The sequence below is a fragment of the Lepidochelys kempii genome, chromosome 3 (assembly GCF_965140285.1).
Source record: "Lepidochelys kempii isolate rLepKem1 chromosome 3, rLepKem1.hap1, whole genome shotgun sequence".
In the NCBI taxonomy this organism is placed as follows: domain Eukaryota; kingdom Metazoa; phylum Chordata; order Testudines; family Cheloniidae; genus Lepidochelys; species Lepidochelys kempii.
This window is the reverse complement of record NC_136382.1, coordinates 21022958-21311315: the sequence shown is the minus strand read 5'-3', so window position 1 is coordinate 21311315 and position 288358 is coordinate 21022958. Positions and strand designations below refer to the sequence as shown.

Below are 288358 nucleotides of genomic sequence, written 5' to 3'. Positions count from 1 at the left end.
GCTCCTTTGATATCATTTATAATTTTTTCTATACACCAGTAGTACATCATCAGCATTGTGGTTTTGTTAGCAAAGACTTCAGCATTATTCTGAGCACTGCATAAAGATCAGAACTTCTGCTACAGGAGGGCAGTTATATTGCAATAAGCTATCTGATCCATGGACAGTTCTGGCCTCTGCCCACAAAGTCCTTGTAAACTCTGATAAATTAAAAACAGATATCCTCTAGCTTTGGAGCTGTTATTATTTAGGATAAATCAGGTAGTGGTTGCTGGGTCATTCTCCCCAGAAGAGTCCATATATACTTCTATGTCTTTCAAAGTCCTTTTCCTTTGTTGATATCTTTAATGGAGCTCTAGCTAGTGCCTTTCATCTTCTTAGGATCTTTCTTGGCACTTATTGTTTTGTAGGTCAAGGGCAGGTGGTGAAGGTGATATCTTTTGGATTCCACTCCATTCTTCCAATGGTTCTGATGCAGGAAGGACCAGCAAAAGATTGTGGTTTGATGAACTCAATAGCTAGCACTTATATCTAAAGGTGTTCCCATGCCTGAGTTACTACACTTTTTTTTCTTTATCTTGAGTATATAGTCAAATGTTCACCATGCTGTCATTGTAGAAGTTACCATATATCAGTTCTGGCCCACGGCCATTACCACTGTTTGTGGTTTGGTAGAATATTGTAACAAACATAGAGAAATAGTAGAAGCTCTTTTAATTTCAAATATCCTTATCTTTGGTGATGGGAGTGCTCACAAGTGATGTAATCTGAGCAAGCTGATGAACTTCCTGATTTCTGTGGTCATCTCCAGGATTCATCAAACTCCTGACATCTACAAACACATGTATCTTGGCTGCCTAAGGTTCAGGCCCATTCATGCTGATGATGGGTGTCATAAATTTTATTTTTAATTTTGCAAACTCATTTTTCCCCACGGTGAGATGGTCTTATTGAAACCCTCTCAGGTGAAGACAGCATATAACTGCAATGATTGCTAGGTCTGGGAATACTCTGGCACTATTGAACTGTTTCATTGCATACCAAATCTATATCACCACTTTTAATTTAGTAGTTCATATGCATGTGGGTATCAGGGGCCAGCCTACAGCAGATCCAATCTCCAGGCAACCTAATGAGAACAGCTAGCTCTGATACAAGCTTTCTTACTGACTGAGTCACCCGATAGGCTGTGGGAACCAGCTGGCTGATGTTTAAGCTTAGCAGCAACAGGGCTGCTCAGTGTGCTCCTCACTTGCAGCTGTGGTTGGTCTTGTCCCAGCCTGTAACTGTCCCAACCCGAGCCTCAGCCTGTACCTGTTCCTGCCTCAGCATTCAGCTCCATCCTGGCTTCTGGCTCCCAGCTCTGACCCTCGGCTATGCCTCTCAGCTGTGACTCCAGTTACCCACTCAGCTTCAGCTTTGGCTTCTGACTCCTAGGTCTGACTCCTTGGCCACACGCTCTGACTGCAACTTCAGCTTACCTTTCAGCTGAGGCTTTGGCTTCGGACTCCCTGGGATGACTTTTGACTTCATTCCAGGACCTCACCCCGACTGGATTCAGCTCTATCTGGTAGGCCGAACTGTTGTTCCAACCATTAGGCATGCTGACAACTCAGTCACTGACAGTTTGAACAGCCGAAAAAGATTGAGAAATGGTGGGTAAGGGCCTGGATTGGACTTCAGATGGATTCTGTAATGACAGCTATGCCCTTTATGGACATTGTGGGAGTCCTGCAGACCCTCCAGGCCCCAGTTATGGCCCTCCAGGTACAAACTGCAGCCCTACAGCATCAAGCCTTCCTTCCCATATCGGCCACCCAGCATCTAGGGAGCCAGAGATTCCACTGCTGGATAAGTTTAACAGGGACCATAGAAAGTTCTGCAGTTTCATGAACCGGTGGTGGCTCCTGTTCATACTATGGCCCCAATCATTCTCCACTGACCAGGCCCAAGTAAAGACTTATTATTAGTCTACTAACTGGGGAAGCCCTGGCTAGGGCATCTCCACTCCTGGAGAATTCTGGCCTCCTGTTGGGGCAGTTCAAAGAGTTCATCTGAGCCATGGCAATTGTATTTAAGGATCCAAATCATATGCAGTCCACCAAGAGCACACTTTAGGGGTTACATCAGGGGGACAGGCCAATTGACAAGTTTGCCATTGAGTTCTGGTGACTGGCAGTAGACCCCAAATGGAATGAGGAGGCACAGGTCTACCACTTTCAACATGCCCTAAGTGAGGAAATCAAAGCTGAGTTGGCATGGGTGGAGCTGCCATCTGATGTTGGCACGTTGGTCAAGCTGTGTGTCAGTATGACTGCCTGATTGAACACCACTTTTCTGCATTCTTATCACGGGGACCCAGGCAGATCAGCCAGAGAAGGGCTTGTGGTGTGCTTTGGATTTATGGCTGTATTATGGGGAACCTGGACACTATGCTGGGGGATGCCCTGCTAAGAACTAGGCTGTGTCTCAACCAGAAAGACTTGGTGCTTCAGTGCAAATAAGGGGGTCCGGGCTGACAGTGTTCCCCTCCTCACTCCAGAGCCTTGCACCCCCCTTTGTTTACCAGTACCCTGGCTATGGATGAACACCACGCCAGCATCCTCCAACTTCTCCTCGGGCTACAACATCCCACATTCCCACATGGCAGAGGTAGAACTGAGGGTGCGTGTGCACATTGGACTTTGTCTCGGTTCACAATATTCTAACACAGTCACTGACACAGTGTAAGAGCATCCTTGGGGAAGCAGGAGATACGATATATCTCAACTTCAGTAAAACTATTGATACTACCTCACATGACTTTCTCATAAGCGAACTACGGAACTATAATCTAGAATTTGAACCTGCTATTGGGGGGGCACAGCTGATTGGAAAACCATACTCAGAGAGTAGTTATAAATGGTTCATAGGCAATGGAAGGGCATATCAAGTGAGATCCCAAAGAGATCTGTCCTGGGTCTGGTTCTATTCAATATCTTCATAAATAATTTGGATAATGGCATAGATGGTACACATAAGTTTGCAGATGATACCAAGCTGGGAGGGCTTGCAAGCGCTTTGGCGGACAGATTAGAATTCAAAATTATCTTGAAAATTTGGAGAAATGATCTGAAATAAATAGGATGACATTTACTAAGTACAAATGCAATGTATTACGCTTTGGAAGGAATAATCACTTCCACAAATACAAAATGGGAAATGAATGCCGAGGATGAAGTACTGCAGAAAAGTATCTGGGGGTTATAGTGGAGTACACACTGTATATGAGTCAATTTAATACTGTTGCAAAAAAAGCAAACATCATTTGGGATGTATTAACAAGAGTCGTTTCAGAGTAACAGCCGTGTTAGTCTGTATTCGCAAAAAGAAAAGGAGTACTTGTGGCACCTTAGAGACTAACCAATTTATTTGAATGCATCCGATGAAGTGAGCTGTAGCTCACGAAAGCTTATGCTCAAATAAATTGGTTAGTCTCTAAGGTGCCACAAGTACTCCTTTTCTATTAACAAGAGTGTTGTAAGCAAAACACAAGAAGTAGTTCTTCCACTCTACTCAGCAGTGCTAAGGCTTCAGCGAGAGTCCTGTGTGCACTTCTGGGTATCACAATTCAGGAAATATGTGGACAAACTGGAGAAAATCCAGAGGAGTGCAGCAAAAATTATGAACGATCTAGAAAACATGAAAGGAAAGACTGAAAAGATTGGTTTTGTTTTGTCTGGAGAATAGAAGACTTAGTGGGAACATAAGTCTTCAAGTATGTAAAAGATTATTAGAAAGAGTAGGGTGATAAATTGTTTTCTGTGTCCACTGAACATAGGACAAGAAGTAATGAGCTTAAATTGCAGCTTTGGAGATTTAGGTTAGACATTAGGAAAAACATCCTAACTGTAAGGGAAGTTAAGCACTGGAACAAATTACTTAGGGAGGTTGTGGAATCTCCGTCATTGGAGGCTTCTAAGGCCTTGTCTACATTACACAGTTTTGTTGGCAAAGGTACCTTATGTACACACTGCAATGCTACTCTCCTGTTTTGCCGATGAAATAAAACCACCTTGACGACCGCAAATGCCCAGCCACATGAACTCTGTATGTAGGAGATAAAGTCTGGCTCTCCTCCAAACACCTCAGATACCCCTCTCCCTCGGTCATACTGCATCACCAGTTCCAGGGACCATTTAAAATCTTGGAACAAATAAACCCTGTAGGGTCCATTTGCCAGAATCCTTGAAGGTTCATCCAGTTTTCCATGTCTTCCTTCTCAAACCCTATGAGAAGAATCCCTTTCCTGGATGCTTTTCTCCACCATCACCTGCCAGAGATGTCTAGAGCCAAGAGGAATATGAGATCTGGGAAATCCAAGACTCCAAATCATAGAATCATAGAATATCAGGGTTGGAAGGGACCTCAGGAGGTCATCTAGTCCAACCCCGTGATCAAAGCAGGACCAATCCCCAATTAAATCATCCCAGCCAGGGCTTTGTCAAGCCTGACCTTAAAGACTTCTAAGGAAGGAGATTCCACCACTTCCCTAGGTAACATATTCCAATGTTTCACCACCCTCCTAGTGAATTTTTTTTCCTAATATCCAACCTAAACCTCCCTCACTGCAACTTGAGACCATTATACCCTGTTCTGTCATCTGCTACCACTAAGAACAATCTAGATCCATCCTCTTTGGAACCCCTTTCAGGTAGTTGAAAGCAGCTATCAAATCCCCCCTCATTCTTCTCTTCTGCAGACTAAACAATCCCAGTTCCCTCAGCCTCTCCTCTTAACTCATGTGTTTCAGTCCCCTAATCATTCTTGTTGCCCTCCGCTGGACATTTTCCAATTTTTCCACATCCTTCCTGTAATGTGGGGCCCAAAACTGGACACAGTATTCCAGATGAGGCCTCACCAAAGTCAAATAGAGGGGAACGATCATGTCCCTTGATCTGCAGGCAATGCCCCTACTTATACATCCCAAAATGCCATTGGCCTTCTTGGCAGCAAGGGCACACTGTTGACTCAGATCCAGCTTCTCGTCCACTGTAACCCCTAGGTCCTTTTATGCAGAACTGCTGCCTAGCCATTCGGTTCCTAATCTGTAGCGGTGCATGGGATTCTTCCATCCTAAGTGCAGGACTCTGCACTTGTCCTTGATGAACCTTTTCAGATTTCTTTTGGCCCAATCCTCTGATTTGTATAGGGCTGTCAAGGTTCCTCCCCTACTCTGAACTCTAGGGTACAGATGTGGGGACCTGCATGAAAAACCTCCTAAGCTTATCTTTACCAGTTTAGGTCAAAACTTCCCCAAGGTACAAGATATTCCACCCGTTGTCCTTGGACTGGCCGCTACCACCACCAAACTAATACTGGTTACTGGGGAAGAGCTATTTGGACGCGTCCTTCCCCCCAAAATACTTCCCAAAACCTTGCACCCCACTTCCTGGACACGGTTTGGTAAAAAGCCTCACCAATTTGCCTGGGTGACTACAGACCCAGACCCTTAGATCTTAAGAACAATGAACAATCCTCCCAACACTTGCACCCCCCTTTCCTGGGAAATGTTGGATAAAAAGCCTCACCAATTTGCATAGGTGACCAAAGACCCAAACTCTTGGATCTGAGAACAATGAAAAAGCATTCAGTTTTCTTACAAGAAGACTTTTAATAAAAATAGAAGTAAATAGAAATAAAGAAATCCCCCCTGTAAAATCAGGATGGTAGATATCTTACAGGGTAATTAGATTAAAAAACATAGAGAACCCCTCTAGGCAAAACCTTAAGTTACAAAAAAGATACACAGACAGAAATAGTTATTCTATTCAGCACAATTCTTTTCTCAGCCATTTAAAGAAATCATAATCTAACACATACCTAGCTAGATTACTTACTAAAAGTTCTAAGACTCCATTCCTGGTCTATCCCCTGCAGAAACCAGCATACAGACAGACACACAGACCCTTTGTTTCTCTCCCTCCTCCCAGCTTTTGAAAGTATCTTGTCTCCTCATTGGTCATTTTGGTCAGGTGCCAGCGAGGTTACCTTTAGCTTCTTAACCCTTTACAGGTGAGAGGAGCTCTCCCCTGGCCAGGAGGGATTTCAAAGGGGTTTACCCTTCCCTTTATATTTATGACAAGGGCCCTCTGTATCCTATCCCTACCCTCCAGCGTATCTACCTCTCCTCCCAGTATAGTGTCATCTGCAAACTTCCTGAGGGTGCAATCCACACCATCCTCCAGATCATTAATGAAGATATTCAACAAAACCAGACTGAGTACCAATCCTTGGGGCACTCCACTTGCTACCGGCTGCCAGCTAGACATGGAGCCATTGATCACGACCCGTTGAGCCCAACAATCTAGCCAGCTTTCTATCCACTTTATAGTCCATTCATCCAGCCCATACTTCTTTAACTTGCTGGCATGAACACTGTGGGGGACCGTGTCAAAAGCTTTGCTAAAGTCAAGGAACAACATGTCCACTGCTTTCCCCTCATCCACAGAGCCAGTTATCTCGTCATAGAAGGCAATTAGATTAGTCAGGCATGACTTGCCCTTGGTGAATCCATGCTGACTGTTCCTGATCACCTTCCTCTCCTCTAAGTGCTTCAGAATTGATTCCTTGAGGACCTGCTCCATGATTTTTCCAGGGACTGAGGTGAGGCTGACTGACCTGTAGTTCCCAGGATCCTCCTTATTCCCTTTTTTAAAGCTGGGCACTACGTTAGCCTTTTTCCAGTCGTCCGGGACCTCCCCCAATCGCCATGAGTTTTCAAAGATAATGGCCAATGGCTCTGCAGTCACATCTGGCAACTCCTTTAGCATTCTCGGATGCAGCACATCTGGCACCATGGACTTGTGCTCGTCCAGTTTTTCTAAATAGTCCCAAACCACTTCTTTCTTCACAGAGGGCTGGTCACCTCCTCCCCATGCTGTAAGAAGAAAAGGAGTACTTGTGGCACCTTAGAGACTAACCAATTTATTTAAGCATAAGCTTTCATGAGCTACAGCTCACTTCATCGGGTGCATTCAGTGGAAAATACACTGAGGAGATTTATATACACACACAACATGAAAAAATGGGTGTTTATCAAGCATACTGTAAGGAGAGTGATCACTTAAGATGAGCTATTACCAGCAGGAGAGTTGTGGGGGGGGGGGAGAAAACCTTTTGTAGTGATAATCAAGGGGGGCCATTTCCAGCAGTTAACAAGAACATCTGAGGAACAATGGAGGGGGTTCTAGCAAACCTAACATGGAATGTCTTTCACCACGAGACTCCATCTCTCCTTTCTAACAGCTGGAATGAATTTTATTTAGGGGTACCCTCAGGAAAATGCATTTCAAAAGGGTGAGTAGACTATACAAGTGATGGGCAAAAACACTCAGATTATCCCTCTCTCACCTTCACCTACGAAGACAAAGGAACCAGCCCTTTGGCTTTAGGGGGAGATCCTGACCTGAGAATTTGGGCATCCATATCACTGGGAATCTGTGGTAATGATTTTAATTTGAACAAAATCTAGCTTAAAGAAAAGGAGTACTTGTGGCACCTTAGAGACTAACCAATTTATTTGAGCATAAGCTTTCGTGAGCTACAGCTTATTTTGTTAGTTTCTAAGGTGCCACAAGTATGCCTTTTCTTTTTGCAGATACAGACTAACACGGCTGCTACTCTGAAAAAAGTCTAGCTTGTTAAAATGGTTTTTAGTAACTAAAACTTATCTTTATCTCTTGTAACCATTTCTGACTTTAATAACATATACTTTTACTCACTTAAAACCCATCTCTTTGTAGTTAAATAAACTTGTTTTATTTTAAATCTAAACTAATCCAGGCTTTGTGTTTAAACTCCACTGTTTGGTAACTCCAAGTACCAAACCGTTGACTATTTACCCTTTATAGTGGCAACGGACCTTTAATATCCAAACTGTCCAGGTGAGGGCTGGACAGTGCAGAACACATTTTTGGGGGGGGACATTTGGAACTGGTAGTGTTCTGGAGTCACCCTGCAAGTAATAACCCAGGCTGGTAGAAGCCAGAGTGTGACTGGAGTGTTGCTGACACATTCTGGGTCAGAGCTTCTGGACCAGGGCTAAAACTATTCAGAGACACTTGGGGTATGACCTGCATGCTGGTAGGCTGTTTGCGAATGCCAAGGCCCTTGGGAGCTACAGCAGCAAACCTTGTGAGACACACATGGTGGTGTGGCGGGCAGTAACACAACCCCTCAGTCATCTGGATTGAATGCCAGATCTTTATAGGATAGAACTTGCATCATTCCAGCCCCACACCCTACCATCAGATCAAGATGACGACAGCTTAGGTTAAAAACTTCCCCAAGGTACAAACTTTGCCTTGTCCTTGAACAGTATGCTGCCACCACCAAGCGTTTTAAACAAAGAACAGGGAAAGAGACCACTTGGAGACGTCAAAAAAGTCGTCACTACAAAAAGAAGGATTCTGGGTGGACTCCTCCTGAAGGTCGAAACAACAGACTGGACTTCTACATAGAGTGCTTCCGCCGATGTGCATGGGCTGAAATTGTGGAAAAGCAGCATCACTTGCCCCATAACCTCAGCTGTGCAGAACACAATGCCATCCACAGCCTCAGAAACAACTGACATCATAATAAAAAAGGCTGACGAAGGAGGTGCTGTCGTCATCATGAATAGGTCAGAATATGAACAAGAGGCTGCTAGACAGCTCTCCAACACCACATTCTACAAGCCATTACCCTCTGATCCCACTGAGGGTTACCAAAAGAAACTACACCATCTGCTCAAGAAACTCCCTGAAAAAGCACAAGAACAAATCTGCACAGACACACCCCTAGAACCTTACCAGGGATATTCTATCTGCAACCCAAGATCCATAAACCCGGAAGTCCTGGATGCCCCAACATCTCCGGCATTGGCACCCTGACATCAGGATTGTCTGGCTATGTAGACTCCCTCCTCAGGCCCTACGCTACCAGTACTCCCAGCTATCTTTGAGACACCATTGACTTCCTGAGGAAACTACAATCCGTCGGTGATCTTCCAGAAAACACCAACCTGGCCACTATGGATGTAGAAGCCCGCTACACCAACATTCCACACAAAGGTGGATTACAAGCTGTCAGGAACAGTATCCCCCATAATGTCACGGCAAACCTGGTGGCTGAACTTTGTGACTCTGTCCTCACCCATAACTATTTCACATTTGGGGACAATATATACCTTCAAGTCAGCAGCACTGCTATGGGAACCCGCATGGCCCCACAGTATGCCAACATTTTTATGGCTCACTTAGAACAACGCTTCCTCAGCTCTCGTCCCCTAACGCCCCTGCTCTACTTGTGCTACATTAATGACATCTTCATCATCTGGACCAATGGAAAAGAAGCCCTTGAGGAATTCCACCATGATTTCAACAATTTCCATCCCACCATCAACTTCAGCCTGGACCAGTCCACACAAGAGATCCATTTCCTGGACACTACAGTGCTAATAAGCGATGGTCACATAAACACCACCCTATACCGGAAAGCTACTGACTGCTATGCTTACCTACATGCCTCCAGCTTTCATCCAGACCACACCACATGATCCATTGTCTACAGCCAAGCTCTACGATACAACTGCATTTGCTCCAAACCCTCAGACAGAGACAAACACCTACAAGATCTCTATCAAGCATTCTTACAACTACAATACCCACCTGCTGAAGTGAAGAAACAGATTGATAGAGCCAAAAGAGTACCCAGAAGTTACCTACTACAGGACAGGCCCAACAAAGAAAATAACAGAATGCCACTAGCTGTCACTTTCAGCCCCCAACTAAAACCTCTCCAATGCATCATCAAGGATCTACAACCTATTCTGAAGGATGATCCCTCACTCTCACAGATCCTGGGGCAGACCAGTCCTCGCTTACAGACAGCCTCCCAACCTGAAGCAAATACTCACCAGCCACCATACACAACAGAACCACTAACCCAGGAACCTATCCTTGCAACAAAGCCCTTTGCCAGCTGTGCCCACATATCTATTCAGGGGATACCATCATAGGGCCTAATCACATCAGACACTATCACTATCAGAGGCTCGTTCACCTGCACATCTACCAATGTGATATATGCCATCAGGTGCCAGCAATGCCCCTCTGCCATGTACATTGGTCAAACTGGACAGTCTCTACATAAAAGAATAAATGGACACAAATCAGACATCAAGAATTATAACATTCAAAAACCAGTTGGAGAACACTTCAATCTCTCTGGTCACTCGATTACAGACCTAAAAGTGGCAATTCTTCAACAAAAAGTCTTCAAAAACAGACTCCAAGGAGAGACTGCTGAATTGGAATTAATTTGCAAACTGGATACAATTAACTTAGGTTTGAATAAAGATTGGGAGTGGATTGGTCATTACACAAAGTAAAACTATTTCCCCATCTTTACACCCCCCCCATTCTTGTCAGCTGCTGGGAATGGCCCACCTTGATTATCACTACAAAAGGTTTCCCCCCTGCCCCCGCTCTCCTGCTGGTAATAGCTTACCTTACCTGATCACTCTCATTACAGCCTGTATGTTAACACCCATTATTTCATGTATATAAAATCTCCCCATTGTATTTTCTACTGCATGCATACAATGAAGTGAGCTGTAGCTCACGAAAGCTTATGCTCAAATAAATTTGTTAGTCTCTAAGGTGCCACAAGTACTCCTTTTTGACTTTTTTTGGGGGGGAGGGGGCACTGAGAATGCAATTTCGGTCACAATGTCCTATTATATTGGTTTGGATGAACCTGTGTGTGTGCATCTGTGTGTGATTCTGCTTGGGATAAATTAGTCTGAGATAGTGCTTTGGTAGTTCTAAATAAAATAATGTGTTCAATATTTAACATGCTAGCACTAACTTTAGGCCCTCAATAGTGCATTATGACAGGAGAGTGGGAGAAGAAACAGTGCCACCTACTTAGATAATGCCTGTCATTCTATGTGGTAGGGGAGCAATACAGTATCACTGTTCTGAAATTTATAGAAAGCATGTTTTGTAGCTTGGTTAACTCTGCTTATTGTGTCTGGTTGCTTTTTCTTGTTTAAGGAAAGAAAGAATTATGATGATATATATCTTGGAAACATAATTTTCTCACCAGTTATTTTAAAAGGTAAGCTAGGTGGGGTAACCTTCCTTATGGCTTAAATATTATATCTTATTCCTCATTACCCCACTTTTTCATCTGTCTGCAACTGGGCCCCAGCATTCTACTCTGTATTTTTGTATTTGTTTGAATTTGAATGAATCTGGGATTGGGAACATCTTCTTTCATTCCTAATTATCACAATTTTCCAGCATTTTTTCATGAAGGAAGTCAATTGCTAAATTTTAAATCTGTGACGTGGTTTGAGCAATTTTGGATCCTAACAGGACATTCAGCATGGAGCTCATACTCTCAGTAATAGAACAAATAAAGAAAGTGGGGGTAAGGAGGTGGTATTTTATATACCTCACTCTTAAACCTTCACCTTAAATTGTACCAACGGACTACTCAGTCACATTTTCAGGTAAGATGGAGTAATAAATATGTGTTGGTTTTGGGATTTGAATATTGTCTCTTATTCCAAATTACCCATTGTTTCAAAAGTGTTTATTTGTTTGGGTTCCAATATTTTACCAGGTGAGCTTTTGTTTTAGTTTCAGCTTCCTTCCTTCTGACTAGTTAGCTATTTCTTTTGGAAGTATGTTGTGAAGATGCCTTTTCCCCTCAATTTTAGAATCTGTGCCTTATTTTGATCAGCTAATGATTGTAGCAGTAGACATAGCATGGAGTTATCAGACGTGCCATTTGTATACCTCCAGACCATCACTCTACCAAGCAATCTGTATAACACCTAGTTTTGAGGAAAAATGCCTAATTAAGTTCTGTAACTGGGCCCCAACATTGTAGTCTGTGTGTATTTGTGTGTGTGCTTTGGGTTGAACTAACTAGGGGCTGTGAATGTCCTCTCTTATGCTTCTTGTCCAGTTTGTCAAAGTTTAGGTTTGGGTCTCAGTAGTCTCCAAAGTGAGCTTTTCTTTAAGTCTGAGATGCTTTGGGACTGCAACCTTCCCAATTTCTTCATAATCAGCCTATTTTAAGGAACATTTTATGATGAAGTCCTGTTTGTCTATATGAGAATATTTACTCAGTTTGATCATCTATTGTAGCAGTAGATTTAGATTGGAGGTGACACTTTCAAGGACAATACACATGAAGAGAATTGGGAAGTTGTGTTTCCTATACTTCACCCATATTCTTCTGCTCGGCAACAACTAAATCAGATATGAAGCTATTGAATGGAACTGGACCCAGGACAGATCCCTGTGTGACCCCACTCAATATGCCCGTCCAGCTTGACTGTGAACCATTGACAAATACTCTGAGAGTACTGTTTTCCAACCAGTGGTATACTCACTTTATAGTAGGTTCATCTAGGCTATATTTCCCAAGTTTGTTTATGAGAAGAGTATCTGAGACAGTATCAAAAGCCTTACTAAAGTTGAGATATATCGTATCTACTGCTTCCCTGCTATCCACAAGGCTTGGTGCCCTGTCAAAGAAGGATATTAGGTTGGTGTGACATGATTTGTTCTTGAGAAATCCATGTTGATTGTTCCTTATCACCATATTATCTTCTAGATACTTACAAACTGATTATTTTCTCTATTATCTTTCCAGGTACAAGTCACTCATACCTTTCTGTGCTACTAGTAGATCTTCATATTGATACTTTCAATGATACATCCTGTTCAGGGAGACTTAATGTGGGATAACCTTCTTCTTTGGGTTTTGGTATATCCTGCTTCATTCCTAATTACCCCAGTTTTCTAGCAGTCTTACAGTATGTCTGCACCTAGAGATGAGGGTGTAATTCCCAGTTCATGTACACCAACTTGATAAGAGCTAGGGCAAGTATGTCTGCATGAGCTTGGAATCACACACCCAGCTCCAAATGTAGACATACCCTAGGGCTGAGTCCCAACATTCTGTGGTGCAGATTTGTATTTGTTTTGATTTGAACTATTCTAGGCCTGGGAACTTCCTAATGTCCCCGGTTTCCCAGCACTTATTTTATGAAGAAAATAAATTCCTGAATTTTAGAATGTGAGACCTGGTTGGAGCAGCTCAGGATCCTAGCAGTAGTAGGTGTAACAAGGAGGTGACTCTGTCATGGACAGTATATTGAAGAGAGATGTGGAAGGAAGGGTGTCTCCTACACACTACCCTCATACCTTCAGTGATGCACCCTGACAAAGAATATTTAGAGAAAATTGGTTTAGAGAAGGCTTAAATCTATAAACCCCAACATTCTACATTGTGTATTGTATGTGTTATCAGTTGAATGGAGTATGGGGTTTGAATGTTCTCATTTCTAATTACCTACTTTTTCAAAAATCTATGATTGTGCCTTAATATTCTGTCAACTTTTGTTTTAATCAGAGCTGTCTCAGAGCTAGGAGCATGCCATCTTTTTTCCAAATCTCCCCCCAGTTTTTCTGTTGTAATATCGCAACTTTCATGTCTGTAATCGCGTGACCAGAGTGATTGAAGTGTTCTCCAACTGGTTTATGAATGTTATAATTCTTGACGTCTGATTTGTGTCCATTTATTCTTTTACGTAGAGACTGTCCAGTTTGACCAATGTACATGACAGAGAGGCATTGCTGGCACATGATGGCATATATCACATTGGTAGATGTGCAGGTGAACGAGCCTCTGATAGTGTGACTGATGTTATTAGGCCCTATGATGGTGTCCCCTGAATAGATATGTGGGCACAGTTGGCAACGGGCTTTGTTGCAAGGATAGCTTCCTGGGTTAGTGGTTCTGTTGTGTGGTATGTGGTTGTTGGTGAGTATTTGCTTCAGGTTGGGGCGCTGTCTGTAGGCAAGGACTGGCCTGTCTCCCAAGATTTGTAAGAGTGATGGGTCGTCCTTCAGGATAGGTTGTAGATCCTTGATAATGCATTTGAGAGGTTTTAGTTGGGGCCTGAAGGTGACGGCTAGTGGCATTCTGTTATTTTCTTTGTTGGGCCTGTCCTGTTGTACGTGACTTCTGGGTATTCTTCTGGCTCTGTCAATCTGTTTCTTCACTTCAGCAGGTGGGTATTGTAGTTGTAAGAATGCTTGATAGAGATCTTGTAGGTGTTTGTCTCTGTCTGAGGCGTTGGAGCAAATGCAGTTGTATTGTAGAGCTTGGCTGTAGACAATGGACTGTGTGGTGTGGTCTGGGTGAAAGCTGGAGGCATGTAGGTAGGAATAGCAGTCAATTGGTTTCTGGTATAGGGTGGTGTTTATGTGACCATCGCTTATTATCACTGTAGTGTCCAGGAAGTGGATCTCTTGTGTGGACTGGTTCAGGCTGAGGTTGATGGTGGGATGGAAATTGTTGAAATCACGGAGGAATTCCTCAAGGGCTTCTTTTCCATGGGTCCAGATAATGAAGAACAGAAAAACTTCAAAACCAGACTCCAGCGAGAGACTGCTGAATTGGAATTCATTTGCAAATTGGATACAATTAATTTAGGCTTGAATAGAGACTGGGAGTGGCTAAGTCATTATGCGAGGTAACCTATTTTCCCTTGTTTTTTCCTATTCCCCCCCCCCTTCCTCAGACATTCTTGTTAAACCCTGGATTTGTGCTGTAAATGGCCCACCTTGATTATCATACACTTTGTAAGGAGAGGTTTCAGAGTAACAGCCGTGTTAGTCTGTATTCGCAAAAAGAAAAGGAGGACTTGTGGCACCTTAGAGACTAACCAATTTATTTGAGCATGAGCTTTCGTGATCTACAGCTCACTTCATCGGATGCATACCGTGGTGGAGGGTGAGAAAACCTGGATTTGTGCTGGAAATGGCCCAACCTGATGATCACTTTAGATAAGCTATTACCAGCAGGACAGTGGGGTGGGAGGAGGTATTGTTTCATATTCTCTGTGTGTATATAAAGTCTGCTGCAGTTTCCACGGTATGCATCCGATGAAGTGAGCTGTAGCTCACGAAAGCTCATGCTCAAATAAATTGGTTAGTCTCTAAGGTTCCACAAGTCCTCCTTTTCTTTTTGTAAGGAGAGTGATCACTTTAGATAAGCTATTACCACAGGAGAGTGGGGTGGGGGGAGAGAAAACCTTTTGAAGTGATAAACACCCATTTTTTCATGGTCTGTGTGTATAAAAAGATCCTTACTGCAGTTTCCACTTTTATGCATCCGATGAAGTGAGCTGTAGCTCACGAAAGCTTATGCTCAAATAAACTGGTTAGTCTCTAAGGTGCCACAAGTACTCCTTTTCTTTTTATGACCTCTGTTTCTCAGTTTTAGAACTTGACACCCCATCGTAACAGCTAAGTATTGCAACAGTAGGTTGAGCATGGATGTGATAATATCAGAGAGTTCATACAAGGAAGGGTGAAAAAGGATGGTGGTGTTTCCCACCCATCATCCAAGTCCTTCAATGTTGCAGCCTCTCTGGGGACAACACAATGGGGCAGAATTTGACTGTGGAACTTTGTAGAAGTTAAGTGAGTGTTAAACCCCCATATATAGCCATGCATGTGCTACCTACAAACATTTCCTCCTGCGACCTAAAATTAGCTGGCACTGTATACCTACTATTGCCATGTTATAGCAAAGAGTGTTGGAAGTTCATGAGTTTTGGATCTGCCCCATAATGCAGTAGCCACTGCAGCTGAGCCATCAGAAGGGGTGGTGCAATTTGCTGCTTGTATAGGCCAGCAACCAATTTCAACCCTTTTGGGCAGAGAGATATGCAGAGAGGAAATAGTGCCTCTGAGTCACATTGCCTCTTGGGAATGTGCAATTTATGCACCGCCTCTTGCTCAGGTCTGTGATTGAAGTCACAGTCTAACCGATTGCCAACATATTAAAGAGGGATGGGAATGGAGCCAATGTTAGCTGCACATCAGTCATGTGCCTGCAGACAATCCCAAATCAACAACCTTAAATCTAGACCCTGATTTGTTTATCTGGTGACCCTGCCTCAGTGCTGAGCTGATTCTCTACTTCACACCTGAGAGAGTAGATGGCATTTTTGCTGCATGCAGGTCATATGCCTCTTTTCCCTCTTCCCACCAAAGAAATAGTCTATAGAGTGACATAACTATCTCCTTTGGAGAAGCCATGCATCGAAGCAACTCCCGCCCCTCTCGCCATATGTGTGCACCAAAGGGGTTATGGATAAGGATTGGAATTCTCTCAGTGAGGCCCAATATTTTCCGGAGTATTCCAAACTTTAAAGCCTTTGCTCTTCAGAAGAAGATCTACAAAGCTTTAAAGAAATTGGGGAACTGACCCCCAATAAAACCTGCAAACTCCCCTGTTCACACTGGAAAACTATATCAAAACCTATGCACAAAACGAACCTGCAACACTGCAAGAAACACATCAAACCAGTGAGGTGGTGCCTCAGAAACACTGGAACTTTGGATCTTCAGTGGAAAAGAATCAGGAATCTGGAAACTCAGAGTGCATCTATCCCAATTTACCTCAGCTCCCTGATTCACCTTCCCCCAGCAGGCCTTGATGTCCAAGCCTCTTTCATTCTTCCTTTTCCAGGATCTTTTTGATGGGAGCCCAATGACTTGCTGCTTGCTGTCTTTGGCGGGCCCCATCTAGTAGCTTCTAGATCAGAAAGCAGGCTTTTTCTCTTTCCCTTGTATCTTTCCAGTGCAAGCATCAGGCTTGTTCTCCCTCTGCATCTTCAAAAGGTGTTTCCTCTTTCATTCACTCCTAGCTGGGATGGAGGCGGTGAGGACCATCTCTCTTCTGTCTCTTCCCCAGAGTGGATTAAGGGCTCTTTTTGTCCCTCTCAGTAGTGAGAAGGCCTAGGGTCTTGTCTCTCATTTATCTCATTTGTTTGGGGAGGGTGCAGAGGCTTTCCTCTCATCCTCTACCTCTTATCCTTTTTCCTCATCCCTCCCATGAAGGACTTGCCCCTCACTCATTTATCTCTGCCATGGGGAGGTGCCTCTTTCTGCCATTTGGGGGCAAAGGTGCAAATGGGCCCACACAGCAGTTTAATTTCACATACCTGAAAATTCAAGGCAAAAGAAGGGTCACTTGCTGTGGGGAGGAGAAATTTTTCCTTTTGAGATACTTCCTCTAGGTCCCTCTGAAGAATCTGCTGTGTCTCTAGCTGGCCATGGAGTCTGCCTCAGCTGGCCATGGAGGGAAATGACTGTACAAACAATATTGTCTCTGTGAACCTGATCTTTTCCTTCCCCATCTTAGCTCTGTCCTATCAGGGAAGGGAAGATACAGCAATGAAGGCAACAAAAGGAACATATAGACATACCTGGGATCCAGCAGTTCATGTATATACTGAGTAAGGTGCTGCCATATGTAAAAGGGCACTTGAACTGACACACACTGACCCCAAGCACCCACTCACCAGCATGCATCCAAAGGTGTGAGTGCACACCCATACACACCTATCCCACTGCAGCCTCAGACACAGACAGAGAATAAGGTGTAAGGTGACAGAAATTTCAGGAGAGACACCACCTGATATCATGGAGCTGGGTGGGGCCGGTCTTCATTGGAAATCATGACATCTCATTAGAAATTGGGTTGTGATAACCCTGCTGCCTCTTTTTCTTCAGAGCAGCAGCTCCTCAACTGAGTGCCTCCAACAGGCAGGGAGAGGACACCCCATGGGCTCTGAGGCTTTATCAGAAGTCAGTCTTCACCCTAAAAGGGTGCCTCCTTTCCTCTAGATTATCTCCTTTTCTCCTTTCCCAGGCTTTCAGCCTCGAGTTCTTTGCTCACTAGTCTAACCAGCTGGATAATTGGATGTAAGGGATGAAAGGGACTCTCAACCCTATATTCCAGCCCCCCACTTCTTCCCTTTCCAACTCCCTTCACCCTTTCCTTTATGAAAACAGCCCAGAACCTACAGCCAAGAATATGAGCTCCTTCTTCTGAGACTAACTCTGTTCTCTGCTCGGCAGCCTTCTGTTTTTGGAGCCTTGGAGTAATGCTTTCTGCTCCTTCCTCCTATTACTCCAGTCATCACTGTGCGCATCCCCATCTGCTTCCAGCTGTGCACGAGTACCATCACTGTACTAACACTCAAGCCCCCAAGGAATCCATTTTACCATTATTTCCAAGTATTACTAGGCCCATAACAGCACTTCTGCATCCTCAGTTACAAAGGGTTACTAGGAAAATTGCTAGTCTAACAAGTCAAGTTCTGAATAGGAAATCCCTTTCACCTTGACCTCAGCTACATCTGCTGCATCTGAGTCAACAGAACAGTCAGATGAACAAGGAAAGAGCTGGAAGAATGTCAGAGAGTAGAGACCAGACTGTTTCTATCACCTATGAAAAATCCCACATCCCACCTTCAAAACCAAACTCTCAACAGAAGTGGCTGTTCCCAAGCTGCCATTCTGTTGTCACTCCATTCTGCTCATGGAGTCAGCATGTGCTTGTTGCTCTAACAACCTAACAATCTGTTGCTAAGACCCACATGGCACACAAGAGCTTATCGAGTTGCCACCATCTTGAAGCTGACCTTAAACTGACTATTTTAAAATGTTTGCGGTGCTCTTGTAGCCGTGTTGGTCCTAGGGTATTAGAGAGATGAGGTGGGTGAGGTAATGTCTTTTACTGGACCGCCTTCTGTTGGTGAGAGAGACGAGCTTTCTATTCTACACAGAGCTCTTCTGAGACCTGAAGAAGAGCTCTGTGTAAGCTAGGAAGCTTGTCTCTCTCAGCAACGGAAGTTGGTCCAATAAAAGACATTACCTCATCCACCTTGTAACTCTATTTCAAAACATGTCCCTCACCCTTTTTTAGAAAAATTCTGCAGAAAAGCCAACTGAACATTTTGCACCATTAAAAGTATTTTTCTCTCAGCACTTCAGGCTGATCTTGTTTTCTTACTGAAGCTTTTTTCATTAAAAATACTCTTTCCCATTTGGGGATGCTGAAAGTGGAGCTTCATCAATTGGCATTAGTGAGGCTGGGACTTTCTGTGCAGGGATTGTGTAGGACCCCAGTCTGATTTTCATCCACTGCCTCCACACTGCCATTCAGGGAGTTGCTGCAAACATGAGCTGTGCCCCATACAGAGAGCACTCCTCGGGCAGTCATGCAAAATCCTGCTTACTATCCATGTGTAGCAGAACTGCACTAATTTCTCTGCCAGAGGAGCTGAGAGATGAAACTTGGGCATCACAATCTGAACAGACCTTCTGTCTCCTAAGTAACATGACAGGCTTGCAGGAAAGTTGCCAAGATAGCATATTGTTTGCAGTGTTGTTGTAGCCGTGTTGATCCCAGGATACTAGGACGAGGTGGGTGAGGTAATATCTTTTATTGGACCAACTTCTGTTGGTAAAAAAGGACCAGTGTTTGAGCTTTACAAAGCTGACCTGAAGAAGTGCTTTGTGAAGCTCAAAAGCTTGTCTCTTTCACTAACAGAAGTTGGACCAGTAAAAGATATTACTTCACCTAACTTGTCTCACCAGGATAACAAGTCAGTTAATGATTAGGAAATCCTTCTCACTTCAGACTGAGTTTAACTTGCTGGCCCTGGGCTAAGAGGTCATGGAGAGGAACCAGCAAAGGTCTGCAAGAATGACAGAAAATAAAGAAATTTAAGTTCAAGAGTAATCTGCAGCTTTCGAATCTCAAATCCTCACACACTTTCATCACAGCAAAACCACTCCCCTCGCCTTCAAAACCAAACTCACAACAGAAACAGCTGTTCCTAAACTGCCGTTCTGACGTCACTCAATTCCACTTCTGAAGTCAACACATGATGCATGTTGCTATAACATCCTGACACTATTGCTAATACTTATTCCACATAAGCATTTACAGAAGTGTCACTGCTTTGAAATTTAACTTAACATTATTCGTTTTAAAATGTCTCTCTTTTGCAATAATTTTTTTGGGGAAAACGCCTTTTTTAGAAACGAATTCTTGAAAAAAAACAAAACCCCAAAACTGACTTCACCTCTGCTTTATTCCCTTATCTTTTATAACTGTATAACTCTTCTAATTCTATGTTAAGAAAAAAATAGTAATGTCAACAATTCTGTTTCTATCCCAAAAGGATGATTAGTAAATAAGAATTAAATTTGAGCAGGTAGCTTTAAAAGGAATTCACATCGCTCACCGTTAAAATGATTTTTTTCTTCATTTAAATATTTTAACATTTTCAGAGTTATTTTTAGAAGTGTTCAGGATACATTTTTTATTACTTAGTTTTTCTTGTCTTCTCACTACCCATGTAGAAGCTGAACATGGGCTGCATCAGTTTGTATTATCAGGCCCAAGATTTTCTGCATTTGAGTTGTTTTAGGACTCCACACACTGCCCCATTCACCTATTGTACACAGGCATAAAAGCTCCTGCTGTGGAGATGAACTTTTCACCAGAAGGGGGATACACACCTCTTGAACAACCCCTCCCACCCCATAATATTGCCTCCCATCCACATGGAGGAGAACTGAACTGATTCCTTTGCCAGGAGCATGAATGAACTGATCTAGCAATTTTATCTTAATTTATTTATAAGGTACTACACTTAGGGAAGAAAAACCAAATGCTCAAATACAGAATGGGGGATAACTGGACTGGAAGCAGCAATGCTGAGAAGGATCTTGGAGTTGTCATGGATCACAACCTCAGTGTGTCAGCAATGCAATGCTGTTGCAAAAAAAGCAAATGCAATGTTAGGTTGCAGTAACAGAGGCACAGCTTGCAAGTCACGGGAGGTGATAGTACTGCTCTACTCAGCACTGGTTAGGCCTCAGCTGGAGTACTCTGTCCAGTTTTGGTCACCAAGGTATAGGAAGGATGTGGAGAAACTGGAAAGGATCCAGAGGTGAGCAAGAAAGATGATCAAAGGGATGGAATGCAAGCCCTATGAGCAACGGTTGAAGGAACTGGGTACGTTTTGTATGGAAAAGAGGAGATTGAGGGGAGACATGATAGCATTCTTCAACTACTTGAAAGGCCGAGTCACTGGATCCGGCACTCACTGCCCAATTGGCGCCTCCTCCTGGTCACTCTTAGCTCAAGGCCGATGGCCCCTTTCTGCAGCTTGCACTCTGTATCTGCATCTGCCTGCTGTCTCAGGAACCTGAGCGCCCTTTTTGCGACTCAGTCCTCTGGCTATGTCACCATCTGTGTTCCCCCCTTCCAGGGGTTAATGTCTAGTCCAATAATCATGTCACTCCCCCACTGGCGAGTGGTGGGGCCCGGCGCCTGACCACTCCTCCAGGTCCTAGCCCAGGAACTCTATAGATAGCAGTCTCTTGCTGCAACTCTTTAGCTTCTCACCATGATGCTATGTCTCCCTGGGCCACTTCTCCACGGCCCCAGCACATTCTTTGCCCTTACCTCAGGGCATGCAACTACCCAATCCCAGCAGCCAGCCAGGAGCATCCTCTCACTCCCCCAGTCTCTGCCAGCAGTTGGTCTGTCCAAGGTACCGCAGGTCTTTCAGCTCCCAGCAGCGACTGACCCTGCTGCCTTGTAGCTCCTCTTATCTGAGAGTGCCGGCCAGAATGGGTTGCTCCCTGTAACTCCCCCCAATTGGCTGCACCTCACCTAGCCACTCTGGGCTACTCGGAGAACTCCCCTCCACTGCTCCCTCCTGCGGTTAACCCTTTCTAGTCCAGTATGGGGCAGACATCCCATCATAGGCTGCCATAAAAAGATGGAGAAAAGTTGTTCTCTCTTGCCACAAAGGGCACCACAACAGGATATAGCTTTAAACTACAGCATAGTGGGTTGAGATTAAATCTCAGGAAAAACTTCCTAACTGTGAGAACAGTAGGACAATGGAACATGTAGGATTCATACAAGGTTTATGCGCTTGGCAACGTTCAGGGCACAGCCGGAGTGTTGTGCTGGACCTGTGCACACACAGCTCCTTTCAAGGGCATCAACCTTGGAATCTCGCCCAGATGACATGAACCGTGGGAAGCCTCCCAGGACTGGGCTCAAGGCCCAAGAGCAAGGAATGCGGTAGATAGAAACCGGTAAATAAGAATGTTAAACAAAGCCAGTGTATTCCTTTTATCTGTTGGAGTAATGCGCGGGGGGAGAGAAAGAATAAAGGGGAAGGTGGAAAGCTGACAGGCAGAAGCCTGTTAGCAGACCAGCCGCTTGCTTGCTAAAAGCTGTGTTCTGTCTTGTCATTGAACCGCAACAGGAACAGACTGACTTGGGAGGTTGTGGGAGCACCTTCACTGGAGGCTTTCAAAAGGAAGCTAGATAGCCATCTGCCTTGGATGGTTTAGACAAAACAAATCCTGCATCTTGGCAGGGGACTAGACTAGATGATCTTGTGGTCCCATCTAACCCTATGGTTCTATGATTATTTCACAGGAACAATAACAGGGATCAACCCTGCCCCCCTTCCCTAGCGACTTCCTCTGCAGGCTTCAGAGCCCAAGTGCCAGTCTGAGCTCAAACGTCTACTGAACTGGTTTTTATGCCTGAGGCTGTAGATCTGAATTCTGAGACTCGCTGCCGTAGGTTTTAAAACGCAGTCTAGATGTGCCCACACTCATCCCAATGAAAACATTCCTCTCTCCTTGAAACCAAACTCACAACAGCAGAAACTGTGCCTAAACTGTGCCTAAAAACTAAAGGTTTTAGTTGGGGTATGAAGGTGACGGCTAGTGGCGTTCTGTCATTTTCTTTGTTGGGCCTGTCTTGTAGTAGGTGACTTCTGGGTACTCTTCTGGCTCTATCAATCTGTTTTTTTTTCACTTCAGCAGGTGGGTATTGTAGTTTTAAGAACATTTGATAGAGATCTTGTAGGTGTTTGTCTCTGTCTGAGGGATTGGAGCAAATGCGGTTGTATCTTAGAGCTTGGCTGTAGACAATGGATCGTGTGGTGTGTCCTAGATGGAAGCTGGAGGCATGTAGGTAAGTATAGCGGTAGGAGAACACTTCAGCCTCTCTGGCCACTCAGTAAAAGATTTAAGGGTGGCAATTTTGCAACAGAAAACCTTCAAATACAGACTCCAACGAGAAACTGCTGAGCTTGAATTAATATGCAAACTAGATACCATTAACTTGGGTTTGAATAGAGACTGGGAGTGGTTGGGTCATTACACTTATTGAATCTATTTCCCTATGTTAAGTATCCTCCTCAAACCTTTTTGTCAACTGTCTAAATGGGCCATCTTGATTATCACTACAAAAGTTTTTTTCTCCTGCTGATAATAGCTCATGTTAATTAATTAACCTCTTACAGTTTGTACGGCAACTTTCACCTTCTCTGTATGTATATATATATATCTTCTTACTATATGTTCCATTCTATGCATCTGATGAAGTGGGCTGTAGCCCATGCAAGCTTATGCTCTAATATATTTGTTATTCTCTAAGGTGCCACAAGTACTCCTGTTCTTTTTGTGGATACAGACTAACACGGCTGCTACTCTGAAACCTATAAACTTACTGCTTCCCTTCTGGTCTTGTCTGAGCAACCAGCCATTGCTGGCTAGTTGCTGCTTGGGCCCATCTGACCCTGCCTTGTCATCGTGTCTGACCTGGCCTCGCCACTTCACCTGACCCCACCCACGCCTTGCTGCTACACCTGATCCTGCCTTGCTGCCTTACTCTGACCCCACCAGCCGCTTCACTGTACCTTCCTATTGGGTTGGATCTCCTGGCGATTGGACCCCTTGCATGAATTCTGACCACTGATCAGGACTGCCCTTTGACCTGCCTGACTCCCAGGCATTACAGTTTGCTCAGACTACCTTTCAATCTCCTCCTGGTCTCACTCTTGCTCCAAGGAAAGGGGCATGGAACCCACAGGGCCAGCACACTGGCATGCTCCAGAACATGGAGTCCCCTGGAGCAAATCATTCTCCTACAAGAGCAACACCAGGCCAAAGTGGACTGTCTTCATGTGGAAACCCGCATCCTTCAGGAACAGATTAGAGGGATGCAAATGGGAATACCTTCCCTAGCCTCACAGCCTGCAGCCCCCTGAGGATTGGAGCCCACTATGTCTTTCTTGGAGTGTTATGATGGTACCTACAGCAAGTTTCGTGGTTTTGTATATCAGTGCAGGCTTCTATTTATGTTGTGGTCCCATGTCCATGCAACATTAACATTGGCATAGCATGCAAGTCACGGGAGATGAAAGTACCACTCTATCTGATTCTAGTTAGGCCTCAGCTGGAGTACTGTGTCCAGTTTTGGTCACCAATGTATAGAAAGTGTGTAGAGACACTGGAAAGGATCCAGAGGTGAGTGACAAAGATGATCAAAGGGATGGAATGCAAGCCGTACGAGAAATGCTGAAGGAGCTGGGTATATTTAGTATGGAAAAGAGGAGATTAAGGGTGGGGGACATAAAGGTGGAGAAAAGTTGTTTCCTCTTTTCACAGAGTGCAGCACAAGAGGCAAATGGTTCAAACTACACCATAGCAGATTAGATTAAATCTCAGGGAAAAAATCCTACCTGTAAGAACAGTAGGGCAATGGAACAGACTGTCTAGGGAGGTTGTAGCAGCTCCTTCACTGGAGGTTTTCAAAAGGAGGCTGGATGGCCATCTGTCTTGGATGGTTTAGACACAATACAACATGCATCTCGGCAGGGGTTACACTGGATGACACTTACAGTCCCTTCTAACCCGATGGTTCTATGATTCTATGACAGACCAGGCCAAGGTAAGCCTGATCATTTGCCTCTTCACTGGTAAAGTCCTAGAATGGGTATATCCTATGTTACAGCAGGATCATCCTGTATTGGCTAGTTGAGACTCCTTCCCAGGGGCTTTTGCAATGATTTTTGATTATCCATACTGGGCGCACACCATGGAGACAGCCTGATGGAGGTTCCGTCATGCCCCAAGATCAGTATCATTGTATGTGGGCCACTTCCAATGCTTGGCAGCAGACACAGGTTGGAGTGCACTGCTCCCCCGGAGCGCCCCCTCTCCCCCACACGGGGCTCAATGCCTTTACTGAACTTTGAATTCAGATAGACACTTGACTTAGTAAGCAGTGAAGTGGTAGGAGAGAGACCCCATTTCACATCCAGGTTGTACCTCCAATCCTGAAATCGCTACATGCCTGAGCCCATGAAGGTGGACTGAGAACCAGTCTGGCTAGATCCTTCTGAATGTGAACGCCAATGGCAAGATAATTTTTTGCTTTTGCTGTGGCAGCATAGGCCACACAGTATCTGCCTAGCTAAAGTTCCCAAGCCACGTGGCTTCAGGAAACAGCCCCACCCAGCCTCAATAAGGAGAGCAAACCTGGGTAACATAGAAAACTCCAGTGGGCAAGCCCTTCCAGTCAAACATCCCACCTCCTGGAGCTCATCCCCACCTACATCTCCAGCTACAACTCTGACTTTAGAACTCCAGACAAGTTGTTCCCCTCCAGTGGGCTTTGATTTGAATATACTTTGATTGAAGGGATATGAGGTCTAACAGGCTTCAGTGTGCTGGTGGTAAAGTTCATGTCTCCATGATAGGCTATTTAGTACCACTTGCACAAAAGGTACAACAACAGATTCATTGAAAGACATAGCAACCTGCATGGAACTTGAAGAGAGGAGCACAGATTGCAGGAGGGAGAGTTTGGAGGAGTCACCAGGAAGTCAGTCTGTGTGCACATGGTTAGATGTAGAAACTGCAGTTGTAGTATTTCTGTTAATATTTCTTTATTAATGTTTAGTAATAATGGAGTCCTGTCATGTTATTACTTGGCATGTGGTATATGAAACAAGTGGGGCATGGCTCCTGCATCCCCTGCTGACTGTTAAAGGTGTGGTGAGAAAGAGCCAGGCTGCTGCAGGAATCTATGGCAAACACTCAGCTAATTCAGTGAAAATTTCCCAGACCTCTGGGTGAGTGTATGTGGCTTTTTCAAAATCTCCTCCTGCTACAGTGTATGTGCGTCCCACAGTTCCAGAAATTACTCCAGCAGTATCTGTGACAAATATGGCCATTTCCTTCAATATCTTTGGGAGATCTTACTTATTAAGTTTATGTAACCTCCAGAGAGGTACCACCAAGTGAAGAGGCTCATGTATACTGGTTCTAATTGGATTCTCCAGAGACCAAGAGACAAAGGAAGGATTTTTGGATAAATAGCTTGAGTTTAAATTGACTCATACCCTTCTTTTTGATCCAGCAAATGGACAGGACCTTTCCCAATCCTTATGAAAGGGTTGGAAAGACTTATATCTGCCAGACCCTGAGGTTGGAGTTGGGATGACTGCTGGTAAGCTGTTTAACAAGTTTGTAGGTTCTTTTATTGGTTTTAATATATTTTATCTGTAATGCTTTTACCTAAAGAATAAATGTGCTTGCTTAGAAAGAGATGTGTGGTAACTCATATTTGCTGGCAATTGCAGCTCTTTATAGCCTTTGATGAGAAAACAATGCATAACTGTTGACCTGTTTAGGCAGTCTGGCTGTTGGGGAATGACACAGTGTAGGCAGGGAACTATGCAGCCTGGAAAAAACAGTAGACATGTAACTGGGTAAAGTAGGGTGGAGGCAATTCCAATGCCTGTTCCTCCCAACTTGAGCCCCAGGAACATAGCACCACATGTCAGAGGCTGACATCAGAAAACTGGGACATGGACTGTTTCTTCTGATTATTCGGATGTCTGATATGCTGCTGTTTCACTATGGGTCGGATCCAGCTTCCACTGAAGCCAATGGATGTTTGATCACGCCCTATGTCAGGAGAGGGTTGTGAAGGATTTCAATGACTGCAAAATGCATGTTTAGTATTTAAATGATCCATGGGAGATATTAGCATTTTGTTTTAGTCAATTTTACCCCAGCAAGAAAAATTAGGAGATGGCATTCTGTTTATAGGCCTAAAAATATTTCTCTATTGTCCTATGTTATATGCAGTATTCTGTTGAATATCTATAGGACCTATCATACAGAATTTGTAAGACCATTTGGTTTATAACTATAAAGAACATCTGATGGCAGCGAAATATATTACATGGTGATATTCGCTTTTTGCCAGTTGATTCTGAATCCTAAGAAAGATGAGAATTCTCTAATTAATGAACAGAGATGGGGAATCAAGGTTTCAGGGTCAATGAGACATGGTGATAAGTCAGCAGTGTGTAAGAGTAAATTTAGAATGAGGGTATCTTCGTTTTATCCTTTTAGTGAGAATAGAATTTCTAGCTGCAATAACTAGAAGATCTACGATTTATCCAGTGGTGCAAAGGGGTGTAAGGGAGCAGAAAAGACCCAGCCTCCATTACGTGAACACAGAAGAGCAAGAAAGGTTATTCACAAAGCGACAGTAGCTTACACACTATCCCATATGTAGAATATTATAGTGCTATCTGTGGTGAGTTTTATAGGATAATGAGAACTGGTTGAGTTATACTTTGTGAACAATTTCTTCATCTCAATCAACATTTGTGAAAAATAATAAAACCCTTTGATTTCTGTTCATGAATTATGTGCAAACTGATAATTTTTCCTCAGCTGTTCAAACTGTTTTCACAGACATATCTGAGCCTGTGGTTTCCCACAAACCATTCTTAGGAAGCATTGTTGTACTGGGGTGGCTAGGACCTCCAGCGAAAAGAGTGGTTCAGCATTATTCTAGGCAGTAGTTATTCATGATGTGGCTACCCACATTCCACCACTGCTAGAACGCAGGGAATGGTTACTGTTTTCTTCCCGCAGACAAAGAGGTTGGAAATCCCAATTCGTCTTGTGATTCCCTGGACAGAAGACCCAGCTGCCTCATTTTCATATAGGCTTTATCCAAAGTACATTGAAATCAATGGATGTCTGTCTGTTGACATCAGTGGGCTTTGAATCAGGCACACACAGCATGTTTTTTGGGGAAATATGCCCTGCAGATCTTGACCTTCTTTTCAAAATCTTCTTTCATTGTTTTTTTTTTTCTTTGCATAACATCAATCTGACAATTTAGAATATGCCTTAGTTACGGTATGCAGGCTAACATTCCTCCAGTTTTTTTCAATAAATGAAGCTTTTTTAAAAACAATGTTGCCAGTATTTCACAAATATCTCTGGGCCTGAATCACTAAGTAACTCCATTGAAATCAACAAGGCACACTGCCATAACACTGGAGGTATGCTGTATGCATGCTCTCTCTAGTTACTGATAATACTCCTTTTCTGAATAGCTGCAGCATAAAATGTTGTTGTATGTATTGTTCACCTTTAGATAACTGCAACAAAGATGTTTTATTGCCTTTTGAACATTATTTAGTTCTACACATTAAAACAAAAAAGGCTGCTATTTTCACTTAGACTCCAATTATTTTTGTATGTAAGGTTTAAAATATATTTACCCGTTCAAAGTTGAATCCCTTCTAAGTCTTTTATCATTTTTTCTGAATTGGTTATTTCTTTGTTGTAAATTTCCTGTTTTGTGAGATGCAAAGTTTAATACTACATTCACTGAATGCATGTATTGAGGGCATCTAGACACAGTCAAATGGAAGGTCATCTGCTAAGTGATAAATAATCTTTAAGGTACAAATGCTACTACTCTTACTCATCTTGGTGAGCATGTTTGTGAGTAAATGCTCCCCAACATGAATGATTAGGATTGCACAGTCTAGCCCTAAATAATCACTAAGGATCCATTCTGTCACCCTTACTTCTCTGATGTTGGAGGGTGTTTAGTTTCCATGTGTTGGTGCAGCAGTTATTTAGGGCCTAATCCAAAACTCACTGCAGTCTTTGGAAAATCTCTCATTAACTTCAGTGGGCATCAGACCCAGAGACAGGCATCGAGTCCAGGGTTTAGGTATAGAAAAAATTCAGAACTGAATCTAAACTTCCCACAGTTCATGGGTTTTTCATGGGGTGGGTTTTATAGATTCATAGATTATCAAGACAGAAGGCACATTGTAATAATCTACTCTGACCCCATGTATAACACAGTTCATAGGTGCCACAAGTACTCCTGTTCTTTTTACAGTCCATAGGGCTTCCTGGCATTAATTGCTGCTTGAACTAGACATCACATCACTTGCATTTTTCTCCATGTCATTTTTTATTTCACACTGATGCACATCTGACTGGTTCTTTCCTTTTCCACTAATGGTACCTCTAATTGATAGTGGGTATCCACCCTCTAGTTCGTATTGTCTGTTTCGAATGTAAATCCTATGCAGATGTTTTGCTGTATTACAATTGGCTCAAGAACCCAAAGCAAACTAAATCATGTGAGTGTTTGGAGAATTGGAGCAGTTGGAGATGGAAAAGGAACAATTAGGTCATGGCATCCATCCACCTCCCAATGCCTGATTTTTCCCAGCGGTATATTTCTGCTTTTAAGTGTAGCTTCTTTTCATTCTAATTAAATCAAAGAGATAGACAGATTACTATTCTATAGCCCAACAAACCTTTGACTTCGAGAAAGTCCTTGTAGATGTATTTTACTGAGTGCACAGAGTGAGATGAAATATATTTCATTTTTATAAAGAAGTAAAATATTAACAATAAAAAACTAGGCCAAAGTGGAAATTGCTCTCAAACATACAATCAGAATTGTGGGATTTCAGTGTCTGAAAATGGACGATGACATTTTCAAAGATTGTAACCTAGCTTCCTGAAGTAAAACCTCAGTGCAATCAGGCAGATATTATTTACACTGAAAAATATATGGAACATATACTGAGCTGGTGTAAATCACCACAGCTCCACTGGTTTCACTGATTTACACCAGCTGAGGATCTGGCCCACATATATACATGTGTATAAAGTCTGACCTCCTACATAACACAAGTATTAGAACGTCCCCAAAATAATTCCTGTTTGAACTAGATCATATGTTTTAGAAAAATATCCAACCCTGGTTTAAAAATTGACAGAGGGAGATTCTCAAATTAAAGATCACAAGACTCCTTTCTAATCGAAAGTATCAGGCAACCTAAATATAATGGTCATTACCAGTTTCCTCTGTCTTATCAGCAAAGCAAGGTTATATATTATATATTTACAGGGTTCAAAAAGGAACTTAAGTTCTAAGTAAATGGCAGGTGGCATTGTTTTTATACATCTATCCTCTTACTTCAATATCAGGACAATAGAAGAGTAGTGAGAAGAAGTGAAAAGTAAAGAGAGAATGCAGCAAACTGATGACACTATTCACCCTGTACTAATTCAACCTGTATTGCTTGCACTTTCTTGATGATCATTTAACATGCAACAGTGATTATATTAAGTATTTTTACCATTCCCTACAAAGTCACCCCTGAGGACTGCACAGCAGTCCCACTAAGCTTCTGTTTCGATGCTTTAAGCTCCATTTTAATTAGCTGGTGGGAATGGATGGAATTATTTTGCCATTCCAGTGTCCCAATTTGACAAACTGGGACTTGGCACTAACTCTTTAGAAGACACTCGATGCAGCTATATATGGTATATGCTAATGATGCTATTAGTAACACATTGCTAAATGCTCGCATGTTAGACCTTATACTCTTATCTAGATGGTTCTTTACAAAAGTAACTTGACTAATAGTGGAGAAAAGTTTTTTTTTTTTTTTTAAGATAAAATTTCAGTGGTACTGCTTTATACTGCCAAAGAAAGAGAGGAAAACTGCTATAAAGCAATATTTATTATTAATTAGATAAAGATTTTGCTGGGTATTTTCTTTATCTACAGTCAAGATCACTTAAAAAGAAAACAATGATGAAATATGAAAGAGCATAGGATGGTGATAAGCCCCCACTCTCTGTTGTGTTTGTTATGTACTGAGCTTGTTGGGTCCAGCACTGAACACAGAGTTAAGGCTATACATTTAGTTCAAGCTGTCCCTCAATGAGGCTGCTCCTGTAGATCTTGTATTACAATGTGGCAGTCTGTCACTGGGAGAATTCAGACAGGACTTGTAATGGAAATAGTGACACAATAGGGCCACATTCATCAAAGGGGTAGAGAATAGGTGGTTTTAATTTTTAATGAATAAATGGCATTTCTATTAATTAAAAGTCAAAAGTAGATAAATAAGGCATGACTAGTCATAATTACCAATTTTATCTATTTAGAGAAAACTGGTTCTTTATAAATATTGAATTGTGCTATGATCTGAAGTATGCCTGTAACGGGGCTCCATAAATAAAGATATTAGTGACTAATCACTGGAATTCGTCATTATATATCTCCTTTCTCATTTTAACCAACTGAAAATCCATATGTTCATTACAACTCAAATCATAAAGAAAATGTGCTCATTCTTTTGATGAATCTCTTGATGAGCAGGGAAAATAGCATTTGGATATTATGATGGAAAAGTGAAAAGAAGAGGACCACTCAGCAATGAGAAACTCTTCCAAGGAATCATGGTTTCTGTCTCACTCTCTCTCTCACTCTCTGGATATGATCCTGCTCTCACATACACCAGTTTTACATCAGTGCGTATCTCCATTAACTTTAATGGAGTTACTTCTGCTATGTACTCATATACGGCAAGAATTAGGCCTCAGGGTCTTTTATAGAGGCATCACAGAATAAAATGGATGTCCTGGGGTGGTGAATCTGACCCTCTGTGTCAATTTTTCTTCACCTCCTTACTCCTTACGTAGTCACTTACACATGCAAAGGAGATGTGAAATAATATTATTGTGATTAGGTAGCAGTTATACTCACTTTTGCACAGGTTTAAATGACTACACAAAGCGGAAGGCAGTGGAGAATCAAGCCCAATTATCCTAGCATGGGTGTAGAGGTCGGCAAGAAATCCCATAAGAAGGTTTTAGATTTTGCAAATATTTCTTATCCCAAATTGGAATGAGAATTTTGAAATCTCACACATTTTCCTGAACTGAAAATCAGAAAAAAAATTCTGGATAAGGTCAAAATATTTTGTTTCAATAATTTTGAATGGTGTAATTTTAATTTTGACTTTTTTAGATTTTTTAACATCTTTTTATACAAGTTACATTTCAAAATCAAAAATTGCGCCAACATGAAAATGGAACTTTGTCATTTCAAAAATGTGAAAACTTTTTTTCATCAATTTATTTTATAAACAGGATATTAATCACAGAGACCCTTTCCTATAAAGAGTTTTGGTTTCAAGAAATCAAGCATCTTTTGATTAAAAACAAATATAAAAAAAATTCCAACCAGCTCTAGTTGTGTGGAATAATTTTAACATAAGACTATAAGAATGACCATATTGACTCAGACTCATGGTCCATGTAGCACAGTATCTTCTCTTCTGACATTGGCTGCTGCCAGATACTTCAGAGGGAATGAACAGAACAGGAAAATTACTGACTGAGCCATCTCCTGTCATCCAGTCCCAGCTTTTGGCAGTCAGAGGCTTAGGGATATCTAGAACAGTGGTCCCCAAACTTTTCGGGGTCATGCCCCCCCTTATTCCTGTCTGCACCCCTCGGGCCAAGAGTGGGGCTGCAGCTTGGGGGTAAACGCAGTCAGAGTTAAGGGGGCGGAGGCTGGGGGTGGGGGTGGGGCCAGGAGTGGGGCTGGGGCCAGGGTTGGGAATAGAGCCATGGCCAGGGGCTGAGGCTGGGGCAGGATCAGACCCGCAGCTGGGCTGCAGTGTGGGCCGTCAGCCAGGTGCAGCTCTGCTCCAAGCCCTGCCCCCACTCCCAGCTTTGGACTCAGGCCGTGAATGGAGCTGCGGCCCGGGGCTGAGTCTGGTGGCAGATCCACTCCAAGTCTGGGCTTGGGGCAAGGAGCGGGTCCAGGAGCTCAGCCGCAGGCATGCCAGGGCTGGGTGGCTCTCCCTTCCTGCCCCCTGCCCTCCTGGGGGCTGGCCCAGGCCTTCTACACCCTCTTGAATGTTCCTCCACACCCCGTTTGGGGTGGCGTGCCTCACAATTTGGGGACCTCTGATCTACAGCATGACTGCCTTGGCTAATAGCCACTGATGGACCTATCCTTGATGACATAAGGGGCACTGACCATTAAAGCAAATGATGCTTTGCTGGGGTGATGGTGGGTCAGTCCCCCAGGGTGGAGTCACAGCATCTGCCAACCTATGGCAGCCCTTCTGTGTTAAGAGGGGTGCTGCTGGTCATCTCAGAACTGTGACCAAATTCTAAAATTGGCCTATCAGCAATGGAGGCTTCCCACATAATGATGTGTTAAGTGGAGACAGGCTTTTTGCTGCTCCACCCCCTGCTTCTGTGAAAATCCTGTCATTGCTCTCTGTTGCTTCAGATTATTGGTTGCATAGAGCATCAATCACTGTGTGATTCTGTCTGTTGGACTGTGTGTTCTGCATGGTTGCTGTTACTGGTCTGCATGAACATAGGTGGAATTTGAAGCAATCGTGTAGGTTTCACATTGTTGTCTGGGTACTGTAATTATATGGCCCTCACCACCAGAGTGTCTGGACACTGAAGCAATAGGGCAGGTTTTGCATTGCATGGGAATGATCTATTTACTAAATAATCACTGGTTTCTTGGCTCTTCTAACTCATATTGACAAAAAGAAAAGGAGTACTTGTGGCACCTTAGAGACTAACCAAAGTACTCCTTTTCTTTTTGCAAATACAGACTAACATGGCTGCTACTCTGAAATAACTCATATTGGTTTCACATTATCATAACTTCAGGTGATTAGTCCTGGCAACAAGGAATAGATTCCCATCCATGGGGATAAAATTATAGGCATGGAGGGCTGGCTCTTCTCTCCTCACTGATATGAAGAAGTGAGGATGTGCTAATTAGTCATCAAGCCATCTTCACGATAGAAGTTTGATTTGTAAGGACATCCAAGCACTACTGGGATAGTGGCTGCCTTGTGCAGTAGATTGCACATAACTTTGGGCTTTGATTAGTTCTTGGAATGGCTTTGATTTGGCCATGCATTAACGTAGATTCAGTGGGGCCTTGATATTAAATGTCCTGGATTTAGCTTGGGACTCATTAGGATGCTTTGGACTGGGGCATGGAAAGGATAAAAGACTGGTGAAAATTAGCACTGCCTGGTGCTTTTCCTCCCTCTTCTGCTACCAGGACAGGTGCCCTTAGAAGTGATCTTTTTTAAGTAAATAATAATTATCATGCTGGCTGCTGTGCCAAAAGATGCTAATTTATTTTGCCATTGACAGGGGACAAAGGAGAATTTTGTTCCCTTTACATTTGAAATTTGGCTGAATACATTTGACAGATGCCCAGAATTATTCGAAGTGGGTAGTGATCATCCATTATGAGTATGTTTACAAAACAAGTCAGTAGATCATTAGTGTTCTCTAAGCCAACATGCAACAAAATGCCTTGACTTTCATGGAGTTGCACTGTGGTTTACATGCTTGGACCCTGACTTTTTATGATTTGCAGTACTTTTGCAGGAGGAGCAATTAGAACCATAAAATTATATTGTGCTTTCACCCATCGGGTAAGTAACGCCAGCAGTGAAAAAGTGACCTTTAAGAATTGCATTTTCAGCAATAAAGATACTTTGCTCCTGTAACAGTGAGCATCAAAGCATTGTGATAGAATACTATTGCTATTAAGTGAAAAATGAGGTATTATAGAATGCCATGAAAATGAAAGTAATTAAATCTTCATATAACTTTAGGTTGCATTGTAAGAGCTTAGCTGAAAAATTTGTCTTTAACTTATGGCCTGCAGCAATCACATCTGTTATATTTTAGGAACAGAAAGCTAATGAGGTGGAATCCGGAGTACTGAGCTTAATTGGGCTTGTTTTGATTAAGTGTATGTGCTGGGAATATTTTACACACTTGTATAAATTGCAAAACAGCCAATGTAAGCCACAAAATTCACAAAACCATTGTGGGTAGCCTTACAAAAATTGAACTGTCTCTGGTAAACAATATATTGAAAGGGAAAATATCTGAAGTTTTGATTAAAAAAATGTATGTACTTTAATTTGCTTAATTAGTGGCCTTCTAGGGTTATAAATGCATTTTTCTCTCTCACACACAGCCATCTACACACAAATGAATTTGTGGTGTGGTTATAATAGTACCAGCATGTATTTGGATATGACTGCATTATTTACGAATGGCAAAGCCATTAAGAACATTCTGCCAATACAGCCTTTATACAACACCATAACATGATATAATCTGTATATATTAAGTATTTAACTGAGAAGAATATTAATGTTTTAGAGTGCTAGGGTTTTTTTTTTACAAATGTGATTGAAGCTATTTCTTGCATCCCTTCTCCTGCAAAACAAGAATCTATTAGTACCATGTGTCAGAACCTCAGGTGGTATAAATTGACAAAACTCCATTGATTGCAATGGAGTTGTGAACTGGTGGATTCTCACCAACTCCAGGGATTTGAACAGACAATTGCTAAGGAGGCTTGGCCCTCTGGCTAAGCCTCAAATCCCACAGCTGAAAATGTCATCAAGTCATTTCAGAAGGTGGTAAAAATATAACCACTAATTTTTAAAAGCTCTACAAATTATTTTAAATTGGTTTTCTCTGCATATATTTGCCATCACTACTATACTTGTTACTATAATCACATGTGAGTTAATAACTGCTTACTGGCTTATACATTACTGAACATTTAGTTCAGAATATGACTATTACCTAGTAAAGAAGAGGCTCCCTCAAGTTACTAATTAAATAAACCCTGATATTTTCAGTACCTTGCATGGCTAATCTAATTAACACATTGTGCAAAATTCTTCATTCAATAACTCTGGGGCATCCATAACTGAAGTGCAGGTTCTTCTGAAGTGGAAGATGAAAGCTATTTAACAGAGCACAGCCACACTACACAACAGTTTAGGACAGACATAACACAGAATATGGAGCTAATAGAAAAGGGCAGAGGTAATTGAGGTAGCAGAATTTTATTACCCAAATTAGTACTTGCCGGAGCTAACCCCTTTACTCTGGCAAAAACATCTCTAATAACCACAAGTCTGAAAGTCATTGGTTTTACATCTCATCTAAAACACAGCATCACGAATAGCCATAACCACTAGTGACCCAGAACATTGTACCATGTAATTGGTTCAGTAAAGACTCAGGGGTGAGTGTCACTTTCTATACTATCAACTCCGCTCCTGGTTGTATGCTGGGTTTTGCTTAGGCAGTTCTATTCAAGTACTGACCAGGATATAGTATACAGTTACACTAGGATGAAAATGTTAAGGGCAAATCATTGCAGCTTCAGGTCATAAGATGATTGCTGGTGTGATCAGGAAGGCATTCCCTCTTTTTATATGAGACATAGTAGCTTTCAGAATTGGTCATTGCTGACAACAGGATAAACCACTACTCTGCTGTGGTATGACATTCCTTTGTTCTCTAATTTCATTCCCCATCCCCTTCCAGAACACAACAATGAGAAAATAACTCTTTGGGATAATGAGAAAATAACTCTTCCCTCTACACTTTCCAGTCCTATCTTCAAACTCTCTCCATTCAAAGTGTTTTGAATAATAAAAGTATGTTTGTATGAACTGTATTTAATGCTTATATGATTGCCTATAGCTAAATTAATTTCACTGTATTGAGCCTACTAAATACTGCTGCTTTTTAAAGCAGGTTACTCTTGTGAAAGATTGTACTCATCAGGGACTGTCAATCACCTCATAAACTAAAGGTTATCACTATTATCAGTGGTGAACAATAGCTGGTAACTTCAACTTGCGTAAAGGTTAAGAGACTAATCATTGATGGGTTTTCAGCAGTTATCTTAGTCAGGGTTTAAGCAATCCTTAAAGGAAAACATTTTTCAGCTTTAAGATTTACCCCTGATTATCTCCTCTCTCTCTGTGTGTGTATGTGTTTTTCTCCTGTGTGTGGTGTGTGAGTATACAAATAATATGGTCCTTACACACACACACACACACACTCACACATGAAAATCAGGTCTAAATGTTCAAGCTGAAAAAGTAGTCTTTAATACATATACACATTCTCTCTCTCTCTCTCTCTGTATATACTTAAGTACATGCACACTTAAGATTTGGTCCTGTTTTTTAAGATGGAAGCTTGTTTGCTAAATGTTGTTTGTGAAAGTGAACACACTGTAACATGATCAGCGGAAATGGAGTCAGAGGGCCCCCTGTTCCCTGGAGGGGCTGTTATTGAGGAGATACTGGGAACAGGATATGCAGGGAGTTAAGCTGGAAGCAATGTAGCCACATGGGCAGACCTGTGAACAGGGTTTAATAAAGTTCGACATGCTGAAAGGGCAGTCCCACAGATAATGGAGACAATTTTAAAAGCATATGGGGTGACAAGTTCCTCATAGGAAAGCTACCGGTGGAAGTGCCTAGATTAATACCATGAAGGAAAATTCCAGAGACACTATGTAATCCAGTACATGAAGTTTGAAAGCCTGCAGAGAAGGGGTATCATAGCACTTGTGGAAGCCAGTAAAGCCTGGATAAGCAGCATGGTAGAGGTAAAGAAGCCAGCAGGCAAATTATGCATCTGCATAGACCCAAAACCACTCAATGGGGCTTTGAAAAGATGCCCACTGCCCACAATTGATGACATCTTGCCAGAACTTTCCAAAGCCAGAATCTTTATGGTCTCTGATGTGGGAAACGGATTTTGGCACATAAGTCCAGCATGCTGACAACCTTTGCAAAACCACTTGGTTGCGACAGATGTCTGCACATATCAATGGGCATAAGCCCAGCATCTGTGATGGTCAGAGAAGATTCATCCAAGCACTGGAAGGGCTACCTAGGCTGAAAATAATAGCAGATAATATGTTTGCTGTAGGTGAAGGGAGCAATATCCCACAAGCTAAATGAGATGATGACAGAAAACTATGAGCTTTTCTACAGCAATCTACGGACAAGAACATTAAACAAAATCCAGAAAAAAATGTGTCTCAGAGACTGTGAGTTGACCTATATTGGATATCTGCTCACAGCAGAGGGATTGAAAGCAGATCCGAACAAGGTCAAAGCAGTCAGAGACATGCCAGCTCCAGTGGATATGAAAGAGGCACAGCGTTTCATAGGAACAATAAGCTTTATGTCCAAATTCTGTCCACACCTGGCTGCAGTAGTGGAACCAACCATACATCAGCTCACAAGAGAGGATGTGAAGTGGAACTGGGCAGGTCCTCAACAGCAAACATTTGACTCATTGAAACCAATGGTAATCGATGTACTTGAAGTACTCTTGGCCTGGAGAGCCACTGACACTCCAGTCTCATGCATTGGACAAAGGATTAGATCTAGCTCTTTTGCAGGAGGAGCCAGCCATTCATGTACGAGGAGCCTTGTCAGAGACTGAACATAGGTATGCCCCCAAAAAAGCTACTGGCTGTGGTATTAGGAGGGGAGTGATTCCATCAGCACACCTATGGCCATCCGATAATATTGCAATCAAACCACAAACTCCTATAGACTATCATGGCAAAGCCCCTTCTTAGTGCTCCAAAGAGACTGCAGTGCATGCTGATGCACCTCTAGGACCACCAGATAGAGCTAAGACATTGTCCAGGATGATTACTGGGGCTAGCTGACACCCTAAGCAGTATCTATCTATCTATCGATAGAGAAAGAGAGAGAGAGATACTAGTAGGGTGGCCAGAGGACAAAAGCCAAGTACCCGTAGGAACAGGATCATATTTTCAAATGAAAAATGAGCTGTGTCCAGCATGGAATCCTATTTTGAGGACAGAGAGCTGTTGTCCCCACCTCACTACTTAAGGATATTATATAAAAATATATGCCCCCAACCTGGCCATTGACAGCTATCTTAGATGGGTTTGAGTGTGTGTTTAATGCTTGAGAACAAATACACAGCTCCGCTCCTTGATATAAGGGTTTCACATTTGCTGATCATGTGATATCCACAAGCAGAAAGAGACGGTTATCACATGAGCTGTCCACCTAACCATGGGAAAAGGTGGGAGTGGATCTATTCATTTTTATTGAAAAGCAGAACTTGATTACAGTGGACTACTATTCAAACTTTTGGCAGGTCTTTGCCCTGCCTGATGCAAGAAACACACTGAACACCCACTTAACGAGATATAGCATTCTGGGACATGGTATTTGCTGATTATGGACCCTAATTTGTCTTGAAAGAATTCAAGGAATTTGCATGCAAATGGAAATTTGACCAATAAGCCTCCTCCCCAGCATATCCACAGAGTAATGGTAAGGTGGAGTCAGCTGTGAGACTGTTACATAAGGCTGTTTATTCTGGTTCAGACCTCTTGTTACCATTTTTGGCACATCAAAATACCCCATCAGAAGGGTGCCTAAACAGTCCACCTCAGGTATTAATTGGACAAATGACCAAAACCCTGTTACCAATGAGAGGAGACCTGTTGTAGCCACAAGGAGGGGGACACCACTGAGAGGAGATGGCCAACAGAGAAAGAAGGCATTCGAGTATGACAGGTCAGCCAAGGACCTACTGGCCCTGGAGACAGGCACTCTTGGGAGGACCCCAGCCATTACAAAGAGACCATAAGGAGTGCACTAAAGGAGTTGTGAGGGATGCAGCGACAGCCAGGTAGTAAAAGTGACTATGCAAGAGGGACAGGTGATCTACAGGAAACATGAGCCAGCAGAAAGAAGTCTCGGGGTGAGTCTACAGGGCTCATTACAGAATGGAGAGATGGAGATCTGTCCAGAGGCCAATCCCTCAGGGAGGGGATTGAGACTCCACAGAGAGTTTATTAGAGTCAGAGACAAGTGACAGGGGGATAAAGATAGGTCACTCCTGGTGTGGTTGCCTGATGAGGGGACCAAACTATCTCACAGACAATAGAACCAGTAGAGTCTGCAGTAAAGACAAGACGTCAACTCAGCTATGTGCTAGAAACCTCTGGCCGAAGGGACATGGGCTGGGGACCTGGCCATCAATTATTTGTTTTAATGTTTACATTAAAGGATTGGAAAATAGGGAAGATGTGTCAGAATCAGTTGAATTGGAGTCAAAGAGCCCATCTTCTATGGAGGGGCTGTTGTTAATGGGACTCCAGGGGAATGAAATGGGTAGAGTTAGGCTGGAAGCAACAAGGCTACATGGACAAAGCAGTTCATGGCATTTAATAAAGCTCTATATATCAAAGTTTACCTGCATTCTGCTTTACTCATTGCTAATGAAACACACACAGTAATATCAATTTCAGAACTAGGAGTATGAACACTGAAATATTTGTAAGTCTGCGTGTGGGTCTCACTTTTTCTGTTAGCAGACACAGCTTCCATGGCATGGTGAGCAAGCTTTCATGATTTAACAATGGTTCTTAACCTTTTCCTTATGTGGACTCTTCCTAGAAGTCCTGCTGCCATCCAGCTGGGACCTCCCACCCCTTTTAACACTATGGAAAGGTGTAATGGGGCACCTGGCCCACACTGGTCTCTAAGAGATTAATAGAGCCCCAGGGAGGCTACACAGGAGGCAGCCAATCAGAGAAGAGCTTAAAAGAGCAGCCAATCAGGATCCAGCAGGCCCATATAAGAAGAGCTACAAGGCAGAGCAGCTTTGTAGCTGCCTGGGGCTAAAGGAGGGAAGACAAGGCTCCTAGCAGGATGAAGGAGTGCCAGCACCCTGTACAGAACCATGCTGCCAGCAGGTACTGAGGAAACTAGAGAGAGCTCCTGGCCAGCTGCTAAGACTGGCATGCCGAGGCCCTGAAATAAGGGCAAAGAAGGAGGCCATGGGGAAGTAGCCCAGGAAAATGAACTGAGGAGTTGGAGGGGAGGCAACAAGTGGTGGCCATCTACAGGGTCCCTGGGCCAGGACCCAGAGTATGTGAGTGGGCCTCATCTCAATTGCCACTGAGAAAGTGGCTGGACTGAGGGACTATGATACTGTCCCTTGGAACGGGGGAGCACAGACTGTGGCACAGCCAGAGGGTTGTGTCCTGAAGAGGATGCCATGGTCCTTGGAGTGACGTGGGTCCTGGAGCAGAAGTGGCAAGAGATCACCAGAAAAGGGTGCACTGGTGAGCAGAGCTAATCCTCAGGACAGCCAGCAGGAGGTGCTGTAGTGGTGAGTGAACCCCATCACAAAAGGACAGAGTGGTTTAGAACTTGTTCACTATAAAACCTCACAGACTTTCTGGAGCTGCATCTTCTTCCTTTTGAACTGCCACACTATAGAGTATCAGCAGTGATCCTAGTTTTCCGTGATAAAAAAATGAAAATTCTCCAATAATAAACCATAAAAATCCGTGTTTTTCCTTAATTAAAATCTAACGCTGAACTTTAGTTTCCCTAGTCACAATATATGTAGGTATCAGTTGAACACAATGTTTTTTTTGATATACAAGTAGAACTCTATTTATCTGAGCCTCCATTTTCCAGGTCTCTGTATTAACCGAACCACCAGCCACCCAGGGGCTGACAGCGAAGCTGACTCCCTGAGCCCCTCCTCCCTTAAAATAAGGGATAGAAAACCCTGTCAATTCTCCTGATTATGTGAATTTTTTATGATCCAATCTGGCCCCAGTCCCAATTAAATTGGATAAATGGGGTTCCACTGTAAATGTAAAGCACATTCAAAAAGCAACCACAAGAGGGGGGAGGTTGCACACATTGAATAAGTGACACTGGTACTTTCAGTAAAATTTTGGTAATAGTTAATATATGTTTTTGTTTTTTTCAAAAAATGTAAAAACTAAAGATTCTCTTTTAAAAACGCCAATTCAGTGTTTTTCCACGGCAAATGGATTTCTAGGATCCCTAATTGTCAGTAATGCATGAAGCTGTTCGGACTTGGGAGACTGAAGAGAGCTGAAGCTCAAAGCTCAGTTCAAGCATGAGAAGTCTATGTAGGTCAGCGGTACATTTCTTAAAGCTAAAGAAGCTGGCCATGCTTGGAATAGCTAATGTAAGCAGGGACACAGTCTGTCAAACACAGAACTGAGAGACAAAACGTTGGCACCAACAGAATTTTCTTTCTTTTCGAAATCCTTGTTGAAAGGACTAAATGAGTCATTGCTGGTAAAAATGAATGTCCGAATACCTTATTTCTTCCATGGAGATTAAAAAGAAAATGTAACAGCAAGAAAACAGAGTAGGTGAAATTGATTTCATTTAACAATAACCTTCCAGCCTTCCTTCACATCTTACTCAAATAGCCTTTGTAAGTAATTATAGTGGGATCTGAAAATAAAGCACTTTGAGGCTGAAGGGTTTTAGAAGTCATCAAAATTATCCAATGCTCAATAGACTCAAAAGCCTATATATTATTATGCTGCAGCCCAAGCAAGGCTGCCTTCAAGTTAACATCTATAAAGCAGTGAGAAGAGCAAGAGGCAGACATTGGTATCATCAAATGTTATATTGACATCCAAAGACATTATGGGAGCCAAGGAAATCAATCACGTCTAAACTTTCTTTTTTTTTTATTTTGGTTTATTTGGATGATCAGCAAATACTTGTTTTCTGTTTGGCCATCCTTCTGGGCCCAATTCTTCCCTCAGATGTATGCATGAAATTAGCCTGGTCATACTTCCTGTTTCTTTGATGGCAAAATTTGGTCCTTAATTTTTGAGATATTGACAGCCCTTCAGATTACCAGCTCACTAAAAGTCAAGATTTCAGGAGAGTTTTTGTTACATAGTCCAGTCACTCCTGAGAGTTCCTTGTCATCTTTTCTTTACCATTTCCCTTTTGCTTTGTCACAGTACTACACCCCAAAAGCTCTTGTAGTCTTAGCTTCTGCAGATGTTCTTTGTTTCCTCTGAATTTATATCCAAAATATTCCAAGATATAATTCTTGATTTTCCATGACATCAAATGCCCCCCTTCACATTACTCATGCTCCTCTGCACATTACTGTAGGGCCTGTTTAAGTCTCATGTTTATTCACCCTCAGGGTATGCTGCAAGACCTATCTGTTTACTCCAGTTTCCTCCGGATCAGTGGCTCCCAAATGGCAGATCATGCATTTTCAGTGGTTCATGGCACACATGCTAGTGGTAGAGTAGACCTGTGACATGGTGCTGCCTCTTCCTTGTTTCCAGATGTTAAATTAAAAGAAGCTAAAACTACATTAAACACTTTCCCGATGTTGCTTTTCGCAGCAAAGAATTTCTGCAGTTGCCCCACGGATGTTATCCAACCATCAGTGGGAGGTGAGATGTTCTATGTAATCATGAGTGGGAGAGGAAGGTGGGCTCTGAGACAATCTCTCTGTTAAGATGTGGTCTACACTATAGACAAGTTTGAGAGTGCCTGTTCTAAGTAGGTTGCCTGGGTAAGCTGTATTTCTTTCATGATCCATGAGAAATTTTTTTCGAGGTGAATCAATGTTGTGATTTTGAAAGTGTGAAGTCTCTAATTTGTTGTAAATCTTCCCAGAGATTGTGATATTTATAACAGTATAGCCCTAAATAAGTTGTATAACAGCCTCATTAATCAGATCACATTGTAAAAGCATTAGTCTTTTTCCCCTCTGTTGCATCCAGGGTCCAACTTTTCACAGTTATAGTTACCAATAATTCAAATAATGTTTATTGCAGCTGGGAGATACATTGAACTAAAACTCCAGATCTAAGTACCCTGAAACTTTAGGGGTACTTGAAAACTTGGATCCTGATCTGAACTGTACAAATGGGCTCTATTTTATAATGACCCTGTTCCCAAAAGCCAGTTGCCTAATGCACACTGAGTAGGAAGTATGTGAGTCCCACTGTAGTTGAATCCCAGGCAGGCCCCTACTGATGTGACAACCACTGGGGATTGAACCAGGAATCTCCAGAGCTAAAAGCATGAGTCTCTACAACTTGTGCTAACAATCCAGCATCTGTAGCTGGGGGGAGTAACAGACTCTCATCCACTGTGAATAGGGCACATAAGGTGACCCATAACGCACACTGACATCAGCACTTGTCAAAATCAGACCAAGTTTGCTAAACTACATTTCTTATTACTGCAATAACTGAAAATCAAGGAAAGCCAACATTCACATCCACACTAACCTCCTTTCACATATCTTTCCACCCACAAACTCTTCAGCACCATGATACACTCTTTTAAAGAGATGTTTTCCCGTAGACACATGCATTCTGGCAACATTTGTGTTTGTACATGAAAGTATGAATGTTAGAATCATACAATCATAGAATCATAGAATATCAGAGTTGGAAGGGACCTCTGGAGATCATCTAGTCCAACCCCCTGCCCAGAGCAGGACCAATCCCCAACTAAATCATCCCAGCCAAGGCTTTGTCAAGCCTGACCTTAAAAACATCTAAGGAAGGGGATTCCACCACCTCCCTAGGTAACGCATTCCAGTGCTTCACCACACTCCTAGTGAAAAAGTTTTCCCTAATATCCAACCTAAATCTCCCCCACTGCAACTTGAGACCATTACTCCTTGTCCTGTCATCTGCTATCACTGAAAATAGTCTAGATCCATCCTCTTTGGATCCACCTTTCAGGTAGTTAAAAGCAGCTATCAAATCCCCCCTCATTCTTCTCTTCTGTAGACTAAACAATCCCAGTTCCCTCAGCCTCTCCTCATAAGTCATGTGTTCCAGACCCCTAATCATTTTTGTTGCCCTTCGCTGGACTCTCTCCAATTTTTCCACATCTTTCTTGTAGTGTGGGGCCCAAAACTGGACACAGTACTCCAGATGAGGCCTCACCAATGTTGAATAGAGGGGAACGATCACGTCCCTCGATCTTCTGGCAATGCCCCTACTTATATATCCCATGCCATTGGCCTTCTTGGCAACAAGGGCACACTGCTGACTCATATCCAGCTTCTCGTCCACTGTCACCCCTAGGTCCTTCTCTGCAGAACTGCTACCTAGCCATTCGGTCCCTAGTCTGTAGCGGTGCATTGGATTCTTCCGTCCTAAGTGCAGGACAATGCACTTATCCTTGTTGAACCTCATCAGATTTCTTTTGGCCCAATCCTCCAATTTGTCTAGGTCCCTCTGTATCCTATCCCTACCCTTCAGCATATCTACCACTCCTCCCAGCTTAGTGTCATCCGCAAACTTTCTGAGGGTGCAGTCCACACCATCCTCCAGATCATTAATGAAGATATTGAATAAAACCAGCCCCAGGACCGACCCTTGGGACACTCCACTAAATACCGGCTGCCAACTAGACATGGAGCCATTGATCACTAACCGTTGAGCCCAACAATCTAGCCAACTTTCTACCCACCTTGTAGTGCATTCATCCATCCCATACTTCTTTAACTTGCTGGCAAGAATACTGTGGGAGACCGTGTCAAAAGTTTTGCTAAAGTCAAGGAATAACATGTCCACTGCTTTCCCTTCATCCACAGAACCAGTTATCTCATCATAGAAGGCAATTAGATGAGTCAGGCATGACTTGCCCTTGGTGAATCCATGCTGACTGTTCCTGATCACTTTCCTCTCGTCTAAGTGCTTCAGAATTGATTCCTTGAGGACCTGCTCCATGATTTTTCCAGGGAATGAGGTGAGGCTGACTGGCCTGTAGTTCCCAGGATCCTCCTCCTTCCCTTTTTTAAAGATTGGCACTACATTAGCCTTTTTCCAGTATTCTGGAACTTCCCCGGATCGCCATGAGTTTTCAAAGATAATGGCCAATGGCTCTGCAATCACATCCGCCAATTCCTTTAGCACTCTCGGATGCAACGCATCCAGCCCCATGGACTTGTGCACGTCCAGCTTTTCTAAATAGTCCTGAACCACGTCTTTCTTCACAGAGGGCTGGTCACCTCCTCCCCATGCTGTGCTGCCCAGTGCTGACCTTGTTCGTGAAGAGAGAGACAAAAAAAGCACTGAGTACATTAGCTTTTTCCACATCCTCTGTCACTGGGTTGCCTCCCTCATTCAGTAAGGGGCCCACACTTTCCTTGACTTTCTTCTTGTTGCCAACATACCTGAAGAAACCCTTCTTGTTACTCTTAACATCTCTCGCTAGCTGCAACTCCAGGTGTGACTTAGCCTTCCTGATTTCACTCCTACATGCCCGAGCAATATCTTTATACTCATCCCTGGTCATTTGTCCAATCTTCCATTTCTTGTAAGCCTCTTCTTTGTGTTTAAGATCAGCAAGGATTTCACTGTTAAGCCAAGCTGCTCGCCTGCCATATTTACTATTCTTTCTACACATCGGGATGGTTTGTCCCTGTAACCACAATAAGGATTCTTTAAAATACAGCCAGCTCTCCTGGACTCCTTTCCCCCTCATGTTATTCTCTCAGGGGATCCTGCCCATCAGTTCCCTGAGGGAGTCAAAGTCTGTTTTTCTGAAGTCCAGGGTCCGTATTCTGCTGCTTTCCTTTCTTCCTTGTGTCAGGATCCTGAACTCGACCAACTCATGGTCACTGCCTCCCAGGTTCCCATCCACTTTTGCTTCCCCTACTAATTCTTCCCGGTTTGTGAGCAGCAGGTCAAGAGGAGCTCCGCCCCTAGTTGGTTCCTCCAGCACTTGCACCAGGAAATTGTCCCCTACACTTTCCAAAAACTTCCTGGATTGTTTGCGCACTGGTGTATTGCTCTCCCAGCAGATATCAGGATGATTGAAGTCGCCCATGAGAACCAGGGCGTGTAATCTAGTAGCTTCTGCAAGTTGCCGGAAGAAAGCCTCGTCCACTTCATCCCTCTGGTCTGGTGGTCTATAGCAGACTCCCACAACGACATCACTCTTGTTGCTTATGCTTCTAAACTTAATCCAGAGACTCTCAGGTTTTTCTGCAGTTTCATACCGGAGCTCTGAGCAGTCATACTGCTCCCTTACATACAGAGCAACTCCCCCACCTTTTCTGGCCTCCCTGTCCTTCCTGAACAGTTTATACCCATCCATGACGGTACTCCAGTCATGTGAGTTATCCCACCACGTCTCTGTTATTCCAATCACATCATAATTCCTTGACTTTGCCAGGACTTCCAGTTCTCCCTGCTTGTTTCCAAGGCTTTGTGCATTTGTATATAGGCACTTGAGATAACCCACTGATTGCCCCTCATTCTCAGTATGAGGCAGGAGCCCTCCCCTCTCACACGCTCCTGCTCGTGCTTCCTCCCGGTATCCCGCTTCCCCACCTACCTCAGGGCTTTCGTCTCCTTCCCCCGGTGAACCTAGTTTAAAGCCCTCCTCACTAGGTTAGCCAGCCTGCTCATGAAGATGCTCTTCCCTCTCTACGTTAGATGGAGCCCGTCTCTCCCTAGCTCTCCTTCTTGGTCCACCATCCCATGGTCAAAGAATCCAAAGCCTTCTCTCCGACACCACTTGCATAACCATTCACTGACTTTGACGATCCCTACCCTCGCCTTTTTCCTTCCACGGGGAGGATGGACGAGAACACCACTTGCGCCTCATACTCCTTTATCCTCCTTCCCAGAGCCACGTAGTCTGCAGTGATCCGCTCAAGGTCATTCTTGGCAGTATCATTGGTGCCCACGTGGAAAAGCAGGAAGGGGTAGTAGTCCGAGGGCTTGATGAGTCTTGGCAGTCTCTCCGTCACATCGCAAATCTTCGCCCCTGGCAAGCAGCAGACTTCTCTGTTTTCCCGGTCAGGGCGGCAGATAGATGACTCAGTCCCCCTGAGGAGAGAGTCCCCGACCACCATCACCTGCCTCCTTCTCTTGGGAGTGATGGTCGTGGAACCCCCAACCTTAGGACAGTGCGTCTCATGCCTTTCAACTGGCAGAGTCTCCTTTTGCTTCCTTCCCCCAGACGTATCATCTGGGCCACTCCCCGCAATGGTACCTGTGGAGAGAACATGAAAACATTGTACTGCGTTGCTGGTACATGGATGTTCCCCCTTCTTCTTCTGGAGGTCACACGTTGCCAAATTTCTTCACTGGCCTCCTGTCCCCGCTGTGCAGCCTGCTCTGAATCTTCAGAACCTTGTGCCCGTAGAAGCATATCCTGACTTCTCTCCAGGAAATATTCAGATTCTCTTATGCAACGCAGGGTCGATACCTATTGCTCCAGACCTTCAACCTTCTCTTCCAATATGGAAACCAGTTTGCATTTTGCATGTTCCCCTTCCTTTTCACATACTAAACAGGGACACAATCTGACAAATCAAATGTGTGGGAGACTGGGATGCAACTCTTAGTCCTAGGGAATCCACTCAATGTAAAAGCTGTGAGCTCTGTGCCTCTGGCCACTTTGGCTGTAAATGTCCCCTCTTTGTGTCCTCACCATGCCCACTATTACTAGTAGTTGCTAGGAGATAGATGCAGGAGACCCAGGTGCCAATCCCATGCGTTAACTCTGCAGTGAAGACATACTCTCTATTGATATACCCAACATCTTTCTGCAGTGTGAAATTTTCCTTCATTTAAAGTGAGATCTGGCTACAGCAGCATAGCTTCATGTATGTGACTTAATTTCCAATTTATTATTGATTAATAATTGTATACACAATTGATTTACTATACTTGAGGTTCAATATTAAGACTGTTCAAGAGCCGAAATAACCAAGATCAGCCAGATTTATTATCTAAAGACAGAGCAATACAGAAAAGGAAAGAAAGTTAATACATCATCAATCCTTCCCAGGAAGTAAATTCACAGTCTCAGTTCACTTTATACAGATTATGTGCACCCCAGAATATGCCCTAGTAAACGAGCATCATATATAGATAGCTAGATTAGATTACATAATGTTAGATAGCACTTTATATGTTACCCAGATTATATTGCCCAATAACCTTGTTTTTCTTGTACCATGGTGTGTCCCCCATCTCTTGTTTTTGAACACAGCATTCCAAACTACTTGGGCCCTAAAGGCACTCCCCCACTTTTGCCAATGTACAGCATTAACATATCTTGTCCCTGACAGATTTCCTGTCTATCTATACAGATACTGAGTTGTTCTGGACAAGGCATTGTGGGATATGTAGCATGAGTAAGCATAATATTATTTAACATGATTAGCTCCCCCCTCCACATACACACTCAATGAATGCCATGAGTAGAACACCTATTAATGGTACGTGTGTGTGTAAAACCTATATGCACTGGCTAACATTAATATGTTGTTGGGATACACTCTTTCCCAAATAACATATCCTTTAGTGTGTTTATTTTTGTTTCAGATAATTCAGAATCCAGATTTGTTCCCATGACTTGTAGTTTTCCTGAATGTGATTCAAGACATGATCCCACTTGGGGAGGGCTGGTGGGGAGGAATAGCTGAACACTTATACTCTGATCAAGGTAGCTGGCAGATCCGATAATACTACAAGCATCTTACCTACCACTTTACTTTAGTCTGTTGCTTTCACTATATGTCACATATGTATGTTCTGAATAAACAGAAGAGAATTGATTAAAGAAGTCCCTTATATAAAAAACACTGGAATAACCTTAATATCATGCTCTTTGCGCGATCTAAGAACTAATTATTATTATCATTGGATGACATAATTTCAATTCATTCCTGTAATGTGTCTCATTTGCTACCTAAGCTAGTCCAATGAGTCCAGTTTGGCCAAGTTAGCTTGTAACTACAGATTTGGATTTGATTTTTCCATTTGCTATGGATAAACTGGATACAAAGACCTTTCCTTTCTAACATATTCTGTAACAAATTCAATTTCTAGTGCTGTGTGGCAGAGCACCAAACATGCACGGCATACATTTAGCAATCCTTTTCCTTTGGGTGAAATGGAAATAAATGCAATAGTATTATTTTGGGGGGAAAGAAGCTACAGTTTTTTCCAACTTTATAGAAGCCCATTGTGACTGTTAAAATTCTTTTGGAAAAGCAGCTAAAAAGGAGGGGAATACTTCACTGTACTCTAATTCACTGTTCACTGAGAACAGGTGACTTGTACTTGATCACTGGCTTGGATTGCTATTCCCAGTACGGTTATGAAATGAAAAGCACTGGAAAGCTGTAGATAATTTTGGTTCAATTATATAGCAGAAATTTTAATTTCTGAAGCTAAATTGAAAATAAAAGATAAGGGTAGAGTTGGCTTTATTTCTTCTATTGAAAAATTGTACCCAAAAAATCAATCTGTCCAAAATGCTGGAAAAGAAATTATACCTTTTAACTATTAGTATTGAATGTGTCAAAGTACATGAGATTGTGAATACGCATTGGGCAATGCTAACAGCAGTCATATATAGTTTGTTAAATGGAGTGATAGTTCCACTTATTAGCAATGTAAGATAGAGACTGGTTCTGAAGAACTTGGCAAAGCCACTAGCATTTAGTTTTTAAACAGTGAAGAGCCTCCCCCAATGAATGGTATTTTATTTTATATTGGAGTGGACCTAGAGGCCTCAATCTGGGGTTAGGGCCCTATTGTGTTAGATTAGGGGTGCCCAACCTATGGCCTGCAGGGTGTACATGGCCTTCCAGAGTATTCATAAGGCCCGTGGCCTGTTTCAACACAATATATTAACAGCCTAGTCATCATGTTTATGTCATTTAGTTTAGCTATGTGTTCTTTACTGTGTTGTCTATAATTCGGATACACGTTTTATGCACTGATTTCTTTATTTGTTTTTAAATAGACAATACTGTATACAGAAACAATCTATCTAAATACCATACAAAACAGAATCTGTTTGGTCCTCAGAAGTTTGTGCTTAGATTTATGTGGCTTTCCTGTGTAATGAGGTTGGGCACCACATGAGATAAGCGTATATTGATGAGACAGTCCCTACCCTGCAGAGTTACATCTAAGGCACCTCTCCTGCATTGCCATCTGTGTAGCCAGACTGCTGCACCAGTGTGTCAAAAGGCAGCATTAGTATCAGTTAAAAGACAACAGATATAAAAAACAGATCGGAGGAGCATGAACGTTTACGTGGTGCAAATTAGCCTTAGTGGATCAGAGAATCTGGCTTCCCTGGATTTGGTTTCTCAAAACCAAAACTTCACTTGAAAGCTTTTGCAAAACTTGATACACAAGTGACCTCAATTTTACCCATCCCATATAAGGGGAAATTCTGACTCCAATCCCTACAGCTGCACTAAATTGTGATGCTTTAAATCTAACGGAACCCAGGTCTGAATCGTCCCTGCAATAATTTGAACTTTTGTACAACAAAAACATTGCCTCTTTGGCACATCTCTGGGAGTTATTAAATTGCACTCAAATTGATTAAGGACAGTGGATGACTGTGTGTCACATGGTTACAACATTGCATTCAGATGTGAATCCTACCACCCTACCTTGCCTTATCGGGTTCCTGGCACTGATCCTCTGCCTTGTCCAATATTTGCACTGCCACTTTGTCAATGTTTATTTCCGCCCTTATCCTTTCTCAATTGCAGAATATAGCCCACCATCGGCTATTTTTGAAAATACGTGCCCTGGTGCAATCATTCCATGATTCATTCCAAAGGCAAATACCAAAAATGCTGGTCAGACATCTTTTTATGAGCTGCAGGGAAAGGACATCTTTTGCCGGTTGGTTTACCACAAGTGTGGTGAACTCAGTTAGATGATGGTGTTTTAACATGAGGCACAAAAAACTAAAGAAGAAAGATTGAGAAAGATGAGTCTTTCAGAATGTTACATGCTTGTGAAAAGGAAATGTTATAAGTGAAACCATTTTTCATCCTTACATTTAGACGTTAGTACTGACCCAATGCTGTAGTTTAAATTTTTTAATTAGTTAAAGTACTCTACTTCCCTTCCTCCATCCTGCAGCTATAGCTTCCTGGGTACTTTTTCTCATGTCTATTTCTCATCTACTGCCAGGAAGTTGTTTAAACCCAACCAAAATATATCTTATCAAATAATGGAAATGCACTGTAAATAAAAGAAGGCCAGGATTCTGGAGTGGCTTAGTTTTAAAGATAGCCATTTGCTGAGTTGTTAAACTGACAATTTCTGGTGCAAAGGCTCAAACTAGTTCTCAGAAAATGGAGTCCATGCATTGTACCTTCTCTAGAACATTCCTCCTGAATGCACACTGCACCATCTCCTTTTCTATATGCAGCACTTAGCAGATAATGTGCTGGAAACATTGTGCATGTCCCAGTTCTTTATGATTCATTGGTATAATTTTCATTGTCTTTTCTCATTTAACCTTCTGATAAGCATATTTTGTTTATTTCAGCCAGGGGCAGCATTAATAATTATAATAAAATATGTTCATATACAGAGAAACATAATATTCATGCAGCAAAATTAGAAAATATTCATGTGTCCATATGGAACAGAAATTACTATCCCATTAGCTACTAGCTTTCAGTTAGTAAAAATTGGAATCAATTTACCAAACTGTCATGTCTTTGCAAGAACTCAAACGTCCATAATATTCAATAATTTCCTAGCCATGAGTCAGTACAGCTGAGAAAACAAAGTATTACAAAACCAGAATTGTAAAAATTTCTCTCATCTCCTTGCCTCATCTTCAACTATTGACACACACTAGTAATCATAATTGACATCAGAATTTGCAAAGGGATTGGCCTTATCTCAGTATTTGTCTCATTCCCAGTATTTGCATACTTTCTGTATTTGCTTTATTAAAATATTTGTCTTATTTCAGTGTTAGGCTCAGGAATAAGCAGCTGTCTATATCAGTACCTCATGCAAATTGTTTATTGATGAATACATTTGAAGTAAGATACTCACTACATTTATAGTTTTCAGATGAAAACTTACTGAATGTTAGGGATTTTACAATATTTTGTCTTTGATGGCACCATCAGAAGTATTTAGAAATACCAAATTAAATATTTTGTTCTTGCAATCAATGATGTTTTCAAAAATATGGAATTTTTAGTAATTCAGAGTGATAGAATTTAAAAGTAAAAGGGACCATTAGATCTTCTAGTCTGACCTTCTGTCTAACCCAGACCATAGAATTTCACTCAATTACCCCAGTAATAACCCCAATAACATCTATTTGACCAATTCTAGAAGAGGAGATTGCTGAAATTAGCTTTTTCCCTACTCTTCTTCTCTTGCACATTATCGCTATTTTCTTCTGCACACTCTTTGAAAAGTTCTTTACTCTATACTGTAATAGCCTATTGCATGTCTGTGATGTTACACCCCATATTCTTCACAGAAATATTGTTATGATATGAATATGGCAGAACTAAGATATACTTTATGCAAGATGCCTCATATAAGGTATTATTGGAAAGGTTATAATTTACTGAATGTGGTTATCCAATTTGTATGCATGTATCATTTCCGTATCTAAAGTTAGGAATATTGACCATGTATCCATATTTCAGAGGTGCTACTTTGGGTGACACCCACAACTAGCCCTTCAGGTACAACAATGAAAAAGTCAGACAGGGCTGATGGACTGAGACAATGGACTGTGAAAGCACTTAGTCTTCCTGTGGATGCTCCAGACAGCCTGCAAGTAATGGCTGCGACAAGCCTGCAGAGACATGTGACTGTGTCACCTGGTACTGGACCCCCTTTCGTATGCCAGTGTTTTTCCACTGGAAAACAAAGGGTTATTGCCATACACAAAAGCTATATAAGGCAGGGGAGTGACATTAGCATGTTGCTCCTCTGCCTCCGCACCCAAAGAGACACTGGAAAACACCTGGAAACAAGATCTGAACTGGGGAGAGAACAGTTGAGCCCAGGCTGGAAGTTTTCTAACCTGTGAGTAATAATACCTGATGTTTCAAGCTGCAAGCCAGTGCAGCTGGTTTTCAAGAATCTTTGCAATCTGCCTGAAACAACATTTAGGGTGAGAAATTACATTTAGTAACCAGTTTCTTTAGTGAATCAAGCTTAGTTTCCATGTTGCATTTTATTTACTTAGTAATCTCTTTGTTCTGTTTGCTATCTCTTATAGGTTTCAGAGTAACAGCCGGGTTAGTCTGTATTCGCAAAAAGAAAAGGAGTACTTGTGGCACCTTAGAGACTAACCAATTTATTTGAGCATGAGCTTTCGTGAGCTACAGCTCACTTCATCGGATGCATGCCGTGGAAACTGTAGCAGACTTTATATATACACAGAGAATATGAAAAAATACCTCCTCCCACCCCACTGTCCAGAGGAGGTATTTTTTCATATTCTCTGTGTATATATAAAGTCTGCTACAGTTTCCATGGCATGCATCCGATGAAGTGAGCTGTAGCTCACGAAAGCTCATGCTCAAATAAATTGGTTAGTCTCTAAGGTGCCACAAGTACTCCTTTTCTATCTCTTATAATCACTTAAAATCTGCCTTTTATAGTTAATAAATTTGTTTTGTTTATTATAAAGCCCAATTTGTGCAATTTCTAACTAGGGAGGCAAGAAATTAGGCATCTCTCTCTTCACATTGAAGGAGAGGGCGAATTTTGATGAGTTTGCGCTGTGCAGATTTTTCTATACAGCGCAAGACATTATACCTTTGGATCTGTACTCCAAGTGAGGTGGGCACCTGAGTGCTGGGCAATTCCCTTAAGCTGAGTCTTCCCAGAGCTGATCTCAGTGTCTGTGCCTTTCTGCAGCTGCATGATGCACAGTGTCCCACTGAAGTCAGTAGGGAGCTCTGTGCAAAAATTGATGACAAAACTATGGCCTTCTGAGAAGTACATAATTTGTCTGTCATTAAATACCTTCTCTTTAATTGCACATACCAGTGTGGTCTTTTTAATAAATGTGGAGTGCCCAAGACTTGTCAGTTGGAAGCATGGGCTGAATGCAGCTTGTAAATCAGGACCGACTCACTGTGCTCAGAGCAGTTATGCAGTTAGACCAGCACCATGTGTCTGACAATGGCCAGTACCAGATGCTTCACAAGAAAGTGCAAGTAGCCTTGCAGTAGGCAATTATAGGACAACATGCCTCCAGAGAAGTTTCCTCATAGCCGCCAGTAGTTTGCCATGACTTAGCAGGATTTATATTCCTTTCTTATATTTCTTGTTTTTGTTATTACAATTCAATTAAAGCCATTGTAGTTATCTGAAAAGCTATATTTGACTGATTGGATTTTAGGGAGACATAACAATTTGCATTTGACTTTACAGCAGCAGCTAATTGAGGCAGAGAATGTTGTTTTTGGTGGTTATTTATTTTTGGAATGAATGTTTGATTTCCTGGATGATCACGAAACCTTCTTCGCTGGGTTTTTTTAAAGAAGCTATTAAGACCAACACTTGTTTTTAAAGCTTTTACATTTTGTTTCCTGATATCATTATGGAAAGGGTATTTTCTAAAGAAGGAAGACACTTTGTCTTTGCTATTATGTGGCTGGGCACCTAATAGTGGAAAAAATAATTTGGGTGGAGTCTTCTGACCGGCAATTTCTAAGTGGTGAATTTCTGACATTTAGTCCATGGCTTCTTTTGAGGGTGATGTGGAGTTGCACTATCAGAAATGGGAAAGAACTGTCTCCCCTGAAGAATAATTCCAATATGATCTCCAGAAGGGGTGTGCGTCTTGTGCCATCTCTCTATGTAGGTGTAGTCTGCTCCTCATATTGCATCTGGATAGCCACGTGGTATGTTACAGAGTAGATTTGGATTGAAGATGGTTCCACTTCTTTCCACTCTGTCTTCTCCATTTGAGGTGATTTATGGTCAAAAAGGTGCCCAGTGGGAGCAATTGTGGGGTGTCCCAGGTCCTTGTGTTATATGAAGAGATGGTGTCAAGGTTCCTTCCCCACTCTGAACTCTAGGGTAACAGATGTGGAGACCTGCATGAAAGACCCCCTAAGCTTATTCTAAACAGTTTAGGTTAAAAACTTCCCCAGGGTACAAACTTTGCCTTGTCCTTGAAGAGTATGCTGCCACCACCAAGCATTTTAAAGAAAGAACATGGAAAGAGACCACTTGGAGACATCTTCCCCTCAAAATATCCCCCCTTTCCTGGGGAAGGCTTGATAATAATCCTCACCAATTGGTACAGGTGAACACAGACCCAAACCCTTGGATCTTAAGAACAATGAAAAATCAATCAGGTTCTTAAAAGAAGAATTTTAATTAAAGAAAAGGTAAAAGAATCACCTCTGTAAAATCAGGATGGTAAATACCTTACAGAGTAATCAGATTCAAAACATAGAGAATCCCTCTAGGAAAAACCTTAAATTACAAAAAGACACAGCTTATTTTACCAGCCATTAAACAAAAGAAAATCTAACGCATGTTCTAGCTAGATTACTTACTAACTTTACAGGACTTGTAAGACTGCATTCCTGATCTGTTCCCACCAAAAGCATCACACAGACAGAACCCTTTGTGCCCCCCCTCCAGATTTGAAAGTATCTTGTCCCCTCATTGGTCATTTTGGGTCAGGTGCCAGCAAGGTTACCTTAGCTTCTTAACCCTTTACAGGTGAAAGGGTTTTGACTCTGGCCAGGCGGGATTTTATAGCACTGTATACAGAAAGGTGGTTACCCTTCCCTTTATATTTATGACAGATGGTGAGGCTCTCCATGGTCTTCATCCTTCCCATTCGTCAGCACAACAATCCAGGGACAATCTGACCCTGAGTATGATGTATACTACTTGCCCCAGGAATTTGAGGAAATGCCTTGTATAGATCACATATATACAACTGCACTTCATATATCTGCCAGGATAATGGACTGAATTCTCTGATCTCCACTTAGTATTACACTACCACCTTTCCCCATGGTCATTAATGTCATGTGCCTGAGCAGGTCTGTGCATTGCTTAGACAGTGGTGAGCCTTTTCACCACTGTTCTGTGTGCTAGAAGAAGCAGTACATGGGGGGGGGGGGGAAGGGAGGGGGGAGCAGCAGCTTCAGGAGAGATACAAGCATATCTTTAATTGTCCATCATAGGCACAGAGTCAGAATGATTCACCAGACCTTTCATAAAATCACTTGTGCTGCATAGCACAGGAGCAGAAGCAGGAAGATTTGGCGCAGCGGCAAGTCCAGGACTGAATTACTGACATCTACCTCTTCACAGCAAAAAACACCTCCTTCACCTCCTTCTGCCAGGTGGCCTGCAGCTGCAGCAGACGCTTGCCCTTTTCTAGTTCCTGCTCACACACTGCCTGTAGCACCATAGGGTTTTTCTAGAGTGCCCACTGCATTTTTGGTCTCTCCAACGATGCTGACATCAAAGCAGCAGGCACGACTGTCTTCACTACTGCCTCTTGCTACTGCAGTCTCTCTCTCCCGCTTATTCTCATGCTCCCACTGTGCTACTGTGCCTCCCTAATCCCAGGAAACGCCACTGCCTGAATACCAATCAGCTCTTTCTGTGTAGGCAATGGTCAATGAATACGGTGAATGCCACTGTTAGTGCACATCTGTTACAGAACTCTCATCCCCCCTTCTCATTTCCTGGCCACTGTCCGGGCACATAAAAAAATGACCAGGTGAGCCTCTGGTCCTGAAGAGCAGCCACATGTTGAATGTCACTCCCAATGGTGGTAGATGTTTGCGCATCCCATTCTACTTTCTCTGTGATGCTACACCCCATATTCTTCAGAGAAATATGGTTATGATATGAATATGGTATAACTAAGATATATTTTATGCAAGATGGATCATGTGAGATATCATTGGAAAGGTCATGATTTACTGAATGTGTTTATCCAATGTGTATTCATGTATCATTTCTGTATCTAAAGTTAGGAATGTAGACTATGTAACAATTATAACTGTGTGTGTACTTGGGAAACACCCACCAGACAACAGGCCATCCGCCTTGATGGGCCATTAGGAAGAAACAATAAAACTTGAAAGATACTAATCTCTCTCCTTCCTGAGAAGCATCCTGGGACGTTGCTTTGACACTACAAGGTCATGTGGTCATGTCACCTGGTACTGAACACCATCTTGGACTTCTAGTGATTTTCCACTAAAAGGAGGGTAAGGTCACGACTGGGAAACAAAAGGTTCCTTGCCTTATGTAAATTATATTTACAGCTTGGGAGTAAGTTGATCTAGGTTGACTCTTCACTGAATCCCCACCAAGGATGGATGACAGCTGGAAAGATCTGAGAAACAAAGACACAAGGGGTGAAGAGTTGAGCCCAGGCTGGAAAAGGGATCTGGTCTGTGAATATGGTGTCTGAAGAATTGAGCTGCAAGCAGGGTAGCTAACCTTCGAGAATTTCTGCAACCTGCCCAAAAGGAACATTAAGGGTGAGAAATTACTTCTTGAAACCAGTCTCTTTAAGATCTTAAGCTTAGTATGCATGCTTTGTTTTATTTGCTTAGTAATCCGCTTTCTTCTGTTTGCTGTCCCTGACAGTCACTTAAAATCTGCCTTTTGTGGTTAATAAACTTCTTTTTGTTTATTATAAAACCGAGTTTGTGCAATTTATAAGTGTGGGGGGTCAAGAAGCTGTGCATATCTTCCTTCACACTGCGGGAGGGGGCGAATTTATGAGCTTATGTTGTATAGATTTCTCTACAGCTCAAGACAATATTATTTTTGGTGTACTTTCCAGAGAAGAGCTGCACTTGAGTGCTGGGCAATTTTCTAGCTGAGTCTTCCCATAGAGAGGTGTTTTCAGACTCTGTGTGATTCTACAGCTGGTGTGTCCCTACCTCTGTGTGTGTGCTGCCAGAGAGCCTGATTCAGCAAAACAGGGAGAGGGAGCCCAGGCTAGTGGAGCAGGCAGGCTCAGTGAAACCCCAGTACATAAGGTGGCACCCAGGAAGTGGGGCCAACCCATCACATTCTTCACAGTTGTTACTCAGTTTATTGTATTTTTTTGCCAGGAATGTTGTTCCTCTTGTTTCTCTGTCGAACCAGTCAGGGATTTCTTGACATTTTATGTAAATGTATCATATTTGATGACAATTTAGTTGGGAAAGTTTCTGAGGTCTAGGATGGTTGACTAGAATGAAAACAAATTTTAAAACCTTGTAATTTTTTTTGCAAAATAGAATTCTTGTTTTCCAGCCAGCTCTATTTCTCTGTTTTAGTATCCTTCCTTTCCTTTCCAACTCCCACCCCAAAAAGAGCTTTTGCATGGGCCATGCAAGTACTCTCGGTATCCATCTTTGCAAGACTATGTACTTGCTTGTGTATTCATGACAATTTCACATTTTACAAATATTCCTGTGATCAAAATTTCATTCATATGAATGTCATGAAAAGCAAATAAATGGGATCATGGACATTTACGAAGTGTGTTTATCAGTTTTATTGGAAAGAATATTTGCAAATACTCCACTGTATTCATCCAGCTATAGCCAGAATGGGCCACACATCCTCATCTGATGAAAACTGCAGACGGTGAGAAATTAAAGTTAATGGAGCTACCCCAGTTTATATCCAGCTAAATGTTCTTAGGAAAGATACACCATGTGTATTGCATGCAGTATACCCAATACGATATTTCACCAAGATTAGAAGAGTTTGTCTGTACACCAGATAGTCCAAGCCTAGGATATTGCAACTTTATCTCTGCAAAGTGAGGCTGCAGCAAAATGTCATTAACAAATTTGTTACCACAGCCTCACTCCTGTGAGAACACCAGAAAGGAATGAGGAACAAAATGATAATTTGATAGACAGAATGTCCTCTCTCAAATACAAAAAGAAAAGGAGTACTTGTGGCACCTTAGAGACTAACCAATTTATTAGAGCATGAGCTTTCGTGAGCTACATCTCACTTCATCGGATGCATACTGTGGAAACTGCAGAAGACATTATATACACAGAGACCATGAAACAATACCTCCTCCCACCCCACTCTCCTGCTGGTAATAGCTTATCTAAAGTGACCACTCTCCTTACAATGTGTATGATGATCAAGTTGGGGCATTTCCAGCACAAATCCAGGTTTTCTCACCCTCCGCCCCCTCCCCCCCACACACACAAACTCACTCTCCTGCTGGTAATAGCCCATCCAAAGTGACCACTCTCTTTACAATGTGTATGATAATCAAGGTGGGCCATTTCCAGCATAAATCCAAGTTTAACCAGAACGTCGGGGGGGAGGGGGTAGGAAAAAAACAAGGGGAAATAGGCTACCTTGCATAATGACTTAGTCACTCCCAGTCTCTATTTAAGCCTAAATTAATAGTATCCAATTTGCAAATGAATTCCAATTCAGCAGTTTCTCGCTGGAGTCTGGATTTGAAGTTTTTTTGTTTTAAGATAGCGACCTTCATGTCTGTAATTGCGTGACCAGAGAGATTGAAGTGTTCTCCGACTGGTTTATGAATGTTATAATGAAAACCTGGATTTGTGCTGGAAATGGCCCACCTTGATTATCATGCACATTGTAGGGAGAGTGGTCACTTTGGATAAGCTATTACCAGCAGGAGAGTGAGTTTGTGTGTGTATGGGGGTGGGGGTGAGAAAACCTGGATTTGTGCTGGAAATGGCCCACCTTGATTATCATGCACATTGTAGGGAGAGTGGTCACTTTGGATGAACTATTACCAGCAGGAGAGTGAGTTTGTGTGTGTATGGGGGTGGGGGGTGAGAACCTGGATTTGTGCTGGAAATGCCCCAACTTGATTATCATACACATTGTAAGGAGAGTGATCACTTTAGATAAGCTATTACCAGCAGGAGAGTGGGGTGGGAGGAGGTATTGTTTCATGGTCTCTGTGTATATAATGTCTTCTGCAGTTTCGACAGTATGCATCCGATGAAGTGAGCTGTAGCTCACGAAAGCTTATGCTCAAATAAATTGGTTAGTCTCTAAGGTGCCACAAGTACTCCTTTTCTTTTTGTGAACACAGACTAACACGGCTGTTACTCTGAAATCTCTCAAATACAGTGTCATACAGGAAAGGCGAGCAAGAGAAAGACAATAAACCTAAACACAGGGACAGCTAGAAAGCTCATTAGAAAGAGTTCCATTTCCTCACTGCAAGTCTCTGAGATCCCACAGAGCTTTATGAGAGTTTCTCTGTGGGGTTCCATAGCCCCCTAGAAACTCCATGCAGAGACCCCAGTGTGAATTCCTGCAGTTTGGGTTACCTTGCCATATTTTTGCATTCACAGCAGTCTAGAGGCAGATATTGACCGCTACATCTGTGGGAAGTGGGAGTAAACACACTTGCGCTAGCTATGCCTGCTCAGGTACACGACCTTCAACTAAATGAAATAAAAAAGCAACAAGCAAAAAGACATGAACTAACATACAATATATGCAGTAAGGAAGGCGGTGTGGTCTCAGGGACAGGGCACTCACTGGGAGCTAGGAAACCTGAGTTCTTTCCTTGGCTCAGCCATTGATCTCCTCTGTTCTTCTGTTTCCCCTCTGACTCTTTATCTGCTTAGAGTGTAAGCCCTTTGGGGCAGGGACTGCTTCTTTCCATGTTGTTAGTATCCAGCACAATGGGTCGCAATCTTGGATGCGCAAGGCCCCATGTCAGAGGGCAACCCAGCTGGAGTGTCCTCCTCTGGCAAGCCACAGCATGACAAGTGTGCCTGTCTCAGTTTCCCTCCTTCTCAATCACCAGAAATAGTCCAAACAGTCTTCCTTAATGCAAATGTCCCTTGTGTGTTAATTTATGACAGAAAAAAAGCTCTGTGCACCTGAGTCTCAACCATAAGCCAAATACAACTCCAGGATCCCTCATCATACCCTAGCTCTCCAGTGTAACTCTAGCATCCCTCACCATGCCCCAGCTCTCTGGTTTCAAGAGCCAGCAGGTATCTTCCTCAGCTGCTCTCAGCCTTCAGCCCTGTCCATCCTTCTCTGACCTTGGCTCTCCTGGGCTCCCTCTCCCTCAGTCAGTTCCTTCTCACATCCAACCCTTCACTGAAACAAGATGTAACCCTTTATAGTCCCAGATGCCGTTCTGCCTCCTTTACTGGCCAAACTGAGGACACTTGCTCTGGCACAGGAGAGTTGGACCTACTTCAGTTACAAGGGCCAGCCACCCTATGTTACCCCAATAAGTAACAAACAAACAAACATGCTCCTTGGAAGTACCAATGCTTTCCCAACACCATTACCCCCTTTCCTTTGATTTATTGACATCTTTCCCCATTGGCTTCCCACTCTATGCACTATGGTCTATTATCACAATTTTCCTTTTCACAACTGGCTAACTTGGAGTCTGGTCCCGAATGCTTCTCTACACCTGACATCCTTTGGTACTAAATGGAAATGCCACGGCTCAGTGCCTCTGAAGAACTGACCCTGGAGTGGTAAGTGGAAGATTTTCAGACATGCTCAAGGGAATTTAGAGATCAATTCCCACTGATAGTCAATCCCTAAATTCCTTGATGTCAGGATCTCCTCGTCATATGTCTGCACTGATATAAACTTAGAACACATACCTGCATTTCTATCTATATTGTGTCCTTCATCATGCAAACAAAAGTAAGGCAACTGTCACAAAGAAAATTCCCAAATACACTCTCAAAAAAACTACAGAGCAGGAAAGAAAAACCCATGGCTGGCCCCCACCAGTCTACCAGTACTCAGGATTGTGGGGCTTGGCCTGCAGGGCTGTTTCATAGTTGTGTATCATTCTGGGTTCAGGCTCCCTCAGGTAACTGATGAGCAAGATGGGCAAGGGTTTTGACTCCCTCAGGGAACTGATGGGCAAGATCATGAGGGGGAAAGGAGTCCAGGAGAGCTGGCAGTATTTTAAAGAATCCTTATTGAGGTTACAGGGACAAACTATCCCGATGTGTAGAAAGAATAGTAAATATGGCAGGCAACCAGCTTGGCTTAACAGTGAAATCCTTGCTGATCTTAAACACAAAGAAGAAGCTTACAAGAAGTGGAAGATTGGACAAATGACCAGGGATGAGTATATAAATATTGCTCGGGCATGTAGGAATGAAATCAGGAAGGCTAAATCACACCTGGAGTTGCAGCTAGCGAGGGATGTTAAGAGTAACAAGAAGGGTTTCTTCAGGTATGTTGGCAATAAGAAGAAAGCCAAGGAAAGCGTGGGCCCCTTACTGAATGAGGGAGGCAACCTAGTGACAGAGGATGTGGAAAAAGCTAATGTACTCAATGCTTTTTTTGCCTCTGTCTTCACGAACAAGGTCAGCTCCCAGACTACTGCACTGGGCAGCACAGCATGGGGAGGAGATGGCCAGCACTCTGTGGAGAAAGAAGTGGTTACGGACTATTTAGAAAAGCCGGACGTGCACAAGTCCATGGGGCCGGATGCGTTGCATCCGAGAGTGCTAAAGGAATTGGCGGATGTGATTGCAGAGCAATTGGCCATTATCTTTGAAAACTCATGGCGATCGGGGGAAGTCCCGGAAGACTGGGAAAAGGCTAATATAGTGCCAATCTTTAAAAAAGGGAAGAAGGAGGATCTGGGGAACTACAGGCCAGTCAGCTTCACCTAAGTCCCGGAAAAATCATGGAGCATGTCCTCAAGGAATCAGTTCGGAAGCACTTAGATGAGAGGACAGTGATCAGGAACAGTCAGCATGGATTCACCAAGGGCAAGTCATGCCTGACTAATCTAATTGCCTTCTATGATGAGATAACTGGTTCTGTGGATGAAGGGAAAGCAGTGGACTTGTTATTCCTTGACTTTAGCAAAGCTTTTGACATGGTCTCCCACAGTATTCTTGCCAGCAAGTTAAAAAAGTATGGGCTGGATGGATGCACTACAAGGTGAGTAGAAAGTTGGCTAGATTGTCGGGCTCAGCAGGTAGTGATCAATGGCTCCATGTCTAGTTGGCAGCCGGTATCTAGCGGAGTGCCCCAAGGGTCGGTCCTGGGGCCGGTTTTATTCAATATCTTCATTAATGATCTGGAGGATGGTGTGGATTGCACCCTCAGAAAGTTTGCAGATGACACTAAACTGGGAGGAGAGGTAAATACACTGGAGGGTAGGGATAGGATACAGAGGGTCCTAGACAAATTAGAGGATTGGGCCAAAAGAAATCTGATGAGGTTCAACAAGGACTAGTGCAGTGTCCTGCACTTAGGACGGAAGAATCCAATGCACCGCTACAGACTAGGGACCGAATGGCTAGGCAGCAGTTCTGCAGAGAAGGACCTAGGGGTGACAGTGGACGAGAAGCTGGATATGAGTCAGCAGTGTGCCCTTGTTGCCAAGAAGGCCAATGGCATTTTGGGGTGTATAAGTTGGGGCATTGCCAGCAGATCAAGGGACGTGATCGTTCCCCTCTATTCGACACTGGTGAGGCCTCATCTGGAGTACTGTGTCCAGAAGAGAAGAGAAGAATGAGGAGGGATTTGATAGCTGCTTTTAACTAACTGAAAGGTGGATCCAAAGAGGATGGATCTAGACTAATCTCAGTGATAGCAGATGACAGGACAAGGAGTAATGGTCTCAAGTTGCATTCGGGGAGATTTAGATTGGATATTAGGGAAAACTTTTTCACTAGGCGGGTGTTGAAGCACTGGAATGCGTTACCTAGGGAGGTGGTGGAATCCCCTTCCTTAGGCGTTTTTAAGGTCTGGCTTGACAAAGCCCTGGCTGGGATGATTTAGTTGGGATTGGTCCTGCTTTGGGCAGGGGGTTGGACTAGATGGCCTCCAGAGGTGCCTTCAAACTCTGTTATTCTATGATTCTATGAAGCCTGGGCTCTAGGACCCAGCAGGGGGCAAAGGTCTCAGAGCTCAGGGTTGAGGCTGAGCCCAGAAGGCTACACCGCAATGACTCAGTCCCACACTGCAAGCCCCAGGAGCCCGAGTCGGCTGGCACGGGCCAGCCACAGGCTTTTCTTTGCTGTGTAGATGTCCCTTAGCAGGAAAGGGAGCGCTACAGGTAAGAAACAGTCTTTTATGTTAACTCAGTAGCATGTTACAGGGACATGATGTTATTGCAACAGAGGAATAACATCAGCACATTTGTTGGCTGTGATATTATACATTTAGGTAGGTGCCAAACTCAAAGCATCAAGGTTTGTACTTTTGGCCATAAAAAAAAAAAGACTGAATGTAATATCAAAGCATCCTTACACTGCAATCCATCTACTCTATAGATAGCAGTAAAATTGCTGTTTAAAAAAAAAAAAAACAAGGATGAAAAGGAAAAACATAGTCGCCTTCCCAATATACCTTCCATCTGGCTCCCCACCAAAAATAAATACAAGTTGAAAGAGCTTCTGAACATGGATGTCAAGCTTTGAAAAGATTCTTTTTTTAGAGAGAGATCTGCACAGTTTTGTCAGTATGTTCCCTTTCCTGTGTTTATTGTGTGGGATATTTTCCTGAAAGCTCTTCACTGCTTATTTTCCCCACACGAAGTCTTCATCTTGTGTTTTTGGCAGCTGTGATCTCCTCAAATCAATCAGAATTATGTCACCAACAAGATGAGTGTTTCAAGAGATTAATAAGCAGCAGGGGGGAAAGAACACTGATGGAACAATAGGTCCTATTTTCAAATAATTAACTCTTGTAATAATATTCAGGAGAAAGAGAAATTCCAAAAATATCCAGCAGCAGGCTTCTCTAAGTAGAATACTTTTCAAAGTTTTCTGTGATATGTCAGGAGCTCTTTTAGGAAGACAGTCAGCCAAGAAGAAAAACATGGGGTGTAAATCCATCCCTACTCAGCTAAGCACTTGACCATGTGCTTAACTTTAAGCAAGTGCTCAAATGCTTTGCTCAATGGAAACCTTTGTGCTTGCTCAGACTAAGTGCTTCATATCTTCAGAGAGGCACTAAGCACCCACAATTCATACTGGGTGAATTTCACATGGGTAGAAGCTATATTTTGAGGTGTGACTTTGGAATTAAGTGATGCATCGGAGGCTGGTCCTCTGCACATGAATGAATATCTCCCATTGTGGGTGCTAATCTCTCCTCCCAGGAGGCATTAAAGCTCTGAAAGATTGTGGCTAATCTGTGCTACTGTGTGTAGAATTGGGGTCCAGGTAACATCTACTACCCTTTGGCTATGTGGAACTGAGAGGTAGGGAATCATAGAATATCAGAGTTGGAAGGGACCTCAGGAGATCATCCAACTCTGATATTCTATGATTCCCTACCTCTCAGTTCCACATAGCCAAAGGGTAGTAGATGTTACCTGGACCCCAATTCTACACACAGTAGCACAGATTAGCCACAATCTTTCAGAGCTTTAATGCCTCCTGGGAGGAGAGATTAGCACCCACAATGGAAGATATTCATTCATGTGCAGAGGACCAGCCTCCGATGCATCACTTAATTCCAAAGTCACACCTCAAAATATAGCTTCTACCCATGTGAAATTCACCCAGTATGAATTGTGGGTGCTTACTGCCTCTCTGAAGATATGAAGCACTTAGCCTGGGCAAGCACAAAGGTCTCCATTGAGCAAAGGTTTTAGCATCATTCTTTTTTTCTCATAAGCACTTTGAAAAAAAATGAGAGCTAATGTCATTATTAAACCCAGTATAACTCATGAATGATGGATAGAGTGCTCCTGTCTTTTGATTGTACATTGCGGATAAAGAAATATTAGAAAAAGAGTATCTGATGTTTTAATTGGCAGGGAGTGGTGTGTTTAATTCTGTTTATGGAGGAGCGGACCATACAATCTATAATTCCCTGACATGTTTTTTTTTTTCTGATTAATTCTTATAACTCATTTGTAGCCCTGGTAAATCATGAGATTTGAGATGAAGCCATAATCTGACAATGATAATGTATTAAAAGAATCAATCCCGATTGTGCCTTTTTCAGTCTCATTAAGTGTGCAGTGTACATCCTTACTGGATCTTTGCTCCTGGGATCGGGTTTTAGGAACTATGATGCAAGCCAGTATTGAATGAAGTATCTCCACTTCTCATTTCTATTCAACATATTTTGTTTCAAAATTGTCCATTCAAACCAGGAATGTTGTATTGGAATTAGTTCAGAGGTTTGTTAGATTAAACAGCTGAGTGCTGAAAATTGAGCCTAGTTATGTTGAATCATTCAGTTCTACCTTTCAGTATCAACATGTGTGTGTCTATATATATATATATATATATATAGTGTGACAAAGTTCCTCCTCTGCCTTGGTGGGTCCTGCACTTATTGGCGGATTTGCTCGCCTCAGAGGTTCATGGCAGCCCTCAGTTTGGCCACTTTCATGGCTCAAATCTGCCATTCACTCAGTTAGCCTTATCACTGGCCAGCCTGGGGAAAGGAAGAAGAACAATCCCCGCAGTCTCTGCTGATCCACCTAGTGGATTGGGGAACAGGCCAGAGACCTTCCCCTCTGGTGAAACCCACAGTCCAGGTCAACTCCTCCGGTATCAAGCAGGGAGTTGGGGGATGGGGGAACCCAGGTCCACCCTCTACTCCAGGTTCCAGCCCAGGGCCCTGTGGATTGCAGCTGCCTACAGTGGCTCCTGTAACAGCTGCATGACAGCTACAACTCCCTGGGCTACTTCCCCATGGCCTCCTCCCAACACCTTCTTTGTTCTCAGCAGAGGACCTTCCTCCTGATTGTTAGGATATAGGTATTCAGGCTGTCTGTAAAAGCCTATACTCTAAGAATTTAGGTGTATTCTTATCACTTAGCTAGTTATAGAGGTATAAAAGAAAGAATCAAAATCACTGTCTGCTGGTTTAAGGGCCTTCTCTTACTGTGACAGTCTGAGGCCCTGTTCTTAGGCTAAGGCCTCTGGCTAAGCAGCAGAGGCAGCCATAAGCTGGGAAGTGACCGGTCACATCCTCACATTCCAAACTAGTCACATTGAAATAAGGTGCTATTGGGCTGTTAGGAATACAATCCTGTCCTGATAATGCCTGTCACCTCCAGAGAAAGGGAAGCGCCTAGAAGATGTAAAAGGAAACTTAGTTTGATAGCATCCTGTCTAGCAAGAACTCACTTATCAATAGATGTAGTTGTGAAATCCTCACTTCTGTATTGTTTTGTCATTATAGTTCCCACTTTGCTATTGCTTATTTGCATGGTCTCTGTCTGGTTCTGTGATTGTTCCTGTCTGCTGTATAATTAATTTTGCTGGTGTAAACTAATTAAGGTGGTGGGATATAATTGGTTAAATAATCATGCTACAATATGTTAGGATTGGTTAGTTAAATTTCAGTAAAATGATTGGTTAAGGTATAGCTAAGCAGAACTCAAGTTTTACTATGTAGTCTGCAGTCAATCAGGAAGTAAGGGGGGGGGGAATGGGAACAGGGAATGGGGTTGGGGGAATTGGAATCATATTTTGCTAAGGAGGGGGGGAATGGGAACAGGGACACAGGTAAGGCTCTGTGGTGTCAGAGCTGGGAAGGGGGACACTAAGGAAGGAAACTGGAATCATGCTTGCTGGAAGTTCACCCCAATAAACATGGAATTGTTTGCACCTTTGGACTTCGGGTATTGTTGCTCTCTGTTCATGCGAGAAGGACCAGGGAAGTAAGCGGGTGAAGGAATAAGCCCCTAACACTGATGTCTGATAATGCTTGTACTTCTCAGTCTTCTGGTAGTACACCTTCTCACTCTCAGCTTCTTGCACCTCTTGCTCCCAGCTCCTCGCAAGCACCACAAACTGAAGTGAGCTCCTTTTTAAACCCAGGTGCCCTGATTAGCCTGCCTTAATTGATTCTAGCAGCTTTTTGATTGGCTGCAGGTGTTCTAATCAGCCTGTCTGTCTTAATTGTTTCCAGAAAGTTCCTGATTGTTCTGGAACCTTCCCTGTTACCTTACCCAGGGAAAAGGGACCTACTTAACCTGGGACTAATATATCTGCCTTCTATCACTCTTCTGTAATCCGAGGCCCGACGGGGATATCAGTTGGCGGCTCCTTCATGGAGCCGTGAGCACGGGCATGTACTTGGCGTGGTTTACCCCTATCCCAGACACCTGCCCCTTTTGTGGCATGAGGGAAACCCTGGCACACATATACTTGGAGTGTGCCAGGCTGCAGCCCCTATTCCGGCTCCTCACGAATATTTTGTTACGTTTTTGGTTGCACTTTTCCCCTCACCTTCTTATTTTTGCACTCCCTATCCATGGCCTCCACAAAGTCACGGGACCTCCTGGTCAACCTCCTCCTGGACCTCGCTACAATGGTCATTTATAAAACCAGAGTGAGGAGGTTGGCCAATGGAGTCTCCTGTGACTGTGGGGCCGATTTCCGATCCTCCGTCTGTTCACGTATCCGGGCAGAGTTCCTCTGGGCGGCGTCCACTGACTCCCTTGACGCCTTTGAGGAGCAGTGGGCACTGTCAAGGGTTCTCTGCTTGGTGTCATTGTCCGGTTCCCTTCGTTTGACCCTTCGACCACACTCCTGTCCCTGTTATTCCATTAGTTGTCCCCCGTATTTATTTGGTGTCCAGGTCCTGTGGATCCCCATCTTAGACTGCGGGGGGATCTTTTACCAGGATCACTCTCCTGTAGCCATCTGGCCTGACCCTGTCAGAATATATATATTCAATAGCGTACAATTTGTTCCCCCATCTGAGGATGTGATTCTAACAATAAGACAAGATAAGTAAAATAGGCTAATGGGTAGAACATGTAAACTCTAGCACTGAATAAGCAGAGCTTAGCTTTTCTGTGCAATCACTACAGTCCATTGATGACATGTTTTATGCTACAATAAAATAGGGTTTTCTGGAAAGAAAAATTACAGTATTTTGTGGTGTATGGAAATTATTCTGTAGTTTAATGCTCTGGTTGTCATTGTATTATACCCTTAACAGCATCCATTGTACTGCTAAAGCCCCTTCACAATACACTTAAAGTGATACTCTTTATGAGGAAAAAAAACAATGTGGTAACTTTTTTTTCCTCTTGACAGTATCAGTCTTTCTATTGGACTATGGCTAGGGTTGGTCAAATATTATTCAGTGAGTCCACTCGTCAGTGCTTTGGCTGTTTGTTTTTTGTCATATAATTTATTTAAATCATGTTTGGTGTATTCCATTAGCATGTCTAGAATACATTATTTGTCAAATACCATTGTTTGATAAATATTTTATTCCAGTATTAGCCCAGCTCTATGTGAGGTACCTAAAACTAGTGCACATATTTTCTGCTGTTGGCCCATTTGGCCTATTTTATATGACTCCAGTGGCCAGTATGGAATTCCTTGGTAGCCATAGGGTTCAGAAGGGAGAGAAGGCACATGGAAATTTACAGAAGTTCTTGCACAAATTAAAGTTCTCATATATCAAGGTATTGTTATTTTTAAATTATTCTTTGTATTACAGGAGCACCTACAGAACCTGGCTGAGATAAGGGCCCCATTGTGCTAGACACTGTAAAGACACAAGGTAAAGGATAACTCCAGCTCCTAATAGTTTATGCTGTTATTAAACAAGGCAGTCAAATGGAAGAAGGAAGGCTTACTGTCTCCACAAAACAGATGGGGGACACAGGCAGAGAGAAATTAAGGCACAGTCCTGCATTCAAATACATACAGTTGTGCTTAACTTTAAGCACTTCAAAAGGACTGCTCATATGCTGAGAGAATATACAGACCTGTAGGATCATGGTTAAGTGATTTGCATGAGGTCACACAGCAAGTCTGTGGTGGACCTGGAAATGAAACCAGATCTTGAGAGTCCCAGAATGGTGCCTTAGCCACAAAACCATCCTCCCGCTCTACAATCTCCTGGACTATGGGTTATTGCAGTATCTACAGTTTTTACTGTTCTACTACTATGGTGTCCACTGATTGACAGTTACCTTCCTTGAGAGTGCAGTGACTGCTGCCTTAAAATGTTCTCTAAATGTAGACCTTTGTCAAGGTGAAGCTGTCTTCTCTTTAGATAAAATGATTATAAGTGTTTGCTTTTGAGACTGTAATATCCTCTATATCATTTCTCCTGCAAGTACATAATTAACCTGTCACCCCACCCTGCAGTAATAAATGTGATAGACAGGAAATATATTAGGAAGAAACTTGTGTGTGATATGCTTTCAAGCCCTTCTTTATCCTTCAACTATCTTTTCTTTTAATTCGCGTTCAGGTAACAGCTGACTTAAATAAATTACCATATAATCGTTATCAATATAAATTATTTTTTTGTTCTGAAGTAGTCATTAAGATGAAATGTATAAGACCTGTTCTGGATATTTTGGGGAAGGTAATCACTTGAAATAAGACTGCCATTTTGTGATGTAAACTTAAAAAGAACTGAGAGCTCCAATTCTTGTGAAGCCTTGTTTGATAAATAAGAAGCAGCACAAATTGCTGTCTACAAATACTGAAGAGGAAACACTGAAGAAAAGATTGTCTCAAAGAAGAAATAACATCAGAAATAGAAAGAGTTTAAGTGTCATGTCAGAAGTTTGCAGAGTCAAACTCTGAGATTAAGCATTGTCACAACAACCGGAGGGGAAAACAGATGTAGTTTGGAGGAAATGATGGACTGAAGATATCAGAGTAGGCTGAGAGTTTGTTTATACTTTTTGCTTTGTGCACTTGCTTCTCCAGTCAACATCAGATGAATATACCTGTCTTGTCTGACCACCTACCCCATTCGATAGACATTTTGGAAAGTGTGTGACTCCCAGAATCATGGGAACACACAGCCCAGAGGAAGGGAGCACTGAGGTGGCTTTAAGCTAGTTAGGTGCCCTATCAAATCTGGGCTGCTCCACAGCTCCTTATGTAACAAACAACCCTGAGAGGTCGTCTATGGACTGCAGTGCTGCTTGCAATCTCAGCACCATGATGCAACCCCATTCCCAACATAGCCCTCTATTTTTAGATATGCCCCTCCCATCCTCAGCCCTGTCTCCTGCATGTCCCCTACATCAGGGCTTGGAAGGGGGTGATTGGAAAGCAGCCTGATGACTGTCTTCCTCAGTGCCTGTGCAAACGAGTCACACACACAGAGCAGTGACAACTATATTCAACACTGTGTGAGCATTTCCATTCTAACCCTCTATTTTCAATGGCTGAAAACTTTCCAAAACTTTTCCCTTTAAGACTATAGTTTTCCAGGCTTGGTCTCTTCCCTCAGGGAAATACATATAAAGTGTGGGCACCCCATGTTAGAGGGGCCTCTGAACTTAACTGGGGGTGTTCCGGTCAGGAAGATCCTGAGTCCTGCAGTCCAGCTTTGGAGTCTAGAGCTCTCATGATGCCTTGAGGAAGAGAGAGACTTTTGCGTCCAGGTGAGGGGATCTTCCTTTTGGATGCAAAGAGAGCATGGAGTGGGCTCTGTTTTGTGAGGAGCTGAAATCCTAGTCAAAGGATCTACTGCTGCTGAGAAACTGCTTGGCCTTTGACCAAGCAGGGGAGCCATGGAGGGTATTGCTGGGCTTCACTGGAGCCAGGCAGAAACTGTTGCTGAGACCAGAACTGACTGAGGTTGGCCTGCAGTGAAGGCAGCATGAGTAACTACCACATTTGGTATTTGGGGAAGCACTTTCAGGGGAAGGGGGACAGTGAAGGGACCTTATGGAGTTTCCCTGAGACTGAGAAGAGAAGAAGTGGTCTTATTGGCTAACCAGGATCGAGGGTTACTGACCTTGTTATATCAGCTCCTGTCTTCTGGGGCATTGTGCTGCTTGATCCCCAGTTAAAATTACTCTGCCCCTTGGGGCTGGACTACTTTTCTGGACCAATAAAGTGTTGTCCCCAGCTTCACAATCTTCAGGCACACCCACACATGCAAACATCTAGAACTGTACTTGTGGCACCTTAGAGACTAAGGTGCCACAAGTCCTCCTTTTCTTTTTGCGAATACAGACTAACACGGCTGTTACTCTGAAATCTAGAACTGTGAAATTCAGAGGAGTGCACACTCAGGGGCGAGGTACTGGTGGCAATATAAATGCAAGTTGGTTAAATTTTATTCACTACTGTAAACTGCATTTATTAATTGATTTAATGAAGCACCCTCTACTGATTTAAAGTGGTTGTGACATTTTAATTAATCTCAGTCATTATATCCTCTTTTTGAGAGACAAGGTGGGTGAAGTAATCTCTTTTATTGGGCCAACTACTGTTGGTGAAAGAGACAAGCTTTCAAGCTGTGCTGAGCGCTTCCTGTCTGGGAAAGGTATTCAGTGTCACAACTAAATACAAGGTGGAACAGATTGCTTAGCATAAGTAGTTAACACATATTCTAAGATATCATTCAAGCTGAAGTGGCCCATTTACACCTCTCCAGTAAAAGGACAAAAAAGGGGGAGTTGTAATAAACCATAAATCCAGTGTCTTTATTAAGACCAAAAAGAAAAGGAGGACTTGTGGCACCTTAGAAACTAACAAATTTATTTGAGCATAAGCTTTCGTGAGCTACAGCTCACTTCATCGGCTGCATTCAGTGGAAAATACAGGGGGGAAATTTATATACACAGAGAACATGAAACAGTGGGTGTTACCATACACACTGTAAGGAGAAAAGGAGGACTTGTGGCACCTTAGAGACTAACCAATTTATTAGAGCATAAGCTTTCGTGAGCTACAGCTCACTTCTTCAGATGCATATCGTGGAAACTGCAGCAGGCTTTATATATACACAGAGAATATGAAACAATACCTATTCCCACCCCACTGTCCCAGCACCACTGTCGCCAACAGAGATTGGTCCATAAAATATATTACCTCACCCATCTGGTCTCTCTAATATCCTGGAACTAAGATGTCTACAACAAACAGAGCAAACAACACAGCATGTTTTTTTTCTTAATTGTTAAGTAAAGGTATATTAACTCTAATCTAAGAGTATATTGTTTATATAACTGGTACTTTTGGGTTAGACTCATGGCATAGATTAACTCAAGTTTATTCCTGGAGATTCCCAAACCATGCCAATGTGCACTGACAGGGCCCAGCAAGGCAGAGCCACCACCCAGATTAATTTCTTTTATAAGCAAAAGGATAGAAGATTCCCACCTATTTAACACCACAACTGGGATACTAGGATCTCCTTTACTGTTGACATCATCAGGCACCTGGGCACACAGGTGAGTGTTGCCTGATCCTTAGTTACCAAGGAAATGTTAGGTGAAAAAAGTTAAACATGAAGCAGTTATCCCAACTGAACCAAAGTCAGGCCAAGAGAGGCTGCTGGGAAAGTTTCTAAAAGTAGAATGAAGAAATATTTGTTTAAGTTACAGAGAGTGAGAAAAAAGGGGAGGCTTGCATTCCTGCATTTTTGTACCAGATGTTCTGGGAACAGTCCTTGAGATACAGAGGCGCTGTTTTCCACTCCCTGTTCTTGTGTTATGTCTGTTTTTAACTCCTCGTCTCCTGGTTGACACCCATACCGATAAGAAAGTCGGTGAAACATTACAATTTGCTAAAAGTTATCTACAATAAGGGGGTAGAAGTGCACGCATAATAGAGAAAGAGGATTTTAACTAACATGGGGGGGTGGCCTGCTTCATATGACGCGACGGGACTGTCCATAAAAACCTATTAGTTTTACTTAGAAGCTGCTGGTTCTCTTTGGAGACGGGCTGCTCTCTATTGTTGTGTGCACTCTTCAATAAAGAGCTTTGTGTTCAGACCTTGCTGGTGTTGCCTGTTTCTCTCCAGACAACGAACTGTGCCGTCTGGGGTTCGAGTCCTCGACAGAAGGAAAAGGGATGTTACATAAAGTTTAAGCAGAAATCTGTAGGCCATTTCGGTGTATGAGAATAACAATTACCTGATTATAAAAAACATAATAGGCAGCAGGTTTAAAACAAATAAAAGGAAGTATTTCTTCACACAACACACAGCCAACCTGTGGAACTCCTTGCCAGAGGATGTTTTGAAGGCCAAGACCATAACAAGGTTAAAAAAAGAACTAGATAAATTCATGGAGGATAGGTCCATCAATGGCTATTAGCCGGGATGGGCAGGGATGGTGTCCCTAGCCTCTGTTTGCCAGAAGCTGGGAATGAGGGACAGGGGATTGATCACTTGGTGATTACCTGTTCCATTCATTCCCTCTGGGGCACCGGGCACCTGGCACTGGCCACTGTCGGAAACCAGGATACTGGGCTAGATGGACCCTTGGTCTGACTCAGTGGAGCTATTCTTATGTTCTTATAAATCTTGAGATTTTTCAAGTGAACCCTAGCTTCTTATTTGAACAAACCTTGGTTCCAGATAAAAGCCATTTTAATCTCCATGGGAATTTGCAGTTGGTACTTCGTGCAGGGATTGAAAACAGTACACTTTTAGGCCCAGAATGTCTGTGTATGACCCTTTCTGTGGCTGTATTAGGTTGAAAGAGAGAGCAAGAAATTCCACCTGCCCTATTTTTTTTCTCTGTCTGTGCCTCAGCCATGCAACATTGCCGTCCCTGCCCTCTACACAGCTCAGCCCTCTCTTCTTCCCAGGGGAAGGACTCCACACATCAGCTGGAAGAGTGGGGTTGGTTGGTGAACCAGGGGAATAAACCACACCAAAGGAGAATACTCGGGAGGGGCTGTTTTAATTTGGGGTGAGCTGGCTCTGCAGAGCACGCATGCTGGACTGGGGTACAGAAGTCACAACCTAGCCCTAACGAGCATTGTAAATACAATCTTCTGCTATCCCAGAGGTAATTTTGTTACAGAACAATGCAAGGGATAGCTCTGAAAGCCGTGGATGTGGGTCAAAAACCCCTTTGAAACTGTATCCTAATGACCACATGACAAAAGAGATGTTTTATATAGGAGTCACTTCTTGCACCAACTATTCACAGACAACAGAGAACTTCCTGCTAAGTTGAGGTAGCTGTGTGGACAGAAACTGTGAGGTTTCATTTGGTTTTAACTTGAACCTGTGTCTCAGTTATCTTGTCAAGTGTTCATTTTGGAAAACAAAGGAGGAGAAAGAACAAGAGATTAGCAGCATTTGTATAAACAGTCACAATTTTTAAAAGGTTTTAAAACTTATGTGGGGGATAAACTTGGCTCACTCTGACCACAGTTACCAGGGAATAGAAGGAAAGAAATCATGGGTTATTTTTTAGCCATTTCCCCTTTTTAAAATATACAATTTAAAATACACAAGGGTCAGTCAAGAGTTCATCCTTGGTAAATGTTTTTCAGCTAAGATAAGCCCACAGCAGATGCCATGGGATGGATAACTGGCATGCTTTCATACAAACCTAATATTTTACACCTTATGTTTGTCCTCCAGGATGATTTTCCTGTTCATTTTATTAATCCCCATGAATAATAAAGAGAGAAGAGTAACATACAAATGTGTTTTTTCTATAGCTAATAATTTCCCAATGAGTATGGTAAAACAGCAGTGACATTTTCAGCTCTTTAAAATTATGCAAATTATTGAGAGGGTAAGTACAGCAGCTCTTCTCTGTAGTCGCAAAAAGAAAAGGAGTACTTGTGGCACCTTAGAGACTAACAAATTTATGTGAGTATAAGCTTTCGTGAGCTTTTTTTGAAGTTGTTTTGTTGAAGAATTGCAACTTTTTTAGTCAAAAACAGATTCCAACGAGAGACTGCTGAATTGGAATTAATTTGCAAACTGGATACAATTAACTTAGGCTTGAATAAAGACTGGGAGTGGATGGGTCATTACACAAAGTAAAACTATTTCCCCATGTTTATTTCCCCCTGCACCCCCCACTGTTCCTCAGATGTTCTTGTCAACTGCTGGAAATAGCCCACATTGATTATCACTACAAAAGGTCCCACCCCCCCGTCTCCCTCCCTCTCCTGCTGGTAATAGCTCACCTTACCTGATCACTCTCCTTACAGTGTGTATGGTAACACCCACTGTTTCATGTTCTCTGTGTATATAAATCTCCCCACTGTATTTTCCACTGAATGCAGCCGACGAAGTGAGCTGTAGCTCACAAAAGCTTATGCTCAAATAAATTGGTTAGTCTCTAAGGTGCCACAAGTCCTCCTTTTCTTTTTGCGAATACAGACTAACACGGCTGCTACTCTGAAACTTTTCTGTAGTGTTTAATGTGGTATTGCATGTCAAGTAGGGCAAGGTGTGAGTAGTTTGATTAGACTAATCCAACCCCCAACCCATCTTTCCCTTTCGTGTAACCACATGACATACAGTAATCCACTGTCCTTAATCAATTTGAGTGCAATTTAATAACTCCCAGAGATGTGCCAAAGAGGCAGTGTTTTTGTTGTACAAAAGCTCAAATTATTGCAGGGATGATTCAGACTTGGGTTCCTTTAGATTTAAAGCATCACAATTTAGTGCAGCTGTAGGGATTGGAGTCAGAATTTCCCCTTATATGGGATGGGTAAAATTGAGGTCACTTGTGTATCAAGTTTTGCAAAAGCTTTCAAGTGAAGTTTTGGTTTTGAGAAACCAAATCCAGGGAAGCCAGATTCTCTGATCCACTAAGGCTAATTTGCACCACGTAAACGTTCATGCTCCTCCGATCTGTTTTTTATATCTGTTGTCTTTTAACTGATACTAATGCTGCCTTTTGACACACTGGTGCAGCAGTCTGGCTACACAGATGGCAATGCAGGAGAGGTACCTTAGATGTAACTCTGCAGGGTAGGGACTGTCTCATCAATATACGCTTATCTCATCTAGCCCAGTGGTGCCCAACCTCATTACACAGAAAAGGCACATAAATCTAAGCACAACCTTCTGAGGACCAAACAGATTCTGTTTTGTATGGTATTTAGATAGATTGTTTCTGTATACAGTATTGTCTATTTAAAAACAAATAAAGAAATCAGTGCATAAAACGTGTATCCGAATTATAGACAACACAGTAAAGAACACATAGCTAAACTAAATGATATAAACATGATGACTAGGCTGTTAATATATTGTGTTGAAACAGGCCACGGGCCTTATGAATACTCTGGAGGGCCATGTACACCCTGCAGGCCATAGGTTGGGCACCCCTAATCTAACACAATAGGGCCCCAATCCCAGATTGAGGTCTCTAGGTCCACTCCAATATAAAATAAAATACCATTCATTGGGGGAGGCTCTTCACTGTTTAAAAACTAAATGCTAGTGGCTTTGCCAAGTTCTTCAGAACCAGTCACTATCTTACATTGCTAATAAGTGGAACCATCACTCCATTTAACAAACTATATATGACTGCTGTTAGCATTACCCAATGCGTATTCACATTCTCATGTACTTTGACACATTCAATTCTAATAGTTAAAAGGTCTAATTTCTTTTCCAGCATTTTGGACAGATTGATTTTTTTGGGTACAATTTTTCAATAGAAGAAATAAAGCCAACTCTACCTTTAGCTTTTATTTTCAATTTAGCTTCAGAAATTAAAATTTCTGCTATATAATTGAACCAAAATTATCTACAGCTTTCCAGTGCTTTTCATTTCATAACCATACTGGGAATAGCAATCTAAGCCAGTGATCAAGTACAAGTCACCTGTTCTCAGTGAACAGTGCATTAGAGTACAGTGAAGTATTCCCCTCCATTTTAGCTGCTTTTCCAAAAGAATTTTAACAGTCACAATGGGCTTCTCTATAGTTGGAAAAAACTGTAGCTTCTTTCTCCCCAAAATAATACTATTGTATTTATTTCCAGTTCACCCAAAGGAAAAGGATTGCCAAATGTATGCTATGCATGTTTGGTGCTCTGCCACACAGCACTAGAAATTGAATTTGTTATAGAATATGTTAGAAAGGAAAGGTCTTTGTATCCAGTTTATCCAGAGCAAATGGAAAAATCAAATCCAAATCTGTAGTTACAAGCTAACTTGGCCAAACTGGACTCATTGGACTAGCTTAGGTAGCTAATGAGACACATTACTGCAATAAATTGAAATTATGTCATCCAATGATAATAATAATTAGTTCTTATATCGCGCAAAGAACATGATATTAAGGTTATTCCAGTGTTTTTATTTAAGGGACTTATTTAATCAATTCTCTTCTGTTTATTCACAACATACATATGTGACCTATAGTGAAAGCAACAGACCGAAGTAAAGTGGTAGGTAAGATGCTTGTAGTATTATCGGATCTGCCAGCTACCTTGATCAGAGTATAAGTGTTCAGCTATTCCTGCCCGCCAGCCCTCTCCAAGTGTCTTGAATCACATTCAGGAAAATTACAAGTCATGGGAACAAATCTGGATTTTGAATTATCTGAAACAAAAATAAACACACTAAAGGGTATGTTATTTGGGAAAGAGTGTATCCCAACAACATATTAACGTTAGCCAGTGCATATAGGTTTTACACACACACATACATACCATTAATATGTGTAACAAAATCAAGGGCAGCCTGATTCAACAAATACTTAAGCACATGCTCATTGACTTCAATAATTTTCAGTTGTTTAAGTGCCCTGCTAAATAAACAGGGTATTACTCGCCTACTTAAAGTTAAGCTCATGCTTAAATGCTTCACTGAATGAAGGTCAAAGAGTTCTCTGAGCACTTGTTCCATAAGGTTACCTTTTTTCTCCATGGATTCTTCCCCCAATATTCCCGGGTCAGCACAGGCGGGGTACTTGGCATTGTTAACGCTCACTGTTACAGGTCTTAAGATACTTTGGGCAGGTAATCTGATTACAAATTCATCCGGCATCAGTTAACTATTCATTCATCCATCTTGTGGGTAATTTTCAAAGACATTTTTAATTGAGTTATATTTAAACCCTGTTTTAAAAAAAAAGAGTAAGGTTTGGAGAGTTTGAAAAGTCATATTCAGCAAAAAGAAGTAATTCATGCACCCTCTAGTTAATAACCTCTTATGTGCTTTAATAATTTAAACTAATTATCAATGAGAATGTCTTCTGTGTATACTTCAAGAATTGCTTTTAGTATATTTTCTCTCTTCTTTCATGTAGCATGCCACTTGTCCTCAATATGTCTCCAGTGCCTCTTATCACTGCTCCTCTTGTATAATAAACGTCTCATCTGTGAGAATGACCTTGACACGGTGTAAAAAAGTTCTTTAAAGGATAGCTCAATTAAAATCGAATACCTCTACTTAGGATTTTATTTCATTATTATTCATAAGACCATGCAACACTATTTGAGCCACGAGTTCTCATGCAACTTGAATGGTTGTTTCGAAAGGAATCATCATTAAAATATTTTTTTATTTCTCTGTATGCCCTGTTGATTTATAGTCAGCAGGGAGCTCCCTTTGGACTTGGCAGAGGCCTCTGTTGAACATTTATGCTGTCATGGGTAAATGGTTTCAGCTGAGAATTCATTTGGAGCAGATAATTCTAGCTAGTAGATGACGAGAGTGGTTAGTGGGTAAGTCAGGTATAAATCTACTTACCATATTTGTGGTCTGCCCAGTTTAAATGAGTGTGGAAGAGAGTGTAGTTTGGAGGATACAGACGTGAACTGAGAGTCAAGAGTCTTGAGTTGTGTTTCTGATATTGATTAACCTTGGGATATTCAGTTAAGCTGAATTCTTGTTTATGCTGTAAATGAGTGTTATAATTGCCTATCTCACAGAGGGTTATGGTGCTCAATCAATTACTTTTGCAAACTACTTTGAGAGCCATTGGCAAAAAGCCCTATATATGTATATATGAAGTAGAAAGCATTGTTTACCTGACTCCCAAGCTAGTCTTCCAGAAATAATGTATTTGCCTAGCCATGGAAATTCACCTCTCTGAAAAAATCTGTTCCTTGGCCTTAAATGTGCACTAACACCCTAATCAGTGAATGCAGGGCCAGCCAAATGGCACTCCGGGTGAGGAGCGTCTTCAATGCCCCTACATCTCCATTTGTTCAACTTTTAAACCTTATTTTTTATTGCATTTGTAGCCCATTTCATGACTTTGATACATGATTTACGCACTAGGATCTGTAAATCTGTATTTAGTCATGCCATATATACACAAATAAAATAACTGTTTCCTCTAAGCTTATAAAAACTTTTCAAATTTAAGAATAAATTAAATGTTGTAAGATCAAGATATTGAACTGTGATCCAACACAGGGTGGACCAGTATTAAATAGTGTTACAGTAGGTGTCAAGTTTCCTTCCCCACCCTGAACTCTAGGGAACAGATGTGGGGACCTGCATGAAAGACCCCGAAGCTTATTCTTACCAGCTTAGGTTAAAAACTTCCCCAAGGTACAAACTTTGCCTTGTCATTGAACCATATGTTGCCACCACCAAGTGTGTTAAACAAAGAACAGGGAAAGAGACCACAGTCTAGTTTTGGAGGAATGCGGGATTTGATGATACAGGAGCAATTCCTAAATATGTCCAAGGATGATATAAAACAGTGTTTATGGGATAAGAAAATGGACTCAGCAGGAAGTCTTGCTTCTTATGCTGATCAATATGAGCAGATCCAGACCGCCAGAGAGGTGGGGCAAACTGGAATAAAATGGGTGGAGGGAGGAGAGAGGAACAACCCTGGTCGCAGTAGGAGCGGATACCAGAAGGAACAACCTCAGACCACACCCTACTACTGGGGGCAGCCCAAGGCCCCAACGACACCTCAAGGAACACTCCAGACACCTTATCATCCCACCACACCGTTCTCCAGCAACCCACCTCGCCCCAGTGACACGTCAGCTGGAGGATGTTTTAAATGTAACGAGCCAGAGCATGTAAAGGCCAACTGCCCCAAGAACTCCAACAGATTACAGTTCATTGCACCGGAATCACACCAGAGGTCCTCAGGCCCAGATGCCTCCCAGATAAACCTCAGAGCAGAGGGAAACTGTGAGTGTGGGAAGAAAGAAGGTCACTGTGTGGAGGGACACCGGAGCACAAGTGTCGGCTATCCATCAATCCTTAGTGGACCCCAGCTTAATCAACCCAGAGGCCCAAATGATGATTCAACCCTTCAAGTCAAACTCTTTTGACTTGCCTACAGCCAAGTTGCCTGTCCAGTACAAGGGCTGGTCAGGAATGTGGACTTTTGCAGTCTATGATGATTATCCCATCCCCATACTGTTAGGGGAAGACTTGGCCAATCATGTGAAGCAGGCCAAGAGGGTGGGAATGGTCACCCGCAGCCAGGCTAAGCAAGCTGTCACACCTAGCTCTATTCCGGAAACTTCTACCAGGTCAGAGGTGATGGAACCGGCCCCCATGCCAACGTCAGCAATAGCAGTAGTGGATCCAGTCACAGAGACCCAGACAGAGCCAGTCCAAGAACCGGAACTGGTGGAACAAGCAGCACCAGAACCAGTGCCAGCACTGAATCCAGTGCTTGCAAACCCAACACCAGAGGGCCCCACTGAACCTGCACTGGCAGCAGCAGATAACCCTACACAAGAGGCTCAGCCAGAGCCTGAACCCCAACATAGTGCACCATCAGAGAGCAGTTCACAGTCAACGGAAACAGCCCCATAACCTGCATTGCTTCAAGAGGGACCAAGCCTAGGTCCACAGTCCAATGAGGAACTGATGTCTCCAGCACCAAGGGAACAGTTCCAGACCAAACAGGGAGCAGATGAAAGCCAGATGAAACGGTGGCATGGAGCAATACACTGCCTCTCAGCTCTTCTAATTGATCCAGGTTTGTTGTAGAAAAAGGACTTCTATTCAGGGAAACTCTTTCTGGTGGACACCAGGAAGACTGGCATCCTCAGAGACAGTTGATAGTTCCAACTAAGTACCGGGTAAAGCTCTTGAGCTTAGCCCATGATCATCCTAGTGGCCATGCTGGGGTGAACAGAACCAAAGACCATTTGGGAAAGTCATTCCACTGGGAAGGAATGGGCAAGGACGTTTCTACCTATGTCTGGTCTTGTGAGGTATGCCAAAGAGTGGGAAAACCCCAAGACCAGGTTCAAAGCCCCTCTACAGTCACTCCCCATCATTGAGGTTTCATTTCAGTGAGTAGCTGTGGATATTTTGGTTCCTTTTCCAAAAAAGACACCCAGAGGAAAGCAGTACATACTGACTTTCATGGATTTTGCCACCCGATGGCCGGAAGCAGTAGCTCTAAGCAACACCAAGGCTAAAAGTGTGTGTCAGGCACTAACAGACAATTTTGCCAGGGTAGGTTGGCCCTCCGACATCCTCACAGATGCAGGAACTAATTTCCTGGCAGAAACTATGGAAAGCCTTTGGGAAGCTCAAGGGGTGAATCACTTGGTTGCCACCCCTTACCATCATCAAACAAATGGCCTGGTGGAGAAGTTTAATGGAACTTTGGGGGCCATGACACGTAAATTTGAAAATGAGCACTCCAATGATTGGGACCTAGTGTTGCAGCAGTTGCTCTTTGCCTACAGAGTTGTACCAGATCCCAGTTTAGGGTTTTCATCATTTGAACTTGTATGTGGCCACAAGGTTAAGAGGCCATTACAGTTGGTGAAGCAGCAATGGGAGGGGTTTACACCTTCTTCAGGAACTAACATTCTGGACTTTGTAACCAACCTAGAAAACACCCTCCGAACCTCTTTAGCCCTTCCTAAAGAAAACCTAAAGGATGCTCAAAAAGAGCAAAAAGCCTGATATGATAAACATGCCAGAGAGCGTTCCTTCAAAGTAGGGGACCAGGTCATGGTCTTAAAGGCGCTCCAGGCCCATAAAATGGAAGCATCGTGGGAAGGGCCATTCACTGTCCAAGACCACCTGGGAGCTGTTAATTATCTCATAGCATTCCCCACCTCCAACCGAAAGCCTAAGATGTACCGTATTAATTATCTAAAGTCCTTTTATTCCAGAGAATTAAAAGTTTGTCAGTTTACAGCCCGGGGAAGAGATGATGCTGAGTGGCCTGAAGGTGTCTACGGTGAAGGGAAAAGTGATGGTGGCGTGGAAGAGGTGAACCTCTCCATGACCCTTGGGCATATGCATCAACAGCAGATCAAGGAGCTGTGCACTAGCTACACGCCAATGTTCTCAGCCACCCCAGGACTGACTGAACAGGCATACCACTCCATTGACACAGGTAATGCTCACCCAATTAGAGCCCAACCTTACCGGGTGTCTCCTCTAGCTAAAACTGCTATAGACCTGGAGATCCAGGATATGCTACAGATGGGTGTAATCCGCCCCTCTGGCAATGCATGGGCATCTCCAGTGGTTCTAGTTCCCAAACCAGATGGGGAGATATGTTTTAGCGTGGACTACCGTAAGCTAAATGCTGTAACTCGCCCAGACAACTATCCAATGGCATGCACAGATGAACGATTGGAGAAACTGGGACGGGCCCAGTTCATCTCTACCTTGGAATTAACCAAGGGGTACTGGCAGGTACCGCTAGATGAATCCACCAAGGAAAGGTCAGCCTTCACCACACGTCGGGCTGTATGAATTTAATGTGCTCCCTTTCAGGCAGGGGAATGCACCCGTCAGCTTCCAAAGACTTGTAGATGGTCTCCTAGTGGGATTAGGAGAATATGCAGTCGCCTACCTTTATGATGTGGCCATATTTTCGGATTCCTGGGCAGAACACCTGGAACATCTACAAAAACTCTTCGAGTGCCTAAGGGAGGCAGGACTAACTGTTAAGGCTAAGAAGTGTCAAATAGGCCTTAACAGAGTGACTTACCTTGGACACCAGGTGGGTCAAGGAACTATCAACACCCTACAGGCCAAAGTGGATACTATCCAAAAGTGGCCTGTCCCAAAGTCAAAGAAACAGGTCCAATCCTTCTTAGGTTTGGCCAGATATTACAGGCGATTTGTACCGCAATACAGCCAAATTGCTGCCCCACTGTCAGACCTAACCAAAAAGGAACAGCCAAATGCAGTTCAGTGGACTGAAGAGTGTCAGAAGGCCTTTAACCAGCTTAAAGTGACGCTCATGTCTGACCCTGTGCTAAGGGCCCCAGACTTTGACAAACCGTTCCTAGTAACCACAGATGCGTCCGAGCATGGTGTGGGAGCAGTCTTAATGCAGGAAGGACAGAATCAAGAGTTCCATCCTGTCGTGTTTCTCAGCAAGAAGCTGTCTGAGAGGGAAAGCCACTGGTCAATCAGTGAAAAGGAATGTTACGCCATTGTCTACGCTCTGGAAAAGCTACGCCCATACGTTTGGGGACAGCGTTTCCACCTGCAAACCGACTATGCTGCACTACAGTGGCTTCATACCACCACGGGAAATAACAAAAAAACTTATTTGGTGGAGTTTAGCTCTCCAAGATTTTGATTTCGACATCCAACATATCTCAGGAGCTTCTAACAAAGCGGTTGATGCACTCTCCCATGAAAGTTTCCCAGAATCAACTGGTTAAAATCATCCTTGAGATGTGGAAAATATTGTTAGTCTTTATACAGTTGGTAGTATATTTAGGGGCGCACGTGTCTTATTAACTCTGTTTTCTCCTAGAGCTCCAGGAAGAAATCACAGCCAGTGTTTTCACCCTATCTGTGATTTGGGTGCATGTCATAAAAATAAAGGGAAGAGTAACCACCTGTCTGTATACAGTGCTATAAAATCCCTCCTGGCCAGAGGCAAAACCCTTTCACCTGTAAAGGGTTAAGAAGCTAAGATAACTTCACTGGCACCTGACCAAAATGACCAATGAGGAGAAAAGATACTTTCAAATCTGGAGCGGGGGGGGGGGGGGGGGGGCTTGTGACTGTGACTGGCACAGTGAGCAGAATCCTTAAAGCTATCCATACATTAGGAAAAGCGTCCTTCAGTTCTGCATCATCAATGAATTGGAGAATTTGGAGTGGAGAGTGCTGCCCATGTGGCAAAATGTGATGGATGTTGTCCAGTTCGACATAGAGGTCTTTTCATTGCCATCCGAACATTCCCCTTGACATGTGTCAGCATCTGGTGAAGGTCCATGCACTTGTTCAAGAGTGTTTTCCTGTCCGCTGGCAGCTTACTAAGGTTATACCAAAAAAAAACAGGTCATTTTGTGGTGCTTCATTTATCCAAACCTTTTGTGGATACTCGAGCAGTGTCAATGAGTGAGCAAAAAAGCTCCATCTTGGATTTTTCTCCTGAGCTTCCCATCACCTCATCTCTGCCCTCGTAACCAAACTGTCTCTTCTTCCAGTGAATATGAGCTTCCTTGATGACAGGCTCAACTCCTAACTTTTCATAGAATCATAGAATCATAGAATATCAGGGTTGGAAGGGACCTCAGGAGGTCATCTAGTCCAACCCCCTGCTCAAAAAAGGACCCATCCCCAATTAAATCATTCCACCATTTCTTTGACAGCAGTGATGGCATCTTCATGTTCATACCCTTGTCATAGCCTTGGCGGTGACCCGCCTGAAGCTTTATTTTATTCTCATTCAAAACATTCATAAACCGTTCTGTTTGGCCTTTTCCAGTAGAGTTGTCCAGAACATTCCAGGAGGTTAGTGAAACATGAATCCACATACGGAATACTTGAAACATGTTATTTCAAACATTCTATTTTCCTTTTTGTTTCTAAAAACAAAAACAGCACCCCAAGCCCGGCGCCCTCACAAGCCCAGCATCCCAGGTAGTCGCATGGGTCTCCTGCCCCTAAATCCAACCCTGACTAAATGTATTTCCATCTGCCCCATTACTGTATATATTTGTCTGTCCTTTGCAGGAGTATTTGCTAAGTATTATGATACACCCTTCACCTCTATCTTCAACTTTGAGACTTTACTGTTTCTTTCCCATTGCCTTACTGCTAAGAATTTCACAAAGAATACACTGACTTTCAGAGAGTGCCCAACAGAGCTGCATGGCTGGTGCTGTGTGGGTGGAAGCTACTACCTTCTCCAGTGATATCACAGTGACCAACCATCTGTTCAGTGCACCAACTAGTAAGTTGGACATGAGATGATTCCTACCAGGCACCAAGGAGGATAAGACAGGGATGGATGAGAGGTGTACTAGGGCATCTCTCTAGATGTAAAGGATAATAGTTTCATTAATTGTAATACTAACCAAAAGCATGTGATATTAAAATGACAAATATGTTTCTTAATGTTAGAGGCTGGAACACTGAAGTCCTTCTCAGTGAACAAGGGATTAGAAAAATGACCCTTCATACTTTTCAATTCTCAATTTATTTATTTTTGGTCCAAAATTCAGACCAAATTGAAAATATTGCTCAAATATTTTCATTTCGGTCAAAAAGCCACTTTTGTTTGCTGGAAAAAATTGTTACAACTAAAAAAAAAAAGAATGACTAGTAACTTGAATTTTTACAATTTGTCACATTCAGAATTAAGGATCAGCATTTTGAAGCTACCTTTGCCAATTTATCACACCATCATAATCCTCTTTATACATGCCTATCTGCTCAAATGTGACTGAAAATGGCTAGCAATATAAAGCATTCTGGTTGCGACCCTGCTTCCATTCAAGTCAGTACAAAAACTTGCATTGACATTAATGGTAAAGGATCAAGCCCTCTATTCTAATCTCCAAAAGCTGCCCGGGTACCTGTACCAGGTCTTGCTTTGCCTAGTGGATGAGATGGGTGACTTTGCACTGGAATTTTGGACCTCAAAAGATAGCAGGTATGATGCTCAGGGCATAATGATTATTGTTCTTAGTTAGTTTAGCTATGTTTACAAAGGTTTGTTTAACTAATTCTTTCAATCAGGGTTGTGACTGGCATTAAAATAAACATTCTACAAAAGATATTTTTGTTCTATATAAAAGAGAAAAAAAAGCAGGAGTGATTAATTTATTCCTAATTATATCATTAGCTTATTATGCAATATGGATAAAATATATTGAAGATAATTAATTAGCCTGGTACATAATTCTGAATCAAGTAATTATTTTATTGATTTTAAGTCCAGCATATCCTGAAAAACCCTTAACTTGTCATTCCTAGCAGTACATAATCCTAGATAATAATGTATAATTAATTGTTATGCTTGTAAACTGATTTTCTTTCCCACTGGACAAATAATTCACTATTTTTAGCATCTTCACCACCCACTCTGGGACCACAGAAATCCCAGCTCCACAGCATCTGAGCCAAAATACAGGGAAAGGGTGAAATGCTAATCAGCTGCACTGTCTTCCAGCTCCTCAGAAGCCCCGCCACAGGAACTGAAGCTCCACAGCAACACAGGGGGCAAGTCAGGTAGGAGGGTAAAAGGCATGCTGTAGCATGGCTGTTCACAACATCATCCGTAAGCTACATATTGCTGACCCAGCCAACATCATCTTCTGTTATATTCCCCTTGCATGGTGCATCTTTGCACATTACAAGGGATGGGAGCCAGTAAAGAGGTTAGTTCTTATGTTAGCTATAGATCTGTGCAGCCATGGAAGAAGGGGTAAGGTGTGGGGGGAATAAGCCAGTGTGAAGACACAGGGCCTCTGTGAATCTTAGGAGATCCATAAGAAAAGAAAGTTTCCTGGCCAGCAATATGCATTCTTGGGAGAATGGCCCTAACTGTGCCGTGTCTTGTTCCTGAAATATCCCAGCCTGGTCCGTAGAGGACCAACACTGTTACAGAAGGGCTTTGCAGATTCCCAGGCAGAGGGAGGCATTGGTCTGGAGCATCTGCATTATTCACTCCAGTTCAATCTCACATCACTCCTTACTATCAGGGAGGCATGAACTAAGAGAAGCTTCCTTTCCAGACACCGTTCTGGGAGTAGCAACACACAGGTATGGAGCCCCATGACACAGATCAGCAACAGTGTTAGTAAAACTGGCCCTGCTCTGACTGTCAGGGGGATGAGCAAACAGGTGAAACTGGTCTTTCCACCTTCACAGAGCGCTGGCTGGCTAGTGAGCTGGCAGGAAATCCCACCCTGGCTTCCTGCTGCAAGCTATCCTGTGACTGAGGAAGGAGCCAAGAGGGCTGCTGAGAATGCACTTGTGTTGCTGGGATATAGCAGGCTGAGACTGAACTTCACACTACCGAACAGGCCTAGGGAGCAGTCTGAGGGTGTGGCACCTTGAAGCATGCAATGGACATGAGGATCAGCCAGAGCCCAAAGGGAAGGAGCCCCTGATTGTTCATGGAGAGGCTGATGCTGGGGAGCACAGGGACTGTGTGTTTGCTCATCAAGGTGACTATTTCTGATACAGGTGTTGGTGTGATTTCTGAGTGAATTCCTGCCTTCCCAAAGGCTGCAGGAAGGGTCTCTTTCCCAAGGAAAGTGTTGGAACTACCTAACTTACTACCACAGAGGGAAGCCCACATGGCTCAGACATGAGCCTTAAAATCCCACCTATCCTGGAGTAAATTTCCTCCCCTGCAGGGGTGAATTCCATTGAATAGCAGTGAGTTCATATCAAATATGACACTCTCTTCCTGTTGAAAAGATGGAATTTTAAGCTACATCAATCTGTCCGAGAGGAGGTAAGCTAAGTGCTGCATTAGGGGGCTGTGTTGGTGAGTATCTGAGTGTCTGTTGCGGGGACAGTTTGTCAGTTTGACCGTGTGCTTGATTGTTTGAAAAGTGTGAATTGGGAGTGCTTTGTTCCAGGTGAGCCTTGAGTGGGCCTTACTGTTATAAAAAGCCAGTCAGCTGCGAACCAGCTGAACGGCAGATAGCGGAGAGGCTAACAGAGAGAGTTCGCCTGGGAAGAACCCACTGAGGCTTTCATCTTGTAGGCTTCTCTGAGTAGTTACTACAACACCTGAGGAAGCTTGGAGAAGGAAGGTAAATATGGGTGGAGTGTTCAGCTGTTGTTACCTGCACAGGATGTGCCATGTTTGTCTTTCTTCCACAGAACGGAAGCTACTTTGTCTGTACAAAGTGCAAGCTGGTCTCCATATTGGAAGAGAAGGTTCAAGGTCTGGAGAAAAAAGTATCAACCCTGCATTACATAAGAGAAACTGAAGATTTCCTAGACAGATGTCAGGATATGCTTCTATGGGCACAACATTCTGAAGATTCAGAGCAGGCTGCACAGCGCGGACAGAAGGACAGTGAAGAAATTTGGCAGCATGTGACCTCCAGAAGAAGAAAGGGGAGCGTTCATGTACCAGCAATGCAGATACAGGTAAGCAACCGTTTTCATGTTCTCTCCACAGGTACTAATGCAGAGAGTGGACTAGATGATACATCTGAGGGAAGGGAACAGAAGGAGACTCCGCTGATTGGAAGGCATGAGATGCACTTTCTTATGGAAGGGAGTTCCGCGACCACCACTCCCAGAGAAGGAGGCAGGTGGTGGTGGTAGGGGACTCCCTCCTCAGGAGGGGGACTGAGTCATCTATCTGCCACCCAGACTGGGAAAATTGAGAAGTCTGCTGCTTGCCAGGAACTAGGAGTCACAATGTGATGGAGAGACTGCCGAGACTCATCAAGCCCTCGGATCGCTACCCCTTCCTACTTCTCCACGTGGGCACCAATGATTCTGCCAAGATTGACCTTGAGCAAATCATGGCAGACTACGTGGCTCTGGGAAGAAGGATAAAGGAGTTTGAGGCACAAGTGCTGTTCTCATCCATCCTCCCTGTGGAAGGAAAAGGCCTGGGTAGAGACCGTCGAATCATGGAAGTCAACGAATGGCTACGCAGATGCTGTCGGATAGAAGGCTTTGGATTCTTTGACATTGGGATGGTGTTCCAAGAAGGAGGAGTGCTAGGCAGAGACGGACTCCACCTAACGAAGAGAGGAAAGAACATCTTCACAAGCAGGCTGGCTAACCTAGTGAGGAGGGCTTTAAACTAGGTTCACCGGGGAAAGGAGACCAAAGCCCTGAGATAAGTGAGGAAGTGGGTTACCGGGAGGAAACACGAACAGGCAAGCGCAAGAGGGGAGGGCTCCTGCCTCATACTGAGAAAGTGGGATGATCAGCAAGTTCTCTTAAGTGCCTATCTTAAGCGCAAGAAGCCTTGGAAACAAGCAGGGAGAACTGGAAGTCTTGGCACAGTCAAGGAATTATGATGTGATTGGAATAACTGAGACTTGGTGGTATGACTCACATGACTGGAGTGCTGTCATGGTTGGACATAGGCTGTCCAGGAAGGACAGGCAGGGTAGAAAAGGTGGGGGAGTTGCATTGTATGTAAGAGAGCAGTATGACTGCTCAGAGCTCAAGTATGAAACTGTAGAAAAACCTGAGAGTCTCTCGATTAAGTTTAGAAGCGTCAGCAACAAGGGTGATGTCGTGGTGGGAGTCTGCTGTAGACCACCGGATCGGGGGATGAGGTGGACGAGGCTTTCTTCTGGCAACTAACGGAAGTTACTAGATCGCAGGCCCTGGTTCTTATGGGAGACTTCAATCACCCTGATATCTGCTGGGAGAGAAATACAGCAGTGCAGAATGTCCAGGAAGTTTTTTGGAAAGTGTAGGGGACAATGTCCTGGTGCAAGTGCTGGAAGAACCAACTAGGGGCAGAGCTCTTCTTGACCTGCTGCTCACAAACCAGGAAGAATTAGTAGGGGAAGCAAAAGTGGATGGGAACCTGGGAGGCAGTGACCATGAGATGGTCCAGTTCAGGATCCTGACACAAGGAAGAAAGGAGAGCAGCAGAATATGGTCCCTGGACTTCAGAAAAGCAGACTTTGACTCCCTCAGGAAACTGATGGGCAGGGTCCCCTAGGAGAATAACATGAGGGGGAAAGGAGACCAGGAGATCTGGCTGTATTTTAAAGAATCCTTATTGTGGTTACAGGAACAAACCATCCTGATGTGTAGAAAGAATAGTAAATATGGCAGGCGACCAGCTTGGCTTAACAGTGAAATCCTTTCTTAAACACAAAAAAGAAGCTTACAAGAAGTGGAAGATTGGACAAATGACCAGGGAAGAGTATAAAAATATTGCTCAGGCATGTAGAAGTGAAATCAGGAAGGCCAAATCACACTTGGAATTGCAGCTAGCAAGAGATGTTAAGAGTAACAAGAAGGGTTTCTTCAGGTATGTTAGCAACAAGAAGAAAGTCAAGGAAAGTGTGGGCCCCTTCCTGAATGAGGGAGGCAACCTAGTGACAGAGGATGTGGAAACAGCTAATATACTCAACGCTTTTTTTGCCTCTGTCTTCATAAACAAGGTCAGCTCCCAGACTGCTGCACTGGGCAGTACAACCTGGGGAGGAGGTGACCAGCCCTCTGTGATTCGGGACTATTTAAAAAAGCTGGACGAGCACAAGTCCATGGGGCCGGATGCGCTGCATCCAAGGGTGCTAAAGGAGTTTGAATTGCTCCTTTAATGTAATGTTTACATATGGGAAACAAGCCATATAAAATCCTCTAAAGCCTTTCTAATGAACAATTTCTGCCTACCTCTAGTGATTAAATGTGTTCTTTTTAGTGGATAAAGACATACTTAATTCTCTGTCTTATATTTTTCTCAACTTTCTTGACCTACTGAAGCATGTCAAATCATAGTAGGGAGCTTTTAGCGCACCTCAACAGGGTCCACACAGATAGTTAGCACACGATATGCTGGAGCCCTGTAGATTTACATCCCAGCTTGTCAGTCACTATGTGACAAATTGACTGGGATGGTGGACCACACTGAGAATGGAAGAATCAGGGCAGCCAATCCCCCCAAACTGGCGATTTATTCTATAATTAGATTAATCAAGCCCATAACAAAAGAGCTTCTGCAGTACCCACTAGTTAACAAGAAGCCAAACACAGCCTCCTTTAGAAATTCCAGCCCTTGGTTTCCATTCAGACAACCAAGTCTAGTCTGTTGACATCCTTTCGTCTGCGAGAGACAGTGGGAATTGCAGTCTATGATGTAAATAGTTTGCAATGTCTCATGTGACTGAATAGGTCAATCCGAGATTTGTATGATCTTTGGCAATTATTGCTAATGTCTGTATCTTAGTTGGGAGCTGCATGCTTCTTACAGGCTCTTTTCTCTTCAAGCTGTAGCATCCAGCTTCTGTCATGGGCTTTGATACCTTGATGGAAACAATGGCACCACTTGTTATGATCCCTTGCCAAGATTTCCCATTGGTCAGGATCAATTCCAAATTCCTTTGTATCTCGCTTGCATGTGTCTTTATAGCAAAGCTTGGGACATACTGTTGTTGTTGTTCCCTCTGATAGCTCCCTGTGTAGTATGTCCTTGTGTATGCGTCCGTCTTTCAACCTACTCAGATGGCCCAGCCAGCACAGTCATCATCTTTGCTTGAGCAGGACTGTCACACTTGGTAAATTTGCCCATTGAAGAATCTCTGCATTGGTGACTTTATCTTGCCATTTGGTGTTGAGTATGCAGCATAAAAAACATAGGCAGAAACTGTTTAACCTTTTCCCCTGATGAGCATAAGTTGTCCATGTTTCCCCACCATACATGAGACGCAAGCTTGGTACATTAGCATTTTGGTCTTGATGGTAAGCTTTGAGTTGCTCCATGCTGTTCTAGTTAGTTTGCTAAAGATGGTGGCAACTTTTCCAATGTGAATAGTTAGTTCTTCATCTAGTGAGAGGTTGGTGGTCACTGTAGAACCTAAATAGCTGAACTTTTGGTGTACTTCTAGTTGGTTTGCATCTAAGGTAATTGAAGGATCTAATGGAAATAATACAACCATTTTCTTGATGCTGCTGATGACAGCAAATGCCTGCCAGGCACTTGAAAGGCGGTCCATGAGTTCTTGTAGTAGATCTTCATTGTGAGCTATGAGGGCAGCATCATCAGCTAATAGAAGTTCCCTGATTAGCACCTTTTAGACTTTGGTCTTTGACTTAAGTTGGGACAGGTTGAAGAGTTTCCCATCTAATCTTGTGTGGAGATACACTCCATCTTTCTTGTCCTTAAACGCACAGTTCAAGAGTACCAAGAAGAAGAGTCCACAGAGTGTAGGGTCAAGAACACATCCTTGCTTCATTCCACTTTTCATCTCAAAGCTTTGAGAAGTCTAATAGTGAGAGATTATTGAAAACCCATTTCACCATATGTGAGGTTCTTGCTGATCCCTAAGGGTCAGACACTTATCCCCTGGTCAATATGTATCTCAGATCTTACCCAAATATCATGCTGTCAGCCAATCCTTAGTAAACTAACTAAAGATTTATTAATAAAAGAAGAGAGTTATAAATGATTAAAAGATCATATACACACAGTTGATTCCTTATACCAGCCTTATACCAGCTTTGTAGCAATGATGGAATAGACTGCTGACTTGCAAAAGTCTCTCTGGTAACTTCCAAAAGATTGGAAGTTCCTCAGTCCATAGTTCAGGAAACTCCTTTTAGTTTTAAATCCACAGTCCAGAAAATTAGAGCAGGAAAGAGGCAAAATAGTGATCTCAGGTATATTTTATATCCTCTGCCACGTGCATGGAAACTTTCTGTCCCAAACAAAGCCCAGAGCCCTGGTGTATGGAAAGTTACTGACCCAAGATGGAACCCAGGGTCACATGAGCATATCACGTGCCCCTTCATGTTTTGCTGAATCACAAGGGGTGACCATTTGCTCTTTGCTTTCTGAGGCAACCACAGGAAGACCTACTGGGTGGGATGACATTCTTCAATGGCCTATTGTGAGTGTACTTAATGGGCCATCAACACATAAATGTCTAGCCCTGATGTAAATCTATCTGGGGGATGTCACCCACAAATAAAACACATGTTTAAGATATACGTATGTAGCCAATATTCATAACTTCAGATACAAAGATGATACATGCATATAAACAAGATAATCATACTTAGTAATTTATAACTTTTCTATTGATACCTTACATGACCTACTTTGTACAAGATTTACAGTAAATCTGTAGCAGCGGTAACAACAGTGAGATAAATGGCCACCTTTCTTGTACACAGCATCACACACTTTTATTTTTGCAAGTGTGAGGGGAAGATGGAGGTTGTGTGTGATTCTTTATTTTTTATTTGTATTAAGAGTTATCTTATATAGGTGTGGCTGGCAGCACCACCTTTTATTGAGATTGACTGACACTTTCCATTATAAAACCCTGATTTCAGTTGCATACAATTTTGGAAAACTTGAGCAGTTTGAGCTAAAATTGGCTATGCCAAGTGTTTGCTTCAGGATGAATTGTTTTGGAAAACTTTAACCAAAACAGTTCAGCTGCTTCCAAAAACAAGTCTAGGGAAAGAATACATTGGTTAGCCCATGTGACAAAAATTTTGGCAACCTTTGCTTTGAGAAACTTTGGTGTCCTTATGCTTTGGACTAGGGGCTTGAAATTTGTCAGATGGGTGGCCTTTGTGTCAGGGATGTGCCTTGTGCTGTCCCCATGAAAATCTGTCCAAATTGGGTTATTTATAAGTCTTTAAAAAATCACAGGTTGCACATGCTCAGCAGATACTTGCTAGAGCTCCAAAGCTAAATTCTCCTAAGATTCCATCCACACTGAGCATGATCCTTTGTGGGGTTGAGCAACACTTTTGCTGCCATTGCAGTGCTTGTCTGCTTCAGGCAATGCTGGATCTGGTCTCAGCACCAGACATGAAATTAGGGAGCAGCATACAGGCAGGAACATGTCCAAATCAAATGCAGAAGGGACAAGAGCCATATCTGGATAATGGGAGAAGACTGGCACAAGGAGCCTTGGGGGGGAATACTGGGACTGGAGGCTGGTGGGAGGAAACTGGGAGTTTTGCAGAGAGACTGGGGCTGTGGGTCTGTCTGGGCAACACATGGAAAAATAGGTTTCAGAGTAACAGCCGTGTTAGTCTGTATTCGCAAAAAGAAAAGGAGGACTTGTGGCACCTTAGAGACTAACCAATTTATTTGAGCATGAACTTTCGTGAGCTACAGCTCACTTCATCGGATGCATACCGTGGAAACTACAGAAGACATTATATACACACAGAGACCATGAAACAATACCTCCTCCCACCCCACTGTCCTGCTGGTAATAGCTTATCTAAAGTGATCATCAAGTTGGGCCATCTCCAGCACAAATCCAGGTTTTCTCACCCTCCGCCCCCCCCCCCCCTCAACTCACTCTCCTGCTGGTAATAGCCCATCCAAAGTGACCACTCGCTTCACAACGTGTATGATAATCAAGGTGGGCCATTTCCAGCACAAATCCAGGTTTTCTCACCCCCCCCCCATCCCCATACACACACAAACTCACTCTCCTGCTGGTAATAGCTCATCCAAAGTGACCACTCTCCCTACAATGTGCATGGTAATCAAGGTGGGCCATTTCCAGCACAAATCCAGGCTTTCTCACCCCCCCCCCACACACACACAGACAAACTCACTCTCCTGCTGGCAATAGCTCATCCAAACTGACCACTCTCCAAGTTTAAATCCAAGTTTAACGGAACATCTGGGGTGGGGGGGTAGGAAAAAACAAGGGGAAATAGGCTACCTTGCATAATGACTTAGTCACTCCCAGTCTCTATTTAAGCCTAAATTAATAGTATCCAATTTGCAAATGAATTCCAATTCAGCAGTTTCTCGCTGGAGTCTGGATTTGAAGTTTTTTTGTGGTAAGATAGCGATCTTCATGTCTGTGATTGCGTGACCAGAGAGATTGAAGTGTTCTCCGACTGGTTTATGAATGTTATAATTCTTGACATCTGATTTGTGTCCATTTATTCTTTTATGTAGAGACTGTCCAGTTTGACCAATGTAAATGGCAGAGGGGCATTGCTGGCACATGATGGCATATATCACATTGGTGGATGTGCAGGTGAACGAGCCTCTGATAGTGTGGCTGATGTTATTAGGCCCTGTGATGGTGTCCCCTGAATAGATATGTGGGCACAATTGGCAACGGGCTTTGTTGCAAGGATAGGTTCCTGGGTTAGTGGTTCTGTTGTGTGGTATGTGGTTGTTGGTGAGTATTTGCTTCAGGTTGCGGGGCTGTCTGTAGGCAAGGACTGGCCTGTCTCCCAAGATTTGTGAGAGTGTTGGGTCATCCTTCAGGATAGGTTGTAGATCCTTAATAATGCGTTGGAGGGGTTTTAGTTGGGGGCTGAAGGTGACGGCTAGTGGCGTTCTGTTATTTTCTTTGTTAGGCCTGTCCTGTAGTAGGTGACTTCTGGGAACTCTTCTGGCTCTATCAATCTGTTTCTTCACTTCCGCAGGTGGGTATTGTAGTTGTAAGAAAGCTTGACAGAGATCTTGTAGGTGTTTGTCTCTGTCTGAGGGGTTGGAGCAAATGCGGTTGTATTGCAGAGCTTGGCTGTAGACGATGGATCGTGTGGTCTGGTCAGGGTGAAAGCTGGAGGCATGTAGGTAGGAATAGCGGTCAGTAGGTTTCCGGTATAGGGTGGTGTTTATGTGACCATTGTTTATTAGCACTGTAGTGTCCAGGAAGTGGAGCTCTTGTGTGGACTGGACCAGGCTGAGGTTGATGATGGGATGGAAATTGTTGAAATCATGGTGGAATTCCTCAAGGGCTTCTTTTCCATGGGTCCAGATGATGACGATGTCATCAATATAGCGCAACTAGAGTAGGGGCTTTAGGGGACGGGAGCTGAGGAAGCGTTGTTCTAAATCAGCCATAAAAATGTTGGCATACTGTGGGGCCATGCGGGTACCCATAGCAGTGCCGCTGATCTGAAGGTATACATTCTCCTCAAATGTAAAATAGTTATAGGTAAGGACAAAGTCACAAAGTTCAGCCACCAGGTTAGCCGTGACATTATCGGGGATAGTGTTCTTGACGGCTTGTAGTCCATCTTTGTGTGGAATATTGGTATAGAGGGCTTCTACATCCATAGTGGCCAGGAAGGTGTTATCAGGAAGATCACAGATGGATTGAAGTTTCCTCAGGAAGTCAGTGGTGTCTCGAAGGTCGCTGGGAGTGCTGGTAGCGTAGGGCCTGAGGAGGGAGTCTACATAGCCAGACAATCCTGCTGTCAGGGTGCCAATGCCTGAGATGATGGGGCGCCCAGGATTTCCAGGTTTATGGATCTTGGGTAGTAGATAGAATATCCCAGGTCGGGGTTCCTGGGGTGTGTCTTTGCGGATTTGATCTTGTGCTTTTTCAGGTCGTTTCTTGAGCAAATGCTGTAGTTGCTTTTGGTAACTCAGTGGGATCATAGGGTAATGGTTTGTAGAAAGTGGTGTTGGAGAGCTGCCGAGCAGCCTCTTGTTCATATTCCGACCTATTCATGATAGCAACAGCACCTCCTTTGTCAGCCTTTTTGATTATGATGTCAGAGCTGTTTCTGAGGCTGTGGATGGCATTGTGTTTTCCTTTTCTTTTTACATGGAAAAATAGTATTTCATCATGTAATTAAAGACTATTTTTACTCATATGCACAAAGGGGCTGAATTAAAGTTGCACAGGCGACCTTAATTCTGGCACTTTTGAGCACTTAACTTTGCAGCCTTTATGATGTTTTTTAAACATGGTTGTTGTGTGTGTATTAATTATATACAGTACCATAGTTAATAAAGGATATGTGAAACATACATTGTATAACTCCGTTATACATCATTCATCACATTCATATCTTGTACCTGTGAAAGATGAAACAATTGCTGTGTTTTTGAGATGAAAGCAGTTAAAATGCTTTTCAGAGCAAAGCTCAGATACAATAATTTGTCCAGGCCCTATCCTGCAAGGTGCTAAGTACCCTCAACTTCAGTAGGAGTTGAGTAGAGTGATGCAGCAGGCAGGCAGAGATTTAGAGAAAAGATCTGTATTAGATATATTGAGTGGCCAATATTAAATGCTGGTGATCTGGAGCTAGGGATCTAGTAATCTGGATTTATCATTCATTCTTGAATCCCCCGTTGCGACACTGAATTTCAGAGCATAAAGTTAGGGATTTAATTCTGTATGCAAGCCCCTTAAAAAGTGTCCTGGTTTTCAGAGATTGTAGGCAGCCACAATGCTGAAGTCAATGGGTTCTCAGCACCTCTGAAAATCAGCCTGCTTTTCTTGAGTGCCTAAATATAAATTTGGAAACCTAACTTTAAAAATAATAAAGACATAATGTAGAATGATTAAGGGATAGACTGCAATATCTTTACTCACACTGAAATCAATAGGACTACTTGTGCAGTAAAGAACTATTTAGTCCTCTGTAAAGGTGTCAGTATCTGGCCCTAAGCCATTTCAATAGACAATTATCACATTCTATATAGCGATTTGTAGCGTTATCAATGCTGGATGCTATTTATTTAACTTGAAAATAAAATATCTAATTTTAGGCTCAGACGCTTTGAAAATAAGCATTATAGCTTGTACAACTCTGATTGCTGTAGCATGTACTATCTAAAATAGTTGTAATTGGAGCAAAGAGAGTCTTTGTGTTGTGTCCTGTGCAGTTAAATGCTGTACAGGTTGCAAGCATCCTTTTAAAACAGTGAGCCTGTCCCAAGCAGAAACCATATAAATCACGTGTGGACTATTTTCACCTAATTTACCTGTTCTATTTGGATCAGGGGAAACAATTAGAGATTCTAGCAACACTTCTATTCTCCCATTAGATAACAGTTTTTTTCCTGTTGGACAGCTTGGTCTTTACTGTACCTTAGTTAAAAGGCAGCTAAGGAGTCCTTGTGTCTAGATGCAGTTACCATGGTAGCAGGAGACCTTATAAAACCTCAGATATGTGGTTAGTGCACAAGTGTGACAAAAACTAGAGGGCTATTTTCAGCCAAGCTGCAATTGTTCACACAAGGTCTGAATTGGCCAGTTGTCCGTAGTCAGTTATTTTCCAGAGTCCAATGGAGGATTAATCTAGAGCAATGGTTCCCAAACTGTGGGGCATGCCCCAAAAGGGGGCATGGAGGAACATGTAGGAGGGTGCACAGTGGGACCCAGGGCAGCCCCCATGGGAGGCAGGGAGGGAGTGCCACCCAGCCCTGCTCTGCTCCCAGACCAACTCCACCTCCAGATGCAGCTCCACTCTGCCCCCTGCTCTGTCCCCAGCCCAGCTCCAGCCCCAGACACAGGTCTGCTCCTCCCCAGCTCCTCCTCCATCCCCAGTTCTCCCCCCAGCTCCACCTTAAGCCCAAACTCTGCTGCTCAGGAAGCCTTGGCTGTCCAGTAATGGGGGTCAGGGGCATGACAGGAAAAGTTTGGGCACCACTGATCTAGAGGATATAGGACCAAATTCAGACCTAACCAGATGAGGATCTAAAGAGTAGGGTAAAATTTGTTTTTTTATATGGCAAATTCTATACTGAAGGCATTTCACAAACAATGGGCCAAATTATTTTCCATATAAACCCAGAAACAATGACAAAACAACCCTGACTCAAACAGCCACAGTTACATGAAACCTGTTTTCTTTCACAATCTTACCACTAGACGAGATATTACCAGTTGCAGCAGGATTAACCTTTCTAAGTATAAGGATATCTGCTCAAACCAGAACTTTCTTGTCTACCAATAAAAAGGTCAAATAACACATTTTAACTCTGACCACTGTTACTTAAGTAGGCCCAGGTCTATCATGATGACAATAAACATTTGCCTTGTCATGCGTGAGGTCTTAGAAGGAGTAAAAAATCTTGCAGCAACAAAAAATGAACCCCACAAGCAGAAATTATGTTATAAAACTGAACAGAATAGACTTGACTTGAAATAAATTGGCATCTGGAGGCAGAGCCATCCCTAGCGGGGTTCGGGGCCGGGGCAGAAGTGACGGATTTGTCTCTTCTGAGACCGACCATGACAGCCGATTGCACCGGCCCACGGGGCCCCCCAAAGCACAAGACCTGGAGTGGGTGAGGCTGGGGCAGAAGTGAGGGATTTTCCATGTCTCTTCCGTGACTGACTGTGCCAGCCAACCACACTGGCCCACGGGACCCCCTCAAAGCGTGGGACCCAGAGCGGTCGCCCCGATTCGCCCTACCCAAGGGACGGCTCTCTCTGGAGGGCTGCCTGACGCAAGCCCCCCTGCACCTCTCAAGCCCTGCACATGGGCTGTGCAGCAGGTCTGCTGTCTGAGCACCAGCACAGTGGGTCTGAGAAGCCTGCATAACTCATGTGGACAGGCTGTGGCACATGAGCTGAAACAGCAGCTGAAGGTGTCTGCAGAGCATTCCCTCATCCTTGCTTTGGGCTGCCCCTATTGCTTCACACTTCAAGTCCACAGGCGTTCTGCAGGGGAAGTGGATCTCACCCCTTGTGAATAACGACAGTGTTCCCCTTTAAATCTCATCATGATTAAGTGTGTAAGTTTGGCCGTCCCTGTCAGCAGCCATGTGACTTACCGAATATTCTTAGTGACCACCAGCTCAGCAAAGCAGAAGCAGGTAATTCCTTTTGACATGGGAGCCAGGTAAAAATTTAAGTATTTTTCATGTAGGGACGCATCCTGCCCCTGCTGCAGTGGCTGTGCATTGAGATGTTGTGAGCGGGCCAGGGGCAGGGAGCCGTGCACACGGGCTGTGGAGCAGCAGCAGAGCCACTTTGCCACTTTGTCCTGAAAGTAGCGTAGAAACAGTATCCTCAACTCCTGAGTTCGCTCTCCGTTGTGGGATGTGACAGGGCGCTGGCTAAGGAAATCTCAGCCAGGCTCCTGTCACCTCAGCTCCAGTCGAGAAAGGGGAATTGGGGCAGGCTGAGTAAGTCCAGGCCAGATTGGCAAACGGGGAACAGCTGCCGGCCTCGTTAGCCAGGAGCTACATAAAGACTGGCAGGAAAGAAGCCAAGAAGAAGGAAAGGGAGGAGCCAGAGAATCAGAGGAAGCAGGAGCTCTTCTCTGCTGGCTGCAGGAGCTAGCAGTCCTTGCGGCTGTAATACTGAAGCTGTTTGTAGCTAAAAGATGCTTGGAAAGCACACTGTGAATAAAGATCACGGGTGATTGCACCAACGCAGAGGTCTCTGGCTGGTTTGTGGGCTCAGCAGTGGCAGAAGGAAGGAGGGCCAAGTAACACCCTGTTACATGGGGATACTGGGCATAGTTATTTGTGAATCTGCTCCATTCTTGTCCCTAATCCTGAAGCTGTCCTCATATTGTCTTAGACCCACACTTTTAGTGCCGTGGAAAGAACACCCCCCTCCACTTCCCAGAGCTGGGCTCCAGTGTATGCTTTGCATTGTTTCCAGGCATCTGTCCTCTCCTCCAAACACAGCTGGCAGAACAAACAAGATGCCTGTGGTGATGGGATCAGTATTTGCCCCTGCAGTTACTGAATTCCATTCTTTCTAACTGAAAATGAAGTTATTAAGTAGGACTTAAATGATGCATTGAGGCAAAAATAATTGTAGACCTTTGCATTTGGTATTTGTTTAAGGTTATTATTCAAGAAATGATAGACTGTGTTAACCCTTATAATAAAGCTGAGCATTTTCAGAAATTAAAGGGGAAAGGAGTGAAGTGCATTGTGTATAAAAGTGACATTTTTGTTTCTATTTAAAGATCCTTTAAGAAACAGTGATCTGGAGGTGGATTTCCCGCATTCCTTCATTTGTAACCTTTATTTGTGATTCAGGGAAACAGTCACTGTTCTGGAGATAAATGAATATTCTGTTCACCTCTGTCAATTCTGAAATGCCACTTCTTCAGATGACAAATCTGGACAGGGTGTCTTGCTTTTTATCAGCTGGATGCTATTCACATCTACACTGGTTAATTATGAACAAGATAAAGATTAAGACAAGGCCTTAGTGCTGGGAAAAATAAAATAACTATTTTTCCAGAAATCAGTGAGACTGAAGTTGCCCTCCATTGGCACAGGATGGCGCTAACTGTACAGCAGCTCTCTGTGTGAGGGTTGCCCCTCAAACTGCATATATGAGTTATCCCCAGATGAAGAAAGACAGTGCATCCTCTATCACCCTTCCTCTGGGGTTCTGCTGGGAGAGGGGCAGCTTGAAGTTACATAGGCAATCTGTTGGTAGAGGTTACCCAGAGGTTATACTGAATCAGTTCATCTCTTGGAATCCTTAGTCACATCTGTACCCCCAACAGCAGCTCATATTTGTCAAGTAATGTTGGCCTGTGTATTCCAACTTGTGAACAATCTACCATCTTGGATTACACTAGTGGAACAGACGGTACATCTAGACTGGCATCCTATAGTATTTAAAGTTAATTGAAACTACTAAGTAAGAAATATTTGGTATGAGTCATTGTGGTTGGGTCTGATATATTTTGGACTGACTGCTATCAAATATTTTTACATACTAACTTTTTTCCCCATCACTGTTTACATGCACAGTGTATAATGCATATGCCTTTAATATACAGTAACACCTCACTTAAAGTAGTCCCGGTTAACACGTTTTTTTTATTAGAGAATATACTCATTTAAAGTCATGCAATGTTCCGTTGTAAGGTTGTTCGGTTCGCCCCACTCCTCCCGCCAGTGTTCCAGCCAGGGAGCAAGCAAGCCCCTGACCCCGCTTCCCAGCGGGAGCACCAAGCAGGCGGAGAAGGGCAAGTGCCCATGCCCCGAACCCACTCCCAGGCTGAAAAGCCAGGCAGGCAGAGTGGGGCAAGCCCCAGTGCCCCAACCCCGCTACGCCCCTGCCTCAACCAAGCTTCACAATAATCATTTGTGAGTACAGTATTAAATTGTTTGTTTAAATTATTTAACACTTATACTGTATATGTATATAATGTCTTCTGTCTGGTGAAAAAAGTTCCCTGGAACCTAACCCCCACCCATTTACATTAATTCTTATGGGGAAATTGGATTCGCTTAACATCATTTCACTTAAAGTAGCATTTTTCAGGAACATAACTACAACATTAAGTGAAGAGTTACTGTATTGGAGAAGATTATTTTATATTGTCTTGGTTTTCGTGCCAAAATTTGCCAGGTGACTTTGAAAGAGTTTGGTCACATCCAACAAGATAGAACAGTTACTTTGGACACAGTGATGAAACAATAAGGGCCAAATTATCCAAAGTGTTCAACTCCCACAAAGATAGGCAGGTTTTCATACATTCCCTGAAACAATTCCTGTTTGAATGAGAGCAGATCTTTAGGAAAAACATTCAATCTTGATTTAAAAATTTCCAGTGATGGAGAATCCCCCGCAACCTCTGGTAAATTATTCCGATTGTTGGTTACCCTCACTGTGTTCATATGAGCTCAGCTGTCATGGAGGTCCCAGAATTAAGTTGGGCATTCAGGGCACTGGAAAATTTGACCTTGAACTCTTTTGAAATCAAGCCCTGAAGTACTTCAAACTAAAAATAAGTAAGTAAATAAATAAATAATACCAAACAACCTAACATAAGGAAATAAATATGTAAGAAAAACAGAATTTTCGATGACGTGCTGTAAAGATTTTATTTATTGCCAGTTGTTCAGAAAGGTCACCATAAGTCACTGAAGAGTTAGGTTACATTTTTCTAATTGGTTGCCTGAAGTTGGATATATAAATTAAAGCGGTTCAATTATTAGCCTTCTGTGCAATGTAGCAACTCTGAAAATTATGCCCCTTTTATTTAGGTCTTAGATCCCTCAGTAGAGTGGTCATACTTTAAAAGTTTTTTGGTTTTGAAGTGTTCCTTAGTTTGAGAGAGATTCCCTATACACAGTTGCCTGGGAAGGCTGTGGAATCTTCATCAATGGAGGTTATTAAGAACACATAAAACAAACACTTGTCTGAAGAGATCTAGGTATACTTAATGTTTTCTCAGTGTGGGAGGATGGACTAGATGACCTCTCGAAGTCCCTTCCAGCCCTACGTTTCTATGATTCCAATATAGCTGCAGAAAGTAAAATCTCTCAAAAGAACAAAATTCGTAAGTGCAACAGCATGTGGATTAATGGTCCTACTTTTAGGCTACTGAGTTTGGTAATCTGAGTTTTAGCACATTACTTTGCCCTGGCTCACACAGCCACGCAAGGTAGTAAAAGTAAGCATTCTCTTCAGAGCCACCTCTGTGCTCCCCTATAAGTCAACTTGGTGGTGGTGGGGGGGGGGGGGGATGGACAGAGTCTTGGCTCCATTTCTCATGCCACCGTGTTGGGCAGCATAACTGCACCAGCGCATTGGCAGATATATGCTGCGCTATGTGCAGACTCAGCAAAAGTTACTCTCTCCCCAGAACAGCAGGAAGACTGCTGATCCCTTGATCAGAACAGACGATTAGCACACAATCTAGTCCTTATTTTTACAGAAAAATAGGATGGCATCCTTCTATACCTTTTTTTCAGAACCCACGTATCCTTGTCTGTCTTTAGAGAATGGTATAATTATCACAGCTAATGGCATTGGAGGTTCAGAAGGAGAAACAATAGCAATAGATCCAGAGCTTGACCCTCTTTACCCACAACAAAGGTGAACGAGATGCTATGAAATATGAGGAATATAGACTTCACTGACTGTTTACAGTGTTTCAGAAGGAGCTTTGGGGTCATCACATTACTGATTTAGATTCAGCTTTCATTTTATAAAACGACCTCAGTGCATTTTGCCCAATTGCAATATTTTAAGGCCATTTTATACTGAAATCTTTCTTATCAGAATCTCTGGTGAGAATCCCTACTGGATTTTTTTTTTTCAGCAAGTGTATTTTTAAAGCACACAGCCATTCAGAATCTGGTTACCTTCTCAAATTTTCATACAAAATGGATTAATGTGTCCCTATCTTTATTACATTTTCAACTCTTGTCATTCACGATTAAGCCAACACTATGAAGACACATTGGAGAGCAGTATAAATAGGAGCATTAAAATACTGTATATAAGTGCCTGAGAAAGCTAAAGGCAGGTTGATTTGTGTTTCTTTTACATTTGATGCAATAGAGCTGAAATATTTTACAGAACTTTGGAGTCAATAATATTTCTGTGGCAAAATATGGAACACGGAAGTTAAGAGAGGAAAAGAGAAATGTGCTAATTAAATCACAGGGCTGTGTGATAGTGTGTACCATGCAATTTCTCATAGCACAAATCAGAAACCACTGCACAATTTGCAGCAATGGCTCAAGAGGCCCAATACTGGAAGTGCAGAGGCTATTATAGATCAGGATTGATGTGCGTCGTCAAAGGTGTCGAAGGAATCGTGCACCTCGCCTGCCTCAAACTATCCCTAGTTTGCTACTGATAATCCCCCACTACTGAAAGCATAAAATGCACACACAATTGATCTTGCCTTTACATTCATCATTACATAGCCTAGTGCAGAGCATCTGATGAATCAGCTAAACCACATGCATACACAACGCCTGATTTTACCAGCTATGGTCTCAATCCAACTGTTATTAAAAATAACAGCGTTTTGCCTGTATTTCTAAAAACCAATTTATACCCTAACATTATTCTCGGATTAAAGTTGGTGCACAGAAGTGAGTAAGAGAGTAGGATTTCCTTACAGATGAGATCCTGGAACTTTTAAACTGTTTTGCTCTTTACAAAAACTTCTTCTGTCTAAATTCCAGGTTTCTTTGAATGCTGGATCTATCTGGCAACAAAAATTATTAGGGGACTGGAACACATGAGTTATGAGGAGAGGCTGAGGGAGCTGGGATTGTTTAGCCTGCAGAAGAGAAGAATGAGGGGGGATTTGATAGCTGCTTTCAACTACCTGAAAGGGGGTTCCAAAGAGGATGGCTCTAGACTGTTCTCAGTGGTAGCAGATGACAGAATGAGGAGTAATGGTCTCAAGTTGCAGTGGGGGAGGTTTAGATTGGATATTAGGAAAAACTTTTTCACTAAGAGGGTGGTGAAACACTGGAATGCGTTACCTAGGGAGGTGGTAGAATCTCCTTCCTTAGAGGTTTTTAAGGTCAGGCTTGACAAAGCCCTGGCTGGGATTATTTAACTGGGAATTGGTCCTGCTTTGAGCAGGGGGTTGGACTAGATGACCTTCTGGGGTCCCTTCCAACCCTGATATTCTATGATTCTATGATTCTATGATCTGAACAGCATGGCTTTAATGGACACACAGTAATCAGGTGATTTTTTGTTTGCTATTGAATTCTCAGGCCTCCATACAAAACTGCAAAATTTTATCTCAATATGACTTTGTTATCAGAAACATGCCTTTGTTCTACTACTAAGGGAGCTCTAAACTCTAAGGGGCGATATCCTGGCCTCTTTGAAATTGATGAGAGTTTTGCCATTGACTTCAGTGGGCTGGGATTTCATCCAGGAGATGCAAACTGCCAGCAAAAGGGCTTAGGTGCCATCTTGAATGTGCATGCACCAGCAGGCTCAGTGAAGCATTGTTTTATTAGTTCTCACCACTAGCAGAAAATACTTGTTGGAATTACTTTGCTTTTTGGGCAAACGAGTGTTTTCCATTGCCGTTCCTGTGTATCATTGTGAGGGGTACAGATAGGTCAAATTGTGGCATTTAGCCACTGGCCTGCTTTAGGGGGTGGTGTGGCACTGCATTGACACCAGAAGTATCGTTCCCACAGGGACTGGTGTGTAGTGGCACTGAGCAGTCTGCACCATCCCAATCCCTTGTGCTTCTGACATCCTTGTATTCCCCCGGCAATTGATAGAGACCCAGGCATGGGAGAAGCAAGTGGGGAGGTAAATTCTCTGCATCCAAGCTCTTCCTCTCCTCCTCCGTCCACCCTACTAAGAACCAGTTCCAGTCTGGTCCTGTATAAACAGCCATAAGAATGACCATACTGGATCAGACCAAAGGTGCATCTAGTCCAGTATCCTCACTTCTGACAGTGGCCAATGCCAGGTGCCCCAGAGGGAATGAACAGAACATGTAATCATAAAGTGATTCATTATTAGGGTATATAACAGACAGTTTTGTGCTGTGCATGAATGTATCTGAGCCAGGTAAGTATTTCTTCTTGCATCTTTCCAATTTATCTCAGTTTACTGAATTATTATCTCTCTAGAGATTCTCGACTGTATTTCCATTCTCCATTCACCATCTGTACCCTTATTGTCTGTCTGCTTGCTTCTGCTGATACCATCGGTTAACCAATGCTCTGCGTACAATGCATGGTAGAGATTATTCACATCTGAACAGTTTGCTATGGATAGAGGCAATCACTCTATGCGTTTTCATTTACACAAACATTAACCTATCTTTGTATACTTCCTATCCATTTCCACTGACACCACAGTTATTGGTTGTTACTAACACTGATCATTCATGAGTATTTAGTGGAAGAATTAGGTACAGCATAAAGAAAAACACTGTCCAATTTTGAAGTAATTTTTGAACTATGTTTTTCCCTCGGGTATTTTTTTTACTCTGTAAGGTCAATGTCAGGCCCAACTGACTTCCAGGGGAGTTTTACACATATGTGGATTTTTTGGGGGAGGGGAGAGAGGGGGAAGAGAGACTTTTGCAAAGTCTAGTCTGCAGCATTTGGCCTTAAATAGGGAATTATAAGAATGAGATTCTAAAACTCCATGCTTTCAATTATTCTAAAAGCCATGGGGTACAAGGTGTAATTGGCAGGAGAGTGTAGTTTGTCAGTGCAGCTCCAAAATTATCTAGTCAGGAGTTTGGAATGAATGCTTTCAAGTAAATCTTTTCCATCTCAGACAGTCCTGTGGTTATTTTATTTCCGCTTAACCACTGGGAAATATTCATGATTTTTCATAGCACCCTCAGTTTTCCAGATGAATAATACATTTTATTGTACACACTAACATTATTGTGGCCTGGGTATTGCTCTTATATTTTTATTCGGAAGAAACAAGAATGATTGAGTGCAAAATCTGTTTTGTACAGTACAAAATATGGCAGCCAGAAGTACCCCACTTGCTCACTTTTTTTATTAGTACGATATGTGAAAAATGTCAAATGTATCTCAGTGTGTCACTGAGAATTCTGTGTAGCCAGCACTAATGAATATGCTTTACTCTTCAGCTGGTGTAGTGTTTCGTTTCTTCCTGACAAGATCATTTGACAAGCAGACCTTGCATTAGCAATGTTGTGTATTTTCATAGGCATGTAAATGACGCTGACAGCCTCATAAACATAAATTGTCAGGCATACCATCCCACACCAATGCTTGTTAAAATACACTAACGGAATTTAATAAATAAATCATTCTGGAGTATTTATAACATGCTAGCTTACCATTAGGATTTGCAAAAGGTATACAGTACATTCATGTTGAGGGTAACCTACTGTACTTTTCTTACCATGCACATGAATTCAGTCAGTTATTTAATGTAAATAAATGCCCTGAGGAATATGGAGATTCAAACTTGTAGGTATTCTCACCATTCTGTAAATAAATCAGTAGCAGATTATTCATCCTCCAAATGTTGGAAAGTCGCTTATTTTTTGTGTACACTTAGACCCAGATTTTGACATGGGCTACATAACCATGAAGGGAGGTAAGGAGGAAAAAGAACCTCCGTTGTAGGCTACCTGTATGTTAGTCTAGGCACAAAATGATCAAGAGGAACTGTAGCTGGTAGGAGATGGACAGGGAGTGAGGGAAGTGGGCAACTGGGTGCAGTCTAAGGCCTGCCATTTGAATGCTGCATTCAGCAAAGCTATTGTCACCAGATGGATGGTAGTAATTTACCACAGGTACAAACCAGCCATAAATTACCGTTGCCTGCCCCATGCTGAATGAGCTGTGCAGGTGGTGCATTGTAGGGATGGAGCCAAGGCTCCCTGTATAGGACCACAACAAATTATTACCCCCTGAGAGCAAGGGGAAGCAGGGATGGAATCATGGCCTCTCTGAGCCACAATTCCTTCCCTGTGATGCTCTCCTGGGGTAGTGCAGCAACAGGCTGTGTACTTCTTGTGACAAAATCTAACCCTGAATAGATAAATTCTGAAGGCTTCACTCTGCTTTTGAAAATCAAAATGGGCTTCTAATTAATTTTTGCCTAATGACACAACCTCCTCAGAGCATCTGGCTGCCTCCCATCCCCTTAAGCCTTGTCACACTGAGTACCAGTGTGGATACTACACAGGTACTCTACTGGCTACTTTAATAGATGATCTCCTCTTTGAGATGGATAAAGATCAGGGCCCCAGTCCTCTGCTGTGGCCTTGGAGCACTCAGTACAGATGAAGAACAGGAATTCAAAGAAGTCTTTAAGCCATCCTCAGTGCTGGTCCAGGTCCATGCTGCAGTTTAGAGCATCCTGAAGGTTGCTCTAATTAATATCAACTGCCTGTTACCCCACCCCCATCACCGAACCATTCCAGCAGCCAGTGATCATCTGCCTTAAGGGGACACCTCAGTCATGCCCCTTTCTCCTTGACCTTATCCTCTATGCCAGTGGATGTGCAGATGAGATGATGTAGGAGCTGATATGGTGGCTTCACTGGGACTACAATAGTCAAGAAAGTAAGTACTACCCAATACAAGTAAAGGTGGGAGAATCAGACCCTAAAAGTACAATAAACACAACAAGTACTTTATTACTATGCTTTCCTCCAGAATTGGTTTCAATAGGAAATTCTCCTTGAAAACTGTGTGGCACAATATGGCCCATATTTCATCATTTCTTTATCCCCTAGAATAAACATTTATTGTGCTCAATAGGGCAAAACATCTCTGGCATTTTCTACATACCACTCTGTGTAGGAGCTTTCCTGTCTCATTTCTCCATGACAACCTCATTTGACAGGCAATGTTGCTTTGGCAATGTTGTATCTTATTTTCTTAGGCATGTAAATTCTGTTGACAGTCTCATAAACATAAATTGGCAGGCATACTGTCCCATAGTGATGCTTATTAAAATACTCAAATGGAATAGAACAATACATTATTTTCAAATGCAGGCAGAAAATACACACACCCGTATGATATATTCTGCCATCAATTTAGCTGAGTTACAGTTTGTGACAACTAAAAGCACAAACTTGAAAAAGATTGCAAGTTCATTTTGTGCAAGAAGTAAAAGTTTGCATGGTTATTCTAAGCTCACGTGAATTTACCCCAAAGCTTTTCATCCTCTCTTTTTGCTTTGTTCTATTCCTTTCATTCTCCCATCTTAACCAGGCATAAAGACGTAATTCTATCTTTTTTGTGACCCCTCATTATTCTCCAAACACCCACTACGCCCAGTTAATCCTATATTCTGATTTCTTCTGAATAATTTTCAATAATTTCCCGCTTCACCATGAACATGGTATAGGATAGCAGCAGCAAATTACTCTCTCCCAATTCACTCTGATGCACTTGTGTTGACTGGTGCATTGTGAGGATGGAGCCTAGCCTCCTATATAGGCCAGCAACAAATTAATGCCCCCTTGGAACAAAGGAAAGAAGAGAGGAAACTCTGGACACCCTAAATCACAATTCCCTGTGATCCTCCTGGGGTGGTGTAGCTCCTAATGATAGGCAGTGATTTTGTGACAAAATCTGCCCTCAGTAAATAATAGTAATTAGTGCTGTCAATTAATCGCAGTTAACTCATGTGAATAACTCCAATAAATTAATCACACTTATAACAATAGAATACCAATTGAAATGTATTAAATATTTTTGATGTTTTTCTGCATTTTCAATATTGATTTCAATTACAACACAGAATACAAAGTGCACAGTGCTCACTTTATATTATTATTTTTATTACAACTATATGCAGTATAAAATGATAAGCAAAAGAAATAGTATTTTTCAATTCACCTCATACAAGTACTGAAGTGCAATCTCTTTATGGTGAAAGTGTAATTTACAAATGCAGATTTTTTTTGGTTACATAACTGCCCTCAAAAACAACAGTGTAAAACTTTAGAGCCTGCAATCCACTCAGTCCTACTTCATATTCTGCCAATCTCTAAGACAAACAAGTTTGTTGACATTGACAGGAGATACTGCTGTCTGCTTCTTCTTTACGTCACCTTTTGTAGCTGGCTTTGCAAGATATTTACATGCCAAATATGCTAAACATTGGTATGCCCCTTCTATGCTTCGGCTACCATTCCAAAGGACATGCTTCCATGCTGATGATGCTCATTAAGAAAATAATGCATCAATTAAATTTGTGACTGTACTGCTTGGGGGGAGAATTGTATGTCTTCTGCTCTGTTTTACCCACATTCTGCATATATTTCATGTTATAGCAGTCTCAGATGACCCAGCACATGTTCGTTTTAAGAACACTTTCACAGCAGATTTGACAAAACGCAAAGAAGGTAACAATGTGAGATTTCTAAAAATAGCTACAGCACTCGACCCAAGGTATAAGAATCTGAAGTGCCATCCAAAATTTGAGAGGGACGAGGTGAGGAGCATAATTTTAGAAGTCTTAAAAGAGCAAAACTCTGATGCAGAAATTACAGAACCCAAACCACCAAAAAAGAAAATCAACCATCTACATCTGGCTCAGATGATGAAAATGAACATGCGTTGGTCCACACTGCTTTGGATTGTTATCAAGCAAAACCCATCATCAGCATGGGAGCATGTCCTCTGGAATGGTGGTTGAAGCATGAAAGGACATATGAATCTTTAGCGCATCTGGCATGTAAATATCTTGCAATGCCAGCTACAACAGTGCCATGCAAACACCTGTTCTCACTTTCAGGTGACACTGTAAACAAGAAGCAGACGGCATTATCTACTGAAAATTGTAACCAACCTTGTTTGTTTGAGTGATTGGCTGACCAAGAAGTAGGACTGAGTGGACTTATAAGCGCTAAAGTTTTACATTCTTTTATTTTTGAATGCAGGTTTTTTTGTACATAATTCTATATTTGTAAGTTCAACTTTCATGATAAAGAGATTGCACTACAGTACTTGTATGAGGTGAATTGAAAAATACATTTTTTTTTTACAGTGCAAATATTTGTAGTAAAAATAAATATAAAGTGATCACTGTACACTTTGAATTCTGTGTTGTAACTGAAATTAATATATTTGAAAATGTAGTAAAAATCCAAAAATATTTAAAATAAATCATATTCTATTGTTGTTTAACAGTGCAATTAATCATGATTATTTTTTTTAATTGCTTGACCTAATAGTATAATAGACCTAATAGTAATTAATAATAATAAGATAAATTCTGAAGTCCTACTTGATTTTTGAAAATTGTAAAGGTGTAACATTTAATTTTTTGCGTTGCCACATAATTGTTGTATAATGATGCAAAAACTGAGACTAATATTTTGTATTGAATATGGTCGTCTAATTTAGACAATGATCCTAAAAGGTCAGACTGGCTGTGTAAATGTTAGATACAGTCAAAATTTAATGAAAGTTGGCTTTTAATAATGTTTTTCAAAAAGAAACACTAACAAATATGCAAAAAATATTTGCAAAAGTTTTGACTCACTATAAATTGTTCACATTTTGAAATTTCAGTAAAATTTTCAATTTTATAAACAAAAAGCCTGCAACAATATGTGACCATCTATATTCAAAATGTAAATAAACAAAGGTTATTTTATTTGTAGTTATGAGAAGTTGAACCTTTGGGACTATATAGAGGAGAGTTTTGTGAAAATAAGGCACTAGGAGCAAATACAGAGAGAAAGTGAGAGAGAGAGAGAGAGAGAGAGAGCAACTGGTAGTTGAAGATCTGCTGTATTTTAGACAGTCACATTTTATTGGTGGGAGTGGCAGGACAGGTAGTAAACAGATTGATAGGACTGGTAGTTAAACAGCTGCTATATTTCAGGCAGTCACATTTTATTGGTGGGTGAATGAAGTGATTTCTATAAGACAGTGTCTTAAGAACTTTGGAAATTTTTGTGTGAAAGGCACAATGTAAATGTAAGTTATAGGGGGAAAATGTAAAGCATCTAAGCAATTAGTCTTAGTGGAATGTAGGTTCTTAAGTGTCCGATTTTCAAAGTATTTAGTCTCCTAAAGAAAGGCCATTTAGTGAGATTTTCAACACTGCTTAAGTTAGTCAGGCACCTAACTCTCACTGATTTCAATGAGTTAGGTGCTAAGGCACATATCTACATCTTTAGGTACCTAAATTCCTTTAAAATATTGCCCTAAATGTCTGTCGCTTTTGAAAATGGGACTTAGTCTCCTAAATCATTTAGATTCTTTTGAAAATTGTACCCATTATCATATCACCACTTACTTATAGTGCCATGAAAAGGCTGACTCCAAAGTTACATATACTTATTTATACACATGCATACCGGAAATGTAAAATAACAAATTAGATTTTTTCCCACATACTTGACTCACAATTATTCTCCAGCAACAAGAAATAAACATAATTAGAGCAAGTAGCTGCCTAGAACAATAATAGTACAATGACTTGGATGGAAACAACAGAGTGCAGATTCAAAAATTGTGGGGAGAGGAGCCAGTGGAGAGACAGAGTTTTAAGTTATCTTTTTTTCCCTGATGGAAGAAGATAAACCAAGTTTGGTAATGATCATGTATAGACATTTTTTTCAGGAGAGCTTTAAAGCAGTTTTAGACAGAAAGCTTTTATTTAAATCCTAACTTATGTACAAGGAAAAGCACAGGAAAGGGTAAACACATGATGCACAGATACAGATAGCACTTTTGGAAACAGGTGTTATTCAATTTGCAGACATTAGACAACATCCCGCTAAGTTCACTACTCAGACCCACCACTATTTTTAGACTATGTAAATAAGATTGCAAGACAGTATAGTTAGTAGTTCCATTTTCTAATTGAAGTAAAGGATGTGGGAATGAAAATGGGAATGGGAAGGATAAAGACATAACGGCATGTAAAATTCCTGAAAAGAATTTTTTTTTTATTTTGAGCCGAAATATGCGATATTTTTTGCTGACTAATACTTTGAAAAACTCAGGTCAGCCACTAGGAAGGTATCTCCTCCAAGGTTCTAAAAACTTTGTGAAAATATGGGCCACCTTTGGAGCAAACCAGGAGGGCAAGGATGTTTTATGATTTTGCCTTGAAATCACACAAAGCTCATGGCTTTTCATGTTTTTTGCTGCAAAAGCAGCTGAAACTCAATTTTGTCTGAGTTTTGCACTAAGGGGGTGATTTTCAGCATCCCAGGGGGAAAGTGAGATTCCCATGCGCTGGTTTTCAAAGGGAGCTGGAGACCTAATTTCTCTTTGTGCCTTTGCAAATAGCCTCCTGAAAGTACATTGAAAGACTTGTACATTCCTATACCAGATACTGCCTCTGTGTTTGATGGTCTTTACCCCTGTTTTCACCCCTTCCACACTATTATAATAATTTTTGTACAAAGTATGCCTTGTGAGGTCTCATTTGAAAACTCATAACTCGCTGGTCAGTATTGGCCAGAAAAATATGTGTGTGCAACATTGTATGTGAAGTTATAAGGTTCCACTGTATGGTGTTCGTGAAGCATGTTCCAAGTCAGGGGAATGTTCAGATCAGTTCCTCGGAAACAAAGGGCAAGCTGACTCCTTAGCTAGGTTTAAACAAGGTCAAATGGGCTATCACCTGCTAAATGGCTATTCATTGGCGGGAAAGGGGACATGGGTGAAAATCTACATCTTAAAAACAAACAGCATGAGGTTCTCATCCACACAGACTTTGTGTCTCCTAAATCTTAGCTGGAGATGCTTCTCAAAGAAGAGAAAGGACCATAAGAAGGAAGGGCTGACACTCCAAATGATTCCTCCCTTTCTCTCTGCCCACAGCACCCATGACACCTGAAAAACACAGGGACCAGCATAGGACTGAGGGTGGGATCCTGATGGAAAGAAGTTCAACCAGTAGGAATGCTGAAACATGTGGTGAGAGAGTCTTTGCTTTGATTTCACTGTAGTTCATTAAGTTAGGCATTAGTTGCATTTTACTTGTATTTTTCTTGTAATCAATTCTGACTCTTATGCCTAGTTACTTGTATTCACTTAAAATCTATCTCTCTGCAGTTAATACCTTTATGTTATTGTTTTATCTAAACCACTGTGTTTGAATGGAAGAGTTTGGGAAACTCCATTTGGGATAACAGGATTTGTGCATATCATTTTCTATTAATAAAATGATGGACTTTACATGAGCTTGTATTGTTCAGGAGAGAGCTGGGCAGTACAAGATGTGCATTTTTGAGGAAAGTCTGGGAGTTTTATGCGGTTGTTCTGCAGTGTAATTCAAGAGTGGCTGGCTGCAGCAGTCATACAATATAGCCAGGGGTGTAAGCAAACCAAGAATGGTAGCTACAGCAGCAAAAGCAGTGTAAAGAGCAACCCAGGTAGGAGGGCTGAGGTGATGCAGCTGTTCATCAGTCTAGATTGTACCCTGGGTATGTCACACGGTGATTCAAAGAGTTAACTGAATGGTTTAAAATATATAACTCAGTAAAGAAGTTTTTTAATATGCATTTAGTTAATCCTCTCACTTTATAATTTTTGTGAAAAATGGAAGGCTCTTCCCCAGTTCTCAGAGAAGATTTAGTAGCCTCGTCTCTGTAACGAGGAATCGTAACACCTGATTTCATTATTTTTACAAAATGTTTATGTCGTACATTGGCTAAAACAGAATAAAATAGTATAAATAATTACAATGAAGCTGCAATTGACAAAATAAATGAGCAGAGTTAAGTTTATCAGGAATCATCCTGCTTAATGTCTGGTCACTAATTCACCAAATTAAGAAATTCACAGCGAGTCACTCAGATATTACTATGAACTGGCAATTTTTTCCGGCAATAATGCTTAGGGTGGTTGGGAATTTTTCATCTAAATGTTTTTTCATCAGAAAATGCTGATTCTTCAAACTGAAACTTCGCTCAGTTTTGACGGATTTCTCAAGTTGAAAATTTTGGGAAAAAGAGTTCTGAAATTGTCAAAACATTTTGTTTTGATAATTCCAGAATGAAAAATTCTGGTTTTCCAGTTCAACACAACTATTTGTTTAGAAATGTAAGCTTTAACTCTCGTTTTTTAAAAAAATAAAATAAAAATGGTTAAAATCAAAACAGAGCATTTTGATTGACCTATTTCTTAAAAAAACTGGGGATCACAAACATTTCCAAGATTTTGACTTTTTGTCCTGACCTGAGATGGGGAAAATGTTCCAAATCTTGAACACGTTCATGGAAATCTTTCTGTGAAAAGTGCCATAGGCACTTCAATGTCCGAGCAGAGCAGAGAAGTCTTTCATTAATAAGGTTTCATTCAGATGCTTCCTGTACACTGTATAGAATTCAATTTAATGTAGATTGGATTGCTAAAAGGCTAATCTACTGTGCAGGACTTGGAACCTGTAGTTTTGGTGGCTATTACACACCTCATATGTCACGCTAAGCAAGGCCCTGATACTGCAATTCAGTGGGTACAGGCACAATACTGTGCCCTCCCAGAAAGTCACTGAATTGAATGGGGTACTGTGTGGGTGCAGCGTGCAGTGAATTGCAGGATTGGGGCCCATGTCTGCAGAGTATCCTTGAATTCTTCAGGTTGTATAAGTCGTGAATGTGAGTAGAGCTCATGGGGGGGAATTGTTATGGGAATGCTCAGGGCTAGATCCTGCGAACGCATCCACGTGTGACTGGGGGGCACATGCAGAATTCTTCCAACTCCACCAGCATGCTGGCCAGTAGAGCAAATTCAGCTCAGAAGGGGAAGTAATTTGCTGCTGGTATAGACCAGCAATAAGAGTGAAGTTTGAACTTTAGTGTTATAATGTAATGTCTGTTATTATCTTCTCCTTGGAAGACAAAATGTTGATATGAAGTGTTCCAAACTTTTTCTAACAGTCAAGATCAATGTTATTCAGCTACTCTAAAACAGATATTTGAGACAGAAAGAGAGAGACCAGAAAACTGTTCAGTTGGAATTTGAAATATCCCAGCCTGATGACTTGCAAATATCACACCAAAATAAAGATCATAGTTTGCCTGTAATGGGTGGACATCTCATTCATGAAGACAGATGATTAGGTGGTTACGGGCAGGGAGCGGGCAGAACCTTGGTTCCCCTATGCCAGTGGAAGTAATCTGTGCAAAGTATTGGGATGGCACATTTAACTCACCTTCCCCTCTAGGGCAATAGAGGATCAAAGGACCAAACTCTGAGTCATTATCTAGATCCATGTTTGCTCCTGTAACAGACCCACTATGTGCTTGCCAGAGGCTTGCAGCAGAGTGACAGTCTAGCCCTGTGTTTTTCCCAAAAAGCACAGTCTTCATTACTACTCAAGATTTGTGTGTCCACGTTTAGACAAGCAGCTGGATCCCAAGTGGCCAGAAACCATATCCCTAGTATCACAGACTAAGCAAACAGAGGAGCAAGGAAAGCAGATGTCCTATTACAAATGCAGTCCAGTCAGAAACATGCTTGAAGATATTTCAAGCTTCATAACATATTGCTGTCTCAGACGTAAGAGTAACAGCCTATTAAAAGTTTTGCAAAATGAATGCTGACCTCCACTTATTCACCTACTTGTATTTCTTAACATTTCAAACAGAAGTGCTCAGGTCCCAGACCTTTCCAGTCTCTGAGACAGCAAAAAGTTCTGAAGCTTGAAATGACTTAGTTTGCTGAGGATGCTATTGTTGCTGAGATATCACTTATATTTTGGCAGTATAATACTGATTATTTTAAGAAAAATTCGAATTGATCTGTGTTTCTCAGTTGTTCTTATTTAGTGCTTCATTTTACTTGTGCCTTTCAGTTATGTGGCAGTACAGAATAGTCATGCACCACAGAAGGATTCCAATTTTAATTGATATACACATTTAGATTTGTAAGAATTATGAATCTTTTAGTGGGGGATCTCATGATTTTGGACAGGGATGGTAACCAATTTAGGAACACTGTAACTGCCATTCCAGATCAAACCTGTGGTCTACCTAGCCCAGCATATTGTCTGTAGCAGTGGTCAATACCATTTTCTTCAGAGGAAGGTGCAATAATCCCTGAGGCAGATAGCGACATGCATTGCCCCATTCATCTCCAAGTGATGCTAATTCTGAGTACATTGCTGTGAGGGGCCCTACCAACACCATTCCTGCAGAGGACGCTGTTTGGCAGCCCATGCTGAAGCCGTCCCTTTGCTGCAACATGTGGACAGAGGCCCTAAACGCAGATCCCTCTGCTCACTTGGGTAAGGACCAAGGCCCAGATTTTCAAGAGGATTTATATGCTGTTCTGCTGAGCAGTGCAAGGCCTAAGTGATTTAGACAGCTAAGTCCCATTTTCAAAAGCATGTTGGGGGAAAGGGCTGAGCTCAGGGAAGAAAAGGTTGAGAACCCCTCACTTAGGGGCCACATTTTTAAAGGTATTTATGCAACCGAAGATGCAGTCTGATCAAATCAGTGGATATTAGGTATGTAAGTGCTTTTGAAAATCACTCTAGACACCTACCTGCATTTTTAGGTGCCTAAATACCTTTGAAAAGCTGGCCTTTAGGACTTACAATGCTGAGCAGAAAAACACCTAAATACCCGAAAAAATTTGGGCTTGAGTCCTCTACCCTCCGAGACAGATCCCAGCCTGAATGAAGACAGCCCAGTGATACAGGGAGGCCCAGACTGCTTAAAGGGAAACATTGCCAGGATCCCTCACTAGTCCAGCAAGTGGTGCTTGTCTAGGCGGCCAGTTTCATTGCCAACCCAGCGATGGACAGGGCCATGGTATGGGAGTAGGGCTAGAATATGGAAGCAGGGATGCGGGGCATGTGGGTGTACGTGGGGTCCATAATTTTCTTAATCCAGCCCCTGCGTGCCAAAATTTGGGATCTGATGGATTAATCTATTTTCATAATTCAAGTTGAGAGAAATGCAAATATAACATCCCCCCACCAGGGCAGCATTGATCCCAAAGGGTGGGAGAGACCCTTATTTCTCCCTACTCTGAGCCTACCTGGCCCATCTGATTTTCTGGATTTTCAGAAGTTTAAGATGGTTTTACCTTAACTGTTTGTTTACTGGCTTCAGAGGTGTAAGTCTACATGCACTGGAAAGGCACAAGCCACTGCCAGTCAACCTTAACTCTGAAGTAACAAAGACGTTTTTGGTTGGTGAAAAAATGTCCTAATTTGACAGTGTCCCTTCACCCATTGTTTCCACTTTTCATGTGATTCTGAAAGCTACAGTGCTTTAGGAATCCATTACAGCAGTAACTCCCCCATGAGACGTCAAGAGCAGTACCCAGGCCATTCACTCCAAACCTGCTAGAAGATCCCACCACCTTCTTATGAATTCTAACACTATGTAAAGTTTTGTGTCCTTTTTAAATGAATGGCACCAAATATAATACAGCAAATGTTACATTGCTTTGCTAAGTTTTGACCGATTTCTCAAATTTTTCTTGTCTTTATTCCTTCAGATTGATCAAACTGTAAATCCAGGGCAATTTAAGTTAGCTGCAAGTTGGACAGATTGATCACCCAGACAGGTGATGTTAAACTGAAGCCTCAATTCAGAAAAGCATCCCTATTCTGCACAGCACTTATACACGTGATGAACTTTTAAGTGTGTGCTTAAATGCTGTCCTGAATGGGGATGGATTTAAGCACTTGTTTATGGGCTTTCTTGAATGGAGGCCAGAGAGATGAAATGACAGAACTGCATAGAAATATTTTATTAAAAGAAAGGTTAAGATCTCAGATTAAAAATACCAACACATTACAGACTACTTGTGCAGGGTCGCCTACATGTTACTCTATGTTTGAGTCACAAAAATGACAGTGGACATTAAGGAAACCCTTGAGAAAAAAATGTTAATGGAGAAAATGGCTTTCAATTCCTGCTCTCCACACACACCCCTCCCCCAGCAAAAAAAAAACAAACAAAGAAGTATAAAACACAATTTGTACATTGTAAAACAACAAAACAAAAACTAGGTGTTTTTTCATATACAGAATGCATACATATTTTTGAAGACCCAAACCTGTAATACTGTGGCTTACTAGAAACTGAGATTCTGTGAAATGCAGCCTTACACTGTATCTGTCTAAAAGAAAAAAGGAGAATGACAAATGTATGGTTTGCCAAAAGAGAAGAATGATCATGGACTATAAAACGTCTCTAATGTTGTCAGTATAAAGGAGGACAAAACCCAAGCCAGCTGCGAGTGCAGTTTCAGGAACATGCTTTTTCACAAACTAACTGATGTGGCAGTTTCATATAAATCAATCTGAGCCTCTGCAAATCATTCCAGACCAGATTCTGCCACCCCTTAGTCATGCTGAGGAGTACGGCAATCCACAAGTAGCCTGATTCATTTCTACAGGGCTACTCATGGATTACGGTACCACGCGGTGTGAGTAAGGTTGGCAGAATCTACCCCTCTGATAACTAAATCCTAAATGCCTCTTGAGTTTGTGGAATTTGAATCATGCAAATTGAGGCTGCAAATGTTTTTTTTTTCTTTGAATATGCTCGCCTGAAATTTAAAATCATGAATACCTTGCTATTTCTGCAGTGATTTGTTGCTATTGTTCATAATATCAAACTGTAACCTTAATGGCTGTTTCCATTGTTTGCTGTGCGCAGTGTTTTTATAGTTCACTTTGACTTAAAGCAAAGTGATGTAAGACACTCATGGACATAAAGGATTGTAAAAGAAAGGCAAGTGTGATCAATAGGACACCTTTGTTGCGGGTAAATATTGTCAGAAAATGATCAGTATCCATGCAGTAAGCCAGAGAAAGCAAATAACATGAGTGGCATGATTCCTGAAAGCATTCTATGTATTTATGTGCCATTCAGAACGGAGATCTGTAAACAAGACTGGAACAAAAATACAATTTTATTGATATCCACCTGATTTATGTTTACAGCATGTGTTGATAATAACCCTATTTGTCATAGAGTCCATCATGAATACTAATTTGGAGTTACTGAGTCAAAACCAAAATAAGTGAGCTTTAGATGATCTTTTTACACCATGTGTTTTCGTGTGAACATATTTACAGTAATCACTATTTCCTGTGAGAATAAATGGTGGGCTTTCAAGAGATATAAGACTTTTGGGAGGCAGGATAAAGGGGCGAGTTTACACATGTATCCAAAGAACAGTTCTGAAACAGAGCTCTGGGACCACAAAGCAAAACTTATGGTTCGTTTTCTGATAATCTGAATAATAATGATTAATAGCACTTTTTATTTGTGTAATGCCTTTTATTATATACATGGGAAACTGAAGAAAAGAAAGGTAAGGTGACATGCCCACAGTCATGTCAAAACACAGTGGCAGAGTGAGGAATAGAATCCCAGGGGAAGATCCTCAGCTGGTGTAAATTGTCATAGCTAGGGTCTATCTCCAGGGGTCCCAGCTCCTTGCTCTAATAACCCCTGCCTAGACACCCTTTAACTCCAAAAAGAGTTAATTAGAAAGAAGCATGAAAGATAAACCCTGATAACACATACCGAAGTCTAAATAAGCAATGTGATTTAAAGACTATTTTCTACCCTCTATATTGGGTCAGTTCATGGTTCAGTTCCAATTGCTTTCAGCTACTATCACAATGCGCAGCTAGTGAAAGCCATCTTAACCAGCTAGTTAATGGTTCCCCCAAGTGGCACAGATGAGCAAAGCTATGCTGGCATTGGATGCGTGGCTGCAGGGTTGCCCAATATTGTAATTTATTGATCTCATCAATTTCAAAGGTTGCCCCTGACCATGTTGGGCAACAGAAGATGAAGCAGCCTTGATCAGTGGCCACTTTTGAAGATGTGCTGTTGGTGTTTTATCGTCTATGGTTGAAGGTGTCCCAAGTAATGCGGCATACACCACTATCTACAGGACAGGACGCTGTTCCCGAGCCCAAATGACCTGATTGGCAGGGTGGTATTCAGCATGTAATTCTCCTGTTTTAGACTCAGATTGTGAAGATGCTCAAGAGGGGGATGAGGTTCCATGGAGCATCCTTTTTTCTTACACCACTAGTGCCGTGGGGATTGCTCTTTGCTAGCCTCTCCTAGGATTCTTTTATCCACTCCGAAAACAAATGGGAAGGGGCAGGTCACTCTTTCTGTGTGGTGTATAACAGTCAACCAGTACTCCTGGCAGAACCGTGGGGAACAAAGAATTGAGTCCCCTCAGCCACATAAGGCTTCCACCTGTTGTAAATAATTAAAAGCATGTTCTCACATTTCAGAACGAACCTTTAAGTGAAGGTCTCAAAGTTTCATAAAAGAATGGAGGTTGATACTTATTTAAATGGAACATCCATTTCAAACAGACACACAGAAGTACAAGCAGAGAAAGCATGAAGATTACCTTATCTTTTGTTGTCCTTTTGGGATATAAATTATACTAATAGCTTTTATAACCTTCGTTCTCCAGGTAACCCTAAGCTGAAGCTCGTGTCCTACTGGTTGTGAAGGATTGGAAATGACTCCCTCTGGTTTTGAAGATCTATAATTCCCAGTGACTTCAACTGGGGTTTCTAGTGCTCAGAAGATCTAAAAATCAGGCCCTAATTCTAAATTGGCCAGGGAGGCACTACAGAATGGCATATGGCTTTCTCATTGGGCTGAGCTTCTTATCAGCATCATACATCTTTGAGATAAAAGGAACCAAATTCAGATCTCTTTCATAGTAAGGCGAAGCACTAGCCTCTAAGCTTAGAGGTCAGCTGATATATGGTGATTAACACAATATTTATAGAATAGAAAGGTGTCTAAGGTGTTTGTTGCAATATTTTGGCACCATGTAAGATGTTATTTGCTTGCATGAGTACAGCCTGCAGGCAGCACTCTGTACCTAAGAAAGTGACTTTGGTGAGGTGAGGGCAAAGCGGATTCTCCTGGTGTTGTGCTGGACTTCTAAAGAATTGCATCATTGCTAATGACAGCATTTCTTCACAAAAATAATCCTGATAGTTCAGAAACAATGGAACTAGCAAATTCTTCTGCATTAGCACCATTTGGTGTTGCCCAATAATCTTACATTTTTAAATTAAATCCCTTTCCTTTCTTGATCAAAAGTAACTTAATTATTCACCTAAGGTCTGATCCTACTCCAACTGGAGTTAATGGAAAAGTCTTATTGATTTCAGTGATATAGGATCGGGCCTTCAATGAAATCCTCCTGAGTGTGAAAAGTCTATGAAACCCATGGTAACACTGTTCATAGATTATAAAGCCATTGTGATGAACTAGTCTGACCCTAGTCCATAGAACTTCCCTGAATAAATTCCTGTTTGAAATAGAACATATCTTTTAGAGAAACATCCAATCTTGGTTTAAAAATGTCTAGTGATAGAGAATCCATCTTGACCCTTGGTAAATTGTTCCAGTGCTTATTTACCCTCACTGTTAAAAATTTGAACTTTATTTCTGGCTTACTTGTCTAGCTTTAACTTCCAGCCATTGGATCTTTTTATAGCTTTGTCTGCTAGATTGAAGAGTCTATTATCAAATTTCTTTTCTTTCTAGTTAGTTATCGCCTGTGATGAAAAATCACCCTTAATCTTCTCTTTGTTAAATTAAACAGATTGAGTTGATGTTCCCTGAGTCTCTCACTATAAGGCATGTTTTCCAGTTCTTTATCCATTCTTCAGGATCTTCTCTGAAACCTCTCCAATTTACCAAAACTGAACTATGGACACCAGAACTGGACACAGTAGTCCAACACGAGGCAAGAAGAAAGGTGCAGCTCTTCTTGGACTGTAGAACTGAGATTTTCCAATTGTTCTTTCCAGACAGCATGGAAATATTGCACCTACATCTAAGGGAAGGCACTGCTTCCATGACTAATCTTCATGTACAGAAATAAGGAGAAATTTAACCTTAAACCATATTCAACATTTCTATCCATTGTAGAGTAATACAGAGGCAAAATGTATTCAATGTTCAGATTTTCAGGGTATTTATTTCATTTTGATATGAGAAAGAATTGTTTTTTGTCAATGAAACTTCTTTGAACTAAAAACCAAACAAGTTTATCTATCAAGGTTGGAAGGAAAGAAATGGATAGACATTTTTCAATGACATACAGCTTCAATTTTGAGGCAGAAACTATAACAAGCAGCTGTTCTTTGCAATGAATTTATTTAAGATGTGAAAACCTTCTGTTCTTGGTTAAGTATATGCAGCATATCTACATGAACGTGCACTCTTAAGTACAATTGTGTGCAAAGACAGTTACTTACATTATGACAGGTTTCAGAGTAGCAGCCGTGTTAGTCTGTATCCGCAAAAAGAAAAGGAGGACTTGTGGCACTTTAGAAACGAACTGATTTATTTGAGCATAAGCTTCCGATGAAGTGAGCTGTAGCTCACGAAAGCTCATGCTCAAATAAATTTGTTAGTCTCTAAGGTGCCACAAGTCCTCCTTTCCTTTTTACTTACATTATGTTCTTCTGCGACCTTCACTGCTTTTAGAATAACACATTGCCAATGTGTCTGTACATAATACTTTTTCCGTACTTCACTGCTCATGTGCTTGGTTTTTTTAAAAAGCTTTCCTGATGGCCTTCTAGTTGTGAGAGAATGATACATCCTAACTATTATTTTGAGGTCTGTCTTTTCTTCTAAGATCCTGTCGTTGCTTACAAATGCATTCATTTATAACCATTTGAAATATCAGTCAACTAGCATGTCCAAAGGTCTCATATTATTTATCCAACTCTCAGTGGTTCTATCTTATTTTTAATATGACAAATACACTCACACCCATCCACTTGTAAGTGTACCCATGCACACAAACACAAACAGACATTTATACACATGTAAGAGTCATGAGGTAAATAAGTTTTGATCGGAGGTGCGTAGCATAGCCCACAGTGAAAATGCCAAGGGCAGGGAAGGCTGCATAAACACTGTCAGATTCTCCAACCAGTCAGAAACTTTGTTCCTGGTCCCCCACACTCATTATCAAGAAGCTGAAAAAAGAAGCCACACAGTCCCTTTCATTAAATTCCAGTCTCTGTCTCACAGTCAGTAAAGTGAGAAGTTATTTAAAACTCTATTCACAAAACAAAATGTTCTTCTGACCCCCAAAGGGCCAGCCACATTACCAGATCAATACTCATTTGGATCTTATCCAAAATACCATGCTGCCAGCCAAACCTTTAGTGTCTTAAACCAAAGGTTTATATAAACAAAAAGAAAGAGAAGAGAGTTGTTAAATGGTCAAAACGATCAGATAATTACATATGACTTTGGAGTCCATATATGAGATTCTTAGCAGCATTGTTGAGTTGGCTGGCTTGTAAAATCCCTCTGGAACACATCCAAAGCTTGGATGGCTTTATCAGTCCTTTGTTCAAAGCTTCAGTTTGTAGATAAGTTACTCCAGAAGTGAGAAGTAGGACTGAAGAGAAAATGGAGAAGATACAGCTTCCTTTTTTCTCTTTTGCCATGTGGCTTGTGCACCCTTTGTCCCAAACACAAGCTCACAGCACATAGGCATGGAAAAGCTCTTGGAGTCACTTGTCCACAGGCATGTCCCTACATCTCCTGCTGACTCATTGGCCCTGACCTCTTAGGAACTCTCAAATTGTTGACTGTCAAAGACCTTCTTTGACAGGCATTCAGGAGGCTCTTGAACATTATGCTCAGCCTATCTGAACCCCCTGAAAGACGGGCAGTTTCAGTATACAATAGCTTTGATTGATTAAGAACTTTGAAACTGGAAGCAGTCAGATATCAGTTGCTGTTGAGAAGCTTTCTCAGGCAAAACCTATGAAACTGAATAATCTTCCAGGATTGACACCTGTCCAGGATCATATGGCAAAGTGGTCAGGACAACCATGTGGTATACCCCAAGATTAGTGTTTTTAGGAAGTTCATTGACTTTCCACACATTTTTATAAGCTTGAGAAATGTGCTATGTAGTTTGCTAATTCTGCGTATAATTTCAACATCACTTACAGTGTCTCATATAAAATTACATTGCCATGAAAGGTAAAATGTGACACCACTAGAGGCTTTTGATTGCAGAAGAAAAACATGAGGTTCAGCATAAACCCCTCCAGCTGGAAATTAGTCATAAGCGGTATTTTTTTTTCACTGAGAAGGAGACCAAAGTTCATTGTTGTTATATTAAAATGAGTTACAATACCATTTCCTGAGTTCCTGCTTTGAATGGAAAACAAAAGGAGCTGCTTCAGCAAAAAGTAGTTCTTAAATAAGCTGTTCAGTGATTTTAGCTTTTGCCTTCAGGCATGAGAGACTGAAGAATTTGCCTTCTTGAAATTGGAAGCAGACTCCTGTCAGTAGAGTGTTAGTGGCGTGTTCAATATCAGCCGTAAAGAAGAGATTGAAGAAGCAAAGTGAATGCACACCCTTGGAGTTGGGTGAATGCTGCAAAAATGTTTCTGCGTAAATATCCAAACAAATATTTGATTTTGGAGGGGAAAGAAAGAAGCCCTTTTGTTAAGGCCCAGAACTGAGACTTAGGAGACCTGGGTTCAATTCCTGACTCTATCACAGACTTTCTGTGTCAACTTGGGAAAGTCACTTATGCCTAAATGTACAAAAGGAGTTGAGTACTGTGGTGCTGAGTGTCACAACACCTGGCTTTTAAGTGCCTCTCTTAAAGAATCGTTGGGGCCAGAGAGAGAGAGAAAGCACAAACATGAACAGGAATATAAGCTGGTGATTAGAGCACCCACCCAAGATGTGGAAAACTTTAAAGTTAATATTGTAGAATATTCATTCGTGACATTTTTGTATTTGCAATCATTAGCAATTGCTCTGGAAATTCATTTCTAAGAGTTATCCTAATTACAGCCAGGAAACAGAGTCCAGTCAAACTATTCGCCAGGAACTGGTTGTGAACAAGCTACACATTAAAAGATTAATTGTGTTTGGTAAATAATGAATACATTTGGGAAAGTTGCATTTTTCTCAAACAATTTGCAAACAACAAAAATTACAAAATTCTCTGAATCAATTATTAATTACAAATTATTCACTCTTTCTAGTGGTCCTGAACCCTGCTGTGAAAAGGAAGAGAAAGGGCACCATTATAACTGATTCGTCCAGATGTAATATTGGAATAAATTTATAAATACATATGCTTCTCTGGGCTCTGTATTTCCTGAGTTTTCATAACACCTTTCTATTACTGGAGACAAGAGCTAAAATTTTCAAAAAACACCTAAAGGACTGTCAAGCCTTTCAGTGGGAACTTGGTACCTAAATCACTTAGGCACTTTTGAAAATGGGATTTAGATGCCTATGTTCCTTTGGATGTTTTGAGAATTTTACCCAAAGACCACATTTTTTCTTTCTCCATAGCCGATCAGCAGATTACTTCCAGGCAGCGGACAGCTTAGTAAACTCAAGCTTTATTTACCAGAAGAAGAGTTGACTGTGTGGAGTTTTCTAATTTGTGGGTAAAATAATTGGAACTAGTTTATATTGGTCACTTCCCTGGCTGTTGATCCATGTTGAGTAGGGATAAATGCAATTTTCTCTGTTTTCACCCTGGATATAGTAGGAAAAGTCATTGATTACAGTGGGATTGCTTGAGAAGAGTACAAATAAAATGGTGGCCAGCAATGCTAAGGAGTCAAGGAAGATTGCTTAATTCAGGAAGTGTCTTCTGAAATCTTTCCAGACTCCTCCTTTCTGTTTCCCTTCATTACCCCTTCAGCCAAGGAGTCTGAACTATTTGACCCAGAAAGGGCAAGCACTGTGTTTGTCATGGGGAACTTGTCATGGAGGGGAATAGATAAATGCATTAACCCATTTAACTAAGATCGAGTGAATGCTTACTATGGAACAACATATCACTAATGACTGGAACAGGTGCAGAAAGTGTCTTAATAAATCAGTAACCTAGGAAGCACATAAATTACTTCGAAGGTTAATGTATTTTCCTCTTTGTTCGTCAAATATTTCAAATATATTTTCATGAATATTCAAACCTTACAAAAAACCCCCTCAGTAGAATATGTTTAGGATGGTAGATAAAGGGAGAACTAAGAATAATGGGCTGAAATTAAGCCAAGAATAATGATGAATGAATACTAAGAGAAGATTTGTGACAATGAGATTTATTTGACTATATAATAGCCTAGCAAGAACAGTGGCAGAGATGCATCTCTAAGCTCACTTAAAACTGGGTTATACAAAGCCCTCAAGAATATTGTGTGACTTCTTCAAAGAAGTCACACAATAGCAGGAGGATAGACTAGGAGGCCTAATGGGCTCTAATGTCTAGTATTCTAATATTACCTTTTCTAGGTGTTTGGTGAAACCTAACAACATAGCCCACTAGGATATAAATAAGTGAATGAGATAATGTAAAATGTATTATGTATCATGGGCTTGGCAGGTGAGTCCTTTTAAGAAACCAAAAGAGGGTCTCTTGTGGTCACAAGTTCATAAATGCTTCTGTTCAGAACAAGCCCGCCCATGAAAATTTTAGTCCATCCTTTACAAAGTTTGAGGGTCTTTGATCTGGAGTTCATTGATGCTCACCTTATAATTTTTTGGTCAGTGGTTGGAGCACTTAGCTGGGATGTGGGAGACTGGGTTTCAGGTCCCTTCCCCCTGGCTGAGAAAGGATTTGAACAGGCATCACCCACCTCTTCAGTGGGTGCCCTAACTACTAAGCTATAAGAATCATTCTTGCACTTGCTTGGGCCCAATGATGATTTAATTGTTATTATTAATTATTTATAATTAAAGAGTCATTGGGCCAGAGGTAGATCAAGTCAGAGAATGCCTCTTTAGCTTGGTGATTCGTGCATCGAGGCATGACAACTCAAGGTCCAGTCCCCCTGTTCAAATTACTCCAATTGTTTAGCCACAGTGGAACAGCTTCAACAGGCGAAACTGGGGGAGCTCTACATCAGAATATCCTGTAGCTCAGTGGTTAGAGCTGAGCAGGACAGCCCTTGTTCACACCTTTTCTGCTCCTGACAGAGAGGGGGAAATGAATCTGGGTCTCTCACATCTTAGGTGACTGCTTGAACCACTGAGTTAAAAGATCACCCCGATTGCTTCCAATTTGTGTGGACTGAGGCAGAAGCCTAACTCATTCACACAAGAAATGTCCTTGGAACCTGAGGCACCTGACTCCAGGAGAGAGGTTCTCAGCTGTGAATTACTAGCAGCGAACACTATCTGAGAGAGGGATGGGGTTTAGGCACACTCCTCTCATCAGCATCTCCCATTGGCTAGCTTAGGTGAATCCCTGCCTAGCTTCATGTCTTTTGTGAATTGCAGTCTAAGGCACCTATCTCTCCCCATTCATTGTAAAGGGACCCTAAGTGTGTATCAGGCTTTACAGAGTGCAGTGTTTCTAGGCACCTAAAAGTAGATGTTGCAATGCTCAGTATCACAACGCCTAAGTCTCTCTGTGACTCTAGCGCTGAGCTCCCACTGAGAGAGTTGGGCCCCTCAGCTGGGAATCTCAAAGTTCTTAAAGGCATCTAAATCCAAGTCTGTCTGAAAATCGAAGCCTTAACTCCTATGTATACCTCCCCCTGCTTGCCTGAAGCTGATGCTCCTAAGTCCATACTGAGGATCTAAATAAAGGCTTGATTTTTCAAAAGCGTTGAGCATCCGGAAGCTGCCATTCAAGTTTAATAGAAGCCGCAGAATGTTTAACTTTTAAAAACTAGGCTACCTATTTAGATACCTAAGTATGGATTTAAGACTGTAACGTTAGATGTCCGTTTTAATCAAACCTTGTCCAAAAAGTCTTGAAAAAAGAGAAAAAGGGTTAGAGAAAAATATAAGAGGAAACATTAGAATAAGATATTTTTAAAAGACACAAAAATATGTTTATTAAACAAAAATACAGCTAGGCAGAGAAGAAAAGGTGACGAAATGGGCTGCTTTTTTTTTCTTTGAGTTATCTATATGAAATAGAGGCGGCCAGAATTCACTACATTGGGAAATTGGTATTTTTTGTGCTTTCTTTGTTCTAGATAAACTGAAAAAATATATCCAAATATTACAAAAAATAACTTGAAAAATTAGACTAAACATGGGAAATTTGAGCACTAAAACAAGAATTCAAAAAAATTATGGGTAAGTAAATAAAACTTTTATAACACAAACTGGTTTGCTAACTTAACTATTGCACTGTACCAGCAAAAGCTATTTATTATCTCGATGGTCAGGATAAATTAGCAGTGTATGTTTTTTTAAAGTGCTTTACATGGTTTCTTATTTTGAAACGAAAAAAAAAACCTTACTTTTCATAGGGATCATATCTACATCTGCACTGGCCGCTGCAGAAGTCACAGAGGTCGCAGAAAGTCACAGAATCAGTGACTTCCCTTTCCGCCGTGACAGACACGCAGCCCTAAGCATAAGCTACAGCGACGTCAGTAATAAAAATCTCTCTGCTTCTTCATATCTTATCTAAAGTCAGTTTGATTACTTTGTGTCTGGAAAAAAAATCAGAATAAACAACACGAAAGCTAAAAATTTACCCAGCTCTAGTATACAACACACTACATGGGTTTGGGATCATGTGGGATCAGAGACACCAGGATCTGAAAGTCAGTTATACTAGACTTGCTTCTCATACTCTGAGAAAGCACCATGGGCTGCAAAGATTCTTTAGCTGGATGATTTGGGACTCAAAATGCCTATATATTTATTAACTTATAACTTCCTAATGAACCCAGTACAGTCTACTTTCATTTTCCTATCTGCCTATAGATAGAATCCATATAAACTTATTTTCTTACTTCTTGAGGAATAGCTAGCTGATAGATCCTTTACATTTAGCTGATCCAAACCTCTCTTTGAGACTCCCTGCCCCCTGCACCCCCCGACTCCTTGGGTGGAAATGATGAGCAATGCTGCAGCTTTTTGCATGCTAACCTTCAAAATACTGTCTGCCTCTTAGTCCTTGCTTAGTGACTGCAGCAAGAGTGTGTTTCTTTCTCCTGGAGCATAAGAGAAAGGGTTCAGGCCAATTATTGACCTCCATTCCTCAAAAATGGAGCAGGTGGTGGGGGGGGGGCATCAGTGGCATTATTTGATGCCCCTAAACGGACAACATGCAGAACAGGCAGCAATAGAATACTTGACGGCAAATTAGGCACGGCTTTCCATAGATCATCTAGTCTAACTTCCTGCATAATACAGTTATTCATTTATAGGGACCAATAACTTGTGTTCGGCTGAAGCATAGCTTCCAGAAAGCCATCTGCTCTGGAGTTGAAGACTTCCAGGAGTGGAGAAGCCAACACTTCTCTTGGTAGCTTATTCCAATGATTAATCCCGCTTACTGTTAAATGTGTGCCTGTCTCACTTGAGTTTGCCTGGCTTTAACTTCCAGATGTTGGCTCTTGTTATGCCTTTCTTCTTTTGATTTAAAGAGCTCTTTAGTACCTGGTATTTTCTCCTTGTGAAGCTATTTAATGTCCACCATCACCAAGTCAATTCTTAGTCTTCTGTTAATAAGCTAAACAGATGGAGCTCTTTCCATCTCTTACTGACTTTTTTCCAGGCCTCCAATCATCACAGTGGCTCTTTTCTGCACTCTTTCCAATTTTTTTCACATCTCTTTTAAAATGTGGATACCAAAACTGCAGGCACTATTCTAGGTAAAATAATCTCCCTACTTCTACTCACTACTTCCCTAATTATACATCCAAAGATCACATATTTTTGCCAGAGCATCTCACTAGAAGCTCATGTTCAATTTGCCTACTATGACCCCTATTTTTTTGGTCAGAGTCCCTGCTTTCCATGAGACAATTCCCCATTGTGTAGCTGAGGCCTGCTTTCTTTGTTCCTAGATGTCTGAACTTACAATCTGATAGGCTAGGAAAAAATACCAGTGAACTTTCATGTTGCATAGACAGATATATCCTACCACAGACCACAATATATCATTCAGCTCTGGACAAGACATTAGTAGAATGACAGATAAATTGTAAAGTGTTCAGAGAAGAACTAAAAATGACTGGCAGGCTGAAGGGTGACAACTAATAAGAATGGGAAATGTTATCAGTCTACAAATATTCGAAGTGTGCAAATGTTAAAGAGGGAATGGAATTATTTACTGTGGGGTATGCAGACATAAGTGGTGATTATGGGATGAAAGTAAAGAAAACTTAGGTTGACTATCAGGAAAAGCTTTAAGTATTGAAATGTATTATTCTGTTCAATAGATTCCAAAGGCAAGTGGTGGAGGATCCACCTTCTGAGACTTTTAAAACTAGACTGGACAAAACACTGGCAAAAATATTAATAAAATTATTCTGTGGGGAATAATCTTGCACTGATAGACATGGACAGGGTAGTCTAATTGACCATTTCCATATATAACTTCTGATTCTGTAATTCTATGATCTGGTGGATAAGCAGGTACTGTTTTTCACATAGTCAATTTTTTGAAGACATTTTTGCACCAAATGGTCATTCTCTAATAACTAAAGTATTAGTTACAACTAAAGTATTTGCATCAAACATCACCTTAGTGGGACTCTCATGAATAAAATTATCTAGATTTTCCCCTGAAGCTTGAATATACATGGAGATTAGATTATGCCTGGACCGTCTCAGCCCAAAACAAATCCTACTCATAGGATAGGAGATGCACAAATTTGAAAAACCTTGCACTTGTAATTGCCTCTGTTTTATACCTGTTCCACTGCAAAACAGAACATTTCAATCTTCAAGGCTCTATTTGGAACCTTTAATGAATACTGAGGGCATGATCCAAAGCCCACTGAACTCAACAGAAAGCCTCCCATTGATTTCAGTGGGCTTTGGATCAGGCCCTAAATTCACTTTTGGAAAATAAAATAAACAGTCGGATCTAAAGATAATGAGCCCTTCAAAAAACAATAGGATTATTCACGCACCATGAAAATACATTAAAAGAACATTAAGGATGTGATGCAAAACAATAAATGTGAAAGAATTTAGTTAAGAGCAATGTTTGCCAGATGCTTTACAACACATTGGCACAATGCAGTACATTTGAAAAGTACACCCTGTTGTGACTAGGTGTAGGGTGACATGTGGTAGCCCTACTTTCTTGACTTAGAATTTCCTTTCATATGGCTTTGTGTCATAATTCTGCTTTTAGCATACTCTGATAAATTCTCTTTTTAATAGGTGGATAAAAAATCACCAAGATGTACAAAATTTAGAGAATAGGCTAAAAAAAAAAATCTGAGGATTTAGGTGCCAAGTTTCAACCCAGGTTGAGGTCCAGTGTCTCCTCTCCAATTCAGATCATGGATCAGTGCAGAATGAATGCAGACTGCAGAATGGATAATGTCACTCATAATGCAAGTGAGAGAGAGAGAGAGAGTACTTTTTCCTACCCCATTGTAATATTGTAGCATCTGCAAATAGTGGGGTCTTTTTTAGAATGAAAGGCCATGTCATAATGCTACAGACTTCTATGTCAATGATTTTGCAGTCCATTTTAATAAGTTGTTCTCAATGACCTAGAGTGGCTTCTAAACATTATCTTCATTGGCTTTATTCTCATAGGACACTGGGTTTCAGAAGGCCTCTGCAATGAAGTGGTAGATAAGTTGGTGAATCAGCTGAAGTTTTGTCCTGGCTTTCACTCACATCACCAGCAGCCAAGCCTGGAAGTGAGGAACTCATGCATCACTGTGTCAAGGTCTGCATCCTACACAGATTCCTGGTTAGTTGGATATGGAAAAGTGTTTCTAGATATACTGGCTAGACTAGAGCTGGGTGTGAAAGAGTTTTACTATCTCATAAACATTTTAGATTTCAAGAAATGCTCCTGTTCTCCATCAGGATACAATGACACCTTTCAAAATTTGTCATGGAAAAGTGAGAAAGGGAGACCTTTCCCAGAATAGCCAAAGTATAGGATTTAGGGCACTCAACTGGCGTGTAGAAGATGAAGGTTCTACATGCATCCCAAGTGAGTGCCCTAACTACAAGGCTATTAGCTATTCTAATACCTATAGCTACAGATATTTCACAAAGCTGAAAACAATTATGAGCCAAATCAACTGAGATGAAGAACATAATAAAAAAAACGTGAATGATATTTGGGAATCATTTAAGAACACCTTACTAGATGCCTAACAAGCCACAATCCTGCAACTGATTAAGAAGATTGAGCTGCCTAAATAAACTACCTCACGTAGAGGAGAAGTGAAGGAAGCTATAAAAAATATATGTTAACAAATGGAAGAAAGGGGAAATTGATAATAATTAATATAAATCAGAAGTTAGGAATTGTAGAAAATTGATAAGGGAAGCAATAGGACAGAGTCTTCTATGCCAGAATACTTAAGGACAATAAGAAGGAAATTTTAAAAATATTTGGAAAAAGAATCCTGATAATGGTATTGGTTCATTACTAGATGGAAATGATAGAATAATCAGTTATTCAGAAAAGTCAGAAACGTTTAATAAATATTTATATTTTGTATTTGGGGAAACAACAGATGATATAGTCTCAACATATAGTGATGATAAAATCTTTCCATTCCACGAGTATCTCAGGAAGATGTTAAAAAAAACAGCTAATAAAGCCAAACATTTTTAAATCAGCAGGTCCACATAACTCACATCCAAACATTTTAAAAGAGAAGGCTCAGGAGCTTTCTGGACCTTTAACATTAATATATTCAATAAGTGTCGGACCACTGGGGAAGTTCCTGAATAGTGGAAGAAAACTAATGTTTGTGGCATTTTTTAAAAAAAGGTAAATTGGATGATGTGGCTTATTATAGATCTGTTATCCTGATGTCAATTTCAGATGAGGTAAAGATGCAGCTGATATGGGACTTGATTAATCAAGAATTAATGGAGGATGATGTAATTAATGAGAATCAATGTGGGTTTATGGAAAATAGATCCTGTAATACTAACTTGATATCTTTTTGGATGACATTACAAGTTTGGTTGATAAAGATAATGGTGCTGATGTAATATACTTAAACTTCTGTCTGGCATGTGAGTTGCTACGTCACAATATTTTGATTAAAAAACTAGATTGATATAAAATTAACATGGCACACATTAAATGGATTAAAAACTGGCTAACTGATAGGTCTCAAAATGCAATTGTATTGGGGAATTGTCATCAAGCAAATGTGTTTCCAGTGGGGGCCAGGAGGGATTGGGTCTTGGCCCTCCCTTATTTAACATTTTTATCAATTACCTGGAAGAAAACACAAAATCATCACTAGTAAAGTTTGCAGCTGACCCAAAAATTGGGGGAGTCATAAATAATCAAGAGGATAGGTCACCACTGATTCAAAGCAATCTGGATAGTTTGGTAAACCGGGCGTATGCAAAAATATGCATTTTGGTATGGCTAAATGTATACCTCTATGAAGAAAGAATGTCAGCCATATTTACATGATTGGGGACTCTATGCTGGGAAGCAGTGACTCTGAAAAAGATGTGCAGGTTGTGATAGATAATCAACTGAATGTGAACTCCCAATGTGACACTGGCCAAAAGAGCTAATGTGAGTCTAGGATGCATAAACAGGGGTAGGAGCAGAGAGGTTATTTTACCTCCATATTTGGCACTGGTGTGACCACTGCTGGAATACTGTGTGCAATTCTGGTGCCCACAGTTTAAAAGGATGTTGATAAATTGGAAAGGATCTTGAGAAGACCCATGAGAATGATTAAAGGATTAGAAAACATTCCTTATCGTGTTCGATTCAAAGATCTCAATCTATTTAGCTTAACAAAGATAAGGCTAAGGGATGACTTGATTACAGTCTATAAGTATCTACATAGGGAACAAATATATAATAATGGGATCTTCAATCTGGCAAAGAAAAGCCTAACAAGGTCCAGTGGATGGAAGTTGAACCTAGACAAATTCAGACTATGAGAGTAATTAACCACTGGAACAATTCACCAAGAGTTGTGGTGGATTCTCCGTCACTGACCATTTTAAATCAAGATTGGATGTTTTTCTGACAGAAATGCTCTAAGAATTATATTGGGGCAGTTCTATGGCCTTTGTTATGCAGGAAGTTAGTCTAGATGATTACAATGATTCATTCTAGCCTTGAAATCTATGAATCTATGATTTCTGGTGTCTTGTGATGGGGTATATACCCCATCCTGGCTGAATCTGAAGGGTGGGTCAGCCCCAGTTAAAGATGAGTTCCACCTGGGAGATGAGCTGAGTGGTGATTTTAAAGGAAGTCTGGAGCAGAAGGCAGCTGGCTGGCTGAGCTGGGGCTGAAGTTGGTCAGGCGAAGCTTTAGGCTGGCTGTGCAGGCTGAGAGAGTCTGAGAGCTGGGGCTTTGAGTGGCAGATAGGTGGCTGAACAGAGCTGGAAATACAGACTGAGAGGGAGAGGCTGAAAGTTATGTTGGAAAATGAGGGAGAAGAAGCTAGGGATGAGAAATGCTTCAGATTAGGAAGAAGAAAAGACTAGAAATATCCGTATCTGAAGAAATGGCAGCAGACAGGGATGGAAAAAAGTGTAAGTGAAGATGTAAATATAGTGCATGTTATTCACTTGAAACAGGTGGAATGGATTAGGCAAGATATCAGATATATTAAGAGCAAAAAGAATGCAGCATGGAGATTTATTAAAAGCATTTACACATAAGGAACAGGCTGAAGAACTTATTAAAACTACAACTTATCAGCTACCTAAATTTGTGACAGAAGCAAAAGGGATAATGTATGGGGTTCCACTAGGCATGACTGAGGATGAAATTGAAAAGGGGATAGGTAAGGACCAAGTGCTGTTTGTTAAGCAGCTAATTAGGAGGAAATGGGGAGAACACAAGCCATCCAGAGCCATCCGAGTATCTTTTAAAGATTCAATGGTACCCAATAGGGTTAATATAGGATATCATTTATTCTGGGTTAAACCATATATCCTGGCCCCTCTGAGATGTTATAATGTCAAAGGTTTGGGCATGTGGTGGCTGGCTATAAGAGGAAAATGCGGTGTCATGACTATGGAAGAGAACGCTTGTATGAGAATTGTATGGAAGGAAGAGAACTAAAATACCTCAGCTGTGGGGGTAAGTATAGTGTACCATACAAAAGGAGTGCGGCAGTGGAACAAGCAAGAGAGAAACAGAAAATTACAACTATCCATAAAATATCCCATGCCGAAGCTATCAAAAGAGATTCACAGCAGAATGTGGAACAGGAGGAAAAATGCCAGTGAGGGAAAAGAGCTATTGGTTCCAAAACACACAGTTCCGGGCAGGGAAGACAATATAAGGAGAATAGATGAAGATGCACTGCTTGCAGGCAAAGAGAAATTTATGCCATTTATGATAGAAGTGATTAATTGAGCTTTACAGACAGGGAAGAAGATTGAAAGGATAAAAAAGTCTAACAAAAGCAGTAGAGAAATATTTGCATATGGGCAATCTCTCGATAAATTGCATTCATAACATTTTAAATGAAGGTAATAATGTAGTTTAAACATGGTTCTAAGGGTTATTTTTGCTGGAATGCACATAACTCCTGACCATGTGTTATTAAACTAAAGAAACTGGTTTTTAAATGGAAAACAAACCTGACACGATGTGTACAAGAAACATGGCAGGTGAGAAAGCTTATGTTTAGATTTTCAAGATATGATGTAATCAGACGTGACAGAGTAATAATGAGTGGGGGGGTCTGTATATTTTTAAAGGAAGGTCTTAGTTAACGTTGACATAGATGTACAAAACTTAAGTTTTGAGTACAACACTGTAAGAGATTCCTGTGCAGAATAATAGCACCTTTATATGAATCTAGTGTTTGCAACTCAAGTAAAATAATTAGGCAATCTAGAATCAGAAGAGTTAGTTAAGGATATCAAAGGCCTGTACATCTGTGGGGACCTTAATAGCCATAATGACTTATGGAGAAGCAGGAAAACTGACTAAATAATGGGAAATACCTGGAACAATTAATTGACAAGCACAACCTGTCATTGCTCAATACTGGAGCACCTACTAAATTTAGTTTGGTGGATGGAACCTTTACCTGTTCAGAGCTGAAGATTCCAAAAAGCAATATAGCAAGTAAATGCAGCTGGGCAATCTATAAAGAAGATGGAATAGGAAGTTATCACTTCTCTATGCTAATTATATATCAAGGTCAAGGAAATGTTGAAAACACTGAAGGAATTCCTACTTGGAGCCAAAGGAAAGCAAATTGTGGACTCTTTAAGTGTAAGAGTGGTGAGTATCTAAATACCAAATGTATAAGTGATAATCTAGAGGAATTTTATCGTAGTATAATATAGGGAAGGTGTAAGAGCAGCCAATCTAGCTATATGTAAGATATTCCATTGCTGCAAATTCAGAAGTGCAGTTCCCAGGTGGAATGGAGATGTTCCCCGGTGGAATGTAAATCAGCAATTAAAGAAAGAAATAAGACATACAAACAAATAAAAGTTACAATGAATAGCAAAGACTTAATGAACTATACAAGATGTAAAGCAGTGGCACAAAGAATTGTTAAAAAGGCAAAGAAAGAGTTGGAGAAAGTAATGTGGGAAAATAACCAAAATTTCCAAGGTTTCAGAAATATATAAACAAGTTAAAAGAATCAAAGGAATACACAAAACAAATTTATACCTGGTCTTATAGAAAGTATCATGCTGAAAGTTCTAATTTAGGGAAAGCGGACAATTTAGCAAAAGAGTTCCAAAAAGTTAATAGTGAAACAAATCGAAATAAAAAGTTTTGTGAAAATGTTTGCCGAAGAAAACTGTGAGCTCTTGCATGGCTGGATGAAGTGAGCTGTAGCTCACGAAAGCTTATGCTCAAATAAATTTGTTAATCTCTAATGTGCCACAAGTCCTCCTTTTCTTTTTGCGGATACAGACTAACACGGCTGCTACTCTGAAGCCCATAAGATGATGTACTGAATAAAAATTGCAGCATACAGGAACTCAAAAAAGTATAGACAAAAGAAAAATACTGCCCCATGTAAAAATAACATATTAATCTAATGATTAAGCACCTACCAGAAGGGAGTTTAAGAGCTTTATTGAAATTATATAATATATGGGGAAAGGAATACTGCTGGAAGAATAGAAGTGAGTGGTGTTTATATCGATATAAAAACCTGGGAAATTATGCACAGAACCTGGTGCATATAGACCTACTGTCTGTGTGTGTGTGGGGGGGGGGGTGTGTGTAGGGAGCCAGGGTGGCTCCCCTCCGAACCAGAGGGTAAAGAGCCACCCTCTGAGCCTGAGTGGGCAGGGCCAGGCCAAGCTTCCACCAATCCCCGGAAGGGGAAGGGTGGGACAGGAAGTACAAAGGGCGGGGCCCTCTGCCCAGTGAGGAGAGCACCAGGGAGGGAGACAGACACAGGCTGCTGGCTGCTCCCTCGCTATCCTGCTGCTGACCCAGGCGAAGCCCTAGGCAAGGAGGAGCCTAATCGGGGGGAAGGCCTGTGGCAACCAGGGCTGCCGGCCGCCGAATACCCAGAGGACCTGGAGGGGCCTGACCGCAGTCCGGGACAGCGTGAGTCCGATACCGAGGGGAAGCGGGGGTGGCCCGCAGCGGAATACCCGGAGGAACTGGAGCTGCCCGCAACGGAATACCCGGAGGAGATGGAGGGACCGGAGCAACCCGCCTAAGAGAGACCGGGTAGGAGGTAGCCCAGGGGCCCAACTACACCGTGGGGTGGGTGTGTTTGGTCAGCGGGTGTGGATTGCCCCGCTGACCCAGTGGCAGGACCTTCGCCTCCCGCCACTGTCAGGGCCCTGGGCGGGAATGCAGTGGAGTTGGGTGGGCCTGCATTCCCCTACCCCAGTGCTCCCCTGCTGGAGGGGTGCGCTACTGACTCTTGCTGGCGCTCCCCTGCCTGAGGGGCGCGCTACTGACTCCGGCCGGCACACCTTCCCGCTAATTCCCCAACGCCCGGGAGGTGGGGCCAAGGCCTGCCAAGGAGACCATTGCTCTCCATCGCCCCTAGGGGCTCGGAGGACCGACCAACGCCTGTCACAAGTGGTGGAGAATGCGGGCAGGCGATCCCAACCCCTGCCGAAAGGGGTGAGTGCGAGGGCGCCTTTGAAGCTCCTCTACTGGAAAGATGGAGATGGAAAGGCTTATCAAGTTCCTGGCTGAGAGCCAGCAACAGCAGAAGCACCAACTCATGCAACAGCTGGGTGCCCACCAGCAGCAGTTGCTCCAAACCCTGGGAGCCCAGCACCAGGAACAACAAACCCAGTGCTTCCAGCAGCTTGCAACCCTGTGGTCAGGCCATGGTGGTGCTCAACCGGAGCGGGCAGCCACCCCGACCCCTCCCGCCCCACCGATCTGTCTGGCCAAGATGGGGCCTGAGGATGACCCGGAAGCCTACCTAGTGACCTTTGAGCGGGTGGCCTCAGTGGCTGGTTGGGCGCCTGACCAATGAGCAACACTCCTCGCCCCATATCTGACGGGGCTAGCCCAGAAGGCTTATCGTGGGCTCCCAGATGATGAGGCCCACATTTATGCTCGAGTGAAAGCGGCTATCTTGGATGCCTTCGACATTACCCCGGAAACCTTTTGGCGACGGTTTCGGGAAAAGGTCTACCCACCGGGTGCTAGACCCCGGGCGGTGGCCCAGGAAGTGAAGGACGCTGGTACCCGATGGCTCCAACCCGAGCATTGAACCGCAGCTGAGGTGACAGAACAGGTCATCCTCGAGCAATTCGTTCACATCCTCCCACCCCAGAGGAGGGCTTGGGTGTTAAGGCACCGGCCACAAAGTCTGAGCTCGGCCATCGCACTTATGGAGGACTTTCTCAAGGCTGAGGCCCCGATAGGACCGGCCGCACGCCCCTCAAACCCTGGATCCAATGTACAGAAACTTGAACGGAGGGGGCCCACCTCCCAAACCAACGCACCCCACCGTACCCGATGACCAGAAGGCGGCAGGGCCGAGTTTTCCCAACGGCCCGAGTCAACACCACTCTCCGGCCCTGGACACTTAACCCGACCACCAGACCCCAGCCCACTCTATGGCCCCACTGGTGCCCCCACGCGGCCGGCGCGCCAGGAGGTAGGACCTTGTTTCCGATGTGGCGAGTATGGGCTTCTGCAATGGGGCTGTCCGGCAATGGACTGCAACTTTGGCCTGGTGTGCACCGGGGAGTGACGGGCCTGTCTGCCCTCCGTGGCCAAACTGACAGCTCCCATGGAAGTCGCCGGGGTCCCCGTGGTGGGTCTAGTCGATTCAGGCTGTGGGCAGACCCTTGTCCGCCAGGCGCTCTTCTCGGACCCCCAGTGGACCATCAGGGAAGTACGGATTCAGTGTATCCACGGAGATGTAAAATCGTACCCCACGTTGCGGGTCTCCATTACGGTGCATGGAGTAACGCAGTTAATGAATGTGGCGGTGGCGTCATCCCTCGCCTATCCAGTGATCCTGGGCCGGGACTGGCCAGACTTCGTTGAGGTGCTCCAATCCCTACTCACCAAAGAGGCGTTCGAGGGAGCCCCGCCTGAGAAGAGGACAGGACCTGACTCGAGCTCCGATCCTGGAGCGTAACCAGGCCCCACCCCCGGGCAGGAGGGCCTGGAAATGGCCCCCTCCTGACCTGGTGAACTTTAGCTGAGATCAAAGGGAGGATCCTACACTCCAGTTTGCCTACAAGCAGCTGGCCCGGGTGGATGGTGAGGTCATGGAGGCACAGCGCACCACCCAGTGGCCCAGGTCTGAACTCAACCATGAGCGGCTCTACCGCCTTGACCGAGACCCCCAGACCCAAGAGGTCCGGACCCAACTCGTGGTCCCCTGCATCCATCGTCAGGCTGTCCTGAAGCTTGCACATGACATCCCGGCTGCCAGCCATTTAGGGCAGGAAAAAACTGTGGCCAGGGTTCTGGCCAGGTTCTTCTGGCCCAGCGTCCACTGTGAGGTGAAGGAGTATTGTGTGTCGTGCCCGGACTGCAGCCCCGGCCAGGGTACGGAAGACCCCCCTGGTCCCGTTACCAGTCGTAGGTGTGCCATTTGAGCGGATAGCAATGGACCTTTCCCAAAAAGCAAGGCGGGCCATCAATACATCCTCGTCCTGATGGACTACGCCACCCGCTTCCCAGAGGCCATCACCTTAAGAAGTATCACCACCCGCACTATCGCTGCAGAGCTTATGAAGATCTTCGCAATGGTGGGCCTCCCACGGGAGATACTCACTGATCAAGGGACCAACTTCACATCTAAGCTGTTCCACCAGGTATGTGCCCTATTGGGGATTAAGAAATTTCAGACCTTGGTCTACCATCCCCAGACTGACGGATTGGTCGAGCGGTTCAACTGGACCCTGAAGGGGATGTTGTGGCGTTTCCCCACCCAGGATCTCCGCCAATGGGACCACCTGCTCCCTCCTTTACTACTGGCGATTCGAGAAGTCCCACAGGCGTCCATGAAGTTCTCCTCGTTCGAGCTCCTCTATGGGCGGCGACCCCGCGGGGTGTTGGACCTCTTGAGGGAGACTTGGGAACACAACCCGTCCGCAACACAGGGTCTCTTGCAATATGTCTTACAACTGCAGGGGTGGCTGGCGCAGGCGGGCGAGCTCGCAAGGGAGAACTTAAACACCGCCCAAAGAGCCCAGGAGCAACACTACAATTGGGGCGCCCAGGCTCGATCATTCGGGCCAGGGGACTGAGTACTCCTCCTGCTCCCCTCGGAGGAATCAAAGCTTTTTGCCCACTGGCAGGGTCCGTATGAGGTCCTCCGCCAGTTAGGGCCGCTAACTTATGAGATTCGGCAACCTGGTCGCAGTAAGGAAAAGCAGATTTATCATGTGAAACTCTTAAAACCTTGGCAGGACCGGGAAGGGCTCATAGTGGCCCCATATCACCCCAAATCAGAACTGGGGCCCCAACCACCCGAGGAGTCGGATAATGGTGAACCCCAGCTAGCAGAGACACTCACTGTCGAGCAGCAAGAACAGGCACTCTGCTTAGTGAGGGCGTTCCCCAAGATGTTCACCATGAAACCCGGGCGGACTACGCTCACCTACCATGTGATCCAGACGGAACCCGGGGTGGTGGTCCGAGAGACAACCCGGCCATTGCCGAGGCGAATGCGGGAGGCCGTAGAGGAGGAAGTCCAGGTGATGTTGGAGCTGGATGTTATTGAGCCCGTGGCAGAGCCCCGTCGTCCTCGTACCGAAGCCCGATGGGAGCCGTCAGTTTTGCATTGACTTCTGGAGGGTCAACGCCATCTCAAAATTTGACGCCTATCCGATGTCCCATGTCGACGAGCTCCTCGACCGGCTCGGGGAGGCCTGTTATATCACCACTTTAGATCTCACCAAAGGGTACTGGCAGATCCCCTTGGATCCCAGGTCCAAGGAGAAGACCGCATTTGCCATCCCTTCAGGGTTATACCATTTCACCCAGATGCCTTTCGGCCTTCATGGGGCCCCGGCAACCTTCCAGCGTTTGATGGACCGGGCGTTGCAACCACACACGAAATACGCGGCGGCCTACCTGGATAATCCTGGGAACTACAGGCCATTCAGCCTCACCTCAGTCCCCGGAAAAATCATGGAGCAGGTCCTCAAAGAATTAATCCTGAAGCACTTACATGAGAGGAAAGTGATCAGGAACAGTCAGCATGGATTCACCAATGGCAGGTCATGCCTGACTAATCTAATCGCCTTCTATGATGAGATTACTGGTTCTGTGGATGAAGGGAAAGCAGTGGATGTATTGTTTCTTGACTTTAGCAAAGCTTTTGACACGGTCTCTCACAGTATTCTTGTCAGCAAGTTAAAAAAGTATGGGCTGGATGGATGCACTACAAGGTGGGTAGAAAGTTGGCTAGATTGTCGGGCTCAATGGGTAGTGATCAATGGCTCCATGTCTAGTTGGCAGCCGGTGTCAAGTGGAGTGCCCCAGGGGTCGGTCCTGGGGCCGGTTTTGTTCAATATCTTCATAAACGATCTGTAGGATGGTGTGGATTGCACTCTCAGCAAATTTGCGGATGATACTAAACTGGGAGGAGTGGTAGATATGCTGGAAGGCAGGGATAGGATACAGAGGGACCTAGACAAATTGGAGGATTGGGCCAAAAGAAATCTGATGATGTTCAGTAAGGATAAGTGCAGGGTCCTGCACTTAGGACGGAAGAACCCAATGCACAGCTACAGACTAGAGACCGAATGGCTAGGCAGCAGTTCTGCGGAAAAGGACCTAGGGGTGACAGTGGACGAGAAGCTGGATATGAGTCAACAGTGTGCCCTTGTTGCCAAGAAGGCCAATGGCATTTTGGGATGTATAAGTAGGGGCATAACGAGCAGATCAAGGGACGTGATCGTCCCCCTCTATTCGACATTGGTGAGGCCTCATCTGGAGTACTGTGTCCAGTTTTGGGCCCCACACTACAAGAAGGATGTGGATAAATTGGAGAGAGTCCAGCGAAGGGCAACAAAAATGATTAGGGGTCTGGAACGCATGACTTATGAGGAGAGGCGGAGGGAACTGGGATTGTTTAGTCTGCAGAAGAGAAGAATGAGGGGAGATTTGATCGCTGCTTTCAATTACCTGAGAGGTGGTTCCAGAGAGGATGGTTCTAGACTATTCTCAGTGGTAGAAGAGGACAGGACAAGGATTAATGGTCTCAAATTGCAGTGGGGGAGGTTTAGGTTGGATATTAGGAAAAACCTTTTCACTAGGAGGGTGGTGAAACACTGGAATGCGTTACCTAGGGAGGTGGTAGAATCTCCTTCCTTAGAAGTTTTTAAGGTCAGGCTTGACAAAGCCCTGGCTGGGATGATTTAATTGGGGATTGGTGCTGCTTTGAGCAGGGGGTTGGACTAGATGACCTCCTGTGGTCCCTTCCAACTCTGATATTCTATGATTCTATGATTCTTTGATCTATGCCAATAACTGGGAGGAGCATCTTAACCAAGTAGCGGCAGTCCTCCGGGACCTCCGCGCAGCCGGGCTGACAGCCAACACGAAAAAATGCCGAATCGGGCGGGAGGAAACCACTTACCTGGGGTACACCTTGGGCTGGGGACAGGTCCGCCCCCTCATCGGGAAGGTCCAAGCACTCCAGGAATGTCCGGTGCCAACCACGAAGAGGCAAGTACGTCAATTTTTGGGCTTAGCTGGTTATTACCAGCGGTTTGTACCCCACTTTGCAAGCATTACAGCCCCGCTAACAGAGCTCTTGACGAAGGACAGTCCCCGCTGGGTGCATTGGTCCAATGGTGCGAGTGCGAGACGGCCTTTCGAACCATCAAAGAACGGCTGTGTAACGATCCAATACTCTTCAGCCACGACTTTCATCGTGACTTTATTGTCCAGACAGATGCCTCAGGTGTTGGGCTTGGGGCGGTTCTCTCGCAGGAGGTGGACGGGCAGGAACACCCGATTGTTTACCTCAGTCGGAAGCTGTTCCCCAGAGAACGGAACTACTCCATCGTGGAGAAAGAGGCCCTAGCCGTTAAGTGGGCAGTCGATGCTCTCTGCTACTACCTCCTCAGGGCCCCCTTTATACTGGTTACGGACCACGCACCCCTGAAATGGCTCAATAAAATGAAGGGCAATAATGCCAGGCTGATGCGATGGTATCTCGCTCTGCAGCCCTATGCCTTCACAATCCACCATCGGGCAGGACGAGACAACGCCAATGCGGATTTCCTATCTCGCCTCGGAGAAGGTGAGGATGCCAGCTCCGAAGATCGGGAGCTGGATTTGAGGGGTGGGGTATGTAGGGAGCCAGGGTGGCTCCCCTCTGAACCAGAGGGTAAAGAGCCACCCTCTGAGCCTGAGTGGGCAGGGCCAGGCCAAGCTTCCGCCAATCCCCGGAAGGGGAAGGGTGGGACAGGAAGTACAAAGGGCGGGGCCCTCTGCCCAGTGAGGAGAGCACCAGGGAGGGAGACAGACACAGGCTGCTGGCTGCTCCCTCGCTATCCTGCTGCTGACCCAGGCGAAGCCCTGGGCAAGGAGGAGCCTGACCGGGGGTAAGGCCTGTGGCAACCAGGGCTGCTGGCCACCGAATACCCAGAGGACCTGGAGGGGTCTGACTGCAGCCCGGACCAGCGTGAGTCCGATACCGAGGGGGAGCGGGGGTGGCCCGCAGCAGAATACCCGGAGGAACCGGAGCTGCCCACAGCGGATTACCTGGAGGAGATGGAGGATCCGGAGCTGCCCGCAGCGGAATACCCAGACGAGATGGAGGGACCGGAGCGACCCGCCTGAGAGACACCGGGTAGGAAATAGCCCAGGGGCCCAACTACACCGTGGGGTGGGTGTGTTTGATTGCCCCGCTGACCCAGCGGCGGGACCTTCGCCTCCCGCCACTGTCAGGGCCCTGGGCGGGAACGCAGTGGAGTTGGGTGGACCTGCGTTCCCCTACCCCAGTGCTCCCCTGCCGGAGGGGCGCGCTACTGACTCTTGCCAGTGCTCCCCTGCCTGAGGGGCGCGCTACTGACTCTTGCCGACACACCCCTGCCTGAGGGGCGCGCTACTGACTCTTGCCGGCGCTCCCCTGCCTGAGGGGCGCGCTACTGACTCCGGCCGACACACCTTCCCGATAATTCCCCAACTCCCGGGAGGTGGGGCTGAGGCCTGCCACGGAGACCATTGCTCTCCATCGCCCCTAGGGGCTCGGAGGACCGACCGATGCCTGTCACAGGGGGGAAATTATGGAAAGAATGATAAATAAGAGATTAGTAGCATGCTTAGAAAAAATGAAATTATAAACTGTGTACAAAGTGGTTTCAGAAAAAAGAAGATGTCCAGCTGATTATATTGTAAGATTAGAAACAGAAATACAAAAAAACCATGAGGAACAGAGGGTTTGTTAGCTAGCTTCTTGACTTCTGAAAAAAGCATATGACATGCTATGGAGGGAAGGCTTGCTGAATAAAGTAGCTGCAATTGGAATAAGAGGAAGAATGTTCTGGTGGCTAAGAGACGACTTAAGTGATAGAACCATACATGTCAGGTTGGGGGTGGCTTTGCTGCATGTTTATAAAATTACTAATGACACTCCACAGGGGAGTGTTATTAGCCCAACCCGGTTTAACATTATGATTAATGATCTCCCGGAGAGTATACAGACAGGAATAGGTATTATCCTATTTGTGTACAATTGTGCTATTTGAGTCAAACATAGAAGTCTTAAGATAGCTGTGGAGTGAACCAATGGGGCACTCAGGGGGATTTCAGAATGGGGAGACACTTGGGGATTTCAGTTCTCATTTGCTAAAACAAAGCGAATGATCTGCACAAAAAGGCAGCTTGGGGAAGAATGGAAACTATATCTCTACACAGAAAAACATACAGTTAGTTCAAAAGTTGACGTTCTTTGGCGTTATGGTCCATGACAGACTAACTTAGAAGGGTCATAACATCAAGACTAAATGTACAGATAGGATGAGTCTGCTTAAATGTATTGCTGGGAACAATTGGTACGCAAATAAGAACACAATGCTGATGCTGCTTTGGGCACTAATAAGACCACTTATAGATTATGGATGCCACACCTTTAATTCAGCTTCTTAATCAACACTTAAAAAAATTAGAGCAGATCCAAGCCAAAACGCTGCAAATCGCATGTGGTGTGAGTATTACACTCTCTGTGTGCTGCAGGTACCCGCTAGGGAAATGTCTATAAATCTAAGGGAGACAATTGTTAGATTTAACCTTTTGGGCTAAGGTGAATGGAAAGAGTGAAGATAGCAGTACTGAACACATGTATGAAGACTGTTGGGAACTAATTAGGCAAGAAGTAACTGGGTACCACCAACTCCCAAATGCTAACAGGATCAAATGTGGGCAAAACTTTGGGTGAAAAGGAAGGAGTGTAAGAAATTAAAATCTTTAGCCAATGGGAACTCAAATTAAAGCGGGACGATTGTCTCCAGTTGTGCATTTGGAATTATACAATAACCCAAAGGGAAGAGCAGAACCATCATATATGATGACTAAGGTTTATGAGTTAATACATGACAAATGGGGTCAGCATTGCCAAATCTATACTGATGGCTCAATGCAGATAAAGTAGGAATGGCCTCTTGTATCCCTGAATTTGGAATTAAGAGATCTGAAACAATCCAATTTTGAGGCCATTATGACAGCCAGATTGATGTGCATACTATTGGCACTGACCTGTATAAGGGATGTACATCCAACTATGACTGCTATCCTATCTGACACTTTATCAGGTCTAATGGCTGATAAAGCTGATTAAAGGCCACAAACAGGAAATGAAATGCATTGTATTATCAAGAACATGAACTAAAAAGGCCTTATCCTTTAAGCCTTGTGAATGTAGAACTCTCATTTAAGTCAGGGACATTGGGCCGTAAAGCTGTATCTCCCTATATATAAATATGTCTTGACAGCCTTATTTATAACCATCTTTATATTTTTCTGTTGACTTTGATAAAACTTGCCTAAGCAGACCAGCTTAGGGAAATTAACTGGGGTTTTAAATTAGAAAGGGAGCCTCGAAAAGCAGGAATGACTTAATCAATGAAATATTGTTCCTAACTACGAAGATGTACAATTAGGTATTCCTATAGTAATAGTGTGGATTCCAGTGTATATTGGGATACTGGGCAATGAAATGACAGATAAAGCAGCAAAAAATGCCTTTAAAATGAGGAGGGTGTTACACAGTTCCTTCTGAGTAAACAGGGCTTCAAAAGTTTGGTTAAAAGAGAACTTAAGAAAAATGTCAAGAGGAAAAAGACAAATGAAATATGTTCTAAACTTGAGGATAAAGGTATTCTTAATTGCTCTGATAGAAGAAGCCAAGTAACTATATTTGGAGTGCTAACTGATCACTGTGACCTGAACAATCAATTATATTTGCTAAACAAGCACAAAGATGGGTTGTGTGACTCATGCAACATCCAAGAAACAGTGGAGTATCTGCTGTGGCAATGCAGGGAGAATTACACAAAGAAAAATTCCTTACGGAGAACTGAAATACCTCAGGGTGGACAGATTTAGTCTGAAAGGTTTGATGAAAGTGGGGTAACATTGAAACATTATTGTGCTTTTTTTTAAGGATACAGGCCTGGGTGAAAGTATATGGAGTTTTGCTTATGCAAAAACTGCAGTAGGTGGCCATCATACCCACCTATGCTGAGGCTGCTGTATCATAAAATGACAGGAAAAGAAGGAAGCCCAGGGGGATAGTTGGCCATGGGATCACATCCTGACTAGCAAAGGCTTGCAGAAGCCCAGGAGAGCAGAAGTGAAAGCATGAAGCAAACTTGGGTGGTGAATCCTGGGAAGTGTTTACGTGATGAACTGAGTGAGGGAAGCATAAGAGGGATAAAAGGTCAAGCCCAAGAAGAGCAGAATGTGGTTTAAGTTGGTAATTTTATTGGGAGATTCCATGGGAGAGCCCTAAGAGTTCTGGCCACGGAGAAAGGATGAACTGAGACCGGCTGTGGGGGATACTTGCTGACAGGTTTGTTAGGAAGAAATCCAGGGAGATGGCCGCAAGGAATCTGGTGGAATAAACTTTGACTGCCTGTCCTAGGGTCCTGGGCTGGAACCCAGTGTAGCAGGCAGGCCTAAGTTTACCTACCAGCCACTGCTAAGGTGGCATAAAGCCTCTGAGAACAGGGTGTGAAATAAGGGTGTGAGGGAAGGCTTCGAGCCAGCAGCCTTATAAAAAAGCCTGGGAGTTCCCACAGCGTGTTTTTGCCTTTCAGGTTTCTGTGAACAGTAAAGACAACATCTGAAGAGGCTCTTAGAAGGATGACATTATGGATAGTGAGTGATCAGCTGTTGTGTCCTGCACAGGATGTGCCATATTTGTCTTTCTCCCAGAGGATAGAAGCAACTTTGTCTATATGAACTGCAAGCTAGTCTCCATAGTGGAAGAGAAGGCTAAAGGACTAGAGACCCAAATATCAATTCTGCATTGCATCAGAGAAAATGAAGACTTTCTGGATGGAAGGTGACTGCAGGCACAGCATGCTGAAGAATCAGAGAGGGCACTACAGAACGGGGAAGAAAACTGAAAGCATGTGACCTCCAGAAGAAGGAGGAGAACCCATATACCCCCAGTGCAGACAGAGGTAAGAAACCATTTTCAGGCTCTCTGCACAGGTACAACAGCAGAGAATGGTTTGGAAGAGTTATCTAAGGGAAGGGTTCAGAAGGAGATCCCATCAACCAGAAGCCATGAGATGCATTGTCCTAGGGATGGAGGTTCCATGACAACCACTCCCAAGAGGAGTAGACAGGTGGTGGTGGTCAGGGACTCCCTCCTAAGGGGGATGGAGTCATCCATCTGCCATCCAGACTGGGAGATTCAAAGCGTGGTGCTTCCCTGGAGCTAGAATTCAGGATGTGATGGAAAGTCTGCCAAGACTGATCAAGCCCTCAGACCACTACCCCTTCCTATTTCTTCATGTGGACACCAGTGATACTGCCAAGAATGACACTGAGTGGGTCACTGCAGGCTATGTGGCTCTCGGAAGAAGGATAAAGGAGTTTGAGGCACAAGTCGTGTGTTCGTCCATCCCCCCGTTGAAGGAAAAGGCCCAGGTAGGGACCATTGAATTGTGGAGGTAAATGAGTGGTTACGCACGTGGTGTTGGAGAGAGGGCTTTGGATTCTTTGACCATGGGATGTTGTTCCAGGAAGAAGAATTGCTAGGAAGAGATGGGATCCACCTAATGAGGGGAGAGCATCTTCGCAGGCAGGTTTGCTAATTTAGTCAGGAGGGCTTTAAACTAGGTTTGCCAGGGGACAGTGGCCTAAGCCCAGAGGTAAGTGGGGAAGTGGCATATTGGGAGGAAACACAAGGAGGAGGTGCAAAGGGGAGGCCTCCTGATTCATACTGAGAAAGTAGGGCAATCGGCTAGTTATCTTTGGTGCCTGTACAAGAATGTAAGAAGCTTGGGAAACAAGCAAGAAGAATTGGAAGTCCTGGCACTTTCAAGGAACTATATTGTGATTGGAATAACAGAGACTTGGTGGCGTAACTCACATGACTGGAGTACTGTCATGGATGGGTATAAACTGTTCAGGAAGGACAGGAGGGGGAGAAAAGGTGGAGTAGTTGCACTGTATGTAAGAGAGCAGTATGATTGCTCAGAGCGCCAGTGTGAAACTGAAGAAAAGCCTGTTGAGAGTCTTTGGGTTAAGTTTAGAGGTGAGAGGAACAGGGGTGATGTTGTGGTGGGAGTCTGCTATAGACCTCCAGACAAGGAGGATGAGGTAGATAAGGCTTTCTTCGTACAACTAACAGAAGTTTCCAGATCACAGGCCCTGGTTCTAATGGAGGACTTCAATCACCCTGACATCTGCTGGGAGAGCAATACAGCAGTGTACAGACAATCCAGGAAGTTTTGGGAGAGTGTTGGGGACAACTTCCTGGTGCAAGAGCTGGAGGAACCAGCTAGTGGCCATGCTCCTCTTGACCTGCTGCTCACAAACAGAGAAGAATTGATAGGGGAAGTAGAAATGGGTGGCAACCTGGGTAGCAGTGACCATGAGATAGTCAAGTTTAGGATCCTGACAAAAGGAAGAAAGGAGAGCAGCAGAATATGGACCCTGGACTTCAGAAAGGGGTCTGTCCATATTTGACTCCCTCAGGGAACTGATGGGCAGGATCCCCTGGGAGGCTAATATGACTGGGAAAGCAGTCCAGGAGAGCTGGTTCTATTTTAAAGAAGCCTTATTGAGGGCACAGGAACAAACCATCCTGATGTGCAGAAAGAATAGCAAATATGGCAGGTGACCAGCTTGGCTTAACAGAGAAATCTTCGGGGAGCTTAAACACAAAAAGGAAGCTTACAAGAAGTGGAAACTTGGACAGATGATGAGGGAGGAGTATAAAAATATTGCTCAAGAATGTAGGGGTGTAATCAGGAAGGTCAAAGCACAATTGAAGTTGCAGCTAGCAATGGATTTGAAGGGTAACAAGAAGGATTTCTACAGGTATCTTAGCAATAAGAAGAAGGTCAGGGAAAGTGTGGGACCCTTACTGAATGCGGGAGGCAACCTAGTGACAGATAATGTGGAAAAAGCTGAAGTACTCAATGCTTTTTTTGCCTAGGTCTTCATAGACAAGATCAGCTCCCAGACTGCTGCACTGGATAGCACAGTATGGGGAGAAGCTGAGCAGCCCTCAGGGGTGAAAGAACGAGTTAAGGACTATTTAGAAAAGCTGGACATGCACAAGTCCATGGATCCGAATCTAATGCATCTGAGGGTGCTAAGGGATTTGGCTGATGTGATTGCAGAGCCATTGGCCATTATCTTTGAAAACTTGTGGCTATTGGGGGAGGTCCCAGACTATTGGAAAAAGGCAAATATAGTGCCCATCATTAAAAAAAGGGAAGAAGGAGAATCTGGGGAACCACAGACCAGTCAGTCTCACAAGAACATAAGAATGGCCATATTGGGTCAGACCAAAGGTCCATCTAGCCCAGTATCCTGTCTTCTGACAGTGGCCAATGCCAGGTGCCGCAGGGGGAATGAACAGAACAGGAAATCATCAAGTGATCTATCCCTGTTGCTAATTCCCAGCTTCTGAGCCTTACCTCAGTCCCTGGAAAAATCATGGAGCAGGCCCTAAAGAAATCCATTTTGAAGCACTTGGAGGAGAGGAAGGTGATCAGGAACAGTCAACATGGATTCACCAACCTGCTTGCCTTCTATGATGAGATAACTGGCTCTGTGGATATGGGGAAAGCGGTGGACATGATATATCTTGACTTTAGAAAAGCTGTTGATACGGTCTCCCACAGTATTCTTGACAGCAGGTTAAAAAAGTATGGATTGGATGAATGGACTATAAGGTGGATAGAAAGCTGGCTAGATCATTGGATGCATTCTAACTACAGTCTTATTCTATTCCCTGAAAATATGAAAGGTCAAAAATGCAATAAGGTCATAAATAGCCCTCAGGTCTCTGCCTACCCTGCTTGCTCATTATGTCCCAATTATATACTGAAACATATGTCTGCAAAACAAAGAGAGGTTGTGCTGCAAGAAAGAGAGGTTTGCAAAGTAGAACCACCCCAAGCAGGCTGAGTTCAAGACATTTTAGGGATCAAGCTAAAGTGTTTCCATAGCTTCCTTTCACCTAGACAGTACTGCTGCATGCATGTATTTAGTCTTTAGGGCATCTGTGAAGATTTTCTCAGCTGATTCTTTTGTGGGGTTTGCACATCTGAATATGAAATAGAACAGTTGTAGATGGCTTGCACTGACTTAAGACCTGTAATGAATCTGGCCCAGCTAAAGTATATTCTTAACCTGACTTAACACTTATGCATAATACTTACGGGCACACAGCTCTCCATCATGCTAATTCATGACATAAATGCATGGCTTACTAGCTGTTTTGCCAATAAATGGGCACTCCCATCCTTGACAATTCTTTTCCATCCTTGGTAAGATCATTTCTGTGTTTAATTTTACTCATTTCAGAACACCACGTGCAGGCTATCATGGATTCAGTGGGATTTGTGGGTGCTCAGCAATTTTAAAAATCAGGAGGCTTATATTGATATGCCTAAACATGGATTTGGGAACCTAACATAGGTTTCCAGGCTCAAATTTAGGTCAACTGGATTAATCTGGTGTGTATGTGCTAAGCAATGAGTGTAGGGATTGCACAACTGCGTCCTCAGACTTTAAATACTTCGGAGAAAGTGCTGTCTGTATTTTGGCTTTGGTCAGCATAGAGGAGACTGTCAGTGCTTCACAAATAATAAATTATAATGGATAATTAAAATATGCATACTTACATCAAGGCTGAATATGATCCTCCAGCCTATATGCTGAATATGGATCTAGGCAGCTGTGATGCCTCCTAGGATGATACTGTATTCCTATTGTTAGTTGCCATCAATTAGTAACTTTTCTTTTGCTTTTTCTAACATTATTATTACAATAACATAAAACAGACTCTACTGCCGTGGAACTGAGACAACTAAAAAGGTCACAGCCTGTCTTTCATTAAGTCCCATTTTTAAATAGGATTATTAAAATACAAGAAATGTAAATATCCATTTTGTTCATGAGAAAACTCAGAGATCCCCATAAAGGTGTTGTAATGAAATACTGGCTTAGTAATATCTCTTCAAAGCAATAGCTGGTAGTGCCAATGGTCCCTGAGCAGGGCTGATATCATTGGTTATTTAAGAAAGAATTCCAGGAAAATGCTTTTTAAAAAAAAAAGATTTATTGTTAATGGAAGCTAAAGAGAACGTAATGGAGAATCCAGATTCCTCCCATTATCTTTCATAGTGTATTTTATTGAAAAGGAGATGACTATATATTGTTTGAAATACTAAAGCGTACCATAATCTCTAAAATAATTATCTAATCCTAAAAACCATTACTTTGTGTTGCATAGGTAGGCCTTACTCATGTGAGTAGTTCCTGTGACTTCAATCAGACCATTATTATAAATAAGGTTTATGACTCCAATTCAGCAAAGTACTTGGCTTCAGTGGGAATACTCATGTTCTTACAATTAAGCACATACTTCAGTGCTTTGCTGAATAGGGATGGATTTATGCACATGCTTAAAGTTTAGCATGAGCATGTATTTAAGTGGTTTGCTGGATTTAGGTTTATTTGCATAATGTTTCAATATTTAAAAGGAGTACTTGTGGCACCTTAGAGACTAACCAATTTATTTGAGCATGAGCTTTCGTGAGCTACAGCTCACTTTATCGGATGCATCTGTGAGCTGTAGCTCATGAAAGCTCATGCTCAAATAAATTGGTTAGTCTCTAAGGTGCCACAAGTACTCCTTTTCTTTTTGCGAAGACAGACTAACACGGCTGTTACTCTGAAACCTGTTTCAATATCGGCTCCTAAATCGGTAGGGAAAATAATATAGAAACTGTCAGACCAGATCAGCCCATAGTTTGCCTAGTCTAGTGTTGTGTTCCCAGTAGATGATCTGGAGGAAGGAATAAAACCCTCACAGTTGACAAACTTGCAATAACATACCTCCATTGGGAGTTTCTTCCAAATCTCAGGCTGTTACCTTTTGAGGGATGATGGGAGGAGGCATGAAGTTGGAAAATCTTGATCTGATTAATCATATCCCTTAATTTTGTACCTTAGCTAATGTGACTGCAGATATATGTGCTCTGTAGTAGGAATATCATCTAAATTTATACTCATGTTTGTATTAATAATGTTTTGGGGCAACGAGTTCTGCAAGTTAATTGTGTATTAAGGGAGGTGTTCAGTGAAGACCCAGAGAAACTGCAGATGAGAAAGAGTCTCTAGGAAGAACCAAGATGAGATTAAGCATAGGCACAATAGGAGCAAATCTAGGGCCCCAGCTCCTGGAGCCACAAGACGAGATCTTTTACCAAAAGAAACTACAGCATTTGCTCAAGAAACTCCCTGGAAAAGCACAAGAACAAATCCACACAGACACACCCCTGGAACCCCGAACAGGGGTATTCTATCTGCTACCCAAGATCCATAAACCTGGAAATCCTGGACTCCCCATCATCTCAGGCATTGGCACCCTGACAGCAGGATTGTCTGACTATGTAGACTCCCTCCTCAGGCCCTACGCTGCCAGCACTCCCAGCTATCTTTGAGACACCACTGACTTCCCGAGGAAACTACAATCCATCAGTGATTTTACTGAAAACACCATCCTAGCCACTATGGATGTAGAAGCCCTCTACACCAACATTCCACACAAAGATGGACTGCAAGCCATCAGGAAAGTATCCCCGATAATGTCACGGCAAACCTTGTGGCTGAACTTTGTGACTTTGTCCTCACCCATACCTATTTCACATTTGGGGACTATGTATACCTTCAAATCAGCAGTACTGCTATGGGTACCCGCATGGCCCCACAGTATGCCAACATTTTTATGGCTGACTTAGAACAACGCTTCCTCAGCTCTCGTCCCCTAACGCCCCTACTCTACTTGCGCTACACTGATGACATCTTCATCATCTGGACCCATGGAAAAGAGGACCTTGAGGAATTCCACTACGATTTCAACAATTTCCATCCCACCATCAACCTCAGCCTGGACCAGTCCACACAAGAAATCTACTTCCTGGACACTACGGTGCTAATACGCGATGGTCACATGAACACCACCCTATACCAGAAACCTACTGAGTGCTATCCTTACCTACATGCCTCCAGCTTTCATCCAGACCACACCACATGATCCATTGTCTACAGCCAAGCTCTAAGATACAACCACATTTGCTCCAACCCCTCAGACAGAGACAAACACCTAAAAGACCTCTATCAAGCATTCTTACAACTACAATACCCACCTGCTGAAGTGAAGAAACAGATTGACAGAGCCAGAAGAATACCCAGAAGTTACCTACTACAGGAAGGCCCAACAAAGAAAATAACGGAACGCCACCAGCCATCACCTTCATCCCCCAACTAAAACCTCTCCAACGCATCATCAAGGATCTACAACCTATCCTGAAAGACGACCCATCACTCTCACAGGTCTTGGAAGACGGGCCAGTCCTTGCTTACAGACAGCCCCCCAGCCTGAAGCAAATACTCACCAGCAACCACACACCACACAACAGAACCACTAACTCAGGAATCTATCCTTGCAACAAAGCCCGTTGCCAGCTGTGTCCACATATCTATTCAGGGGACACCATCATAGGGCCTAATCACGTCAGCCACACTATCAGAGGCTCGTTCACCTGCACATCTACCAATGTGATATATGCCATCATGTGCCAGCAATGCCCCTCTGCCATGTACATTGGCCAAATGGGACAGTCTCTACGTAAAAGAATAAATGGACACAAATTAGACGTCAAGAATTATAACATTCAAAAACCAGTCGGAGAACGCTTCAATCTCTTTGGTCACTCGATTACAGACCTCAAAGTGGCAATTCTTTAACAAAAAGACTTCAAAAACAGACTCCAAGGAGAGACTGCTGAATTGGAATTAATTTGCAAACTGGATACAATTAAGTGAGGCTTGAATAAAGACTGGGAGTGGATGGGTCATTACACAAAGTAAAACTATTTCCCCATGTTTATTTCCCCCTCACCCTGCACTGTTCCTCAGACCTTCTTATCAACTGCTGGAAATGGCCCACCTTGATTATCACTACAAAAGGTTCCCTCCCGCCCCCCCGCTCTCCTGCTGATCTCGTTACAGTGTGTGTGGTAACATCCATTGTTTCATGTTCTCTATGTATATAAATCCCCCACTGTATTTTCCACTGACTGCATCCGATGAAGTGAGCTGTAGCTCACGAAAGCTTATGCTCAAATAAATTTGCTAGTCTCTAAGATGCCACAAGTCCTCCTTTCCTTTTTGAAGATGAGATCAGAATCTCACCTTTCATTTTAAACAAGAACATTTCTACTCCTTGTGTATGCAAAAAAAATCTTGAAAATGTGACTGGAGTGTAACTGATACATGGACCTGCAGACAATTTGAAACAGTTCCTAAAGCTGTGATCTGCTCCATTCATTTAATGAAGCCTGCTGCTAAGCAACGAAAAGATGAAGGAACTGCATATGGTTCAGGATAGAGAGGCCCCACGGGGGTATGGTTAGGGCCCCAGGTAATGTTAATTTGGCCATGGGTTAAAGAATAATAGCGCTTTACAATTATACACTATGGTACCATTCATCCAGAAGTATCCCAGATACCATAGTGATGGGTGCAATAGAGAAACCTGAATAGAGGAGAGATAGTGGAACAAGCTGTCTTTTATGTAAGCAGATGCAGCTCCACTGAATGAAAGGGACAGTACCTACACTACTGGAAAACTTGACACTCTACAGGAAACACCCACCTGCCACTGAAATGCAGCCATCTTTGAGGTAGAGCTAAGCAAACAGTCTATCCGCAGAAACAGAGTTTTGAAGTAGAAAGTATGAGTCACTCCTTCAGTTAAAATTTAGGGGAAATTTAGGTTGTCAGAAAATAATTGCCCAAGAGATGAAGTGTCAAGTGGGTAATGATGTTACACAGGTATATAGACTAGATATTTAAAATGTTTCTCTCCCCTCAAAATGTATTTTTATAAGTTTCCTCTTCCTCAGTACAAAAGATATTTCTTAAGTTTCGTTCATAGTGCTAAACTTTGATGTGCATTTGGACCAAGTTCATCCATGCTTTAGTTTTAATGACTTCAGAGGAGTTATAGCAGGGATGAATTTGCTCTTTATCTGTTTCTCCCCACTCTCTCTTGCTCTCTATGTTGAATTAAATACCAATATTACATCAGTATCAGTACTATTTACAACTATCCTGTTACGCATACAGAAGCTGTAAGATGCAAGGTGGGGGGAGGGATAGTTCAGTTGTTTGAGCACTGGCCTGCTAAACCCATGGTTGAGAGTTCAATCCTTGAGGGGGCAATTTAGGGATCTAGGGCAAAAATTGCAGATTTGTCCTGCTTTTGAGCAGGGGATTGGACTAGATGGCCTCCTGAGGTCTCTTCCAACCCTGATATTCTATGACAGATCATCTTTTTTCTGCAGTCTCTTTACCAGTGTCTGCCAGTAAGTCCCACTGATTGTTTTAGTACTTCAAAATCTATCTCCCTTTCTAAGCATGGAAGGAAAATACTTCAGTCTTGTACAGGACTGTTCTTCTCTCTATTTCCTCTGAGATCACTCAGACTTCACACAGCTGATTATATCTTTCTTAGACATGGAGACACATCTCTAGGTAGAACTACCTGCCGCAAATGTCAACTGTTTTCCTTTATCAGTACTAAGATGGTCTCTAACAGCATTGTTTAGTTTCTCAGCTCTTCGCTGTAGTTGAGTTATAACAGATGATGATGATGACTTATGTTTCTCTAGTACCTTTCATCCAAAGGGTTCCAAAAGTGCTTTACAAAATATATAAAAGGAGCACTGTACCCACCACTGACAGGCAGCCATCTGTGAAATGTGCCAACTGCTCAGACAGTGAAGAATACTATGACTAAGTGAAAGGACACAGAGAATTTAATCCTCCAAATTGGAATCTGAACAGTGCTAACATCCATCCCCTTGAGAAAACATGCCACAGGTTCTTAAAGTGAAAAAGGCAGGACCTAATAGGACCTCAGTTTATCATGTCATCTCAAAGGCAGCCCTTCCAGCAGGATAGTGCTCTTTATCTGCCACCTGGGCCCATGTGCGTGTTTGCAGCACAAGAATTTGTTACACATCCCCTTCCTCACGCTGACTGAGATACATTCCCTGCACTCAGAGAAGACCACAATACATAATGAGACAGGAAAGTACATCCTTCTGCATTCTGCACCCAAGGGCCTAGAACAATGTGTCCCTGCATGCCTACATATAACAATGCTAAGCAGTTTTATAGCACCTTCTCTCCAATGATCTTAAAGTCAGCTCCCAGACTACTGCACTGGGCAGCACAGGATGGGGAGGAGGTGACCAGCCCTCTGTGGAGAAAGAAGTGATTTGGGACTATTTAAAAAGCTGGACAAGCACAAGTCCATGGGGCCTGATGCGCTGCATCCGAGAGTGCTAAAGGAGTTGGCAGATGTGATTGCAGAGCCATTGGCCATTATCTTTGAAAACTCATGGTGATCGGGGGAGGTCCTGGATGACTGGAAAAAGGCTAATGTAGTGCCCATCTTTAAAAAAGGGAAGAAGAAGGATCTCGGGAACTACAGGCCAGTGAGCCTCACCTCAGTCCCTGGAAAAATCATGGAGCAGGTCCTCAAGGAATCAATTCTGAAGCACTTAGAGGAGAAGAAAGTGATCAGGAACAGTCAGCATGGATTCACCAATGGCAGGTCATGCCTGACTAATCTAATTGCCTTCTATGATGAGATAACTGGCTCTGTGGATGAGGGGAAAGCAGTGGACATGTTATTCCTTGACTTTAGCAAAGCTTTTGACACGGTCTCCCACAGTATTCTTGCCAGCAAGTTAAAGAAGTATGGGCTGGATGAATGGACTATAAGGTAGACAGAAAGCTGGCTAGATTGTCGGGCTCAATGGGTAGTGATCAATGGCTCCATGTCCAGTTGGCAGCCAGTATCAAGTGGAGTGCCCCAAGGGTCGGTCCTCGGGACGGTTTTGTTCAATATCTTCATTAATGATCTGGAGGATGGTGTGGATTGCACCCTCAGAAAGTTTGCAGATGACACTAAACTGGGAGGAGAGGTAAATACACTGGAGGGCAGGGATAGGATACAGAGGGTCCTAGACAAATTAGAGGATTGGGTCAAAAGAAATCTCATGAGGTTCAACAAGGACTAGTGCAGAGTCCTGCACTTAGGACGGAAGAATCTCATGAACCGCTACAGACTAGAGATCGAATGGCTCGGCAGCAGTTCTGCAGAAAAGGACCTAGGGGTTACAGTGGACGAGAAGCTGGATCTGAGTCAACAGTGTGCCCTTGTTGCCAAGAAGGCCAATGGCATTTTGGGATGTATAAATAGGGGCCTTGCCAGGAGATCGAGGGACGTGATCGTTCCCCTCTATTCGACATTGGTGAGCCCTCATCTGGAGTACTGTGTCCAGTTTTGGGCCCCACACTACAGGAAGGATGTGGAAAAATTGGAAAGCGTCCAGCGGAGGGCAGCAAAAATGATTAGGGCTCTGGAACACATGAGTTATGAGGAGAGGCTGAGGGAACTGGGATTGTTTAGTCTGCAGAAGAGAAGAATGAGGGGGGATTTGAAATCAGCCTTCAGCTACCTGAACGGGGGTTCCAAAGAGGATGGCTCTAGACTGTTCTCAGTGGTAGCAGATGACAGAACGAGGAGTAATGGTCTCAAATTGCAGTGGGGGAGGTTTAGGTTGGATATTAGGAAAAACTTCCTTCACTAAGAGGGTGGTGAAACACTGGAATGCGTTACCTAGGGAGGTGGTGGAATCTCCTTCCTTTGAAGTTTTTAAGGTCAGGCTTGACAAAGCCCTGGCTGGGATGTTTAGTTGGGTATTGGTCCTGCTTTGAGCAGGGAGTTGGACTAGATGACCTCCTGAGGTCCCTTCCAACCCTGATATTCTGTGATTCTATGATTCTAAAGCACTTTACAAATGTTAAAGAAAACAGCTTCACAACATATATGTAAAATAGATCACTATCATTAAGGCCATTTTACAAAACAGGAAACTGAGACAAAGTCATCATCACTAAGTACCCAAGCTAAGATCACAAAAGGAGTCCGAAGGATAAGTTCAAAATCCTGTGTGCATTTCCAAATAGATCATATGGTGATGATATACATTCCATTTTTTAAAACAAAGAAACATCAGACTTAACATTTTAAGTTAACTAAAACTAGTTGCCAGTTCAAGCACCAAAACATTTTATAGAATAATTGATAATCTTATTAAATTTATCACAGCTGAGTTTCTTGGAAACATGTCAGGCTGTAACAATCATTAAGCATGTGTGTTATGATTTGCTGTTTCCCTACTTCTTGTGTAGTCTTTTACACTAGAGATTGTTGGGACATTTCTGATTAAATGTTTTTTTTAATCAGGAAAATGTCAATTCATTGAAACTGAAACTAAGTATAGGAAAAGGTCACTTTTGATGAATCTACCGATTTGTGGGGGGGGGGACTTCTGAAATTGTGGACACACAGACTCACAGGCCTTAAGATCAGAAGGGACCATTGTGATCATCTAATCTGACCTACACATTGCAGGAACCTTACCCACTCCTGAAATAGAACCCTAATCTCTGGCTGAGTTACTGAAGTCCTCAAATTATGGTTTAAAGACTTTCAGTTACAGAGAATTCATTTACTCTAGTATAAACCTGCAAGTGACCTGTGCCCCATGCTGCAGAGGAAGGAGAAAAAAACCCAGGGTCTCTGTCAATCTGACCTGGGGAAAATTCCTTCCTGAGCCCAAATATGACAATAAGTTAGACCCAGAGCATGTGGGCAAGCCTGCCAGGCACATATCTGGCAAAGAATTCTCTGTAATAACTCATACCCTCTCCATACAGTGTCCTGTCTCCAACAGTTGGGTACTTTTGGTACTGGCAGTCACCCATGGGCCACATGCCATTGTAGGCAACCTCATCATACCACCCCCCACCATAAACTTATCAAGCTCAGTCTTGAAGCCAATTAGGTATTTTCCCCCACTGCTTCTTTTGGAAGGCTGTTCCAGAACTTCACTCCTCTGGTGGTTAGGGACCTTAGCCTAATTTCAAGCCTAAACTTGTTGATGGCCTGTATATAACCATTTGCCCTTGTGTCCACATTGGCATTTTATTTAAATAACTTCTCTCCCTCCCTTGTTTATATCCCTCTGATGTATTTATAGACAGCAATCGTATCTCCCCATAGCCTTCTTTTGTTTAGGTTAAACAAGTCAATCTCTTTGAATCCCCTCTCATAAGGTAGGTTTTCAATTCCTTGGAAATGCACCTTCTCTGTACCAGTTCTAGTTTGAATTAATCTTTCTTAAGCATGGGAGACCAAATATGCAGACAGTATTCTAGATGAGATTTCACCAGTGCCTTGTATAATGGTATTAACACTTCCCTCTCTCTACTAGAAATTCCTCGCCTGATGCATCCTAGGACTGCATTAGCCTTTTTCACGGCTGCATCACATGGATGGCTGATAGTCATCCTGAGATCAACCAATACTCCCAGGTCTTTCCCCTCCTCTGTCACTCCCAACTGATAAGTCCCCAGTTTATAGCACAAATTCTTTTAGTTAATCCCTAAATGCTTGACTTTTCACTGTTAAATTTCATCCCATTTATATTACTCCAGTTTACAAGGTCATCCAGATCTTCTTGTATGATATCCCAGGCTTCTCTGTATTGGCAATAACTCCCAACTTTGTGTCATCTGCAAATTTTATTAGCACACTCCCACTTTTTGTGCTAAGGTCAGTAATATAAATATTAAATATTAAACAACACTGATTCCTGAGGAACTCCACTTGTAACCTTCCTCCAGCCTAACAGTTCACCTTTCACTATGACCCATTGTAGTCGCAGTGACGGAATCCTTGGGGTGCAGCCTGAGACTGTGGGACTGCTGTGCCCCCTGAATTCTCCAGCCTGAGCTGTCTCTCACGATGCTTTGCTAGTGAATATTTTTATTAATGACTTGGAAAATGGAGTGGACAGTATCTGTATAACATTTGTGAGTGATACCAGGCTGGGAGGAGTTGCAAGCACTTTGGAGAACAGAATTAGAACTCAAAACAACTCTTACAAATTAGATAATTGATTTGAAATCAACACGATGAAATTCAAATAAACCAGTTTAAAGTACTAAACTTAGGAAAGAAAAAATCTAATGCACAACTACAAAATGGGGAATAATTGGCTGGGTGGTATTATGGCTGAAAAGGATCTGGAGGTATGGTGGGTCACAAATTAAATATGTCAACAATATGATGCAATTGTGAAAAAGGTTAATACCATTCAAGAGTATATTAACAAGTGTCATGTGTAGGACACAGGAGGTAATTGTTCTGTTCTACTTGGCACTGGTGAGGTCTCAGCTGATGAACTGTGTCCAACTGTGGGCACCACAGTTTAGGAAAGATGTGGGCAAAGTGAAGAGAGTCCAAAGGAGAGCAACAAAAATGATAAAATGTTTTTAAAAAACCTAACCTATGAAGAAAGATTAGAAAGATGAAAAAAATGCCCTTGTTTAGTCTTGAGAAAAGAAAACTGAGGAGGGACTGAGTAACAGTCTTTAAATATCTTAATGGGAAAGAAGATAGTGATCAATTGTTCTCTATGTCCAGTGAAATTAGGACAACAGGTAATGGACTTAATTTCAGCACAGGAGATGTAGATAAGATATTAGCAAAAACTTTCTAGCTATAAGGGTAGTTAAGCGCTGGAATAGGTTTCCAAGGGAGGTTGTGGACAACCCATCATTGGAGGTTTTTAAGAACAGGTTGGACAAGTAGATGTCAGGGATGGTCTAGGTTTGTTGGTCCTGCTTCGGTGCAAGGAATTGGACTATATGACTTCTTGAAGTCCCTTCCATCCCTATTCTGGAGATTTTAGCAATTTTCAATCAATAAAATGTCTCTCTGCCCATGGATTCTTTTATAAAAGTATAATTCTTTGTTCTTTAACTGCATGTTGCAGCTATCTGTTGCTATGGCTGGGGTTTAAGGTAATCCCAGACTAGTGAAGGAGTACTGTTCAACAAGTTAAACAGTTATTTTGTCCACTCCTGTATCTTGACCAAACACCAACTTAGGTGATTATGTTCTGACTACATAAATCCCCCCTACATGTATAGTAATAATTAATAATGAGTTTGAATCTGATCTTTCTCATTCCAAGGTAAATTTGCATAACAGTGACTCCATCTAAGACATGGAGTTAGGCAAAAATGTAAATCTGGTGTAAATTATTTCAAACTCAGGCCCAGTATTCTTCTTTGTGTTCTGAACCATAGCCACATTTCACCCCAGAGGTGGTTGCATTTTACTGGTGGATAAAACATTCCCTAATTTTTTTAAATAATTGAACTGATAGAAAGATGAAAGAAGGTTTGCAAAGGTAAGTTATCATTAGTATTAGTGCTGGTATCTTTAGCTACAGATGAAAACTACAGCCAAAAACATCTAAACCAAGCTGTGAGGGAACATCTTATTGATGATGAAAAACAAGAGTTTGACACTTGTGGCTGACAATTTTTCATATAGATATAGATCTGCAAGTTTGAGAACTATGTCATCAGCTGGGTGAAGTATCTCCCTAAATCACTCGTGCAGTTTTCTTTGGATACAGAGGATTCTAAGCTTGCTGTCAGACACCATTGTGCTGTGTAGCTCTGCTCTGTTAAAGTGCTGCCATAAGCCACCTCCGAGCTGCATGCATTTTTGTAGTGGCTGAGGGGATTCCTGAAGAGATAAAGTGAAGTTCTTTCTCATAACAGTAGGAGTCATGCTGGGGAGCTGAGGTAAAACATAGTTCTGCAGACCCTTGTATAATTACTAGAACATCCCTACTAGGGTATAGCAGGAAGACTCATGACAGGCAATGGCACAAGGAGGTCATGTGCCCAGTGGTGGTCCACTCGGTTGGGAGTCTCCCGAAAATAATGTGTGCTGCAGAATAACAATTCTACTGGTCAGCTAGGAGGCTGGTCATGTTCCTTAGCTTGCAGACCATGTCCCCTTGGGGTCACCATACCAACAAGTGCAGGAGCTGTCATTCTCCCTACTGCTCTTTGAAGTGTTTGTTTAGAATTTTGCCTTGATGCCGCCTAGTGGGTTCATGGTCGGGGTTCATGGTCTACATTCTGTTCCCTCACGGATACACTGCTGCAGCAGGGGCAGGGTGGGACTTACAGCTTATAAAGTGATCCGGGATCCTTTGGTCTGACAAGAACACTATAAATGTAAGACATCTTGATGGACTTCCCCTCCCTCATTAGCTGGGTTGCAGATGGACATGGCTGGGAGAAATGGAAAGTGTTCTTGTTATGGGGGTACAGGAATTGGTGTGGGAAGGCTCTGGCTGCATGAGTGTAGGGTTTTAAAACAGTCTGGTCTCATTCATTGAGCTATTCCTTATGCTACACCATTATTATCCCTTTAATAATAGACACAGTGGCTACTGGAAGTCATTTTGCAGCAGAACAATATTAATTAACACATCACTCTGCACCAAGCCACAGAAAAGTGCTATTAACTTCATTAAAACTATGATCTCGGTATGTTAGCTTAATACAAAAGGTGTGTCCTTTTCTTTACTGGTTATTTTACAAAAGATTAAATTGGAGAGAGGAGTTCTCTACATTTTTATTCAATGTTAGGAACTGACCCTGATTTTGACTGGAAGCTTCATTAATATTCATTCATATATAATTGCCTTAATTTTTGTTATAATGACTTCAGTTACCAACTGTTTGATTGATGGGACTTGTGTTTTCCCTGTGAAGGAGGTGAGCTATATAAAAATAAATAAACTTGCCATTCATGCATATTTTTAGCTGCCTTTAATTACAAGCTAGCTAAATAAGCATGAAAATCTTACTATGATTGATAGGATCTCTCCACTGAAGTGATTGTTTTTCATGAAGTTGGAAGGTGCTTGAATCAACCTAGTTCTAAAATTAACTGGAAGCTGCATCCTACAGAATCAAGAAATTCTTATCTAAATTAGAGATGAGGGTGAGGCACTTAATTACTTTAGCTGTAACTATGGGCAGCCGCAAAAAAAGGCAATCTGTGAAAATGCAACACAAACTCAAACTGTGCATTGGAACAAAGATACCCAACAGGTCCTATCCATCTATAATTCCTGTAATTCTGTAAATAAAAGACTAGCTGAATTACACTAAGAATTATTTCAGTAATATACAGGAGGCAGGCATAAGTATGGGACAGATCCATCCTGATGAATCATTGACCCCCATCTTGGTAAGGCACCTCCATCTTTTCTTGTGCTATATATTTATACCTGCCTACTGTAATTTTCACTCCATACATCTGATGAAGTGGGTTTTACCCCAGGAAAGCTTATGTTCTAATAAATTTGTTAGTCTTTAAGGTGCCACAAGAATCCTCATTGTTTTTGTTGAAACAGACTAACACGGCTACCACTCTGCAACTTGTTAAAAGTGTTGGATGGTAGGTATATCTGCACCTGTTACTACATGTAATTGCCCAGAGCCACTCTTTTAAAGGAAGATTTACAATTGTGCTGTAGATATCCTCTCTTTGTCGATGTATTGAGTGGAGCTGGAAAGATCATGATCTTGGTCATCACCAGGAATGGAACCCAGAAACTCCAGAGTTAAAAGCATAAGTCTCTACCTCTTGAAGTAAAAGACTAAATCCCCTAGTAGACTGTGTAGAATGGGGATAGAAGGAGATGCGTAACACACTATGAAAAGTAAGTTACAGAAGGTCATTTGAATGATTGAAAATCCATAAAGTACCTCAAGAAGTGTCTGGATTAAAAGCTTGTACATATTTCTCAGCTAGCCAGCAGGGACCATATTTTGGGTAAAGCTCTCTGAAGTTATGCACAAAGTGGGAAAAGACAAAACATCCTTGTTTATCTGCTCTTAAGGGATATACTGACTAGATTCAGTCAGAGTGGCATGATGTGATTGATAAACGATACTAAAACAACCCAGTCAGTTCAGAGAAAACAGGCAGTGCTGTGAAGGTGCCTCTGTGCTGTTTGCTGTATATACTGATAGACATGTTTGCCATTCCGATTACACGGGTGATTTTTTTTTCTTCTCTAGGCATTTTCATTTAAATAGAAACAAAATTAATGGTTAAAAACTGTATTCATATGCTTAAAGTTAATAAAAGACCTTAAAGTTTATTCTTAAAGCTTTTATTTATTGAACTTTGAATTTATTATACAATTAAATCAAATATTGCATTGCTAATAGCCTTGAGGCAATAGCAATTAGAAATGGAGAATGTTTACAAGTTGATTTATTGACCCAGATGCCAGCCTGATAGCCAACTACCAGTGTAACATGGCCTGGTTGTACCCCTCTGCTACTTTCTCTTTACATCATTTACCTGTATAATCTCAGGTACGGCATATTGTACAGGCCTCAAATGAGGGAAGGCCAATTCACTTCAGCTGAAAATCTGGCCCTGTCTAATGCTTACTAATTTATATATTTCAGCCTCAAATAGACAGCTATAAATGAAATTTCAAACCATTTTATGACAGGTTCAGGAAGGGCTGAATCCTAAAATGTGCTGGGCTACTGCTGAACAGCTGCAAATCCACTGCCATGAACAGCGGCTGTCAATGTTCAGTGGTCTTTACTGTCTTGCAAGATCTAACTTAAAGTTGTTAACACTGCTCTTTTTTAATTGAAAATTTAACTTCTTGGGGACCTACCTGTTAATAGTGGGTGAGGGGACACCATAGCAATGAAGATGGGATAGATTGATCAATCTATCTGATTCCATACCAGGTTCATTTTCTTACAGGTATACAATAAAAGGCAGTTACATTTAAATTTCTAAATGAGCAGCAAAGGAAACCAAAATTAAAACAGCCACTTTAACCTTGTCTTGCCTATGTTGCCCTAAACATAATATTTATTGCAACATATAACACTTCCCTTATACCCTTGCACAAGGTTGAGCTAAGACTGAGTAGCACATTTATCTCCCATACTTCTTCTTAATTATGTCCCATCAATAATTTAAGTAGATGTGTGTGTGCTAATTAAACTGAACATATGTAGACTAAAGGTGGTTGGATTCAATGTGGACTGGACCCTTGTGCATTCACCTGGTTAATGCTAATCTGGCTGAACAGAGTAGTGGCTGCTGCCAATGAAATGTGTAGAAACTCCCACAGCCTCATTCCTTTCATTGGTGGGCAGGAGAATGTCCACAGATAGCCGCACAATGTTTACACATATTACTGTGAGGTATTAAATCTGTATAAATGGCATGTAAGATAGAGTGCCACGGGCCTGTCCGACTCCCTCTGTCTCTCTCACCCCCCAACCCCCATGTAATCTATTGTTGACCGTGACAATAAGGCAATGTCTACACTTAAAGCAGCATATAGAATACATACACTGCACACAGTGCGGACATAAATGGCAGTGTAGATGGTGAGGCACTGTTTAGTTATGTAGAGTAAAGATATGCCAGAACCTTAGGGTATGTACCCTACGTGGCTGTCTATGTGTCCAATCCGTGCCTTCCCCATGCACACTAGATTTAGCAGTGCAGCAGCCTCCCCACTGCCAGAGCCTTTCCCTGTGGTGTGGTTACAACCTGCTTTTCTCTTGCACCTGTAGCTACACAAGCCTACACTTGAGGTACAGATACAGTACGAAATTATTTCAAAATTATTCTATTCAAATTTTTGGAAGCGATTTTATACATTCGGTCTTGTGTGTCCCCACTAAAGCATGTGAATTCGGTGGAGTATGTCCACAGTACCGAGGCTAGCATCGAATGTAAAAGTGGTGCACTGTGAGTAGCTATCCCACAGTTCCCACAGTCCCCACTGCCAATTGGAATACTGGGTTAAGCTCCCAGTGCATGATGGGGCAAAAACATTCTAGCGAGTGTTTCTGTGTGTCTGTCGTCAGTTGCTTCTCCCGCCGTTAAAGCTATGACAGACAATCATTTTGCATCCTGCTTTCAGCAGACGGTGCAGTACAGTGCACTGCTTCTCTCCTGGTACTATGAATCCACCTCGCATTTCCTCTCATCTTTCTCTTCCTCATCTACCGCTTCTGCTGCCAACTCTGCTCAGCCATCGTGAACTGAGCAGCACAGCTTCCACCGCCAACTCTGCTCTCCCGCTCTTGCCGCACTAACAATCTTCTCCATGTTGTCTGCCCCGGTCTCCCACCTCCGTGAAAGCTACAGAAGACAACCATTTCCCGCCTTTTTTTGGCTATCTTGAACCAAACAGCACCTTGTCCACTGCCACTCTGCTCTCCTATGTTTCACGCCCTTTTTCCAGGATTACCCGTGCAGGCACCACAGCGCAGCAAGCATGGAGCCTGCTCAGATCTCCGCCGCAGTTTTGACCATGGTAAATACTTCACGCATTATCCAGCAGTACTTGCAGTATCTGCAAAACCGGGCTGGGAAGCAACGACAGGACGATTACAATAGTGATGGGAGCATGGACACAGACATTCCTAGAAGCATGGTATGTGGCGACTGGGAGATCATGATAGCGTTGGGCCAGGTTCATGCCGTGGAACACCGATTCTGGGCCCGGGAAACAAGCACAGACTGGTGGGACTGCATTGTGTTGCAGGTCTGGTATGATTCCCAGTGGCTGAGAAACTTTTGTATGCGTAGGGCCACTTTCATGGAACTTTGTGACTTGCTGTCCCCTGCCCTGAAGTGCAAAGACACCAAAATGAGAGCAGCCCCCACAGTTGAGAAGGGAGTGGTCATAGCCCGGTGGAAGCTTGCAACGCTCGACAGCTACTTGTCAGTCGGGAATCAGTTTGGAGTGGGCAAATCTACTGTGGGGGCTGCTGTGCTGCAGGTAGCCAACGCAATCATTGACCAGCTGCTATCAAGGGTAGTGACTATGGGAAATATGCAGACCATTGTGGATGGCTTTGATGTACTGGGGGTCCCTAACTGCGGTGGGGCGATAGATGGAATGCATCTATCAACGTAAACTGCAAGGGGTATTTTCCATGGTGCTGCAAGCACTGGCGGATCACAAGGGATGTTTCGCCGACATCCACGTGGGATGGCCGGGAAAGGTGCATGACGCTCACATCATCAGGAACTCTGGTCTGTTTGAACAGCTGCAGGAAGGCCTTAATTCCCAGACCAGAAAATTACTGTTGGGGATGTTAAAATGCCTATAGTTATCCTTGGGGACCCAGCCTACCCCTTAATGCCATGGCTCATGAAGCCATACACTGCCACCCTGGACAGTAGTAAGGAGCTGTTCAACCATAGGCTGAGCAAGGGCAGAATGGAGGTAGAATGTGCTTTTGGACATTTGAAAGCACACTGGTGCAGTTTACTGACTCAGTCAGATCTCAGCACAACCAATATTCCAATTGTAATTGCTGCTTCTTGTGTGCTCCACAATATCTGTGAGAGTAAGGGGGAGACGTTTATGATGGGGTGGGAGGGTGATGCAACTCGCCTGGCAGCCAATTTCACTAAGCCAGACAACAGGGCAATTAGAAGAGCGCAGCAGGGCGTGCTGTGCATCAGAGAAGCTTTGAAAGCCAGTTTCATGACTGGCCAGGGTACGGTGTGATAGTTGTGTTTGTTTCTCTTGCAGTTACCCACCCCCTTTATATATGAAAGGAAATAAAGTCACAATTGTTTAAAAAACGTTCTTTATTGTTTGTTACACAACACATTGAGAGAAATGAGAAGCTAGACCGGGATGGGGAGGGGTGTACTGGGTGAGGGGGAAGGGGGAAGGACAAGTCCATAAACAAATCAAAATTTTGGATATGCCAGCTTTCTGCTGCTTGTGCAATCCTCTGGGATTGAATGTGTGGGTCCCCGTAGCATCCCCCCACCCCATGTTCTTGGGCATTTAGGTGTGGAGGCTATGGAACTTGGGGAGGAGGGAGAGTGGGCGATTATACAGGGTCTGCAGTGGCAGTCTGTGGTCTTGCTGCCTTTCCCTCATTAGAGCCACCATCCAGTGGATGTGAATACAAGTTGTTTTTTGTTTTGAAATCCTTTCGCTCTGTTTTTTTTGTTTGTTTGTTTGGTTGGTTGGTTCATTTGTTCTGACTGCTAAATAAAAATACTTTGTTTCAAGGAGGCTGTTTCTCAGTGGCACTGATTACAGGCTTCCAGTGGGAGGAAAGGTAAATGCCCAAAGCCCAGCTGCATCTGCAGAGTGCTAGGTGGTTAATATACACAGGATAGTGTACCCGGGTCCGAGTCTAAGTGTGAAAGAATGGCAAGATTCTACCTTGAGACAGGTAAGATCAAGTGGCCCAAGACCTGAGGGGAAACACATTCAGAGAGACCAGAAAGGGCACAGAGCTGTAACTGTAACAGTGGCTGTTGTCTTCAGCACATAGATTTAGTACATCAGAGGCAATGCCTCCCATGGGCAGGCCTTCCTTGTTGCCCATGGCCAATCTGTTGTATCCATGAAAAAGAAGTGATCTTCATCTCATGCTGCTGCTACTGCTATTTTTGTTTTGTTTTGGTCTTTGCTACACAATTGAAAGGCTAATATCACACTTTAGGGGCCTTGATAGGCTGTCAGCTATGTGATGTAAACTACACTTGTGAGTTATGAGAGCTCTGCAGGAAGCAGATGTTGACACATAAAATACACTCAATGTTTTTTTGTTAATGTCCTTCCGCCTTTGATTGAGGTCACAAAGATGTTCCTTACTACTGGAAATATACATATATATATTTAGGATTTTATTGTACAATAATTTTTGGGGGGGTTGTTCACATTCTCTTTTTCTATCCCTTCTTAATAAAATTCTCTCTTCTTCTAAACCTGATCTCTAGCGAAGGACAGAGTGAGTGACACAAAACAATTTACAGGTAAGATGCTTGGTGCTTTTAATGGATTTATTGCTCATGAAAGGTGCAATATTGCCAGATCTGCAGCCTCAAGCCCTCTGATCACTCATGGAACAGCTAAAACCTACAAAGCATCACTTGAAACCTTGCCTCATGTCATTGTGTCTCAGCCCTGTCCTACCAATTTCACTACTGGCAGGGACAGAAGCTTCAATGGGGCTATCCTTTCATGTTCCTATCTCTGTAGGACAATAGTCCAGACAACAAGACCATTCCCTATCTTGTTACCCTATGATCTTCACTACTATTTAAAAAAGAGGTTCTTTTTCTGTACAACATGATACAAGTGATTAAGATCTAAGAGAAAAAGAAGCAATTAGATAGAATTCAAGTGTCATTCGAACTGAAGAGGGAAAAACATTTTTTTCCCCAGCTAGGCTAGATAGCCTCAATGCCTCCCAGATCTGTTACATTATGTTTCTGGAGATACCTTCTTCTTCAAGCAAGTGTGCCTCAGGTGCTTGGTTAATTATTCTGCTGGTTCAGAAAGCCTGAGGTGAGCATGGTTACTCCTGTACTCATTCATCTGTAATTATAAGATTCAGAGTTAGATGTTAACTAATTCTCCTTGCATACAAACAACTCCAAACAGATTTAAGCTCTAACATGGTACAGAAACACATACATAAATTGTCAACCATATGCAAATCACCAGCCCTGGGGAGTCAGAAGAACAAAATTAGTAACATCACAAGATGAAGAGTAAGTATTAGGTTAGCAGCCAGTCTGGAATTCTGCAAGTAAGTTGATGAATGCCTATGAAATGGATGCAAGTTAAAAAGCAACAGAAAAGTTTGTACAAATACAGGGAACTGCGTAGTATTATATATACTCGAGAATTCGATGAACCAGCTGGCAAAGCCGTGTTTAGCGCTGAAATCAAAAGGCGTCCATGCAGTCGGGGTGGTGGGGGGTAGGGTGGCTTTCTGATGGGAGGTATTCTACACAGCAATGGAGAACAGTTTGATTTGGGAGCTTGGCCATGAGAGATGATGTTGTGTGTGGCATTACCTGTATGAATTGCAAGTGCAGTTTGTTTTGCAAGTGAACTCCCTATTCAAAAACATAACACCTTGTGCATAAAACAAAGCAGGCATACAGGCTCCAGTGATGGCATTCAGTCATTTTTCTTGCATAGGAGGAATGAACAAACTTTTCTTCAGCTTGTCAGAAGTGAGGATAACTAGCACTATTTGGATGATTCTGGAATGACAATTAACTATCATATTTAGTTGTGCCAGCAAAAATATAACAGGCCAGATCCTCCATGGCTGTAAATCAGTTTAGCTACATTTAATTCAGTGGAACTTGTGGATTTGTATCAGGTGAGGATCTGGCCCCAAAACAATAAAAGTGACACTCCTAGGTGCTCCTTTGAACTGAAAATGTAGGGCTAAGGGGTGGGTGGGGGAAACCCAACACCATGAAGATGCACTGAATTGAATCCTATTCTGGAATAAAACCTAGGGATGTTCCTGATCAAAGACTAAGATATATGCTGGTTTTGATCCGCAAATCTGGAGTAAAACAAACATAATATGGCAATGGATTGTCTCCCCATTTATGTGTTTACATGACTATATACATTCTTGATCAAGTTTAGTTCCTAATGTAATGGTAAGATCAGACACAGGGCCTGATTTTGCACTACCTTGCAGCTGGTGTGGGCGTGCACTCCTGTGCATATTGAGTACAAGGTAGGGGTAAAATGTTTCCAAATCAGAATTTTCCACTTACTTACACTGGTAGCAGCATTCCATATACACTGTACACCCACTCTGGAAGGGTTCTAAATGGCCGCATACCGTGAAAAGGCCTGGAGAGTCAATATCCACCATATTTTGGAAAAGAGAACTTGGAAAGAACTAAAAAGGGGCCGTAGCAGCAGCAGCAGCATAAATTCTTCTCTCCCCTCTCCTACAAAACATAAAGGGAATATTACAACTGTGGCCAACATCTTGATTTCACCTGAAATTTCATGGGTAAAATTTCTTGAGCAGCAGTTGGCTGCATGTATGTTTCAAAGCAAAACACACAAACAAAAAGTGGCAGAAAAATGAGATTTTGAGTAGTGTGAAAGCATCTGAAGCAAAGGAGCAAAGCTCTGGATGATGTATTTTTATTTAGTAGAGGGGAAGGGTACTTTTTTTACTGCTCTGCTTTGTATAAGCTTATGGGCCAGATCCTCAGCTGATGTATATTCGTGTAGCTCTGCTGATTTACAGCAGATGAGGTGCTGGCCCTCATTTTATTTGTATGTAATGGTAATTTAAGAAAACCATGCAGAATTCAGCAGTTTCCTATCCATACAAATGTTTACACAGCTACGGGAAAGCAGTATTGCTTGTCTAAAATCAGGCATCTGACAACACATTTCACAATATGAAAATAACTGAGAATCTTAATCTATTTTTCTCACTGAATCAGCAGCCATGGAACACTTTTCTCATCTATCTGTACGAAGAGGAAAGCTTCTCCCCTGGACCATGACCTGAACCCATGCCCCATTGTAAACTGCCCTTTGATGAGTCAGACTCCAAATGAGAAGTGCTGGAGGCTGTGTCTATGAGGATTACATTCTGTAACTTATTTATTAGTTGCTTTTTGTGCGGGAAAGGGCAAAGACTAATGAAATGAAATGTTGTTGTTGTTCGTTCATTCATATACTTACTTGTAGGTTCAGGAAGACTTTCCCGGCAGGAGCTAATCCCTATTTATAAAGAAAGCTGAGGGAGGGAGGAAGGGAATACAAATAGTAACAGAAACAAAATGAAGAAACTACTGTGTGCTACAGTTATAACATAGAATAAAAAAAACCCTCCTCCACCTGTCCCACACCCCGTCACCTATAAACATCTAAGCAGTGCTGCCTAGTGGTTAGAGCACTGTACTGGGACTCAGGAGGCCTAGGTTCTGTTTCTTACTCAGTCATTGATCTGCTGGGTCTCTTTGGGGAAGTCATGTCCCTGTTCTGTGCCTCGCTTTCCCCATCTGTAAAATGGGAATAACGGTACTGCTCTCCTTTGTACAATCAGTTATAAAAGCTAGGTATAATTATTATTCTCTCAGCCCTCTTGGTGCTCCTGGGTTTTTTTTTTTCTCCTTGGCTCTGGACCCCATTGGGCCAGGGATGTACAAGTGGAGAGGAGGAAAAGTTTGAGAGTGAGCCCAGGGGGAAAGGAATCATGCTAGAGATAATACAATCCCTGGAACAATGTACCCTCACTTCTTGGGTCAACGGTATTGCTCCAGCAATTTCCAGCTTCACGCAATCGCGTGAACCCAAGCACATTTTAAGGAGCGCAATTGTTCTGCATTGTGAAAAGACTTCTAGTAAAATGGCCTAGCTCTGTATATTTTTCACCAGATTGTTTTGGGGGGATGCTCATTCCTCTATGCCCTTGCCATCTATGTTCAGCCTGCCTCCTCCCCTCATATAGACGTTTCCTCCCCAAAAAGAGCTGCTTCCCTCTCCACAGATGAAAATCCTAGGCCTTAACCTATTCAGTGTTGTGAAATGGCTGCAAAACAGAGATGCTAGGACTGGGGCAGAGCAGACACATTTAAAGGGAACATCTGCAAAATTGCTTCTTATTCTTTTGCAGACCTGATGGCTGTATTTAAACAAGTAGCTGAAAGCACAGATTAATTCAGTGAAATCCATATTAATATTCAGCAGTTTAGAGGTACTTGCACTCATTTTAACAGCATAATGTTCTTTGTGGCAGCTTTTCCTCAATAAATCTAATCCCATACATTTATGGATGTCCATATTTATTCTTTAAAATGTTTATGATGTTCTTTTAAAGGCTGTGGTCTATTTTAATTTCAGAAATGTAATGGCCATGAAATAGTTGGAAACACTGACTTAGGGCTATTAATGCAGTGCTAATGGAAATGTTCGGGTTAGGATAATGTGTATGTGTGTGTCTCTGTGTTGTGACTTTGCTAGCATCAATTTATACTTTGCATTGCTGTTCTGGTCCAAACCTGACAAATCAGACCCACAGTAGCCATAGAGTCTACCTTTACAAATCCAATTGCAGAGTCAGGGACTTTGTGTCTATGTGCATTTCACTCACTGGGCAAATCACGAGGCTGTCATAGAATCATAGAATATCAGGGTTGGAAGGGACCTCAGGAGGTCATCTAGTCCAACCCCCTGCTCAAAGCAGGAACAATACCCAACTAAATCATCCCAGCCAGGGCTTTGTCAAGCCTGACCTTAAAAATTTCTAAGGAAGAAGGTTCCACCACCTCCCTAGGTAACGCATTCCAGTGTTTCACCACCCTCCTAGTGAAAAAGTTTTTTCCTGATATCCAACCTAAACCTCCCCCACTGCAACTTGAGACCATTACTCCTCACTCTGTCATCTGCTACCACTGAGATCAGTCTAGAGCCATCCTCTTTGGAACCCCCTTTCAGGTAGTTGAAAGCAGCTATCAAATCCCCCCTCATTCTTCTCTTCTGCAGACTAAACAATCCCAGTTCCCTCAGCCTCTCCTCATAACTCATGTGTTCCAGTCCCCTAACCATTTTTGCTGCCCTCCGCTGGACGCTTTCCAATTTTTCCACATCCTTCTTGTAGTGTGGGGCCCAAAACTGGGCACAGTACTCCAGATGAGGCCTCACCAATGTTGAATAGAGGGGAACGATCACGTCCTTCGATCTGCTGGCAATGTCCCTACTTATACAGCCCAAAATCCCATTGGCCTTCTTGGCAACAACAGCACACTGTTGACTCATATCCAGCTTCTCGTCCACTGTAACCCCTCGGTCCTTTTCTGCAGAACTGCTGCCGAGCCATTCGGTCTCTAGTCTGTAGCGGTGCATGGGATTCTTCCTTCCTAACTGCAGGACTCTGCACTAGTCCTTGTTGAACCTCATGAGATTTCTTTTGACCCAATCCTCTAATTTGTCTAGGACCCTCTGTATCCTAACCCTACCCTCCAGTGTATTTACCTCTCCTCCCAGTTTAGTGTCATCTGCAAACTTTCTGAGGGTGCAATCCACACCATCCTCCAGATCATTAATGAAGATATTGAACAAAACCGGCCCAAGGACCGACCCTTGGGGCACTCCACTTGATACTGGCTGCCAACTGGACATGGAGCCATTGATCACTACCTGTTGAGCCCCAAAATCTAGCCAGCTTTCTATCCACCTTATAGTCCATTCATCCAGCCCATACTTCTTTAACTTGCTGGTAAGAATACTGTGGGAGACCGTGTCAAAAGCTTTGCTAAAGTCAAGGAACAACACGTCCACTGCTTTCCCCTCATCCACAGAGCCAGTTATCTCATCATAGAAGGCAATTAGATTAGTCAGGCATGACCTGCCATTGGTGAATCCATGCTGACTGTTCCTGATCACCTTCTTCTCCTTCAAGTGCTTCAGAATTGATTCCTTGAGGACCTGCTCCATGATTTTTCCAGGGACTGAGGTGAGGCTCACTGGCCTGTAGTTCCCCAGATCCTCTTTCTTCCCTTTTTTAAAGATGGGCACTACATTAGCCTTTTTCCAGTCATCCAGGACTTCCCCCGATCGCCATGACTTTTCAAAGATAATGGCCAATGGCTCTGCAATCACAGCCGCCAACTCCTTTAGCTCTCTCGGATGCAGTGCATCTGGCCCAATGGACTTGTGCTCGTCCAGCTTTTCTAAATAGTCCCTAACCACTTCTTTCTCTACAGAGGGCTGGTCACCTCCTCCCCATGCTGTGCTGCCCAGTGCAGCAGTCTGGGAGCTGACCTTGTTCGTGAAGACAGAGGCAAAAAAAGCATTGAGTTCATTAGCTTTTTCCACATCCTCTGTCACTAGGTTGCCTCCCTCATTCAGTAAGGGGCCCACACTTTCCTTGACTTTCTTCTTGTTGCTAACATACCTGAAGAAACCCTTTTTATTACTCTTAACATCTCTTGCTAGCTGCAACTCCATTTGTGATTTGGCCTTCCTGATTTCACTCCTAGATGGCTGAGCATTATCTTTATACTCTTCCCTGGTCATTTATCCAATCTTCCACTTCTTGTAAGCTTCTTTTTTGTGTTTAAGATCAGCAAGGATTTCACTGTTAAGCCAAGCTGGTCGCCTGCCATATTTACTATTCTTTCTACACATCGGGATGGTTTGTCCCTGTAACCTCAATAAGGATTCTTTAAAATACAGCCAGCTCTCCTGGACTCCTTTCCCTCTCATGTTATTCTCCCAGGGGATCCTGCCCATCAGTTCCCTGAGGTTGTCAAAGTCTGCTTTTCTGAAGTCCAGGGTCCGTATTCTGCTGCTCTCCTTTCTTTCCTGTGTCAGGATCCTGAACTTGACCATCTCATGGTCACTGCCTCCCAGGTTCCCATCCACTTTTGCGTCCCCTACTAATTCTTCCTGGTTTGTGAGCAGCAGGTCAAGAAGAGCTCTGCCCCTAGTTGGTTCCTCCAGCACTTGCACCAGGACATTGTCCCCTACCCTTTCCAAAAACTTCCTGGATTGTCTGTGCACCATTGTATTGCTCTTCCACATAAGAACCAGGGCCTGCGATCTAGTAACTTCCGTTAGTTGCTAGAAGAAAGCCTCATCCACCTCATCCCCCTGATCCGGTGGTCTATTGCAGACTCCCACCATGACATCACCCTTGTTGTTCACATTTCTAAACTTAATCCAGAGACACTCAGGTTTTTCTGCAGTTTCATACCGGAGCTCTGAGCAGTCATACTGCTCTCTTACATTCAGTGCAACTCCCCCACCTTTTCTGCCCTGCCTGTGCTTCCTGAACAATTTATATCCATCCATGGCAGTACTCCAGTCATGTGAGTTATCCCACCAAGTCTCTGTTATTCCAATCACATCATAATTCATTGACTGTGCCAGGACTTTCAGTTCTCCCTGCTTGTTTCCGAGGCTTCTTGCATTTGTGTATAGGCACCTGAGATAACTTGCTGTTTGTCCTGCTTTCTTAGTATGAGGCAGGAGCCCTCCCCTTTCGCGCTGTCCTGCTTGTGCTTCCTCCTGATATCCCACGTCCCCACTTACCTCAGGGTTTGGTCTCCTTGCCCTGGTGAACCTAGTTTAAAGCCCTCTTCACTAGATTAGCCAGCCTGCTTGTGAAGATGCTCTTTCCTCTCTTTGTTATGTGGAGCCCATCTCTGCCTAGTACTCCTCCTTCTTGGAAAACCGTCCCATGGTCAAAGAATCCAAAGCTTTCTCTCCGACACCACCTGCGTAGCCATTCGTTGACTTCCACAATTCGACGGTCTCTACCCAGGCCTTTTTATTCTACGGGGAGGATGGACGAGAACACCACTTGCATCTCAAACTCCTTTATCCTTCTTCCCAGAGCCATGTAGCCTGCAGTGATCCACTCAAGGTCATTCTTGGCAGTATCATTGGTGCCCACGTGGAGAAGCAGGAAGGGGTAGCGATCCAAGGGCTTGTTGAGTCTCGGCAGTCTCTCTGTTACATTGTGAATCTTAGCTCCAAGGACATCAGTTGAGAGAGACATGGAGATGGTCATGATCATAGAATATCAGGCTTGTAAGGGACATTTTAAAGCCAATCTTTAAAAAAGGGAAGGAGGAGGATCCAGGGAACTACAGGCCAGCCAGCCTCACCTCAGTCCCTGGAAAAATCATGGAGCAGGTCCTCAAAGAATCAATCCTGAAGCACTTGCATGAGAGGAAAGTGATCAGGAACAGCCAGCATGGATTCACCAAGGGAAGGTCATGCCTGACTAATCTAATTGCCTTTTATGATGAGATTACTGGTTCTGTGGATGAAGGGAAAGCAGTGGATGTATTGTTTCTTGACTTTAGCAAAGCTTTTGACACGGTCTCCCACAGTATTCTTGTCAGCAAGTTAAGGAAGTATGGGCTGGATGAATGCACTATAAGGTGGGTAGAAAGCTGGCTAGATTGTCGGGCTCAACGGGTAGTGATCAATGGCTCCATGTCTAGTTGGCAGCCGGTATCAAGTGGGGTGCCCCAAGGGTCGGTCCCGGGGCCGGTTTTGTTCAATATCTTCATAAATGATCTGGAGGATGGTGTGGATTGCACTCTCAGCAAATTTGCGGATGATACTAAACTGGGAGGAGTGGTAGATATGCTGGAGGGGAGGGATAAGATACAGAAGGACCTAGACAAATTGGAGGATTGGGCCAAAAGAAATCTGATGAGGTTCAATAAGGATAAGTGCAGGGTCCTGCACTTAGGATGGAAGAATCCAATGCACCGCTACAGACTAGGGACCAAATGGCTAGGCAGCAGTTCTGCGGAAAAGGACCTAGGGGTGACAGTGGACGAGAAGCTGGATATGAGTCAGCAGTGTGCCCTTGTTGTCAAGAAGGCCAATGGCATTTTGGGATGTATAAGTAGGGGCATAGCGAGCAGATCGAGGGACGTGATCATTCCCCTCTATTCGACATTGGTGAGGCCTCATCTGGAGTAATGTGTCCAGTTTTGGGCCCCACACTACAAGAAGGATGTGGATAAATTGGAGAGAGTCCAGCGAAGGGCAACAAAAATGATTAGGGGTCTAGAACACATGAGTTATGAGGAGAGGCTGAGGGAGCTGGGATTGTTTAGCCTGCAGAAGAGAAGAATGAGGGGGGATTTGATAGCTGCTTTCAACTACCTGAAAGGGGGTTCCAAAGAGGATGGCTCTAGACTGTTCTCAATGGCAGATGACAGAACGAGGAGTAATGGTCTCAAGTTGCAGTGGGGGAGGTTTAGATTGGATATTAGGAAAAACTTCCTTCACTAAGAGGGTGGTGAAACACTGGAATGCGTTGCCTAGGGAGATGGTGGAATCTCCTTCCTTAGAGGTTTTTAAGGTCAGGCGTGACAAAGCCCTGGCTGGGATGATTTAACTGGGAATTGGTCCTGCTTCGAGCAGGGGGTTGGACTAGATGACCTTCAGGGGTCCCTTCCAACCCTGATATTCTATGATTCTATGATCAGGAAGTCATCTAGTCCAATATGATGATAGATCCTGCAGTGCGTGGTGCTGCCTGAATATCATAGATCTATATTATCATCTATTTTACCATGCCCAAGTGATGGACTTTTGATAGTACAAACACACAGATATTATTCTTGCCCTGAAGAGCTTTCAATTTAATAATGGACCTGGTGGACTGCAGTGATGATAAAATGGGAAGGAGAGAGGAAGGATAAGGGAGATTATCAACAAGGAGATTGTTCATTTGTTCTGCTTAAGTATGTGCATATCTTGGCATTGCAAGTTATACATATTAATTATGGACAAAAATGTCCAAAGTAATTAGTGATACTGAATACCTCAATTTTTGGGTGCTGAACATGAGTCATCCTAAAGGAGCCTGACTATCAAAGGGTGGTGCTCAACCCTTTCTGAAAATCAGATCTGTGCTTTTGTAAAAGGAAATGAGTAAAAACAAAAATAGCAACACCTTTTGCAAAGGTGGCCTGTTGGTCTAGAGCTCTAAGCAGAAGAGTAGTAGCACCTCTGTTTTAAACCCAGCTCTGCCAGTGATACACTGTATGGTCCTGTGGAAGTCACTTGCACAGGAATTCTCAAAGGGCTCCATCAAGGGCATTCTGCAGAGGATTCGGGAAGCCATTTGGGAATTTGAAAAGCAAAAGTGTGGGGAGCCACTGAACAATTTTCCAAGTAAAAGTGTAGCTACTGCTAGTGGTCTGAAAATCTTCTGTCCTTATTGGGTGCACAAAAGGGTATGTGCTCTTGGCTGCCAGTTGAGCACTTGGGCAATAGGATTTTCAAAACCTCACCACTGTTTCCAGCCAATGTGCTAATGCCCATTTCAAAATTTCATACTTGCAAACTGCACTGTCTAAGGTCACTTCTGACACTTTATCAATCCCATCACATGGTCCTTGTGTTCCAGGAGAACAGTAGGATGACATCATCAGCCCCTGAGCTGATAGAGAAGTGGTATAAGTAGAAATGGAGATAGCAGAGACAATAAGTTATGTGTACAACTGACAATAGAGCTGTTGGATGCTCATGTTCCTTCTGGGCCCCCTCAGTACCTGTTTGAGCCAACCCAGCCCTTTGAAAATTAAGATCCTCTGTGCTTGAGTTGTCCTATCTATAATATGGAGAGAATACTTACATTCATAGGTGTGTTGTATTGCTTAATCCGGCAAAATCATGAATGGCAAGAATGGGTTATCAGTATCCAGAGATGGGGCTGTGCTAAGCAGGGTTGGGGAAGTCTCCCTTCTTTCCCTACTTCATTTCAAACACTCAGCCTGAGCTATGGTGATCCTGCAGATTTCTACTTTAAGTGGGTAATTTATTTGGATTGCAGCAGTGGCAAATTTCTTATCATGATCCACTTTACAAATACCATTTTGTTCATGTTTGTTAGATAACCTTAGACTTACAAGTTCTTCAGACAGATAACTTTTTGTCTGGTAATTCAATACAAATAACTTAGTACCTTAACACAAATGAGCTCTCAGCTGAGAATTAATTTGGTGGAGAGTGCAAGTATTTGTATTTGTTCATGTGTTTGTAAATGATAAAGTCAATTACTAGCACTTTAAATAACTTCGTATGGTACTTAACTCTCTTGCAACACTCTATGGTTCTAAGCTCATATTTAAGACTATGCACAATTTTAATCTAATGTATTCTTCCCACTGTGAAATTCTGTAGTTCATCCCAATTTAATGCACAGTTTGTTTCATATGGAATATGTGAAAGTGTTCAACTTGAGCTGCAGTCTGTCTGAATCATAGTTATAAAATATCCTTTATCTACACTGAATCAGAGAGGGTTTTAAATGTCAGTTGTCTGTCTTTTATTTCAGCTGATTATAATGTGATCTAAGTTAATAAATAAGCCATATAGGGCAAGAGTCTGACATCCGTACTCTGGTTTAGTAGCAGCTTAATCCACAAGTAGTCATTCATTTCAATGTGACTCTTCATGGACTGTTCAATAGAAGGGTATCAAAATCTTGAATAATAATGAATGAAAAATAATAAAAGATACTCTTTGAGATAGGGCTATGTCTTTGTGTCTGTACAGTAACTAGCACTTATTGGTGTGGTTAGGGCCTACAAAAAACTTGACAGTGGTTAGTCTGCTCGTGTGTTGAGACCACAGCCTATCATGCTGACCAGTGTAGTCTCTGTTTCTTTGTACTCCCCATTCAGTCTGTCTGTATCCATCTGTTGTCTCTTGTCTCATACATAGATTATAAGCTCTTTGGGGCAGAAACTGTCATTTTGTTCAGAGTTTATACAGCACCTCGCAGAATGGGGTCCATGACTGGGACTCAGTGATAATCATTAAAAAAAGACTGACTGGCACTTCAGAAGGTAACATTGTGAGGCTCTTGGTAATGGTTCTAAACTTATTCAAAGACATCAAGGTTCTTGGGATGACAGATTCTCAATGCTACTTCTGTAATGTTTTGGTCTCTTTGTATATACACGCCTAGCATGTACTGGTCAGATGTTTACATGTTCCCTTTAAGAGTTCAGTTAGTATAAACTCGCATGCCAGTGTTTTTGGAACAGGAGACAGTGAATTAAATTCAGCAGGGAACAGAGATATAGGAAAAGTAATTTGAAAATAAGCAACTTTGTTCACTACTCCTTGTGGGGTCCTATTATTATTTATGGTATGTGAGTGTTAAGAAAACCCCCAGGGCTTAATGAAAATATTTACAAACCCCCTTATTTTACAACTGTTAACACAGGAAATTAGTTGTTTGAAAATTCATACCAGGAAGTGATTTGTTTGCTATTCATTATTCCTTATTCTCTGTGACAGGATCAGACCAGATGGCTACAGGAGAGTGATAGAAGGTAGATATATTAGCCCCATATTAAGCAGGTCCCTTTTCCCTGAGTAAGATCATGGGCTGTTCCAGAATAATCAGGAAGTTGCTGGAACCAATTAAGGCAGGCTAATTAGGGCACCTGGAGCCAATTAAGAAGCTACCAGAATCAATTAGGACAGGCAGGCTAATCAGGGCACCTGGTTTTAAAAAGGACCTCACTTCAGTTAGTGAGGCGCGTGTGAGGAGCTGGGAGCAAGAGGCACAAGAATCTGAAAGTGAGTAGGTGTACTGCTGGAGAACTGAGAAGTACAAGCATTACCAGACATCAAGAGGAAGGTCCTGTGGTGAATAAAGAAGGTGTTGGGAAGAGGCCATGGGGAAGTAGCCCAGGTAGTTGTAGCTGTCATACAGCTGTTACAAGAGGAACTGTAGACAGTTGCAATTCACAGGGCCCTGGGCTGGAACCCAGAGTAGAGGGCGGACCCGGTTCCCCCCATCCCTCTCAACTCCCTATTTGAGACAAGAGGAGGTGACCTGGACTGTGGGTCCCATCAGAGGGGAAGGTTCCTGGCCTATACCCCAACCCACTAGGTGGGTCAGCAGAGACTGCAGGGATTGTTCTCCTCCCTTTCCCCATGCTGGCCAGTGATGCGGTTAGCTGAGTAAACAGCAGGTTTGAGCCACTAGCAAAAGTGGCCAAACTGAGGGCTGCTGTGAATCTCTGAGGTGAGCAAATCCACCAATAAGCACAGGACCCACCAAGGCAGAGGAGAAACTTTGTCACATCTCCTATTTAAAAAGAGCCAACCAATCCGGGTACAATACTATATGACTTAGATGACACACTAAAAATAGTGAACAGTCCATTGTGACAGATTTATGTTACCAATCTGCCTGGGGCTTCAGGTGATCAGGCTGAAGCCACATGATCTTTAGGGGAGGAGATGAAGGAGCACACCAAGTGACTAAGTTTAAAGCTTTATTAACCAAATAACAGTGGTGAGTGCTGGGTGTGCCCCATGTCACTCAGAGGGAGGAAGAAAGTGTTAGTGCCTGAGCTCTAACCCACTTTCATACTTACACATGCACAACCCAAGGCTGGCCAAGCCTGGGTGTAACATAAGAAAAAGAGGGGGAAGGGTAGATGAAAGTTCTCACCCTGTGCACAGGTCGTCTAGGGTCCGCAGTAAACCTCTGACTTGCTTCAGCTCTCAGGAGGGTTTTAAGGATGGGTTCTTCCGGGGATGTTTTCGTCCAGGGACACTCGTCCCCTATGCTTTTGGTACCAGTCCGAACCGGCCTTCCACAGCTCTCTTAGTCTCCCCAAAACACACTGGTTTCAGGGTCGTGAGACTGTTGTTTTTCAACTCACTGACCTTCCCAATCTTACTAGTTTTGCAACCCCTTCAGTTCTCCTTTCTCACGGCTGGGCAGGACTGAGATACAGGCTTCTGGCTGTTTGGCAGCAGAGAGCTTGCTTGTGTGCACTGGCCTTGGGCTGCAGTTTCGTTCCTTATCTTCGTGACTACCTGGATCGTTGAGTTAACCCGTTCCTTTCTGCCTTCCTCGCCCTTCATCCTCTTGTAACCTGCAAAGGAATTTTCCACTCCACACTCAAACCTTCAACCCTTCCCAAGATACTTTCCAATGCATATAAAGGCGTTAGCAATATACAACACTGGTGCTGACCCAGGGGATCCTATGCGGGGGCATTTTATTGTGACACCATGAACAACCCAGATTGAAATTTGTTTGCGAACACTATTTGGAGAATTATTACTTACAGATTCACAGAAATGAAGAAAGTTTCTGTAATTATTCACAGAAAAAAAGGCTGAGATGACAATTTAAAAACCTGTGTGGCTAAAGTGTTAATTTGAAAAATCTGATTGAAATTTTTGCAACTAATAACTCAGCCAGACCTAGCAGTGAATAAGTAATTGTGTAACATGTGGATCATGTATAAGTTATTCAGAAAATGAGAAAGTTGAAGAGAGTGTAACTTGCACTGATCAGGTAACCAGTGGGTATGTAAAAGGAGTGCAACTTATACACCAAGGGAGAAGAAGGGTAATATAGCAGAAAAAGCAACTATCAGGAGACTGCAAGATCCACCCCAGTCTCCACTTCTTTCTTTCCTCCCATTTGGTCTCTCTCTCTCTTTCCCTCTGTTTTGGAATCTACCTTTTTCTGATTATTTCTTCTGTCCCAGGACAAGCAGTTCGGGTCCTACTAGGGGCATATGGCAGCCAGAGAAGGCTAATGGAGGTGAGCTGAGATGAAATCCCACATCTTTCCTACACATGGGGTGAAGCATTGGGGGAGAAGAAAACTCAACACACAAGAAGAAAATCAAATTGAGGCATCCTATAAGGCTCACAACTCAGCAATATGTGTAAGCAATAGAATACTAGGAAAACAAGGGAGGGGAAGGGAAGGAAGTAACAGCAAAAAAGCATTTTTGGTGTTACACTTTAATTGACTTTAAAAAGAACACACTGTTTTCTGTCACTAGTCTGAGACCCTCCAGTTATGTTTACAGTGTCTTTGAAATTGACACACAAGGGTCTTTTGAAATGGTTTTTGAAAGTGAAACTTTTTAAAGAAGATACTTTTTAAAAAGTATTTAAAATAAACAGAACCAAAACCAACCAGCACAGCCTTACCAAAGAGGGAAAGCAATTGGTGGCTACATTATCTTAGGTAAAGCCTCTGTTGTTCCACACTGGTAGACCCAACAACAACTGATGTAGAACCTTGTTTCAGAGATGAGAAAAATCCAGAAATTCACACTGGCTTGTGACATAGTGGCACTGGTTTTGAGAGGCCTGGTTTTGTAACTAAGTTCTGCTCCGAGTTGCAAGTTTCAACAAGCCCAGAAACGCACAGTGATACTCATTCAAAGTAACTGAATTATATTGTCAGCTGGCCCAGCTTGGGTTCAATAATATTTGTGGAAGTTTTCATGAGCATGGTCTGAGTTTGTAACAAAACCCAGAACTTGGTAAGTTTCTCATGGTTTTATATTTAATTAGGGATGTTTTACACAACTGCTTTCCATAAGCATCAAGATATACTGAACTTGTATGTTACCAGCATTAAAAATGGCATGTACAGTAAATGTTTTAAATGTGTAGTTCCTTTCTTTGTATATTATACATGTATTATAAAGGCTGAAATGTCATCCTTATACTATATTACCTTTTTGTACAGCTCACTGGGATTTCCAGTAAAATACATTTAGATTGTGAGGTAACAAATGTATCTACGTATCTCTGTGTTTGCACAACACCAGTGTAACTCACTGTGTCATATCCCCAGATAGTGGCTGGTCCACATAGAGGACAATATCCTACAACTGCTGCCACTTAATCAAAATATTTCCTTAGCTCCACTGACAGAAGTCAATGCTTTGAAGCTGAAGATCCAGGGTTATTTTCCTACTGACAATCCTCAACAGGTAGGCTGTTGAATCTAGCACTATAGAAAACTTCTCCTTATTAGAGCCTTGAGATGCTACCAAAATACAAGTAAATAATAACATATATTCTAAAAGATGATGATTATTATGTATAGTTGTGCATGGCACATTACAGAAAATAAACAAGGCATAGATATTTAATAATACTGACATTAAGTATAAGAATGCTTCATTTTTATTTTTTATCTGCCAATACACTATTATTTTCCCTTATGCCCAGTACAGCTGGGTAATTGATCAATGGATGTTACTGAGTGCATAAACAGAAAATGCTGTGTGAGCTGATGAGGAAGAAAGTGCCTGAGGAAAAGTTTATTCCTAAGCATCAAAACCTATGAACAACTGATGTTTTACTGAGCTATGTTTGTCCATCACTGGTATTCTAGCTGGGCAAAGTAATTTGGGTGCTTGAATTGTCATAAATAAAAGTAAAGATTGTTTTGTTTTATTCCCCCTCAAGGTGGTTAAAGGCGATAACTGGTGAGAAAGACCAGAAGACTGAGTGCACCCTCCCTCCATCTGCACTGTACAAGATGGAGGGGAAGCAAGGCCATAACCTCACTCCTTATATCAATGCCTTCCCATCTCTTCCAGAGAGCCTGGTATCATGAAATCAGTGGGAGTTAGGCATGTAGATGCTTTTGAAGATCGCAATAGGCACCTGTCTGCATTTTTAGGTGCCTAAATGACTTTAAAAGTCTGGCCTTTTGAAAATGGCACTTAGGCTCCTAATTTACTTAGGCACTTTTTGAAATTGTACCCATACGCTTGTTCTTGTTAGAGTGATATAAAAGGATCACATCATTAATGAGAACAAACTATATGTAGAAGCAGACAATTCCCATGACTAAAGTAAGTCAGTGTTAACAGGAATAAAAGGGGGTGTGTGTTTTCAAGTAATGGAAAATGTGAAGCATTTGACTGCAGAAAGAATGTTTTTATTTTCAGATTCACAGATTTGCATACAACAGTCAGAAATGGAGCGGAGCAGAACAGTCTGTGGATACTTAATCACAGACTATGAACAGAGGTCATGTTGTGAGCTAATGCTGGGCATCAGGATTCCCTTCACTGCACATCAAGTTCAGTATCATTTGCTTGTCATGAGGTGTTGGTAGCTATTCTCCACTGTTGTCCTTTCCTAAAATTGGATCCTTTCACTGGCTACAATGGGATAACTTGCAAAGTAAGGTAATACTCAGTGCGAGTAAAAGCCCCATGACCTGGCTCACAGTCCCGGGAGCTGAGATTGTGTTAGATATATAGGGAAAAGTAACTTCACCTAGATATTCAAATAGCTGCAAAGTTCTTTATTTAACTGGCAACTTCACTGCTGTGAAGTGGTAATGATCTCCCTATCTGGATAAATAATGAAACAAGTGTGCTATTTTTCCCTTGTGGATTGGTGGATTTGTGTTAATTTATAAGGATGAACTCAATTAAAAAGAATGTATTAATTTCTGCTTTTTAACTTATTTACAGTAACTATCCCTGTCCTGTGGATGGATAGCTCTGCTGGTATATAAATATTTCACTTTTTAGAATAAAAGCCTAGAATTGTTTGTAGCTCTTTTCTTGTCACTGTCCTACTTTTTGCATAGTTTGCTTGACAAAAAGTTTCTATGCTTTACCTACCTGAATTTATTACAAAAACCTTTGGGACTAATTAGGATTTGTATAGTAAAGCAATGAGAGAGATTGTCTCTCTGTATATGCATAGATCCCCAGTTTTGTGCCTTGGGTTATTCTTGGGGCTACCAGAGTCAGATTCGATTTATAGAAGCACATTTGTTGCTCATCTGCATTAATAGGGCACAGTACAACACCACCAGCAGCAAAGATCTTGACAAATTCTAATATCTTCCAGTAAGCTAAATAATTTCCCAATTGTCTTCAAAAGACTCTCATGAAAAACAAAACAGAACATGCGATCATTAATGTAGGAGAATGGGATTGTTAGAAAAATATTTTTAAAGGAATATAAGTAATGCTTTGTTTTGTAGGTGAATTTAATCAGTAGACTAATAAAGGGCTAGTAGCATGGGCTAGAGCCAAGTACAGACCTTTCTGTTTCCCTCTGCAATTGTTCACAAAGCCATCATGCTGGCAGGTCTTACATAGGCTTTATTCTGGCTGTGACCTTCACACATGTTAGCAGAAGGGAGTATCCAGTCCTTAATTCCCAAATCTGAAAGGTGCCAATTGCCTGAATTCAACTCCCATTGGGTGATGAGGGTACTGGCACCTTCCAGCAGGCTCAGGAACTCACCAATCAGGTTCTTAGGCAGTTACTGGAGCAAGCTTCCCTACCTACTTCTGGAAATTGATCTCCATTCTCTCTCTCTCTCTTTCACTCTCTCGCATTAAACAGCATATAATCTAGCCTGCTCCCTTTGGTGCCTAAGCACTTTCTAGGCCTAAACACAATCTAGGCCTAAGCACTGATGATCAATTCTGCAGCTCCCTCATTCCCAGTTCTCCCCTCAGTGAAGACTGCAGTGTTAATCATGCTAAGTTTTGCAGCGATTTTGTGATATAGAAAAATGCTCAGTAGAGAATAAGTTGAGAGCAACAGAGACATTTTCACTTAAAGACAGACTTCCAGAGGTGCAAAGCTAGCCACTTACTGTGCCATCAAACCCTCAGCAGAGTTCTTTTTCTAATTGTGACATTTTTCAACAAGATGCTAGCATACAGGTCAATGGAAATAAATGTGCTTTAGATCATGTTAACAGAAATAAGCTGGTATGCACAGAAAGCTTCACTATCTTAGCTCAGCAGAATTTAAACTGAATAATTAATTCCTTTTAATATGTCAAAGTAAAGCCTGTTATTAAGCATATAAGCTAAAAAGCAACTCTCACAGATTCTGAAATGGTTAAAGTAATATTGATAATACTGTTGGTGATAGCGACAAGTTTTCGAGCTTACACAGAGCCTTTCTTCAGGTCATTCTTGAGCACTTTGCTGGATCAGGGCCTTATAGTGCTTTCATTCATAGATCTAATAATCCTATGAAAGAAACGTAGTTAACAATTATTCTTATTGAACTGAGATATAGAGTTTTTGCTCAAGCTCACCCACAGGTTAGTGACAATGCCAGGAACAGACCCTAAGTAGAGCTGGTTAAGTTTTTTTATTCCTGAAGAAAACAATATTTTTTCAGTGAAAATTCAAATACTGAAAAATGTCCAAAACCTTAATATTTAGATTTGGAAATGTTGCTGTGGTGCCTCAAGGGAGTTATAGTTCAGTTTTCTCATCTCCCCATTCTCCTCTATGGGTTGGGCTCCCCAATTAGACTACATCTCCCATGATGCATCACGGTTTTCCCTCTGGGAGAGGAGAGGTGTCCCTGGTTGTGGTGGATCATGGGAAATGTAGTTTGGCCAGTGAGTCAGCCCATAGAAGAGAATATTGACATGCGGAAACAGAACTATTGCTTCCATGAGGCACTGTAGTAACATATCCAAATAGAATTAGTTCAGTTTTGTGGCCAAAAAGTTTCAGTTTTCAATTAAAAAGGTCAATTTTCCAAGGAACACATACAGATTTTGAAAAATAAAAAAGTTTGTCAAAAACCCAATTTTGCATTAAAAAACAAGTTTGATGGACTATTTTTTGAACCAGTCCTAAACCTGGGTTTCGAGGCTCACAGCTCTGCTTTTGTTAATTTACTAGAGATAGTTGAACTGGTTTAGTTAAAAGCACAACTAACCCCCACATTTGCCAACCTTCATATTGTAGCAGAGGTTGGTTTTTTTTCAAGTTTGACAAAGTACAAGTATTGTTTTCTCTTCACTTTTTTATTTATCTCATTGGTTTCTGTGATTCATATTCCAGCTGGTATTGGAGGCAGAAGTTCCAAATTACTGACATGAGATTTCTGACCTGACCTGAATCAGAAAGTACAGTACCAAAAATATCTTGAGAAACCTTTTCTGGCCAAGTTTTGCAGCAAGAAGGCATTTATAAAAGCACCTACATGAGTTAAGCACCTTATTCCCATTGACTTGGCCCCTAACCTTCTTAAGCACTTTTGAAAGTCCCATTAGGAGCCTAAATACTTTAAAAAATCTGGACCTTGGCTGTCTTTTTTTAAAATGTTACTCCCAATCTGTTAAACTTTAGGGCATGCTGCATGACCAATCTTTTAAGCATTTGAGAAGGTAGAGAGTTGTGGTCAAGAAGTTTTGTTTGTTGAGGGAGTTTTTGGCATGTTTGCATTTATTCAGAGATGGGAGGAATAGTCCATTTTATATTTTCTGTTATATTAAATTATGCCAACGTAACTAGACCTTAGAATGGACATTTCTGAGTGTTCAAATTAATTAATAATATTTAGTAGTAAACATTGCAAACTGAGTAACAGTTAAGTTGTTTCTTGTTCAGGATCATAATGTGATCATTGCTCAGCTAAGCATAAACCCCAGTCATCTGATTCTCCCTCCATCTACACCAATTTTACACTTGCGTAACCCCACTGATTTCACAAAAAAAAGAATGAGGAGTACTTGTGGCACTTTAGAGACTAACAAATTTATTTGGGCATAAGCTTTTGTGGGCTAAACCCCACTTCATTGGATGCATGCAGTGGAAATACAGTAGGAAGACATATATACACAGAGAACATGAAAAAAAGGTGGGCTATTATTAGCAGGAGGAAAAAAAACTTTTGTAGTGATATTGCAGAACTGGAATTAATTTGCAAACTGGACACCATTAAATTAGGCTTGAATAAAGACTGGGAGCGGATGTGTCATTACACAAAGTAAAAACTATTTCCCCATACTCATTTCCCCCACTGTTACTCACACCTTCTTGTCAACTGTTGGAAATGGGCCATCCTGATTATCACTACAAAAGGTTTTTTTTCTCCAACTGATAATAGCCCACCTTAATTGATTAAATGTATCTGATGAAGTAGGTTTTAGCCCATGAAAGCTCATGCCCAAATAAATGTGTTAGTCTCTAAGGTGACACAAGGACTCCTCATTCTCTTTGCTGATACAGACTAACACGGCTACCCCTCTGAAAACTGATTTCACTGTAGCTAAATACTGTTTTACACTGGTGTGAGAGGAGACTCAAACCCCAGAAGTTCTGATTCACAATCCCATCCTCTAACTACTACAATCTACTACCTCTGTTCAAAAAAATTCAGCCTACGCACAGTATAGATTTACAACTAATGTAATGGAATATTTCCCTTAGGACATACATTTCCTGACTTTTTTTCCCTAATGATAGTTATAGACTATACAACATTAGCTAGCTTGGAGGTGCAAACACACCCCAGAGGAATAGCCTCATTTATTTTTCATGGAATAATTGCTTATTTTAAATAATGTATGCAATAGCTAGGTAATGAGTGGGAAAAACAATATCTAAACATGATTTGGTACCACTTTCTATTGTGTCTGTGGTTTGACAGCATAACATATTGGGGTTGGTCTCACTGGACAGGATAACTTATGTTTTTCTCTGATAGTGAAAAATCACCCTACATTTTCCCAAAGTATTTAATATGTAGAATTCTCAGATTTCACCTTTTGATTTGAGATGCTGCTACAGTGAGAATGATACACAGAGTTTTATTAGGTCTGAAAACTTTTATTGGAATGATTTGTTAGAAGGGATGGAAACAAATAAGAGAAAAGTATTAGAGTTGAAATAGGAGTTTGAGGCATTATGGGAGTTGTAGTCTGGCTGGCAAACCTGGCCAATAGGCACAAAGGGAGACATGAGCCACCTCAACTACAATTCCTAGGAGATGGTGAGGCAGCAAGATGGACGTAGAGATCCAACCCAGAACTTGACATTTTCTTTTTGGTCAAAAAACAAAAATAAAATGTTTTAACATTTTGAAACATCAACATTTCCCTTGGGACACAAATTTTGTTTTTTTATTAGCTAAGACAGATAGTATAATTATTGGGGTTACTCTGTACCCCAAAACCCTAGGGTACCAGTAGCATGCCCCGTGCCCTGTGTCTCGGAGGCAAGCTCTTTCAGTGCTACTGCAGGTAGGCCTTGTGTGTGCTAGCCCTCATGGGTCCCAATAACTCAGACAAATTTTTACTAGAGCTGTCAGGAAAGGGGAAAGGTTGCAAACACCCTAGGCTCAGAGGCTTAAACAGTTACAGTTCAAAATGAGTTATAATGGTTCTTGTTTGGGTCCCTTGGAGCAATCCAGCTGACAGTCAGGACTCTTCAGCAGGGCCGGTCCACAACATTTTGGCACCTGAGGCAGGGAGCTCAAATGACGCCCCCATACACCCTCACTTGGGCCAAAACTTAGGAAGGTCTTAATTCTGCCGTCTTCCTGTTCTACTCCTCTCATGGTACTGCTACCTACCCCAATAAAGGAGAACTAACAACTTAAAATGCCTTGTTCAAAAATTGTAAGTAACATTTAACTTTCAGGTTTCAGAGTAGCAGCCGTATTAGTCTGTATTTGCAAAAAGAAAAGGAGTACTTGTGGCATCTTAGAGACTAACAAATTTATTTGAGCATAAGCTTTCATGAGCTACAGCTCACTTCATCAGATACATTCAGTGGAAAATACAGTGGGGAGATTTATATACATAGAGAACATGAAGCAATGGGTGTTACCATACATACTGTAACCAGAGTGATCACTTAAGGTGAGCTATTACCAGCAGGAGAGCGGGGGGGAGGGGAGGAACCTTTTGTAGTGATAATCAAGGTGGGCCATTTCCAGCAGTTGACAAGAACATCTGAGGAACAGTGAGGGGGTGGTGGTGGGGAATAAACATGGGGAAATAGTTTTACTTTGTGTAATGACCCATCCACTCCCAGGCTCTATTCAAGCCTAAGTTAATTGTATCCAGTTTGCAGATTAATTCCAATTCAGCAGTCTCTCATTGGAGTCTGTTTCTGAAGTTTTTTTGTTGAAGTATTGCCACTTTTAGGTCTGCAATTGAGTGACCAGAGAGATTGAAGTGTTCTCCGACTGGTTTTTGATTTATAATTCTTGACGTCTGATTTGTGTCCATTTATTCTTTTATGTAGAGATTGTCCAGTTTGGCCAATGTACATGGCAGAGGGGCATTGCTGACACATGATGGCATATATCACATTGGTAGATGTGAACGAGCCTCTGATAGTGTGGCTGATGTGATTAGGCCTTATGATGGCGTCCCCTAAATAGATATGTGGACACAGTTGGCAACGGGCTTTGTTGCAAGGATAGGTTCCTGGGTTAGTGGTTCTGTTGTGTGGTGTGTGGTTGTTGGTGAGTATTTGCTTCAGGTTGGGGGGCTGTCTGTAAGCAAGGACTGGCCTGTCTCCCAAGATCTGTGAGAGTGATGGGTTGTCCTTCAGGATAGGTTGTAGATCCTTGATGACGTGTTGGAGAGGTTTTAGTTGGGGGATGAAGGTGATGGCTAGTGGCATTCTGTTATTTTCTTTGTTGGGCCTGTCCTGTAGTAGGTGACTTCTGGGTACTCTTCTGGCTCTGTCAATTTGTTTCTTCACTTCAGCAGGTGGGTATTGTAGTTGTGAGAATGCTTGATAGAGATCTTGTAGGTGTTTGTCTCTGTCTGAGGGGTTGGAGCAAATGCGTTTGTATCGTAGAGCTTGGCTGTAGACAATTCAAAAGCCTGAACAGCAAATGTAACTTTTCTGTCCGCATAGTAAACACTGGCATTTTTATCTGTTTGAATAATCAAAGTGGTGCTTTCCGTGCTTTCTTGGTTGCAAAGATTTGAACTGCTTCCTGCTGAAGGTCCACAGTCTGGGCCAGCTCATGCTCTATTGAGATGTTTGGAAGGCCATCCAGCCTCTCCTGTGTCATTGTGGAGCACAGATGTGTTTTTATTAACTTTAGCTTGGAGAAACTGCGTTCTCCACTGACAACTGTTACAGGAAGTGTTAAAAGTATGCGTAGAGCAACAAAAGCATTTAGAAAGAGGGTGATCATCTTACCTGTGCACATATATTCCATAACAGCCTTTGGAGTTGATCCTGCTGAAGTGTATCTTGAAGGGGCTTTCAGTTCATCACCTAAATTACTCACATCAATATCACGCATGTCATCATGTGTCAACACTGTCTCTAGTGCCCAGCATTGCTGATGTAGGTCTTCTTCAGGTATAGTGAGGAGTTTTGGAATATCATACAACATCCCAAATACACTACTGTGTTCCTTGAGCTGCATGAAATGTTCTTCAACTGACTATATTGCACAATCTAGCACCTGATTAAAGAATTCAACTTTGAATTGTTGTTTGGGGTCTCTTATGGGATTATCCCGTGCCTCGTAATCAAAATGTCTTCTTCTTCAGTGACTCTTGTATTCTTGAATGGGTGGGAAAATAGCTTCAGTGTGAAGTTCCTCTGACAACTTCTGTGCACTCTTCAGAACATTTTGAAATCCCTCATCTGACCAGTAAGACTGTAGGTTTGACTTTGCTTTGCTCAGTTGTTCCATTGCTCCAGATATATCAAGGTCAAGACCTTGGAGTCTCTTGCTTACAACATTTATTTCAAACAGTATGTCGTGCCACAATACTAAGTCACACAGAAATTTGAATTATGTATGTTTCTGGTGATTCGTTTCCCTCTGCCACTGTTCTCCCATGAACAGTTCCTGTCATAGCATTTTCCTCCATAATGGCAAATATGGCATCATCTATCTTCCCAATTTGGTGTTTGATAGGCTTTATCACCTCCACTGGACTTTCCCATCATGTGGCACTCAGTGGTTTCAGTGTCAGAGAGGATGTTCCCACATGTTGCTTCAAAATTTGCCATCAATGAGTTGATGCAGAGAAAAATACATAGATGCTTTGAATTAATTAAAAAATTCAGCAGCCTCACTAGAAGCTGATGCTGCATCACTGACCACCAAGTTCAATGAATGAGAACTGCATGGGACAAAAAAAGCCTGAGGATTTAACTCTCGGATCCGTGTCTGCACTCCTCTGTTCTTTCCTCTCATGTTGGCACTGTTATCGTAGCCCTGACCTCTCATGTCAGCTATCGCAATTCCCATATCTTCCAGCTTTTTAAGAAGCACATTTGTCATACCAGTTTCTGTAGTATCATCAATGTCAATAAATTCTAGAAAATGCTCTCTGACAGTCACCATTGCAGAGACATTTTCACTAGGTTCTGTTGTTGTTGTTACAAAACGCACCATTAAAATCATTTGTACCATATGGCTGATGTCAGGTGTGCAGTCCAGAATAACAGAGCAATATCTTGCTGACTTCAGATCTGCCACAATCTTCTGTTTGACTTTTGTTGCCAATAACTGCATGATCTCATTTTGAATTGTTTTTCCAAAGTAGTGGTGTGTGTACATCTTCTTAGATACTCCTGGAATACAGCATCAAACTCAGCCATCAGCTCCACAGTTTTAAGGAAGTTTCCATTGTTTGGCACATACAGATGATCTGAAGTGCCACACAGTGCTAGGTTTTGGGTAGCAAGCATTCTCACAATGGCAATGAGCCTTTTCAGAACATTTTGCCAGTAAAGAGACTCTGATGCAATCTTCTTTTGATGCTGATCATCTCTGGTGGCCTTTAACCTTAATCTCATCTCAAGCTCTTTCCACCTATGGAATGCTGTCTGGTGATTTGCTGCCTTCTCATGGCATGCCAGATTTCTAGCCAGATTCTTCCAGTTCTTTGTTCCTGTAGAATCCAATGTGGCTGGAACATTAGACTGGAAGAGTTTGCAACAAAAACAATATGCAGCTTTCTCGGTTTTTGAGCACATAAGCCATGGCCTCTCCACTTTGTCACCATGGGGGATTTCATGACAGTAATGTGTTGGATGGAAACTTCTATTTTCATTATCTTTGGGAAACGTGAAGTTTTTCACTTGCTGTGGCCCATGCAGTACAAGGAAGTCCCTCAGGCTACTGCTCAAGTGGGTCCACAGTCCTGGATCATCTAGACTTAAGGAACTAAACTCAGCAGCAGCTGTTTCTTCCACCTCAACCACACTCTTCTCTGATCTACACTTTTCTTCAGGAAGGTGCATGGTTACATCCATTTGAGATGGAGATATGGAGGCTGCAGTAGCTGCCAGGTCACCTGCACTCTGACTAACTGGAAGATCAGGCATCTCCTCATCACTCACATCCTCACTGGGGCCGGAAGGTTCATTGTGAACATTTGTGTCTATGTATCTCAGGAGAGCTCCTTCCTGCTTAGATAGAAAAGCTTCCTTTGCTTTCTTTCTTTTTCAGAATGCTGCCCCAGAGGGGTGTTTTTCACTCATGACTGCTGTTCTGTGCCAGCTATAGTGGCTCTCAACACTCAATTGAAGGGGACAAATAAGCAGGCTGGTAGCAGGGCCTGAGTGAGGGAAGATATCAGCATCTTAAGGGCCTAACTGGCTCCTACTACTTCAGTTGTCTGCCTGTTCTCTTCAAGTGAGTTCAGGGAAGCAGCAGGAAACAGGAAGCTCCCTGAGAAGCAGGTGTTAATCAGTCCAGGCTCCTGGGGGTGCTAGAAAGGTACATAAGAGGCTCCTCCTCCTCTCTCTCCCTTCAGCTCCTGCTTCTTTCTGTTACTCCCTCTCACCTTTTCTCCTGCCTGCCTGTTATGTCTCTTGTGCCCTCCTTCCTCCAGCACAGCACTCCACCATCTCTGTGCATCTAGAGCAGAGAGAATATATATGCACCAGCAGCAGACACAATGTTCTACACTCTGGGTTGTCGTGGCACCCCTCACCCCCAGTCTAGCACCTAAGGTGGCCACCTCAGTTCGCCTCATGGTAAGGCCAGCCCTGCTCTTCAGGCCTAGTGCCTGGGATGCCCTCTTCAGGCCAGTCTCTATTCCAAGGAAATAGGTGCTTGAAGGTTTCCAGGCCAGGCTCAGTTAAGTGTCTCTCATTGGGGCCCCTCTGCACCGACTCCCTGCCCCGCCACTACTGCTCTTCCATAAGTCCCACTAAGGCATGCACCCAGCTGTAACGTCCGGCACTCGCAGCCTGCTCCACATGTGGCTCTGCATCTGTTCCTGCTTCCAGTTTCTCTCCAGCCCCCTGTTTGCCATGTGGCTGCTGCTTCAGCTTCCAAACAGACCCCAGCCACTTCCTGGTTCAGCATCTCTCCCTTGGCCAGGGGACAGGAAAATTCCATGGGAGTTGTTGGGAGCTGTTGTAGTCCCTAGTTTGCAGATCTATCTGAATAGATAGCTAGATAGAAGAAGAAAATCTTACCCCAATAATGTAGAAAGGGGCAGCAGCTCATGCTTGAATCTAATTTTGGTCAATAAAGGGTGCAATGTATTGATGGATGATTCTGTACTTAATTAAAAATCAAAATCTGAAAGATTCTGAAAATCTGCAATATCTAGTGAAATTCACAGGTGATACAAATTCCCAGCACCTCTCAGGATCAGGCTCTAAAAGAAACTATGAGTGGGAAAAAATGGAGGCATTCAGTGAAGGTAGATGGTATTTGAAAGCCTGGAGACTATTTATCTCTGTACTTTATATGGCCCTCACCACGACAGTGTTTGTGCACCTCACATGGTCATGAATGTATCCTGCCAATACACATGTGAGACTGGGAGCTATTATTAGACATGCGTTACAGATGAGGAAATGATTGCTCAGGGGGATTAAATGACTAGTTTATAGTCACATAGGAAATCTGTAGCAAAGCCAGTGATTGAACCCAAATCATAGTGCACTGTGTTAACCATTACATCACCTTTACTTTATATAAAAACAAACTGCTTCTGAAAGTTGGGCTTTCATTTACTTATGACAGCTAGTAAAGGTTATACTGTGTCTAACTCAAATCAGGAAAGGTGTTGTTTACCCTGTCCACCTTGAGGGGCCTCTACAGGCTGCCAATGTTTGGAAACAGATTCATTTTTGCAGATATGATTTGTGAAACATCAAATTTAATGGTCTTCTACACTGTAAACTCTACCCGTAGCAAAGGGAATGTATTAAAAAAAATGCACAGTGAACATGGTTTTTTTACATTTTTTTTGGTTACAGATTGTTTGTTGCTGAAGGGAAACATGAACGATTTGATGGATTTGGTTATGTGTGAAATGGATATGCAACAAGGGAACTAGAAAATCTTTTACATTTGCAAAGATCAGTACTCCCAACCTACCATATAATACCCCATTCCAATTTCATCCAACTGTGACTGAGGGAAAAATTCCATAACATCAGTGTGCACTTAATTTTCATAGGGAAATAAAATTACAAAGTTTAGTAACACTATAAAAATGTGCAGTGTTATGCAAGAGCTTAAAATTACATGCTCTCTAAAGTAAAATTATTATACTTCAGAGGCTCGCAAAAGCTTTCAAAATGAAGCAGTATAATCTAACAGTTAAGAGCTGTTACTTCTGGTTGAGTGGGAGAATAGAAACACAAATGCCATTGCTGTTAGGACCAAACAAGAGGACAAAGAGTGAAGGTGATTTCTTTTTGTGGTTTCTGATCTCATTGTGCATGCTAAGGGAGAGCTGAGACAAACGCAGACATGGTATTTGTATTTTCTATGCAAAACTACGGGAATAGGGGCAAGGTGAGACTAAAGAAACATTCAGGATTACTAAGGCTACGTCTAGGCTGCTAGTGGTGTGATTCCCCTGCTCACGTACCTATATTCATGCTAGCTCTCATCAAGCTAGTGTAGCAGCATCACCATAGGCAGTGACAGTGAAGGCATGGGTGAACCATGCCATGTACATACCCCCAGTTTCAGGTAGGTTTGTACTCCGCACGGCTCAGCCATGCCCCTGCTGCCACTACCGGTCCTACTCTGGCTACCCTGCTATTAGCATGAGTATGTGTGCATGAGCAGGGCAATCACACCCTTAGCTGGTAGTGTAGACATGAGCAAGTTTGTATAGGAATAGGTCAGTCCCAGGCCATCAGATGGTTACAGCTGATCACAGCTAGACAGAAGAGATCTACAGGATGTTCGGTCTCATGTGTTGACCCCACTAAATCCAGGTGTTGATTACAACCTACCCTCCATCCCACCATGGGAATGAGCAGACACAGCTGTTTTGCATGTGAAAACTTTTGAATGCTCTAGGTTTTCAGCATGCCTGAGAAAGGCAAACCATCCAACTATGAGGCCAAAGGGCTGATGAGCAGACAGAACAGCATACTGACGTGACGACCATATCTGTCACTGCCTTGGCCCTAAACGGACATTCTCTGACCTTGACTGTAAAGATCACCATGGTTCACTACTACATGAATTAACTACTTCAGGTGAAGCATGTTGGAAGAAGAATAGTACACTGGAGATGCCAGGTGCAGACCCTGCTCTGAACACATCCTTCAGCAGCACAAAGAATTACAGCAAGACTGTTATTGTGGGAAAGGAGGCAAGAGATCTTTCTAATTTTCCACCATCAAAGCCATGAAATCCTGGCCAGTGCAGTTATTTCAAATTGTGAACCAGCTGATCATCCTGGACTGTACAAACAAATATTGGACCCAAGCACCAACTGCTGTTAGGAGCTCTCATCCTGCTATGTAGATAACATAAAACAAATATAAGACCAGAAAACCTTACACTGCACCGTATATACCTATTGTAGTTTGGTCCTATCTTACACAGTAAAACTCTAGGAGCCCTCAGGATTGTCCACTGAACTGTGAAACAGATCCATCTTCCTTCTGAATGGTGAAAGCCAGTAAGAAGGAACAGTCTTCACAGTTAACAGAAATTATCAATGTCTCCTTTATAGAAGTGAACACACCAACCCCTCTGAAAAGAACATTACTGCAATTTGCTCTATCTGGGTCTGTAGGTGGATGCAGTGCAGACACTCCAGTTCCTGCAGAGTGCATTTGCCCACCTCCTCAATGGACTGAAACACTATGCGCACACCACCCCTGTGCTCTGATCCTGCTACTGGCTCCCTCTCTGCTTCAATTACCAATGCAAAGCATAGGTGCTGGAACTAAGGGTGCTGGGGGTGCTACCAATGCTTGAAGTGGTTTCCATCCTATATAGGGTGCACAGCTCTCAGCACCCCCACTATACAAATTGTTCCAGCACCCCTGATGCAAAGGTTTGGTCTGATGTTCAGAGACATTAATGAGTCAGGAAGCATCCACATCAGTGAAACCACCACCCTATATGATGACCATGCTACGTTACTCTTGGACAAGACATTTTTAAAAGACCAATACAAAGCATGAGATCTTGAGATAAAGGCCTTGATCCTCCTGTCCAAAAACTGTGCTCAGTGCAGGATCTGAGGAGAGCAGGGCAAAGGGGGTTGTACAGTGTAACAATCTTGGGGTTCATTAAATAACAAACCAGTGAATGAAAAACTATATATATATAGTTACTAGCTGTTTATAAACAGCTAGTAACTATCTAATAACACATGCATTAAATTCTCAACCCTTGTAGTACATTTCCATAAACCCAATGTGTCAACTATCTAGAGAGGAGCTGTTACCAGCACATCATTCTCACGTGAGTCTTTTCTGCTCACTTTCCTCAAATACTCTTTCTCCAGGCATGTTAGCAAATTTTGATGAGTCTTTCAGGGTGTTTAATTTCTCACTCTGATCATCTCAGTATCAGCCTTTCATTAGAGTCTGAGTTGTTCTCTTCTTCCTTGACAGTTTCTCCTTTGTGCATTTGTCATAAATATAAAGGGAAGGGTAAACCCCTTTAAAATCCTTCCTGGCCAGAGGAAAAATCCTCTCACCTGTAAAGGGTTAAGAAGCTAAAGGTAACCCCGCTGGCACCTGACCAAAATGACCAATGAGGAGACAATATACTTTCAAAAGCTGGGAGGAGGGAGAAAAACAAAGGGTCTGTGTCTGTCTCTGTGATGCTTTTGCCGGGGACAGAGCAGGAATGGAGTCTTAGAACTTAGTAACAGGTTTCAGAGTAACAGCTGTGTTAGTCTGTATTCGCAAAAAGAAAAGGAGTACTTGTGGCACCTTAGAGACTAACCAATTTATTTGAGCGTAAGCTTTCATGAGCTACAGCTCACTTCATCGGATGCATACTGTGGAAAATACAGAAGATGTTTTTATACACACAGACCGTGAAAAATGGGTATTTATCACTACAAAAGGTTTTCTCTCCCCCAACCCCACTCTCCTGCTGGTAATAGCTTATCTAAAGTGATCACTCTCCTTACAATGTGTATGATAATCAAGGTGGGACAATTCCAGCACAAATCCAGGGTTTTACAAGAATGTCTGAGGAACGGGTGGGGGGGGCTTAGGAAAAAACAAGGGGAAATAGGTTACCTTGCATAATGACTTAGCCACTCCCAGTCTCTATTCAAGCCTAAGTTAATTGTATCCAGTTTGCAAATTAATTCCAATTCAGCAGTCTCTCGTTGGAGTCTGTTTTCAAAGTTTTTTTGTTGAAGGATAGACACTTTGAGATCAGAAATCAAGTGACCAGAGAGATTGAAGTGTTCTCCGACTGGTTTATGAATGTTATAATTCTTGACATCTGATTTGTGTCCATTTATTCTTTTACGTAGAGACTGTCCACTTTGACCAATGTACATGGCAGAGGGGCATTGCTGGCACATGATGGCATATATCACATTGGTAGATGTGCAGGTGAACGAGCCTCTGATAGTGTGGCTGATGTTATTAGGCCCTGTGATGGTTCCCCTGAATAGATTTGTGGGCACAGCTGGCAACGGGCTTTGTTGCAAGGATAGGTTCCTGGGTTAGTGGTTCTGTTGTGTGGTATGTGGTTGCTGGTGAGTATTCGCTTAAGGTTGGGGGGCTGTCTGTAGTCTCTAAGGTGCCACAAGTACTCCTTTTCTTTTTTAGAATTTAGTAAGTAATCTAGCTAGGTATGTGTTAGATTATGATTTCTTTAAATGGCTGAGAAAATAGCTGTGCTGAACAGAATGAATATTCCTGTCTGTGTGTCTTTTTTGTAACTTAAGGTTTGCCTAGAGCGATTCTCTATGTTTTGAATCTAATTACCTGTATTTACCATCCTGATTTTACAGAGGTGATTATTTTTTACTTCTATTAAAAGTCTTCTTGTAAGGAAACTGAATGCTTTTTCATTGTTCGAAGATCCAAGGGTTTGGGTCTGTGGTCACCTATGCAAATTGGTGAGGACTTTTACCAAACCTTCCCCAGGAAGTGGGGTGCAAGGGTTGTGAGGATTTTGGGGGGAAAGACGTTTCCAAACAATGGTTTCTCAGGAACCCAGATAAAGTTTGGTGGAAGTCCAAGGGCAAAGGGTAAAATAGTTTGTACCTTGGGGAAGTTTTAACCTAAGCTGGTAAAAGTAAGCTTAGGAGGTTTTCATGCAGGTCCCCACATTTGGGTACCCTAGAGTTCAGAGTGGGGAAGGAACTTTGACAGCATTGATGATAAAGGATCAGTCAGATGGGAAATGTCAGTGGCCACATCTACTGTCCATGTGTTGGAACTTTCTGAGCTTACTCGTAAATCCCTTAGATTATGTTGAAATGTGTCCCCCCGGTCTGTCTGGATTATATAAGACCTTGGATGCAGCTGTTCTGTAATGGTACCCCTTTGGCCCCAAGTATTATAGGTGCAATTCCTCAGGCCCACTCTCTTGTCTGGGTTAAGAGATGGGAGATCACGGGCCTATTTGTCAAAATAATATTTCTGCTTCCATTTCTGATTTTCTTTCATCTTCTGTATGGTTGCATTGTTATGAGATTTCAGGAAGTTATCAGTAATCGGTAAACTAGATCTGATCCTGCTTCCCATTAATAGCTGAGCTGGAGAAAAGCCATTCTCCAGAGGTGTACTTCGGTAAACCAGTAACACTTTATACCAATCATCCCCACTGTCTAAAGTCTTTTTCATAAGGTTCTTTATTATCTGTATATTATCCATATTTTCCACAAGGACATTTGATTGGGGGGTGTCACGGAGTCCCTGGGCAATGCTCTGGAACTGGTCCCTACGAAGCCAGTCAGGACCCTGGGGAAGTCTCCTCTCTGTGAGCAGCCTGTCTGCAGGGCAAAAAGCTCACACAGCTTCCACCTTCCTGGATCTGACCTCGGAGCATTCAGCATCCTCTGCTCCTCCGTGCGCTTCCCAATTCCCAGTCAGATGTGACTCTCAGCACAGAAATTTATTAGACAACAGAACATGGTCTAAAACAGAGCATGTAGGTACAGAGAACAGGACCCCTCAGCCAGGTCCATTTTGAGGGGCAGTGAGCCAGACAACCACGTCTGCACTTCACTCCTCATCCCCAGCCAGCCCCAAAACTGACTCACCCTCCAGCTCCTCCTCCTCTGGGCTTTGTCCCTTTCCCAGGCCAGGAGGCCACCTGATTCCTTTGTTCTCCAACCCTTTAGCTATCACCTTGCAGGGGGGAAGGACCCAGGCCACCAGTTGCCAGGAGACAGAGTTTCGGCCATTTATGTACCCTGGCCCTTTGCTCTGGAACAATTACACTCCCTTATCCCACCACCTAGAGACTTAAGAAATGCATAGGGGAAACTGAGGCACCCCTACAGTATTCAGAGGAAAATTACCCCCCACTTTGTCACAGGGGGTAATTTGTATTTAATGTTTTGTGATGAAAATCCCAATCTACATCAAATTATATAAAATCTACACTGGAAAATTGTAACCCATTATCGCTAAAGACTTTATCTGGAATTCCACATCTGGAGAAGATTCCCTTCATGTCGGCTATCACTGACTTACTATTAGTACTGTGCAGTGTTCAGATTTCTGGATACAGAGAATAATAATCTGTCACTATTAAATAAGCCTTTGATTGCCAGCTAAATAAATTAGTGCTTACCTTCTCATAAGGTCTTTGTGGAACTAGATGAAGTCTCAGTGGCTCTTCTTGTTCACATGGCTTGTATTTCCAGCATGAAAAGCAGTTTCCTACCACATTAGAGATGGAGTGATTGATCCACAGCCAATACAGCACCTCCATGCTCGTTGTTTGCACTTCTCAATTGCTAAATGACCCTCGTGGATCTTCTGTAGTATTTATTTTCAGAGACTCACTGGAATTACAACCTTACTGCCCCTGAAAATCACCCCATCTATCACAGTAACTTTGTCTGCAGTTCCAATAGTCTCTTATACGTGGACAGAAACTGTTTATTTCTTCAGGCCACCCTTTAATTATCACTTCTTTAAGAATTCCCAATGATTCATCTTTTTCCGTATCCTCTCTTATTTGATGCAGTTTTCTGTTAGCTATGGGAACTGATTTTACAATCAGATCTACATAAGCTTGCTTCTCTGTCTTTAAAATCTTCTCTGGTTTTGTGGAAACCACAGCTCTGGAAAGTACATCTGCAGTGAACATGAATTTACTGGGTGTGTAGGTCACAACCAAATAATACTTTTGCAGCTTTGTCATCATTCTTTGAATGCTTAAGGTACAGTCATTTAGCAGTTTGCTAAATAGCACAATCAGGGGCTTGTGGTCGATTTCAGCTTCCACTGTCTGTCCATAAATATACTGATTGAATCTCTCACAATATTCCTAAAAGCTCCTTTTCGATCTATGCGTATCTGGTTTCCACCTCAGTCAGTGATTTTGATGCATATGCCATTGGTTGCCAACAATCCTCATGATTCTATAAAATCACTGCACCTAACCCAGACTGTGAAGCGACTGCTGAGATTTTAATGGACCTTCCTGGTACATAGAACTTCAACACTGGTTCTTGTCTTCCCATGATTCTTCCTGTTCTGCACCCTCATACCACTCATTTTTATTCTCTAGGAATTTTCTCAAAGCTGCTGCTTTTGTGAATAGATTAGGTATGAATTTTCCAGTATAATTAACCATTCCCAGGAACCATTGGGCACCTTTCTTTGAATGGGGACATGGCATCATTTCAATGGCTGAAATCTTCCTCTTATCAGGTTTTACACCTTTGTTGGAAAAGAAGTGTCCCCAATAAAAGTCAGTACTGTAACCCCTAAAACACATTTCTTACTATTTAGTTTCAGGTTTGCAGCTTTAATTGCATTCAGAACTTTCCAAAATCTATGATCATGCTCCTCTTTCATTGAACCCCAGATGATGATGTTATCCACAGAGATATCCATTAATATCCATTAATATGTTCATAGATCATATGTATGGTTTTGTGGTACACTTCTGGCACTGAAACTAAGCTGAAGGGTAAGCATAAGAATTTGTATCTTCCAAATGAGGTATTAAATGTGCATATTTTTGAGCTTTCTTTAGTTAATTTTAGCTGCCAAAAACCTGAGGATGCATCCATTTACTGAAATATTAAGCATTTGCAAATTGAGCCATAAAAAATCTCTTCTCTGGTTGATAGTTTGAATTGTTCTCTTTTTACAGCCTTGTTGAGGTCTCTGGGATCTAAGCATATGTGTAGCTGGCCGTTACTTTTCTCCACGATGACTAAGGCGCTCACCCTTTCTACTGTCACCTAAATTTTTTGTATCACTTGCATTGCTTGCATCCTTGCAAGTCAGCCTTGAGTTTATCACACAGTGCAAATGGCACCTTTCCACATGGATGGATAACTGGAGGGACCTGCTTGTTTATCCAGATTGTATGTTCGCCCCGCAAGCAACCCAACTCTTGAAACAAGTCATGACATTTCCAAAAGAGTGCCTCATAGCCAGGTTCAGTGAGAACACCCATTTCACCAGACTGAGTTTCTCACATGCAACCAGGCCTAAAACTGGTGTCACCTCTCTTGGCACTAAAATGAATGGAAGTCTTTACATGGTATTTTTATGGTTTGATGCTAACAGTGCATCTCTCCTTCACTTGTATATTTGTTCCAGAAAAAAACAGTTACTTTTATTTGTGTTGGTCCCAGTTTTGGTCTTATTTTTAGTCTCTCATAATCTTGTTCAGACAGAATATTAGTCTGAGCTCATGTGTCCAGTTTCAGTGAAATAATTGTTCCATTCACTGTCATAGGCAGAATCCAGTCCCTCTCATCAGGCTTGCTAGATCCCAGTACATCAATGAAAAACTCCTCAACCAGATTGTCTTTAACTCAATATTCTTGACTTTTCTGCATTTGGGGTTCATTAAATAACAAACCAGTGAATGAGAAAGGGATCAAACTTTCATAAAACAAACTGGAGAGCATCTCTGATGAACTGCTGTTTCCAGCCCCTGTTTTCAGGACACATCTCCAAATTCCTATGTTCATAATACTGTCCCTTATGAGGGAGCATCTCTAAATTATAATCTTCTACAAATATATCTCTGCATACAATATCTTCACCCAAAATCTCTGAATTTGGCATTGGTCACTGGCAAATTCAGCCCGTACTGGACATTACAGCAGCACACATAGGATTATGAAAGTAAAGCGGTATTTCACACTAGTTACTGTGAAGACAATATGGTGATGGGTAGAGCATAAGAACCTGAACAGAACAGAACAGATCTAGCACAATTAAAGTGGGACAATGGATCAGCATCAGCACCAGAGGCAAAATATACAGAAGCTTTCACATTTCAATAAGAAAATGGTAGGGTGGAATACTTGACTAAAGCAATCCCGGTCTTCTGTGCAATTGCAAGAGGCATTTTATACATAAATATGCAAAGAATTTTGATTAATGGCTTGGAAGGTAACAACCTGAAATTTGTCATCTGGCATCTTGGATAAATACAGTACTTAGTTACTTAGCTTAGTTGTTTTTTTTAAAGAGTTCCTTGCATAGCAGAAGGCAGAAGGGACTGGCTTCTCATAGTTCTTCTGCATGGAGAGAGAGACATTTTTTTATCTAAGAGCATAAACAAACTGTCTACTTCATATTCAGATGCCCAGATATGAACTGATCTTTATATTTGTTTCATGAGAATTCCAGGTCTAAATATACATTCATTATTGGGTGTATATGATTGTGGACTAGTTCAGAGTTCATGTCTGGATAAGCACCAAACCTTTATGCTAAAATAGTCACACTTGGGACCCAGTGTCTATACACTGCTATGCATAATGCTTACCACCCATGAATAGTCCCACTGACTTCTATACCTCAGATTTCCATATCTACAAAACTGAGATAGTAACACCTATATGTGGGACAAGGGAGATATGTAGCTTAATGTATTAATGCTTGTAAACTGCTTTGCGATCCTCCAATGAAAGTTTCTATGGAAAGAACGAAGTAATAGTAATATTATTCTGAAGGAAGTAAAGTTACTTTTGCTGAAGTACCCGATGTAAGAGGATAACTTTTTAATGAGATTAAGAACATATTTAAGATTGGCAAATTTATAAGATATCTTCAGAGGATACAAGCATGTAAAGCTGTTTGGCATAACTTTTGCAATTGTATTTGTAATAGTAATTGGATATTATGAGACTGTGAATAGCAGAGAAATGCAATTGGAAGTTCTGAGTTGTGAATTATATGGCATATTTTATTGCTTAGACCCGGAGAGTTGCTACTGTTACAGCATCCAAATGGGGCTTTCTTTGATTTATTTACATATGTACAGTATTTGACTGGTATTATGCTCACTTATTTATATTTATATCAGCTATTTGATCACATGGTGATGTGAAGAAACTGTTGCAATATTGTGATCTAACATTTTATATTTTCCTACTTGCAATAACTGTGACATACTAAAACATCTGTAATCATTTCTGTGTCAGACATGAGGATGCAGATGGAGATTCTAGGACCTGATAACAAAGTGATTTGCTAACAGGTGCTAAAGAAATTTACTTGTGTTCAGAGGCGTTCACAAAGGGGAGCAAGTAGGAGCACAGCCTCCCACCCCAATAATCAGCAAGGGCACAGAACTCCTCTGGGCCCAGGAATGTGGTGGGGAGAATGAGCTCCTCCGGCCTCAGGGCCGTGCGGAGGGAAGTGGGAGGGAGGAGCAAGCTCCTCCGGTCCTGGGGCCATGGCAGGGATACAGAATGTGCCCCTCCAGACATAGTCAAATTTAAATTCCTGTGCATGCCCGTGTGTGTGTGTGCGTGTTGTTTCTTCATAAGAACCTGAGTTAGGCCTGATTTTGAATGAAACTGTAGTAATTTGAGATAATCAGCGCAGGTCAAAATGACTTTTTTCCATTATGGAAAACTGAAATGACAGTTCGCTTGCTGACCACCTAGAAGGCTGACAATTCCACTTCTATCTGCCTTCCAGTTCTCCCAAAGCTGATTTGTTTTTGGAAATTCTTTCTGATGAAAAATGTATGTTTTTGACATTTTGTCCCAATTAGGATAATTTTTTTTTTCAGAAACATGAGAAAGTTCTATTCTCACCCAGTTCTAGGGATGACTTAATAGTCTTTTGGATCTTTTATTCTCTGCTATCCAGAGGAGGGGACAAGATGTCATCATTCAAGTTTTGGGTGGTTTTCTTTACAGTTGTAAGATCTAGAAATGTAAGGCAATATTTTTATCTGTAGGTGCCTGAGACAGTGTACTCCCCCTTAATCTGTACTTAGGCACCTTATTAAGTGGCTTGACTTTCAGAAATGCTGAGCACTTGCATCTCCCACTGACCTGAAATCATAAGGTGCACATCTTCAAAAGGGGTCACTCTTAATAGAACTCCTTTATAGAAGGAATATAACTGAAGACCTGGTCAAGAATGATCCTATAGCATTATTCACAAAATTAGATGCTGTTAGCCCCATTTCCGCAAATGGAAATGCCACATTTTACACAAATAAACTCCCTCTGCAATTTCAGTTTGAGGAAATTAATTTTTATTTTATTGTTTTTGTAGGAAACCAATCCATTTCTTCTGGTGGGATCAGTTCTATGTCCTGTTTAGTTTCTGCTCTCCAGACAGTCTGAGTCCTCAGAGTGGATTTTATGCTTGCTCTGCCTGGCCTAGATTTGAGCAGCAATAGTATTTGCTCCTGATCATAGAGTCACATGTCCTGGTTCAGACTGTACTCAGTGCTAGTACTGGGGTATAGAATCATAGAAGATTAGGGTTGGAAGAGGCCTCATGAGGTCATCTAGTCCAACCCCAACTAAATCATCCCAGCCAGAGCTTTGTCAAGCTGGGGCTTGGATGAGGCTACTGCTTTGTCTCAGTTTTTCAGAGGTCTTTACTCTCAAACATGTGGAAGACACTGTTGCCCTGTACATTTTAACCTCAGATCCTTGAGCTGCCCCTTATAAAGCAAAATTGGCCAATTCTTATATTCTTCTTTTATGGCATGATGATAGCCTCTTGGACTTAATTATGGCGTCTTGTAGGATCCCCTTCCGCCCTGTTATTTTACATTCATACACTAGTGTCTTGATTATCTAGGCCTCTCTGTCTAAGACATGTCCGTAATTTCTTTCTGTTTTTATTCCTTGCTATTGACTCCTGATTATACAAACTCCCAATTGTCTGAACAAATATGATGTGACCCTGCTGTCTGGATAATCAAACATACTTCCTCCTCTAAATGGACCTTACTCACAATCCTACCTCCACTGTCATCAATGAATAGGTTCCTACTCACTGTAGATGGACCAGAATCTAGATTTCTTAGTTCTTCTATAATTGCCTTGCCAGAAATAATTTGCGTGGTGTGAACCCTTTCCTACTATGCTGAATTCAGGAGGCTCCCAGTGGGTGTTGCATACTGCCCTATTATTTACAGATTCTCAATCAAAGTATCTGTCAATAAGAGTAGATCCAGACTGTCTTCCCCTCTAGTGGGTGTCTCCACATTTTGGATCATAAAGTTGTCTTTATTACTTTGGAACCTCTTTGATAATTCCTATTTCCCTGGATTTATTTCTTAAATACTGAAGTCGTTAAAAATCCTCCTTGGACATAGTATTCCCTGTGGGTTCAATAATCCTGAGAGCTGGCCAAGGAATTTTTAATTTTCTCTCGAATTATCATTCTTCTCCTCATCATTTTGCCTTTATTGTCAGTTCCTTGTTTCCTGACTCAAAGGACTTGAGACCTATTCTCTTCATTGTGGATCTGTAGTGGTCTGACATTAGACATAGAGCCACTCTTCTTTCTGTTCTCCTATACATTCTGTATCTATTCGTTGTTACTAATTAATTAATATCATTGATTTTTTTTAGGTTCAGATCTTCATCATTATGATCAATGGAGCTATGCCAATTTATACCACTTTAGCATCTGCCCTGTATGTTGCAGTAACGATTAGAGGCCTGAATGAGGACAGGAGCCCTACTGTTCTAGATAGTGTACGAACAGAAGGGTACAGTCCCTCCCCTATGCTGTCATTCTGGCTATAAAAATCATCCCAACAGGTTTTAGTTATACTAACTAGAGCACAATTGCCATGATTATAAGGCAGTTCTAATTTTCCTGGTTTCCTAGATTACTTGCATTTGCATACAGAGGCTTTATTATTGCTCTTCTTACTCTCCATCTTTTGTCTTCTTTGTGGTGGCTGATTTTTATTTCCGCTTCTACACTCTGAATATCTAAGAGTCTAACATCCCATTTATGATGCTAGGTACTTGGCAGATTTAGTGGACCATCAAATCAGCTGTATAAAACAACATTTCCATGGGGTGCTACGTTTAGAAATGTATAGTACACATAAAAGCAGCTAGTGCTCAGCTGAGAATATTACTGGGTTTAGAACCACACAGGCCTCTTTCGAACCCCATTAAATGTTATGATATGTACACAGAGATAGTGCAAGAGAAAACAGCATAAAATATTAGTTTAACATTATCAGATTAATGTGTATTCATCTGAGCCACCTGAATTCAGCATAGTAGGAAAGGGCTTCACACAATGCAAAAGGGCAAGGGCATTATTTGCAGCAATAAAAAACCAGTAGCTGGCCTTTATCAGCTGATTCAGGTTTGCAGGACTCAGTCTGTGGGGCTATAAAATTGCAGTGTAGATATTTAGGCTCATGCTGGAGCCCAGACTCTGAGACCCATGAGTCAGCAGAAACGGGCCAGACGCGGGTGTTTTACTGCAGTGTAGACATACCTTCAGTGTATCCCCTGCTGGTGCTCAGGCAGTGAGGCGAAGAAAGAAGCAGCTCTTTACTCCATGACTTGTATATTTGCTGCAATGAAGAAACTTTACTGCTTGAGAGATGGGCTGAGAGGGCCCAGAGTAATAGCTTAAATAAGTTTACTGGTATTTGAAGTACTGATCAAACTAGCTGGGTATAGATGGGACTGGGGGATAGTTTTTGTTCCAGGAGCTCTAGAAAAGGCTGATGCAGAAAAAGTTATAGATCTGATTGTCCCCTTGCATCAGTGCAGAGAGAGTGCAAAGTGGGTTTGTGATTACATAAGGCATAAAGTAGTGGAGAATCACATCCATAGGTTTTTAAAGATCATGATAAAGAAAACTCAACAATGTTTGCATGTGAATGGATGTTGGTATTCGGTAGGTGCAGAAAGGTTGCCCTATCTCCTCCAGAATCTCCAACAGAGCATCTGAGATCTTTATAGCTCTCATGAGGTCCATAGAAAATACTCAATGTATCTGTCTCTAGTGTTCGTAGCCTGTTTTCCTATCTTTTCATTCTTTCCTAGGGTTAGACAATTGCTTCTTTTCAAGTGAGGCAGAATGGTCTAGTGGACTGCACCCAGGGCTGGAGCCAAGAACTGCTGAGGTCTAATACTGCAACTGACACAGTGTGTGACTTTGAGGTAATCATATAAACTTTCAGTTGCCCCATCTATAAAATGAGACGAATACTTACCTGTCTCCCAGTGGTGCGGATTCATTAAATAATGTTTGCACAGAAAGCACAGAAAAACAGAAAGCACTCTGTGGGTGCCAAGTACTAGTATCCTCTGAGGTATTTTTTCTCAGTGGCAGGTGCTAATATACTATATCATGGGTGACCAATATACTTGTGTATGGCATTAAATTATTTCCAAGCCAATCATTTGCAAAGGAAAGAACTTTAAAGGGGCTGCTTCTCCTCTTACACAAATTTTATGCTACTAAAACTGTCAGTTTCAGGGGAATCATCCCTAACTTTCAGCAGTATAAATAAGATGGCATCATGTCCTGGGAAGCAGTGTCTTCAAGCCACTTTATAGTTGCTATGTAGAGGGGCCATAGAACTGTGTGAGCTAACTTATGCCCTCAATAGGCCTATTGACATTAATAAGTTTGTATGGCTGTAACTACAGGCACAATCGGACCCTAAATAGGTAATAGATCATTTATTCAACAAATAGCCTCTTTTTTTCTGCCCATAAATATATCTGTGAACAGGTCAGAGATTAATATATTCATAGATTACAAGGCCAGAAGGGATCATTGTGATCTTCTAGTCTGACCTGTATATCACAGGCCATAGAACTTCCCCAAAATAATTCCTAGGGCATAGCTTTTAGAAAAATACCCATCTTGACTTAAAAATTGTCAGTGAAGGAGAATCCATCACAACCTTTGGTAAATTGTTCTAAATGTTAGTTACTCTAACTGTTAAAAATATCCACCTTATTTCCAGTCTGGATGGGCCTAGCATCAACTTCCAGTCACTGGACTGTGTTATACTTTTCTCTACGAGATTGAAGAGCCTATTACTAAATATTTTTCTCCATATAGCACTTATAGGTTGTAATTAAGTCACCCCTTAACAGTCTCTTTTTTAAGCTAAATAGATTGAGCTCTTTGAATCTATCACTATAAAGTAAGTTTTCTAATCCTATAATCATTCTTGCAGTTCTTCTCAAACACTCTCCAGTTTGCCAATATCCTTCTGGAATTGTGGATGCCAGAACTGGACACAGTATTCGAGCAGTGATCACACCAGTGCCAAATACAGAGGTAAAATAAATTTTCAACTCCTATTCAAGTCCCTCGGTTATGCTTTCAAGGATTACATTAACCCTTTTGGTCACAGTGGCACACTGGGAGTAGATCTTCAGCTAATTAACCACCAACAACCCAAAATCCTTTTCAGTCCCTGTTTCCCAGTATAGACCTCCATCCTCTAAGCCCTGGTCTCCACTAGGAATTGAGGTTGGATTTAGCAGCATTAAATCGATTTAACCCTGCTCCCATCCACAAGACAAAGACCTTTTTATTTACTTAAAGGGCTCTTAAAATCGATTTCCTTACGCCACCCCCGACAAGGGGATTAGCACTGAAATCAGCCTTGCCTGGTCGAATTTGGGGTACTGTCGACGCAATTAGATGGTATTGGCCTCCAGGAGCTATTCCAGAGTGCTCCATTGTGACCGCTCTGGACAGCACTCTCAACTCAGATGCACTGGCCAGGTAGACAGGAAAAGGCCTATGAACTTTTGAATTTCATTTCCTGTTTGGCCAGCGTGACAAGCTGCAGGTGAGTGCAGAGCTCATCAGCAGAAGTGACTATGATGGAGTCCCAGAATCAAAAAAGAGCTTCAGCATGGACCGAACGGGAGGTATGGGATCTGATCACTGTATGGGGAGATGAATCCGTGCTATCAGAACTCCGTTCCAGTTTTCGAAATGCCAAAACATTTGTCCAAATCTCCCAGGGCATGAAGAACAGAGGCAATAACAGGGACCCGAAGTAGTGCCACGTGAAACTTAAGGAGCTCAGGCAAGCCTACCAGAAAACCAGAGAGGCAAACGGCCGCTCCGGCTCAGAGCCCCAAACATGCCACTTCTATGATGAGCTGTATGCCATTTTAGGGGGTTCAGCCACCACTACCCCAACCGTGTTGTTTGACTCCTTCAATGGAGATGGAGGCAACATGGAAGCAGGTTTTGGGGACGAGGAAGATGATGATGATGATGAAGTTGTAGATAGCACACAGCAAGCAAGTGGAGAAACCAGTTTTCCCGACAGCCAGGAACTGTTTCTCACCCCAGACCTGGAGCCAGTACCCCCTGAACCCACCCAAGACTGCCTTCCAGACCCACCAGGAGGAGAAGGGACTTCTGGTGAATGTACCTTTTTAAATAGCATACATGGTTTAAAAGCAAGCATGTTTAATGATTAATTTGCCCTGGCAATCGCGGCTCTCCTGGATGTACTCCCAAAGCCTTTGCAAACGGTTTCGGGGGAGGGCAGCCTTATTCCATCCACCATGGTAGGACACTTTACCACTCCAGGCCAGTAGCACGTACTCGAGAATCATTGTAGAACAAAGCATTGCAGTGTATGTTTGCTGGCATTCAAACAACATCCGTTCTTTATCTCTCTGTGTTATCCTCAGGAGAGTGATATTATTCATGGTCACCTGGTTGAAATAGGGTGCTTTTCTTAAGGGGACATTCAGAGGTGTCCGTTCCTGCTGAGCTGTTTGCATGTAGCTGAACAGAAATGTTCCCTACTGATAGCCACGGGAGGGGGGCGGGGGGAGGGGTTAGCCACGTGCTGGGGGGAGGCAAAATGCGACCTTGGAATGAAAGCACATGTGCTATGTATGTAATGTTAACAGCAAGGTTTACCGTGAAAGAGTGTGCCCATTGTTCTATAAAATGTGTCTTTTTAAATACCACTGTCCCTTTTTTTTCCTCCATCAGCTGCATGTGTTTCAAGGATCACAGGATCTTCTCCTTCCCAGAGGCTAGCGAAGATTAGAAGGCGAAAAAAATGCACTTGCGATTAAATGTTCTCTGAGCTTATGCTGTCCTCCCACACTGACAGAGCACAGATGAATGCATGGAGGCAGACAATGTCAGAGAGCAGGAAAGCACAAAATGACCGGGAGGAGAGGTGGCGGCCTGAAGAGAGTAAGTGGAGGGCTGAAGAGAGGGCTGAAGCTGAAAGGTGGTGGCAGCGTGATGAGAGAAGGCAGGATTCAATGCTGAGGCTGCTGGAGGATCACACTAATATGCTCCAGCATATGGCTGAGCTGCAGGAAAGGCAGCAGGAGCACAGACTGCTGCTACAGCCCCTGTGTAACCAACCACCCTCCTTCCCACCTTCCATAGCCTCCTCATCCAGATGCCCAAGAACATGGTGGGGGGCCCTCCGGCCACCCAGCCACTCCACCCCAGAGGATTGCCCAAGCAACAGAAGGCTGGCATTCAATACGTTTTAAAGTTTTAAACTTTTAAAGTTCTGTGTGGCCTTGTCCTTCCCTCCTCCACCACCCCTCCCAGGCTGCCTTGGCAGTTATCCCCCTATTTGTGTGATGAATGAATAAAGAACGCATGAATGTGAAGCAAAAATGACTTTATTGCCTCTGCAAGTGGTGATCGAAGGGAGGAGGGGAGGGTGGTTAGCTCACAGGGTAGTAGAGTGAACTAAGGGGATGGAGAGGGTTCATCAAGGAGAAACAAACAGAATTTTCACACCGTAGCCTGACCACTCATGAAACTGGTTTTCAAAGCTTCTCTGATGCGCACCGCGCCCTCCTGTGCTCTTCTAACCTCCCTGGTGTCTTGGCTGCGTGTAACCAGCAGCCAGGAAATTTGCCTCAACCCCCCACCCTGCCATAAACTTCTCCCCCTTACTCTCACAGATATTGTGGAGAGCACAGCAAGCAGTAATATAGTGGGAATATTGGTTTAGCTGAGGTCTAACCGAGTCAGTAACCTGCGCCAGCGCACTTTTAAATGTCCAAATGCACATCCAAATGTGACCATCGCTTATTAGCGCTGTAGTGTCCAGGAAGTGGATCTCTTGTTCAGGCTGAGGTTGATGTTGGGATGGAAATTGTTGAAATCATGGTGGAATTCCTCAAGGGCTTCTTTTCCATGGGTCCAGATGATGAAGATGTCATCAATGTAGCACAAGTAGAGTAGGGGCCTTAGGAGATGAGAGCTGAGGAAGTGTTTTTCTAAGTCAGCCATAAAAATGTTGGCATACTGTGGGGCCATGTGGATACCCATAGCAGTGCCGCTGATTTGAAGGTATACATTGTCCCCAAATGTGAAATAGTTGTGGGTGAGGACAAAGTCACAAAGTTCAGCCACCAGGTTTGCCATGACATTATCGGGGATACTGTTCCTGACAGCTTGTAGTCCATCTTTGTGTGGAATGTTGGTGTAGAGGGCTTCTACATCCATAGTGGCCAGGATGTTGTTTTCAGGAAGATCACTGATGGATTGCAGTTTCCTCAGGAAGTCAGTGGTGTCTACACAAAGTAAAACTATTTCCCCATGTTTATTTCTCCCACACACACCCCCGACTGTTCCTCGGATGTTCCTGTTAACTGCTGGAAATCGCCCACCTTGATTATCACTACAAAAGGTTTTTCCCCCCCGCTCGCCTGCTGGTAATAGCTCATCTTAAGTGATCACTCTCTTTCGAGTGTATATGATAATACCCATTTTTTCATGGACTGTGTGTATATAAATCTCCTCACTGTATTTTCCACTGAATGCATCCGATGAAGTGAGCTGTAGCTCACAAAAGCTTATGCTCAAATAAATTTGTTAGTCTCTAAGGTGCCACAAGTACTCCTTTTCTTTTTTCGAATACAGACTAACAAGGCTGCTACTCTGAAACCAGTTATTTTCTGGTCTGGGAATAAAGTCCCTTCCTGCAGCTTTTGAAACAGACCAGAGTTCCTGAAGATGCAAGTGTCATGTACCCTTCCCGGCTATCCCATGTTGATGTTGGTGAAATGTTCCTTGTGATCCACCAGTGCTTGCAGCATCATTGAAAAGTACCCCTTTTAGTTTATGTACTGGCTGCCAAGGTGGTCCGGTCCCAAGATAGGGATATGCATTCCATCTATTGCCCCACCACAGTTTGGGAATCCCATTGCAGCAAAGCCATCACTATGACCTGCACATTTCCCATAGTCACTACCTTTGATAGCAGCAGCTCAGTGATTGCATTGGCTACTTGGATCACAGCAGCCCCCACAGTAGATTTGCCCACTCCAAATTGATTCCCGACTGACCAATAGCTGTCAGGTGTTGCAAGCTTCCACAGGGCTATTGCCACTCGCTTCTCAATTGTGAGGGCTGCTCTCATCTTGGTATTCTTGTACCTCAGGGCAGGGGAAAGCCACTCACAAAGTTCCATAGAAGTGCCCTTATAGTTGTGAAAGTTTCGCAGCCACTGGGAATCGTTCCAGACCTGCAACACTTTGTGGTCCCAACAATCTGTGCTTGTTTCCCAGGCTCAGAATCTGCATTCCACCGCATGAACTTTCCCCATTAGCACCATGATTCCCACATTGCCAGGGCCCGTGCTTTGAGAGAAGTCTGTGTCCATGCCCTCATCACTCTTGTCACCATGCTGATGTCTCCTACTCACCTGGTTTCACTTTGCCAGGTTCTGGTGCTGCATATACTGCTGGATAATGTGCGTGGTGTTTAATGTGCTCCTAACTGCCAAAGTGATCTGAGCAGGCTCCATGCTTGCTGTGGTATGGCGTCTGCACAGAAAAAAGGTGTGGAACGATTGTCTGCCATTGCTCTGATGGTGGGAGGGGCGACTGACGACATGGCTTACAGGGTTGGCTTACAGGGAACAACAATCAACAAAGGGGGTGGCTTTACATCAAGGAGAAACAAAAACAACTGTCAAACAGAATGGCCCCCTCAAGGATTGAACTCAAAACCCTGGGTTTAGCAGGCCAATGCTCAACCCACTGAGCTATCCCTCCCCCTGGTATTTCAGGAGGGACTGAATCTCCATTAAACTTTTCAAGGTGCCTGTGAGAGACCTCACTGAAACGATTGTCGGCCATTGATGTCATGGAGGGAGGGAGGGGGGAGCAAATGAATACAAAACAAATCTGGTGTATTTCTTGTTTTGATCCATTCCATCTCAATGCTTTTTTTGCCTCTGTCTTCACTAACAAGGTCAGCTCCCAGACTGCTGCGCTGGGCATCACAACATGGGGAATAGATGGCCAGCCCTCTGTGGAGAAAGAGGTGGTTAGGGACTATTTAGAAAAGCTGGACATGCTCAAGTCCATGGGGCCGGACGAGTTGCATCCGAGAGTGCTAAAGGAACTGGCGGCTGTGATTGCAGAGCCATTGGCCATTATCTTTGAAAACTCGTGGCGAACGGGGGAAGTCCCAGATGACTGGAAAAAGGCTAATGTAGTGCCAATCTTTTAAAAAGGGAAGAAGGAGGATCCTGGGAACTACAGGCCAGTCAGCCTCACTTCAGTCCCCAGAAAAATCATGGAGCAGGTCCTCAAAGAATCAATCCTGAAGCACTTAGAGGAGAGGAAACTGATCAGGAACAGTCAGCGTGCATTCACCAAGGGAAGGTCATGCCTGACTAATCTAATCGCCTTCTATGATGAGATTACTGGTTCTGTGGATGAAGGGAAAGCAGTGGATGTATTGTTTCTTAACTTTAGCAAAGCTTTTGACACGGTCTCCCACAGTATTCTTGTCAGCAAGTTAAAGAAGTATGGGCTGGATGAATGCACTATAAGGTGGGTAGAAAGTTGGCTAGATTGTCGGGCTCAACGGGTAGTAATCAATGGCTCCATGTCTACTTGGCAGCCGGTGTCAAGTGGAGTGCCCCAGGGGTCGGTCCTGGGGCCGGTTTTGTTCAATATCTTCATAAATGATTTGTAGGATGGTGTGGATTGCACTCTCAGCAAATTTGCGGATGATACTAAACTGGGAGGAGTGGTAGATATGCTGGAGGGCAGGGATAGGATACAGAGGGACCTAGACAAATTGGAGGATTGGGCCAAAAGAAATCTGATGAGGTTCAATAAGGATAAGTGCAGGGTCCTGCACTTAGGACGGAAGAACCCAATGCACAGCTACAGACTAGGGACCGAATGGCTAGGCAGCAGTTCTGCGGAAAAGGACCTAGGGGTGACAGTGAACGAGAAGCTGGATATGAGTCAGCAGTGTGCCCTTGTTGCCAAGAAGGCCAATGGCATTTTGGGATGTATAAGTAGGGGCATAACGAGCAGATCGAGGGACGTGATTGTCCCCCTCTATTTGACATTGGTGAGGCCTCATCTGGAGTACTGTGTCCAGTTTTGGGCCCCACACTACAAGAAGGATGTGGATAAATTGGAAAGAGTCCAGCGAAGGGCAACAAAAATTATTAGGGGTCTGGAACACATGACTTATGAGGAGAGGCTGAGGGAACTGGGATTGTTTAGCCTGCAGAAGAGAAGAATGAGGGGGGATTTGATAGCTGCTTTCAACTACCTGAGAGGTGGTTCCAGAGAGGATGGTTCTAGACTATTCTCAGTGGTAGAAGAGGACAGAACAAGGAGTAATGGTCTCAAGTTGCAGTGGGGGAGGTTTAGGTTGGATATTAGGAAAAAAACTTTTTCAGTAGGAGGGTGGTGAAACACTGGAATGCATTACCTAGGGAGGTGGTGGAATCTCCTTCCTTACAAGTTTTTAAGGTCAGGCTTGACAAAGCCCTGGCTGGGATGATTTAATTGGGGATTGGTCCTGCTTTTGAGCAGGGGGTTGGACTAGATGACCTCCTGAGGTCCCTTCCAACCCTGATATTCTATGATTCTATCTTTTACATCTTTGGCTGGCAGCAGACAGTGCAGTAGGACTGCACGCCATCCTCATCTCCTGCCTGCTCGGCAGAAGATGGTGCAATAGGACTGCCGGCAGGACTAAAGAAAATGACCTGGTCGAGTCACTCCTAATTTAGTTCCTGCGCCCATGTCTGCCCAGGCGCTCCTGACTGACCTTACCGTGGCAGCCAGGAGCACCTCGGACATGATGATGATGGTTATCAGGCCTATTGCACCATCTGCTGCCACAAGGCAATGGGTTGCTGCTGCTGTGTAGCAATGCAGTACTGCGTCTGCCAGCACCCAGGAAACATACGGTGACAGTGAGCTGAGCGGGCTCCATGCTTGCCATGGTATGGCGTCTGCACAGGTAACTCAGGAAAAAAGGCGCAAAACAATTGCCTGCTGTTGCTTTCACGGAGGGAAGGAGGAAGGCAGGGCCTGACGACATGTACCCAGTACCACCTGCGACAATGTTTTTGCCCCATTAGGCATTGGGATCTCAACCCAGAATTCCAATGGGCGGCAGATACTGCGGGAACTGTGGGATAGCTACCCAGAGTGCAGCACTCTGGAAGTCGATGCGAGCCTCGGTACTGTGGAAGCACTCCGCCGAGTTAAAGCACTTAATGCACTTAGAGCATTTTGTGTGGGGACACACACAATTGACTGTATAAAAACGATTTCTAAAAAACCGACTTCTATAAATTGTACCTAATTTCGTAGTGTAGACATACCCTAAGTATGGTCTACATTCTTTGTTCCTCCATATATACATTTACATTTAGCCATATTAAAATGCATATTGTTTGCTGGTGCCCAGCTTACCAAGTGATCCAGATCGCTCTGTAACAGTGATTTGAGCTCTTCATGATTTACCACTCCCCCAGGTTGTGTCATCTGCAAACTTTATCAGTGATGATTTCATGTTTTCTTCCAGGTTATTAATAAAAATGTTAAATAGCACAGTGCCAAGAACCAAACCCTATGGGACACCGCTAGACACATGCCCGTTCAATGATGATTCCCTGTATACAATTAGATTTTGAGACCTATCAGTTTGTCAGCTTTTAATCCATTTAAGGTGAATCATGTTAATTTTATATCGTTCTAGTTTTTTAATCAAAATGTCATACTGTACCAAGTCAAATGCCTTACAGAAGTCTACATATATTACATCAACAAAAATTACCTTTATCAACAAAACTTGTAATCCATGCATCTGTTCACTGTTCATTAGTTTTAGAGGAAGCCTTTGTTAGAAAGATATCCATATGCACTGTCCACGACAAGAGTTTTGCTATTCAAACACCAGTTGAGCATGTAAATCAAAAATATTGTTTCTGCTCCTTGAACTGAGGTTATAAACAGGGTGCCCAAAGAAATTGTGACTTTGATTAGCTCAGGGAGAGGGCAGGCTGGGAAAAGCAGTAACTTGGAGACAGAGGCAGAGAGAAATCAGGAGATTATGAGGTCCAAGGGAATTTAAATCTCTTTTCCTGTCCTCTTTTGTACAGGAAAAAGCATTGCATTTGCCTGTCTGAAAATGGCTGGATTCCCCCAAAACAGAGGGAGAGACAAAGACATGATATTTATTGGCTAACAATGCTCTATCATGGCATTAGCTAGGATAGGTATCGTAGTACCATCAGTAACCTTTTCTAGTGCTGGCACTTAATAGCTTTTTCCCGGTATTGATTCTTGCCTTCCCCACTTCTCCCTGTGACTCCATTGCATTGGTTCCACCTTTCTCTGATGACTGGGAGATGACCCATCCAAGCCCAACACAGCACATGCCTCTGGATTCCACCTTCCTAGCTGTCATCACAGGGAAACTGTTCTATGGAGTTCATTCCCCATGTCAGTGTCTGGCCACATATACAGGCAGATAGCTGGATGTCGAACTTCATCTTTGACTGTGACCTTCTGCCAAGTTAGATACTCGCCTGTGGTGGTGCCACACGACCTCCTGTTTCTTTGACCTCTTCTGTACAATCTTCTTTCCCTCCTTCTGTTTCCACTTTTAGAGCCACATAGGGTTTTAGGAATGGCCATGGAAGCACTTCTAGTGTATGTATTCTCAGAAGTGTTTTTGTTTGCTGAGTAGCCACATTGCTTCTGCTTTCTGCAAGCATCCTTGCACATAAAACCTCTCCCCAATGTCCAAGAGCAAGTGAATAAAAGGAGCTGCTAATAACAGAACACTATTAACAGGTTTCATTCACAAGGATGCTCCCATTCATGGTTTTGTGTCATTTACCCGCTTCTAAAAGCTCATATGTAGTTCCAAACACTAAAGGCAATATAAATTGCATCAATTGGGCGGAAGGGCTGAACATCAGCGTGAGCTTCACAATATTGGAATTAGGAAGTGATTTGGCACAGCCTATAGCTGAATATTGCAGTTTTTATTGGGTTTACAGTAGCAATACAACTTGCTTCTGGAACCTTGAGGGTGTGGGTTGGATGTCAGAAGGAACTGGCCAAATCTCCTGACTTTTGTCAGTCAGTACTAAATGCTCTTGTTTGTGTCTTTTCCGGAGTCTTTTGATGCAAGCATATTTCTTCTTATCACAGAGCCACGTTCTCCTTCTCCTGACTGGCAGTCTTGTAAAATTGCTTTGCTCCCCCTTTGTTTGAGGTCTATTGTATACTAAAAAAACATAAAGACACCTTTCAAAATCACTAATGAGTGTGTATCGTAGCAGGCAGTAAATCTACATCATGTATCCAGATAGGGATCTGTCCTTACAGGGATATTAGGAAAGGCTTCGCTTTTCTCCCGAGTGTCTCTGCCCCAGCTGGAAAGGAAGGCTTGAAAAATAAACTTTATGATAGCAACTAATATTACAAATTGTAACACCATGGAATAAATCACAGAAGCCATGAAACACAACCTACCCTGTTTTCAGCCAAATGATTTATTCATGAATGTTTGTAATTCAAATGGATTGTCCATGAATATTCATGGATTACTCCTGTGAAACTGGATATTGTAAGGAAATCTAGGCTAATTACAACCTACAGGCTCTCGGCTGGCATTAACACAATGGCAGTGGGAACATTTTGGAAGTTGGAAATTCTTATTGGAGTTCCAGCTGCAACTACTTCATGCGGCTGAATGTATACATAGGTCAACAAAGCAAATATGTAGTAGTGCTTGGATGTGGGCTGCTGGCATCTTTCCAGCATATTTGCAGACTGTGCATCATTAAACCAGGAATGTTACATAACTTATGGGGACATGAATAATACACAATCATGCATAGCCAGCCCTACACACAAGTAAGTCAAATGGCTCTTGGGACTGTGTGCCATTAGAGGCAATAGATCAATTTTTGCTCACAGTTACAGTGGTGCACCTCCATTAACTTCAAGTGAGTTACTCTGGTGTAAATGAGATCTTAGGCTGGCCCTGTTATGTAGATTCACAAATCACAAGCTGACTTGATTTCCCCTCCAGTAACAGCACTGCAGTACTTTCAGAGGCAGCTTACAAGGCATAGAATCATAGAATATCAGGGTTGGAAGGGACCCCAGAAGGTCATCTAGTCCAACCCCCTGCTCGAAGCAGGACCAATTCCCAGTTAAATCATCCCAGCCAGGGCTTTGTCAAGCCTGACCTTAAAAACCTCTAAGGAAGGAGATTCTACCACCTCCCTAGGTAACGCATTCCAGTGTTTCACCACCCTCTTAGTGAAAAAGTTTTTTCCTAATATCCAATCTAAACCTCCCCCACTGCAACTTGAGACCATTACTCCTCGTTCTGTCATCTGCTACCATTGAGAACAGTCTAGAGCCATCCTCTTTGGAACCCCCTTTCAGGTAGTTGAAAGCAGCTATCAAATCCCCCCTCATTCTTCTCTTCTGCAGGCTAAACAATCCCAGCTCCCTCAGCCTCTCCTCATAACTCATGTGTTCCAGTCCCCTAATCATTTTTGTTGCCCTTCGCTGGACTCTCTCCAATTTATCCACATCCTTCTTGAAGTGTGGGGCCCAAAACTGGACACAGTACTCCAGATGAGGCCTCACCAATGTCGAATAGAGGGGAACGATCACGTCCCTCGATCTACTCGCTATGCCCCTACTTATACATCCCAAAATGCCATTGGCCTTCTTGGCAACAAGGGCACACTGCTGACTCATATCCAGCTTCTCGTCCACTGTCACCCCTAGGTCCTTTTCCGCAGAACTGCTGCCTAGCCATTCGGTCCCTAGTCTGTAGCTGTGCATTGGGTTCTTCCGTCCTAAGTGCAGGACCCTGCACTTATCCTTATTGAACCTCATCAGATTATTTTCTATCTGTTCCCTGTAGAATACAGCAGTAAATAGACCCTTTCCTCTTTCCTTTCCCCCAAAAGTGAGCTCCTGTGTGGAATTATTCCTAAGAATGCATAGACTAGAGATGGCTGAGGAAAAGCTGTGTCATATGTGTGATATTGCTGACAAACAAGAGAGTTGTGCTAAGCAAGATGTAATATCCAGGTTTTTGCTAATTTAGTGAATGGCGAACCCAGTGAGTTTCTTAGGGAGCTAATAGATTTTAAGGCCAAAATTTACCACTATGTTAATCTAGTTTGACCTTCTCCTTAACACAGACCTCACCAAATAATTACTGCATCAAGCCCATAACTTCTGTTTGAGCTAGTGCATATATTTTAGAAAGATATTCAAACTTAAGGACTTCAAATGGAGAATCCACAACATCCTTAGGCAAGTTGTTCCAACAGTTAATTAACTTCATTATTAAAAATGTGCACCTTATTTCTCCTCTGAATTTGTCTGGCTCCAGCTTGGTTAAAATTTTCTGTTGAAAAAGGGGACAATTTTTTCAGCCTGAATGCTCCATTAAATGCAAGTTCCAGGATGCTATGGAGTCCTGGTTAGCGTGGACAATGAAAGACAATTGGCCTGAAAATTCAGATTTCTTGTGTCTCTAAAACCATCAAGAAATAACTTAGCAAAATATCCAATTAGTGTCCAATGGCAGCGTGTCCATTTTCTCCGATTGTGCCAGTGCCATTGTTAAAATATCTTTCGAATAATATCTAACTCACAGGGTATAAAATGATACCACAAAATACACATTCTGCATGAACCCTCCTCGCTCCAGTATTTGTAAGCTAAAATATGAGAATTCATTATGGTGCAGCATGATTAATGAGAATTAACTTGAATTTATGAAATGATAATTATATATGTCATAAATAATAATGAATTAGCATTTTCCCACCCATATGCATAGGATCTATTTCTGATGTGTTTAAATTAGTCATGTCAAGGATTCTTTTTATTTTTTTCCCCGCACAGATTAGTCTTGACATGAACATTTATCTAACCGTAAGCATTAATATTTCCTTTTCAGTGGAGCAGGGAGAAGGAGCAGGGTTTTTTGTTTTTTTGTTTTCCTTTTTGGGAGGGAACAAGTTATTTTGTTTTTCTTTTCTTAACTAAGCATCAATCTCTGAGAACCAATGAAAAGATGAGTCCACAGGTTTTTAAATGGAGGTGTTTAAGGGCCTATGGCACTACACTGGTTTACACCAGATGAGGATCTGGCCTTTGGTTAATGGATTTTCTGTACTCAGAGTTTCCCTGTCTGAGATTTTCTCTGTGTTGATGATTTGTGTGTTCAGTACTTTCCTTGTGTTCATAGGGGACTTTTTCAGTTAGTTTTCTTCTTGTGTAAATAGCATTTGTCTGCTGACTTTGAATAGCTCACATATCATGGAAGTTTAGATCAGGGTTTTTGTTTGGCCTCATGGTGGGGTGTACAAACCCCACACAGGACAGAAGAGGGGTAAGGAGCTGTTCTGGGCCCATGCGGCCCTGCTCCACTGCATCTTCAAAGTTGCCCAGGCTGGAGAAATACCGTAAAAAAGGAAGCAGAGTAGCTCAGTGGCAGGTGGAGGTGAGCTGACCTGTGCTCTGAGCTCCTGAGAAGGAGCACCACAGAAACACTAGCTGCTTGAGGCCTGGCAATAGTGGCCTGACCAAGCCTGCAAAGGAGGGACCTGTGACTTTGCGAGGGTACAGATTGTATCTTTGTGGTTTAGTTATTTATTTGTACCCTGTGAGAAGAGATGGGACTGGTAGAAAGTGATACAGGGAGGCAGCCAAGTAGCACCCCCGTGTGCAAGACTGCGCTCCTTACCATTGGGCCCTGGATTGGAGTCCAGTGGAGAGGGTGGGCCCAGGCTCCCCCTACCAAACCCTAAGGAAGGAAAATGATGGAATCTATCCCTCAGCTGGGAACCTAGTTGGAGGAAGACTCTGTAGGTACAAGGGTACAGATGACAAGGCTCCCACCGTGAGTGAAGCCCTGAGGGAAGCCCTGAATTCTTTGTTGAATTCTGAAGACTTCCCCATTATTGGACTCTGTGTATACACAGCAAAAGGGGTGGACCTGAAAGTCTGACCTCACTATATGGCAGAGTCACTGAAAAGACAGACCACCACAGGGCAGAGTTGTAGTAAGAAAGGAGAATGCCTAGGAGAAAGACAACCTGCAACAACCCTGACTAACTGCTAGGCAGCATGGTCAGTGAGTGTCCCCCATCACAGGCCTGTTTTAATTAAAGGGGTTGTTTGCAAGATTCACATCAGCATGAACACACTCAAAGTACAGGGTCAATCTGAGCTGAAGTTTTGGTTTGGGCCCACTGATTCTCAGTAACTCCAAAGAAGCAACCCATAAGCACTATTTAAGACATTAACAATAAAAATAATTTCCAAATACCATGGTAAATAGACAGATGCCAATGTATTTTAACTTATCCTTTGGAATGGCAGTTGTGAATCCATATAATTGATACACAGCTGTCAATTGTGTGCAATTAGCAATGAATCAAAAATTGACTTCCAAAGGGTGAAGTTAAAATGCAATAGCAATTGGGACTGGACAGGTTGCGGCTCAAAGAAGAGTTTGCCCATCTGCCTTGAGACCATTTTCTGAAGTGCATTGAACATTCTCCCCTGCAGCATACATCCTTTGTGCTAATGAATACCTAGACCTGTAAACTCAAAAAGCAGTAATTTATTTTTTATGTTAAACAATGATCATTTCATAAAAATCCAGGTGATTTCATATTTATAATAATGTAGCATGTTGTAGAAGGTGTCAAATTTCACCTCATTTATGAAAACTGAACACTTGGCTAACAAAATCAGGAGAAAGATCCGTATTTATAAACTTCAAGTAGTGACATTCTATTTTTACGTTGTCAGTGTCAGTCATTATCAGAATGTCACCTACAAGAATGATTTACCACCAAAATAGCTGTTACTCTGTTTCACGCTTAGAATGAAAGTAGACAGATTTAATATGAAAGCTTGGAGAGAGACTACATAAAGTTTACAGACCACCTTTTATTGCACTGAGTGTCTTACTATATGAGTCATTCCATTGACTGTTCAATGTCACTACTCACAGAGTAAGGCACTGCTCAGTCTGAAGAAGGGTAGCAAAATTGGGCTGTAAAAGATTGTAAGAGTTACTTTGCTAGATTATGCCTCTTTGAAAACCAATTAAGGCAATTACTATGCCATATTTAATTCAAAAGTTCAAAATGGAAGCTATTGCAAGATGTTTTATTGTGTTTCTCATTTCATTAATCTTTCTCTATAACCTGTTTTATTGGATGTGAATTGCAGAAGCACAGCTCCACATTCACATTGTTCAAAGAGCAGTATGAGGGCTCAGGCAACATATGGCAATAGCTAATGGTTATGAATAAACCATGAATCGTCAAAATTATTAATAACTGATAAAGACCGAAAAAAGCCTTTAGCTGAACAAAATGAAAGAATGAGAGCATGCAATATACCTTGGAGAAATGTGCCCTCACTTAAGAAGTGAGCATTCCCAGGGCCTGGAGCCCTGGATTTAGCAGGCGACTGTGTGGAGCCAGCTATCAAAATGGCTTTAGCAGTAGTAACTTCAACAGAGTGTATAGTCTCATAGAATCGAATGGCGGAGGTGGTGATAGACCGGCAGAGACTAGATTGCTTAGGGGATTGGTAATGGGATCATCATGGTATCATTTACCACTTTTATTGAAACATTCATCAGATGATCTCAGAGGGCTTTTTCATAGATTTTTAGATTTTTAAGGCCAGAAGGGATATTAGATCTAGTCTGACCTCCCACATAACACGGGACATAGAATTTCATCCAAACCCTACACTGAGCCCCAAAACGTGGCTGCTTTACAAACACTAAGGCCCAGATCCTCAAAGGTATACAGGTCGCTAATTCCCATTGGCACCTAAAAAGCTTTGACCATCTGGGTCTAATGGCCTGATTCTGTAACTCTTATGCCTGCCAAGAAGCACGTTCACACACAAATACTCCCATTGATTTCAATAGGAGTTCTGACATCTGTAAATATCATAAGGCATCAGGGTTGCAGAACTGTATCAATTAAAGATTTAGGACTTAGTTGTGTGTCCAAGACACAGTCCTGGGCAAAGATGTAACCACTGGAAGGCCTGGTTTCCCCCCAATCATTTTCCTCTTTGTTGATGCTCCCAACCACCTCCCCAATCTTCCCACTTTTGTTTGAGGAGTTACACATTAAAGGCTTCCATTCCTTCCCCAGGAAGAAAGGTGACCCTTAGACTGCTGCTTCTCTCCACCTAATGGAGTAAACCTTTCTATTCCCCTGCCCTACTTTCTGGGTTGCAGACCACAGGAAAACCTGCAGGGGGAGAAGGAAGTACAAATATTATAGTATTACCTTAGATGGAAACAGAGCCTTGGAGGCTTTCATTTGGATAGTGCCAGTTGAAATCCAGTCCTATGAAGCAGTCACTAACTGCCATCTGATGGCACTTTGCTGAGCTATGAGAAATTAGTGTATGCAAACCTTGTGTGCCAGCAGCACGCATAAGCACATGGTGCTGTTTGAATGGTGCTCATCTATTGCAAAAATGTGTCTTCTGGAAGCTGCCATACCATGGGAAACAAACACAAACCACCCTGTTTTCTGCTTTTACCAGACATATTGCAATCCATCATGGACAATCAATACTTCCATTATCTCACGTTTTTCTAAATTCCCTCTTTTCAACTCACAGAAACACTTATAATGCAGTATCCCTAACTGTAGCTGATCAGGAAAATATTAGCTTGTGGAGTATTATTCCTATCCAAAATTGTCAGGGGATCAGTTTGAGCAGAAACCCTGTGAGGAAGTAACTCCAGTGTTAGTCGGCTTGATTCAGCAACACCAAGATTATTAGACAATAACATTCCCACATTTAGAAAGCTGGATATAGTAGCCAACCATTAGAAAGCCTATAACCTTATGCAGCACATATTAGACGCAAATACACATCCCCAGGCATACTAATCTGGCAACATCACAGATCATTGGCCCATATGTTATCTCATCATAGTTCAAATAGTTAATATGATTTTGTTTTAATACAGGTGAACAAAACATTCAAAGTCTGGGTTCTGTTCAGATAAATACCCCAAATTTGGGATACTTAAATGATCATTATCCACATTATTTGAACCTCTTAAATTTGTAAAATTTGGTAGAAAACTTATGAGAACAGGCATTTTGGGATGTATAAGTAGGGGCATTGCCAGCAGATCGAGGGACGTGATCGTTCCCCTCTATTCAACACTGGTGAGGCCTCATCTGGAGTACTGTGTCCAGTTTTGGGCCCCACACTACAAGAAGGATGTGGAAAAATTGGAAAGAGTCCAGCGGAGGGCAACAAAAATGATTAGGGGACTGGAACACATGAGTTATGAGGAGAGGCTGAGGGAACTGGGGATGTTTAGTCTACGGAAGAGAAGAATGAGGGGGGATTTGATCGCTGCTTTCAACTACCTGAAAGGGGGTTCCAAAGAGGATGGCTCTAGACTGTTCTCAGTGGTAGCAGATGACAGAACAAGGAGTAATGGCCTCAAGTTGCAGTGGGGGGCGGTTTAGGTTGGATATTAGGAAAAACTTTTTCACTAGGAGGGTGGTGAAACACTGGAATGCGTTACCTAGGGAGGTGGTGGAATCTCCTTCCTTAGATATTTTTAAGGTCAGGCTTGACAAAGCCCTGGCTGGGATGATTTAGTTGGGGATCGGTCCTGCTCTGAGCAGGGGGTTGGACTAGATGACCTCCCAACCCTGATATTCTATGATTCTATGATTTCTTGTGAGAATTCTGCTGGCTTCCGTCTTAAGTCAGGCCAGGAATACTGATGCACATAGAGCCTTTATTGTGGAATTTCAGCACTTCCAGCTTGGAATCTGGAAGCCCAAAGAAATGTCTCTAATTTGGGGATGTGAAATTAACAGGTTACATGTAACTACATTTTGTAACAAGACATGATCTCTCAGATAAACCTGCTCAGTTTTGGGTCAGGTCATTTGTCCTATGGTAACTGCAAATTCAGTTTTTTACAACTAGTACTCACAAGCAATGAACCTGTGATTGTGGGACATGGAATTCTTTAAAGCAAACACAAAGTACAGGGATAATTGAACTGCCCTATCTCATGCAGGCCGTGTGAAGATAAATACACTGAAGATGGTGAGATGTTTAGATTCTACATTGATAGGATGCATATAAGTAATGTGGAAGGATTGGAAGGATAAAAACATTGTACATCAGTGTGAAGTAATATATAATTAACGATTCTAAAAGTTTTCCAATATATTATTGGATGAATTTTTAATGGTGGTTCACTTTATTCTTAAAAATCTGTCTCATGCATTTTAAAGCCAGAAGTGATCATCATGATCATCTAGTCTCACCTCCTGCACACCACAGGCCATAGCACCTCACTCATCCACTCCTGCAATAAACCTCTAACATCTGGCTGAGTTACTGAAATCCTCAAATCTTGTTTTAAGGATTTCAAGTTACAGAGAATCCACCATTTACTCAGTTCAAACCAGCAAGTGACCCACGCCCTACAATGCAGAGGAAGGTTGTAGAACTCCTTGAATACCTAGTTGTCTGAGCTTCAAGATTATATAAATATATGGACACAGGAACCTAAAACACTTGCAGTGCTTGACAGCCACTCAAGGATGGATCCTGTTAATTAAAGGAAACAAAAACCAAACTTACTGTCAAGCTGTCTTGGTTTCAAGGAATATGTATGTGTGAATTGTGGCATAGAATTTATGAACAATTCATGAACAAATGAGGTGATTTATCTCATGTGCTTAATAAGACAAATCATTTGAGGATGGTTACAGAGCATGAAACTTATACCTTATTTTAGGAACATTTAAAGGGATAGATTACCCCTGGGTAACTAACTCATTCTTCCAACAAGTTGATGTGGGAATCTGAGTGGCATTTCAGGACATGCTAATTTCCTAGGGAAAAATTGGTATTGGATGTAATACTTCCTGAGATTATCTAAAGTACATGGACTATGCTGCCATTTACTGAGCAGCCCACACGTAGAGATGGGCAAAAAGGAGATGGTAGAGTGGCTTTAGCCTGTAGAAAGAACTTCACTGCTTGGATTTTTCTTTTTGAAACCAAACTGAATGATGGTTCTGATCCACATTCCATGTTGTTTAAATACCCCTCTGTTGAAATTATAAATAATATTTGAAATTGTTAATATTAATATGGGAAACTACCAAAGACTAATTTAACTATAAATTCCTTTATTAAATCCAAAGGCCAAACGGTACTTATACAATTGCTCTAAATATGCTTAAGAAGCCTAAATAATAAGCAATTTATTAAATCAAAACAGTAAGAAAATATAAGCATTTGATCAAGATACTTACAAATTGGCTAAACCCAGGGGCGCTTAGGCCCAATATTGTCAGACTGGTATTAGCAATGAACCCTTTAAGAATTTACTTTCTATTACCCTTTAACAAATAAGTGTGGTGTCATTGTCAATTACTGACTTCAGCTAAAAATAATCTGAGGCAGCTCCCCCTTATTTCCAGTCTTAATCCACATAAAAGTTACAACCTTTCTTCCCAAGGTCTTTCCTCCCCTCCTTCTTGCTGCCCAGTGATTTTTCCATTGCACCTGGGTTGATGTAGCCTTTGACATTGGTGTGTGGATTGGGAAGGGCAATGCTGTCTCATTGTAAGACAGATTCTTTTTGTCTTATTTAAAAACATCTGCAGTCACCCCTATTGGTCCGAGGCCTTCATTTTAGAAACTTCCTCTTAAGTCATTAGTTATTCGTTGAACCAGCCTTCCTCCCTACATTTCTTCTGGCCTTATAACTTATTATTTTCAAAGCCTTCCTTTTACTTGCTCATCAAGGCCTTTCTTTACAACACATATATTTTCTTAACCAAATCTAAGATAACCCAAATTCTTTAATTCATATTTATCCTACACCCTAACTTTAGGACGGAGGGGAATTAACATCCACCTTCCATTTTACTTGACAACTTCCCCTACAGTTCTCAGGGGTAAAGGTTCAGCTAGGTAGTTCTGATTTTGGATGAGCTCCACCCAAATGCCAGCACACTGCAAGCTGTGGGGATAGCTAAGCAACCCAAATGATCTGTAATTACAGTACACTGCAGGTGATATATTGTTTATGCTTCTCATGGCATCACTCATGTGAAAAACTTCCATATGTGAAGGGGACAAAAAATCAGAGATAAGAGGAGAGAGCTGGACAAAACATCACTTTGCAAAATACTTATGGCAAAGGTGTAACATAGCCAAACATTCCTGAAATTAGCCAAAAATTCTGCAGTGTAAGATTTCTCATTTTCTCTGAATCTAGCAAAACTGGTACTAATTTGTGAATGCTGAAGTTATTTTGTCAATTATATGGTAGCAAACTTCAAACTTCTATGATTTTTTTTATGTTTCTAGTTCATTTATATCAGAGATACTTTCACACTGCAGGTTCCCAGCACACATACCCAACCTCACATAGAGACTATTTTTATACCACAGTTCTTATAGTGCATAAGTTTTCCTCTTTGACTTTTCACTCATCTTAGTAATTGTTATGTTCACAGCATACAAACAGAGAACTTAGACAAATCTTAAAATACTGTTGCTTGAGTGTTGCAATGTAACACAGCTTTATTTCTTAACATTCAGAATGATAACACACAAGAACACCAAAATAGAGAGAGAGACAAAGCAGGCTGCTCCCAAACACAGAGAGGCACAATTCACCCCACCTTACTCTAGTCGGGCTCTCTGCAGAAATGACTCTGATCACACACTTCCCTGCAATCAGGAACAAGAAACCCCTTAGAAGTTCAAACAACAAGGAGTCCTTGTGGCACCTTAGAGACTAACAAATTTATTTGGGCATAAGCTTTTGTGGGCTAGAACCTACTTCATCAGATGCATGGAGTGGCAAATACAGGAGCAGGTATAAATACATGAAAAGATGTGAGCTGCCTTACCAAGTGTGAGGTCAGTCTAATGAGACAATTCAAGTGACAGCAGGGTACCAAGGGAGGAAAAATAACTTTTGAAGTGGTAATGAGAGTGGCCCATTTCAGACAGTTGACAAGAAGGTGTGAGTAACAGTAGCGGGAAATTAGTATTGGGGAAATTAGGTTTAGGTTTTGTAATGACCCAACAACTCCCAGTCTTTATTCAGGCCTAATCTTATGGTGTCCAGTTTGCAAATTAATTCCAGTTCTGCAGTTTCACGTTGGAGTCTGTTTTTGATGTTTTTTTGCTGAAGAATTGCCACTTTTAGGTCTGTTATTGAGTGATCCAGGAGATTGAAGTGTTCTCCTACTGGTTTTTGAATGTTATGATTCCTGATGTCAGATTTGTTTCAGTTTATTCCTTTGTGTAGAGACTATCCGGTTTGGCCAATGTACATGGCAGAGGAGCATTGCTGGCACATGATAGCATATATCACATTGGTAGATGTGCAGGTGAACAAGCCCCTCATGGTGTGGCTGATGTAGTTAGGTCCTATGATGGTGTCCCTTGAATAGATATGTGGACAGAGTTGGCACTGGGGTTTGTTGCAGGGTTTGGTTCCTGGGTTGGTGTTTTTGTTGTGTGGTGTGTAGTTGCTGGTGAGTATTTGCTTCAGATGGGGGGGTTGTCTGTAAGCGAGGACTGGGACTGTGACCCCAAGGTCTGTGAGAGAGAGGGATCATCCTTCAGGATAGGTTGCAGATCCTTGATAATGCGCTGGAGAGGTTTTAGTTGGGGGCTGTAGGTGATGGCTAGCAGTGTTCTGTTACTTTCTTTGTTGGGCCTGTCTTGTAGTAGGTTACTTCTGGGCACCCTTCTGGTGCTGTCAATCTGTTTCTTCACTCAGACAGAGACAAACACCTACAGGATCTCTATCAAGCATTCTTAAAACTACAATACCCACCTGGTGAAGTGAAGTGAAGAAACAGATTGACAGAGCCAGAAGGGTACCCAGAAGTCACCTATTACAAGACAGGCCCAACAAAGAAAATAACAGAATGCCTGTACCTCAATTTACCCACTTGTAAAATGGGAATAATCATTTTATCAACCACAGCAGGATGTTGAGCCTACCCTGGTGGGCCATGTGGCAAAGGTTGCCGACCCCTGCTTTAGCATATGGCAGGAACCCTTTGTCTCCCAGTTTGGTTCCCATGCCCGGTCAGTAGTATTCATACTAGTATTATGATGGAGTCTAGTACCAGGTGACTTGGTCACATGCTTCTGTAGGGCTACAACAGTCATGAGACAGAGGCTGTCTGTAATGTCCTCAGGAAGGCTTCCCAGGAAGACTTCTGGGTGGGAGATTAGCATCTTCTAAGACCTATTGTTCTCCCTTATGGCCTTTCCCAGCCAGCCTTCTAGACTGATTTAATTCTGCCTAGTGGGCGTTCCCCAGGTGTAAACACATTTGTAATAGATGCTTAGCAATATTCCTAACTTCAGATAAAAAAATGATACATGCATACAAATAGGATAATAATATTCAGTAAATAATAACCTTTCCACTGATATCTCACATGACCTGTCTTGCATAAAATACATCATAGTTATGCCATAATCATATCATAACAATATCTCTATGAAGAATATGGGGCATAGTGTCACACACACATTTGTCAGCTTTGCTTTGCCCTGTTACCTACACAGACCAAGAATCCATTGTAGGCAAGACACAAGTCAGATTTCTGATTTTACCAGCCTTTGAAGTCATTTTGCAGAATGTTGAGGGCTGTGTCAACAGGACACATACAGAAAGTAAAAAAAAATCCCGTTTGTAGTCTTATAACACTATTAAATGTATATCTATATCTAACACTGTTCATTATACATTTCTTTACTTATTTCCCTGCACAAATTCAAGTTCAAGTAGTTGTAAGTTCTAGTTATTCTGTATGTGTGTGTGTGTGTGCGGGGGAGATACAGATTTTAAAATTTGCAATTGAACTTAATGAAAACTTGCCCTACCCTTGAAAATTTGTTCGCCAGGTGAGCTGTCCCATGCTAACATTGCTTTGATAGTGCCATGCTCAGATTTTTTCCTAAATATTGCTTTTCTGAGAGACAAATTCTGTTAGGCCTCATGTGGATGCACAGTGCTGAGGAGAGGGCAAAGAACCTCCTCAGCCCCATGGATGACTCATAAGGGCCAGACAGAACTGCAATCCTTGCCCTGGTGAGAGCAGTGGAACAGTTCCCTCCTTAATCTTCTTGGGGAGCCCAGTACCTGAATCGGGGATAGGGATGGAAGGAGTCAGGCCTACATATCTACCCCCTTGGGGTTGCCCATGGAGCAGGGCTGGCACAGGTCAGGAAGTAAGCTTTAATTGGCTGTAGTAGCTGTCATGCACTCCCACTGCACACCAGGGAGCTCCAGTAACTCCCTCTTGATCAATGGACCTCTGCACTGTCCTGTTACATGCCTTAGAGCCACAATCTAACCCATAATGTTCTGTGTAATTTTAGGAGGCAAGAGAATCCAATTGAAAATGTAAATCTTCTGTATCTTTTCATACAGCACTTGGCAACCAGGCGGTTTTATCTCATACATATTCATTAACTTTGAGAGCTTTTAGTCAATCATTTGACACTTAATTTAACTTACTTGTATTATCAACCCTGAATAGTTACTTGCAATGCTTAAAATAACTCTTAATTGTTATGGGGGAATAACAAAGATTATTAAAATTATGTGTGAATGTACTGAGGCATCTTGTTTGTATATATATATATATATATATATATATATATGCACACCTTACATAACTGTGTACACACACATCTGTATTGTCTATCTCTATATTGTTTTTACACCCTTGAGTCCAATTCCACCCTGAGGCTTGGTCTACAGTATGCGTTTATTTCGGAATTAGCTGAGTTAATTCAAAATAAAACTGATTCCGTCCACACAACCAAACTATTTTTTTCAATTTAAAGGGCTCTTTAATCTGGTTTCTGTACTCCACCTTGACAAGTGGAGTAGCACTAAAATCAAGACCGCAGTTACAGGTACTGTGGATGCAATTCAACAATATTGTCCTCTGGGAGCTACCCCAAAATGCTCCCTTGTGACCGCTCTGAACAACACTGTCAACTCCGATGCACTAGCCAGGTAGGCAGTGAAAGCCCTGGAAACTTTTCAATTTCTTTTCCTGTTTGGTCACCGTGACGAGCTCATCAGCACAGGTGACCATCAGCGCAGTCCACCATCACAGGCGACCATGCAGAGTCCACCATCACAAGAGACCACGCAGTCCCAGATTCGCAGTCGAGCTCCGGCATGGTCTGAATGGAAGGTACTGGATCTCATTGCATGTTGGGGAGATGAATCTGTTATGGCAGAACTACGTTCCAAAAAAAGAAACACAAATACATACGCTAAAGTCTCCAGGGCCATGACGGAAAGAGGCTACTCCAGAGACACAGAGCAGTGTCGTACAAAAATCAAGGAGCTCAGGCAAACATACCAAAAAGCCAGGGAGGCGAACGGGCACTCTGGGTCACAGCTCCATACATGTTTCAGAGTAGCAGCCATGTTCCGCTTCTACCGTGAGCTGCATGCGATTATGAGGGGCGACGACACCACAACCCCACCACTGTCCATGGACGCCTGCAAGGGGGGAGTTGCACAGAGCGAGGAGGATGAATTATTGGAGGACGAAGAGGAGGAGGAGGACAGTGCACAGGTGGCAAGTGGGGAATCCATTTTCCCCCCACCAAGAACTATTCTTAACGCTGGAGCCAATAACCTCCCCCCCACTCCCAACGGGGGCTCCCGGACAATGAAGAAGGCACTTCTGGTGAGTGAGAGCCTGATCGCAACCATACGGTGTGGGTGGGGGGAAACCCAGCCATGCTGGGCTGTTCGCATTTAGTTTAAAGGGCTAATCCCTGCTCAATTCCTCATCAGAGCCACACGGTGGGGGTGGGGGTTGTGTGAAGCGATCATCCCAGAGAGCCCGCAGGCCTTCCTTTTATATGGCAAACCCAAAAGGCATTGCTTGCTATGGGAAAGGGAGCCTGGCATTTTGAAAGCATTGAAATGAATGTGGAAGAAGCAGAACCCCACATGCCCCTGGGGCATACCATGGCTGCCTGCAAGCTGAATTCTGTTGTCCGGCCATGTGTGATGGCTTACTCACACTAAAGTGGCAGGCACTTCAGTATAAGAGGCAATATGTGACCTTGTACACACAGAACATGTGCTGTGTACTATGAATTACCTGTTTCACTGAGAAAGAGTGTCCCCTTTGTTCTCTAAAATGTGTCTTTTAAAATACTACCCTCCCTTTTCCTCCTCCCGCAGATGCAAATATTTCAGTGTGGCTCCTATCTACTCCATCCCACAGGCTGGTCCAGATTAGAAGGTGGAAAAAATGAACTACGGAGGACATGTTCGCTGAGCTCATACAGTCCTCCTGCACTGATAGGACCCAGCTGAATGTGTGGAGGCAAACAATTGCAGAGTCCTGTAAAGCGTTCAATGAACATGAAGAGAGGAGAGACGCACGTGATAACAGCAGGCAGGATGCTATGCTCAAGCTCATGGGGGAGCAAACTGACATGCTCCGCTGCATTGTGGATCTAATGCGGAAAAGGCTGCAAGACCACAGACTGCCACTGCAACCCCTGTATAACCTCCCACCCTCCTTCCCAAGTTCCATAGTGTCCTCACCCTGACGCCCAAGGACACGGGCCGGGGGAGGCTACGGAGATCCACACACTCAACCGCAGAGGATTGCACAAGCACCAGAAGGCTGGCATATATGAAATTTTCATTTGGTTTCTGGACTTGTCCTTCCCTCCTCCTCCACCCCCCTAACCCAACCCTCCCCGGTCTAGCTTCTCATTTCTCTCAATGTGTTGTGCAAAAAATAATAAAGAACAGTTTTTAAACAACTGTGACTTTATTTCCTTTCGTATGTATAGGGGGTGGGTAACTTCAAGAGAAACAAACACAACTACCACACCGTACCTTGGCCAGTCACGAAACTGGCTTTCAAAGCTTCTCTGATGCGCAGCATGCCCTGCTGTGCTCTCCTAATTGCCCTGTTGTCTGGCTTAGTGAAATTGACCGCCAGACAAGTTGCCTCACCCTCCCACCCCACCATAAACGTCTCCCCCTTACTCTCACAGATATTGTGGAGCACACAAGAAGCAGCAATTACAATTGGAATATTGGTTGTGCTGAGATCTTACTGAGTCAGTAAACTGCACTAGCGTGCTTTCAAACATCCAAAAGCACATTCTACCTCCATTCTGCACTTGCTCAGCCTATAGGTGAACAGCTCCTTACTACTGTCCAGGGTGTCTGTGTATGGCTTCATGAGCCATGGCATTAAGTGGTAGGCTGGGTCCCCAAGGATAACTATAGGCATTTCAACATCCCCAACAGTAATTTTCTGGTCTGGGAAGTCCCTTGCTGCAGCTGTTCAAACAGACCAGAGTTCCTGAAGATGCGAGCATCATGCAGCTTTCCCGGCCATCCCACGTTGATATCGGTGAAACATCACTTGTGATCCACCACCATGGATGGATTGCAGCACCATGGAAAAGTACCCCTTGCGGTTTACATACTGCCCACCCCGGTACTCCAGGGCCAAGATAGAGATATGCATTCTATCGCCCCACTGCAGTTAGGGAACCCAAGCACATCAAAGCCATCCACAAAGCACATTTCCCATAGTCACTACCCTTGATAGCAGCTGGTCAATGATTGTGTTGGCTACTTGCAGCACAGCAGCCCTCACAGTACATTTGCCCACTCCAAACTGATTCCTGACTGACTGGTAGCTGTCGGGCATTGCAAGCTTCCACAGGGCTATGACCACTCGCTTCTCAACTGTGAGGGCTGCTCTCATTTTGGTGTCTTTGCGCTTCAGGGCAGGGGACAGCAAGTCACAAAGTTCCATGAAAGTGGCCCTACGCATACGAAAGTTTCACAGCCACTGGGAATCATCCCAGACCTGCAACACAATGCAGTCCCACCAGTCTGTGCTTGTTTCCTGGGCCCAAAATCAGCGTTCCATGGCATGAACCTGGCTCAACGCCACCATGATCTGCCAACTGCCACATGCCATGCTTCAAGGAATGTCTGTGTCCATGTCCTCATCAGTATCATAATTGCGCTGTCATTGCTTCCTCACCCGGTTTTGCAGGTACTGCATGTACTGCTGGATAATGCATGGCGTATTTACAATGGTGAAAACTGCAGCAGAGATCTGAGCAGGCTCCATGCTTGCCATGCTATGGCACCTGCATAGGTAATCCTGGAAAAAAGGGTGCAAAATGTAGGAGAACAGAGTGGCAGTGGAGAGGTGTTGTTCGGTTCACAATAGCTGAAAAAAGGTGGGAAATGGTTGTCTTCTGTAGCTTTCAAGGAGGTGGGAGCCCAGGGCAGACAACATGGAGAGGATCAGTAGCAGAGAGCAGAGTTGGTGGCAGAAGCTGTGCGGCTCGGTTCACGATGGCCAAGTAGAGTTGGCAGCGGAAGTGGTCGACGAGGAAGAGAAAGATTAGCTATTATAGAGATTACATAGGAAGACGAGAGGAAATGTGAGGTGGATGCATAGTAGCAGGAGAGCAGCAGTGCACCATACTGCACCATTTGCTGAGAGCAGTATGGCGTCTGCATGCCAAAAAGGCATGAAACGGTTGTCTGCCGTAGCTTTCACGGAGGGAGGAATGACTGATGACACACACCCAGAAACACCTGCAAGAATATTTTTGCCCCATCATGGACTGGGAGCTTATCCCAGAATTCCAACGGGTGGCGGAGACTGCGGAAACTGTGAGATAGCTACCCACAGTGCACTGCTCTGACGTTCGATGCTAGCCTCGGTACTATGGACGCACTCCAGCGAATTCACGCACTTTAGTGGGGACACACAAGATGGAATGTATAAAATCACTTCCGAACATTCAAATAGAATAATTTTGAAATAATTTCATACTGTAGACGTACCCTGAGTTACATTGCTGGAATGCTACATGTCATCACGAAGACAACCTGGGCATATATCAGGGCAGATTTTGGCACCTTGTCTATAATCCCAATAAGGAGATAGGCCCTGATCCTGTAAGGTGTCTTTGCAGATTAATACTTGCAGGATCACGGTCGTATTCTCAATATAGTGATGGACAAGTCTGAAAAACTTGCAAAGTGTAGTTTGAATAAGCTGTAGTACTATGGCTTTTAATCAACATCTTGAGGTTGGAAATCATGTGAGAAAAGTTTCTCTTACAAGTGCTCTGTTATTTCCCCCTTCCAGATTAGCAGAATATGCCACAAGAAAAGAACAGCCTCTCTCATATGATATTTCACTACTTCCATTTTAGCCCCTGTTTGAACCATGAAGGGAAAAAGCAGAAAAAAAAAGAAAATAATTGAAATGTTGCTAACCATAAAAAGTTAGGTTTGAGTTTTTGGCAAAGGGTGTATTGTTTCCCCTGTTTGTACAGGGCCACCAGCCCACTTTAAGCCTCTGAGAATCATAATTGTAATAACTAACAAATAAATGATTCAGTTAGTTCTTATTTCTACAGAGACTCCCTAATTTAACAGGCTAATGTATCTGAACAATTTTAGCCCTATACTTATGTTCTGAGTACTTTAAACCTAAATAGAAAAACAAATGAAATATAAGCAAATAGAACCATTCCACATCTTAAAAAATAAATAAATAAACCGTATACATTTGAAAGACCATCCACTAACACCATTATCCACTCAGCTACTTTCCCTAGAACCTGACAAATATAAAAGCCAGTTTTGCATTAATATCCCCATCCTGTCTTTTTGGAGATAGCCAGTGCTATCCCAAATAGATGTGTGTGCTTGAAAGATTAGTTTTCATGTGCATAATGTATCAACACCATTGCACAGCTCCAAGCATAGTTAATTTTTGTTTAAAATGAAGAAGCATAATGAAGATTGTGTGCTGGAAATGTCATAAGCAACTGCTTGTGCATATTATCCAGTTTTAATTTCTATGATTTATGTGACAGGAGTCAAGAGCATGCTGTGAAAAGTGAAGCTGAGGACTTGAAACAAATATGAAGCTAAATACCTCAAAGGATTTTGCCATCTTAGTTGCTCAGGGAAGCATTTTGATTATACTGCAAGGGAGGTGAAGACAGAAGGTTTTTTTCTTATGTTTATGTTTGATTTACTGTACCTTCCTTAGTTAGATTTCCTTGATCTGACAAACAGGTTACTACAACTCTTAGCACTATTAGATTTCCATTGTATTCTCAGCATAACTAATAACCTTACTGCACAGACTTATATTGATGTTTGGAACATTTTCTTTCTCATGCTGCACTGAGGAAACCATATCTATTCAGAAAACTCGTGTGCATACACTTAAATCCCATAGATGTCAATGCAATTTAAACTCGTGCTTCAAGTTAAGTGCTTTCCTGAGTCAGGGCCAACATGCAATGTTCTTTTCTATAACTACTTGGGCTAAAATTTCCCATGCCAGGTGTCTACCTTAAGCCTCTCTCTTTCTCTCTCTCTCTCTTTTAAATTTCAGCTAAAATGAGTCAGAACAAAGTTGGGACAAAATACATAATTCATTTTGTTTTAACATGGGAAAATCTTAAAAAAAAAACCAAAACCCTTACAATTATTTTGTTGAAAGTCTCGAATGCTTCCATTCTTTGGAGCAGAGACTTGAAATTTGGTGAGGATGGAGGAAAGGGCTCACCCTGGTATCAGGGATGTGCCTTTTGCCCAGGTTATAAATCTCTGAAAAATCTCAGGTCATTCATGCGCAGTAGAGACCTGTTGGAGTTTGGCAGCTAAATTCTCTGAAGAGTCCATCTGCAGCGAGCATGCTCCAGCCCTTCACAGCTCCCATGTGCAACTATACTGTACAGTCACCATCCCCACAGAACAATTGAGCATGTTCCCTCCTGGGGCAATAGGGGCTAAGGAGGGCTTCCCCTGCAATTGTCGCACCCCAAACCCCACCCCAACCTTGGCTGCAGGGAGCACTGTGTGCCAGAACTGACAGCACCAGAACTGATAGCAGGGAAACTGTTGCTTGTGTTGTCAGTGCTCCTGCTCCCTGGTGTCATAACAGGCAGTGAGGAAGATAAGGAGAAATCAGCCTTGTTCAATTGCAGAGAGGTGAGTAATGGAGTGGGGGCAGGAATAGATGCAGGGCAGGGGGACAGGAACAGGGCCTTAAGGGGGGAAAAAGTTAGGAGCAGGAGCTGAGAGGAGGGCATGGGGCAGGAGCTGGGGGTCAGAAGACAGGGAGAATAGAAACAAGGGGGCAAGAGCAGGACCAGATGGTAGGGAAGAGGGACAGGAACTGGGGATGAGGGAGGATAGGAGGTGAGGAGAAGAGTAGGAACTGTGGAGAGGGTAGGAAAGGAATGTGTGTAAAACTTGGTGGATGTGGGCAGGAGTGCTATAGAAATGCTAAGATCTCTAAAAATCAGGCCTAGGCATCTCAGATTGGGCACCTAAAATTAGTTGAAGCTCTTCACTATTGGCTTTAATCTCTGTGCCTCAGTATCTCGTGTCTAAAATGGGATGATAATACCATCTACCCTGGTGTTAAGATAAATGCATTCACGTTCATAAAATACTGAAACTTTAAACTACTCCAGAGGGGGTTCAAACTGTGTTTTCCAGAGACCACAGACAAAGAAAGAAAGGGCTTTTGGAATAGAAAAGACTGAGTTTAAACAGATACAGGGCTTTCTTTTGATTCAACTCCTGTGGAAGGGTTGGAAAGACTTTGGCCTACGAGGACCCCATAAGACAGATGGGTGACCTCTGGTAAGCTTTTCACATGAGTATAGGAATGCTTACTTTTATTTTTGTACATATTTTCTCTGTAATATTTTCCCCTAATAATAAATGTTTTCTACTTTGGGAAGGCTGGTTGGTAACTAGTACACACTGTTGTTAACCACAGGTGCTGGACCCCGGTCAGATCTGATGGGGAAAACATAGTGAACTGCAGAGGGGCTGCAAACCTAAACCCCTGTTCTGGAGGGAGAGAGATGCAGGTCTCCATCTGAGAGAGGGAATAGCTAAGAAGTCTGAAACCTGTAAGTGGGTGCCTTCAAGGAAGATCAGGAGAGGGGTCAAAGGTGCAGTTAACCCTGAAAAAGTGAGATCTCCACCTCTTGAAGTGTTAAAAATAAGACTGGAGGCTTTTCTGAAAGACATGCTTTATTCAAATACATTATTGGGCTCCAGGCAGGAGTAACTGGTTGAAATTCTGAAGCCTGTATTATACAGGAGTTGAGACTAGATAATCTAATGGTCCTTTCTGAACATACAAATCTCTGAAATTATGACCAGCTACCTATTCAGTAAATACCATCCACCCCATGCTCTGAATGAGGCAGAGGCCCTATGAAAAAAAATAATACGGGATCATGTAACTAAGGACTGTATCATATCATACACCGGTATGCAGCACAAGGGAACCAATTAAAGGTTCCATGGCCAACTTTAATTCTGGTATTTCCTAATTTTTGAGCGCTTGACTGTGCAAACTTAATGTTCTTTAACATATCCTCAACTGATGTAAATCAGCACAGCTCCAGTGAAATCAAAGGAGCTACCCTGATTTACACCAGCTGAGGATCTGGTCCGATGGTTTTATAGTCATAATTTTAAAAGAGTTACACAATTTACTTCACCTAAGGAATGCTAATTGCCAGTCCTTTCAGCCTCTTCCCCATAAATCAGCAAGGCTGTAATGAGGTAAGAGTTATGAGAAACACCTTGTCATGATTTTTGGGACTAGCTATGCCCCAGTTCTCTTTCTGATCTCTGAGGGTATGTCCACGCTGGAAATGGCCCAACTTGATGATCACTTTAGATAAGCTATTACCAGCAGGACAGTGGGGTGGGAGGAGGTATTGTTTCATGGTCTCTGTGTGTATATAATGTCTGCTGCAGTTTCCACAGTATGCATCCGATGAAGTGAGCTGTAGCTCTCAAAAGCTCATGCTCAAATAAATTGGTTAGTCTCTAAGGTGCCACAAGTACTCCTTTTCTAGTGGCACAGCTGTAACTCTGTGGCTACACTGCTGGAGCACTGTAGTGTATAAACTTGCTAAGCTCCGAAAGTGGGTTTTCTGTCACTGTAGTAAGTACACCTCTTTGAGAAGCAGTATCTGGGTTGGTGGAAGCATATTTCTGGCAATCTACCTCCATCTATGGTGGGGATTAGGTTGACCTAATTATGTCGCATAGGGTGTGAAATTTTTCACTGAGTTTACACCTCAGATATTGGGTCTCATGGCTTTTCCTTTCTCAGGGTGGAATCTCATGATTCTGCCACTCTTACACTGGGCCCTGGGCACCTGCGTTTCTTCCATTCAGGAACCTGTGACCAATGAGAATGACCAACTCTTTTCTTAAAACAAAGTATTTTTATTTAGCAGTTGGAAACAGCTTATAAACAGCAGGCTGCTTTTTTAAAATCTATCTATTTATCCAGCCAGCCTATATTTAGTCTCATTTACTCTTCTACTCATCTTCACTACAACCTAAGTTAGATAAATTTCCCTCATAAGTTACCAGAACAGAACAAAATCAATTTTCATTCTCCTAGCCAGAACAGATCCTACTGTGCCTTTGAGTATCTCAGTCTAGTTTCCTCTTGTTGAGACTGGTTAGGGTGCTCCCCGTAAGAGCATGCTGGAGCCATGAAAGCTATTCTCTCTGGCATTGCCTGTTAATCACCCTTAAGTGTAAACTGTTGGACAACTATTGATAAGGCCTCCTCCCTCATTCTCCAGGTGAGTAGACACACAATGCTAATGACAGGTCAAGAGACAAAAGCAATCAAGGAGCCTGGGTAACAAAATGGAGGAACTAGAACTACTGGTGCAGGAAGTGAAACCAGATATGATAGGGATAAGAGAAAGATGCTGGAATGGTCGTCATGACTGGAGTACTCATATTGAAAGGTACGCTATTCAGGAAAGACAAAAATAAAGGCAAAGGTGGGCAGAGTAGCATTGTATATTAATGATGAAGTAGACTGTAAAGAAATTAGAAGTGATGGAATGGATAAGACAGAGTCTGTTTGGGCCAAAATCACTTTGGAGAAGAAAGCTACCAGAGGTTTCCATTATATAGTGCTTAGGAGTGCTACAGACCACCAGGATCGAATTTAGATATGGATAGAAATAATGAAATAAATACTACTGGGAACTGTGTGATTATGGGGGACTTTAACTTCCCAGATATAGATTGGAGGTGAAGTGCTACTAATATAGTAGGACCCAGATTTTCCTGGATATGACAGCTGACAGATTTCTTCACCAAAATAGTTGCTGAACCAACAAGAGGTGGTGCCATTTGAGATTGGCATTGGTGAGTAGGGAGGACCTCATAGAAGAACTGGTTGAAGAGAACATAAGAATGGCCATACTGGGTCAGACCAAAGGTCCATCTAGCCCAGTATCCTGTATTCTGACAGTGGTCAATGCCAGGTACCCCAGAGGGAATGAACAGAACAGGTGATCATCAAGTGATCCATCCCCTGTCGCCCATTCGCAGCTTCTGGCAAACAGAGGCTAGGGACACCATCCTTGCCCATCCTGGCTAATAGCCATTGATGGACCATAGTCTTGGCCTTCACAACATCCTGTGGCAAAGAGATCCACAGATTGACTGTGCATTGTGTGAAGAAATATTTCCTTTTATTTGTTTTAAACCTGCTGCCTATTGGAGGACAACCTTGGTTCGAGTGATTCAGGAAAAAAAAAGTGATATCCAGGAAACTACAGGCCTTTAGTTTAACCTCAATTGTATACAAGGTCTTGGAATAAATTTTGAAAGAGAAAGTAGTTAAGGACATAGAAGTGAATGGTAATTGGGATTAAATACCATATGGTTTTACAAAAGGTAGATCATGCCAGACCAACCTAATCTCCTTCTTTGAGAAGAAAACTGATTTTTTAGACAAAGAAAATACAGTAGATCTAATCTACCTGGATGTCAGTAAGGAATTTGATACAGTTCCACATGGGAAATTATTAGTTAAATTAGAGAAGATGGTGATTAATATGAATACTGAAAGGTGAACTAGGAACTGGTCAAAGGGGAGACTACAACGGCTCATAGAGAAAGGTGAAGACGAATCTTATTTAACATTTTTATTACTGACCTTGACACAAAAAGTGGGAGTGTGCTAATAAAATTTGTGGATGACACAAACTTGGGCGGTATAGCCAATATGGAGGAGGACCAGAAGAAGATACATACAAGAAGATCTGGATGACCAATGGAGGGGATGATATGATAGGTCTGCCTATGATGACATGTGGCCCATTGGCAACTTCCAGTAGCAAAAATCCCCAACATCCAGAAATGGGACACTAGATTTCACTCTGTTTCCATTACATCTTACTACTTGGAACTACTACCTGCAAATTCCCTTTCCTTCAAAGTATTGGGGATTTCATTACTATTGATCACATATGATATTATACATCAAAGGGTTGTAGGGATTAATTTATGACAAAAATATGAAAAGAATTAAATATGATAATAGCCTTGATAGGCATGGGAAGGGGGAGGAGTTGTTAAAGGTGTGCCTAGTGAGGAGTGATGGAATGAAAGGGAATAAAGGAAAATGTAGACCCAATAAAAAGATAAAATTCCTAATGGTGAAGTGTACTAGACTGTGTGATGGACTCCAAAGGAAAGTGGCAGAAGCCCCATGGCTAGAGTAATTTACAATAAGATTGGAACAATTGCGAAGATTATATCCTAGGAACAACACTGCGCCGTCAGGGGTATGAACTATGTACCAAAAGGGCTTTCTGGACTGTACGTTCTACTGATGTAAATCAGTATGGACTTATTTATTTAAGCAGAGCTCAGATTTACATCTTTGCCCTCTTTCCCTGATGTCACTGATTCTGTGACCATTCTTCAACTTCCTCACCTTGACAAAAATGAGAAAAATCAATTTAATTCAGTGTAATCACAATCACATTATCATCTCATGTCCTTCCATTAGGTATGCTGCAGTTTGCTGCGCTGCCAAAAACAAATCAGTTTATTTAGAAGTGCCATGACTGTTACTGTATAAACAATAACATTATCATTCTCACCTCGAACAACCAGCGCTGAAAATATATTTTACTGGACCAAAGAGCAAGAACTGGAGGACTATGCTGCAGCTTTTTCTTGTGCCCTCCAGAGCTCTGGAAGGAATTCTGCCTCCCCTGGGGCAAAATTCCTCCTGAAACACACCTTGTAACACTGTCATTCATTGCCCCCAAACCGATCCAGTGTCTATCAAGCACAATGCAGCAGGTAGACTGACCCCAGCAGAGTAAATAAGAGATAGCACAAGAGGCAACAGGGACAAAGAAGCAACAAACTAGAAGGTCAAAAAGAGTTGACTAGATGAATAAAATAGAACCTCAGTTACAGAGGAATAAAAAAGACTTAAGGTAGAGGGATTTCTTCCTCATCATTGAGCCTGCTCAGAAAGCAAAGGAGCTGTCCTGCTTCAGAGTAGGGACTGTGATAGGTTCTACAGCCTCATAATGTGGGATAGCCAGAAAGACTTTGTTGACTTTCTTCCCTGTTTACCATTGCTAGAGGAAGGGGGAAAACATGCTGTGGCATATTTTTCATGTATCTGGTGACACTTAGGTTCTCGGTGTGCCACACTTCACACCTAAGGGTGATCTGTGATTCAGTATAAATAAACATAAAATCACATTAAAGGCATCAAAGTAAGATGTAGAGTTGGACTTTCTTCTTTACTACTTTAGTATGTACTCTTTGTTTAAGGTCATTCAAAGAAATCTCTCCTGAACCCCCTCTTCTGGCCTTCAAACAACCCCTACCACCACCACCACCACTCCAAGCCCATCATCAAAAGCAAGCTCCCCACAAAAGAGGACACATCAACTCAAAGCAGCACTAGACCCTGCCAGAACAACAGATGCAAAACCTGCAGACATATCTCCATTGCTACAGTGATCAATACCCTTCACAACACACCTTTCAAGATCCATGGGTCCTACATGTGGTGTACCTCATCCAGTGCACTAAATGCACCAATACCAACTGTGTGGGTGGAATCAGACAATCACTATGCTCTCGAATGAACCCGCACAGGAAAATAATAAAAGACAGCAACACCACATCACCTATGGGTGAACACTTTTTCACAAAGCGCTCACTCTATGTCTGGCCTATCAGTCCTTACCCTCAAAGGAAACCTGCACAACATTTTCAAAAGACAAGCCTGGGAGCTTAAATTCATAACTTTGGTAGACACTAAAAATCATAGACTTAATAGAGGCACTGGATTTATGGCTTATTACAACAATCTATAACTCACTAACAATCCCTCTACCCTCCCAACTGTTCCCACATGTGACTGGACAAATGTTAACAGGCCACTTCACCTTCAATGACAAGCTTCAGAGTAACAGCCGTGTTAGTCTGTATTCGCAAAAAGAAAAGGAGTACTTGTGGCACCTTAGAGACTAACCAATTTAGTTAGTAAAAGAAAAGGAGTACTTGTGGCACCTTAGAGACTAACAAATTTATCTGAGCATAAGCTTTCGTGAGCAAAATACAGTAGGAAGATAGATATATAGATATAGATATAGATTAGATTAGATATATACACAGAGAACATGAAACAATGGGTGTTATCATACACACTATAACGAGAGTAATCAGTTAAGGTGAGCTATTACCAGCAGGAGAAAAAAAAGTGTGTATGATAACACCCATTGTCTCATGTTCTCTGTGTATATATATACACACTTCTTCCTACTGTATTTTCCACAGCACAACTTATTTTACCAGCATTAAACAAAAGGAAATCTAATGCATTTCTAGCTAGATTACTTACTAACTAACAGAAGTTCTGAGACTGCATTCCTGATCTGTTCCCAGCAAAAGCATCACACAGACAGACAGACCTTCCGTTTCCCCCCCTCCAGCTTTGAAAGTATCTTGTCTCCTCATTGGTCATTTTGGTCAGGTTCCAGCGAGGTTATCTTAGCTTCTTAACCCTTTACAGGTGAAAGGATTTTGCCTCTGGCCAGGAGGGATTTTATAGCACTGTATACAGAAAGGTGGTTACCCTTCCCTTTATATTTATGACAGCTTGTAAAATAAGCTGTGCTGGAGGGAATGTATATTCCTCTTTTTGTGTCTTTTTGTAATTTAAGGTTTTGCCTAGAGGGATTCTCTATGTTTTGAATCTGATTATTTAGCATCCTGATTTTACAGAGGTGATTCTTTTACCTTTTCTTTAATTAAAATTCTTTTTAAGAACCTGATTGCTGTCATAAATATAAAGGGAAGGGTAAACCACTTTGAAATCCCTCCTGGCCAGGGGAAAGCTCCTCTCACCTGTAAAGGGTTAAGAAGCTAAAGGTAACCTCGCTGGCACCTGACCAAAATGACCAAGGAGGAGACAAGATACTTTCAAAAGCTGGGAGGAGGGAGAGAAACAAAGGGTCTGTGTGTCTGTCTATATGCTGGTCTTTACCGGGGATAGACCAGGAATGGAGTCTTAGAACTTTTAGTAAGTAATCTAGCTAGGTATGTGTTAGATTATGATTTCTTTAAATGGCTGAGAAAAGAATTGTGCTGAATAGAATAACTATTTCTGTCTGTGTATCTTTTTTGTAACTTAAGGTTTTGCCTAGAGGGGTTCTCTATGTTTTTGAATCTAATTACCCTGCAAGATATCTACCATCCTGATTTTACAGGGGGGATTTCTTTATTTCTAATTACTTCTATTTTTATTAAAAGTCTTATTGTAAGAAAACTGAATGCTTTTTCATTGTTCTCAGATCCAAGGATTTGGGTCGGTGGCCACCTATGCAAATTGGTGAGGCTTTTTACCAAACCTTGTCCAGGAAGTGGGGTGCAAGGTTTTGGGAAGTATTCTGGGGGGAACGACGCATCCAAACAGCTCTTCCCCAGTAACCAGTATTAGTTTGGTGGTGGTAGCGGCCAATCCAAGGACAACGGGTGGAATATTTTGTACCTTGGGGAAGTTTTGACCTAAGCTGGTAAAGAGAAGCTTAGGAGGTTTTTCATGCAGGTCCCCACATCTGTACCCTAGAGTTCAGAGTGGGGGAGGAACCTTGACAATTGCTTTTTCATTGTTCTTAAGATCCAAGGGTTTGGGTCTGTGTTCACCTGTACCAATTGGTGAGGATTATTATCAAGCCTTCCCCAGGAGAGGGAGTGTAGTTCTTGGGGGGATATTTTGGGGGAAGATGTCTCCAAGTGGTCTCTTTCCCTGCTCTTTGTTTAAAACGCTTGGTGGTGGCAGCATACTGTTCAAGGACAAGGCAAAGATTGTACCATGGGGAAGTTTTTAACCTAAGCTGGTAAGAATAAGCTTAAGGGGTCTTTCATGCAGGTCCCCACATCTGTACCCTAGAGTTCAGAGTGGGGAAGGAACCTTGACAGAAACTATGACCGTTTATACCAGCTGAACATGTAAAGCGAAGTAGCTATCCTTCTAGCACAGAAGCTGATAGCTGTTAAATACAGCATAGTAAACATTCAGTGCCATAGCCTGCTGCAACTGCAAGGGGAATTTTGGCAGGCAGCATGTACTTATCCAAACTGGAATTTGGCTTCTTATGTTTGTTGTGCTTTTTTAAAAAAGAAGGCAATGATTTTTCCTTAAATAGACAAATTATCAGTATTCTTAATATTATCATAATTTGCTAATGATTTATGCACAAGTCTTTGTTCATGTTTTTGTTTTGTTTATGTTGTTTTTTGTTTTCTTTTTGTTTTGCTTTGAAAAAGCTTTTGGTGATGGGGAGGTGGAATTTCTAGATTAGTATACAGGAGTTCTATGTCCTACCACTGGAAGTTTAACTGAAAACTTCTGAGTAAAATTAATTGGTGCAAGAGCATCGGTAAAATAACTTAGCAATTTCAAAGCCAGTGCTAATTTAAATCTATTTTAAAAAAGAACATTGAACAAGAAACAGGAAAAAATCAGAGAAACAAAGAGCTTAAAATAAATGTGTGAAATACTTCTGTGAAGCCTCAAAATACAGGCAAATATACCTTTATTTACATTAAAATAATAAAACAGGCAAGAGAAAGTAGCTTTTTTGCTAACTATTTCACGATCAGTTGACTTACTTAGGTACTCAAACATAAATCAGATTTTAATAACCTCTTTCCCAGTATGAACTCTCCATCTAGTTTAATATAGAGAGATTTTTTAAAAATAGATGCATTCTTTGCATAAAGAGAAGTTACAATAAATTAAATGCAGGCTGAGAAATCTTATACTGTAGCAGGGTAATGAAAGAAGAGGTGCAATTTGAATCTGCTATTGCAAATATGTTATTTTTTCTGATAATGAAATATGTCCTATGTGAATGGATGTAGATGTTTGCAATAAACCTGTCTGAACTTGGTGTCTTTAATATTGCTCAGATACATTTTTTGCATTAAGCATAACAGATTATGACCTGCAAATTATGAAAAAGATTAAGATATGCATCAATGGAGAGATTTATGTCTAGTGCTGACAAATTATTCATTAAAGTTTTATGTAACAAGACCACAGAGAGTATTAAATACAATTATTGTGGCAGTTCTTCTATGCATATTCATCTCTACTGGGGAGAGGTCACAATAAAGTTGGGGACTGTTTACTTATGAAGCTTGTTTAATTGGAAAAAATAGAAATAATGTTTTTCATTTGGCGTCTTTTACAGATTTATGTTTCTTTATTACTTCTCTTCACTCAATATAGCACAAAAAGAAAAGGAAAAATTTAAATACATTAAATATTGTTTGATCAAGATGTCTAATGATATCCTCATGTAGAGGCAGACAATCTTTCCTTTTGAAATAGCCAGAGCACTTTCATTCTTGTGGTAGTTTCGTATTCCATCGTCTCTGTATGTATAAATATATCTACTTACTATATGTCCTATTCTATGCATCCGATGAAGTGGGTGGTAGCCCACGAAAGCTTATGCTCTAATAAATTTGTTAGTCTCTAAAGTGCCACAAGTACTCCTGTTCTTTTTTTGAATCAGTAGTGACCATTAGCAAATTAACACGAAAAAAATCTAGAAAGAGTGGAAGAGCTGATTTTTTGGATAAAAACATTGCAATAATGCTACAGTACATGGGAGCTTGCACTATACTCTGCTATACATTCTACTTGATACCTACTTTTTGCTGTTGCCAGATGAAAGTTAAACCCGTAGGTCATTTGATGAGTTTGTAAACATTTTATCTACATTTGTCACATAATCAGGTCGGACCTGAAGCAGGACATATGATCACCGTGTCTGGATAATAGCTCTCTCTTCTTAATCCTGCACATTTGTATAATTTTGATTATGCCAGGAGAGGGCAAAGATGCTCCAAAGCAAATATCCTACACCCAGTTTGGGGAAGAAAACCAACATCAATCTAAAATTACTTCCTGTCACCTAAATAGAAGCCAACTTAATTCCAATGGGTAGGGGAATGACTAATAACTTTTAAGGCCTCAACATCAATTCCAAATAGTCATCTTGGGGTTTTTCCCTTTAAAATGTGAATATTTGGGAAAAGGCATGCAAGGCATGCATGAAGCACACGTGAACTGTAGATGCTCTGTAGATGCATTGTCATTTAGGGCCTGATCCAAAGTCTACTGAAGTTGATGGAAGTCTTTTTATTGACCTCAGTGTGCTCTGAGGCAGGCACTTATATCATTGCAACTGAAGTGCAAATCAGAATGGTTTAATGACTGTACAAGGTGCAAAGTAGTGGAGGATTGGGCTCTCTGAGTCTGGCTTGACTTTAGCCTAGCTGAAAAAGGCCATTACCAATGTGTTTCCCAATCATTTTCTTTAATTTCTGGAAGATATTAGAGCAGACTATCACTCTGTGAGGGAGGGGGTGAGGGTTCCAGCTCGGGGTGCGGGCTCTGGGGTGGAGCCAGGGATGAGGGGCTTAGGGTGCAGAAGGGGGATCCAGGCTGGGGCTGAGGGGTTTGGAGTGAGGGTGGAGCCTCTGGGCTGTGGCAGGGGGCTGGGGTGCATGCAGGTGTGAGGGCTGTGGCTGGGGGGTGTGAGCTCTGGAGTGGGGTTGGAGATAAGGGGTTTTGGGTGCAGGACGGTGCTTTGGGCCGGCACTGAGGGATTTGGAGGGAAGAAAGGGGATCAGGGCTGGGGCAGGCAGTTGGGGCATGGGAGGGGGTGCAGACTCCATGCAGCGCTTACCTCAGACAGCTCCCGGAAGCAGCAGCATGTCCCCCACTCTGGCTCCTACTTGAAGGCATGGCCAGGCAGCTCAGAGCACTGCCCCATCCACAGACACTGCCCCCGCAGCTCCCATTGGCCATAGTTCCCAGGCAATTGGAGCTGCAGAGCTAGCATTTGGGGAGGAGGCAGTGCATGGAGCCCCCGGTTGCCCCTACACCTAGGAGCCGGAGAGGGGACATGCCGCTGATTCCGGGAGCTGCGTGGAGCCAAGGCAAGCAGGGAACCTGTCTCATCCCCGCTGCGCCACCAACAGGAGTTTTAACGGCCTGGTCAGAGCAGCCAGGGTGCCTTTTCAACAGTGTGTTCTGGTTGAAAACTGGACACCTGGCAAACCTAGATGCAGGATTCGTAATGGTCCTTACACCAATGGAACACAGATATTACAAAATGGAGCTCTGCCATGCCTATTTCTGCTGCCTGCCTTGATGCCTACTCTTCTTCTTCTGACACACCTCCTATGCCCCTACTCTAAAGAGAGAAAAGTCTACCCATTGTTCTCTAAAATGTGTCTTTAAATACTACTCTCCCTTTTTTTCCTCCCACAGCTGCAAATGTTTCAACGCTTCCCCTATCATCTCCATCCCAGAGGCTAGCACAGATAAGAAGGCGGAAAAAACGCACTAACAATGAAATGTTCTCTGAGCTCATGCAGTCCACCCAAACTGAAAACACACAGCAGAATGCATGGAGGCAGTCAATGGCAGAGTCCAGGAAAGCACAAAATGAATGCGAGGACAGGACGGACACATGAGAGGAGAAGTGGCAGGAGCAAGAGGAGAGGTGGCAGGATCGAGATGATAGGTGGCGGCAGAGTGATGAGAGGAAGCAGGATGCAATGCTGAGGCTACTGGAGGATCAAACTAATATGCTCCGGTGTATGGTTGAGCTGCAGAAAAGGCAGCAGGAGCACAGACTGCCATTGCAGCCCCTGTGTAACCAACTTCCCTCCTCCCCAAGTTCCATAGCCTCCTCACCCAGATACCCAAGAACACGGGTGGGGAGGGGCCCTGGGCACCCAACCACTCCACCCCAGAGGGCTGCCCAAGCAACAGAAGGCTGGCATTCAATAAGTTTTGAAGTGCAGTGTGGCCTTGTCCTTCCCTCCTCCCGTCCTCCACCACCCCACCCAGTGCTTCCCTCATCCCCCACCCCTCCCAGACTACCTTGCCAGTTATCCCCCTATTTGTGTGACTGTTAAGGTTCCTTCCCCACTCTGAACGCTAGGGTACAGATGTGGGGACCTGCATGAAAAACCTCCTAAGCTTCTCTTTACCAGCTTAGGTCAAAACTTCCCCAAGGTACAAAATATTCCACCCTTTGTCCTTGGATTGGTCACTACCACTACCAAACAAATACTGGTTACTGGGGAAGAGCTGTTTGGACACGTCTTTCCCCCCAAAATACTTCCCAAAACCTTGCACCCCACTTTCTGGACAAGGTTTGGTATAAAGCCTCACCAATTTGCCTAGGTGACTACAGACCCAGACCCTTGGATCTGAGAACAATGAAAAAGCATTCAGTTTTCTTACAAGAAGACTTTTAATAGAAATAGAAGTAAATAGAAATAAAGAAATCCCCCCTGTAAAATCAGGATAGTAGATACCTTACAGGGTAATTAGATTCAAAACATAGAGAACCCCTCTAGGCAAAACCTTAAGTTACAAAAAAGATACACAGACAGAAATAGTTATTCTATTCAGCACAATTCTTTTCTCAGCCATTTAAAGAAATCATAATCTAACACATACCTAGCTAGATTACTTACTAAAAGTTCTAAGACTCCATTCCTGGTCTATAACCGGTAAAGACCAGCATATAGACAGACACACAGACCCTTTGTTTCTCTCCCTCCTCCCAGTTTTTGAAAGTATCTTGTCTCCTCCTTGGTCATTTTGGTCAGGTGCCAGCAAGGTTATCTTTAGCTTCTTAACCCTTTACAGGTGAGAGGAGTTTTTCCTCTGGCCAGGAGGGATTTCAAAGGGGTTTACCCTTCCCTTTATATTTATGACAGTTACAAATTAATAAAGAATGCATGAATTTGAAACAACAATGACTTTATTGCCTCTGGAAGCAGTGATTGACGGGGGGAGGTCGGTTGGCTTACAGGGAAGTAGAGTGAGCCAAGGGGATGGGTTTTCATCAAGGAGAAACAAACAGAACTGTCACACCGTAGCCTGGCCACTTATGAAACTGGTTTTCAAAGCTTCTCTGATGTGCAGCGCACCCTCCTGTGCTCGTCTAACTGCCCTGGTGTCTGGCTGTGCATAATCAGCAGCCAGGCAATTTGCCTCAACCTCTCACCCCACCATAAATGTCTCCCCCTTACTCTCACAGATATTGTGGAGCACATAGCAAGTAGTAATAACAATGGGAATATTGATTTCACTGAGGTCTAACCGAGTCAGTAAACTGCGCCAGCGTGCTTTTAAACATCCAAATGCACATTCTACCACCATTCTGCACTTGCTCAGCCTGTAGTTGAACAGCTCCTGACTACTGTCCAGGGTGCCTGTGTATGGCTTCATGAGCCATGGCATTAAGGAGTAGGCTGGGTCCCCAAGGATAACTGTAGGCATTTCAACATCCCCAACTGTTATTTTCTGGTCTGGAAAGTAAGTCCCTTCCTGCAGCTGTTCAAACAGACCAGAGTTCCTGAAGATGTGAGTGTCATGTACCTTTCCCGGCCATCCCACGTTGATGTTGGTGAACCATCCTTTGTGATCCACCAGTGCTTGCAACATTGAGAAGTACCCCTTTCGGTTTATGTACTGGCTGCCAAGGTGGTCCAGTCCCAAGATAGGGATATGCATTCTGTCTATCGCCCCACCACAGTTAGGGAATCCCATTGCAGCAAAGTCATCCACTATGACCTGCACATTTCCCAGAGTCACTACCCTTGATAGCAGCAGCTCAGTGATTGCATTGGCTACTTGGATCACAGCAGCCCCCACAGTAGATTTGCCCACTCCAAATTGATTCCCGACTGACCTGTACCTGTCTGGTGTTGCAAGCTTCCACAGGGCTATCGCCACTCGCTTGTGAACTGTGAGGGCTGCTCTCATCTTGGTATTCCTGTACTTCAGGACAGGGGAAAGCAAGTCACAAAGTTCCATGAAAGTGCCCTTATGGATGTGAAAGTTTCGCAGCCACTGGAAATCATCCCAGACCTGCAACACCATGCAGTCCCATCAGTCTGTGCTTGTTTCCTGGGCCCAGAATCGGTATGCCATGGCATGAGCCTGCCCCATTGCCACCAGGATGTCCAAATTGCTGGGGCCCGTACTTTGAGAGAAGTCTGTGTCCATGTCCTCACCACTCTCGTCACTGCACTGCCGTCACCTCCTCGCCTGCTTTTGCAGGTTCTGGTTCTGAACATACTGCAGGATAATGCGTGAGGTGTTTACAATGCTCACAACTGCCGCGGTGATCTGAGCGGGCTCTGTGCTTGCCATGGTATGGTGTCTGCAGGAGAGCAGAATTGCACCAGAAGCGGTGGCTGATGATGGATGCCACGAGAATAGATATTTATAGAGAACAACGAGAGGACCTGCCAGGTGGATTAATGAGAGCAAGAGATCAGAGCTGCAGAGAAGCAGGAGTCCATGACAGCCAACATGGAGAAATTTGCTATCGAGACAAGAACAGGAGAGCAGAGTTGCAGCTGAATTGGTGGTTTGATGACGATGGTTAGCAGTCCTACTGCACTGGCTGCTGAAAGCAGATTGGCGTCCGCACGGAAAAAGGTGTGAAACGTTTGTCTGCCATTGCTTTCATGGAGGGAGGGGCAACTGACGACATGTACCCAAAACCACCCGCGACAATGTTTTTGCCCCATCAGGCATTGGGAGCTTAACCCAGAATTCCAGTGGGAGGCGGAGACTGCAGAAACTGTGGGATAGCTAACCACAGTGCAACACTCTGAAAGTGGACACTAGCCACAGTACTGTGGACGCACTCCGCTGACTTAATGCGCTTAGTGGGGGGGACACACAATCAACTGTATAAAATTGCTTCCTAAAAAATCAACTTCTATAAATTCTTAGGATATGTCTACACTACAGAATTAGGTTGAAAGGGGGAATGGGACAGCAGGGACAAGCCTCAGAACCAGGCAACAATGAGTTTACTGCTGACAGAGCAATTCTATGCTCTCAAGGAAAAGTATCCAGACCCTTTGTACTCCTTGAGTGGTAGAAAGGGGCCAGTGTTTATTACACTTTGTCCTATTATTTTGAAGTCAGTGGGAATTAAGCACACAGTTGGGTGCTTTGTTGAAGCTTGGCTTATGCGACTAGACTGACATGCTATTATTATAACAAATTGGGTAGGTTTTAAAGACCTCATCAGTCGTCTTACTGGTTGGACCAATAACATCAACATTATTCATATGACATTTCTATCTATTACTATACCACAGAGCTTCTTTCAAAACTGGAATAATTTAATCACATACACATGCACACACACACACACACACACGCGTACACATTTTGAGGAGCAAACAGCCCTAGTGGTCCATTATTAGCTCAACAAACCTTGGGTGGCAAATCTTGCCTGTCCATATTTTATACTTTGTTACCGAGTTGTGGCAATAAGGACCAAATAGTTTTAATGACCTTCAGACAAACACTGGTTCGAGTCTGAAGCTATGCTACCTAATTGGGAAATGCTGGGGAGATTTATTTGGGTCCAAAAAGACAAACTGGAAATTCACCCATTTTCAAGGATCTCTTTAACTATCTGGGACATAAAGTGACAACACGAACACATTACCAAGGAACCTTCTTCTTAAACCTCTATGGAGAACCACACACTTCTTTCAGATAAACATTCTCTTGTATGCATAAATACCCTGAAAGATACCAACCGGATAATCTTACAGCTATGCAGTAAAAACTGGAATTTATTTCCCATCAGCAGGTTTGGGAGATAATTGAAAATTCAGAAAAAAAATTAAATGGCTCCAGTTAAAATATTTGCCACACCATTTATGAGGAATAAATAAAGTGAATAGATGTAGTCAAAATAGTTATATTTCTTAAGACTCCTTAAAAGGTTATCAAGGATGTACAATTCATTATAGAAACTTCTCAAAGCAACCCCTAACATATACAAAAATGCAAATGCAATAGACATTTAGGCATCCATCACTCATTTACTTTCAGTGGGAGTTGGGTGCCTAACTCCCTTAAAAATTTCAGCCTTAGAGAGTCCAGTCAAAGCATGTAAAATCATGTGAACACATATGTCAAAATGTTCATTATCACAAATGGAAAAAGAAATGTAGATTGAGCTGGTTTTGAAGATCTACATCAAAGCACCTGACAACTTGGCTAAAACAAATGACATTGCATACATAAACTGGAGAAAATGTCATAGATCTGATTCCTTTATCTACTTGTAATGGTTTGTCCACTCATACTAAATTTCTAGTACAAGGCTACAGCCTTAATAAATGAGGTTACAGGACTCTAACTTCCAACCAAATCCAGTCAAACCATTTTGTTTTTCTAGGAAGACATCCAGATATTTCCTTGATTAATTTTATAAAGCTCTCTGCAGCCATCTTATTCATACAGCTAAAAATGCCATTTTTGACAGCTGGAAGAGAGAAAAGCCACTGACTATTGGACAATGGATTTACTTGGTTTGGCACATTCTTACCATAAACAAAATTAACTCTTTGCTTTGTAGGTAAATATCAGGAATGATTCTAGTTCAGCAAAACACTTAAGCATATGCTTAACTTTAAACACATGCCTAAATCTATCCTTTCTCTGTCTCCCACAACATTTTACTTAATGGAGTGATTGTAACTGAATCTTTTTGTAAGGTTTGTAAGTTTTCAGATGTGTGACAACACCATAATGTACAGCCTAAGACTCTTTGGATCATGCAACCATTATTTGCCTGAAAAATGACAGATGTATTCAAAGTAAAGATACTGCATTTTTGAATACCTATACTTAATTATTCTTCCAAATGGTAGATAGTAGCAAATATTCCATATATTGTAATATATCTGGAACTACCATTTCCTTTTAGCATTGTTTCCACTACTGACTGTAATTTCCAAAAGGCAAACTGCAAACCACTGATAATGTGAGAATAGGGATCACAATTAAATGTAAATTTCATATCAGTATTTTGGATAAAGACCCTGGCTATGTTTATTAAAAAGGTTTTCTTTGAAATTAAAATCCAAGATAAATTAACTGCTGTCTTCTTTAAATCTCTAATAAACAATAGCAAATGTAATTTATTATTGTCAAGCAAAATTACAAAGAACAAAACTATATTGCCTTTGCATTTTCAGAAGTAAATGCATGGCAACATGTGGTGATATACTTATTGTTATCTAGGAAACCAAAATAATTCCTCTACATAAAAGCAACTTTTGTTTCACCTTATTTTCAGGGTGTCCTTTTCCATTACTGATGTTGTAAAAAGGATATAATCTAACACAGTTGACTAGTTCGTAGAAAGCCTTTATTAAAAGCTGCTGCAAAATAACAATTATTCCCTTTGACAGGAAATAGGACAAATCATACCTAATCCAACCAATGTTTCAGGAAAGCCATTAAACAAATCTACCACCACTGAAATACCCCCATGGTCTACTTATCTACAAGAATGAAGGAGGAAAGCATAGGATGCACATGGTGGAAGGACAAAATAAGGACATGACAAAAATACAAATAGATAAACACACCTTGGAAAACTTTAGTGATGATCAAAATGATCAGTCGTCACTTCAACCTGAGGTATATACCTACTGCTTTATCTCTCATCTCTCTTACCTATCCATTGTGAGAAATAATCACTATTGATTTTCAATAGGTCTTAGAATACTGGGGAAGTTCCAGAAGACTGGAAGCAAGCTAATGCTTGAGATATTTGAGAAAGGTAAACAGGATGAACCAGCTAATTATAGTCCGGTCAGTCTGAAATTGATCCCAAGAAAGATAATAGAAGGGCTAATACAGGACTCGATCAATAAGGAAGGTGATATAATTAATGGGAAGAAACATGGGTTTATGGAAAATATATCCTGTCAAACTAACTTAATATCTTTTTTGATGAGATTACAAGTTTGGTTGAAAATGGTGTTGATTTAATATACTTAGACTTCTGTAAGAAATTTGACTTGGTATGGTATGACATTTTGATTTAAGACCAAGCACAGTACTAAAATTAACATGGCACATATTAAATGGATTAAAAGATGACTAACTGAAAAGTTTCAAAATATAATTGTAAACAGGGAATCATCATAAAGAGGGTGTGCTTCTAGCAGATGACCTGGAAGGAAAATGCTCAGGATTAAACAGAGACTGTGAATGGCTAGCCAACTACAGAAGCAGTTTCTCCTTCCTTGGTGTTCACACCTCAACTGCTAGAAGAGGGCCTCATCCTTCCTAATTGAACTAAACTCGTTATCCCTAGCCTGATTCTTGCTTGCATATTTATACCTGCCTCTGGAAATTTCCACTACATGCATCCGACGAAGTGGGTATTCACCCACGAAAGCTTATGCTCCAATATGTCTGTTAGTCTATAAGGTGCCACAGGACTCTTTGCCGCTTTTACAGATCCAGACTAACACAGCTGCCCCTCTGATCCGTAAAATCATTGTTGATGAAGTTTGCAGATGACACAAAAATTGGGGGAGTGGTAAAGAATGAAAAGGACAAGTCACTGATACAGAGCAATATGGATCACTTGGTAAACTGGGCACAAGCAAACAATATGCATTTTAATACAGCTAACTGTAAATATAAACATCTAAGAACAAAGCATATAGGCCATATTTACATGATGGTGGACTCCAGGAAAGCAGTGACTCTGGAAAAGATTTGAGGGTCATGGTGGCTGTCAAGGTTCCTTCCCCACTCTGAACGCTAGGGTACAGATGTGGGGACCTGCATGAAAAACCTCCTAAGCTTCTCTTTACCAGCTTAGGTCAAAACTTCCCCAAGGTACAAAATATTCCACCCTTTGTCCTTGGATTGGCCGCTACCACCATCAAACAAATACTGGTTACTGGGGAAGAGCTGTTTGGACACGTCTTTCCCCCCAAAATACTTCCCAAAACCTTGCACCCCACTTTCTGGACAAGGTTTGGTAAAAAGCCTCACCAATTTGCCTAGGTGACTACAGACCCAGACCCTTGGATCTTAAGAACAATGAACAATCCTCCCAACACTTGCACCCCCCTTTCCAGGGAAATGTTGGATAAAAAGCCTCACCAATTTGCATAGGTGACCACAGACCCAAACTCTTGGATCTGAGAACAATGAAAAAGCATTCAGTTTTCTTACAAGAAGACTTTTAATAGAAATAGAAGTAAATAGAAATAAAGAAATCCCCCCTGTAAAATCAGGATGGTAGATACCTTACAGGGTAACTAGATTCAAAACATAGAGAACCCCTCTAGGCAAAACCTTAAGTTACAAAAAAGATACACAGACAGAAATAGTTATTCTATTCAGCACAATTCTTTTCTCAGCCATTTAAAGAAATCATAATCTAACACGTACCTAGCTAGATTACTTACTGAAAGTTCTAAGACTCCCTTCCTGGTCTATCCCAGGCAGAAACCAGCATATAGACAGACACACAGACCCTTTGTTTCTCTCCCTCCTCCCAGTTTTTGAAAGTATCTTGTCTCCACATTGGTCATTTTGGTCAGGTGCCAGCGAGGTTACCTTTAGCTTCTTAACCCTTTACAGGTGAGAGGAGCTTTCCCCTGGCCAGGAGGGATTTCAAAGGTGTTTACCCTTCCCTTTATATTTATGACAGCGGCTAATCAGCTGAACATGATCTTCCAGTGCAATACCATGGCCAAAAGGGCTAATGCGATCCTTGGATGCATAAACAGCGGAATTAAGAGTAGACAGTTATTTTACCTCTGTATTAGGCAGTGGTGCAAATGCTGCTGGAACACTGTGTTCAGTTCTGGTGTCTACAGTTAAAGAAGGATGTTGATAAATTGGAGAGGGTTCAGAAAAGAATTATTTGGGGGACATTCTACAGCCTGTGTTATGCAAGTGATCAGACTAGATGATCACAATAGTGACTTCTGGCTTGGGAATCTATGAATCTACGACTAATTCAGGGTAGCTGGTCAGGCTTTTAGGTTGTCAGGCAAATATCCACCCAGGTCCCCAAGGAACTTGGGATTCAGTATCAGTTTTATCAGTTAAAATTAGAAAACAAATACAATTAAAAAGGTATCACTAAAAGTAAACCACTATTAAGAATCTTGAACTAAAAATTAAGTAATATACTATTATGTTATCAAGGTCAAATAAATAAATTAGCAGCAATATTGGATCAGTACTAACTCACCAAGTTAGTCAAAACAACATATTAATACAACAAATAATGAATCCTTATAAATACTAGCAAATAATCTGAGAAAGTGGCTAGCCTTCTGCTTTTAAACCCCAACTAAAAAATGTAACAAAGGTTGTGAAATTAGGAGCTGGTTGTATATTTTGATATTGAAACCAAATTATTTTCTAATGTCTGAACCATAATCTCAGAGCTGGTTGAAAAGCTTCTCTTTCAGATTTCAGGGGTGGCTGGTCAGCCTTTTCCTTCTCCTTCTCCTGCCCCTGCAAACAGATATTACAATATCGATCTGAACGGAATACTCTGATAAGCAGAAGTTTTATCAGCACTTGTTTGATAGTTTCTGGACTCTTCTGGAAGTGCAGTTGAGGAGCCAGATGGTAATATTGCTGGACACTTGTGGGCTTTTTCCTGAGGGTAGGATACTGCCCTGTAATCACAACCCAGAGTTAAGAGAGCAATGCAGAAGATAAAAGGAAAAACTTTTTCTTCTTGTGGAACCCATTGCTACAACATATCATACCAACATATCTTGAGGCCAAGAATTTAGTAGAATCCATAAAGGATAAACAGCTATATGAATAATGAGATCATTCACAATTACATTAGATAAGTAAAAATCCAACAGAGACCTTCATACTTTAGAACATAAACTAACCACTAACAGATGAGAGTCAGGTAGAAATTTCCATTATGGAGAGTCAATCCACAGCTCTTCATTACATTTCTTGCATCATCTTCTGAAGCAACTAGTACATGCCACTTTCAGAGACAGGATTCTGCATAAGATGGACAAGTGGTCTGATCCAGTATTTCAGTTCCTATCTTGCTGTTTTGTGAATATCACATATCCCCTTGCAGACCCATTTTTATACAATTAGGAAAAGTATCTCCAAAATCTTGAGAACTATGTTGTTAGGTGGTAGACAATGATCCAGAATCAATTACTTGCACCAGCAGAGTGTGAAGTAGGGAGGAGTCTGACCCATCAGGAGTTGCTACATCATTGTGGTGGAATGAGAAGAGAAGAGAAGAGCTGTCCAGCTGCAGCTGCTGTGCTAATCAGGTGAAAGGGGAGAATGCCTCATCTTAAACTGCTACATCAAGGGCAGTGAGCAGAACTGCTCAACTGGGACACTTGCAGCCTTGCTCAGCATATTCTGAGCTGATAAATAAATAAATATAATTATTTCCCAACTTCTCCTCCCTGTTCCCCTTCTCTCCATTAGAAAAGGATATGTGTATACCATTATCACTATGTATACTACTATGCATGAATAATATGCCTCTGTCTTTCCCACTCTTTCCTATCCACAAAAGACACACGCTGTGGATAAGCACCATGCAACTTCTGCTCAGTACTTTTAATGAAAGTTATTTCAGACACAAGTGGCTTTTTTCATACATTTATATGATTTACTGTGGTTGAAATAGGGAGCTCAGTTTTCACCTGTTGCCAAGCTCTGCTCAGTGCAGGGGGGCTAGGCACCAGGGAAGTGGTTACATCTTCCTGACTCTGCTTTGGCTAGTTCTGCCATGATTTAGAACAACTGAGGGGGCTGCTCTAACTTATGCCATTGGCATAAGGCCTGTAAGGGATCTTATGCCAGTGGAGAAGGTTCCATCAAGTCCCCTTTCCTGCAGCAAATATGTCTCCGGTCTCTCTCAGCATACCCTCTACTCTGGGGGTTAAGGTGGCTACACAGATTGGGAGTTTCCCTCTGCCTGGGAAATTCTAGTCTGGCCACTTACAGCCAGAAACCTCTCGCTTTGTACTGCATGAGCAAATCAAAATGACTAGAACAGAACCAAGACTCTGTCCTGAAATTTTAAGATATGTTAACGGTCCCTCATTATTCAAGTTTATTTTAAGCTTATTTACCATTAGAGAACTAGTACTGGAGATTCAGTGAAAAATTTACTAATATATCCTAAGCTCCAAGGATCTGTAAGGGTGCAGGTTTTTTCCCTTTCAGTGCCCAGTTGATGCCAGGATTTGGACAAAGGCAAGTTGGTTTAAAGCTCAATCTGACCAAGCCAGAGATTTCATCTGGAGGACTGAGTAAGCATTCAGGGGATATGGCAGGGGTGGTGCCTGACACATCCCTTATCCAACAAATTCACCAGGTAGGGGTGTTTGGATTCCCCAATTGCTCTAGGATTCTCAGGAGGCATCAATGCCCCCAATTAGCTGGAAAGACAAATGCAGACATTACAGTCTGATGTGGACCTTGCCATAGTCATCTGTGCCTTGAGAGCTCCAGAATACATTGCTGCAATGGATGCTACACAAAGTAGATTTTCAATTAATTACAGTATAGGATGCAACTGCCCAGTTATTTGGTAGTCTGAGCCACCTGGAGCATATTACACACTATTCTGAAGATTACATTGGCCATCTGTTTGCTTCAACATAAAACTGAAAGTGCTGTCCCTCATCTATTAATCCCTGCATCGTTTGGATCCTGGCTACCTGAGAAACACCTTTCTCCCCATGAGCCACTATGGCAGATAAGGCACATGAGGCATTTGGAGTTAACAGTTCCTAGAAACATCCTGGGCTGGTTGCAGGAACATTTAAGTGGAAAGTCTTTATATGCTGAAGTTACTTCCCCCAGCCAATATCCGGAATCTGAGGTGGTTGTTCTTCAGGGCTTGGTGTAATGCCTAACTCTTCTAGCAGGCTTTTGCCTTAGCGAGGAGTGGTGGGGAGAGAACAGGGGTTAGGATAGAGTTTAACAGAGGATAAGTGCCTTCCAATAATGGCATTACTCAACAGGATATGTATATAATTATTTCATTTTGTTCAGACTGCAGAGACTATGTGATGGGTGCTTTTGTTCAAAAAAGAAAGAAAGAAAAGTATGCTGGAAACAGGAATTCCTCCTACACTCCACACCTGTCTTTTAGGCCTGCTGGAAGGAAAATCTAGCCCCTTCACTGCATGAACACTCAAATTGATTCTTGTATCTTTCCTAGTAGCTAAAAAGGTAATCCTCAGACAGTGGAAATAGCACATCTGTCCTAACTATTAGCAATAGGTACAAGAAATGACAAATTCAGCTTTAATAGAAAAGCTTACGTTGGGGAGAGCAAATAACCAAGGAACATATGTACAAATTACAAGGCATATGGGCTCCTTACTCTCATGGTAATTAATATAATATTGTGAGTTCATTTAAATTCTCTTTAAAAAGGCTGTTGGGGACATAATACCTCCTGGTATTATTCATCATAACAAATACTTGAAATACTTACACGGGGAGATGGATACATTACGTACTAGGAAAAGACAATAGTACACTAGATTCCCACCAACAAAAGTTTCATTACAGCCTGGGCATGGTTGTTTCAGAGTAAAACCCACACACCGCAAACACTAAAATCAAGAAAATAGCATGTTATGGGAGTTATTTCTTCCCCATCTCCTGCCTGGCAGCCTACACATCTCTTTCTGCCAAGGATACACTTTAGGCTGCCACTGAAAAGCGACTACCTCATCTAGTGGATGCAAGAACACATCCTATTCCTCAATTTGCCTTACTTGCAGTGTAAGGGAAACCCTTATCCCGAACTCACCAAAGGTAGGACATGTGCCTAGGACCCAGCTGTGTTGGAGGCCATGATGTGATGTGTGAAATGTCAGAATAAATATGATTTTGGAGCTGATTAGATTAGAAGCACAGAGAAACTTCTGCACACAGAGAGATTGAAAAGATTGCCGTTCTTTAAACTAAAGAGATGATGAATAAGAAGATACATAGAGCTAGCTGAAATGTTTAGACTGAAAAATGAGATCTCATCATTTTTTTACATTTTTTGGGGGGGGAATGGTCAGAATGTTATTTTTTATTTTAATTTTTCATTGCAAAATGTAAGAGCTGAACTAGAGGGAGAAATCATTTAGTTTTGTTTTAAATTAAATTTTTCATTTCAGTGCAGTTTTTGAGAACGGATTTTTTTTTTAATTTCAAAATTAAAAAATGTTGAGATGCTGAAATTTAAATTTCGTTTTTCTCTTTTCTTCCTCATTTTCCTTTTTTATGTTTATTTATTTAATTCCTTGCCCCAGAATGAATGATGTTGAGGATTTACTTTCTTCCCCATCCTTTCCCCCTTTTCTTTTTCTTCCTTTCCTTCGTTCTTCACTCTGTGCTTTTTCAAATCTTCTCCAACTTTGATACGGTTTTGGAGTAGCAAAAGGCCTTTGTCATTTTTCAAAATCTTGAGTAGTATCAAGGCATAAGACAACCACTAATTGAAAGGGATTATGGGTAGGTCAGGTTATTTCAAAATTGTCCATCACAGGGTTTCTTTTTCCTTCCCCTAATGGTACTAGCTAGTGTCAGAGACAAGATACTGGACTAGATGGACCACATCTGAACTCGTTTGGTAATTCTGAGGTTCCTGTGTTCTGATGGGTTATCCAATGTACAAATTACCTACAGAGCCTCAAGTTGGCTGTTCAGCATACAAATCCATTTCTTATTAAAAATTGAAAATAAAGAAAAAAATGTCTTCCACTAGTTCACTGTAATTTCACTGATCACTAAATTTATAACCGTGCCTTGCCCCACCCGGTACTATTTTTGTATAGGGGATTATTCAGAAAGCTCACACAAGTGAGCTGATGATATAGGATTGCATCTTATAATCCTTCCTGTTCCATGGATAGAAAAAGGCAACAGGGGAGACATTTTAGTGCAGTGTCCCTAGTAGCTGCACATTACCTTCTCAATTTATTATTTATTACTCTTTGTATTATCCTAGCACCTACCGCCCAGTCATGGACCGAGACTCAATTCTGCTGAGCATTGTACAAACACAGAACAAAAGATAACTCCTGCCCCAAAGAGTTGACATCTAAGTATAAGACAAGAGACAACAGATGGATACAGACAGAGGAGAAAAAGTAAACAACAAGACAATATTGGCCGGCATGATAGGCAGTGGTCTCAGTACACCGGCATCTTAGCTGTTGTCTGTGAATCCAAGTTCCGCGGTCTCATTGCTCTCACTTTGCCCAACCAAGGATTGAAAGTATAAAGGTTCTAATTCATCCTGAATAAGACACAAATGATGTATTGTTGGTAAAGGGAAATATTTGGATAAAGAATGTAGACCGTTCACAGAAAGTTCATTGAAAATATACAGATATACAATGATAATATTTACAACTATGAATTCAGTATTTATGGCCTCCAAATATTCTGCAATATTTGTTCAAAACAACTGTTACCACAAGCATTCCCACCATTAAGTTCAGTTTATAGAATATTCACAGAAAGCAAATACATAGAGAGTTAAAATGCTACTGAAGGGAATTAAATTATTTTATTTGAATGAATATCTACAGAAATATTTTTGAGATGTTCAATCAACACCAATACTCCTGAAGCCATGTTAGTAGCTCAAGTCATTCTTAAGCAGTGCCATGTGACATCAGAGGTAACAACTCCTTCTCTCCAGCTAATTTGCATGCTGCAGTTCTATTGGCTGAAGTGAGTCAGTGGATTACTTAGGCCAACCACTCTTCAAGAACCAACCAGATCCAATATTGCAGCCATTCTTGGTAGCAATGACAGACATACTATCATTTAGGACAGGTGTTTTCAATTTAGGGATCTTGAGTAGGTGTCAGGTGTCACAACAGTCCTTCCCTTACCATATCTCAAAATTGGAGAAGGGCATCCCAGCTAGATCTTGGCTAGATGGAAGGCAGGTCCAGTTGTGGTCCCAGTATGGAAGAGGGATGCTGGTGGTGCAGTATGGATAAAATAGAGAACTCCTAGTTTAGGAGAAATAGTGAAGAATACCAAATCCATTTTGAAACTAGTGAGGGATGTTAGATGGCAGAATGTGATCACCCACATTGGAAACTGGCCAACACTGATAGTCTAGCAATACTTCTGTGAAGGTCTGTTTACTCCTGAGACACTTTAATAAATAAAGTTTTGTCTGATAGGTAGAAAAACTACACAAGAGTATATATATATATATATATATATATATATATATATATATATATATATATATATATATTGGCAAGGCACCTTCTTGGTCTCACCAGCCTCAGCTGTTTTTAGCCTTGGTGAGATGGACTTGGGGTAAAACAGTCCCTCTTGGATGCACAGGGGCAGTCCGTTCCTTCTGACAGCCAGTCTTTTGGGCTTTTTTTCTCCCTTATGGGAGGGAATGAAGCCTCCCCTCCTGGTGAGTCTCAGTCTCTTGCTGCTATTCGCCTATTAGCAGCTTGACTCCTTCTCTCTCTCTTCTCCACTTCTCCCAACAGGGAAGGGTTTAAAAAGGTCTAAGGTAGCCCTTAGTTTGAATTATCTGATCCTAATTGACCTCAGGTAACTCCCTCTCAGTTCATCCTACTTGATCTCTAGTAACCCCTCCTCAGCTGAACCTGACTGACCTGTAGTCACCCCTTCACAGTTGATAGGGAGGAGGGCCTTTTAACCTTCTGGGACTGTTTTCTACACCCACCCGCTTGCATCCGTCTGTCCTGAGTTTATCACGATAGATAGATTAGATTAGATTTGTTCTCAGAGAGACTCTGAAAAGTTCTATACATTCAATCAACACGTAATTTTACTAGAGGTGGGAGATTGTTCTTCAAAAATCTTCCCAATGCTGTAAAAACATTTTCCTCTCTACAGCAGTGCCCTTTGTGACTCCAGTGTTGACCTAAAGATGAACTATAAGCATGACTTCTCACTTTTGCCCTGATTCTCTTACCATTTTTGTATCTGGCCCATGCCGTGAAAATGGTCTTTTGCCTTTTCTAACTTTCCACAGTTCATCAAGTGACTATAGTGGGTCCTGCTGTGAAGAAATGTGGTATCAAAAAGATGGAACCTCTAGACAGTCACCCAAGTCTTTCCCATCAATTGCAAATTGCAAGGCATCCAAAGAGGCCCAGTTTAGCAAGACCGATCATCAAGCCAGTTATCCACAGCCTGCTCTCTGGAATTTGAAAAAATTCTTTACACGCTTCTTCTGTGAAAATCCTTAACTTTAGAACTCATGGCCTTAACAAGCTCAGATCAGCATGCCTGTGGAATTATCTATGTTCATCTTTGTCATATTTCACTATTCTACCACACCCCCCTTCACCATTGCTAGGAGAGTAAAACCATCAAGGATTAACCACTGTCTCCCAACTCTTCCCTCCTGGGAGAAGAACCCTAGACTAGGATCCCATACTTAAAGGCTAAGCCTTTAAGAGTTAAAATAGCTCACTAGTAACTGAGGAACTGAAACAAAATTAAACTATATCCCTCTTTACTATGGCACATCCTCTAATCTTTTAGGCCTATGGGACTATTCATGTCTATTTCAGTCAAAACAATCTCTCATCTATCCAAAGTTAGCTGGGTTTTCAGTCATGCAGGGTATCAAGCTCTATTATGCATTTGGATACCTTGATTTATATGCAGTGAGGTATTACCTTGTACCATTGTCATGACTCCCCCTTTAAGAAAAAAAAACACATGAGGAACCCCAGAGCTTATGACATTCAGTAGAGGAGCATACATACAATGGAAACCCAAAATTGGAAGCAATAGCTGCCTTATTTTACTAGCAAAATCAACTCAGTAGTACAAAAGTAGCACACTCCCAGACGTGAGGATAAGAGACCTTCGTCCAGGCTATGGATTAGAGTTCATGTATTTGGGTTACATTAGCATTTCACACTATACAGACTTGATTCAACCATCCATTCCCATCAGTGTAACACAGGATGGAGGTTCTGCAGTGACAGAAAGCTTAGCCAGTGTTGTATGCCTACCCCTCCCACTCCATCAGTCTCTCCTGGAGTGAGCTACCATACTCCAAAAGTCAGAGGTGCTGGCTGAAGGTGCACAATTTCCTATGCAGTCCCTGGTCTGAGGCTCCTATGTGTTAAATTTAAAGCTGTGCCCTCAGCATAAATCAAACCCTACTTTCCACAGAATCAATATTTTCAAAGTTTTCTGTACCTTTTACCACATGAATAGAACAAATATTACCAAATAATATAAGGTCTATAACCTTTTCATGGTCCATAGCTCGGGTTCCTGAATCCTTGGGAAGGATATTCTTGAACTTGGGAAGGATATTCTTCAGGTCCACTGTCCCTTTACAGCCTTTTTGCTCTCAGGTTTAGAGTCCTATGCATATTTCAGTCTATGGCAGGGGGTGACAGGACTATGGAAGTCACATCTCTCCAGGCTGCTTGCTCCAGATTATTTTTACTATTTTTGCCTCCCATGCCCTTTGATTCTTGCAGATGCTTTGGCTCTGCCTTGTTATAGCAATAGATCCTTCGTTGTCTTCTCTGCAGCACCACATAGATATATCGATACGTTGACTGTAATTGTATTGGTGTTTACTCTTTTCCTTTCTTCTGGAGAAAAAGATGGGGTGGGGGTTGAGAGAAGGGGGGGGTTGGGTTTTTTTGGTTGGTTAGATTTTTTTCCCCCTAAATTAAAACAAGGAGTAGAAATTAACTGTTACATTAAACTTATTTTCAGTACATAAAACTGTAACAAATATGTTTATATTAATCTCCTATTGTATAGATGTAACACTGCTGAGATACAGCTAGCACATCAGAATAGAACCTCTAGAGTATCCATCAAAATTCTCTCTTCTCCAAGAAGTCCTGAACTCCTCATCCCAATCAATCCATGCTACTCTATTTTCCATAAAGTCCTTTCCCTGCATGTTAGGTCTGCTGTTAGGCAGCTTCTCAATGCTCCAATGTAAGGATCTGATCTTGCAAAGATAACCAAGTGAGGTAACGCCTGCACCTGCATAGAGACCCACTGAAGTCAATTTGCAAGAATGGAGTCTAGGGTTACAGCTGAATTTATTACTTTATTGACGTCACCAACAGCACACCCTTTCTATCCCAAGGCCTACTAGGTCCCTGAAAGTGTTTATGTCTCCTTCCTGACTATCGGATGATACTAAACTGGGAGGAGTGGTAGATACGCTGGAGGGCAGGGATAGGATACAGAGGGACCTAGACAAATTGGAGGATTGGGCCAAAAGAAATCTGATGATGTTCAATAAGGATAAGTGCAGGGTCCTGCACTTAGGACGGAAGAACCCAATGCACAGCTACAGACTAGGGACCGAATGACTAGGCAGCAGTTCTGCAGAAAAGGACCTAGGGGTGACAGTGGATGAGAAGCTGGATATGAGTCAGCAGTGTGCCCTTGTTCCCAAAATGCCATTGGCCTTCTTGGCATGTATAAGTAGGGGCATAGCGAGCAGATCGAGGGACGTGATTGTCCCCCTCTATTCGACATTGGTGAGGCCTCATCTGGAGTACTGTGTCCAGTTTTGGGCCCCACACTACAAGAAGGATGTGGATAAATTGGAAAGAGTCCAGCGAAGGGCAACAAAAATGATTAGGGGTCTAGAACACATGACTTATGAGGAAAGGCTGAGGGAACTGGGATTATTTAGTCTGCAGAAGAGAAGAATGAGGGGGGATTTGATAGCTACTTTCAACTACCTGAGAGGTGGTTCCAGAGAGGATGGTTCTAGACTATTCTCAGTGGTGGAAGAGGACAGGACAAGGAGTAATGGTCTCAAGTTGCAGTGGGGGAGGTTTAGGTTGGTTATTAGGAAAAACTTTTTCACTAGGAGGGTGGTGAAACACTGGAATGCGTTGCCTAGGGAGGTGGTGGAATCTCCTTCCTTAGAAGTTTTTAAGGTCAGGCTTGACAAAGTCCTGGCTGGGATGATTTAATTGGGGATTTGTCCTGCTTCTGAGCAGGGGGTTGGACTAGATGACCTCCTGAGGTCCCTTCCAACCCTGATATTCTATGATTCTATGATCTCCATTCAAATCTCCACCAACCTATCTGACTTTTTTGTCCTGTCAGGGCTCACACATCTTCACCTGAGGTCATCACAGTGAGAAGTCCAGTGGTGTTCCTGGATTAGTTCCCGAGCTAGCAAGATCTCAGATTTATGTTCTAGAAATATTTTCTTTTTATTAAGAGTAGAAATGGTAAAGCCATTCACTACAAGCAATGCACTTTTTCCATTTGGCCCTTTCTTCTGTTTGCAACATGATTTCAAGAAAAGATCAGACTTTTTTACCATTTTGTTTATTGCACATAATTGTTTGATGACTAGGATTTAGGAGCAAATTTAGCTCCACAGGTTTTTCAGGACACTCCTTTGAGGATCCAGTGCTTTGATGGCACAGAACCCCATTTGAAATCAATAGGACTCTGAACAAGTGCATCAGTCCATCCACATGCAACAAATTACAGGACTGAGGCATTAAATAGGAATGGTTTCACTGAGTTTAGTAATAAATTATTTCTTTAAATAATGGTTTCTGAACATATCGGTAGTACAGAAGATTTCATTCACAGTGGAATGGCGAAAAAAATACTCAAAAGTCTCACAAATAAATCCTAAACTTTATTTTTCCACAGTTGGAATATAAACACTGTAAGAGGGAAAAGAAATTCAGGCCCTCAGTAACTGCTCAGCCATTAAAACAGTTTTCACAGCATCATAGATAATTACAATTATCCATCTCTTAGGGACACTGGAGCTGACAATTTTCTGCAATGGGAAATAAATAAATAATCCAGAGCAGATGTTGACTACTTATACTGGTTTAGAAGACAGCTTTAGGCAGGGATGTCAGCATTAAACTTGAAAATACTGATAGAACTTGAAAACATTTCTTTCTTTTTTTTTTTAAATGGATACAGGCTAAGCTACATGTTTATTATTGGATGATGGACTCCAGTGGGGGGAAAAAGAAACCTGTCAGGCCAGCCTGGATCAGGAATGTTTAAAGAAGTACCAGTTTAGTAACTGTTAGAAGTAGGCAAGTGCCGATGGGTTGTACTGCAGGTATTTTTGTCATTAATTATTAGAAGATGCAGCAAGTGACTGTTCTGCTTCCAGCACAATGGTACTTTAACCATTTTTCATCCTCAGGATCCTCATCCTACACCAGCAGGAAATAAAAGACTGACACTGCCTTCAAAGTTTTCTTCCAAAGCCTTCTGTCTAGCAAAGAGTATTAGTATAGCTAGCTGTGTACTGCATGTGACATTCCTCGTAGCAACTGTATTTTGCAGTTGTAGTGATGTGCTTGTTGTTTTTAACTAAATATTGTCTGATTGCTTCCTTCCGCGGCATGTTGGCTTTCGTTAAGGAATGCGCTTTGACAAGTGGCTCTGCTGTGTTGATTATCACTTCAAATTTTTATCACTTCGTAGTCTTTGTCCCTTCCTTGGTTTATGCAAGCATATTTTCCTCCACCCATCCATCTTCCCTATAACCTGAATCATCATTCTGCCCATTGTTAGGCTAAGCCATAAGCTTAGTGGGCTGGGTCTGAGTTTCCTCAGACACCAACTCCAAACGACATGGGCAACTCAGGTAGCTCAGCAAAGGATAAAGCTTTTGGATTCAGATTCTAGCTGTGCAATGCTTTACTGGAGGAGATCAGACTGGGTCCTTCTCTGACCAGATTTGCGTCTGAATACAAGACTGAAATATTTGATTTTCCCCAGTAACAGTACATTCCAACAACCAGCCTACCACTGGGGAGACTGCAGCAGAGGAAGAGATGGCAGGAAATAAGGAGGAAAGGATTTTTAAAAAAATCTTATCTTTCATGCTAGAATTAAGGGAGGTTATAATAATAATACTAATATTTCAGGCATATTCACAGCTATCTTTAATTTTAGTACTGTGTATAGACAGCGTGCAAGAACCACAGTAAAAGAAATAGATATACAAGGAGAAATGTAGATGATCCTTCTTGACGATGACTATATACATTGTCAAATGTATGGGAATCAAAAATCCAGTCTAGAATTTGATCCAGATTTTGTATATTAAAACTATAAAGGGAAATATTTCAGGTGGCTTAAACAAATTATCACCTGGCCCAAGAAAACATGGAATGTGCACATCATGCCAGGAAATTAGACTGTGAACTTTAGCTGTATTTTGTGATTTCATTGACAGCATATGACGTAGGAATGCTGCTGGTACAGTATGTTTACTGTCAATGCTTGTAACAGTCGCAAGCATTGTATATTTCTGTACTGTTGTCTGCCCTCTAACAGTTACCAGCGCACAACCACAGCTGACTTTTATCCATTTGTGATGGTGGAGTGTATTCCTATTTTTAAATTAAGTCGGCCAGAATTAATAGATTTATTAATTGGGTACCTTATTAATGGGGGCAAATCACATGCCTTGCCTTGTAAAAACTGATTATCAGTGTTTGCATTCTGACAGCAGTATAATGCTGTATATTTTAAATGAGAAGGTTATTTTACAGAGATACATTATGTAAAGAAATTTGGCAGACAGAAATAATTAATACCCAGCATGCAAATAATGGTGGAATAAACCCCACAGTATGTGGAACAGAACAAAGCAGAACAGAGCAGAACCTCAAAATGTTGAATTTGTACATTATTCTGTGTACATTGTATGCATTGGAACCATGGTGCTGCTAATGCATATTACAATGAATGTTTATCATGTAATGGGGTATTCTGTGTAGCTCCCTGGTTTTTAGTTCTTATATGGTCCCATTACCAGAGTATCTGTGTACCTCACCATCTTTACTGCATTTATCCTCACAAAACCACTGTGAAGCAGGGAAGTGCTGTTATCCACATTTTACAGGTGGGAAACTGAGGCACAGAGAAACTAAGTGACTTTCCCAATATTACACAGATGGTCTGTGACAGAGCAGGGAATGGAACCAAAGCAAGATCCAGGCTGGCATCCTAACCACCTAGAATATTGCAAACATTACAGTAAAATGTGCCTTCTGGAGATGGCAAATATCAATGTTATTTATAGCATCTACTGCACAGTGAATTGCCCTGAATATTGTGTATAGGAGATAAAGAAGATGGTTCAAACACGGCACACAATGGCTATTGAAATCAATGTGCAACCGTGACTTCTAGAGCTGGTCAGAAAATTTTCATCTATACAAAATTTGGACAGGAAAAAGGAATCAAATTGTCATTATTTTCCCTTCATTTTCTGACTAGCTGTAGCAACTACAAAATCATGCCCAAAGACACAGTATTTCCCCGTAACACTTCCATAGCTTGCAATTGGCATTTTAAAAAATGAAACTCCTATTCCTGTTAGACTAAATCTGGAATTGGCTGACCCATGGTCCTTGACTTACAGTCAGAAGAGGATAGAAGCTCACGATGGAAAGTAAATGACTTCTTACACTTAGTGTTTCAAAGTGATGAAGGAGTAAGGCCAGCATCTTCTACACTGAGAAAAAAAAGAGGCTTTTTGAAACCTGAACCAACACTTAGTTCCATGTCTCAAAACCTATATGGATTCAGGGGTCATCTGCAAAGTTCCAATTATAGGAATGGGGCCACATATTCAAAAAGATACTACTATTGCTAATACTATTCATAATTTGTTTTGCACTAGCACCCGCAAATGCCAACCACCGAGCAGGGCCACATTCAGCTAGGCACCGTACAAGCACATAAGAAGATTGTCCTTTGCCTTACAGTTTTGTCTACACTTAAACTAGACAAATACATTTAAAGCAGTATAACCCCCGCCCCACCAGTGTGGTTGCAGTTATACTGGTATAAAGGTGCTTATGCTAGTATAACTAATTCCCATAAGGGAAGGTGAATAAACTGTACCATATAAGGCTCTTACATATGGGTATAACTGCAAACCCAGGATGGGCTGTGCCACTGTAACTATTTCAGTAAACATATCACATCCCTCACTGCAATAGTTATACCAGTACAAAAACTGTGTGTAGACCAGGCCTTAGTGTAAGACGAGAGACAACAGATGGGTACAACAGACAGGTGGAGCACAAGGAAACAAAGAGACAAAATTGATCAGCATGCTAAGCCCTGGCCACGGCATACCAGCTGACTCAGCGTAAGTCAGTGGGTCCAAATAACCATTCTTCTGCATGTTCAGCAGTGCAAAGAGTATGTAAAATGCAACAAATCAAAATAGTAGTGTTTTGCACACTCTCTTCACTAGTGTCTCTCATCCATGAGGTGCAAGGCAACAGTAAATCAGGCCCAACGAAACAAGCTCACAGCTTTATTTAAAGAAAAACTTTAAAAGCTTTAAAAATAGAATCACAAAAAGCTTCAGGAACCCGTCAAAGTAGCACTCCCCAACCATTCCTCAAGCCAGCCAGATTGATTTTGCTCCATTTGTTTTCATTAAAAAGATTGTTGCAGGCTGCAAGCTCATTTGCCAACTGTGAATGAATTTTAGTGATGAGTCAGAAACCCCTCGAAATGTGGGGTATCTAATGGAGACGCTGAGGGAATGATAATTAGAACAAATGTGTGTGAGGCTGCAATAACTGTCATCAACAATAGTAATATTCATAAAAATAACGCTTTTCATGTGCACTCATAAAAGTCCATTTATATGATTACCGTGCAAATATGTAAGATTCCAGAACATTGCATTTTTCACAATTATGAGGGTATTACTGAATTTACAGACTCCTCTCAAAAGACTTCCGATTTCAATGTGCTGTATGCTGTCCACCTTCAGCAGAAGCTGTGCACAGTGGATACAAGGGAAGAAGGAAAATCCTGGGAACTACAGGCCAGTCAGCCTCACCTCAGTTCCTGGAAAAATCATGGAGCAGGTCCTCAAAGAATCAATCCTGAAGCACTTGCATGAGAGGAAAGTGATCAGGAACAGCCAGCATGGATTCACCAAGGGAAGGTCATGCCTGACTAATCTAATCACCTTTTATGATGAGATTACTGGTTCTGTGGATGAAGGGAAAGCAGTGGATGTATTGTTTCTTGACTTTAGCAAAGCTTTTGACACGGTCTCCCATAGTATTCTTGTCACCAAGTTAAGGAAGTATGGGCTGGATGAATGCACTATAAGATGGGTAGAAAGCTGGCTAGATTGTCGGGCTCAACGGGTAGTGATCAATGGCTCCATGTCTAGTTGGCAGCCGGTATCAAGTGGAGTGCCCCAAGGGTCGGTCCTGGGGCCGGTTTTATTCAATATCTTCATAAATGATCTGGAGGATGGTGTGGATTGCACTCTCAGCAAATTTGCAGATGATACTAAACTGGGAGGAGTGGTAGATACGCTGGAGGGGAGGGATAGGATACAGAAGGACCTAGACCAATTGGAAGATTGGGCCAAAAGGAATCTGATGAGGTTCAATAAGGATAAGTGCAGGGTCCTGCACTTAGGATGGAAGAACCCAATGCACAGCTACAGACTAGGGACCGAATGGCTAGGCAGCAGTTCTGCGGAAAAGGACCTAGGGGTGACAGTGGACGAGAAGCTGGATATGAGTCAGCAGTGTGCCCTTGTTGCCAAGAAGGCCAATGGCATTTTGGGATGTATAAGTAGGGGCATAGCGAGCAGATCGAGGGACGTGATCGTTCCCCTCTATTCGACATTGGTGAGGCCTCATCTGGAGTACTGTGTCCAGTTTTGGGCCCCACACTTCAAGAAGGATGTGGATAAATTGGAGAGAGTCCAGCGAAGGGCAACAAAAATGATTAGGGGACTGGAACACATGAGTTATGAGGAGAGGCTGAGGGAGCTGGGATTGTTTAGCCTGCAGAAGAGAAGAATGAGGGGGGATTTGATAGCTGCTTTCAACTACCTGAAAGGGGGTTCCAAAGAGGATGGCTCTAGACTGTTCTCAATGGTAGCAGATGACAGAACGAGGAGTAATGGTCTCAAGTTGCAGTGGGGGAGGTTTAGATTGGATATTAGGAAAAACTTTTTCACTAAGAGGGTGGTGAAACACTGGAATGCGTTACCTAGGGAGGTGGTAGAATCTCCTTCCTTAGAGGTTTTTAAGGTCAGGCTTGACAAAGCCCTGGCTGGGATGATTTAACTGGGAATTGGTCCTGCTTTGAGCAGGGGGTTGGACTAGATGACCTTCTGGGGTCCCTTCCAACCCTGATATTCTATGATTCTATGATTCTATGATTTGCTGGCCTATGCCCATGAGATTATAGATTATTTAAAAGGGCCTTTTCTGCTAAACCTTTTAAATGTCCACCTGTCAAGGTTCCTTCCCCACTCTGAACTCTAGGGTACAGATATGGGGACCTGCATGAAAACCCCCCTAAGCTTATTTTTACCAGCTTAGGTTAAAACTTCCACAAGGTACAAACTTATTTTACCTTTTGTCCCTGGACTTTATTGCTGCCACCACCAAGCGTCTAACAAATATAACAGGGAAAGAGCCCACTTGGAAATGTCTTTCCCCCCAAAATCCCCCAAGCCCTACACCCCCTTTCCTGGGGAAGGCTTGATAAAAATCCTCACCAATTTGCATAGGTGAACACAGACCCAAACCCTTGGATCTTAAGAAAAAGGAAAAAGCAATCAGGTTCTTAAAAGAAGAATTTTAATTGAAGAAAAAGTAAAAGAATCACCTCTGTAAAATCAGGATGGTAAATACCTTACAGGGTAATCAGATTCAAAACATAGAGAATCCCTCAAGGCAAAACTTTAAGTTACAAAAAGACACAAATCCCGGAATATAGATTCCATTCAGCACAACTTATTTTATCAGCCGTTTAAACAAAACAGAATCTAACGCATATCTAGCATACCTAGCCATATCTAGATCAGTTATTAACCCTTTACAGAAGTTCTGACCTGAATTCCTGCTCTGGTCCCAGCAAAAGACACACAGACAGAGAGAACCCTTCCCCCCCCACACACCTTTGAAAGTATCTTGTCTTCTCATTGGTCATTTTGGTCAGGTGCCAGCAAGGTTATCTTAGCTTCTTAACCCTTTAAAGGTGAAAGGGGTTTTCCCTCTGGCCAGGAGGGATTTAAAGGTGGTTAGCCTTCCCTTGATATGTATGACACCACTGTTATATTTTTATTAGCATATAACAAAGAGGAAACAGAAAAGTGCAATGTTTCAGGACACCTGAGAAACTGCAAAGTACAAATTAATACTAGCAATGTATTTAATAAGTTCTAACCACCAAAATAATCAGTTAAGATTCATTATCAAAAAGGCATTTTCTTATAAACCAGATTTCCCGGGCCATGAAAATTACTTGCTGGCATCCCACTGGGTTGCAGCTTCAATGATAATTTAATGCTGAAATGTGTCTTAGCACGTATGTATATTTATTTGTGGTACTGCTGTTTTACTGTAGCTGTCGCAACTTGAAAAAATGGTTGATGGTTTTTTATTTTGTTTTTTCCCACAATAAACTGGATGGGAGAAAGAAAGACAGAAAGATATTGAAGGTACAGAAATAAACAATGTTTCACATTTACTACACTCCACAATCAGATGCAGCAGCCTTAAACTAGCATATCAATGCAGAATTCCACTAATTTAAAAAAATTGATCTGCCAATGTCACACACCCTCTGGCAGGCTTTTAATTAAATGAACTTCACTCACCTTGTAGCTAAATTTCTTAGGCTAATTTTATACTCAGATTTGATGTATGTTTCAGGGAGGGGTTTTTCGTTTTAACTGTAAAAGGTTGTTTAGTAAACAAAGAGCTTTTAATAATGTATACAAGAAAATTGAACACAGATCGATGACAGTTATTTAATCACAAACAAAAACTTTGAAATAATGAGGTTCTTGTATTTCTGTCAATCATAAACACAAACCAGATCCCCAACTGGTGTAAAGTGGTGTTGTTCTGTTGATTTTAGTGAAGCTATGTTGATTTGCAAACAACTGGTGATCTGGATCACAAGATTTAAAAAGCTTATTTCTGTTATTCTTTTATAAGAAAACAATCTGTGGCATTAACAATTCTGTTGATCTCTACTAAAAAGTTAGTAACCAATTCAATTCACAGTAAATCACTGCAATAGCTGTAAGAACTTAGAGATAAAGAAACCTGGGGTAGATGCATTTGAAGAAATATCAAACTGGGTCCACTTCTTTGGACCAAATTAAAAATGTGGAGCCTCAATGCTGATTGAAGTGAATGGCAAACCTCCTCTTGGCTTCACAGTGGGGCAGGATCAAGCCTCTAAATGATTAAAGGAGTGCAGTGGACTACGTACATATGGTCTTTAATAGTGCCTTATGAGCACTACCAAAGGCACAAAATTCTGATGGAAATGCCACTGTCCCTGGGTCCCCACGATGGGGTATGGTATACATGGAAAAGTTAATAGAGCTTTGGGCTGTATGTGCTTCCCCTTGTAAACTGCGACTTGCTGGAGAGGGGTGAATGTGAATTCCACTTGGCTCTATCCCCGCTACCTGCCCCAACTCTGCCCTTTCCCCACACATGCCGCCTGGATTACACAGAGAACCTCAGGGAGGGATGGGGCTATGGAGATGCTCAAGTCTCCTTTCCACATGGAAGATTTGAGACTCATAAATGGAGGACCCCCTCCACAAACAGATCGCGGGGGTGGGGAGAGATGGAGACACAGAGGATGATTGGGAGTATAGTGGCTGCAACAACCCATTGTTCTCTCCCATTTTCCCAAACCCTGCCTCTTTAAACACCCTCCATACCTGAAAATTAAATGCAGAAAAGAGCAATCCTCACCCTGCCAGCAGCTTTCACTGCATGTAGAAAAAGGCTTTTATATCTTTAAAAGAGGCATTTTGCTTCAAAATGATTGGCAGCAATTTTAAGGAATTATAACTGCAACCCCAGACTTCAAGAAATAGCTGTTTGAACTGGAATAGTAATTGGATTCATATTTAATTAGCTATTGTTTAAATGAAACAGAACCCCAACAAAATAATTACAGCAGGCCCATTTTAAAAGGAGGCTGGTTGGCCCAAGTAGCTACAGCATGGCAGGAGTAGAGACACACACCATTCCTCTTTCTCTGAAAGAGACCAGTGCATGCACTTCCTGTGCAGCTGATGTGCCATCAATGCCTGCTGTTTCTTGCTAGCACCCTGCTTTCCTTCCTTAAGAGTTGTATCTCCCCTACAGGAAGCCAGGTGCCTGACAATGAGAGAAGCCACCCAGTGACATACCACAACACCTGTCATAAATATAAAGGGAAGGGTAAACCACTTTAAAATCCCTCTTGGCCAGAGGAAAAAATCCTCTCACCTGTAAAGGGTTAAGGAGCTAAAGGTAACCTCGCTGGCACCTGACCAAAATGACCAATGAGGAGACAAGATACTTTCAAAAGCTTGGAGGAGGGAGAGAAACAAAGGGTCTGTGTCTGTCTATATGCTGCTTTTGCCGGGGATAGAACAGGAATGGAGTCTTAGAACTTTTAGTAAGTAATCTAGCTAGGTATGTGTTAGATTATGATTTCTTTAAATGGCTGAGAAAAGAATTGTGCTGAATAGAATGACTGTTTCTGTCTGTGTGTCTTTTTTGTAACTTAAGGTTTTGCCTAGAGGGATTCTCTATGTTTTGAATCTAATTACCCTGTAAGGTACCTACCATCCTGATTTTACAGGGGTGATTCCTTTACTCCTATTTACTTCTATTTCTATTAAAAGTCTTCTTGTAAGAAAACTGAATGCTTTTTCATTGTTCTCAGATCCAAGGGTTTGGGTCTGTGGTCACCTATGCAAATTGGTGAGGATTTTTGCCAAACCTGTCCCAGGAAGTGGGGTGCAAGGGTTGGGAGGATTTTGGGGGGAAAGATGTGTCCAAACTACCTTTCCCAGTAAACCCAGTTAGAGTTTGGTGGTGGCAGTGGATATTCCAAGGACAAAGGATAAAATTAATTTGTACCTTGGGGAAGTTTTAACCTAAGCTTGTAAAAGTAAGCTTAGGAGGTTTTCATGCAGGTCCCCACATCTGTACCCTAGAGTTCAGAGTGGGGGAGGAACCTTGACATGGTGGCACAGTGGTGGGATTAACCTGAAATCATTTTGAGATCAATTTGAGATTTTTTGAACTAGAAATACAGATTTTAAAAAGGATTTTTTGTTTTCTTTGGAGCTGCTGGAAAACAGCTTGTTTTTTCTCTGCTTTGGGGCCAGAGGAGAGACAAAAGGGGATTATCTTTGTGAATTGCAGGTTTTCTTTGCCTGGAGATAGGGTACTTTACTTCTTGCAGGGAAATTCACCGTCTTGGTAAACCAGAAGGTTTTTTTTCCTAAAAGTAAATGGGGTGGGGGGCTGTTCTACCCATTTGCCTGGAGACAAAAGTGGCAGGGGCTTTTTTTTTTTTTTTAGGAATTTGATTTTTTTTTTACAAGGAGCACAAGTTTGAAAAGAATTTTTTTTTTCTTTTGGGCTGCTGGTAAGCAGGTTTCCAAGTAGTTGGAGGTTTTTTGCTTTGATTTGGGGCCAGAGCAGAGACAAAGGGAATTGTCTTTTTCTGTAGGCTGGCAACCATTATCCGAGAATAGGTATTCTATTCCAGCACAGCAAAATTTTACAGCCAAGTTTTGTTTGTTTATTTCTAAACCTTGGGTGTAAAGTTAGTTAAAAACAGAGAGGTTAGGATGACAAAATCCACAGCTCGACAAAAGCTGGAATTAGCCAGATTTCAGGCTGAGGAAAAACAAAGGGAACATGAAAGACAGATAGAACTCATGTGGCTGAAGGAGTAGAGGGAAAAAGAGAGGAAGCATGCACTGGAGATGGAGAAGGTAAAAGCTCAGCAGAATATACCAACAAACCCTAGCAATCCTTCTCCAGGTACCACTCCCATCCCAGAAAGTTCCCCACCTACAAGGCAGGCGATGATACTGAGGCCTTCCTAGAAAACTTCGAAAGGGCCTGCCTTGGGTACAACATCTCTACTGACCAATACATGGTAGAGCTGAGGCCGCAGCTCAGTGGATCCTTAGCTGAGGTGGCAGCTGAAATGCCTAAATAACGCATGAACAAATATAAACTGTTTAAATCCAAGGCGAGAGTCAGAATGGGGATAACACCCGAGCAATCTCTTCGGAGATTTAGAGCCCTAAGGTGGAAACCAGACGTGTCATTTACCCGACATGCCTACCACATTGTGAAACATTGGGATGCCTGGATATCAAGAGCAAGTGTTGAATCTCCAGTAAATTTGCCCTTGCTAATGCAAATGGAACAATTCTTAGAGGGGGCTCCTGAGGAAATAGAAAGATACATCCTAGATGGGAAGCCCAAAACTGTAATCGAGGCAGGAGAGATTGGAGCCAGATGGGTGGAGGTGGCAGAGAAGAAGAAAACTGGTCGCAGTTGGAGCGGAGACCAGAAGGGACAACCCCAGACCACACCCTATTACCGGGGGCCGCCCAAGGCCCCACCTACCTCCCAAAGAACCCTCCAGACCCCTTATCGTCCCACCACCCCGTTCTCCAGCAACCCTCCTCACCCCAGTGACCCGTCAGCTGGACGACATTTTAAATGTAACGAGCTGGGGCATGTAAAGGCCAACTGTCCCAAGAACCCCAACAGATTACAGTTCATTGCACCGGGATCACACCAGAGGTCCACAGGTCCAGATACCTCCCAGATACCCTTGGAGCGGAGGGAAACTGTGAGTGTGGGCAGGAAGAAGGTCACCGTGTGGAGGGACACCGGAGCACAAGTGTCAGCTACCCATGCTTCCTTAGTGGACCCCAATTTAATCAACCCAGAGATCCAAGTGATGATTCAACTCTTCAAATCCAACTCTTTCAATTTGCCTACAGCCAAGTTGCCTGTCCAGTACCAGGGCTGGTCAGGAATGTGGACTTTGCAGTCTATGATGATTATCCCATCCCCATGCTGTTGGGGGAAGACTTGGCCAATCATAGAATCATAGAATATCAGGGTTGGAAGGGATCCCTGAAGGTCATCTAGTCCAACCCCCTGCTCGAAGGAGGACCAATTCCCAGTTAAATCATCCCAGCCAGGGCTTTGTCAAGCCTGACCTTAAAAACCTCTAAGGAAGGAGATTCTACCACCTCCCTAGGTAACGCATTCCAGTGTTTCACCACCCTCTTAGTGAAAAAGTTATTCCTAATATCCAATCTAAACCTCCCCCACTGCAACTTGAGACCATTACTCCTTGTTCTGTCATCTGCTACCATTGAGAACAGTCTAGAACCATCCTCTTTGGAACCCCCTTTCAGGTAGTTGAAAGCAGCTATCAAATCCCCCCTCATTCTTCTCTTCTGCAGGCTAAACAATCCCAGCTCCCTCAGCCTCTCCTCATAAGTCATGTGTTCTAGACCCCTAATCATTTTTGTTGCCCTTCGCTGGACTCTCTCCAATTTATCCACATCCTTCTTGTAGTGTGGGGCCCAAAACTGGACACAGTACTCCAGATGAGGCCTCACCAATGTCGAATAGAGGGGAACGATCACGTCCCTCGATCTGCTCGCTATGCCCTCGATCTGCTCGCTATATGTACTTATACATCCCAAAATGCCATTGGCCTTCTTGGCAACAAAGGCACACTGCTGACTCATATCCAGCTTCTCGTCCACTGTCACCCCTAGGTCCTTTTCCGCAGAACTGCTGCCTAGCCATTCGGTCCCTAGTCTGTAGCGGTGCATTGGATTCTTCCATCCTAAGTGCAGGACCCTGCACTTATCCTTATTGAACCTCATCAGATTTCTTTTGGCCCAATCCTCCAATTTGTCTAGGTCCTTCTGTATCCTATCCCTCCCCTCCAGTGTATCTACCACTCCTCCCAGTTTAGTATCATCCGCAAATTTGCTGAGAGTGCAATCCACACCATCCTCCAGATCATTTATGGAGAATCAATCATGTGAAGCAGGCCAAGAGGGTGGGAATGGTCACCCGTAGCCAGGCTAAACAAGCAAGGAGGCCTAGTTCTGTTCCGGAAACTTCTATCAGGACCCAGTCAGAGGTGATTGGCCTAGGGTCCGGGTCCAATGTCTGCAACAGCAGTAGTGGATCCAGTCCCAGAGACCCAGACGGAACCAGTCCCAGAACCAGAACCAGCTGAACAACCAACACCAGACCCATTGCCAGCACTGAATCCAGTACTTGCAACCTCAACACCAGAGGTCCCCACCAAACCTGAACCGGCAGCAGCTGATAACCCTACACAAGAGGCTCAGCTGGAGCCTGAATCCCAACCTAGTGCACCAGCGGAGAGCGGTTCACAGTCAACGGAAACAGCCCCATCCCCTATATCGCTTCCAGTGGGACCAAGCATACGTCCACAATCCAATGAGGAACTGATGTCTCCAGCATCAATAGAACAGTTCCAGACCGAACAGGAAGCAGATGAAAGCCTCCAGAGAGCTTGGACGGCAGCACGGAGCAACCCACTGCCTCTCAGCTCTTCTAATCGATACAGGTTTGTTGCAGAAAGAGGACTTTTATACAAGGAAACTCTTTCTGGGGGACACCAGGAAGACTGGCATCCTCAGAGACAGTTGGTAGTTCCAACTAAATACTGGGCCAAGCTCTTGAGCTTAGCGCATGATCACCCTAGTGGCCATGCTGGGGTGAACAGGACCAAAGACAGTTTGGGAGGGTCATTCCACTGGGAGGGAATGGGCAAGGACACATAGGGTCATTCAGCATCCAGTCTACCTGGAGGAGGTGGGGGGACAGATCTGACAGGTGTGTCAGAGGGCAATCTGCCTGGTGTGTTTAATAACTGAGATGGGTGTTGTCAAGGTTCCTCCCCCACTCTGAACTCTAGGGTACAGATACCTATGTCCAGTCTTGTGAAGTATGCCAAAGAGTGGGAAAACCCCAAGACCAGGTCAAAGCCCCTCTACAGTCACTCCCCATCATTGAAGTTCCATTTCAGTGAGTAGCTGTGGATATTTTGGGTCCTTTTCCAAAAAAGACACCCAGAGGGAAGCAGTACATACTGACTTTCATGGATTTTGCCACCCGATGGCCGGAAGCAGTAGCTTTAAGCAACACCAGGGCTAAAAGTGTGTGCCAGGCACTAGCAGACATTTTTGCCAGGGTAGGTTGGCCCTCCGACATCCTCACAGATGCAGGGACTAATTTCCTGGCAGAATCTATGGAAAGCCTTTGGGAAGCTCATGAGGTAAATCACTTGGTTGCCACTCCTTACCACCATCAAACAAATGGCATGGTGGAGAAGTTTAATGGAACTTTGGGGGCCATGATACGTAAATTTGTAAATGAGCACTCCAATGATTGGGACCTAGTGTTGCAGCAGTTGCTCTTTGCCTACAGAGCTGTACCACACCCCCATTTAGGGTTTTCCCCATTTGAACTCGTATATGGCCGTGAGGTTAAGGGGCCATTACAGTTGGTGAAGCAGCAATGGGAGGGATTTACACCTTCTCCAGGAACTAACATTCTGGACTTTGTAACCAACCTACAAAACACCCTCCGAACCTCTTTAGCCCTTGCTAAAGAAAACTTACAGGATGCTCAAAAAGAGCAAAAAGCCTGGTATGATAAACATGCCAGAGAGCGTTCCTTCAAAGTAGGGGACCAGGTCATGGTCTTAAAGGCGCTCCAGGCCCATAAAATGGAAGCATCGTGAGAAGGGCCATTCACGGTCCAGGAGTGCCTAGGAGCTGTTAATTATCTCATAGCATTCCCCACCTCCAACTGAAAGCCTAAGGTGTAACATATTAATTCTCTTAAGCCCTTTTATTCCAGAGAATTAAAGGTTTGTCAGTTTACAGCCCAGGGAGGAGACGACGCTGAGTGGCTTGAAGGTGTCTACTACGAAGGGAAAAGTGCTGGTGGTGTGGAAGAGGTTGGGAGGATTTTGGGGGGAAAGACGTGTCCAAACTACGTTTCCCAGTAAACCCAGTTAGAGTTTGGTGGTGGCAGTGGATATTCCAAGGACAAAGGATAAAATTAATTTGTACCTTGGGGAAGTTTTAACCTAAGCTTGTAAAAGTAAGCTTAGGAGGTTTTCATGCAGGTCCCCACATCTGTACTCTAGAGTTCAGAGTGGGGGAGGAACCTTGACAACACCCATCTCAGTTATTAAACACACCAGGCAGATTGCCCTCTGACACACCTGTCAGATCTGTCCCTCCACCTCCTCCAGGTAGACTGGATGCTGAATGACCCTATGTGCCCTGGCAATGGCTCCTTAGTGTACAAGACAGCATACAGCT

General features: G+C 42.5%; 2 long non-coding RNA genes across 3 annotated transcripts; one reads left to right on the top strand and one right to left on the bottom strand.

The window, feature by feature from the left end:
- Window positions 1–78393: 78393 nt before the first annotated feature.
- LOC140908126 (uncharacterized) lies at window positions 78394–79830 on the bottom strand. The gene is made up of 3 exons (XR_012157771.1): window positions 79777–79830; window positions 78939–79142; window positions 78394–78624 (listed from the first exon to the last, which is right to left on the bottom strand). It is a non-coding gene; the product is annotated as an uncharacterized LOC140908126 (long non-coding RNA).
- Window positions 79831–89080: 9250 nt separating this feature from the next.
- LOC144930373 (uncharacterized) lies at window positions 89081–216127 on the top strand. 2 transcript variants are annotated; one of them, XR_013635501.1, is made up of 6 exons: window positions 89081–89346; window positions 114647–114742; window positions 133333–133492; window positions 212462–212578; window positions 213610–213713; window positions 215406–216127. It is a non-coding gene; the product is annotated as an uncharacterized LOC144930373 (long non-coding RNA). The 2 variants fall into 2 exon arrangements; XR_013635502.1 differs by lacking the exons at window positions 89081–89346; window positions 114647–114742 and adding an exon at window positions 100410–100479.
- Window positions 216128–288358: the final 72231 nt, after the last annotated feature.